This window comes from Hypanus sabinus, chromosome 22 (genome assembly GCF_030144855.1).
Source record: "Hypanus sabinus isolate sHypSab1 chromosome 22, sHypSab1.hap1, whole genome shotgun sequence".
Taxonomy (NCBI): domain Eukaryota; kingdom Metazoa; phylum Chordata; class Chondrichthyes; order Myliobatiformes; family Dasyatidae; genus Hypanus; species Hypanus sabinus.
Genome location: NC_082727.1, coordinates 51081924 through 51370281, shown reverse-complemented (window position 1 = coordinate 51370281; position 288358 = coordinate 51081924). Strand labels below are relative to the sequence as shown.

The following is a 288358-nucleotide window of genomic DNA, read 5'->3' as shown; positions in this document are numbered from 1 at the left end:
TTTAAGGATTCTTTATCTTGTTATTTCATGTTCTTGTTATTTATTGCCATTTATTTATATTTGCACAAGACACCATTTGCACAGGCTGACGTCTTCTGCACTCCACTTGATCTTTCATTGGCTCTATTATAGTTACTATTCTATAGATTTTCTGAGTATGCCCATGGGAAAATGAATCTCATAGTTGTATGTGGTGACAAATATGTACTTTGATAATAAAATTTAGAACATAGAAACATAGAAAACCTACAGCACAATACAGGTCCTTCAGCCCAAACGTGTCCCTACCTTAGAAATTGCTAGACTTCCCCACAGCACTCTATTTTTCTAAGCTCCACATACCTATCTAACAGTCTCTTAAAAGACCCTATCGTATCCTCCTCTATCACCACTGCTGGCAGCCCATTCCACACACTCACCACTCTCTGAGTAAAAAACTTACCCCTGACATCTCCTCTGTACCTACTCCCCAGCACCTTAAACCTGTGTCCTCTTCTGGCAAACACTTCAGCCCTGGGAAAAAGCCTCTGTCTATCCACATGATCGATGCCTCTCATCATCTTATACACCTCGATCAGGTCACCTCTCATCCTCCGTCGCTCCAAGGCGAATAGGCCGAGTTCACTCAACCTATTCTCATGCTCCCCAATCCAGGCAACATCCTTGTAAATCTCCTCTGAATCCTTTCTATGGCTTCCACATCCTTCCTGTAGTGAGGTGACCAGAAGTGAGCACAGTACTCCAAGCGGGGTCTGACCAGGGTCCTATATAGCTGTAACATTCCTTCTCGGCTCCTAACTTCAATTCCACCATTAATGAAGGCCAATACACCTTATGCCTTCTTAACCACAGAGCCAACCTGCGCAGCTGCTTTGAGCTTTGAGCTTTGAAAGTAATTAAGATGTGTAAAAAGTACATATGCTAATTGAACATGGAAAATGGTTAAAATGTGATTTGGTATTAATGAGCCATTACACTGTGGGAAGATTTTAATACGGCTTTAAAAATTACTGCATCATATAAAATTTGGTGCCTGTTCTTAGTGAGTTTCTATCATTCTTTTATCTCTAATTTAAGAATTGGGTCTTCTTCTCCTCTTTAGATCAAGCATACAGTCAAATTGGAAATGGAGTTCATTGATACAAGATAATTAATCCATATTGCAGCTCCTGTTAAATTAAGCATTCGGAATTCCAGTGTTACTGCTCCATGGAAAGGCATTGAATTGTGCAATGAGAACTTTGGAATAAATAAGCAACATGCAGAAATCCAGAAGTTATTGTCATTCTTGATGAAGGGTCTTGGACCAAAACCTCAATTCTTTATTCCTTTCCATAGATGCTACCTGGTGTGTTGAGTTCCTCCAGCATTTCTGTGTGTGTTACTCTGGATTTCCAGCATCTGCAGAATCTCTTGTGTTTACCTTTTGTCAATGGTTTTCTTCCATGATCTCACAGTCCATCATCACAGTCACTGGCTTTCTGAGCTAAACCCTTGAGGCTTCTGTCATCTGCAATCCTTGTATCACTCCATCCCAGTTGTATCTCTTGTGCCTCAACTTCTGGTAGATTTATCCAGGCAAACGAACGAGACTCAAAGTTCAAAGATCAAAGTACATATATTTCCAAAGTATGTACACATTGTACAACCTTGAGGTTCATCTCCTTACAGGCATCCACAAAACGAAGAAATCTGAAATAACCCATTTAAAAAAAGAACATCGAACACCCAATGTGCAAAGAGCAAAAAAAATCATGCGACCAATAAAATAAGCAAATAGAATTCAGAATGAAAGTGAGTCCACAGACATGAAGCCTGGAGCAGCCAAAGCAGATCCGCAGCCTCAGTTCAGTGCAGAAGTGAGTAAATGTCACAGAACAATGAGCAGAACTGGCCTAATTCTCACCGCTGGTCCCAACATCCTGCCTTCCCATCCCGGTCCAGCATTTAAATCATCCAAACATCGTGTCGTTCCTCGCTCTAGGACCCAGGCCTTGTTGCTTCAATTCACTCCGGGCCTGGACCCTGCCGCCATGTTTTGGCTCGTACTCGACTTTATCAGATCAGCCTGGTACTTAGATCAATCAGACCTGAATCTGAATCCAAAAAATGATTTGAACAACTGGGACTTCAAGGAGGCCTGATAAAAATGAAGTCATTGGGAATCAAGAGGAAAACTGTCAACTTGACCTCATACAGAGAAAGATGACTGTGGCTGCTGAAGGTCAATCATGAAAGCTCTTGAGTATCTATATCGAAACAACTCATAGCAATATGCTAGGCCCAACCATATTTTCTTGCTTCATGAATAATTCTCCTTCTAGGCTAAGGTCAAAAACAAAGATTTTCACTTCAATATTCTTTTGCTGCTCCTTAGAATACCCAGCAGGCCTTTCTTCATGAGGTAAACATGGATAATGTTCAAACGTGGACTATTAAGAGGAAAGCAACTTATGTGGCAAGCTGAATAGTCAGACAATGACCATCTCCAATGAGGGAACATTAACCACCTACCACTGATGTTCAATAGCATTAACATTGTTGAGTCCCCAACTATCAACATTTTCACCAACAATATACAGGACTATTACAGTAATACTATGGCTCTAAGAGAGTATGCCATGAAAGATAATAGTTAGGGCATTCCCAATATTTTTGCCTTCTTACTTTCAAAATGTGAGTTTGAAAATACCTGGCCCTGGGGATTTCTGGACCCCCTTTTCCATTCTTGACATATTGTTTCCATTAGTTCTGATGAATCCCCATTCTTCCTCACATTGAATCCCTCATTCGTCCTCAGCTTGAATCCCCATTGTTCCTCGGAAGACATAGTTTTCATCAGAATTCATATTCTTTCTCAGAATCAGGTTTATTATCACCAGCATGAGATGTGAAATTTGTTAACTTAGCAGCAGCAGTTCAATGCAATACATAATCTAGAAGAGAGAGAGAACAAAATAAATAAGTAAATCAATTACAGTATATGTATATTGAATAAATTAAAAAATATGCAAAAAACAGAAATACTATATACTAAAAAAGTGAGTCAGTGTCCAAGAGTTCAATATCCATTTAGGAATCCGATGGCAGAGGGGAAGAAGCTGTTCCTGAATCGCTGAGTGTGAGCCTTCAGGCTTCTGTATCTCCTCCCTGATGGTAACATTGAGAAAAGGGCATGTCCTGGGTGCTGGAGGTCTTTAATAATGGACACTACCTTTCTGTGACTCTGCTCCCTGAAGATGTCCTGGGTACTTTGTAGGCTAGTACGCAAGATGGAGCTGACTGGATTTACAACCCTCTGCAGCTTCTTTCAGCCCTGTGCTGTAGCCTCCTCATACCAGACAGTGATGCAGCCTGTCGGAATGCTCTCCACAGTACAACTAGAGAAGTTTTTGAGTGTATTTGTTGATATGTCAAATCTCTTCAAATTCCTAATGAAGTATAACCACTGTCATGCCTTCTTTATAACTACATCAATCTGTTGGGACCAGGTTAGATCCCCAGAGATCTTGACACCCAGGAACTTTATCTTTACTTTACTTTATTGTCGCCAAACGATTGATACTAGAGCGTACAATCATCACAGTGATATTTGTTTCTGCGCTTCGCACTCCCTGGAGAACAAATCGATAGTAACTATAATATAAAAATTTTAAATTATAAATCATAAATAGAAAATAGAAAAGGGAAAGTAAGATAGAGAAAAAAAATGAGAAACAGGTCCGGGTATTTGGAAGGTACAGCCCAGATCTGTGTCAGGATTCGTTTAGCAGTCTTATCACAGTTGGAAAGAAGCTGTTCCCAAATCTGGCCGTACGAGTCTTCAAGCTCCTGAACCTTCTCCCGGAGGGAAGAGGGACAAGAAGTGTGTTGGCTGGGTGGGTCATGTCCTTGATTATCCTGGCAGCAATGCTCCGACAGCGTGCGGTGTAAAGTGAGTCCAAGGATGGAAGATTGGTTTGTATGATGTGCTGGCTATGTTCACGATCTTCTGCAGCTTCTTCCTGTCATGGACAGGACAACTTCCGTACCAGGTTGTGATACACCCTAGAAGAATGCTTTCTACGGTGCATCTATAAAAATTAGTGAGTGTTTTAGGGACAGGCCAAATTTCTTCAGCTTTCTCAGGAAGTAAAGTCATTGATGGGCCTTCTTGGCAGTGGACTCTGTTTGGTTAGACCAAGTCAGGTCACTTATGATATTGACCCCGAGGAACTTAAAGCTTTTGACCTGTTCCACTTGCGCACCACCAATGTAGATGGGGTCGTGCAGTCCACTACTCCTTCTGAATTCAACAACCAATTCCTTCCCCTTGCTGACATTGAGGGATAGGTTATTGTCTTCATACCATGCCACTGAGTTCTTAATTTCCTCTCTGTACTCAAACTCATCATTACCCAAGATAGGGCCTACAATTGTGGTGTCATCAGTAAACTTATATATTGAGTTTGATGGAAACTTGGCTACACAATCAGTGAGTACAGCAGGGGGCTGAGTACACAACCTTGTGTGGCACCGGTGCTCAGAGTGATTGTAGAGGAGAGCTTGTCCCCTATTTTTACAGCCTGGGTCCTGTCTGTGAGGAAGTTGAAGATCCAGTTGCAGATCTGAGTGCTAAGACCCAGGGTGTGGAGCTTAGGAATCAGTTTATTTGGAATGATGGTATTAAAGGCAGAGCTGTAGTCAATAAAAAGGAGCCTTACATATGCGTCTTTATTCTCCAGGTGTTCCAAGGAGGAATGTAGTGCCAGAGAGATGGCATCTGCCGTTGACCTGTTGCTCTGGTAGGCGAATTGCAAAGTGTTGAGGTTGATTGGTAGGCTATGGTTGATGTATGTTGGAATTACCGGAAGTTGGAGGACTCCTCTACTGCCCTAATGAGGCCAAAATCAGGTTGGAGGAGCAACACCATATACCGTCTGGGTAGTCTCCAGCCCCTTGGTATGAACATCGAATTCTCCAACTTCCGATAATTCCCTCCCTCTCCCTTCCCCCATCCCACTTTCACTCTGTCTCCTCTTCTAGCTGCCTATCTCTTCTCTCATGATTCTGCCTCCTTCCACTACCCATAGTGCTTTCCCCTTAGATTCCTTCTTCACCTCTCCTGCCTATCCCCTCCCTGCTTTCCCTCCCCTACCCCTTGATCTTTCCTCTGATTGGTTTTCCACCCTCCCCCCACCTTCTTTATGGGGCCCCTGTCCCCTCCTTCTTCAGTCCTAACGAAGGGTCTCGGCCCGAAACGTTGACTGCTTCTTTTAACGGATGCTGCCCGACCTGCTGGGTTCATCCAGCTTGTTTGTAAGCACTGAATTTAAGACAGGACTTCTCAAGGGGACTCCAGCTCTGGACTTCTCCCTTGAGGTTTACTCCTGAAGCCTTGGCCATGCACCATCAATCTGCAGGCAATGATACCCAGGAGGTTATTTAACATTCCTTTTGTGACTCTATGTTTTGCTGCTATCATAATTATACGCGTTATATGTTCTGTATGCTCTGTGTGACTGTTGGCTCTGTGCTTCGCATGCACCTTGGCCCCATAGAGACTCTGTTTCATTTGGTTGTATTCATGTGTATGGGTGAATGACAATTAAACTTGAACTTGAACTCTAATTGGCTTTCTTTTATTATATGCACTATCAAATTGGAAATCTAAAGATGTTGGAAATGTTCAGCAGATCAAGAAGCTTCAGTGAAGAGAGAAAATGTACCTATTGTTTCAGGATCGTGACCTTTAATTAGAAATGGACTAGTAAGAAATAAGCACGTTTTGTCAAGAATGAGGGAGAGAAATGGAGGGAACAAGAAAGGAGGTCTGTGTTAGGGTTTAGGAGAGACTAAATGCTAAAATTTTTTTTGCTATAACTGTAACATTATATTCTGATTTTTCCCCTTTTCTATTACCTTGAGTATTTATGTATGGAATGGTCTGTTTGGATGGCCCACAAAAAACAGCTTTCAATGTACCCTGACATATATAACAATAATAAACTAATTACCAATGGAAGAAGATGGTATGGGAGGAAAAGATACAAATGTTAGGCCTTGTAGCAGGTATAATTAGAAGCAAAATTCTTGTTGGAAATTACCAATAATCATCTCTGTCTTATCATATGGAGGTCGGTCTTACTTACATTAAGAACAGCAACCAAAATAGTGGAGGAATTCTATGGGTCAGGAAGCATCTATGAAGGGAAATGGACAGTTGATGTTTCAGACTGAGGCTATTTAGATTTGAGTAGTTCCAACATTTTGGTTTTTTTTGCTCCAGATTCCAATCTCTAGAGTGGCTTGTGTCTTCTTTACTTACATTTGGACTCTATTGGTTGTTGCACCTATCTGCCATTAAAACTCTGCTATAAAAATAATGAGTAAATATTCATGCAGCAATGCACTATGAAGTAAACCCAGCTTTGGACACATTTTTAAATCAAGTTTGCTATTGACCTTTGAAAGTCCTTCGGCTGATTCTAATTTAATTTTCTAATTATAAAAATTCTAGTTCATAGTTTCATTTTTCTATTCAGGTGGAAATTAAGAGTTTAAGGTATGGTATTCCTGTGGGAATGGATGAAATCGGAACAGGATTGAGGATGTTAGTCATTCTCAATGTTCTTATATCTCTCCTAGAAACTGAGTCTTAAATTGCACTGGGTAGCTCACTTTGAATTGATTTTGTGGCAGGATATGTGAGAAAGTGAAGGGATTTTCTTCTGTTTTAACTTGAAAGTTTTGCATATAAGTTAGTCACAATACAAAGGGAGAGGACTTTGTGTTAAAGTCACTGGTTTAGTGTAGGAATTGATCAAAAATCAGCTTCATTTAGAATTATATTTTAAAATAATGTGAACCATCTTAAACCTTGCTATGTTTCAACATTCAAAGTAAATTTATTATCAAAATACACATATGTCACCATATACAACCTTGAAATTCATTTTCTTGTGCGTATACTTAATAAACCATAACAGAATAATAACCATAATAGAATCAATGAAAGATTTCACCAGCTTAGGTGTTTAACCAATGTGCAAAAGACAACAAACTGTGCAAGTACAAATACAAAAAGAATAAACTAATAACAAAAATAAATATGCAATACAACATCAAGACTATGAGATAAAGAATCACTGAAAGTGAGTCCATAGGTTGTGGGAACATCTCAAAGATGGGGCAAGTTAAGTTGATTGAAGTTATCCTCTTTGGTTGAGGGGCAATACCTATTCCTAAACCTGGTTGTGTGAGTCCTGAGGGTTCTGTACCTTCTTCCTGATGGCAGCAGCAAGAAGAGAGCATGTCCCTGATGATGGACATGGAATAATTAATTAACATACAATAATAATTAGGATATTGAATAATTTATTTACTCTATTTTGAGCATATATTCAACAAGCTTAATTGAACATCAGAAGGTAGTTGTGAGTTGCCTTCCTTGAATTGTTGTGGTCCTTTAGGTGAAGATATTCTCACTGGGGAGAGTGTTCCAGTACTTAGACCGAGTAACCAGCAATGTGCTTCCAAGTCAAGATCGTGCACAACTTGGAAGGGAATTTAGAGGTGGTTACTTTCTCATGGGGCTACAGCCCTTATCCTTCTTGATGGTAGAAATTGATGATTCAAAGGACCTATTTGGACTAGACTGGGCCAGTGACTGCAGTGCAGTTTGTAGATCATGTACATTGTATTTACTGTGTGCTGCTGGTAAAGGCAATGAATGCCTAGTCAATTGACGGAGTGCCAGTCAAACAGATTGCTATGTTTTTGATGGTGTCAAGTGTCTTACGAGTCATTGGTGCTGCACTCATCTCAATGAGATGAGAATATCAGCGAAACCATGAATGTGCCTGACCTGAGTCTTCTAGATGCTGCAAAGACGTGGGTATCTTGAATCAGAATCAGAATCAGGTTTAATGTCACCGGTATATGTCATGAAATTTGTTGTCTTTGCAGCAGCAGTACAATGCAATACATAATGTGCAATACAAAATGTGAGTTACAGCAAGTATATATACAGTATATTAAATAGTGAAATTAAGATAGCAGTGCAAAAATAAAAACTTTAAAAATAGCGAGGTAGTGTTTATGGGTTCAATGTCCTTTCGGAAATCAGATAGCAGACGGCACAGAGATCTTTATCCTCTTGCTTCAGCGGTCTGAGGTGCCCACTTGCTCTAAGCAGGCTGCAATTATACCGGTGCTTAAGAAGAATGTGGTGACCTGCCTCAATGATCATTGTGCAGTAGCGCTTACATCCACAGTTCTTTGAGTGGTTGGTGGAGAAACAAATCAACTCCTGTCTAAGTGACTTGGTTCTACTCCAATTTGCCTAGCAGCACAGCAGATCCATAGCAGATGACACTTCATTGGTTCTTCACTCAATCTTGGAACACCTGGACTGTAAAGATGCGTTCATCAGGATGCTATTTATTGATTGCAACTCGGCATTCAGTACAGCTCTCCCCACACAATTAATCAATAAGCTTCAAGACCTTGGCCTCAGTATCTCATTTTGCAATTGGATCTTTGATTTTCAGTCCCCAGTCAGTTTAAATTGGCAAAAACATCCCCTCCACAATCTCCATCAGCACAAGTACACCACAAGGTTGTGTGCTTAGCCCCCAAATCTACGCTGATGACTGTGAGGCTAAGCGCAGCTCCAATGCCATATTCAAGTTTGCTGACAACACCACAGTCATTGGCTGAATTAAAGGCAGTGATGAACCAACATGTAAGATGAAGATTGAAAATCTCACTGAGTGGTGTGTAAAAAGCCATCTCTCACTCAACGTCAGCTTTTGACCTGGTGAGATTTAAAACTATATCTGGCATTTAGATATACATTCCTGTGTCTGTGAGGTTAATTTTAATCATCTTTTGTTCCAATGACTATGTTTAATCGAACTTCAGAGATTCATCATTAATAAGTCAAAGAGTTTCATGAATATTTGGAATCAAGATACTGATGATGCAGTTGTTATCTTTCCAGTAATTAAGGACAACACAAACAACAGAAGACTTTAGCCAGTGTTCTATTCTTCTCTGACTAAAACATTTTGGCACGTGGCATTCTGTACAGCTTGGGGGGAATAAAATTATTTGCATAATGGAAAATTAATTTACGTTACTTATGTGTGGCGCCTAGTGTCAAATATGTCAATCTTATGCACAGAATGATCATGCTGGATCTTGTCACAACTTTTGGTGAGCTGCACAGCGGAAAACCGACCCTGCTGCTACGTGATAGCAGAATGTACCTGTGCTCTTTGGTACATATATTAACAATAAATTAACACATTTAGCTATATTTTTCATCCTACTTCATCTCTTCCACCTAGAATGGGAGTGATAATGATGGGGTAGTTCTCCCAAATAATTTTAAGTTGAAGCCATAAATTAATTTTACGATGTTTAAACTGCCTCCGAAATTATAGAATTAGTTGTTATTAAGTTGGACTGTCCTGATGGAGGGTTTCAGTACAAGACATTGACTGTTTACTCATTTTCATAGATGCTGCCTGACATGCTGAGTTCCTCCAGCATTTTGTGTGTGTTGCTCTATTAATTGGAGGTCCTGCCATGGTTCACAATACATCTCGAGCTCAGTATCCAAGGCAGTGCAATTCATCGCAAGCATAAGGGAATGTATTTACCTTGAGTCTTGAATCATAGAGAGCTGCAGTGGAAAACAAGCCCATCAGCTCAATGACCATATACCACCCACCTTTACACTCACTGACTTGAAATGATGCTATTTATATACCGAAACACAAATTGGTAAATTTTAGTCCACTAGGACTGTGCAGAGAGGACTTTTTTGCAATGGTGATAAATAAAGAAATCAGAAAAGTATCATGTGTATGATTAACACAGACTTTGTGAGCTGAACGGCCTGTTAGTGAACTGTATTATTTTATGTTCTCTAAAATACCGGAATCTATTATTAAAGACGTGATAACAGGGAACTGAAGAATAATATTAGGACTGAACATAACACTGAACAACAAATTTTTTCACTGATGTTGCCCACTCAGAAGTTGTTTTTGTTTATGATAATCCGCTTGAAGTTGGACACCAATATAATTTCAGACTATTTGTATCATGTAGGAATTTGAAGAAGCAAGGAAGTAACTTTTATTGTATATAATGTGCTTAATTGCATAATGGTGCTGATGCTTTGCAATAGTGCAATTAAGTTAAAAATGTTTAGTTGATGATTTTCTTTTGTACTCAGTGTCTGAGGCTTCTCGATTAAGTGTTCAACAATAATCAGCCGGCATTAATGGATTCCAGTTGCCCTGTTACCATTTTTCCATGACCACAATGTCCTGGTGAAGCCTTTCACCATGTTCATCACTGACAGCAGGGAAGAAGTCTAAATGGGAATGCAGAAAATGAATCTTTACTGACATGTTACACTCCATGGTTTTGTTTGCTTGAAGTATGTTGTTAACCAGCTGCACATAGTTTGGTGCTCTGTATTTGTCAAGAAAATTTTCAACAACATCCTTGAACGCCTTCCATGCGATTTTCTCCGGTCCCACTATAAATTCTTCAAATTGCCTGTCATTGGTGACCTATTTGATTTGTGGACCAACAAAAATGTCTTCCTTAATCTTGACATCAGTTATGAATTGAAATGACAAATAAAGGCAATTTTAAAAAATAGTGGATGATAGGGAAATTTCATGGTGATTTTCATCAGCAGCAGCCCAAAATCCATGAGATACACTTAAATGTATTTAGAAAGAAATATCTTGGTTGCCCAGAGTAATCAGTAGGGATTTAAGGCCTTAATTTTTTAGTGCTATCCCTAAATTCCCCTATTAAATTTTATCTTAGGCTTTCTTATGTTGAAGATTTGCCATCTTGTTGAATCCAGGATGATGCACAAAGGGCAAGATGGCCTGCTTCTGCTTTTTTTTTAATGCTTATGTTTTTTTTTCATTACACTATCAAGCATAATGATTCAACTTTTTGAAAGTAATCTGTGATGAAGCAGGAATGTTTCAGAATCAAATAAAAATATCTGAACATAAATGTAAATGCTGTCACCCAGTTTTTTTCTTTTCAAATTGATTTTTTCCCTTCTTCTATAACTGAAAATGATCTCCATATTGACCTTTTTTTATCTAGCTCCCTCGAGTACTGAATGGATTTTTTTTAGAATGGGTCATCTGGGATTGATTAACTTGACTTGTCAAGATTTCCTTTACAAAATCAGAATTAAATTAGTGAAGAATCATCGTCTAAATTATTGGGGTCTGATAATGCAAACTACTTGGCAAGTCATGCAGAGTAGGTCAAAATGTGATAGCTAACCAATCCTACACCTTCTCTCCTCAGACTTCAGAGAAAAATATTAATGCACTAGGATAATGTCTTAGTCCTTAAAGCTAAGCTCCCTTTCCATTGTCTCCTTTTGTGTCTCAGTGTTTTCTGATTTATTTCTCGAATGGCCAATGTGCACTCTATTGTAACATCATCACAATCATTTGCATCTGATTCTCATCCTAAGAACATTTATTGAATCATGCAGACTAGTAGAGATGGAGTGCATCAAACTGTGAAGGAAAATAGCAATTTTATGACCTGAAGGAAACAAAAAAAATGCAAATGTAATTGTCATGTGAGGAATGGAAGGGTATAACAAGGTTATTATTTACTGCAATGTATTAATTTTATTTTCCATACTTTGAAGCAAAGGTCTACTAAAGACAAATATTTAAGTATAATTATAAAACCCAGAGTCTTTTAAATCATTTTGGGTAGACGCACAGTATTCTGTAACTGCACAATAGTTAAAGGCTGAAATAGAGTTTACCCAACAGCAAGCAGTGGTACAAGGTTTTGTTTTCTTTTAAGTGGGAGGGAGATTTTGTTTCAATTGCTTTTGTGAATTTCTTTCTGCCGGATGAGAATTGCCAAAACCTAATAACTTATTACACACTTGTTCTTGTGGCTGAAGGAAATTGTGGAGATTGGGGGATGGGAACTTAAAGGAGAAGCCCGAAGAGGACATTCCCTGTATTATATTAAATTTGTTGATGAGTTGGGGAAAATGTTTACTACTTCAAATCAATCTACTAGGGCAACTTACCCACTGAACCAGATTATCAGTGAAGCCTATTCTATATACTAGTGTAGGTTTTCACAAATAAAACAGCATGAGGTGTTTAATGTTTAAGAAAAACCATAACAGCTCATTTATTGTACTCCAAACACTGAACACAAAGTGCGGTAAAAGTACTTCATGTAATTACGTCATCATGCAAGACCAGCCTCTTAATGTGAACCCCAACTCAATGGTGGTGGTTGTGAACTATGTACATTTTCACCAGTTATATTACCCTACGTTAGTATTAACATTTCAACGTTTGTTATTTATTGGTTCAATGGAGTAACTCTAACCGGGGAACGCAGCAAGATAATTGCATTACCAATCCTATATTATCTACCACATTTGAAAATCACTATTTCATTTTTTTTAAGTGAGAAAGAGAGAAGAAGATTAGTATTCAATTTATTGCAGATATCATTGCATTTATACACATTACAGAAGTCTTATGAGGACATAGTGCTTATTAAAAATAAGACCGAGTATAAATCAGTTTGGTAATAATTACCTGTTGCCATTCTCTAAACAGAACTGCGGGAATAGTAAAGTGATCACAATCTATTTAGCATTTGAGAAAGAATTTGATGTCATAAAGAAATAACGTTTTCATTCTGATTGATTGGAAGGGATTTGTTGTGGCTGCAATATGCATAATTTTGAAAGATGTTATAACCATCTAAATTAAACCAAAATGGGATTTTTCTATTTTTGAAAAGTGTATTTATTTTCAAAATTGCAGTGATTTCTCCATTGAATGTGCCATCTGTCCCTCTCTCAACACTTTGAATAGTTTGGTCTATCTCGGGCTGAAGATCACCTGAGCATCATAAAATTAGTTGAATGCTGTCAGTGGAACACATTGAGAACACAGCTGCTCTCCTGCTGCCTGATTTAATGAGGTTGCTGAAGTAAGTGGACAAGTGTTCATTCTCTTGGTAACCATAGAAACAGATTATGGAGATCTGAGCGGGTGTCAGCCATCTTTCAATCACAGTGAATCAGCTCTTGGCTCATCGTCTGGATGAAGCATTGTCCAAAACATTGCAAACTCACTCTGAGCATGAGGAACTACTTGATTTTCCCTCCTCGCCACAATTTGGAAGTTAACTGAATCTGGAAATGTTTCTGCTTCTCAATTATGCTTAACACATTAATTTAGAATATACCGAGAGGTGTAAATGTTAAGGAGCAAAGAATGGGTACCTGGATAATTCTGGCAACAGAAATGGGAATGGAACTGTCTATGCTATATTTGAGCATCAAATACTTGGGATTTTCAGCTTCATTGAAGAATTTTTAACTACATACTTCAATGGGACACAAACCTTTGTATTAGTATATCTCAGTTCCTTTTTACAGCAATTATTGTTATTTTTCAGATACGTCTGGAATCACAATTGATAGGGGGTGGAGTGCTTCTGGTTCAATTGCATGACGATTGCATATGCTAAATTACTGTTATTTAAATCCCTTAGGTCTTATTAATATTCATAAAATTAGCCAAACTGTTGTGATTAGACCATAATAGTCACAGAAATACTGAACAATTATTTGTGATGACATGCTTTTTTGATGAGAAAATTGCAGAAAATCAATAGCATTAAAATTAAACATTTCCAGAAGGAAGTATTCCAAGTTGGACTTCGTAATCACACTTGTACATAAATCACAATCTTATTTTGACCTTAAATGTCAGTATACTAGCTTGTTTGAATGCAAAATCCATTAATTAGGAACATTTAAAGAAAATAACATTCTGACATTCAGAGTAATTTGCAGATTCATTTTCTATCTGATGTCTTGGTAAATATCAGAGGTCTAAACATGTATCCCGCATTCATTACCTCTCGATAATCAGGCTGATAAGATAAGGGGTAAAATCACAGTAGAGAAGATATATTTTCTTTTGAGCAAATTAGCATTTTGTAAGTTCAAAAGTGTAATTGCTTATTAAACATAGTCAATGCATCCATAATCAAATTGTAGGCATGGTATTAAAAGCATTTGTTATAGAGGCGAAATCTAATGTGCATTGAACTTGGAAGTTTGCTGGAAGTGAGTTCACAATAAGATCTACTTTCTCAGCACCAGGGACAACTGATGAGATACTGATGAGATATCTTTGAACTTTGATTGACAGTACTGAGGTGAAGTTTTAGGTATGGATATAGCTAGGGTGCCTAAGACTTCTGTATACTTTTGTAGTCATTTTATGTATTGAACTGTACTTCATGGCATATGTGAGTGCTGATGAAACTGATATAGGTCTTTATTATGGCCTGAGAATGGGAATGGGATAGGAGAGGGGGAATCACGGCTGGGAAAAGGGGAAGGGAGAGGGAAGCAGCAAAGAGACATTCTGTAATGATCAAAAAGCAATTGTTTTGGATCAAATTACCTTGTTGCTGTCTCAGGGCTGGGTGTGTCAGTACCCCTTGCCACCCTCTTCCCTGGCTGTCCTTCTCTGCCACCTGTCCCATACTAATAGATAGATAGATCCTTTATTGGTCCCAAAAGTGCCGCAGTTGTATTACAAGTGCACAGATAAACAAGTATTAGAAGAGAAGTAGAAAGAATAAAATATAAAGTTACCTCAAACAGTCTAACAAGAGGGGTCATCACTTTTCCAGCTATAGATTGACTCATTATAGAGCTTAAAGGCGTAGGGTAATAGGGACAACATATAGCGTTCTTCGAAGCAGTGCAGTCGTCTTAGTCTACTACTAAAAGTGCTCCTCTGTTCAGCCAAGGTGGCATGCAAGGGTGAGAAACATTGTCCAGAATTGCCAGGATTTTCCATCAGGTCCTTTGTTCTACCACAGCCTCCAGTGTATCCGGTTTGACTCCTATAACAGAGCCAGCCTTTCTAATCAGTTTATTGAGCCTGTTGGCATCACCCATGTTGATGCCATTGCCCAGCACAGCACCGCAAAGAAGATTGTACTGGCGACAACAGATTGGTAAATCATGTGAAGGAGAGGCCTGCATAGTCCAAAGAACCTAAGTCTCCCCAGGAAGTATGCTCCACTCAAATCTGTCATCCAGGGGCACCCCAGTTCCTCACCACACCCATGTCCTCACCATCAATAGTAACAGGGAGCCCTGTAGACTTAGTCATCCTAAAGTACATCACCATCTCCTTTGTTTTATGATTTTGAGCTGCAGATGATTCAGCTTCACACCATTTGACAAAGTCCTCCACTAAGGCCTGTATTCATTCTCCTGTCCTCCCTTTATACACCAACTACTGCTGAGTCATCAGAGAATTTCTGCAGATGGCATGGCTCAGTGTTGTATCTAAAGTCCGAGAAATGCAGGAAGGGAACCACTGCTGTCCCCTGGGGAGCTCCAGTGCTGCCAGACCATGTCTGACACACAGCTCTGAAACCACGCAAGCTGTGATCTGGCATTCAGGTAGTCCATTACCCAGGATACAATGGATGTGCCAACCTGCATTGAACAGAGCTTTTCCCCCAGCACTGAGGGCTGTATGGTATTGAAGACACTTGAGAAATCAAAAAACATTATCCTCATAGTTTATCCAAAAACTTGTACGGCTTTGGAATGTGGGAGGAGACTTGAGCACCTGGATGAAAACCAGTGGGCTGCGGGGAGGGCATACAAACTTCTTACAGACAGTGAAGAGAATTGAAAAGGGGTGCTGCTGTGACACCAGCACGGCGCATTCATCATAATACACAATATTAAGTTAAGTGACTGACAATCTGGTTGAAAATGTCACTGCAGTAGGAATAGGAGCAGCCTTCTGATAACTGGTAATTCAATTATTTTCTTATGTTGCCACAGTGGTAACAACCAGAAGGTCAGAAAGTCGAGTATTTCATTGCTCATGAAGCATTTTGGAAGAGTAAACCTGTCCAAGTCAAAAAGAGTCTTACACGAAGGGATCTGAACTTGAGATGATAGACAGAATGTGCAGAGAAGATTTATTTTGTTGCACATCATTGAAGAATGCTTAAGCTGTGTGTTTCTCTATAATGTACGTTACTGATTAATTACTTTAGCTCTGGTGCTTCCCACTCCCTACCCTCTACCTCTCCTCTCCCTTCCACTTTTCCCAAACGTAATTCCCCTCTCCCTGTCTCTTTCCCACTGTCAGCCCACAGTAGAGACCTATATCAGAATCAGATTTATCATCACTCACATATGTCATGATTTTTTTTTGTGTGGCAGCAGTACAGTACAATACATAGAATTACTACAGTACTACACAAAGTATTAGGCACCCTATCTATATATTGCACACTACTGCATGTTGGCCTAATAAGCTGGGGGTGTTTTAATTTTTCAAGATTAAACCAAATGTCACAAATTTTGTCTTCACAACAACAGCAATGATAGAAAAATGGTGTCACTAATGCACCTCCAAACTCATTGGCATAAGCTTAACCTGTGGAATAGTGTTCTTGTGATCTTCTTCCTCCCTGTAGCCTGAATTTTGAGTTCCCTCGTAACAATCCAGCTGAAGCTGAGAACTTGAAACACAAGGGCAAATCTGTGTCTCTCTGACATTGCGATATCAATGCTCCAATAATCTTTTAGGCTGCATGGCTTATCCAATTGAATCATCTCTTTCAAAGTGGAGATACGTATTTCTTAATCCATCAGATTTACTGCAAATTTTATGACTACTTATAAGTATACATGATGCTCATGATGCTGCAGACAATATTATTTATGACAAGAAATAATTTTTGTTCTGTTAAATGAATATGTAAAACTAACGTTTTCCCATTGTGCGTGTGTGTGTGTGTGTGTGTGTGTGTGTGTGTGTGTGTTGTGTCCGGCTGGTGGCATGGTGGACTTTGGGGCGAGAGGTCCCGAGTTCGAATCCAGCTGGCTCCCTTGCACGCTCTCCTTCCATGCCTGGGTTGAGTGTTGAGCTAGCAAATTGACCTCATATAAAAAAAACCTGGAGAGGGATGAACTCCTCCAGGTTTCAGATGCCCAAGACACGCCGTACGATGTGCAATCACCAAAAAGATCGGTGCAAAAAGCTTGTCGTGACAGCGCCCCGATGACTCCACCAGGAGTTAAGGCCAAATTCACACCCACACACACAAAACTAACATTTTCCTATTGTAATATTTAGTAAAGCAAGAACTGAAAGGCAAGAGGGGTAAGTTCAGAGTGCAAAGACGGATAAGATAAGCATTTTAAAGCAAGTTCAAGTATAAACTTAAAAAACAAGTGAAGTGTTTGATGCGAAAGGTCGATCTTTTTCTATAGGTCATGAGCATTGTTGGCTGCAGTGATCTTTCAAACGACATGATCTCCAGCATAGTTCACCAAAAGAACCTGAAGGGACTTGTTGACTTGAACCTAAAGGTTGAAATTTCATCTGCAGTCTTCAAAAAGAGACTTGCAAGATTGAAAAGCCCTCCTGCCATTCTGTGTTTTATGTTGAATCCAGCAGGAAGGATGTTTTTGGTGAGGTGAGGACTGGGTGGTTTTTGGTCACTGCTTAAAAATGGAGAGGCAGATGCGACAATGACAAATTCTTGCTTGAAGCCAAAATGGACGGTGAATGAGTCTGCCTGACAAGCATTGTGGTCATCCTAAAGTGAATGCAAAGTCTTTGCCAGTTCAAGCTATGCTCAGGTTTAGACTCTATCCGACCCATGCCTTCAAACTGGTGGCCAATCAAGATTGTGTTAGCCATCCCCCAGGGAACTCAAATCTAAATGTTGAGTATTGGTTTGTTATTGTCACATGTACCTAGAAACAGTGAAAAGCTTGACTTGCATACTGTTCGTACAGATAAAATTGTTACATTGTGCACTGAAGTAAAACAATAACAATGCAGAATAAATTGAAAAAAGTACAGAGAAAGTGCAGTGTGTGATGGTATTGAGTTCCCTGTATGAAAGGCCCTAAACTCAAAAGAAGATCTTAAGCTCTATCCAATATACATTCAGTGGCCACATTTACACCTGTTCATCAATGCAAATATCTAATCTGCCAATCAGGTGGCAGCAACTTAGTGCATAAAAGTATGCAGGCATGGTCAAGAGGTTCAGTTTTTGTTCAGACCAAACATCAGGAAGGGGACAAAATTGTGATCTAAGTGACTTTGACCATGGGATGATTGCTAGTCCCAGGTGGAGTGGTTGTAGTATCTCAGAAACTGCTGATCTCCTAGGATTTTCCTGCTTAACTGTCTCTAGGAGTTTACAGAGAATGGTGCAAGGAACAAAAAAAATCCAGTGAGCAGCAATTCTATCTGAACATGAACAGTTCTAAACATAACAAAGCAGATTGTGAAGTCAGGGGTCCCAGGAGCCCATCTTATCATACAAGGGTCTGATTGCAGAGGGATAAATGCAGTCCATGGCCAGATCAGCCATGATCTTATTGAATGGCAGAGCAGGCTTGACGGGCCAGATGGCCTACTCCTACTTCTTATGTTCTTACGTCCTTGAGAGTGATAGTATTTGTTTTCAGGCTTTCGTATCTTCTGCCCGTTGACAGTGGGGAGAAGAGAGAATGTCCAAATAGGTGAGGTCTTTGATGATACTAAGATTCCAGTAGAGCTTCTTTGACTAAATAAGTATGGCCAAGGGTCTTTTCTGGTGTAGTGGGTAGAGAAATTACTCAATAATGTTTGCATGTTTTCAGTCTTTGAAGATATTGCTCAAATACTCTGGAATTTCCTTTTTGTTCCATGACTGAATTAGATTGTGAAGTCTTAGTATCAGTTCATGAGATACAGCCTTAAAAACATTAGTCAGAGTAACATTTGGTCCCACAGCTTTGTTTATTGGACTGCTATTTAAGTTTGCTGATGACATTACTGTCATTGGCCGAATCAAAGATGGTGACGAATCAGCATATTGGACGGAAATCAAAAATCTGGCTGAGTGGTGTCACAGCAACAACTTCTCATTCAATGTCAGCAACACCAAGGAGCTGATTATTGACTTTAGGAACAGGAAACCAGAGGTCCCTGAGCCAATCCTCATCAGGGATCAGAGGTGAAGGAGGTCAGCAACTTTAAATTCCTCAGTGTTTTCATTTCAGGGGATGTAGGTGCTATTAAAAAGAAAGCATGGGAGCGCCTCTACTTACTTAGATGTTTGCAAAGATGTGGCATGTCATCTAAAACTTTGACAAGCTTCTATAGATACACAGTGGAGAGTATACTGTTTGGGTGCATCACAGTCTAGTATGGAAATGCCAATGCTCTGGAATGGAGAAACCTACAAAAATCAGTAGACGCAGCCCAGTCCATCCCTGATAAAGCCCTACCCACCAATGAGCATGTCCACTTGGAGCACTGTCACAGGAAAGCAGCATCCATTATCAGGCTATGCTCTCTTCTCAGTACTGCCATCAGGAAGGAGGTATAGGTGCCTCAGGGACCCACACCAACAGATTCATGAACCCCTCAACCATCTGGCTCTTGAACCAGAGGGGATAACTTCACTCTACGTCACTCACCCCATTACTGAACTGTTCCCACAACATGTGAATTCACTTTCATCTCCTCTCATGTTCTCAATAGTTATTTGACCATTTATTTATTCATTCATTCATTTGTTTGTTTATTTATTTATTATTATTATTATGTACTTTTTCTTTCTTTTTGTATTTGCACTGTTTCTTGTCTTTTGCACATTGATTCTCTCTCCATCGTATTGGGTATGGTATTTCAATGATTATGTTGTATTGTACATATTTACTGTGAATACCAGCAAAAATGAATCTCAGGGTTGGATATGGTGACAAGTATGTATACTGGTTATAAATTACTCTGAACTTTAAACTTTTGAACTTTGCTAGGTGACTCAGAATTCTTTGTTAGTGGAAACGTGATTGGTTAGGTCTTGTTTTATGGTCTAAAGGAAAAGATTTAGAAATGCATCTACCAGAGATAATCTTGTTTTCCAAGTACTGAAAATGCTTCCAGCTTCAGTGGTTTTATTTCCCTTTAGCCATATAAAGTCATCTTAAGGGATGGTGGAACCTGCGCGTATGTGAGTCTGTGAGTATATATGTAAATGAGTCACGTGTGTTGAGGCAATCATATGTGTGATCTGAGCACAGATGGTAGTTGTTAGTCTTCATGAAGTGTTAGCACATGTTCTGAAATTCTTGATGTCTCCTAGAGTTTATCTAATACGTTACCATCAGCTTAATAAAGGTAGTGACAGACCATCACTCAGTACAGCTGCAGACAAGAATAGTCAAATAAGTCAACACTTCAGAAGAATGCTCATTGAAGAATTTATAGAGATGCAGTAATTGATGGTATTGCATACAAAAGCTATAAACACTGAAAAGAGAATGGTTAAAATTCAATGTTTTTGACAACCATTGGTTGAGGTTAAGTCATTGAACACAGATTAAGCATCCAGACAACAGCAATTATATAAGCAGTGATTGTTGGTAACACTGTGAGAGATAAAGAAACACTGATGATCAGAGAAAGCATGGGAAATTAGAACACAGGGGAATTAAATACCATGTGGAAGACAAAATCTTCCAAGAGGACTACAACCTTGTCGTGGTTTGGAGCCTTGTGTTTCCCAATGACCCAGAGAGCAATGCTGGCTGGAGTCAGGGCCTTATGCTTTGGCTCTTGGTAGGGTCACCCATGCCAAACAGGTCAAAGGGCAGAGGCCAGACTAAGTGCGATCCATCAGACCTCCAAGTTTGGGGGTTCACCTCAGGGCTAATAACCCTGACTGGTAAAACAAAAAAATTGTAACAGAAACAGCAATGAAGAATCCTTCTACATCTGAGTGTGATTTTAATCCTGAGTCTCCACCAGGGACCTGAATGAATGACTGTAGTAAAAACCCAGAGGACATGATGAAGAAAGCCCTGAACACCACTAGAGATGGAGAACCTTCATTGCTGCCCTAAATACCAGCGGTGTAAACGGGCAATAAGTAAGCAAGACAAAATGGCAGCAGTACAGACAGAATCGATAGCTCATCTAGGAGAATATATACTGTGTATGGCAGAAATGGAAAATTTCTCCATTGCAAGTAGAGGATCACTGTTAAAATGCAAACATGGAATAACATCAAAAGAGAAAGGAAGGCAATGCGCTTGGTACTGAGACCATCACAAACTTTTTCATCTAGTAGCCCCAAGGAAAGCCAAACATAATTCATTCACCAAAGCATTGCGGAGACAGGATTATTTCCTTGTGCCATACATCCAACTTTCCAGTTTCAAATGAAATCCTTCTATCATGGCTGACACAAGGTAGCAAAGAGTAAGAGAAACTGCCAGTGAATATATTATTGCTTTGATGGATTATTCAGAGATTGCAACTTTAATCAATTTTTAGATGTTGCTGTAGGATAGATTTATATTTACCCAACAATGCAAGGGGATTTGGTTCAAATTGGTCATTTTCCATTTGACTTACCTTGCAAAATTACAACATTAATGGAAATAGCAGAGAAAATTTTCGAGGAATTTCACCCAACACACAGCACATAAATTATAAAGAGCTTGATTCCTGAAATAAAGTCCTTATTGGATGGGTACACGTGGTGCAAGCCTACTGAGGATACAATAGCAACACTTATTCCCTTCTTTATTTTAAGATGATAAGGTCTCACAGACATTAGGAGAGGACAGATAAAGTAACAGCAAAAAGACAATATTCTTTACCGCACAATAGTCTAGATGTTAGCATAGCACTTTACAGTACAGGCAACCTACCGCTGCCTGTAAGAAGTTTGTATGTTCTCCCTGTGACCACATGGGATTCCTCCCGCAGACCAAAGACTTACCAGTTTGTAGGTTAATTGGTCATTGTAAATTGTACCATGATTAGGCTGGGATTAAATCAGGGGATTGTTGGGTAGAATGGCCTGAAGGACCAGAAGAGACTGCTGCAAGATGTATTTCAATAAATAAAATTTTAAAATCCCATCTTCAATTCAGAAAGAGTAGAATTTGGCTTGAATGATATCCAACTCTCTGTGGAAAACAACATCAATGTTCAAGTAAATAATAAGTCAATAGAGATGAATATTTGTACAGCAATGGATTATTCTATTATGAATGGAGGAACTACAATAAAATATTCAACTATCTGCTGAAAATATAAGCTTAGACTGAAGACACACTCCAGAGAAGTATTAAAAACATTAGGTCCAATAATATGCAATGTGTGTTACAATGGTCAATGGTTTGAATTGCAATATATCATCCTATCAAGCTACACAATCACTAACATTACTAGACAAGCAAAGCACACAAAATGCAGCATGCACTCAGCAGGTCATAATGCATCTATGGAAAAGAGTAAACAGTTGATATTTCAGGCCGAAACCTTCATCAGGACTGGAAAAAGAGATGAGAAGTCAGAATAAGAGGGTGGTGGGAGGAGGGGAAGAAGAAGTATTAGGTGGTAGGTGACAGGTGAAACTGGGAGAGAGTGAGGGGTGAAGTAAAGAGCTGGGAAGTTGATTGGTGAAAGGGATAAAGGGCTGGAGAAGGAGGAAAACTGATAGGAGAGTACAGAAGGCCAAGGAAGAAAGGGAAGAGGGTGTGGCACCAGAGGGAGGTGATGGGCAGATAAAGAGATGAGGTGAGAAGTTTCTCTTTAAGCTGATGACTTATTACTTTTTCTTTCAAATCCGTCTACATCCTTACCTCCAATGTTTTCACTTCTTGATCAGTTTAGCCAGTTCTCTGGCTATAAACTTAATTTACATAAGAGTGACCTTTTCCCAATTAATAAAGAAGCACAAGAATTAACATTCCATGATCTCCCTTTTAAAGTAGTTCATAATCAATTTACTTATTAATGTATTACAGCCACAAGGAAATTTAAAGATCTTTTTTGTGAAAATTTTGCCAATCTTTCAAATACTATAAAACAGAGTCTGTTACAATGGTCACCTCTATCTATGTCTTTGGTAGATCGTATTAATGTTGTTAAAATGTATGTTCTCTCTTAACTTTTATATTTATTTCAATCAATCCCAATTTTTATTCCTAAATCTTTTTTTGATTCCTTAGACTCTATTATTTTGTCATATCTATGGAAGAATAAGCGCTCTAGAATTAATAAAGTTTATCTCCAAAAATCTAAAAAAAAGGGTGGCATGGCTTTACCTAACTTTCGTTTATATTATTGGGCAGCCAATATATGTTGTGCTACCTTTTGGTCTTTTTTCCATGGCCAACCCAAGTGCCCTAATTGGGTGGCAATGGAGTTGAGTTCCACAAAAGATTTATCTATCTCTGCACTTCTTGGCTCTGTACTCCCTAGCAGTTTGTCCAGATTAATTGTTAATCCTCTTGTTAGACACACTTTGCATATATGGGCTCAGTTTAGGAATTTTTATGGTTTCCATGGTTTTTCCTTTTCTAGCCCTATCTTACATAATCACCTTTTTTTACCTACTACGTATGATTCAGCATTCCATGATTGGTATAGGAAGGGCATTAGACATTTTGAAGATCTTTTTATTGATAATCGCTTCGCATCTTTTCAACAGCTCTCTGCTAAGTTCAATCTGCCCAATGCTAATTTTTTTAGATATCTCCAAATTAGACACTTTATTAATCCTTTAATTCCTAACTTCTCTGAAATGCCTGAGAAAAATGTTATGGATTTATTTCTTTCTATTAATCCACTAGGTAAAGGTTTAATATCATTTATTTGTGATAAATTAGCAGCCTTACGACGTGCCCCTGTGGATAAAATTAAAATGGCTTGGGAGCATGACTTAAATACCTCCTTATCTGATGAGACTTGGGACTCGATTCTCAAATCGGTTAATTCAACCTCTCTTTGAGCTCGCCATTGCCTTTTACAGTTTAAGATTGTTCATAGAGCCCGTATGTCTAAATCTAAACTACCTCGATTTTACCCTAATATTAGTCCTCTTTGTGATAAATGCAAAAAGGGCAAGGCCTCTCTCATTCATATGTACTGGTTTTGTCCTAGCTTGGAGAAATTTTGGAAAGATGCCTTCATAACGTTATCGTATATTCTGAATCACCACCTAGAACCAAACCCTTTAATTGCTTTGTTTGGTTTTTTGGGTGAGGCAGATTTCCGTCTGAGTTCGACTAAGTGTCGAATATTATCTTTTGCTTCTCTCCTGGCAAGACGTTTAATCCTCCTTAGATGGAGAGATGTTGCCCCGCCCATGCATGCTCAATGGCTTAACGATATTATGTCCTGCTTAGACCTTGAAAAAATTCATTATTCAGTTCTTAATTCAGATATAAAGTTCCATAAGGTCTGGGGACCTTTTATTGAGTACTTTCATAACCTTCCCCTTAACTAAGGTTTTTTTCTCGGTCCCTTGCTTTCAGCTCCTTTTTTTTTGGTAGTAGGCATTAATATCTTCTGTTGCTAAGTGTATTTACAGTTTTGGGGGTTTAATTGTCCTGCTTTATATTCTCTATATTGTGTTGTGGTTGGTCTGGAGTTCTTTTTTTGTTGCAGGGCTTGGGGAGGATACTAATTTTACATATCTTCAATTTGGGTGCTTTCTCAATTATCTTTTTTTGTATTATATTATTATTGTATGTTTATTTTTGCACTGTATTAATGTTCTTCATTTTGATCTGGGGTTTTTTTTATCTGTAGCGATGTAGAAAATGTATAAAAAAACTAATTAAAAAAAAGAGAGAGATAAGGTGAGAGAGGGAAATGGGAATAGGGAATGGTGAAGGGGGGGGGGGGTCAATTACCAGAAGTTCAAGAAATTGACGTTCATGCCATCAGGTAAGAGGTTACCCAGACAAAATACAAGGCTGCTCCTCCAACCTAAGGCACCCTAGTTACAGATATGTGCCTCAGACTTTTGCACAGTGCTGTATTTTGAGATGAGGATGCTCAGACCTATTTTTAGCTTATGGAATTTTCCACTAAAAAGGCAACAACATTCAGATGACAGAATTTTTCAGATCTTCAGTTCTGTAGAATTTGAGAAGGATACATCAGCTGCATGATCAAGTAGGTTTTATGGGTCACTGGACTTGAGGATAGATATTAGAGTATTTCAAGCCAATGAGCAAGGACACCCATTGGGAGAAATTTCTTCTGAAGTTAGCAGAGAAAATTAAAGTGGTATAAAGCATAATGTTTCAATTTGTACCTTTGCTCATGTTCTTCAGTGAAATTACTAATTTGATTTTTGCATTTAAAAGCACTCTGTTCCAAAGCTGTAAATTAGCAAAAGTAAAAAGGCAATCTCAGTCTTAAGACATCTTTTCTCTGATACCATCTGAAGAACTTATTTTTTTGATTTGTTAGACCATGCACATTTAAAATCCCATCAAAGGGGAACACTGAAAGAATAACAATGGCAATATCTAGATTTGTGCCAGGAGATCAGGTGCCACATTAAAAACTAATTCAAAAATTTCAATCTTCCACAAGCAAATCTATCCCTTTTGATCATGAGATTACAGTGAATCTCCAGATACTTATGTGGAAATGATCAGTTCTAACGACTCTGGTGTTAGTTGAAAGAACTTGCATCCTCTGTATGCACCTGATTACGTCTAACAATGAACTGACCTGTTCTCAGGCTACCATTCAAAGATTCTAAGTTATAAATTCCGATTGTTCACAAGTTACATAATGAGGAATAAGAGCAAAAATTGCTGGGAGCATCATATCACAGCTGAAGGGACTTCAACCTGAAATATTAACTCGCTTCAATTCCTACAGTTGCTGTCGATCTGTTAAGTGCTTCCTGCATTTTCTGTTTTCATTTCAGATTTCCAGCATCTGCAGGACTTTTTTAAAATTTTCAATTAACTTCTTGTAGTTTTGAGCCTCTGCCATTATGTAGCCCAGACAAATCACACTTTTTTAAGTTTGCTAAGCAGTAGTGTATTCCTTAGTAGGCTGTATACATTCTTGTTGCTTGCTGATAAGGGAAGAATTGGTTCTTAATAAATACCAATTTCGTTTATAGATTGAATCATTTTAAGCATCATAGTTGGCAACAGAACTGAAGTAAAATGTGAAATTTTAGATACTCCATTATGTAAAAAAAGATCAAGCCAGATAGATCTTGCAGCATTGTTTTATTAAGATGTTCAAAGGGTGATAGGAATATGTAATTATAAAAGCTATTTCAAATCTTGGAATTGTTTCATGTAAAATGGTAAGAAAATTAGGATTTCACAACAATTAAAAAACTGTGGTTGAGAAATAGATTCTTGTAGAGTTATTAATCTAAAATAGATGCTGTGAATAAGGAGAGAAATTACTTTTCAGAAAGAACTGTTGGACCATTGATTGCTTTGCCATTGGCATCAGATAATATTGATCCATGCATGATTTAAAGATAATGTTCACAAATACTTGGAAGTTGAAAAATAAAAGGATAGGGGACAAAATAAGCATGGAATTAATTTCAGGTTGTTCAGATGTATGCTTACAGTGAGGGGAAAAGCTGACCAACTCATTGATTCTTTCGGATTCCTATCCACTGTGTGTCAAAAGGGACGGTTTACATCTGAACCCAAGGGGGACCAATATTCTCATAGGCTGATTTGTTAGAGCTGCTTGGGAAGTTTTAACCTAATTTGGCAGTGAAATGTGAACCAAAGAGAAGGGTCTCAGGAGAAGACAGATGGTAAAAGAGTAAAGATAGTGTGCAGTCAGACTGTCGCGAAGGGCAGGCAGATGACAGGACAAAATTGCAGCCAACAGGGTGAGTAACATTGCATTAGGGGTGCAGAATCAAGAAGGGTAGCAAATACAGTAATCAAGGTGTTAAGTCTTAAGTGTGAAGTGTTAATCAAAGTCTCAATGCACTGAGTACAAGAAATAAGGTGGATGATCTTGTCGCACCTTCACAGATTGGCGGGTATGATGTGGCCATCACTGACTCGTGGCTGAAGGAAGGTTGTAGCTGGAAGCTGAATGTCCAAGGTTACACTTGGTATTCGAGGGGAATAGGAAGGTAGGCAGAGGGAGTGGCATGGCTTTGCTGGTTAAAAAAAAAAAGGCATCAAATCATTATAAAGATGTGACATCAATGGAAGATGTAGAATCCTTGTTGGTTGAGTTAAGAAACTGCAAGGGTAAAAGCACCCTGATGGCAGTCATATATAGGCCTCCAAACAGGTTACAACAGGAAATAGAAAAGTTGAGTCAAAAAGGCAAAGTTATGATAGTCATGGGAGATTTAACATGCAGGTGGATTGAGAAAATCAGGTTGACACTAGATCTCAAGAGAGTGAATTTGTTGAATGCCGAAGAGATGGCTTTTTAGAGCAGTTTGTCATTGAGCCTACTAGGGGATCAGATATACTGGATGGGTGTTATGTAATGAACTGGAGGCGATTAGGGAGATTAAAGTAAAGGAACCATTAGTTCAACTTGAAATTTGAGAGGGAGAAAGTAAAGTCTGATGTAGCAATATTTCAGTGCAGTGAAGAAAATTACAGTGGTATGAGAGAGCAGTTGGCCAAAGTAAATTGGAAGGAGATGTTGACAGGGATGACAGCAGAGCAGCAATGGTGTGAGTTTCTGGGAAAAATGAATAAGGTGCAGGATAGATGTATCCAAAAAACAAAGAAATGCTCAAACAGCGAATTCGTACAACCGTGGCTGACAAGGGAAGTCAAAGCTAATGTAAAAGCAAAAGAGAGGGCAGACACAAAGCAAAAAATAGTAGGAAGACAGAGGATTGGGAAACTTTTAAAAGCCTACAGAAAGCAACTAAAAGAATCATTAGGAGGGAAAAGATGAAATATGAAAGAAATCTAGCAAACAATATCAAGGCAAATGGAAAAAGCTTTTACAAGTATATAAAAAAATAAAAGAGGGATGGGAGTGGATATAGGACCACTAGAAAATAAGACCAGAGAAATAATAACAGGGGACAAGGAGTATTTTGAATTGGTCTTCACTGTGGAAAACATGAGCAGTGTACCAAGTATTGAAGGGTGTGACAGAAGAGAAGTAAGTGCAGTTACTAATACAAGGGAGAAGGTTCTCAAAAAGCCTGAAAGACCTAAAGGTACATAAGTCACCTGGACCAGATGAACTGCACCCCAGAGTTCTGAAAGAGGTAGCAGTAGAGATTGTGGAGACATTAGTAATGACTGTTCGAGAATCATTGGACTCTGACATGGTCCAGAGGACTGGAAAATTGCAAATGTCATTCCAAGAGGTCTAGAATATAAGAGTAGGGATGTGATGCTGAGGCTTTATAAGGCACTGGTGGCACTGGTGAGGCCTCACCTTGAGCATTGTGAACAATCTTGGGCTCCTTATCTAAGAAAAGATGTGCTGGCATTGGAGAGGATTCAGAGGATGATTTGGGGAATAAAAGATTTATCATTTGAGGGACACTTGATAGCTTTGGGACTATACTCACTGAAATTTAGAAGGATGTGGGGAAAGCTGATTGAAACCTTTTGAATGTTGAAGGCCTAGGCAGGGTAGATCTGGAAAGGATGTTTTCCAAAGTGGGGGCAGTCTGGGACAAGAGGGCACAGCCTCAAAGTGCACAGCCTCAGATTAGAGAAGCATCCACTTAACACAAAGATGTGGAGATATTTCTTTAACTGGGGGTGATGAATTTGTGGAATTTATTGGCACTGGCAGGTCACTAGATGTAATTAAGGCAGAGATTGATAGATTCTTAATTGGCCATGGCATCAAAGGTTATGGGGAGAAGGCCGGGGAGTGGGGCTGAGGAGGGAGAAAAACAGATCAGTCATGGTGGAGCAGACTTGATGGGCCAAATGGCCTAATTCTGCACTTATGGTCTTATGAAATTGAGGGTAATTTAATCTTTCTGGCTGCAACAAAATGTTATGTATTGCTGAAGATCTGATATGATGTACTATTTATGTATTCAGTAATTTTAACAGATAATTTAATTATTTTACATTATATTTTCTGGAGGAAACCTTGAAAGTGGTGCCATGTCGTCATGAGTTAATATTCCTACATCTTGCCTCACGTTCAATCCTAAGCAGGCAAATTTCGGCTGACAATAGTGTTTCAGCTGTGCAACTCTCTCTCTCTCGCACACACATGCACACACATGGCTGCACAAACACACAACTAATTATCACCGAGTGAGTGAAGAGAATGGTTTAGGCTATGTAGAAGCTCTTGACCTACTTGGCCATTCTGTTAACTGGAGTAGAAGAAATTGAGCTGAATTGTCATTAATTCAGTAAAATCGAGGCATGGAAGAAAATGTGTTAATTGTAAAGGATAATTGTAGAAAATGGTATTGAGGCAAGGTGTTTAAATTCTCTCAGGATCGCTGATTAAACAAAAGTTTGTAAACAGCATCTTTTGTTTTACATAAAGAATTTGAACAGATGTTATGGCTTAAGATATTCAGAGGATTTGGGGAAAATTAAGCTTTTATTTGAGCCCTTGGGAACCATTTGCTCAAAGTGATGGACACCACACAAGACTGTAACTGTCAGATTGTGTCATGTCAGACACAGACTATAGTAAGCAGCTCAGATGGTTGCTGCCCGAAAATCTGACTGCTTTACCTAGTCAATAATGCTTGTTACAGATGGTTTTCATTCAGAAAGGTTCCATGGATTTGTCAGGCTAGAATGCTAATGCCATTGTGTTGTGTAGACATGTCAGTGACCTTTTGATATGGTCGCCTTTTGCAATTTGTCAACCTTCATTTTTAGCAGTTTAAGTGCCTGAAATTAGGAGCATTTGTGGAAACAGGGCAATATTATTCTTTGTGTATCCCAATCCAATATTTGGATTGCCTAAGTACAAGGCAAAAATAAAAACATTGCATTTGCATTATTGATAAAGCAATATATGAATTGGCCATAGCTAATTGTTGTTTACAAGCACTTGTAAATCGCACGAGTCATATATTTACATCTGGCAATCAGTTTATTGTTCTAATATCATTGTACTGTACTCTACGGGGAAATGAAAGAGCAAGCTATATTCAGAGTGAATTTAAAGATCATGCACTTGTCAAGAGTTGCAGGAGAATATCGTTTACCTCTTCATAATCATTTGTTTTATTCTCTCATAAGTTTGAATGTTCTAACATCATCTCAAATTTGTATTTATCCAAGCTCAGTGCTGAGGCCCATGGCTCTCCTTATGTGAATTATGATAACTTAAACGCTTTGTAACTGTTAAGATTGTTGTGTATTCATGGAAACTCATCAAATTTCAAATGAGGCATTGATATGTTTCTTTACACAAAGGCATCCTTTTTTTCAAATCTCCCCAGTGCTGATAGTAATGATCCTTTTTTGTTTCTGTCTTGTGCGATTTTGATCAGGGCGGACTATCACTGTGGGCTGCTTATAGTGAGAGGCATGGTGCTATATTGAACTGAGCCGAATATGGCTGGACTCTTTCGATATCCTTCTGATTTGATGTTTCGTAGTCGGTGTTTTTTGTTCATTGTGCATTTTGTCTTACTGTTGGCGTAATTTGTTCTTTTTTTGTGAGTTGGGGGCTTGATGATTTTTCTTTAAACCAGTTTCGTGGTTTTCTCTGTTTCATGGCTGTCTGTGGGAAAACGAATGTCAGGGTTTATATTGCATATAGACTTTGATAATAAATGTACTTTGAATCTTTGATAGTTCTCATAATTCCTAGTGCTATTGAAATACACCAAACATACACATCATTGGTAGTGGCACCATGAAACTTATCTTCATCTAGTTGAAGACAGATATAGTGAGGCTTTAGGTGACCTTACCAACTATATCTGTGACCAAATAATTAAAGGAAAGATTGGCTCAAGTATTTCTCTTCTGAAAACACTGAAAATCTCTCTTCCTTTCTTTGAGGATAATGAGTTTGTGGTACCTGAAAGCTGATGAATTTGTTTTAAAGCTATTTTCCCAATTTCTTGATTAGTATTTCTTCATGGTATTATTTTTAAAAACTGTGATTGAAGATTCGAGATTCAAGTTTATTTGTCACACGAGCATTGAGACATACAGAAAGATGTGTCATTTGTGGAAATAACCAACACACCCGTGGGTGCATTGGGTGCCACCCTCGAGTTGCCGCACATTCCAGCAGCAACATGGCATGCCCACAGAGCTCAGTAGAACAGCACAGAATACGCCAAGCAACACAAACAACATCATCATTAGTGATCATTCGTGGTCAAGCACGATTCTCCTGGTGGTTGATCTGGTCACTTGTGGGTCTTGAGATGACTGAAGAGACTGGTCAGAGATCCACAAGTCCTGCTGCAGCGTTGGCAGGTGTAGGACATTGAAGTGGTGGTGGATGCAGTTGGTTGCGCCTTTCCCAGTCGCTCCTTACGTTGAAGCTGTTTGGTCTCTTCGAGGTATTCTTCGAGATGTGCAGTCCCCTCATTGACAGGCCTTCTCCAGCTTTCCTATCCTGTGCTAATTTCTCCCATCCATTCCGTTGATGTGGCACTTCCTCAGATAGGTCTTGACATTGTCCTTCAACCACTTTTTCTGTCCTCCAGGAATGCGCTTTGCATCCTTGAGTTGGCTGAACAAGAGTTGTTTAGGGAAACAGGAGTCAGGCACGTGGATGATGTGGCTGACCCATCGCAATTGGTGTTGAGTCACGATTGTGGCTATGGAGTTAATGTCAGCTTCCTTCAGGATGTTGGTGTTAGTATACCTGTTCTTTCAGCTAACTCTCAGAACCTTTCAGAGGTATCTTTGTTGGTAGGTTTCTACGAGTTTTATGTGTCTGCTGTATGCCGTCCGTGACTCCACTCCATATAGCAAGGAGGGGAGGACAATAGCTTTATAGACCAGAAGCTCACTGTTGGTCTTGATATCCCGATCTTCAAAAGCCCTCTTTCTCAGCCTGGCAAAAATTCCATACACACAGCCTATTCTGTGGTTTATTTCAAGGTCAATGTTGACTCTTGAAGAAAGAAGGCTGCCAAGATATGGTAAATGATTAGTGTTCTCCAGAGGGAACAAAACAACAGCAAAAGAAGCTCCATGTCCTTCTTCCCACCCACATGCACATAGAGAATTAGCTGATGTAGTCATTTATTTAATTGCACTAGAGTGAAACCTAAACCTGCTCACTATTGTGCAGACTTGGGAGGTAATGTTCATGTAAAACAGGCAAATCTTTGTTCATGACTTGACCTTAGTCACCAGTGTCATTAAATACATTGCTGCCATTTCTGCTATTACTCATGAGATCAGCTCAGTTTTACAATTCTCTGCAAATGCACAAGAAAGAATGGCTTGAAGACAAATAACTTCACTTGTTAAACATATTCGTCCAATAGATGACGTAATTCGCTAAAGACAGGTGATGGTTGGCCTAACATTGAACTTCTATGATATATAACCATAATCAGTCCACGAATGCTGGGCATATTGATAGACATGAAAAGTTACTATGGAAAATTATAATGTTGATTTTTCTGATAATAGCAAAATATTAATCTAACACATTTTTATCTAGAATTGCTACAATGCTATTACAGAAGGCCTACTGGAAACCAATTTCTACTAGGCGATGAATGCTTGAATTGCCATAATAGAGTACTGTGCATTACTTTTGAACATTCCTAGTCTTCACTGGTTCAAACATGCTTTGCTTTACTACAGTACATTTTAATGGAGAGGAAGGAGCAGGGGGGTCACTGTAATGTTGCTTGTGAAAGTCTCATGTAAATCAAATTGGGGCGTTCACAAAATAATGTTATCATATTCTGGTGAGTAATGCCACACTGAAACTGACATTGTTGATTTCAGCAGTATGTGCCCAGTTTTGCATTGAGTCATACAAATGCAATATCTGAAGTCAGCTCTTAAAGGGACATAAGGCAAGCAGCACTCTTCCAGCTACTGGGGAGTGTTGTCACTGACTGACTAAAAAGCTGAAAGAGCACTCAAAAGGGTCCGTAGGGTGTGGAAAGGCTGCAGAAGAAGAGCATGAAAGGGAGGGGCAAGGCAAAGTTAGGTCAATAAGATCCTACATGGCTACATTGAGGTTTCCCTGGTAGAAGGCTCTCTAGATGTGCATGAGTACACGCATTTTATAGAATAACTGCAATGCAAACCACTCCATATGCCGATTCCCGCTTCTGTGGAATGAAGGAAAGGTCTCCTCCCATTGAGCTTGGGTTTTGGCTCACTTCCAGCTGTCTCAGTTAAGCAGCCAATATAATGTAATCAGAGACCCTACCAACTCCAAATATTCTCTATTCTCCATCCTTCCATTGAGAAGAAGATGCAGAAGCTTGAGTGCTTGTACTATCAGGCCCAAGGACAGCTTCAATCCCACTGATAAAAGTCTCTTGAATGGACCTTGTATGATAAAGGTGAGTTCTTGATTTCTCAGACTACCTCATGATTGCCCTCGCATTCTATCTGCCTGTTTGCCCTGCATTTCCTTTGTAAATGATATTATATTATGTATTCTGTAACTGTATCTTCTGTTGTACTACTTTGATGTTCTTATTTGTTTGGAATGATCTATTTGGATAGCATGCAAAATAATGCTTGATTATCAATTATTTCTCTTATGAGCAACAAGCAGCTGACTGAAATTTAGCAGAGGCTATAAAATAATTTAGCCAAAATAATCCTAAACCCAGGGAAGTGAGTGTGACTGAGGCAATGACCACAATGGGGAAGCACCCATTTCAGCTGCGTGAGGGTTGTATATCTCTGACAGGATGAAGAAAGAGGACTAGTGTTGTCCCTTAAGTAATAACATTTCAGGGGGGAAGGGGGTCAGCAAAACTGAATTGTTTTGTCAGTAAATTGCAACTGTGCTTTTTTTTTCAGATCACTGAAAATCTTCCTGCATATAAGTTTTGCATATTGCACTTCTGTTGACAATATTTAGTCAAATTAAACTCCAGGGAAAATAAAAATCTCACTCCAATGTCAGGAGTTGAATTTCTTGAGGGAACATTAAACCAGCCAGAAATACTGCATAATCAAAATTTTTCACGTCTGATCTAATCCAGTTTTCGATGTAGAGCCCAAATTGTGAACTACAGTGAACCAGACTGCTCTGTCCTGACGACTCATTGCTTTGCCAACTATATTCATTGTTTAAGAAGAAGACAGTTCATTATTTTCTGTTGCCGTTCTTTTGTATTAATATTTGATAAACAACGGCAAAACAAAATCTTTATTTCAATACTAAGATTATTCCGATTTCAGTAGGGACTTGATAACAAAGGTTGATCCAGTGACTTGAAAAATTTCCGAAGGCTCTTGATGTAACAGACAATGGTGGGAACCTGGCTTTGGTTATATAATAAACAGGAAGAGGTATTTTGAAAGAGAAAAAAAATCACTGCCATTATGCTCAACTATTATGAACTCTGTGGCTGGTGGAGCATCTAAATCCGTAGTGAGACATTGAATGTGGAGCAGACAAGCCACACTTCCAAGTAATTTACAGAAAATATTCATAAATGGAAATTGGGAATGGAAAATTCTTCTCACCTCAAAACTAAATATCCTTTATTGTGCTAATCCCTAATTCTAGGTTTGTCAGACTGAAGACTCTTCGAATCTTGTGAGAGAGATCAGCTCCCAACCCCTTTAGTGTCCAGACAACATGAGTCATTACTATTCAGGTTGGTTTTAAAACATGTTTCACAATGCTATACAACAAGATTGTACAAAATAATTTGTCCTGTTGTCTTAGTGAATTACTGTCTCAAAGAGACTCAGCTCAGACTATTCTCAAGAAAATATTGTTATTACCTCTTCAGTACTATGAAAGCTGCACCTGCACTGATTTGAAGAGCCTGAGAGCTATTCCTGATGATCTAGTGTCCATTTACAATAAAAGAAAGATTTTCCGTATTAACATATCCCAGATCTCTCCCTATCATAGATTTGCAATGTGACATCTATTAATTATTTGTGTCCTAATTTCTGAAACAGAGATAATTTTGTTTGAGTACCTATGAATCTTTGAAGCTGCCTGTGTGTATCAGTCAATAATGTACTTAGAATAAAATGTTTTAATTAAACATATAAAAAATTGATTTAATTTGACTATTAAATGCTGAATATTAAGTATGTTAGATAATAAATTAAAATTTCAATTCCACAGGGCTATGTGATATATTCATTTAAATTGTTTAATTTATCTGAAAACATACAGTTTGTAGAACAAAATTCCATCATGCTTGTCTGGATTTCCTCCAGCTATCCTATAATTGAATGTTTACCATTTGTTATTATTTCCTCTTTGTTCTTTTCTATTTATTAACTTTGCTTCCTCCTTGCTTGCTGGTGTTCCTACCAGTGCTGATGAGTAAAAAAATATGTAGTTCTTCTTGGAAAGTCTATTGAGGTAGCTGTTGGAGGTCCCATCAGAAGGTCCTGCTGCAGTGCAAACATATATCTTTGTTTTTACTCAAACACTATTACCTTTTTCTCCTAAGCACTACGCAATGATAAATTGTCTTCTTATGGGGGGTTCTAATATAATGCCAGTCAAAGTGTTTATCAACTCTTGTCTGTTTCATCTTAGATATACAGTACATTCAGAAGATCAAAATGACCTGAAATAGATTGCAACAACCTGCTGGAGGAACTTGGAGTGTCAATCAGGATATGTGGAAAGAAAGGAATTGTCGAAATTTCAGGTCAAAACCTTGCATCAGGAAAAATGAATTGTGAAATATATTAAACAATGGGATCTGAAATTGTCCATTTTGTACTAAATTATTTAATGAATGTTGTAATGTTCATGAATTGCCTTCTCAATAACACATTCTGTTGCTTTGCATACATTTAGTAATGTATTTTTGTTGCTGGTACTCTTATGATCCATTGCTTTGTGCTAATAACACTGAGGTAATGGCTTTGGCTTGAGGAGGTGTCCTTTCTTTGAATGCAAGCATCTTTCCTGAAAAGAATCCATGTAAATACTGCATGAATCTGATTGCATCTCAAAAGCAGCTGTCTGTTACATTGAGATCGTGTGTGCTAGGATTTTCCTAAAGCCTTTTACATGCCCTAAAGTTCAAAAGGCAGGGATCAGTCCCATCAGCTGTCATTATGTAAAGCAGAGGTTGTCAGCACATGCGGAGGTACAAATTGACACTGTGTAAATTTCCTAACATCTGCCACTTGGCTCCTCTACACAGAATATGGTTTACTTTACTTTCTCTTTTTCTTTCTTGTATTTGAGCAATAAATACCACTTTGCTATCCATCACTGTTTGAATATTTCCATGGTATATCAATGTGCCAGTTAGGTAAAGTAATTTACTTAAGATTTTGAATATTTACCACTGCTTTTTGTTGTCAACTGAATGTGTTTATTATGCCGAAAATATCTTATTTGTGGTTAAGTAACAATTTCCACACATGATGCTCAAATTATAAGCTCTATTCTTCATTAGAGACAGGAAATTACAGTGATTCCCAGTGGAACTCCAGTATTCCAGCATCTAATTGTTTGGAAATCCTGATGAGGCAGCATCTAGCTGATTAATCAACGTGGAGTGTGAGTCTGAGTGTAAATCTGGTTTGCAGGTGGTTGGTGTCTAGGTTGTAGGCCACGTGTGTGGCTGGAGCAAATTGGGGGGGCTACAACACCAGGGTTATGAACAACATTCCCTCTAGTTGCTTTTACAGCTGCATGGACCAACTTTTGCTCTGAGCAGGAAGCTTTTGCACAGCCTAAAAACTACTCAGCATTTTAATTTTCCTTTTGTAATGTGACTATGAATATTTGGAATGAAAATTGAAAGATCACTTATTTTTGATTGTATTTATCAATTAAAGGGTGTAATGAAATACAGTACAACAAAGAAAATCTTTCACATTTCGTGAACTTTTTCTGGCTGCGTCCAACTCCAGCTGTGCGGCAACAAAGGTTATGTGCGTAGGGGCATTTCGGTTACTGCGTGGCTACACACCTGCAGAGCTTAGAAGGAACACTGGTTACGAACATGCAGACTTACAGACAGAGCCAGTGTGCAGAGTGCTTGTGTATTTCCCACTAGCTTTAAACTCTCTAAGTTCATTGGAAAATCGATTAAATTATTGTGTAATATGTAAAAAAAATGAAATAGAAGTCTGCTTGAGTATTAAAAGAGCAACATCCAATAGTCTTGAAAATCTGTTAGTAAGGCACCATTAAACTGCCAAGGAGTAAGGATAAGAAGGCACCAATAAACAATGTGTCCAAAGGTGATGACCTCCAGATAGTTCACAAAACTACTTCTTTTACTTCTTTCAAATATGATTCTGCTATTATTGGAACCCGTGATGTACATTTTGATGGTGTATTTTCAGGCCAGTTGAGCGATCTGCCACTTTGCTCTCTCCGAGGGAGTTTGAGCAGAGTGTGCGGCCTGGAAGCCAGGAGACTGGGTGTGAGCCCATGACCAACTCCATTTCACGCCGATCTTGCCAATTAAAGCGTTGAGTAAGATTGAAATTAATGAGGACGAGAGCAGAAGGTGAGCAGGTGTTGTGTCATCTGCCTACATTTGACCTGTCTCTCTTTTCCTCTCGTTCAATGCTGCCAGAGTCTTGGATCTTAGGGAAAGGTTCAATCGATGCTGTTTGTGGATTGGACTAGACTCTACAGTTCATGTTATAATGTGTTTCTCGTTATTCCTTTTTTGGTGCTATTTTGTGCAATTTTGATCAGGGCAGTCTGACCCTGCAGTTAATGAATGACACAGCGCCAGATTGAACAGAACTAAGCTGAACATTCCAATGACTCTGTGCTATGATGTGTGCTTTTCTCTCTTCTTTTGCTGTTTGTGTGATCTGTTCTTTTTTACCTGTTGAGTGCTTGACGTCTTCTTTGAACGTGTTTCATGGTTTTTGTTTTGTTTCGTGGCTGACTATGGGAAGACAAATCTCAGGGTTGTATAATGCTTTGATTATAAATGTACTTTGAATCTTGAATTTTACTGTGCCTCTCTGAAGCATTAATTTGCAATTGAACAATTATTACACGGACAATTGTGGACAATTGTAAATATCCCAAATGTAAAACTTCAAACTGATGTTACCAAGTCTTATAAGAAAAGTAAATTGCCATTCAAATCAAGTAGCACAAGATAGCTTTTAGATGCTACTAGAAACCACAAGCAGAAGGAACTTAGCAACAACTAGTTCTAATGTACAATTTCCTTGCAGGTTAAGTCAGTAGTAAGGAAGGCAAATGCAACTTGACAAGATGAAACATAAATGCATTTCAATGGATTAGAATATGAAAACAAGGATGTGATGTTGAGACTTTATAAAAACATTTGTCATTCTGCTTTTGGTGTATTATGAGAAGTTTTGAGCCCCATACCTAAATAGAGATTTGCTGGCACTGGAGATTGTCCAGAAGAAGTTTATTAGAATGATCCTGGGAATGAAATGATACATGTATGAGGAGTGTTTGATGCCTCTGGGCCTGTACTCACCAGAATTTAGAATAATGAGGGGGGATCTCATTGAAACCTTTTGAATATTGAAAGGTCTAGAGAGAGCTGGACGTGGAAAGAATGTTTGCGATAGTGGGAGAGTCTAAAATCGGAGGGCATAGCCTCAGAAAACATGGACGTCGGTTTAGAACGGAGATGAGGAGGAATTCCTTTAGCAAGTAAGTGGTGAATCTGTGGAATTCATTGCCATAGAGGTCTAAAGAGGCCAAGTTCAAAGCAAAGGTTGATAGGCTGTTAATTAGTTAAGGCATCAAATGTTACAGGAAGAAGACAGGAAAATGGAGTTGAAAGTGAAAATAAATCAGCCATGATCGAATGGTGGAGAAAATTCAATGGGCTGAATAGCCTAATTCTGCTCCTTTGTCTTAATGTCTAAGTCAGCAGAGCAGCTGATTGAAGAAAAAACATCAGAAGAAATGCATCTCATCATTTTCATAAATTTAAATTAGTAAAAAGCAAGTTAAATTCTGTTCGCCATAAGCAAAATTGACATCACCATCTCCAGCCTATTTTATGGAATCTCGAGAATTTCAGCATGCTGGATGCCAGAACTGAAAAAATAGCTTGGCTTATTTTTTATTGTTATTCAGTGAAACCTTCTGGAGTGTATCATTGAATAATCATCCATTTGCATACATATTATCTGAGACACAGCAAGCAGAAAATAAGCAAAGGTTGAACAAGAAATGCATTACCACGAGATTTGCCTTGAAAATGAGCCTACAACTTGTGAAAACACGTCAATGCTTCAAGCTTTGTAGCTGAAGTTATTCACACTTCCTGTTTTGCTCTTTCCTTAAAAATTTGCCTTTCTATATTTACAATAACACCCCGAAGCACCCTGGCACAGTAGCATAGTGGTTAGCGCACGCTTTACAGTGCCAGCGATCTGGGTTCGATTCCTGGCACTGTCTGTAAAAAGTTTGTACATTCTCCCCGTGACTCTGTGGATTTCTTCCAGGTGCTCCATCTCACTTCCTCCTTCCAAGGGGTTAGTAAGCTGTGGGCATGTTACCATGGCATTGGAAGCATGGCGATGCTTACAGCCTGTCCCCCAGCACATTGTAGGTCATTGATGCAAACAGGACATTTCACGGTATGTTTTGATGTTTCAATGTACGAATGACAAATAAAGCTAACCTTTGCCCTTCAAGATACCATCTCACGGCATGGCAGGTGAGTGGAAAACAAGGCAAAACTTTAAGACAGGAGGAAAGCAGAACTAGAAAGCAGAAAAATAACCAAAGAGTTTGAGAAGCAGGGGAAGTAAAGGTTAGAAGTGAGCCAAAAATGAAAGCTGCTCATGCTTAATGATATACCTGCAAATGGTGGTGTTTCCTTGTCCTTTATGGGGGATTTTATTTGACAGGTGTCATTGGCTACTCTGTCAATAGTCCACACAGAGCACTGGCATTGAAAAGTGTGCTTGCCTGTCGAGCAGCCAGAACATCTTCAAGGAGTGAGTCCTTAAGGCATCGATCCTTAAGGACTCGCATCACCTGGGACATGTTCTTTTTCGTTGCTACCAGGAGCCTGAAGGCACACACTCAGTGATTCAGGAACAGCTTCTTTCCTTCTGCCATACAACTTCTGAATGGACATTGAACCCATGAACACTATCTCACTACTTTTCTTTCTCTTTTCGCACTATTTATTTAATTTAACTTTTAAAAAAACATATATATTTACACTTTTTACTGTAATTAACAGTTTTTATTATGTATTGCAATGTTCAGCTGCCGCATAAGAACATACTTCACAACATATGCCAGTGCTATTAAAGCTGACTCTGATTCAGAATGTTTAGGTGACAGATGTGGTGCCAGTCTAGAGGGCTGTTCTGTTCTGAATGGTGGTGAGCTTTTCATCCAGGCAATCATACTCGTGGCCTGGGTCTTGTAGTGGAAAGGACTTGGGGTGTCAGGAGGTAAGTTACAGGTAGCCCATGCTTCAATCAGCTTTCATAGCGGTGGTATTTGTGTGGATGGTCCAATAGATGTGCTCGGCAGTGCACCAGGTGATGGTAGTACAAGTGAATATCAAAGATAAGTGGTTTCATTTATTCTGGCTCATGGTGGGCATCACCTGATGATTATTTTTAATGTGAATTTTACTCGCCATTCATCAGCCCATGCCTGAATGTCCTGGATTGTTTAACTTGAAGAGTTGCTAATGGAATCAGGGCAGCTAGATGGAATCATGGAAAGATGAAAAAAATTGCTCTCATGGAAACATAGTTTAAAGAAGGGCAGGGGTGGAGACAATATTATTTCTCATAATCTCATTATTTCTCACAACATAGCTGGAGGCTACTTGGCCTACTTTGTCTAAGCCAGCTCTCAGAGCCATCCCATCAGATGGGACAGACTCCACTTGAACCATACTGGGACCAGGCTCATGGCAAATCACATAATTAGGGCTGTGGATGGGACTTCAATATAACTAGTAACGATGCAGGCTCAACAGACTGAAGAACTATAAATAAAGCAAAAGGATGAATTGTTCTGAGGTTGCTGAAATCTGCAGAATAGAAAGCTTAGAAAGGGATAGGAATTTAACTTTAGGCAACATAGAGACAAATTTGAGAAAATGAATGGTGACTATAGCGCAGTATATGAAACAATACAGATAAGCAACTGGAAATTGTTAGGTACGGTACTGTGTACAATGGTGTTGTGGTTGAAAGAAGATCAAAGCTGAGACCTGAACATCCAAGGATACAAATCCTATCAAAAAGTATGAGATGGGATGTTCCCTGTTGTCCCTCGTGCAATGCCCATTCTTCTCACTGTTTATCTTGCTGATGTATCAAGTGTGCAATTCTAGAATACGGCACTCCAGGGCAATTTTTTTCGGCTAGTGTCAAATCCTTTCATTGCATCCTGGCAAGGAACTCAAGTTATTTAACATCAAAGTTTTTAAAAAATGATCAAAATCACTGCTTTTTGAATCGGTGTCCATCAGCCGATTTGATAATATAACACAAGCACACACAACTGTTTGCTCTCAGCATGGTGTAAGTTTAATGGCCACAGAAGTGCAGGTGACTGAATTTCTCCTGTCCCAATTAAGCACCATAGTGTCCCAAATAAATGAAGGAAATCCTGGCTATTTTCTTGATTAGATTTTGTTCTTTAAGAGCTGTTCAAAATAAGCAGTCACCTCAATTAACCGGAATGCACTATATATATTAATGACTAGGACCATAATGCATACAGAAAAGGTTTACAGTTAATGAAGAATGTCTCTCTGTCTGTCAAACATTATCCTTACAGCTGACAGAGTGCAAGCAAGCATGAGGATGCAGGAAGATCTAGCTGTCTGGTAAGTAGAGCAGAAAAGCGGCTCATGGAATTTAATTCAGAAGGAATACATTTGGGAAGATGCAAGAGGACATGAGAATACACCATAAATAATGAGTGAAGTAAGTGCCTGGAGTAAATGTGCACAGGTGGGTGCAGGTCAATAACGTAGCTATGAGATCCTATGACTTACTAGGTGAGGCATCAACTATTTAAGTTGAAAGGTAATGACAGAACAGTACACATCATTAATTAGGCCACAGCCTGCACATTACGCACAGTTCTGGTTACCACATTCCACTGGGCGTGGTGCAGAGATTTATGAAGAAGTGTTGAATAAAGTGAGGCTGTTCAGCTTGGGACAGAGCTAACCAAGGAAAGCTTTAGTCAAGCTATATAAACTTGTGAAGTGTCTAGAAAAATTGACAAGGATTGATGGGGCATGCCAAATTTTCCTAGCCTTCTGAGGAAGTAGAGGCAATGGTGTGCTTTATTGATAATATATCTATTCACCTCATTGAGTTAGAAATTGGAAAACAAAACTAGCTGCTCTTGAGCTTGCTCTCGGTGATGTTAATTTATGGAGGTTGAGCTGAGCTTTGGTGTAATACCACCAGTTGGCCTGCTACAAAGTCTTTACAAAATTTACTCATGAAGCAGTCTCAGTTCAGCTGATACTTTTAAGAATGATAAAAATATTGCTGATGATCAGGATGAGTAAAATTTGTAATCACAAATATTGTTCCTTTTTAAGTTGCCTATTGTGCCATAAAGTGAGTCATTTTGAAGCTTTGTCAAAAGCTTAAGGCTGCATCGGCAAAAATAGAAACCCCACTAGACCATCCTGCTCTTGAGCCTGTCCTACAATGCAATTAAGTGTAGCTGATTCATTTCTTAATCCCCATCTGTCTGTTTGCTTCTATGTTCCCTGCAAAACAACAAAAACAATCTACCAACCTTGCCTTGACATTTTCAACGAATTCAGCTTCAACACCTCAGAGAAAGAAAGAAATTCTAAATTTCCACCACCTTTTTGAATGAAGTAATGATGTCCTCCCAATCAGCTCTCTAACTGGAGGAAGTATTTTGAGTCTATCTAACCTATTGTTCTATGACCATGGAAATTACTACTCAATATCTACAATATATACAATAAAGCATTGGTGGAGTATATGGAATGGCTCTTCAAAGTTCTACTTCTTTTGCCCTAGTATCATTCTCAAAAACCTATGTTGCACACACTTAGTGATCCTTCTTGAGATACAGTGCCTGAGGTAGACTGAAACCAGAGCTCTGCGCAACTGTAACATCAAACCTTTGTACAGTACTGTGCTTAAGTCTTAGGCACACATGCATAACTAAGGCACAGCACTGTATTTGTCAACATGAAGCAGAGAGTGAGTTTGTAAATCTGGAGAGAACAAAGGATGTTGGGAATAGTTAGGGTGGAACCCCTGGGTGGGGTGTGGGACATATAGCAGAGAAGAAGTCCTGAGGTGGGAGGGGTGGCACAGGTGCAGACACACCCAGCCCAGAGACACCAAGCACTCACTTCTTTCCAATCATTTGGTTTATTGATCATTACAAAATGTTGCTCTGGTGCTTCCCATTCCCTCCCCACTCCCCCTTTTCCCAACTATGTCTCCCCACTCCCTGCTCCCACCCACTCTCACTCTACAATAGAGACCCATATCAGAATCATAATTACTCACATATGTCAGGATTTTTTTTTGCAGCAATACAATGCAGTATCTAAAGTTACAACAGTACTGTGCTAAAGTCTTGGGCTCTATAGCTTAATATATGTGCCTAAGGCCTTTGCACACTACCATACTCCAACCCTTTTTGAGAAAAAGTTCTCCATTTCATTACCCTCTTAACTGATTCTTCTTAAGCCTATCCATGAACACATCTAGAAGATAGATTTCAACCTTATCATGTTATTAGCCAGTAAATACAAGCCATGATGGGAAGGTTAGAAAGAAAACAAAAATTGAATTGACAATGAGAAAGAACTTTCAATGGATTGCAGTCTCTGGTCTTGCAACGTTGCTTTCTTCAGGGCTGAACTATTGAGAATGGATTATTTCCAGAGTGAAATATGAACATTGCTGGGTCAGTTTGTATTGCTCTTGCTACTTATCATGCCTCTGCATCAACTGCACAACAAATGACATTGTTTGTGTGTAAGTTAAACCACATTCTTTAAAAACATGACCATTGTCACTAATAAACAATTAGGCTTTATTTCTGCTATATCAGAATGGAACCCCACAGCAGAAATTCCATTACACAACCCTACTTGGGCTCTACACCTGGACACAACCTGTACTCTCTTCCTTCCAGCACTCACTCATTCCATTACACAATCCTGAGTTCAAACTTCAAATTAGTGAACATGAGATGAAGAGTCCTTGAAAATGAGTTTATTGTTTGTGGGAACATTTCAATGATGAGGCAAGTGAAGTTGACTGAAGTTATCCTCTTTAGTTCAAGAGCCTGATTGCTAAGGGGCAATAATTGTTCCTGAACTCGATGGTGTGAGTCCTGAGGCTCCTGGACCTCCTTCCTGATGGCAGAAACAAGAAGAGAGCATGCTGTGGGTGGTGGGAGTTCTGATGATGGATGCTACTTTCCTGTGATAGTGCTTTGTGTAGATGTGTTCAATGGTGGGGTGGGCTTTACCGCTAGTGGACCTGGGCCATGTTCTTCATTTTTGTAAGATTTTCCATTTGAAGGCATTGGTGTTTCCATGCCAGTCAATATACTGTCCACTACACATCTACAGGAGTTTGTCAAAGTTTCAGATGTTATGCTGAATGTTCACAAACTCCTAAGGAAGTAGTGGCGCTGCTGTACTTTCTTTCTTACAGTAATCTCACTTATGTGCTGGACCCAGGGCAAGCATCTGAAACAATACCTCCAAGGAATTAAAAGTTGCTGACCCTCTCCACCTCTGATCCTCCGATGAGGACTGGCTCATGGACCTCTGGTTTCCTTGTCTTTTGACTTTTTGAAACACTGACAACTCCAATTCCCAATACCTTGATTGTCATCTATCCCAACTCTGAGACTTCCAAACCTTTCTGAAAGGTGGCCAATCGGAGTCTCTGATCAATGTTCCATCTCCACCTCTAAAGTGAGGTATCAGTGGCCTGTCAGTTGAATTGTCCAATGACACCCCAAACCACTTATAATGCCTGCAGCATGCCTCCTCACCCAAGCGACTGATTTTGACTCATCATCTCAAGGCCCTATTTGAGTGTTAAATCACCCTCCTCTCTCCCTCCGTCCCACCACCCTCCAATCACTGAGATTCAACATTGGCTTTAATTCTAAAGAGTGCAGAGGAAAGTATGTAATGCTGCTTCTCTAGTAACATGACTTAGTGATGTGGTGTCATGAAAATAACCTTCCCCTCAATGTCAGATAGGCTAACCACTGAGTTCAGGAGAGGGGTGGGCATATGCTCCTGTTCATATCAATGTTGCCGAAGTCAAGAGGATTCAGCTTCATTTCAGGTAAGAGAGTAGGAGCTTCAAGTTTCTAGGAATGATTATCACCTGTCCTGGTCCAACCATGTTGCACCATAGCCAAGAAAATCCACTAGTACCTCTACATTCTCAGTGGGCCAAAGAAATTTGTTATTTCCCCTTTCACCTCTACCAATTTTTACTGAGGCACCATAGAAGGCAGCCATTCTGAAGGCATCACAGCTTGGTATGGCAACAGCTCTGAAATTGACCGCAAGAAACAGCGGAGAGTTGTAGGTACAGCTCAGTGCATCATGAAAAATTGCCAGCCCTCCATGGACTCTGCACTGTGCCTCGGCCCACCCTGGGAACTCTCTCTTCTCCTCTCCCCGCCCCCACAGAAGATACAAAAGCCAGAAAGCAGACTCAAGGACAGTTTCTATCCAGCCTTTACAAGACTAATGAATGGTTCCCTATTATGAAAATTCAACTCTTAACCTCACAATCTACTTCTTTGTGACCTTGCAGCTTATTGTCTATATACTTTCTCTGTACTACCTCCATGCACTGTTGTAATGAATTGGCCTGTATGGACAGTATGCAAGACAAATTTTTCATTGTACTTCAGTACATGTGACAGTAATAAACCAATTTAGCACTGAAGGCCCAAGATATTATTTGATCTTATTGGGATACAGCACTGAGTCGGCCCCTTTGGCTCTTTGAGTCATGCTGCCTAGCAATCAACCATTTTAATCCTAGCCTTATCACGGGACAATTTATAATAACCAATTATCCAACCAAAGATGTTCCAAAGCTTGTACATCTTTGGGATGTAGGAGGAAACCAGAGTACCGAGAGGAAACCCACGCAGTCACGGGGATAATGTACAAGCAGCAGCAGGAATTGAACCCCAGTCACTGGTACTGTAAAGCATTTTGCTAACCACTACGTGTTGCCCCGCTCCCCGGATGCTGTAAAACCCACTGTGGCTTAGCCGCAACTGAAATGGTTGTCGGTGCACTAATGCAATGAGAAAGAAGTTCTAACCTCTTGCATTTCCATTTTTGAATAGGTCAAATTAAGATGAAATATAAGTTCATTTTCTATAGCTGGCAGACTGGAGTGCTATGTTTCATTTCTGCCACTAATGATCATATACAATGTAATATATATTGTGACAGGCTATCTACCTTATAAATTAAAGTAAAGCTTCAAGAGTTACTGTAGAGAACAAATGACAGATTCTACATAGTGTCAAAAATAATTCTGGAAAAATAATGAATGACAGGTTAGTTAATACCAATGTGCACATTAACACTGGGGATGAATTAATAAACAGTTGATTTTTCTTTCAAATTCTGAATATCACATCTGTATGTGACCTTGGCAATTTTAAGTTTCAGCTCTGGTTTGGTACTGAGTGATTAATTGTACATTTTGGAAGTTTGTAATATGCAGGAAAGCAATTTGATGCTGAAGACAGCATTGTTCAAATAGCTCCATAAATATATATACTTTCCAGGTTATTATATTATGCTTTTGAGTAGCAAATCAGGAATGAAAAATCTTTGGTCTAGAAAACATTATAGATTAAAATTTGAATACCATCATAAATTTGCTGTCTTGTTGCTGTGACCTAATGGATTGTGGGTGGGCAGAGGAGAAGGAAGACCGGGGTGGTGGAGACTGGTTGAAGTTTAGAGAGGGGTGACTGGCTGTGGTGCTGCTGGAGGGTTTGAGTGTGGTGGCTCTCCATTCAGACAGACAAGTACTGAAGTGCATCTCCCCACCAGCCCATGTGGTGAAATCCTAATCAGGGGCTCTCTCCACAACATTATATTTTGCAGCTTGGGATATTTGTATGTACGTTGAGAACAAAGGCCTGAGTGCCACATGCCCTCCTTTGTCCTCCTTTGTTTCTCATGGTGGCTGACATGCAGGTAACACAGGTGATTATTGTAGAAAGAAAGCCATTTCCATGATTGGCCATAGTAATGTGCTGAACACTGTGCATGTGTTAGAATAAGTAAGAATATCTTTACTTTCATTAGTTCAGAAAAATTGTAGAACGTGCCAATCAGGAAATAGCCAATCCAATGGACGTCCAAAGATATCAACAGCGTTGCCATTTAAAAAATCAATTTTATAGTCTAAGTGTCGAAGGCAAGGACAAAATTTATTACTCTTTCACATATGCCGGTGATATTAAACCTGATTCTGATTCTGAGAAGATGGTTCCTCTTGAACCAGTGTAGTTGAATTGAAGGTACGTTTAGGGAGAGAGCTTCAAGATTTAGACCCAATGACACTGAAGGACCAGAGACATAGATCCAAATCAGGGCTGTGCAAGGCTTGGAGGGGAATTTACAGTTGGTAGTGGTTATGATAATACTTTGGCTTGTGTGCCGTGTGTGACATTTCTTAGTGGGTGCACCATGGTCAGGAGGAATGTTGTTTTGTTTGGTTGGATATATGTGCAGTTAGATGACAATAAAGCTGAACTTGAGAAGGGCTATTTGAGTAGCCTAAGCATGTAATTGGATCACATTGTGTGGATGGTGAATACCACGATCACTGTCATCAGCAGTTGAGGGAAGAATGTAGAGGATGGTTGGTGGAAAGAAGGTGGCTCTTCTTGCTGGATGGTGTCAAGCTCCTTGATAGTTATTAACACTTATCCAGGCAAGTTAAGAGTATTCCATCACATTCCTTTTGCCTCACAGTGAGTGAAAATGACTTTATATGATAGGAAATGGATTCTTTGCTGCAAGATAACCAAGTTTTGACCTATTATTGTGGCCATGATATTTATACGATTGGCCCAATTAAGTTTCTGGTCCATACTGACCTCCAAAATATTGATGGTGGGAACGCAGTGATGGCAGTACCATTGAATGTGAAATAGTTAGATTCTCTCTCATTGGATATGGTGATCATCTGCCACATATTACTTGCTATTGATCAGCTGCTATACCTGAAAGTTCTCTAGGTCTTGTTGTATGCAGGCATGGCCCACTTCATTTGCTGCAGTGTTGCAAATGGAATTGAATGCTGTGCAATTGTCAGCATGTATCCAGTCTCTGGCCTCACAATGGAAGGAAGCTCAGAGATGAAGATGCTGATGATGGCTCGATCTGAGAATTCCTACAGCAAAGACCTGGGGCTCGGATTTGCATTTGCACAGTTTGTTGTCTTCTGCACTCTGGTTGATCTTTCATTGATCATCTCATAGTTACTACTCTATAGATTTGTTGAGTACGCTCACAAGAAAATTAATCTCAGGATTGTATATGGTGACATATGACCAAGGATAATAAAATTTACTTTAAACTTTCAACTTGGAATTGACCTTTAACAACTTGTGTGAAATTTGACTGGGGTGTTTTCCTTTTCATGTCCATTGACTAGTTGATGCCACCTTGTGGTCAAATGTTACCTTGATGGGAAGGACTGTCAGTTGCACCTAAATCTTCAGAAGTCAGTGCTTTGTTAGATATTGGTCCAATGCTAAAATGGGTTCTGGAGCTAAGTAATGTTGATGAAACTGAAAATAGGTGTTAGTGATTGGATTGTCATGTACACATTGATTGCGAGTAATTTTACAACAGTTTCTATCACTCTGCTGATGCCTGGGAGTTGATTGATGGACAGTAATTAGTCAGATTGGATCTTTCCTGCTTTTGGACATACCAGAGTAATTTTCCATATTGATAAGTAAATGCCAGTGTTGTAACTGCATTAGAATAGCTTGGCTAGGTGTGTAACTATATCTAAACACAAGAATTCAGTATTGCAGGTGGAATGTTGCCTTGTCCCTTGGTCTTTTAGATAAGGATCATGTTTACTTGCATTTTATGAAGGAAGTTTCACCTATAAAAATATCTAACTAAAATAAAATTGCTGTACAAACCTAACTAAGTACACAGTGCACCAAAGACTGAAAATGTTTGCATGCTCAAGATGTTTATCTAAGTCAAGTTGATAGGCTTGTCTAGACTAACTCAAGATAAAAATCATGACCCATAATGAGAAAACCCAAATACAAGCCTTAACATTTGGAAAATGCAGAATGGTTGCACATTAAATTATCAAGTAAAGAGCACCATTTCCTCTGTGCCTCTATTTTGGCTGAGTGGGGTGAACTTGATATTCTCAATGATCTAAGTTTGTGATAACTTTTGTGTCTAAACTAAACACTATTATTATTAAATATTTCATTTATAAATTTCTCTAAAGATTCCACCACAGTGCTTCTACAACTTAAAAATTGCATTAAAGTAAATGAAAACAATTCACATAATGAACATAAGGAAAAGGAAATGGGGGGGGGGGGTGAGCTGTGTGTAGGATTTTCATTTAACATAGCAAAATAATTGAACAAAATTGCCAACCTGCACTCATTTCCTAGTACTCAGTAGTGAATATATAACTCAGAAACAGGGCCAAGTAAAGACCAATTAATAAGGCTTCAAGCCAAATTGAAAACAAAATAAATACCTTTCCATTATGATTTACTTTAGGATTAATATTAATGTTTTGAGATGACATTCTTGTTTCTCTGTGGATATTTTAAGAGCATGCGAGACAGAGACAGAGGACACAAGCAGGCAGAGGGAGACAGAGATAGAGAGACAGACAGATAGACAGAGATACAGATTGACACAGCGAGACAGAGGGAGACATAGAGATACAGAGACACAGACATACAGAGAAAGGTAGAGAGACAGAGAGATAAAGTCAGAAAGGGAGAGAAAAGATTATTTTACATGTGGCTATTGAAAGCGAGACAAGTAAAATGTGAATTAGGTATTGTTATGGAGTCATAGAAACAGAGAGAATGTAGCACAGAAACAGGCCCTTTGGCCCATCTTGTCCATGCTGAACCATCTAGTCTTTCTACTCCCACCAACCTGCAACAGGGCTATAGCCCTCCACACCTCTATCATCCTGGACATATATAAACTTTTCTCAAAGACTAAAATCGAGCTTACATGCACCACTTGTTTTCTAACTCCAAAACATTAAATGAATTGAATACAAGGAAGCCGAGAGATGCGAGTCTTAGTTCGATTTACCTCAGTGAGGTGCGCACATATCTCGTGGTGGTGTGATGACGTTTGCCATTTAAGTACTTTTACTGATAATCTGCAACGCATTATGTAAACAACAAAGAACACAATCAAACAACATATTTACAATATTACTAAAATATTAACTGTGCGACAGGTATAGCTTCACTTAAATGCTCCTTTATTTGATTATACAAGGTCAATTTTGTATAGTATTTTGTTTAGAATTTGAGGAAAAGGTGAGCTATGTTTGGATTTATTTTCACTGTTAACTGAAACATGTTTCTCTCATGAAAACTTCCTTGGTGTTATTTTTAGTGCATTTTTATCAGACTTTTGAGATATGTCACCATAAAATATTGCAATGAAACTTACATATCAGAACAACCATTTTATACCAATGAAGGCTAACATTTGATGAATAGACCTATAGTAAATTACTAAAGCTGAATCACACTAGCATATCACTAAAAGTCATACAATGTATTGAAACTATGTAATCTGATAAAAATGTAAAATATTTAAATTCAGAAAGCAATTATGAATAAACTACAGGTCCACAATCACTTATCCAAAATGCTCCAAAATCTGAAGCTTTTTCGCCAACAGCTGACGTCATTCAGGTGTGACGTGACAGCACTAGCAGAGGCCGTCAGTTGTCAGTTGTGGCTCAGCGCTCATACTGGTTACACGTGCATTTGCTGTTCGCTGATATTTTGTGTTCACTGTTCACTTTGTGTATAATTTCACGGTGAAAATGCCAAAAAGAGCTGCAAATACCCCTATGGGTAACAATGAGAAAAAGAAAAGGAAGCATCTATCATTATCAATAACGCAAAAAGTGGAGTTATTACAGAAGCTTGATCGTGCTGTGTCTGTTCAGTGTCTTTTTGAAGAATATGGTTTCGGAACTACCACTGTATATGATTTAAAGAAACAGAAAACAAGTTACTGAAGTTTTATAGTGACAGTGACTTTCTACATTTATTCCAATAAGTCATTTACCATGTGTTTGATTTGGTTCATTTGAAGCTGTATTTTTTTTGTTTTATTGAATATTTTTGTTGGAAAAAATACAATACAGTATAACAACTATTTACATAGCATTGGCATTATATTAGGTATTATAAGTAACCTAGAGATGGTTTAAAGTATATGGGGGGGATTTGCGTAGGTCTGGAGCTCCACCGGGTCCTAAAGTCCATGTGCACTGAGAGAGGTTAAAAAAGGGACTTGAGCATATGTGCTTTTGGTATCCATGGAGGGTCCCGGCACCAATAAGGAAGGATTCTGAAATCTGAAAAATTCTGAATTCCGAAACGCAACTGGCCCCAAGGATTTTGGATAAAAGATTGTGGACCTGTATAACTGAATCTTGGTTTCTAGTGTTACGAATGTGCCACAGCTCTGAGGGGCCGAAGGGTGCGGGGAAGCCCCCTCCCTTTTGAGAATCGCAAGATCACTATTGAGTCAGTTCAGGAGACCCAGGAAATGAGAGAAAGACATGCAGAATCCACAAAGAGTTGGAATGTGTCCTGGCCTCCGAAAGGCAGAACCATTGATACTGTCTATTGTATCTTGGAGACGGAATTGTGTATTGAATCCTGTACAATGCATCAAAGCCCCCAGGCAATGAACCGAGGGGAAGGTTGGCGGAGGGATTGCATCATCCCAACCTGATTGACATCTGAGACCCTGTGAGTCAGGATAAAAGAGGGTCTGTGGGAACAGCCCCTCAGACGCACCAGAAGAAACACTAGCGATCCCGTAATAGCAAAAGGGGGTGGGAAGGCCACGTGCGTCCGTTTCCATTTGCCCCGGAATCAGTGTGCCTTGACCACGGAAGAACAGTTTTTAGCTAACAACAGGGAAATCAACTCCCAACGTCTCTCGAAGGATTGACATCATAAAAGGAATGGTCAAGTTTTAACCCGTCTCTCTCCAACCAAAAGTTGCAGCTTGAATGAATTTGAGTGACTTTTATATTTCCATCGGACAATACATTATCTCCTAGACAATGATAGAGCTATTCCTTATCGATTATTATTATACCCACGCTTTTAGATTTAGTATTGACGATGTATATTATCTGTATGTTTGCATTAATATTATTTTTGTGTATTTTTATTAATAAATACTGTTAAAAATAGTACCACCATAGCCTGTTAGATGCTCCTATCTCTATGGTGGAAATAGGAGAGGCTATCTCATCAATGAATTCAGGGAAAGCTCCTGGTCCTGATGGTTATATAGTAGAATTTTTTAAAACTTTTTCTTCTTTGCTCTCTCCTTGGTTATGTGAAATTTTTAATGATGCGTTTGCTAAGAAGAGATTACCTCAATCTTTTTATGAAGCTAATATCTCTCTAATTCTTAAAAAAGATAAAGATCCTACTTTATGTACATCTTATCGCCCTATATCACTATTAAATGTAGATTCTAAGATTCTTACAAAAATTTTAGCTATTAGATTAGAAAAAGTACTATCACAGATTATTTCAGAAGATCAAACTGGTTTTTTAATGTTAGAAAATTGATTAATATAATTCATACTTCACCACCCACAATCCCAGAATGTGTTATTTCATTAGATGCTGAAAAAGCTTTTAATAGAGTTGAGTGGATATATTTATTTAATACATTGAGAAATTTTAATTTTAGTCCTAACTTTATATCATGGATTAAATTAATTTATCATAAACCTGTTGCTTCTGTTCTTACAAATAACTATAGATCCTCTTTTTTTCAATTATCTCGTGGTACGAGACAAGGCTGTCCCTTAAGTCCTTTATTATTTAATATTGCATTAGAACCTTTAGCTATTGCTATTCGTGAATCTCCTAATATTTTTGGTATTACCCGTAATGAGAAGTTATACAAATTATCACTTTATGCTGATGATTTGCTGTTATATATTTCTGACCCTGATAGGTCTATTCCTGCTATTTTATCCTTGTTGGTTCAATTTGGTACTTTTTCTGGTTATAAACTAAATTTAGATAAGAGTGAATTATTTCATTTAAATGCACAAACTTTATTGAGTGATAGGATACCATTTAAAGTTGTTACTGATAACTTTGCCTATTTAGGTATAAAAATTACCAAGAAATATAAAGATTTATTTAGACTGAATTTTTTACCTATGCTTCATCAAATTCATCAACTTACTACAAGATGGTCTCCTTTGTTTTTATCATTAATTGGTCAGATTAATGCTATTAAAATGATGATTTTACCGAAATTTTTATACTTATTTCAAGCCCTACCAGTTTTTATTTCTAAATCTTTTTTTGATAACATTGATTCAAAAATTTCCTCATTTGAGTGGCAAAATAAAAACCCTAGGTTAAGTAAAAAGCAATTACAAAAATCTAAAAAAGATGGTGGTTTAGCTTTACCTAATTTTAGATTTTATTATTGGGCAAATAATATTTGTAATTTAATGTATTGGAAACTAGATTTGGATTCACCACTGTGCCCACAGTGGGTAAATTTGGAATGTAATGAGGTAAAGGGATATTCTCTATTCTCTGTTCTTGGTTCTTGTCTTCCTGCTGATTTAGTTAAATTTAATAAACAAATATCTAATCCTGTTATTAAACATACATTACGAATTTGGTTTCAATTTCGTAAGTTTTTTACTTTGAAAAACTTTGTTCTTGATAGCCCTATCTTACTTAATTTCTTTTTCAAACCCTCTTGGACAGATCAAGCTTTTAACATATGGAAAAGGAAAGGTATAAAATGTTTTCATGATCTCTTTTTTGAAGATACTTTGATGTCATTTGACCAACTTTCCAACAAATTTGAATTACCTAAATCTAATTTTTTCAGATATTTACAAATTAGAAATTTCTTACATAAAGTTTTACCATCTTTTCCTAATTCAACTTTGGTGGACTTTACAGATTTGATTTTTACCCTAAACCCTTGTCAGAAGGGATTAGTAGCTTTTATTTATAATATGATTATGAAGATACAACCAGAAATATCAGTTAGAATTAAACAAGAATGGGAAAAAGAACTTCGATATAATATATCAACAGATAAACGGGAAAAAATTTTGCAAATGGTTAATTCCTCTTCTATATGTGCTAAACATGCTTTAATACAATTTAAAATTGTACATAGAGCTCATATGTCTAAAGATAAACTTGCTCGATTCTATTCTCATATTAACCCTCAATGTGACAGATGTCATTCAGAAGTGGCCTCATTGACCCATATGTTTTGGTCATGTCCCACTTTACATAATTACTGGAAGGGCATATTTACTACTATTTCCTCAATTTGGAATATAGATTTACAACCTCATTTTATTACTGCAATTTTTGGCATACCAAATGAAGATGGTAATCAGTTTTCCCCTTCAATCAGACGAATGATTGCTTTTGTAACATTAATGGCCAGAAGGTCTATATTACAAAATTGGAAAGAAGTAAATCCTCCTACCACGTTTCAATGGCTTTCTCAAACTATTTCTTATCTGAGTCTGGAAAAAATTAGAAGCACTATTTTTGACTCATCAATTAAATTTGAAGAAACTTGGAGACCGTTTATTCGACATTTTCATATGAATTAATTTGGCCTTTTCCAGACCTTCTTTCTGCTTATTCATGTTCAGGTATGGAGTTCTGGAGTTTGTTGACACTATCATATACTTGTAAACTATTATTATTGCCCATGTTAGTTTAGTTTAGTGTTTTATTTTTCTTAATATATACTTTTTTTCACATATTTTCAAATTTTTTTTTCTCTCTTTTAATGGTTATTTTTGTTTTTTTTCATATATAATCATATGGACTTGATTGATTAAGGTATTTTCTTCTGTTGATGTTTAATAGGATATTGTTATCTTATTATCAACGTGATTTCAAGTCTATTGTATTCATAATTTACTCATTATTATGTTATGTTTTTTTTTGTGTATATATGAAAATCAATAAAAAGATTGAAAAAGAAAGAAAGAAAAATAGTACCATCAGACTTCAACGGACCTCTCTATCTTTGCTGGTAAGTGACCCAGTTACGGGGTACATAACAATTGGGGTTCTCGTCTCAGGATTTGACACCAAATTGGGAGGCCAGTGAATCAGGCTTGTAAGTCCAAACTTGGATCTGGTTATGCGGGTAGCCAGACGGGAAACCAGCAAAGATGGACGTGGGTGAATTTATAGAAAACCCGACTCTGGAGGCGCTAGAGGCGGCCACCAAATCAGACTTGATAGATTTGGCAAAGGGGTTAAACCTCGCAGAGGTGAGGTTGTCAATGAAAAGGCAGGAGGTGTGAAGGGCAATAACTCAATATTATATTGGGAAGAATGTGTTTGCAGCTGAGGTGTTGGAAAATATCCCTGAAAAGGTACCAGCTAGTGGGACGGCTCAGTTAGGGTTGGAGAAATTAAGGTTGGAACACGCAATTAAGTTAAAGCAGCTGAAAAACAGAAGCAAAGAGCTGAGAAGGAGAAGGAAAGGGCCGAGAAGGAGAGGGAAGCAGAGAAACAGAGGAAACATGAATTGGAGATAGAGAAGTTAAGGCAAGAGCAACGCGGTCAGGGGTCAGACCAAGAGGAGCAGTTTAATGTTAGTCGGGAGTTGAGGTTAGTTCCTCCGTTCGAGGAGACGGATGTTGACAGTTATTTCTTGCTTTTTGAAAAGGTGGCAGTGAATCAGAAGTAGCCCAGAGGTCAGTGGGTGGCGTTGTTACAAAGTGTGTTAAAAGGGAAGGCTCAGCGGGCATATACGGCGTTGGCCAAGTAGGAGGAAGAGGAGGAGAGTTATGACAAACTAAAGGCGGCCATTCTCCGGAGTTATGAGTTAGTACCTGAAGCGTATAGACAAAAGTTCAGAAATGTAAAGAAAGGTGGAATCAGACGTATACCGAGTTTGCCTATGAGAAGGGTGTGCTCTTGGACAGTTGGTGCACAGCAGAGATAGTGGAAGAGGATTATTGGCATCTCAGGGAGTTAATTCTGATTGAGGAATTTAAAGGTTGTGTTTCAGAGGATATCCAGATGTATTTGAATGAGAAGCTGAATAAGTCCATCTCAGAATTTGCTAGGTTCGCAGATGAATATGCCCTAACCCACAAGACAAAGTTTTCCTCGAATAAAAGTTCCCAGAGAGACCGTGGGAACGATTGAGAAAGTCCGCCGGCTGAGGCAGAGGTCCCGCTGGGAGCTAGTGGTAAGGTTGAGGGGGAAAGGCCAGATGGCCAGAGATTTCCGGGCTTGACCTGTTTTAATTGTGGAAGGTGGGGGGGCATATTGCATCTAGGTGCTTTGCTCCGAGGAAAGAGACAGGAAAAGGGAAAACAGCAGTCCCTATCGGATGTGCCGTGGTAATCAGTAAATCGACAAGAGAGCCCCGGATAGACAGAGTACGAGAAGGGTCTGAGACTTGTACGTCAAACGGAACCGTGTCTGTGAGGGAGGGAGACACCCCAGTTCCAGTACGGATCTGGAGAGACACGGGGACTGAACTATCATTGATCAGCAGTAAGGTACTAGATTTTGGTCGCAAGACGGGAATGGTAGCTGTGAAAGGAATAAGCAAAGGGATGGAAACGGTGCCCTTGCATAGAGTCATTATGAATTGTGAGCTAGTCTCTGGACCAGTTGAAATAGGGGTGCGATCAGAATTCCCGAGAACTGACACGGATGTCCTTCTTGGCAACGATTTAGCCAGTGGTAAGGTTTGGTCAGCAATGACACTGAAAACGGCCCTGCCCCTAGATTCCAAGATCTATCCCGCATGCGCAATCACTCGCAGCATGTCGAGAAAGGCAGCTGAGAAAGGGAGCAGTTTAAATCCGGCCAGTTTTGATTTGGCCGAGACGTTTTTACCAACCCTGTACCACGAGGGTTTAGAGGGTGGTAAAACAAAGAGTAGTAAAGTGAAAGAGAGTAAGGGAGAGGAGGTAGACCTGCCCTTAGCGAGGAGAAAAGTTCTAGAGGCAGAAAATAAAGATGAGAAACAGATAGAGCTGTTAAAAGGTCCAGAGTTGGACATGGATGATCTGTCTGGTTTGGCAGAACTGTTTGAAGAATTTGAAAATTCTAAAGGTGTTCCCGATAATGAAAAGAGGGCAGCCCTAGATGAAAAGGGTGCCCTTACCTTGAAGAAGTCTGCTGGGTTGGCAGATGAGGTTGTTTCAGCCCGCAGGGTTGAGTTTACTCTGGAAGGGAGTTGCCCAGAGAGTAGCTGGGAGAATCAGGGGAATTTAGAATTTGGACTGGGTACAGGTATTGAAAGCCTGGAAGAGGCAAATGTCCCATTTGAGTGTGTCCAAGATGTGGATGCACGTGGTACTGAACCTAGTAATGGAGCTCAGAAAAAGTCTGAGGTATTTGATTCAGTTGAAAAGGAAGGCAGTCCTTGTGGGTCAGATAGACTTGGTTCAGTGAAGAAAGGGTTAACCTTGGTAATAGTGGGAAGTGAGAGTTCCCAGGTGTTAGTGCTCGAAGGTGTGTTAAAAGTTAATGCGGAGACCAAAAGTGGGGCGATGAATATTATTATTGAAGGAAAAGGGAAATATTTAGTTCCCAAATCGAATGAAGAAAATTTAAAGGCTGGTTTAATATCAAAGGCAGCAACCAGGCTCCAGTCATTTCAATGGCGTGGTACCACAAAGCCTGCGGATCACTTACAGGTTGAGTTGGAAGATGATGGGGGCCCCCCATGCCATTGTTATTCCAGAGTGTGGTGTGAAAAGGCAGAATTTGAAATGCTGCTTGAACAAAGAGTTCAAACTGAAAACACATAGCCTGAAGGGTCCTGAAGAGAAAACTAGCAACTTGCATAAAGTTAAAGAATTGGGTGGAAATCCAGAAGATGGTCTAAGTTTGGGACACAGTGTTGATAAAATAACTCCAATGGAAGAAACGGACGAAAGCCTATTTCGCCAGGGTACCCAAGCTCCCCACGTTGGAATTAACCGGAAAAGAGGTGAGGGTTAATGGGGACGCCATTTTTAAATAGCAAAAGCCAGTTTTACGGGATTTCGACAAAGCATGTGAATAATAAAGACAACCCCATGGAAGCCTGCCTGTTAAGTTTGAAAGCAACTTAAAGATTAGTATTTGCATGAACTTCTGTAGTATACACGTAAGCTAAGATCGCAACTCTTTAGTTTTTGTTTGCTGAAGGAAAGAAATAAAAATAGGTGTTTATTAAATTGGTCTGAATCTACAAGACTTTAGTAAGGTACAAGATGTTAAGATATTAAAGGAAGTGACACTGTAATTGTTAACTGTTTAGATACTGAATTGAATGTAGAACTGTATTACTCTGTAGAAAAAAAAACCTTTTGTATTGTGTTAGATTCTAAAACCCTGTAAGACTCTGTACTACTTCGTTTTCACCGCTGGTGAAAACACTTTGAAGAAAGGGGGTGTTACGAATGTGCCACAGCTCTGAGGGGCCGAAGGGTCCGGGGTAGCCCCCTCCTTTTTGAGAATCACAAGATCACTATTGAGTCAGTTCAGGAGACCCAGGAAATGAGACTAAGACATGCAGAATCCACAAAGAGTTGGAATGTGTCCTGGCCTCCGAAAGGCGGAACCATTGATAACGGCTATTGTCTCTTGGAGACAGAATTGTGTATTGAATCCTGTACAATGCATCAAAGCCCCCAGGCAATGAACCGAGGGGGAGGTTGGCGGAGGGATTGCATCATCCCAACCTGATTGACATCTGAGACCCTGTGAGTCAGGATAAAAGAGGGTCTGTGGGAACAGCCCCTCAGACGCACCAGAAGAAACGCTAGCGATCCCGTAATAGTGAAAGCCGGTGGGAAGGCCACGTGCGTCCATTTCCATTTGCCACGGTATCGGTGAGCCTTTACCACGGAAGAATGGTCTTTAGTTAACAACGGGGAAATCAACTCCCAACGACTCTCGAAGGATTGACATCATAAAAGGAATGGGCAAGTTTTAACTCGTCCCTCTCTCCAACCAAAAAGCTGCAGCTTCAATAAACTAAAGTGACTTTTATATTTCCATCGGACAATACATTATCCCCTAGACAACGATAGAGCTATTCCTTATCGATTATTATTATACCCATGCTTTTAGATTTAGTATTGACAACGTATATTATCTGTATGTTTGCATTGATATTATTTTTGTGTATTTTTATCAATAAATACTGTTAAAAATAGTACCATCAGTATCTTTGCTGGTAAGTGACCCAGTTACGGGGTATGTAACACTAGAGACATTGCGGAACTTTGCATTAAGGAGGAGTCACCTAAGCAAGTAGTTGATAACTAAGTAGTTGATAAGTAGTTGATGCTGCAGCAAATTTTCAAGTAGTTTTGACCAATTGTATCCCATTTCTTTCCAACTGAATCCTACATTTCTCACCAAATTGTCGAAGAGATACTGTTTTACTTCAGCTATCCTTGATGATTTTGGTTATTCACATCTCTTCTAAGATGTCACTCTACTCACTTAAACTTAAGTAAACCACTAACTCAAAAATAATGAACTAAGAATGCAGTGAATCTGAGAGAACAAAACAGAAAGTGCAATAAATATTCAGCAGATGAAGGTAGCACTTAAAGAGAGAAACTGTGTTTAAAATCAATGACCTAATGATCAACAACCTGAAACATCAACTTTCTTTCTCTCTCCAGCATATTTTAGGTGCTGAGTACTTAATTCCCACTCGCCTACAGTACTGTGCAAAAGTCTTTGGCATATATATAAATCTGACTTTTGCACAGTACTGTAGTAATTTTATGTATTGCACTGTACTGCTACCGCAAAAAAAAACAAATTTCATGACAAATGTGAGTGATGATGAACCTGATTCTGATATGGGTCTCTTTTGTGGACTGAGAGTGCCAAGGGGACAGGGAGAGAGGAATCATTGTTGGAAAAAGGGGGAGGGAGAGAGGAGGGAGCGGGAAGCACCAAAGTAAAATTCCATAATGATCAATAAAGCAATTGTTTGGAATCAAATGACCTTGCCTGGTGTCTCAGGGCTGGGTGTGTCTGCACCCACGCCACCCCTCGCCCCTGGCACTCCTTCTCTGCCACCTGACCCACACCCCTCCCTCGCTATTCCCAACATCCTTTGCTTCTGCTGGATTTACAAGCATGCCCTATTCTGCATGTTGACAAATACAGTACTGTGCAAATGTTTTAGGCACCATAGCCATATAGATGTGCCTAAGTCTTTTGCACAATAGTGTATATGCAAGCCAGTGCTTTTTCTCCTTACTATCTACATCCTTCCTATCAGTGCCATAGATAATTGATTATTTGATCACCAAATTTTATCCTTGTACTTACACAACACTGGAAGAACTCAGCAGGTCAGGCAGCATCCGTGAGAAGAGAGTAGCCAACGTTTCGGGCCGAGACCCTTCATCAGGAACGGGGGGGGGGAAGGGGGGAAGAGAGGGCCAAAGGGGGGAAGAGAGGGCCAGTAATAGAGATAAGGGAGGGGGTAGTTCCTAAGGCACTAGGTGGAAAACCAATCAGAGGAAAGATAAAGAGGGGATAAGCATGAAAGGACTGTAGAGATAAAGAAGCAGAAAGTTGAAAGGGGAGAGAGATAGAGAGGGACCTGGGATAGGGGAAGGGGGAGGGGGAGGGGGAGGGAATTACCAGAAATTGGAGAATTCAATGTTCATACCACCAGGCTGGAGGCTACTCAGACAGTAGATGAGGTGTTGCTCCTCCAACCTGAGTTTGGCCTCATCATGACAGTAGAGGAGGCCATGTATGGACACATCTAGATGGGAATGAGAGGCAGAGTTGAAGTGGGTGGCAACCGGGAGGTCCTGTCTATTGTGACGGACAGAGCATAGGTGCTTGACGAAGCGGTCTACTCTTTTCTCACGGATGCTGCCTGACCTGCTGAGTTCTTCCAGCATTGTGTACGTATTCTTTGATCCACAGCATCTGCAGTTGTATTTTTGTGTTTATCCTTGTACTTCCTGACATTAAAAAATTCAAAACCACCATTATCTCAATTGTCACTCACAGCTTCAAAGCCTTTCTATTACATTTATCAACACACACATTTTCCCCCAAATGTATTATCACAATTATCCACCTGCTTGATCTTTTCACTGTCAAGTCATGAAATGTTTAGCAGTCCTCCGGGCTTCTGAAGAACAGACAATCCTACAGTACAAACAGAACAAAATCTGCAGATGCAACACACCACAAAATGCAGGGAGAACTCAGAAGAGCAGGCAGGATCTATGGAAAAAAGTAAACGGTCGACTTTTCAGGCTGTTTGGAAATGAATCAACATTTGATGTTTTGGGCTGAGACTCTTCTTCATGACTGTGAAGGAAGGGGGAAGATGCCTGAATAAAAAGGAGGGGAGAGAGGAAAGAGGCTGGCTGGAAGGTGAGAGGTGAAGCCAGGTGGGTGGGAAAGGTCAAGGGCTGGAGAGGAAAGAATCTGATAGGAGAGGAGAATTGAGAATAGGAGAAAGAGAAGGAGACAGGAACCCAGGGGAAGTAATAGGCAGGTGAGAAGAACTGAAAGGTCAGATTGGGGAACAGAGGAAGGGGGTGGAGAGAAAATCTGCTCACTGGAAGGAGAAATCAATATTCATACCACTAGGTTGGAAGGTACCCAGACTGAATATAAGGTGTTTGTCCTGCATCCTGAGGATGGGCTGGTCTTGTTGGCACAAGAGGAGGATATGGATCGTCACCTCAGAACGGGAATGGGAATGGGAATGATGATGCAGAGGTGCTTGATGAAGTGGGCTCCAGTTTATGAAGCATCTCACCAAAGTAGAGGAGTCTGCTTTGAGAGCACCGGATAAAATAGACAATTCCAGCGGATTCACAGGTGAAGTGTTGCCTCAGCTGGAAAGACTGTTTGAGATCCTGAATGGAGATGAGGGAAGGTGTAGCAAGGATAAGCGCCTGGAGGAAGATTAGTGGGGAGGAACAAATGGAGATCCCTGCAGAAAGCATTATTGGGGGGGGGGGGGTAAATAAATTTTTAATGGTGGGATCTCCTTGAAGATGGCAGGAGTTATGGAGGATAAGGTATTGGATACGGAGCTTGATGGCGAGGTAGGTGAGGACAAGACAGACTCTATCACTATTATGGTGGCGGGAAGATGGGCTGAGTGCAGATGCACAGGAAATGGAGGAGGTGCAGGTGAGGGCAGCTTCAATAGTAGAGAGAGGGAAACCCCCTTCTTTAAAGGAGGAGGACATCTCTGATGTCCTGGAATGGATAACCGCATCCTGGGAACAAGTATGGCAGAGGCAAGGAAACTGAGAAAAGGGAATAGTACTTTTACAGGAGATAGGGTGAGAAGAGGTATAGTCAAGATAACCATGGGAGTCAGTAGGTTTGTAAAAGATGTCAATTGACAGTTTGTCTCCAAAGATGGAGACAAAGAAATCAAGAAAGGGGAAGGAGTTGTCAGAGATGTCTTAATTAAAGGGCAGGGGGAAGTTAGAGACAAAATTGATAAATTTGATGAGCTCACTATGGGGGCATAAAGCACTGCCAATGCAGTGACAACCAACATTTACCAGGGACAGAGGACCAAGCACCAACATTCCCTGGGAATACACCAGTGTCAATCTTTCTCCAAAATGGATGCCTCCTATTTATCCTAACTCAATCTTTCCTAGTCAAAAGCCAAGGGCTTCATGTTATCAATTCCATCTAGAAATAAAAAGACATTATAAGATAAGATAAAACTTTATTTATCCCAAAGGAAATTATTTTTGCAAGGTTGCTCAGTCAGAAATATATACCATAAATACAAAATATAAGCATTGAGGTATGAAAAAGAATACAAAATGTGCAAGTAACAGTGCAAAATATAGATGTGCAATGAAACTATTTATTTATATACTTAAGGAGGAGTTGCAGAGTCTTATAGCCACAGGGAGCAAGGATCTCCTGTGGCGTTCAGTGGTGCACCTCGGTTGAATCAGTCTATTACTAAAGGTATTCCTCTGTTTGTCCGGTACGTCATGGAGGGGGTGAGAGGGATTGTCCATAATGCTCTGTTGCTCCTGCAGCACCCTCCCCTCAGATACAACCACCAGGAAATCCACTTCCACATGCAGAAGAAGACCAGTCTTCTTGACGAGCTTATCGATCTTCTTGGCAGAATAAAAGTGTTTTATTCCACCTGCTAATCCAAGTAATTGACATTTCTCACATCAGTGTAACATGTTTTTTATAAGGAATTTTACCTGTCAAAAACAAATCTCTACTCCCCCTTCCTCTAATTCAGATACAATTCCTCAAAGCAATTGGAGCTTGAATACCATGTTCAGGCAGGCCACTGTACATGGAGTATTCTACTCTAAATGATCAATAATTTAGTAATGTTTTATATAAATATTCCAATAACTATCTCCATATATCAGACTGAAAGAACCTTATTTCTATGTTCCTCTGCACAGGGACATTGAAACCAATTAAGGCTCTGGCTAAGATCCATCAACATGACACAAATCAAGAACTGAACCCGCGACAATCTGGAATTTGTGACCTAATTAATACTTCAGTTGTTACAATTTAGCCATGAGCCATTGGGACAGTCTATTTATTCAATGACATTTACTGAATGGTAATGAGTACAGTTACCGCAGAATCAGAATTTGTGATTAAAGCAAGAGATTGAGCGTTGCCTGAGTTGACATCATGGGCCAGTGCAAGGTGGAAATTAGCATTTGCAATTTCAAAATTGGTATTGATTGGAGATTTGTGCTCTCTGCAGCTAGCTTAAAGCAGTATGGAAATGTCATTGACTGAACTGATGAGTGGGTCATCATGATAGAATGTGATGCTCATCTGTTTGGAAAGAGAAAACCTGGCATGTGTTGCCTTGCTGCACTTCATGTTCCTATCTCATCAGTAAAATTTGAACTGGCAAGAACAGATGCCCAGGAGAAGTTTACAGCCACATAACTCTGCCTGTCTGGCTTAAGGAACATAACAGCGAGAAGCAAAATAGATAAGTGAGAGCTAAAGAGCAAAGATTAGATGGATGCAAATGTCTTTTTAAAGAACTGATGCATATATTAGAAAAGAAAATCAAACTGTTTTTTAAAAAATGTTAACACCTTATTTATTTGACAATATTTTGCCATTTTTACCTATGCTTGGGGACATTTGAATTCATGAAGCTTTGTGAAATGCATTTTGCATCTGAGTATTGACTGGGTTAACTGAAAGGCCATATCCTTTCTGACAATCAAGATACTTTAGGATTCCTTAAGATTAAAAAAATGTTTACATGTGAAAGCACAGCTGCACGGTATATTTTCATTTAAAGCTATTGGTTAAAATATTCAATGCACATTAAGCTTTTATGTATTTTTGCTTCATTTAGTATGTACATGTGTTATATAAAATTTGCATTAAATACCATTTGGAGGCATCTACATATAGCCTCAAGCCACTGGCTACTGAACCAAAAGTGACTTAATTGTACTGTGTTAAAAGTATCTTATTAAACTAAACATCAGTACAGACTGAGCAATCTGTCAATGTCATTCCAGATAACTGACTCACATTCAGTGCAAATAAAATGGATCTAGGCCAAAAGTTGGCTATTGTTGTAGTTGTCATTTGACTGTGTGCCTGAGCATTAAGGATAAGTTAATGGTGGTCTGTTGTGTCAGAGCCAATGCAGTTAAAACCTGAACAGCCAAAATAATTAGCTCATCCTACTCATTACAAAATCAATTGTCAAATCAACACCCAGTCTCTCACTTTGAAATACAGTGGGTGGGTTTACATCACAGTTCAATATAAATGTTTTTGCCCTTCCTTGATTTTTTTGCAACAAGATTTTTTGTTAACACCCTAGTTCCTATTTTCACCGCTATGCTGCAGGTATTCCATTTTAGCAGTTCTGTAAGAGCAATCGGATCTGGTTTCAGCTTGACTCTTCAGTCCTGACGAAGGGTCTCGGCCCGAAACGTCGACAGCGCTTCTCCCTATAGATGCTGCCTGGCCTGCTGTGTTCTGCCAGCATTTTGTGTGTGTTGTTGTTTGAATTTCCAGCATCTGCAGATTTCCTCGTGTTTGCTTTCAGCTTGTTTGGGTTACCATTAAAGATAAGGAATGTGTGTCATCCAGTCAGGAATGGTGGAACTGGGAGAAGGTTTGAGGGAACACTAGGGGAGAGGTTTTGTGATGGACACTAAGGTGATGGAGAGAACTGGCCGCAGGATTCGACCTGGCAGGGATGTGCAGTCCAGTGGAGCCCAAGAGGGGAACTTTTACCAGGGAGCGGTGACAAGCTGAGTGAGTACATCAAAAACAATGGCTCCACTGAGCTCCACTGTCCACATGTGACTGTTTAATTTAAATGGGCCTTTTTTTGTATTTTCCTTTGTTACTTTAATAACTGTTTGCTTAAGTTAACATTCTTAAATATAGTTCTTTGAAGTTGGAGGTGGAGTTAAGATGGCACTAAACGGCAACTCCTTTGCTTGCATCTTCGGAAACAGCTCTATTTCCACCTTTAATACCTTTCTTTTTCCCTTTCAGGGTTCTTTTGAAGACCCTGACCTGGAGTTACACGCAGGCTTCGGTTCTTTGCAGGAATGGGACCCGTACTCGGGGTTTCAGGGCCAGCTTGTCATTCGGCATGCCAAAGGTTCAGCCTGAGAGTTTGGAGGCCTAAGATCTTGGGAGACCCGTGTATTATCGGGGAGGCTGGAAAATCTTTCACTGTGGGTCCGAAGTGTCGAGATCTTTACGATCTTCAGGCACAGAGCTCATAAAAAGCAATGAAATGGACTTTTCAACATTGTAAACCAGCAGGTTGTTGTTGTCTCCCGCTCACTGTGAAAATGGGGTACACCTCCCTCTCCCTTATTAGGGAGAGAAAGAACCTGTAGTTTGTTGAATGCCGGGTGAAATGCGATAGTCGTTGGGGTAACTGTAAGGTCTGTGTCTTTGCTATCGCCTAACTCTCGCTTGTGCTCAGTAGTGGGTGCGCTTTTTTTGCCGGGGGGGAGGGAATATTGTTGCATTGCTACTGCTTATGGGCGGGGAAGGAGTGGGGGGCACATAGGGATTCTCACGTTTAATTGTCATTCATTCTTTGGGACTCTCCCCTGTTTTTGTGGGTGTTTTGCGAAGAAAAAGCATTTAAGGTGTATATTATATACATTAAATTGGACCTTTGAACCTGCATGTATACGGAGTCAGGGGGCGGTAAATCACACAGCAATCACACTAACCGGGGTTTGGTTGGATGAGACATCCCAGTCTCACGGGTTTGGCGGGATCAAGGTCATATTCACGCTAGACGTACAGAGCCTGAGGAAGTTGGTTTACTCGCTGTGGAGTCCAGTGCCTGTAGTGAGGGGCTAACAAGCTGCATTTCCAGAGACGCCCAATAAACAGGAGTTTCAGAATTAAGATCATTGCCTTAACAAAAAGAATAGGTTCCAAAACGTTCTGCAGGGAGACACAGTAGTATAGTGGTTAGCACAGTGACTTACAGTGCAGGTGACCTGGGTTCAATTCCCACTGGAGTTTGTATACATTAAATTGGAGTTTGTAAGGAGTTTGTATGTGCACCCCATGACTGTGTGGGTTTCCTCCGGGTGCTCCAGTTTAGCTCCCACAGTCCAAAGATGTACCGGTTGGTAGGTTAGTTGGTCATTGTAAGCTGTCCCATGGTTAGGCTGGGATTAAACTGGGGAATGCTGGGTAGAGTGGCTCGAAGGCCCAGAAGAGCCAATTCAGTACTGTATCGCAATAAAATAAATACCACACAAAATGTTGGGACAAATTACCTAAACTTCAAAGGGGAATGGAGGGAAATTAAGAGGATTGGTGAGGAAATTCTGGAGCGTTAGTATTCGCAGCATGACTGAGTGATTAACCTTGGAGATGTTCAGGAGGCGAGAGAGGGAGGGTTGTAGGACTGGAAGAAATTACATAGATTGGGGGGGATTGGCTTTGAGAAACTTGGAGCTAATAGAAGAATATCAATATTGGGATGAAACTTAACTAGTAACTTGTATACTGTGCAAACACGCCGGAGGAACTCAACAGTAGCGTGTTTGTACGTGTCAATTTGACCACAGCATCTGCAGTGTACTTTGTGCTTACTTGCATACAGTACTGTGCAAAATTCTTAGGTACATATTTATAGCTAGGATGCTGTGGTGAACTACATAACTACATATACCTGTCTGGACGCGCCACCCCCCCCCCCCCCCCCCGGAGACTGCTCCTGTGGCTCCTCCCACTGACCCCGGTATAAAGACGATTGGAGCCACAGACCCTTCCTCAGTCTCCAGGATGTTGTGTGGTGGTCGCTTGCTGCTTGTGCTTTCTTCCAGCCAATAAAAGCCTACCTTAACCCACGTCTCAGAGCTATTGATGGTGCAACAGATGCCCAAGACTTTTGCACAGTACTGTAGTAATTTTATGTATTGCACTGTACTGCTACCGCAAAAAAACAACTGTCATATGTGAGTGAAGATAAAACTCATTCTGATATGAGTCCTTGTTGTAGACTGAGAGTGGGAAGGTGGCAGGGAGAGGGAAATTACGCCGTGGGAAAAGGGGAAGGGAGAGGGCAGGGAGCACCAGAGAGACATTCTGTAATGATTAATAAACCAATTGTTTGGAATCAAATGACGTTGCCTGGTGTCTGCACCTATGCCACGCCTCACCTCTGGCACTGCTTCTCTGCCACCTGTCCTACACAGCTCCCACGGAGCTCTGCACTCACCATCTTTTGCTCCCTCCAGAATTGCGAACTTGTTTTCTGCTCCACATTGACAAATACAATACAGTGCAAAGGTCTTGGGCACCCTTGCTATATATATCTGAGCCTAACACTTTTGCACAGGACTGTACGTCATCAAGTACAAGGGTGATGGGTGAGTGGTAGATGGGAGAAAGGAAATGCACAGACGAAAGACTGAAAAATTGGAATGAAGGGTACTCTGTAAAGTCAAATTTAGTTGCTACACAGTTTGTGGCTAAGAAACAAAGTTTGTCTTATGATAACTAATTGCCATAGCTTTAAACCTGGTAATATTTAATAGTAGGAAATAGATTGGATGTGTAACAAGAAATCTGACATTTTAAGTATTGTGAACATGAAGTATCAAATAAAACTTCCTTGCCCTTTAATATGTGAATATCTATAAAATTGTAGTCATACCTGAATACCACAATAACTACGTGGAATTCCACTTCTTGTGAGTTATGTGGGATCTTAAAAACTGGAATTTTGATTTCTGGGAATAGTTTTGGAGACAAAGTATATTGAGGGAAAATATTATCGATTAACTGTATATTGTAATAGTCATGATCAGGAAGAAAAAAACTACTTTCCTACAGAGCCAACTGAACACAGTGTAGTCTTTAACAGTTCCATTTACCACACTAACAAGTCCGAATTTAATCACTCAGTTAGTAGTGGTCGTGCTTCATAAAAACAGGAAGCATTATTGCTTTGGAACAACAATGAAATAAAACAGAGAAAGAGACCCAGTTTCAAGAATCCATCATATGTTGGTAAGTACCAAATGCATCCGGACGGTGACAGTTTGAATTTTAGGTCTTTGCTTTTGAGAGGCTCGATCTTAACACATTCACCAAATACAGATAGGGTTTTTTTAACTTTTAAGTGTAAGGAAATATTTACATCTTGATTATAAAATGAATCATTCTGCTAACTTACTTTGCTTAAAGGGATTAATTTTTAATTAGGAGCTAAAACTGAACTTTGGCAAAATCTGTCAGTCCAACAATCTTTAGTTCTGAGGTTTAGAAATGAACAATATGGAATTCAGTACAATATATTGTGATATTTCTGAAATTTAGATTAATTAAATAAGAAAATCCCAGTAGCTTTGACCTTTCTGAGATTATCTGACTAATATTTTCTCAGAGCTGCTGAATAATGAGAAATAGTAACTTCAATCAAATATTCTCATTGACAAAAAGGGAAAATGAGAAGTTATCCAAGATGCATAGAGTTAAACAGCCCGCTAGCAGACTGATCAGCCCAACTCGTCCATGCCAAGCCACTTACCCTCCTGAGCTGGTCCTATTTGCCTGCATTTAGCCCTTCTTTCTAAACCGCTCCTATCCATGAACCTGTCTCAATGTCTTTTAAATATTGCAACTGTATGCATCTCGGTGTAAAGCAAGCTTACACTTCAGGTCCCTTTTAAATCTTTCCCTTCTCATGTTAAGCCCATGTCCTCTTTTTTAAAGTCTGCTACCCTGGGTAAAAGATTGCAACAATCCACCTTATCTATGTCCCTCATGATTTTATAAACGTCTGGAATATCACCCCTCAGCCTCCTTTGCTCGAGGTAAAACAGTCCCAGCTGTCCAGTTTCTCTTCATAGCTCAAGATCTCTCATCCTGGCAATATGCTTGTGAAACCTTTTTACAACCTCTAGCATAATCACATCCCTTCTATAATATGGCAACCAGAAATACACATAATATTCCAGGTGTGGTCTCAACAACATCCTTCAAAGCTACAATACAATGTCCCTACTTTTTTGCTCAATATTCTGCCCAATGAAGGCAAGCATGACATGTGCATTCTTGACCACTTTGTCTAACCTTGTTGCCACTTCACGAAACCATGTAGTTCTACCTCTAGGTCTCTCTGTCCTGATATTTCATGCATAAGTCCTGCCTGGATCTACTTTGCAAAATGCATCACTTTGCACATATCTGAGTTAAACTGCACTTGCTATTCCTTTGCCCACTTTTGCAGTCAAACAGTTCTTGTTGTAACTTTAGATGTCCTTGGTCATTGTCCACCACACTACCAAAATTCGTGTCATCAGCAAATTTGTTCTTTTTTTCCAATTGGATCAAATTACCTGGGAATCTTTCAGAGATTAAGTTTAAGTCAGGAAAAATCAAGAAGAGTTAATCAATTACTTTCTCTTGGGAAAAGTATTCATTAAAATATAAAGGGAACTGGCTTTCAAAATCTGATCATTAGCTGACACATGGAGAAATGAGGCAAGATCTCCGGGTGGTTTCTATTCTTTTGAAAGTCATCTGAAAATGAAAGCTGCCTTCCAGTAAATTAAACAATGACATCATAATGGAATATGGCAAATGTGATTGATTGAGAGTAAAGTCACAAATATTTGAAAGTGTGCTGTGAATTTGCACTGAAAAGTGAGATTTTCAAGAACATGATGTAAGTTATTGATGAAGGTAAAGCTGTATATGTTGTCTAGATGGATTTTTGTAAAACATTAATCCAGAAGATTAAAATACATGGGATGTATGGTAAAATTGCCATTTTATTTTAGAAATGGATTGTCCATAGAAGACAGTCATCAATGGGCCTTATTCTGGCTGGAGGTCTGTGACTAGTAGTGCTCCACAGGGTTCTGTACTGGGACCTTTACTGTTTATGATATATGCATATACAAATGACCTGGATGGAAGTATAGATGCGTGAGTTAGTAAGTTTTCAAATGATATAAAGATTGGCAGGTGTTGTGGATAGTGTACATGATTGGCAGGATATAGATCAGTTGTAGATATGAGTGGAGAAATGTAAAATGGAGCTTAACCTGGCAAAATGTGAAGTACTACATCTTGGGAGATAAAACGCAAAGAGACAATGGCAAGACCTTAACAGTGCTGCTGAGAAAAAAGGATATTAGAGTCAAAGTTTATAGCTCCCTGAAAGTGGTTATGCAGGGATGCAAGGCATCTAACACCAGAGGACATAGAGAGTAAGTTCGAAGGAGATGTGCAAGCAAGAGATTTTACACAGAGAGTGGTGGTGGAAGCAGCTACGACAGAGGTGTTCTTAAATGGAGACATAAATGTGCAGGGAACGGAAGGATGCTGACATTGTGTAGGCAAAAGTGATTAGTTAAGTTGGGTATTTAATTACTAATTTAATTAGTTCAGCACAAGACTAGGGACATGTACTGTGCTGTAATGTTCTATGAACATGCAGGAAATGGAAGGATATGGGCATTTCATGCTGTTCTATGTTCTAGGTTCTAATGAGACTCAAACATGCACAATTACCCGACTGCAATGTATCATGAAATGGATAATCTGACTTAAGGAAGAGTCATAGATAAGTACAATATAGAACCATGCCCTTTGGTCCATCTAGGCCATGTGAAACTGTTTAAGCTGCCAAGACCCATCGACCTGCACCTGGACCACAGCCATCCCCACTGCTACAATCCACGTGCATATCCATCCTTCTCTACAACATTGCAATTGAGCTCGCATGCACCCCTTGCTCATTCCACACTCTCACGGTCATCTGAGATTCCCCTCATGGTCCCCTTAAACTTTTCGCCTTTCTTCCTTAACCCATGACCTCTGCTTGTAGTCCCACCCACCCTCAGTGGGAAAAGCCTGCTGGCATTTACTCAATCTATATAATTTGTATAACTCTATAAAATCTCCTCTCAATGTTCTACATTAAAAGGAGTAAATCCTAACCTATTCAATTTTTCCTGTTTGAATCAACAAAGCGCATAGTCCATAGAGAAAGTACAACATGAAGACTGGCAAAACATGTTAAGGGTTAAATAATTGTGGAAGTAATTGTAAACCATACATGTGCTGCTATTTCTGTAGCTGCAGTAAGAACCTCTGGTTTTCTACTCACTTGAGAAACTGCCACAGAGTTTAGGTGATGGACAAATACCTCTTCAGTGATCTGAGTTTGTTGAGCAGTATCAAGTAAAGCAGTTGAACTGAACAAAAACAGGTCAGACCAAATCTCTGTGGTCTTTACATCAGCAGAGATAAGGGATATGAGCTATTGTTCATGAATTTGGAGATATGCAGGAAGGAACAGCGTGAATACACCATTGAAAAAGCAGAGTAATTGAACAGAGATGAAGATGATGGTTTTTCTATATCCGTAGTAACGTTTTCAAGTAATCAGTAAAATCATGGTGAAGCATCTTAATGGTAATCATGTCAATCAATAATTAAACATTTCATTGTAATCTGTACCAGGGTGAGGCGGTTAGTGGTCAACTGGAGTAAACAGAACACTTGATAACTTAAGTGGCAGTGGTATTTTGATCAGTTATAAAAAGGATATCTAATGGGTTGATTTAGACCATATATGGACATTGACTGAATGACATTTGTGTGCCAGTTGAAGAATAAAATTCAATAAATGGCAAAAAAAAACTCCCTCAGGTATGGAAGATAACAAAAGAAAAGAAAATTTAGACAACATCACCTTGGTCCAAGAGGCTCCAGCAATTAAAGGCTGTGAATTGCTCGTCGATTCTTATTGTAAAGAATTGGATTCTGTGAAATAAATTCTGGATCTTTTACACAATAATTACTGGCTTTTCCTCATAATATTAAAAACAGTCCCAGTCTTATAGCGGAATGCAGAGGTGAGGTGATGAGGAGGTAGAGCCTCTAAGCCACACTTTCTTTTCACTGCTGCCTCCTGGAAAGAGGTACAGGAGCAGTACATCTATCTTCACCAGGTTCAGGAACAGTTATTACCATTCAACCATCAGGTTTCTGAACCAGCCTGGATAACTTCACTCACTTCAACACTGAACTGATTCCATAACCTAATACCACACTTTCAAGCACTCTACACCTCAAGCTCTCAGTATTTTTTTTTTGTATTTACACCGTTTGTCTTCTTTTGTATATTGGTTGCTTGTCAGTCTTTGTGGGTAGTCTTTCACTGATTCCATTGTATTTCTTTGTTCTACTGTGAATGCCCGTAGGAAAATGAATCTCAGGATAGCATATGATGACATATATATACTTGGATAATAAACTTACTTTGAAGTGACTCGATATATGATTTCCGTAATAAATGATCTCAGAACTGATGTAAATGATTCAGCCCGACCTGATAGGACTGAAAGCAACAAACAGGTTTCTGGAGGAACTTGGAAAATCAGACATCAGGGAAATGGACAGTCCACATTTCAGACTGAGACCCTTCATCTGGATTCTAGTTTGCTCATTTTGACCATGATTACAGAGTTTAGAAAGCTAGTTGTATTTTAATGGATGAAAACATAGATGGGTGAATTTGGAAATTTTGATACTTCTTGGAACATTTGCTCTCAATTATTCAGAGTTGTTGAATTCCATACTGCAAATGAATTGATACATTTGAATGGGCATGCAGTTGCTTTTAACGTAAGATGACAGTTTATTGCGGCTGATAAACAGATAATTTAACAACTTAAATCTAAGGAGGTCAAACAACAAGAATGTTCCAACTGTCACAGATTAGAAACATAAAATATAGAAAATCTACAGCACATTACAGGGCCTTTGGCCCACAACGTTGTGCCGACAATGTAACTACCTAGAATTTCCCTACTGTGTAACCCTCCATTTTCTAAGCTCATGTACCTAGCTAAGAGTCTTTTAAAATACCTTATTATATTTGCTCTATCACCTTCACTGGCAGTGCACTGTACACACCCACCACTCTGTGTGAAAAACTTACCACTGACATCCCCCTTGTACCCCCAAGCACCTTAAAACTACACCCCCTCGTGTTAGCCATTTCAGCCCTGGGAAAAAGCCTCTGACTATCCACACGATCAATGCCGTACAGTTGTGCATTTTTCAGTTGAAGAGAAAGAAAACATCTTGACACTTGTCATTATATTTTCATAACTTCATAACATTAAACTAATTTAAAAGAAGAAACGGGAGTCCAAAATGCGGGTCTAACTTTGAGTTTACTTTAAGCGAGATACGCACATATCACTTGGTAGTGTGATAACGTATGCAATCAACGTATTTTTACATATAACCCATAATGAATTATTTAAATGAACAAGAATACTTAATCCAACTGGCTGCAGGAGCTGGCGGATGGATGTTTAATAACATTCAGCTGCTTAGGGGCTCCATTCCGGATTTGCTGTCTGGGTTTACTCCTGGAGTCTTCATCTCTCCCAAGGCTGCCCACAAGGCAGTGGAGGTATTTATCCATAGCTGGGGACTCAAATATTACTTTAATATTAAATACACAACACTTACCTTGATTGAAATAAGATAAACATGATGAAAAAGAAGCAAATAGTGTTAGATGCAGTGAATGAACCAGCAACATGGCTGTCTAAAGGAGCTGGAGAAAATACTTGCATAGCTACATATTGATATCACTGCAACACACACAAAATGCTGGTGGAACGCAGCAGGCTAGGCAGCATCTACAGGAAGAAGTACAGTCGTCGTTTCGGGCCAAGACCCTTTGTCAGGACTAACTGAAAGAAAAGATAGTACGAGATTTGAGAGGGGAAGAGGGAAATCCGAAATGATAGGAGAGGACAGGAGGGGGGGAGTAAAGCTGGGAGCTGGAAAGGTGATTGACAAGAGGGATACACAGCTGGAGAAGGGAGAGGATCATGGGACGGGAGGCCTAGGGAGAAAGAAAGGGGGGGAGCACCAGAGGGAGATGGAGAACAGGCAAGGGGTGATTGTGAGAAGGGCAAAGGGAGAAAAAAAGGGGTGGAAAAATGACTGACATCACTGTCAGTTTATGGGTAATATGTACAGGTCATTCTTTTTGACTTTGCCCTTTGTCTTGCCTATTCAGAATGGATCATTGGCACAGAAGTTCTTAAAGTGGCAAATAGTTCATACAATCTTCTTTGCTTATAGTGACTACAGTATAAGCTGTAGATAGTAGGGGCATGGATGGCCATGGTCCAGGTGCAGGTCGATGGGACCAGACAATGGTTCACCACGGACTGGAAGGGCAGAAGCTTCACTCTTCTATGACTCTATGATTACAATCATAGGATTTTACAGCACAAATAGCCATTCAGCATGTTGTGAAGATGCTCATATGTTATATATGTCATTATTTATAAATATTATATAATTCCTGTATTTAATCCAACAAATCCACCTTTGTTTTGAGAGCCAATTTGGCTTTTAGAAAAATTGTTTGTAAGATGCTTTAATTGAAGCATTTTGGTGTATAGGTAGTACAAAATCAAAAGATGTGCCAAGGAGATCAGAAGGATTAGGACCATATGTGCACACCATCCTGCCAATAAGGACAACTGCCTTTACTTCCTGTGGGCCAGCAAGGTGCCAGTTGCAGAGCTTTGCCATCTGCGCCAAGCAACATGCAGCCAAGTTACAACATGGAGGCAGAACCCCCCTCAATTGTCCTGCTTAATCTCAGCTTGTACTGCACTGTCAGCTAATTTGTCCATTGCAGGTCAACCTGTTCTTTTTTCAAACTCTTTTGCAGCACATCACAAAGTTCAAATGGTCAAGCAGAGCTCAGAAAATCCCAGTAAAGTCCAAGCCTTGTGAAATTTGGCATCAACTTTGTTCCTTACGCTCTACTAGGAGCTGAGTGTTTTCCCTGATACACCTCATAATTATTGAAAGTAAAACATTATTTAAATTATCTCATCCCTCACTATGTGGTAATATGCTGAAATGACTATTTTCATATAATGGAGCAGGTGTTTTTATAATCCTAGAAACAGCGGAAGTAAATATTGACCAGACCGCCCAACCATCATTATGCAGTGACTGTCGCAAATGCATAAGCATCATTACTAGACAAGAATGAGCGAGAATAACCTTTAATGCTCTCTGTGGGGAAAAAACATACTATCATGGACAAGCATATAAAGACCATTTATCTGTTTCATGGTATTCCTAAAACTCAGGGCCCATCAAGTTGTATACTTTGATAATAAATGAACCATTGAACACTTTTTAAAGATTTCTTCAGCCATTTTTACTACTTTAAAGGTTTGTGCATCTATACCAATAAAATTCTTTGTTCCTGCAACCCTTTTAGAATTGTGATCTGCAAATGTCCTGTGGGGAGCGTGGCTTATTCTGATTGTTGGAAGTTGCTTCCATCGTGATAAGTTTAAAAAGTGCAGCTGCTTTTCTATTGGCTAGCTGCCTGGTGTCCAGTTTCAAATGTTCTGGGTAGAGAGAGGCTCTTTCTCTCTCCCTTTGTTTAAAGCAAGCAGTGCACATGACCTTTGTTAAGATATGCTCTTTGTGTGCTTTTAACTAAGTATGTTTGTTGAATATTCAGCTTTTTAGTGTCTGTAACTGAGGGAACATGAATATTTGGTTGATTTTTTTTACTGTTAGTAAATCAATGATTAATATATTAATTTACAGTTAATGCTTTCTGTCTCACTTGTTAGACCTGCAAACCTGATTCAACATTACAGCATATTATTTTGCTGCTTCTCATTTTTCTAAACAAAATATATCATCTGGTTGGCTCTGCAATCTGTTCACTGCTTCTAAGCTAATCCAATGTTTGCACAGAGCCCTCTTCAAGGGTTTTGCCTGATTCTCTCTCCTTGATAGATCCTCCAAGCTTTCAGACAGGCCTTCTGGGTAATTTACTATGACTTCCTGTCTGTAATATCCAGATAGTTGTCCCCTCAAAGCTCTCATTTCAACTGCTTGTTGTAGAACTCATGCGTGGCCTGATCCTCAATGGGTCAGGGCCTAGGCTATATTTCCCCTTAACCTGGATGCAGGCTATGAGTGTATTGTTGGGTATTTGAATGTAGGATCCCACCTCTCTCAGATCCAGATTGTAGGTAAGTGATGGGGTGCATTTGAAGGAGCAGCGTTTGAGGTTAGTGGTATGGTGCATAACAAATAAAATGTTCTTACCAGCTTAATTTAAATGTACGTTGTGATCTCACAGCCACTTCCCAGCACTATCTAGTTTAGCCCTCTAGATGCTTGAGAGAGACTTTGGATCTTTGAGAGTAGAACATGTCCCAAATAGTTCATCCTTTTGACTATTCAAAGAAATTATTTTTTTAAAGTATCTATTGTAGAAGTTTATAGAACAAAAAATTAAATCTGAAACTTTGCTCCAATGTGCCATTTATCCAAAGGTAAGCAGTATTATAAATATTTTATGGTATGTAATGATAATTTAATGACAAGTCAGATTTGTCAATATTGTCTATTAACATTTTGGGAATTGCAGAATTTGTCAGATAAGAATCATTGATCCTATGACAAAATAGGGATATCATCAACAACAAATTCCATAATATTAATGTCTTTAGAATTGATATTTCTGCTTCAGAATAAATCAAATAGAACAAAAATATATAAGTATACAGAAGGTAGTGTCTTGCAAATTAATTAGATAGGAAAAGGTCTTTTGTATAGTGACCCAAACTGTTTCGATACTGATTTTCTTGCACCATCAGATTGTCATATTCTTTAATAGATTCTACTCTCATTTGATTAGGCCTGTGACAACTATTGCAGATATTTTGACAAATTAGTTGAAGTAGCATAATTATATTCATTGTGTATTTTAAAGGAATTACTCTATATATACTGAGTAGTGATTTTTCACTTCTGCGATTTTATTTTGAGAGGATATAATTTATATAGATTATGTGTAATTTTATCTTGTGATAGATCTGCTTTCAGCCATGCAGTGTGGTTAAATTCAAACTTTAAAGATTTCTTTCTTCAATGATAAACGATGTAGTTAGAGAGCAATCCTGCCGATGTGCACAGTTATTTATTTTTTATTTTGAGATACAGTGTGGAACTGGCCCTTCTGGCCTCTCAAGCCAACCCACTGATTTAACCCTTGCCTAATCACCAGACAATTTACAACTACCAAATAACTAACTGACCGGTACGTCTTTGGACTGTGGGAGGAATCCCATTTGTCTGTGGGAAGGAACATACAAGCTTGCTTACAGAGGATGCCAGAATTGAACTCTGCACTCCGACACCTGGGTGCCAAGGTGGAGATGTCTTTACCAAAGGAGGTTTGAAGCACTCCTTCTCTCCGCTAGCCTGGAGGTCACCCTTGGGCAAGGCGTAGGACCTGCTTAGCCCCCCTGATCAGGGTTATGTGAAGCCATGGGGGAGCAGGTGGTAGATGGTCGTATGAGCAGCTGGTGCATATCACAATCCATATCCAGGTTATGTGACCACTGGCGCCAGGCAGACAATCTCTGACCAGTTTTGATAATGGCTGGGGTCGCCTGGCTTGTAAAGACACTGGCCAGAAGGCAATGGCAAAGCACTCGTGTAGAAAAATTTGCCAAGAGCAATCATGGTCATTGACCACGATTGCCCACGTCATACAACATGGCGCAAATAATGATGACTCCAGCACCTCGAGCTGTTCTAGTCAGCAGGACATCAGCCTGTTGCTGAATAATTGACCGCACAGTGAATCTCTTTTCTTAGCATTGTGATGCGAAGCAGTTTATGGGAATACACAGTGATGAGAGAGAAAATCTGCTCTTTTTCTCTAACTCATAATGTCTATTGGATTGACAAGGGACAGGCACTGAGGAGCAAATTGAACCAGTGCTCTTTCCTCTAGGGAATGATGCCTGTTATAGACCTAATGAAAGAGAGAGAAATAGGTATTGCAATTGATATATGCTGTACCCATTTTAGTAACTCAGAAGTGAATCAACTTGTACTAAGTCTGTTTTGCTGATTTTAACCTTTCATGTTTCCCCACTGATGCTTGCAAACTTATCCAGGCTCATTTCCCTGAAACAATTCCACTAATGCTGTCATTTTTATTAGGGCAGAGATGTTCTGAGCAAGAAAACTCTCTTAACATAGTCTGCTTGCAATCTTTTGGCCCCTTATTCTTTTGCTGTTTCCTTAAGGCTGTTACAGCCAGGGGTGGTATGGGGACAAGTTCCCATTGCCTCTTAAATATGCCCAATCGCGTACATTTCAAATGGCCTCAGACAACCAAGTCCCGCTCTTGACCTTCACGTGTGGCTTAGCTACTAAGCTCAATGGAACCATTTCTACTGACAGGAGAAGGGCAAAGGCAGGTTACTGGTGCCTTAAAACTAGATGCTTTCGGTAGGTGGGAGTCATCAGCTGTGGTTGGCAGCTCATCTTGGAGAAGGAAAACTCTGATCTCGAACCTCCACTGCTTTGTGGCTATACTCACTCATGGGGAAGACTTTGGGGGTAAACACCAAGGAGAAAAATCTGGAGCTGGTGTCCCTAAGGCAGTCCTACATTGAGTTTAACACTGACTTGCAATTCCTGCAATGCCCTCAATGTCAAACTGTATTGGTCTCTGCTGTTCCTTTGGGTTCATCAGTCGCACGGAGGGGGGAGCCTGCTACATGGGCAACAGCTTGCTCTCCATATCGTGCTGCCCAGGCCTGGGTACCAAGACTACTCAGATACAACACCCATGGTTGACCCTGACCGACAGCCACCTCAAATTTTCTTGCTATTCCTATGTATAGGACACTTGGATCATTGAAGACGGCTATTGGCACCACCTTCTATGATTTGTCTAGATTTTCTCAGTAAAATAAGATGAGTGGTAATTAACCTTTTGGTCACATTTTCTTTCAGTAGAATTTCCATTATTTATCTATATAATTAGTCTCATTCTTTTACTGTACAGAGTTTGAATGTACTGAGACAACAGATTTTGGAAGTTTTGCTTGCAACTACTTTAATTCATCTCTCTGGCATTCTTTGAGGGTAGATTTTGTACATTTTTGGCAGGTTCAAAAGACATTTAACAACAAATTATAATTATACAGCAACTTGAACAACAAGAGGGGAAGTTGTTGTTTCGTATGGCTTGGCCTGGGAGAAGGAATGTACTGTGTGGAGCACCTCTTTGACTCCCAACACAGGAGCCCCTCAGGGGCGCATACTGAGTTCCCTCCTTTACTCCCTGGATACCCATGACTGTGTTGTCACCCACAGGTCTAATCTGCTAATTAAGTTTGCCAATGACACTATGTTGATTGGCCTAATCTCAAACAATAACGAGGTGGCCTACAGGGAAGAAGTCATCTCTCTGACACAGTGGTGTCAAGAAAACAACTTCTCCCTTAATGTCGCAAAAACTGGTTATGGATTGTGGAGCTGGTTGTGGATTATTGGAGGAATAGAAATGCGAAAACACCTATTGACATCAATGGATCTGGGGTTGATAGGGTGAATAGCTTTCTCAGCATCAACATCACTGAGGATCTCACGTGGTCTGTACACACCAGCTGTGTGGTGAAAAAAGCACAACAGTGCCTCTTTCACCTCAGATGGTTGACGAAGTTTCGTATTGGCCCCCAAATCCTAAGAACTTTTTATAGGGCCACAGTTGGGAGCATCCTGATTGGCTGCATCACTGACTGGTATGGGAACTGTACTTCACTTAATCACAGGCCTCTGCAGAGAGTGGTGCGGGCAGCCCAGTGCACTTGTAGTTGTGAACTTCCCATGATTCAGGACATTTACAAAGACAAGTGTGGAAAAAAGGCCTGAGGGATCATTGTGGACCCGAGTCACCCCAACCACAATCTATTCCAGTTGCTACCCTTCAGAAAACGGCATAAAAGCCAGGACCAACAGGCTCGGGGACAGCTTCTTCCACTAGGCCATCAGGCTGAGTAACTCCCGCTGATTCAAGTGCATTTCTATATTACATTGACTGTTCTATTTATTATAAATTATAAATTACTATGATTGCACACTTAGACGGTGACAAAACGTGAAGATTTTTACTCTTCATGCATGTGAAGGATGTAAGAAATAATGTCAATTCAATTCAATGTTGAACAATTATAAATGAAAGCAGGAAAGGATGATGAGAAGGGAAAAGAGGAGGGATGACTGGAACCTATATGCAAAGAAAGGCTCTGACAAAGTGTTGAAAGATGATGAGAGAAGACGTGGAGGTGTTTAAGGGAGATGATCCAGAGAACCAGCCAAAGACGAAATCATCAATGAAAGAAGAAAGGGTTCAGCAAGAAACTGGAGTTGGCACAGTGATGACTGTGGGAGAAGGTGCAAGATTTCAGCAGGTTGCAGAACTTGGGCTGAAAAATAATGAAGAGATTTGAAAAAAATCCCAATGATTTTACTTTTTTTGACAGCAGTATAATAAGTTAACAATCAAAATGTGAAAGGCAATGACATATAAAAGCAAACAGTCTTGACAAAGAAAAGTTAGTCTACGGAGCATGTGGTGGTTTGTTGTATATTATTTAAGAAATCGTATCCAAATATGATCACGTTGTAACTGCGTACTTCACTGGTGATGGAGTAGGTAGTATTGAAGAAGTAGAAACTGGACACCATTTTCTGGGAAAGTTGTTGGATTTTATTCTGACAAGTGTGTTGAGAAGGAAAACCAAATTCCAAAAGATTTGGAAATATCTGTAGTATCTAATACAATCAAACTCAGCTTCTTGACTATCAGTCTTTCTCTGTAGTTTAACACGAGGGAGTTCCACATGAAATACGCCAATGATAATGTTCAGCAGATTAGGTCAACATGATGGGCTCAAGCAGTCTATCCTTCAAGTTCCTGCTCTCGTAGTCACTAAAATAGTCTGCCAAGTTTCTAATTTAGACTTAAGTATCCAGTGAGAATATTGAATCGTGGGTCAGTTCTTTTGAACATTAGAGGAGATTATGCTCGGGCAGAAAAATAAAATGGCCACAGTTGGGAGTATACTCATTTGATTCCATCTGCCACGGGGATCCTGAGGTGCAATTTATTACAGTGAAAGGAAGCAGACAGTATAAAGCTAAAGGGTGACACAAGGGTCAAAAATTACAAGGATTCTTATCTTTTTCCTCACTGCTGTGTAGTTGTACTGTCAGCAGTTTAGCTTGTATGTAGTTCTCCAAGAGGATCTGCAGGAATTATTTCCAGGAGTGGTGAAAATCAGCTTTGCTAAAATAAAGCGTTAAACTTAAAATTAATACATTTATTTTTGAATTAACAACATATAAATTGTTGACAATATTTGGCATTTACAAAACTGGATATTTAATCTGCAGGTAAATTCAGATGACCATGTATTTTCCTGTGTCATGTCACTATTTTATTTGTATAAAACAGGGCAACATTAAAATGTTATTGCAAGGTATTTCATCGATTTAGCTCTGGGTATGCTTCTGCCTTTCTGGCCTGTATCTGCATACTCAGTCAATAGCAGCAGGTCTGGGTATGAAAAGGAGTTCTATTTTAAGTATCGTGAAAAAAGAGAGTAATAAAGTTAATCATAGATTGTCCTGCTATTTGTCATCTTTGATCATTTTCTAATTGAGGTACTTATCCTCACTGTTTGATAAACTGGATAGCACAGCACCATGAGATGCCATGCTCTCCTATTTTGTAAATTGAGTTTATTGAAACAAGATACAGGCTTCTTCCTGCTGTGATTGTTTTAAGAATCATTCAAAATAAGTTTTATTATGGGTATTATAAATGAAATCGGAGGCCTCAATTTGATTTACTTGTTGCCTGATGTTGGTGCAATTTTTCTAGTTACACTAAAATATTTGGTTTTATCTTTCATCTTCCTGAGCGATATTACCATACATCTCACCTTATTAGCACAGAGGCTACTGAACAAATTGCTAAGATTTTTTTTGTTTTGTTTTTGGCTAAGACTTGGAAGGGAAACTGAAGAAAGAGTAATGGGTTCACATAAAACCTTCGCTGGCAGAAGCTTTGGAGTCAATCGGCTGCAAATCTCATTATTGGGAAGGAAGGTGCTGGGTGTCAAAGATATAAAAGAACTGGATTTATTCCATGGTGAAAGAGCAATCTATTGATTTTTATATTAAAGGATATATCTCATCAGATGCCAGTTACAGTCCTTTCCTTGTCTGTTGACTTAACGTCAAAATAGGTCTTGTTCTTGACTGAAGTCTGAGGAGATTTTGTTCAAATGGGCTTAATCTTTCTTTGTAGTGAATGCAAAGGTGCACTCTAGAAGCTAGAGCCCAGTTGATAGCATCAGGATCAGCCGCCTTATTATTGCAATTAATATGTGATCCTTCTGATATGATGAACCAAATTAGTTGGCTAAAATAAGTCATCTTTTAATAGGTAATAAATCAACAAAGTAAATTATTGGGAAAATAAAGAAAGAGCAGTCTGGAATAAAAACAAATAATGCTGGAAACATTCTGCAGGTCCAACAGGAATTGTGGAATAGGAATCAGAGTTAACGTGTCTTGCTTAACATCTTTCATTGAACAGTTATTCATTCATTAAGTGTTGTGACCTTCAAGAAATCAAGCTGACTTGTGGAAGGAGAAGCAGAATTAACACATCAGGTCAAAGGTTCTTCATGAAAACTGCAGGTAAGAGCAAAAAGTTGCAGGAAAGGTGGAAGTAAGATAGAGAGGACGAAAGGAATATTTCTGATGGGAAAGACCTGACGGGTTAATACAGAAGTCAAATGTAGACAATGCTTTCTCGACTGTGTTGTGCTTTACTAAGTGCAGGAGTGTACTAATATAGAGTGAAAAATCGAGTCAGTATCTGGGAACTGGTACAGACAGAAGAAGCAGCAACCTGAAGTTAAAAACCTCAGTCCAGGAGGCCATTGTATGCCCAGAGAGAAGACGGGATGTTCTTCCTTAACTACTGTTGTAACTGAGTGGGAAGTCATAGACAGATGTGATAGAATGGTTGAGGCATAAGTTGCTTTCCTAGGGACTAAAAAACAAGGCTTGAAAAAAAACATGAAATACAAGCAAACTGTGATCTGGGGCTGGTTTTCAAAGAGTTTAGCCTCACTTTCAGCACGAGCATCAGAAGGAAGGTAAGTGGTGAATTTTCTAGATGTTCCTCATGCATGTGCCTTCAATGCATGAGGAAGTTACTTGGAGACATCCACTTTATAGCCATCAATGTTTTGTTCCGGCAAGATTCAACTTTCTTCTTGGAAGATATTAGCAGTGGTGACTTGTATAGAATGAACCTGGAGCAGTGGTGCAGTTATTATTAAATAAGTGTTAAAATTTTAGTGTAAGCTCTGAAAGTTCAAGAATCACTGTTCAGTTTATTTTTCAGTTTTCCCCATTTATAAGATGCCATTATCCATTGACAGATCACTCCAATAAGAAAACGTTAGAGTTATAATGTCTTTGTGAAACATGAGGAGAAATCAATAGGATGGACCCAGAATTCATAAAAGTTTAAGTATATGCCACAGGAGTGAGGAATTAGTCTTTACTCTGAACAATATCCATATTCCGAAAAGTTGTTAGTAACAGTCATCATTAGGTTTCCAATTACTAGGCTTGAGCAGTTCGCATTCTATTTGTCAGGCCTGCATAGGCAGGTCCTTCCCAGTCTCCACCCAGCTAACAGGAAACACCTGCCACTCATCACCTGCAGCCTATTTAAACCTAGCTCTCAGCCACAGTCCTTGTTCACCCATTGAACCAGCCAGCCTCAACCAGATGCATCTAGTTTTCAGTTATCTTATTGCCTATCGTGTTTAGTATCTGTTCTCTTGTTTGGGTGGCCTCTCATGGTTTGCTAGTTTGCAGTTTATTAACAAAATATCATTTACGATTACATAGTCTCCATTGCTCTGCTTTTAGGCCAAGCCTCTACATTTGCAAGCACTGTTTATGCATCCACAATCAAGTCAGTTTTATTATTATTTCAAACACAGTAAATCTCATCTGAACAGCCACCCACATTGTTACCTCCAGATTATTGCATAAAAATTACTGTAGTTGCTGGGGGTGGGGGGAAGCAGTTGATTGTCTGGGACTGCTGGCCTTGCCTTCAAAGACATTGAGGAAAAAGATGAGGTTCATGATAATCAGTGCAGTAAGCAGTATCAGTAGGATCTGCTGAATCATGCTGTGCAGTTTCTTATTTAAAAAAGTGGGATGGAAATCAGCAGGAGCTAAAAATCTTCTGACAAACACAACAGGATACAGAGAACAAAGTGAAGTCAATGAATCTGGAAACAATATTTTTATATGATTGTTTTAAACACACCTCAAAGGTAAACAATGTCTCTGTTGCCTTTACTGTACCACCATTGTTCAGGACCCATATTGAATTCTGAAAGAATGGTTGATTGGAAATTATAAGCTCAAAGCGTCAGTGGTGATTGCACATTAGAAATGTGTGTGAACAAAGACCACAGACTGTGCTGTCAGTCAAGTGCATCAGAGAGTCTTACAACCAGCAAATTGCAAGAAAAGTCATTACAAATATGTCAAAGACAACAATGTACTACTATTATGTATTAGTCAAACCTCCCACTTATTTTCAAAAATTGCTGCACAATAATAGATTTATATATTCTTTTAGAAAGGTATTATCATTTAAGACTGCAAGATTCAATTTACTGTCATAATCAAGATTTACTCAAGAAAAGCTTCTGGTAAAAATTTACTAATTATGTGACATTGGGAAATGGAAACGAGTTCACTGAAATGAAATTTATTAGAATAAACCAATGCCAGTCATTCCATGTGTCTCGTAATCATTGCAGCTTTAATTAACTGATTGTAAAGAAGTGTTTGTCTCAGGGTAAAGAAACTCCAATGAAATGGAGTTTCAATGGAATGTGGAAACTCCAATGTCAGAAATGGAGCTATAGATGCCTCCTTCTAGGGGATGAAGGATACATTCATGTTTCCAAATACGTTTCATTTAAACTTTTGTGTTGATCTAGGAAGTGATTGTCATAGCTGGAATAAGAACAATTGTCCAATTTTATGCTGTTAATAACAGGACCGATGGTTTCCTAAAACAGGGGTTCCCAACTTGGGATTCATGGACCCCCTCAGTTAATGGTGAGAGTCCATGGCATAAAAAAAAGTTGAGAACCCCTGTCCTAAAGAGATTTAATGTGTTTTTCCTTCTGTAGAATAAAGGCTACAATCGAGGAATGAGAAGAGATGGCACCAGAGATTTTTGCAGACCCAGGTGACTTCTTCCAATTTGTCATGAAACAGCATATTCTTCTGTTCCTGTGTCTTTCTCTTCTTTTCAAGGTGGTTGGGCTTTTGTCTGAGTTCGTGATCTACAGTTCGAACACTGTTCTTCGCAAGTGGTGGGTTTTCGGACCAGCCGTGTGGCCTAGCGTTTCGCTGTCTCCAGGAACATATGCCGTCAGGGAGTGACCCCTTGGGCGACCCGTTTCCTTGCTGATTTTGCCAACTGAAGTGTTGTGGGAGACTGAGACAGTGGTTCAGCAGGTGGTGTGTTTGCTAATTGCCAGCGGCTGTCAGAAGGAGGCCCCTGCACTCTTTAGGAGGGTGAGAGCCCGTCGGACCACCAGATGGGGGCTTTGAGAAGAGATGCGAAAGACTGTAATACCGGAAGAGTGAGTTGCTGGCCTCCACTCTCATTGTTCCAGGAGTGACCTCACTCTCCCTTGCTGGAGAGAGCCTGCCTGAGATGCTGGGTTATGGACTGTAGTTTTGATGCACTCTGGATCAAGGTCTCTTTTGGGGCATTTGGTGTTGCTTGCATGGTGAAGGGGGGTTCGGTGCTTCTGCTGGTACGAGGGCAGGGGGGCACTGATGCCTTTTCAGCTGCTTGTGTGAAGGGGGGGAGGAGGGGATTCTACAATAGCATGACGATTTAAATGTTTTACCCTAAAACATCTGAGATGTTGATGGGAACAATGAGCAGTAAGTGAAAGTCAGCCGGATTTGTTGACAGCAGATCAATAAGCGTTGGTTGTTTCAGCTCCCCCTAACGACTCCCTCTTGAAGATGATTGCCTGTACGATTTGAGCTGGGGGTTGATTGGGACTGGAACAAACACCTTGCGCTGGCAATCAGACCTTCTCGGTGCTGCAGACTTTTACTTCTTTGTTGCGATGTTGCTTGCGGCTGTGCTGATCCTGGTGGTTGGTTCGTTAGTGGTAAATCAAACCACCCAGGAGGGGATGAAGGTCCAGCTCTGTTTGATGATCTCCCTGATGAACGCTGTGCCTTTGGGAACATGGAGCTGCAACTAGTTGATGTGGCAACGCCAGTGATGTCCGTCTACAATAACTTCATAGAGCACTTTCTCCACTTGCTTGACAATCTGACCTGGTTCTCAGGGGTCTTGCCACTTGCAATACTGTCTGGCCCATGTTGCAGCTCTGGGCTTGAATGATTTCACCTATCAGTCAAGGTCTGTGTGACTGCCTTTATACACCTGACCCTCTGCCGTCTCAGATGTCGGTTGCTGTAGCAGCATTGCATCCAACATTGTGCGCAATTTGTTTTTCAAGAGCATTTCAGCTGGAGACTTCCCCTCAGAGCCTGAATGCGGTGTAATTTGATATGTTAGCAGAGATGTGTTGAGAGTCTTGGCCAATGCTCCTTCCCCTCTTCACTTGAAGCTATCTCCAAACCTCTCTGCCTGGCTGTTGGACTGTGGATTAAATGGGGGTGAGTGGGTGTGGATAATTCTACTATTCTGGCAGAAGGCAGTAAGCTGCAGTGAACTGAATTGAGTGCTATTGACAGAAACGAGCATTTCTGGCATCCCAAAGCAGCTGTTGAATGGTAGCCTCTGTCCTTGTTGACTTCATAGATAATACTTCAGTCCATCTTGAAAAGGCGTCAACCAGAACAAGGTGGGTACACCCATTGTTTGGCCAGCAAAGTCCACATGTATTCAACTCCAAGGTATGGTAGCCTGAGGCCATGGTGGTGGATCGGCTCTGCTTGGAATCTTTGCAGTCATAGAGGACTGAGTATGCTGCTTGAGGACATAGATGTGATATATTTGCCTGTGCCCGGTCAGTACACAAAGCTTCTTGTCAGAGCTTTCATTCGATTGGTGCCTGAGTGACCATGGTGGAATTGTTTCAGTACTTTAGATCAAAGAGTTCATGAATTGCTGTTCTGTCTCCAAACATTAAGCGGGAGTCCACATTTGATGGTGAAGGGTGTGACACCTTCCTCAACCTTAATTAGCCATCTGTCAGCGAAGCATCTGGAGATGTGGTGAAGAGGATGTGCAGCCATTTCTGCTCTGATTGTATCGACTGTGACTGGAAGACCTTCAGCAGCATCCAATACATTCCAGCAGACTTTGCAACCAACTGAGATTGCAGCCGCAACTGTGTTCCTTTTCAGTAACCTGCTGATTCATAAATCTGGACAAGGCATCTGCCTAGCCAAATGCCTAGGTTGATGTAGACTTGATTTCAAATTCGTAGGCTATTAACATCATTGCCCACCTTTGCAGACAGTTAGGTTTAAACGTGGAATGCCTTTCTTAGACCCAAGTAGGACAACAGTGGCTTGTGATCAGTAAGGAGAGTGAGGCATCTGCCAGAAAGGAATTCTTGTGGAATTCCTTCACAGCAAAGATGATTCCCAAGGCTTCCTTCTCGGTTTGTCCATGGTTCCTTTCTGCTGCGGTCAATGATCTGACTGCATGCAAAACAAGTTTTTCAGAACTGTCTGGGGAGATGGGGGATTTGACATCTCCCTCCCTGTTGTTGGATGCATCCATCATGACACTGATTGGCACCTCTGGGTTGAAACGTGACCCAGATCAAAAACCTCGAGGCATTGTTCAGGCTGTTCTCACGTAGCACCCTTGTTGAGAAGGGCATTGAATGGCTCCTTGAGCTAGTGCAGTGCTGGGAGAAATGCTGAATAATGGCTGATCATGTCCAAAGATGATCGTGAAGATCAGACATCAGAGGGTGGAGATAACAGTGATGTTTTTGGTGATCTGGGCAATGACCATGATCATCTATGATGAATCCCAAATACTTGATTGAAGATATCAGGAAGCCGCATTTTCTGTCTGAAGGTGCAATCCAAAATCTTGTAGTTTGTTCCAGATGTGGTGTTGGCATAGTTCTGTCCGATCCATACCCATCACAATGATGTCAAGGTAAGCGACAGCACAATCAATATCACTCTGCATAACTCAGTCCATAAGCTCTTCGAAAATTGAAGGAGCCGCTTTTATCCTAAAAGGCAGACAGAGGAAGAAAAACAAACCCTTGTATGTTGTAATGGTGAGAAACTCCTCTGAATTTCCCACCACTTCTATATGGAGGTAGGTTTCAGCAAAGTCCAACTTTGCAAAGTGACGACTAATATTCAATTCTGTGATGAGATCTGCCAGATGTGTAATGGGTACTGGTGTGTCTCCAGAACTGCACTGAAACCAGTTGAGAATTTACACACAACCTCACTGTACCATTAACTTTCTTGATAATGACAATTGGAGCTGCCTAACATGAGAAGTTGACATCTTTGGCCACACCAGTTTGTTGCAGAAAATCTTCCTTTTGCTCCATGATTAGTAAGGCTTTGTGTCTGGATAGAGATGCAGTTTTTCTTGCAGTTTGGTGCAGCAACTTAAACCTCCTTGAAACATTGCACTGTTGCATTTGGTGTATGGTCTCACATATTAACAGTGGTATGGCGTCGACTGACATGGTTTCAACAGCTAAAGCTTTTGTATTGACCTCACCCGGAGGAATGCTCCAGAGATCAAGTTTTTCTATCGAGTCAATGTCAAGGACATTCAGATCTGGCTCGTCCATTAGGTAACACGCACTATTGACTTGGTTACTGTTCAGCTCCACCATACAGTACAGTTCTCCAATCATCTGGAGTCTTCCATCTTATATACTGCAGGTGGAGTGATGAGTTGATTTGACTGTTGGGGACCCAAGTGCCCACCACATGCATTTGGAGATGATGGTGATACCTAATGCCATATCAAGTTGTACCTTGACTGACTGATTGTTGATAAATACATTGACATACCTTCTGGGAGTGAAGTCAGCTTTGAGCATGAGCATTAAGTTCCTTGTAGACTTTGATGGATTTCGAAACATTTTGTCTTTTGTGTTCCACTGGCCTTGAGCATAGCGAAGGATGGTAAAAGCCTTTTGTTACGAATGTGCCACAACTCTGAGGGGCCGAAGGGCACAAAGTGGCCCCCTCCTTTTTGAGAATCACAAGGTCGCTATTAATTCGGGTCTGGGACCCAGGAAATGAGAGCGAGACATCCAGAATACACAGGGTTTGGAATGTGTCCTGGCTTCAGCAAGACAAAGCCACGGATAACGGCCATTGTCTCTTGGAGACGGAATTGTGTATTGAGTACTGTACTATTCATTGAAGCCCCTCAGGGGACAACCAGAGTGGTCTGGTTGAGGGATTGCATCATCCCAACCTGATTGACATCTGAGACCCCATGAGTAAGGATAAAAGAGGGTCTGGGGAACAACCCCTTAAGACACACCAGGAGAAATGCTAGAAATCCCGTGACAGTGTTTAATAGCGACAGCTGGTGGGGGGGGGGGGCTCGCGTTCGTCTTTTCCCTTTGCCTGGGATTGGGGCCTTACCACGGAAGAACGGCTTAGCTAAAGGAGAGGCCACAAGTGACCGGCCACACCAATGGAACTCTCGAAGGATCAAAATCATAAAAAGGAAAAGCTGGCAAGTTTCTAAAAATCTCTCTCTTGACTCCAACCAAAGGCTGCAGCCTGAATGAACTGAGTGACTTTTATATTTCCATCGGACAGTACATTATCCCCTAGACAACGATAGAACTATTTCTTATTGATTATTATTATACCCGCACTTTTAGATTTAGTATTGATGACGTATATTATCTGTATGTTTGCATTGATACTATTTTTGTGTATTTTTACTAATAAATACTGTTAAAAATAGTACCATCAGACTTCAACGGACCTCTTTATCTTTGCTGGTAAGTGACCCAGTTATGGGGTTCGTAACACCTTCTTTATGAAAACTGTATTAGCATTTGCTGCAAGTTTGTCTTGTGTACTGGCAATTTAATGCACCATAGTTCTTCCAAGCTGTATTAGGTCACTTAGAGACCTCCTAAGTAATGCCTGGGCCATTCGAAACTGCTTTGGTTTGGTTCCGTTTGACCAGTTTGGAATCGTGTTTCAGGTTGATCAAATGCTGACATACTGGAGTGACAGTTTGTAGAGTCATATCAGGGTCTTGTTTCAGTTCAGCCAGGAGCCATTTGCACACATCTGCATCACCTGGCGTCTAAAGCATGCAAATAAAAATCTGACATTTTAACTGGGATTAAGTTATGTTACTCAACTTGAACTTTTCACATGTGCGATTGATGAAAGCAGCATACGTGGTGAAGTCATCAGCGTCATGCTTAACATGCTTTAGGCAATGGTAGTGAACACTCTTGAAAAATGCTATTTAACTGTAGATGAAACTGTGGGTTCTTGGGCAGAATGAAGTTGAAATAATGTTAATGCTCAGAGCAAAGTGTCTGACTTGAGTCATCCTTACGGGTAAACTTTATCTGGAATATATCTTAACAGAGGCAGAGTTCGATATTGTCATTTAAAAAAAAAATTGGATGGGTATATGGACAGGAAAGGAATGGAGGGTTATGGGCTAAGTGCAGGTAGGTGGGACTAGGTGAGAGTAAGCGTTCAGCACGGACTAGAAGGGTCAAGATGGCCTGTTTCCGTGCTGTAATTGTTATATAGTTAACGTTTGAAGGTTAAGATAAATGGCATCGTATTGGAAGTTGGTAACAGATGCAACAGCTGTAACTTCAAAACATTAACCTAATTCAAAGGAAGACACAAGAGTTCAAAATGTGGGTCTAACTCCGAATTTACTTTAAGTGAGGCATATGTTTATTTGTAATGAATTAAACTAACAGGAATGCTTAATCAACCAATATATATACTCAAAATTACTCAAATATTATTGAAGTATCAAATGCACGACAACTAACTTGCATGAATTCTGTGCAGTGTTTAACACCGATGTCGTTGGACTCACTGATGACCTGATGGTAAAGGTTTCAATTAACTTCAGCTAAACCACCTCAACTTGAGCTTGCTACTGTTGTAAAATTGCACATTAAGTCTTCTGCTGAAATTGCCATGTCAATATAATACACCACCTCATCGTCAATTTGTTGTTTGCTCGCCCATAACTACTGAAGAGACCTGAAGCCAAGAAAAAGAACAGAGCTGGAACTTGAAATAAAACTTTATTCAGGAAAACCACACAACCACAAAAATCTCAAGACTAAACACCAGGTACCAAAAACACAACAATTTACATGGTCGAGAACATTCATGGTCAGGACTCCAAAGGGTATTGGCAGGAAGCATTAACTGTTTACTATTTTCCATGGATGCTGCCTGGCCTGCTGAGTTCCTCCTGCATTTTGTGTGTGGTGCTTGGATTTCCAGCGTCTGCAGAGTTCCTTGTGTTTCCGTTCCCAGTTTCCTTATTTCCCCATACTTCTGTATTCCTCATACCTCTCACATATACTCATCAACTCCTTGTCAATAAGCTATGCAAGAGGGTAATGTATGATGGCCAATTAATCTACAAGCATGTCCTTGAAATGTGAGAGGAAACCAGAAAACCTGAAGTTAATCCGTTTCCATGTGGTGAGTCATGACCTCAAAAACATATCAACAGATTTGTCAAATGTTATTTCCCTTTCATAAAGTCATTTGACTCTGCCCAATTCTATTTTCCCATTCTCTTGTTATCAAAGAGGCCAAACTTGATAAATAGCTTATATAATCAATCTGCATGTTATTCAAACTCATTGACAATATGATTTGAATTATTTTGGCAGTATTTCTTCCAGATATATAATCATTAATGAATCTACTGAAATTTTCTGGAATAGGCTTGTGCAGCCCTCTGAAAATCATTGTGACTAGCTGGGTTGAGTTGTTCTCTAATCTTGGCAATTTACTGGCCAACATTTCATCCCCATGCGAAGGGACATTGTCACTGCACTGTCAATCAACAGCACACTGACAATGTCTCCTTACATGGTAAATTGCCAGGATGGGAGAACAACTCAGCCCCACTATCAACCACCTGAACTACACATCTTCTTGTGGAATTTTCTCACAGGGGTATATTTTAAAGAATGTTGCAGGGAGAAGAATTGGCCGAAGCCAACATGTTAACACATTGTTTCTTACCAGATTTAATCGAGCTGCCCTCAGTCAGATGCATTGGACAGGTCATACTGTTCTCATTTGTGGCTGACACTCCATTCCTAACTTTATCATGGCAGGAGATTACCAGGCAGACAGAGGAAGAGGTTCAAATGAGTACTCGAGTCCTTCTTGAAGAAATGTTACTTTCCAACAAATTCCAGGCAAACTCTGGCTCGTGGCTGCTGAAAGCGGAAAAGAAATATTCACAATAGTATTGAACATCTTGAGGTCATGCATTGTACTAATAGAAGCCAAGTGAAACTAACAGAAGGAGCAGGCCACATTACAAGCAAACCATCTGCCACCGTGTCTGTGGAAGAACATGCGGTTCTCACATTAGACTCATCGGCCACCTCAGAACTCACAAAACCAGAGTGAAAGGAAGTTGCCCACCATTCTGAGGTACTGCCAAAGAAGAAGGAGGTTCAAATCCAATCCATAATGATCAAATATGAATATGTTCCCTCTCTCTCCTTTGTGAAAGTCCCAGAAGGTTTGGGCACTCTCATCCCCTTCCAGATAGGATGTGGATCAACTGCACAAAATTACTGCAATTCAACTAAACAGCACAAAATTGCTTGCAATTTCCCATAAATTGACAGTTAGATTGGCAATTGCGCTCAGAAAGGTTAGGACTATTGCTGATGGAGGAAATGACAAAAAAATTACAGTGCTATATTAAGTATGTGCTCTTCTTGGGTTGAGGTTAAACTACATTACTGAAACATTATTGAAGGAGATTTAGATCGCATTAAGCCATGTTATTTATAACCTGAGTGAGTGTGAGGTCAAAAATGATTTTTTTTCCTATTCCTCAACACTCAAAAATCTCTAACAATCCTTGACTACCCTTTCAAATAAAATATTGATTGTGGAGGTTTGCTAAAGAATTAGAAAAACGCATGAATCGCAAAGACTAAAGGACTGAAAATAGTTTGTTAAGAAAAAAGCTATAAACAGTTCAATTGCCGAAGCATAAAATACTATTTATCATGATGTACATCCTTACTTTATAGCCATCTTCCATAAAACATTATGTGTTGTTCTGTCATATGGTACATGTGTTCTCTTTATAGTTGACTATTGAATTTTCCATGTACATGTTGATTCTCATCTGCAATAAACACCTAATGCAAAATGCAAAGATATAAAACAGTAATATAGTTCAATTATTTGTATATCCTCTGCTAAAGCATAGGAAACATTTATAAATCCAGATACTTGTGCACATTTTTATAGCTCACCCAAGTGGCAGATTGCGTATTTGTCTATGATGTTTTACAGAGAGAATCTCCAAGGCATGTCAAACAGAGAAAGGAGACTTTGTATTGATCAGTCACATCATTAAATACCAGCAGACCTTGTACAAATTTCAGTCTTGAGTGCAACATTTTTATTTCTCATAGTAATAAAGCATTAACTTATTTTAAGTTTTTCCTGTCTCCCCCTTCCCTCTATTCCCCACTCTGACCTTTTACATCTTCTCACTAACCCATTGCTTCCCTGCTGGGTTCCCTCCTCCTTCCCTTTCTCCTATGATCCACTCTTTTCTCCTTTCAGATTCCTTCTTCTCCAGCCCCTGATCTTTCCCACCAACCTGGCTTCACCTGTCACCTTCCAGCGAGCCTCCTTCCCCTCCCCCCACACTTTTATTCTGGCATCCTCACCCTTCCTTCACAGTGCTGAAGAAGGATCTCAACTCAAAACGTCAATTATCTATTCACTTCCATAGATGCTGCCTGACCTGCTGTGACCTGACCTCCAGCATTCTGTCTGTGTTCCTTTGGATTTCCTGCATCTGCAGACTGTCCTGTGTTTATAACGTATTTTAAGTTTTATTTCTGTTTTATTGCTGATTTTTGCCAAAACAAAGATCAAAATATTGTTCTCTATTTTGTTGATATTGTTAAATTGCCACTTGGGTCTCTCCATCTATAGTCCACACCTACCATTCAATTGTGTGATGCATAGCCATGGATTATTTTAAGAAGTGGGTAACTGTGGGACACTATAATTGAAAATTCAAAAGCAAACCTGCCAAAACTGGAAATCAGAAATAAAACCAGAAGATGCTTGTAACAGCTCCAGCCTACTGTGTTTTCATTTCAAAGGATCACTGCCTCAGCTCCATTAAACTCTGTTGCAAAATTTCATGAAGGTCTAAGCATAGCACTTGAACCAAACTTGAACTGCCTCTATTTTCAATTAGTAGGTGAAGTTTTCGGACAAATGGAGCTCATCAGCCATGGTTGACAGCTCGTCTAAGAGAAGGAAAATTTTGATCTCAAACCCCTCACTGCCTTGCAGCTATGCCCATTCATGGAGAAGGCCTCAGGAATAGAACCCAAGGAAAAATCCAGGGCTGGTGTCTCTAAGGCAGTCCTACACTGAGTTCAACACTCACTGGCAACTCCTGCAGTGCCGGTAATGCCAAACTGTATTGGTTTCTACCGTTCCTTTGGGTTCATCAGCTGTGCGGAGAAGGGGAACCTGCAGAATGGGGAACACTTGCTCTCCATAATGTACTGCCCTGGCTTCTGTACTGGTTGGCTTATCACTTAGATAGCTAGGACGCAATAGCCATGGTCGACCTCACCCAGCAGAGGGTCTCCTCCTCCTAAGGGAAGAACAAGAACATAAGAAATAGGAGCAGGAGTAGGCCATCTGGCCCATCGAGCCTGCTCCACCATTCAATAAGATGATGGCTGATCTGACCATGGATTCATCTCCACCTACCCACCTTTTCCCTATAACCCTTAATTCCCCTACTATGCAAAAATCTATCCAACTTTGTCTTAAATGTATTTACTAAGGTAGCCTCCACTGCTTCAATGGGCAGAGAATCCCTCAGAGTCACCATTCTCTGGGAAAAGCAGTTCCTTCTTTATCTCTGTCCTAAATTTACTCCCCCTGAATCTTGAGGCTATGTTTCCTAGTTCTAGTCTCATCTACCAGTGGAAACAATTTTCCAGCCTCTATCTTATCTATCCCTTTTGTAATTTTATGTTTCTATATAAAATTATGTAGAAATTCTTCTGAATTCCAACGATTCATAAATATGATTTATGAATATTTTTTTGAATATTAATTGTTCATGCATTGTTGTACTCACTATAATTCCTGACTCCAAAAGATGACAGTGAGGTGGAAAATTCAAACGGTTAGTAAAGCGGGTTGGGATTAAAAGTGGTAAGTGTAATATAATCCAAAGAAGTGTGAGATAATGTATTGGCAGTCTACACAATAAATGGGAGGACAAAAAGTCCTTGGAGATTGTGTACAGATCCTTAAGGGTAGAAGGATAATATCGTTCAAAATGTATTTATTGGTGGAGCAGTTGGCAGGACACTGTTACAGGTTGGAGTTCAATCCCAGCATCCTTGGTAAGCAGTTTGTACCCCGTGGAATGCGTGGGTTTTCACCAGGTTCTCTGGTTTCCTCCCACAGTCCAAAGACATGCTGGTTAGTAGGTTAATTGCTCCTTACAAGTTATCCACTAATTCTTCTAGGGTTAAATCAAGGGTTGCTGGACAGTGTGGCTCAAAAGGCCAGAAGGATGTATTCCACGATGAATTAAATAAAATAACTGTACATGTCCCTAGTTGTACTGGAGCTCGATTACTTTGTACAGTTCAGATCATAGGTAAACAGAACTCGGATCCACAGCACCCACTACATCATCATGTGCCAGTTTCCAACCGCCTAAAATTGAGGGAAGGCTTTGCTACAGTGGAGGAACTACCACACAGAACATTCCCCCAAACATACAGGATTGACCTCTGGCAACAGACAGAAGCCAGGACCCCGCCAAACAATACAGTGCAAGACCCCACAGAAATGATGCCAGACGGGGCACTGCGTGACAGGCGGAAGTGGTGCACTCTCAACAGAGCGAGAGTGGGAGTTTGTAGGACGGGAGGCAATGTGGTGAAGTGGGGTTTAAAGACCAGCAAATCCTGTGAGTGTGGTGAAAGGGTGCAGAACATTGAACATGATCTGCACAACTGCCCACTCTCACCTGAATTAGCTGACACTGATCTGCTCAACATCAACCAAACAACACTAGAGTGGCTGGCTGTCTGCTGTGACAAGCTATGAAAGATAGGGAGAGATCGAGACAGAGAAAGAGTGAGTAAGAGAAAGAGAGAGAGATGTGTGTGTGTATGTATGTAAGTGAGAGAGAGTATTAATTCATGATGCAGTAAAATTTCAAATCAGTTAAACATAAAGCTAGTACTGGAACAAGGTGGAAATTTGCTCCTTCCCATTTTGTATCCAAGACACATGCATTCCAATAACACAAAGGAGAAATGTCTGTAGATGTATTATGTGTTTTAGAGACTGTGCAGACAAAGATAAGTAATCAAATAACATGCCACTTTTGTTTAGGGCTGCCTTATTTAACTTGCCTGTGCAAGTATGTTCCGAGGTGAATTCTAACTGAGAATGGGTCTCAGCAGATAGTGTCAGCGAGTGGAGTGAGGGTGGTCGCCTGGCATGGTTTAACTCCATGTCTTTAAGTGATCTCTTGGGTTTACCACCCGATTATATTGGGAAGAGAAGACTTGCCAATTTGCTGCTAGTGTTGTTTTACAAGTCATTAAGAGTCTATTAAAAACACCAGTGTCCCTCCAGATGGAAAGTATAATTCATTCAATTAACATGTTCTTGTATTGTCTGCTGAAAATATGACATATGTAAGTGAACTGAATGCCCTCTGGAAGTCAAGGTTGGAGAGATGAGGGCAAAGTGAGCATACAACAGTTTAGCAAAGGAACAGGCCTTTCAGCTTCCTCTGTATGCCCCAAACATGATGCCAGACTAACCTAATCCTATTGAATCTGCCTAAACACGGTCCATGTTTCTCTACTCCCTGTCTGTTCATGTGTCCATCTAAATGCCTCTTAAACATTGCTACTGCATCTGCCATTATCACCTCCTCAGCCAGGCCATTTCAGACACCTACCACTCTCTTTGTAAAAGACTTGCCTCACAAATCCCATTTAAACTTGCCCCTTCTCACCGATAAGCTATGCCTTCTAATATTTCACATTTCCATCCCCGAAACGACTGACTAACATCTCTTTATCCATTACTGGCAGAAGACTGAGAGGCAGATGGTAACTGGGCCTAGCAGAGAAGACTTGTTGGGCCAAATAGCCTAATTCTATGCCTTGCGGTCTTAAGATGGTCTGCTTCGGGACCGTCACTTGCTGGATTTGGGTCCAAAGCAGGAAATATCTCAAAGTCTCAAGGAGTGCTAACAATGTGTATATGTTTTAAACTTTACCGCTGTCTCAGTGGTAGATCTTGCAACAGACCTATCTTTCCTAGTACTGATCAGAATCAGGTTTAATACCACAGGCATGAAATTTGTTGTCTTGTGGCAGCTGTACATTGCAATACATAATAAAAATCATAAATTACAGTAAGTACACACAGTATAAAAAAGTAAATTAAAGAAGTAGTGCAAAAAGAGAGAACAAAGTACCGAGGTGGTATTCATGGGTTCATTGTCCATTCAGAACTCTGATGGCGGAGAGGAAGAAGCTGTTCCTGAAATGTTGAGTGTCTTCAGGCTCCTGAACCTTCTCCCTGATGGTAGCATTAAGAAGAGGGCATGCCCTTAATGATTTCACATGGCATCCTTCTTCAACCTTCTCATGATACAGTGCACCCACATATAATTTATGTATACGGTCACCTTTTGCTTGTCGCCTTTGTTGTTGAAGAAATTTCTCTGGTGATTCGTTCCTTGCTTTACAGTCCATCCTTTGCTCAACAACTCCACTCCTCCTTCATCCATTGTCTTCCTCTCACATAGTGCAGTTCATGTGCCCATAATGCAGGATCTCTCCTTTTTAAATTGAACTCATATCCCAGCCTCTATAAGAGAAAAAAGTACATCCTGCAGGAGAAAATAGTATGCAGTGCAAAGGAGGGAAGTCAGAACAGAGGAAAAGTGTGGCAGTCAAAAGTCACTATAAACTAGAGGAGCTTTCACCCCCAGTGACTCTCGTGGAAGGTGTCCACAGTAGGGCTTTCCAGGTCAAAGGCAGTCCGGTGCCCAAATCCTGCATGGCGTTTGAAAACAAGGTTGCACCAATATCCGATGTGATGTAATGGGGGTGGTTATATGAATCAGGTTTATTACCACGGATATATGTCATGAAATCTGTTGTTTTGTGGCAGCAGTACAAGTGCAAGGCATAATTTTTTTTTGTTACAAGAAGATCCAAAATACATAAACCATGCAAAAGGGGAGTAGTGAGGTGGGCTCCATGGGTCCTTCAGACATCCGATGGTGTAGGGGACTGTTGAGTATGTCTTCAGGCTCCTGTACCTTCTCCCTGATGGTAGTAATGAGAAGAGAGCATGTTATATGAAATGAACTCTTAACGTTTAGCTCCCAAATGCATCCCCCACAGTAGTGGTTGAGTTAATCTTTTTCAGAATGGCTCTTAATAAAGGCCTATCAGGTGGGCATTTGCCTGTGAAGAGAATTCAAGGCAAAAACTCTTTGCTATTAAGTGAAAAGTCTTAGTAGATTATGCTAATAATGCTATGTGTTATATAGAAGTTTTATGTTTATTCTTGGACGTAGCTTATGCAAAGTTAGCTAAATCCTTTAAAACTAGGAAAAGGGGCTGGTGATGTGGTTAATTTGAGTGAGTAGTATGAAGGATTCTGAAATATTACAGCAATGGAAGTGAAGAGCTTTCTCGAGCACTGGTGTCCAGGGCTTCTGAATAGAATAAGCCCATTTTTTGCAGTAGGTTCTGACACTCCTCCCTCACCTTCGTCTAACTCTGCCATGTGCATTAGACATACTTCCAGTTATTTAACCTTATCCAACTGCAGCTTTTCAAACCAACCACACTGTGGAATAGACTGCTCACTAAATAACGTTGTGGGGCATTTTGCCGGGAAATCCCAGGCCTTTCGGGTGCTTGAACCTTTGCTTGCCAAGGAAGCTATGTGGATGGTGCTGTTCCCCTGATTCCTATATCATTATACATTCCTGTGTTATTGAAAAGCATGTTTTCACTGTAAGTGCTGGCAACAACTGAACCCAGATATGGAAGAGCGACAGAGACCCACCTGGAGACAGAAATAAGAGTTTATACAGAGGAATTCCAACAGAACATCATTGGCAAGACCGTGCAACACCACGAGATGAATTATTCTCAATGCACAAGGACCCCGTGATGAGAGCTAATTGGAAGTCTGCTTTAAATAATCAGAGAATGTGGAAAACCTGTGCCGGTCACAATTAACTTGACAAGATTAAACAGAAGGCACAAGGGCTTAACAACTCTTTTTCAAACAACGATTAGTAAATACAGACGCTCGCGAAACCTAGAAGCCCAACACTCTACAGCTCACCACAGAGGCCCGCAGGGATTATGGTACATGTGGTCATGGGCCCGAAATAGCAACCTTCTTATGCTTTGAAAACCTGAAATGATGACAATAATTTCATTGTGACATCTACCTGCAAAACTATAGAAACCCGTGTGATCTTTCTGTGGAGTGACAGAACCTCCAGATGAATTAAGTTACTACATCCATAATTGGATGCTTGAAGACAGCATTAGTTCTATTGTGCTGAATGTGAGCGAAGCTAGCAAAGAGTTTACAGTTTGCATCTATGGAATCACCCCAAAAGGAGACTATTTGTAACCTGCATGAAATAATTGAGCAATAAAGAAGGTGAAATACCCTCCAACAGTTTTGAAGAAACTTGAAGCAAGAACGTTTACAGCAAGATAAGATGGCAAAGGTTACGGGGAAAGATTTGCTACATGCCATTTGGTTGTTAGTTTGTGTTAACGTGACGAGCAAAGGTTTTTCTTGTGCTCTTTAGTCATGACTCCAGAGATTTGAAAACGTATCTAGATCAAAGATGAGGTAGCTTTATCTGTTTCATGTTCATTGAAACATACAGTGAAATGCATTGTTTGCGCCGTCAAATCTATGGGGGTTGTAATGGGCGGCCTGCAAGTGTCACCACACCACTGCTGCCAACAGAGCAATCTCGCAAGTCACTAGCCCTAACCTGTATGGCTTTGGAAAGTGGAAGGAAACCAAAACACCTAGAGCAAGCCCTGGTTGTCCCAGGAAGAGCATACAGATGATCCTGTATTGAACCTTGATCTTGCATCTGGCAATACTACAGTGTTACACTAACTGAAGTTAAAGAGGAGGGCCATTACTCCAGATTGGTACTGAGGGGAATCTGCATTGTCAGAGGCTGTGGCTTTTAGATGGAATATTTAAATTGAGACTCTATCTGATGGTAAAATGTCTCTTACTGCTACTTGAAGAAGAGCAGTTAAGTACTACTGGCATCCTGACTTGCATTCATCTTCCATCTGACATCACACCAAAACACATTATCTGGTTAATTGGTTCTTTGCTGTAATTGTGACTTGTTGAGCACAAAGAAACATGCAATACAATGCTTTGAAATGACTGTATTAATCGGTACAGAACTTTGGAATATCCTGCACTTGTAAGAAAATGCATTTTCTCTTTTTCTCAGTAATCACAGAGCGCTTGTACCAAAGCCATATCAGCTCATCTTTCCCAATCATTCTCTCCCTCTCTCTCCCCTCCCCCCCCCACTAGACCTTCACTGGGGGAGCTAGAGAGAAAGAGAGCGCCTGTCTGAGATGTCAAAGTGTTGGGATGGACAGTAGTTTTTGCTGGACTCCAGATCATGGTCTCTTGGGACTTTGTTACTGCTTGCATGGTGGGTGCTGGGAGGCTGATGCTTTTGCTGCTGCTTGTGTGTGGGAAGGGAGAAGGGGGCTTTGAGGTTCTAACATTTCCTGTCATTCATTCTTTGGGGTTTATTTTTCTGTTTCGGGGATGTCTGTGAAGAGTAAGTATTTCAGGTTGTACACTGTATACATTCACTGATATTAAATTGGACCATTGAAAAGTTGTGCATAGAGCTTCACGTCATTCAGCACAATCTAGAGCAGGGATACCCAACCTAGGGTTCATGGGCCCCTTGCTCGATGGTTTTGATCCGTGACATAAAAAGAGATTGAGAACCCCTGGTCTAGAGCATTCTGTCGTTCTTTTCTACAGAGGGTGAATTTCATTCCCTTAGTTTGGGTTCTGCTAAGAGTCTTTTGTTTGTCTACAGCTGGAAGAGGTAAGTGCTCATTTATGTATAACTATGTGAATATAGCTGCAGGCTGTCAACCACTTGTAAAAATGCCATTCAGAAGATTTATGTGATGACTCTACTTTCTGCTGTTATTAGTTAAAAAATACTGAAAATAAGAAGCAGATTACATTGTACTGCTGAGGTAAAAGCTGAAATCTGTGAGTAACAGCTGTTCAAATGGCAGCAGTTAAACTGGATGAATAGCTTGTAGTTGATGCCGGAAATACTGTTCATTAACTTGGTCACCTCTGTAAAATTGCCAGAGAATTGTATTGTTACAAGTGGTGCTCTGCAACTTTCAGTAGTAGAAATCTTGAAGGCTTGAGATCTGGACAGGAAGGAATTAAGCTATTTTACAAGCTTCCACATTTCTTTTAGATTGAGAGCTGTGAGTTTGTGTTTGATCTCAATAATATGAATAAAAGGAGTAGTGAAATGATGACTATAAAGGTTTTGGGGTGAAATTGTTTATGTCGTAGCTGTGAGTTTGTGTTTGATTTCATTAATATGAATAAAATGGGTAATGAAAGGATGATTAGTAAGGCTTTGGGGTGAAATTGTCTGTTTATGTGATGACATTTTTGTGTACAAGGAGATCACATAGCATATATTGGTAGGCTTTCCCTTTATTTTTCTACCCATTACCTTTAATGAATGTTATACGTTGACAGAGAGACTCAGGTAGTTTAGGCGAATGGGCAAAGAAGTGGCAAATGAAATGCAATGTTGGAAAGTGTATGGTCATACACTTTGGCAGAAGAAATAAATGGGCAGACTATTATTTAGATGGAGAGAGAATTCAAAACGCAGGGATGCAAAGGGACTTGGGAGTCCTTGTGCAGGATACCCTAACAGTTAACCTCCAGGTTGAGTCGGTGGTGAAGAAGGCGAATGCAATGTTGGCATTCATTTCTAAAGGTATAGAATATAAGAGCAGGGAGGTGATGTTGAGGCTCTATACGGCACTTGTGAGACCACACTTGGAGTGTTGTGTGCAGTTTTGGCTCCTTATTTTAAGAAAGGATATACTAACATTTGAAAGGGTTTAGAGAAGATTCATGAGAATGATTCCAGGAATGAAAGGGTTACCATATGAGGAACACCTGGCAGCTCTAGGGCTGTATTCCCTGAAAATCAAGACAATGAAGGGGAATTGCATAGAAACATTCCAAATGTTTAAAGGCTTGAACAGAATAGATATGGCAAAGGTAGTTCCCATTGTAGGGGAGTCTAGGATAAGAGGGCATGACTTCAGGATTGAAGGACGTCCATTTAGAACTGAGATGCAGAGAAGTTACTTTAGTCAGAGGGTGGTAAGTCTGTGGAATCTATGGAGAGGCTGTGGAGGCCAAGTCATTGGGGTGCATTTAAGGCAGAGATAGATAGGTTCTTGATTAGCCAGGGCATCAAAGGGTATGGGGAGAAGTGGGGAGTGGGGATGACTGGAAGAATTGTATCAGCCCATGACTGAATGACGGAACAAACTTGAAGGGCCGAATGGCCCACTTCTGCCCTCTATCTTATGGTTTTATGGTCTTAATTGCTAATATATTCCCTTATCATGAAACACAATGGATTTGAAATGTTAAAGAAAAGTATTAGTTCCTGTGTTAATTTGTCTAAAAGCACCATTGTATGAGAGACAAAGAATGTATTTGAATGTAGTAACCATTGCTGCATGTGAAACCTAATATCTGATTTCAGTTGTTTAAAGCTTGTCTCTATTGCAGTGTGAAAACCATTGTGCTGGTACTAATATCTAACTCAAAATGGGATAATGAGATATTTATAGACATAGAAAGTATACAAGAACTCTAGACTCACCTACCAGAACATTATGTCTCTAATCATACTTGTTGGAGTTTATGGCAGAGTTGGTTTCTTTTACATGTCTATATTTAGTTTTGAATATTTCAGGTTGGTTGTTCTATTCCACGATCTTCCAACAAATCGTCCACAGAAGTGACCATTTATCAAAACCCTCTTCAAAATCTAAATTCCTTTGGTCTATAATATATATAATTCTATATGATAGTTATGATACACTGTATATTAAATGTGGTCAAGCACAGTCCACTTGAATTGCCACTTCTGGTTGAACACCCCCTGTCGAGAACAATAATGTGAGCTATTTATTGAGTTTCTTAGAGCATATTCTGGACTTGGGGTGTATAGCGAAATAGTAACTTCAGGAACCAATCTTTAGACCTGAACATGGACTGCAGATAACATTTGAAATTCAGCTCTGGGCAATAGGTTCCTGGAGCTGCAAACAGCAGTTAGTTGAAAATCCAGACCATGCTGATCAAGATTCATTTTGGGTGTCTGCAGTGTGGGTGTGAAGAAGGAAGTGTGAAAGTTATATGTAATTCAAAGGAAGCATTGTAGATACATTAAAACTATAGAATTTCCCTTTGATTTTAGCATATAAAAGTCATGCAATGTTGGGTCGAACAGGAATCCTCCTCCAAAAGCATCTCAATTTGATGCCTGCTGCTAATATTCGTTGAATAAACCACTTTATATCCACTAGCTTCAGTGTCTCTCCGGTATTGTAACAGAGTTGTGTTACCACTGTGAAGACCAGCACCAAACGTGGCTGTGTCAATTCCCCAGCACTTTTCTCAATCTTCCACACCATAATGTTGCACTTTGTCTCCAAGAAACTGCCCATAGAGATAGAACTAATATTCAGAATTAATAGCCACACTCCAGAGCCAGGGTCACCTAGGTTTCGGAAGCTGAGCTCCAGTGTGGGGATCTTACATGTGCTTGTGATGCTCGGAGGCTGAGATTCAAGTCATCATCACCTGGTTAACTGATACGTACAAGATGATGGGGCTTAGACTCAATATCGACATGTTACAGGTCCTTGTGTTTTTTAAAATATTTTAATTCAAGGTTTAATGTCATTTCCTGCACACAAGTATAAAGGAGAATGTAATCATGGTTACTCTGTATCACAAATAAAAACATGAAAGATAAAAAATGCAATAATACAAAATCACTAAATATAAATACATCAAATAGATTGTATATGTAGATTGATTACATGTCCATAAAGTGATGCTAAGCTGTTCATAAGGTGACTGACAGGAAATAATAAAGTGGTGGTGGGATGGGTTGGTGGGTGGAGGGGTTGATCAGCCTTACAGCTTGGGAAAAGTAACTGCTTGTGAGTCTGGTGGTTCTGGTGTGGATGCTATGTGGCCTCCTCCCTGATGGGACCAGAGTAAAGAATTTGTGAGCAGGGTGGGTGGGATTCCTCATGATGTTACTGGCCCTTCTCGGGCACCTTTCTCTGTGTGTGTGTGTGTGTGTGTCCTTGCTGGCAGGTAGGCTAGCGTTGCTGCTGTGTTAGGCAGTTTTGATCACCTGACGTAGAGACTTCCTGTCCGTCCCAGTGCAGTTTCTGTACCAAAAGCAATAATGCAACTTGTTAGGAAGCTCTCTACTGCACATCTGTGGAATGATGTGAATATTTTAACCATTAAAAAAAATCAATGAAAGAATTTAAAATATCACAGTCAACATTATCCATTACTTGAGATTTTCAGATCATTCTCTTCACAACCTTAAAACAAATAATTCATAAGGTTCTAATACAGACTTCATGTAACTTGTCAGGAGGCTTCTCATCTGCAGCTTCAGCACCTGCCTCAGCGTTCGGTTGTGACCCTTGGGTCACGCTCATTTGCAGCACTCAGTTGTGGACAACACGTTGCTCTGGGTTAGCAGTGAGTTTTGGACAGGCTTTAGAGTGTTTCTCAGGGCATTGCTAGTTCATAGTAACAACTGGTATTTGTCACAGAGTGTGGCTTGAGGCCAGCAAACAGTGTGACCAATACGACAATCATACATGAAGTATCTGGTAACAGGACCTTTCTCATCACCTGTCAGACACATTCTGGTTATTTGAAAAATTAGGTGATGAGGCATTCTGCCAAAAAATCTTGGATGGCCAACTAGGAGATTCACGCCATATTGTCCACTATCTCATTTTCTTCAGACTTCCGACTATTGATTGTGTTGATTGTCAGCAGAGTGGAGGTGTCATTGCTGATCCAGGCAGATTGTTCTGCTGGTAAGGAGTTTGAGGATTCAGTTGCAGAGGAAGGTACAGAGGCCCAAGCTTTGGAGCTTTTTGATCAGAACTGTAGGAATGGTGATGTTGAATGCTGAGTTGTAGTCAATACACAGCATCCTGACATGGGGATTTGTATTGTCCAGGTGATCTACGGTTGTGTGTACAACCAATGAGGTCACATCTGCCGTAGGCCTCTTGTAGTGATCGGCAAATTGCAGTGGACCTAGGTCCTTGCTGAGACGGTAGTTAATTCTAGCCATAACCAACCTCTCAAAACATGTCATCATTGTAGATGTGAGTGCTACTGGGCGATAGTCATTAAGGCTGTCCTCCCTGCTCCTCTTGGGCACCCGTTTGACTCTTACTGTCTTAATGCAGATGGGAACTTCCAGCTGCATCAGTGAGAGATCGAAAACGTCTCTGGACACTCCCATGAATTGATTGGTGCAGGTTTTCAGAGCCCCATCGGATACTCCATCAGTGCCTTGCAAGGGTTCACCCTCTTGAGAGACAGTCTGACATTGGCCTCTGAGACACAGATCGCAAGGTCACCAGGTGCTGCAGGAATTGCTATTCTTACTGACTACAGACTGCTGGTCAAGAAGCCAAAGATCCAGTTACAAAGGAAGCGTTGAGTCTCATCTAGGCGTTTGGAGATGAGTTTTCTTGGAGTTGCATTCAATACACAATAGCCTTTGCTGTCCAGATACTCCAGAGATGAGTGTGAGGCCAGAGAGATGATATTCACCGTAGATCTGTTTTGGGAGGGTTGTCAGGAACGTTGGACTTAACGCACGCCATGGCCACTCACTTGAAGCACTTCATGATGGCAGCCGTCATTGCTACTTGGTGGTTGTCATTATGGCACATTGCCTTGCGTTTCCCAGGTACCAGGATGATAGTGGTCTTCTTAAAGCAGGTGGGTACCTCAATATGCAGCAGGAAGAGTTTAAAGATGTCTGCAAATACCTCTGCCAGCTGATCTGCACAGGATCTAAGGACATGACCAGGGATGTCATTTGGGCCAGTTGGTTTCTCTGGAAGACTCCACAATAGTGAGAGTGGGTTCAGATGCACTGGATATTGTCAGGGTGTGCAGTGACATTCCAACCCCCTTCTGTTTAAGGCGGGATGAGAATCCCTTAAAATCATTGGGAAGAGATGTGCTGCTGTTGATGATATTACCTGACATTGTTTAGTAGCCCGTGATAGCATGTAAGCCCTGCCACAGCAGACGACTGGTCTGGGACCCGATTTTGGACTGGTATTGTCTCTTGGCATCTCTGACATCATCACAGAGGTCAAATCTTGATTTCTTGTAAAGGGCAAGGTCACCCGATTGAATGCTGCAGTCCTGGAGTTCAGTAGAGAGAATTTCCCAGTTCATCCATGTTTTCCAGTTTTGAAACACCTGAATTACCCTCTTTGGTACACAGCCCCGAACACACTTCCTGATGGTACAGTGGTGGCCCACTCATCAAGCTGGCTGCTGAATCTTTGAACATGGACCAGTGTACCAACTCAAAGTAATTGTGCGGAAGCTCATCTACTCCAGTGCTTCAGACCAGCACTGTACTGGCTCCACACCTTTTAGTTTGTGCTTTTTTACAGGGAGGAGGAGGAGGACAGCCAAGTGATCCAGTTTACCAATGTGTGGCTCTGTAGGCACTCTGCTTTATATTGCTTGGAATTCCAAGATTTTTCTTCCTATTCTGAAGGTTGTGTTCCTTAATTTCTTAATTGCTGTGAAATTGGAGATCAGTCGTTTTGCATTTTATATTATGGACAATATTTTTCCCCATAAAATGACTGAAACATAATGCGGGTTTATTTCATTAGATTTATTCTAGTGTTTTGGGGGGCTGCATTCTTTTCAGATTCCCATGGAAACTAGGAAACCAGGAATGTTTTTGTTTCCCAAGCCTGTTTTTTTTCCATGAGAATGGAAATTGGCTTTTCAAGGATCTTATAAGCCTCTATTGGTGGAAAGTAAACTAATGCTCATTAATTTGTCAAATCTGAACTTCTGATGCAGAATTTCAATGATTTGTAATCAGTTTGTTGAAGCAAAAAGCCAAACACATTCCAAAATGAATCTCAAAGTCCAGATCACATTCAAGCTGATAATTTCTGTAATTGTTCCCAAAACCATTTTAAAATATCTCTTAATATCATTTGCATCCAACATGCTTTGTTTACAAATTATAGCTCTGGAAGGATTTAAAAGCAGATGATTTTGATAAGTCCTAATTATTATTTTACACAGTGCAGATGGGTTACCTTCTGACTTGGTTAAAGGCATTTTCAATTTTGTTATATTTTTCATATAAGAAAGAAAAGGCTGTATAACAAACATTACTACCTGTCATTTTAATTAATTGGTAACAGAAAGTTCAAGAACAAGAAAACTGGGTAAATTTTGACATCTGAAGGCAACGTTACATGCTCCCGTATATATAGCATAAGAGCTGTATGCAACATATTAACTTGAGCTGGGAAGAATGGGGCTAAATGTGCTGTGAGGTTTCTCTTATCAAGAAACAATGAAAGAAAATGGTGCCAGATGTTAATCATTAGAATTTAATAAAAGCTGGAGGGGATGGAACTAAGCTGAAACACTATCAAATTATGGATATCTATTTTAAGAGTACAAGGCGAACAGCAGTGGTTAACTTGGGAGGAAAAAACTGCAAAGCTTTAAATTTAAAATAAAAGCAGAAGGTTGATCAACATGAAACATTACCTCAACTTCTTAATCTACATTACCACCTGACTAGCACATTATTTTCAGCATTTTCTGTGGTTAACTTTTTTTTCAGAAATTAAACTATAAAATTATAATATAAAATTAAAACAGATCAAATAATGACTTTAAAATGTTTTACTATTAACCAAGTGATGATACAATCTGTTTATGCCACTACCATTGTATTTCCTACTGCATTTAAAATCAGCAGCTTTTGCTTATTGTAAAATCAGGAGCGGCAGAGAACCAGGGATAGGTATTTGTTAATGACCCGAGTTATTTTGCTGATGTTAAACATTCAGCGAAACTTAACAACATCAATACATAAAACTCCCACATCAGACAAGCTAAGTGGAAATCCAGACTGCTGACATGTGATTTATATTTTGGTATTTTCTTAATGACCTACAGGAAAGAAACAGGCTCTCAGAGCAGATGGCCCCTTAATTTCAGTGTGCAATTGCAGTTTGCATAGTGAAATAATGAGCCACAATTATTTATTATTTATCCTCACTTATCTAAGATATTCTTAAATACAATTTCTAATGAAGATATAACTGTGTGCAACAGGTGCTGATATTTTGTACAGTGATCTTCAGGGCCACAAAGCGAGATTTCACAAAATTTGCCCATTTTCTTATGACGTCAAATCAACGGCAGCTCAGAGAAAAATCCAATTTCCCCAGTTATTTTCCCCATAACCTACTCTCCACACATTCCCAATAGTTCTACTATCCACTTAGGGGCAAATTATGGCAAATTAACCTCCAAAACATATGTTTGAATTGTGGGAGGAAACCTGGGTGTTTAGAGCAAATTTGCTTGGTGACGGGAAAAGTAGCTGCTCAACTGTACCTGCCCCATTAACCTGGTCTCGTGTCAGTGCCTCACGGCGGCTGCAAAGTCATGTAGACAATGAAAATTATATGATAATTCATTTTCCTGAAGATCCTGCGCCACCTGCTACAATGGTGAAAGGAGTTGGTCACTGATGTTCGGTCAAATTATTATTGCCCCTTCAGGCACTGTAGAACGAGACAAACATGGAATAACAATATATCAAGAAGTTCATTATTGTATATCACGCGGAAATCTGCAGATGCTGGAAATTCAAACAACAACACACACAAAATGCTGGTGGAACACAGCAGGCCAAGCAGCATCTATAGGGAGAAGCACTGTTAACGTTTCGGGCTGAGACCCTTCGTCAGGATATTATTGTATATGCCTGGTTGACTAGCATATGTTGGTTAGATGATTGTATTTACTTATTGTAAAAGTCTGATCAACAGGAATCTTGTAAGTTTCTCTTAAAGTGATGATCAGCATCCATCATCAGGGACCCCACCACACAGGTCATGATCTCTTCTCACTGCTGCCATAATGAGGGACGAATAGAAACATCAGGACTCACACCACTGGGTTTAGGAACGGTTATTATCCCTCAACCATCAGGCTCTTGAATCAAAGGGGACATTGTCACTCAAATTCACTTGCCCCATCATTGAAACGTTCCCACAACCTTTGGACTCACTTTCAAGGCCTCTTCATGTTATCAGTATTTCTTGTTTATTATTATTATTATTTGATTGTTTGCATATTTTGCACAATTTGTTGTCTTTTGCACACTAGCTGAATGCCCAAGTTGGTGCAATCCTTCATTGATTGTATTGTGACCATTATGGATTTACTGAGTATGCTCACAAGGGACGTAAATGGTGACATATATGGACTTGGATAATGAATTTACTTAGAATCCTGCTCTGAGTGTCTCTTTAAAATGCACTGGTGTGTGCTGCCATCTAGTGGACACTTGTGGCAATTATTAACTACATTTCGAAGTTCTGTTTGTATTTTAATATCTTAATTTTTCATTTTATATATTTATTTGTTTCATAATACAAATAAGGATGGTGAAGGAAAGATGCTAAGTAACTGATGAAGGAATAAAAAAGGGAGCAATAACCTTCAAAACTTGGAGATCAGAATCAGGTTTAATATCATTGACATTGTCATTAAACCTGTTTTGTGGCAGAAGTACAGTGCAATACATAAAATATACTATAAATTACAACGAAAAATGTATATTTAAATGTTTTAATCAAATAAGTAGTGCAAAGAGAGAGCAAAAGTTGAGAAGTCGTGTTCATGGGTTCATTGTCCATTCAGAAATCTGATGGAAGAGGGGAAAAAGCTGTTCCTAAAACATTGAGTGTGTGTCTTCAAGTTCCTGTACCTCCTCTCTAATGGCTGTAATAGGAAGAGAGGATGTGCTGAGTGATTAGGGTCCTTAATGATGGATGCCACCCTTTTGAGATATCGTCTTTCAAAGATATCCGGGACGCTGGGGAGGCAAGTGCCCATGATGGAGCTGGTTGACTTTGCAACCATCTGCCGCTTTTTCTGATCCTGGGCAGTAACCCCTCCGTACCAGACAGCACTGCAACCAGTTTGAATTCTCTGTGTGGTCCATCCGTAGAAATGTATTAGAAGCTTTGGTGGCGTATCAAATCACCTTAAATGAAAAATACCTGCTAAAGCGTCTTCTTAATAATTACATCCCACATGGATGAAAGAAAAATGGGGGGTCTATATGAGTGGGAAAGACTAGAGCAATCTTAGAATGCGTTAAAAGGTTGGCATAACATTGTGGGCTGAAGGGCCTGTACTGTGCTGCAGTGTTCTATCTTCAGTCAGTGTTCTATATTAGCCCCCTCTGTGAGTCACCTGCAGTTTCAAAGTGACTTTCAGTTTTCCTGTGTATGTTATGTAGAATGCCACATTAATAGTTGCAGTGACGTGCATAATGCATATCCTCTGTAGATATGCAGAGGAGGGAGGTGTCAGTCAGCGCATGACAATGTTTTGATACCTGTGCATCTACACTATGGATCAGTAGATTCACCAGGTTCAGGAACAGTTACTACCCCTCAGCCACCAGGCTCCTGAACCAAAGGGAATGGGGCAAATTCATTTGCCCTATCATTAAACTGTTCCCACAACCTATGGACTCACTGTCAAGGACTCTTCATCTCGTGTTTTTGATATTTATTGCTTATTTATTTATTATTATTACTATTTCTTTCTTTTTGTATTTGCACAGTTTGTTGTCTTTTGCACACTGTTTGAACATCCAAGTTGGTGCAGTCTTCCGCTGATTCTGTTCTGCTGATTCTTCTATTATGGATTTATTGAGTATGCCCAGAAGAAAATGAATCTCAGGTTTCTATATGGTGACATATATGTACTTTGATAATAAATTTACTTTGAACTTTGAGTGCTTTATTGATATCCTTTCTTAACTTTGCACATCTGAACACACAAGGAAGAACTGATCACATGTCATCTGAGGCCCCTGTCAGTCATGGTCTACTATGGATGTTGTGGCCTGGCTGTCTAGGTATGCAAGGCTGGGCAGTAAAATATGGAGAGCAAGTTGTTACCCATGTAGCAAGCTCCATGCATCTGATGAACCCGGAGGAATGGCGGAAACCGATACAGTTTGGCAACAGCAGCGTTGCAGAAACTACCTGTCACAGTTGAACTCACATAGGGCCTTAGGGACTCCTGCTGTATACTTTTCCCTGGGGATTTACTCCTGAAACCTTCCCCATGAGTTGGTATTGCTACAAAGCAGCGGAGGTTTGAGATCAGAGTTTTCCTTCTCCTAGATGAGCTGCCAACCACGGCTGTTGAGTCCCATTTGCCCAAAGAGACTGTTTTTAAGGTGCCAGTAACCCCCATGTGCTCCTTCTCCTGTCCGTGGAAATAGTTCCACTGCGCTTAGTAGCTCAGCCACATATGAAGAGCAGGAGCTAGACTTGGTCTTCAGAGGCCATTTGGGGTGCACACCATTGGGAACATTTATCACCTCTCGATCAACCTTGAGGAACCAACTATCTATAAAGGTACCTACTATCTAGAAAGTAATAATCTACAGTTTGAGTTGGTTGGCTGTTCAATTCTGGATGAGCTGTGGTATTGATCGAGCAGCGTCTTTAAGCCTCAATGAGAAAAAGTGTAGACATCATCTACATGATGATAAGGATATTCTCAATAAAGTGCCTCCTGCTGCAGGCAGCCTTGAGAACTGTATTACTAATGTCAACCAAAGTGGGTGATGTCTGACTCCTTCCAAGTCAAAAACTGAGATAATTGTAACAATTCCCAATTTGAAATTTTTTGAGGTTTTTAAATGACATCATAGTTTCATTTTTGCCAGAGAGATGCAGGAAAAGGGAGAATATATGTAAAGTTCCAGTATTGCCAACTTCCCTGTGTTGTTCGTTGGGCATGAGTGTCTGAACCATCCACTCCATGTATATTGTCAGGCATTAACTTGACTTGCAAGGTTAAAAGAGTGTAGATGTAAAAAAAATTAATATTGGGATAATTGCTGCCATTGTATTCAGACCCATCCTAAGGGTACACGCTGGTAAGGCTTCTCCAGTATTGACCTTAATGCTGCCTCTGGAGGGCTCACACTTCCTCTATGTGACCACAGGAGGTTTCTTTGGATGTTCCAAATTATTTACACAATCCGAAAATACAATGGGAGGTAAGTATCAGAAAGCGGCAAAAGAGTCAAAGGGATGGTGATGGGCACATGAGGTGAGATAAGTAGCAAGTTAACAGGGGAATGAGACTGCTGGGATTGCTCGGCCGAAATTTACATGAATCTGCACTGTAGATTCTACCTTCTACACTGTAGTAAGTGAACAATTCCACTTCCCACTCATAAACCCTATCCTTCTCCTTTGCTAGCATGCAAACTGAACCAGAAAGTACAGGGTAAGCTGCGGCAAATATTATCACCTAGCAGCATTCTTACTTACTGTAATGAAATGCTTTGAGAGATTTGACATAGAACCACAGAACCACTGAACATTATAGCCCGGAAACAGGCCTTTTCGCCCTTCTTGGCTGTGCCGAACCATTTTTCTGCCTAGTCCCACTGACCTGCACCTGGACCATATCCCTCCATACACCTCTCATCCATGTGCCCGTCCAAGTTTTCTTTAAATGTTAAAAGTGTGCCCACATTTACCTTTTCATCTGGCAGTTCATTCCACACTCCCACCACTCTCTGTGTGCAGAAGCCCCCCACCCCCCAATGTTCCCTTTAAATTTTCCCCCCTTCACCCTTAACCCATGGCTAAAACTAACTTCTGCTTCAGTAAAGTTCTGGACCTGCTGCAATTTGCCTATCGCCACTACAAGTTTGCAGTGGATGCAAGCTGACTGACTCTCTAACTGGTTTTAGACCACACAGACAACAGAAGTACCTACATCAGACTGCCGTTTATTGAAATAAAGCTCGGCATTCAACACACTCATCCCCTCAGTACTAATCAACAATCTTCACAACCTGGGCCTCTGTACCACACTCTGCAGCTGGATCCTTGACTCACTGGGTCACTGACAATCTAAATCCTCGTGACAATCGAAACAGGTTTACCACATCGATGGGCGCTGAGCCCACTCTGCTCTGATCTCCCCATCAAGGAATCAGCAGTGGAACTTAAACAGCTTCAAGTTCCTGAACATTGACATCTCAGACCAAAGCCGGCTATGAGAAGCAAACTGTGTGATTAGCCTGTGGCTTTTGACTAATTTTCAGACCGACAGCTATTTTTGTGCTGCCTGCTTACAACAGCAGACACTGTACAGCAAGCACTACAATGCTGACTACTGGCAGCATATATCAGAAGGGATCCAAAGACTGTCATCCCTAGCGGAATGATAGCTAGTGACCGAAACGTTGCTGAGTGAATCCAACCTGGGATGAGGGGAAGAGTGCCACAGTGGGGGAGAAAGTAGATGGAGTGGTTTTTTTTAGATTCAGCACTAGAAGGTAAAAAGGATCAGTGGTATACACAGAGATTGGGCCCAACATATTGATGCAATCACAAAGCAGATATACAAGCGGCTATACCGTCATTGAGAGTTGGTACGTCAAGAGACTTTAGCAAATTTCTACAGATGTACCTTGGAGATCATCCTGACTGGTTGCATCACAGGATTGTAAGGGGCTTTAGAAGGTTGTAGACTCAGGCAGCTCCATCAATGGTACGCCTTCCCACCATGAGGACAGCATCAAACAGGGAGACTCAGGAAGGCAGCATCTGTCACTGAGGACCCTCACTATCCGGGACATGCCCTCTTCTTATTATTTCCATCAGAGAGGAGATACAGGAGCCTGAAGATGCACATTCAATGTTTTAGGAACAGGTGTTTACCCTATGTCTTCAGATTTCTGAATAGTCCATGAACCCACAAACACTCCCTCACTATTCCTCTTCTACACTATTGATTTATTATTTTAACGTGATAATACTTTTTAAAATCCTGTACTGTGATGCTGCCACAAAATGATAAATTTCACGGCATATGTCAGTGATAATAAAACTGATTTTGTTTGTTTTGCAACTTTGATATCATATCTGAACCCAGATTGGACATATTCCTGCACCACCATTCCTGCCTGCTAACATCATGATAAAATTGCTCAAATGCATCTTTTCTTCATCTTTTCATGCATACGTATGTTACCTCTAGATTTAACTAATCCATTTCATTGCTATTCCATTTTTCTCATTCTGCTTGTTATAAGTTACTAATCTCTTCTTCTATGATTTAACTCACAGAAACTTCCAAGTTGTCTGTCAAAGCTGCACTCCCTTAACTCCATTTAAGCATTTTATTTTGTTTCAATTTCCTTAAATCTCAGACCCCCTCCATATCCTTATAATCCTCTTCAGGCCTATAACTCACATAGATATCTTCACCCATCTAATTCGGGCTTACTTTCTCTCTGTGTTCTGCTCCACTACTGGCACTAGTGCCTTCAGCTCTGTTACATATCATAACTCCAAAACATAAAACAAGGGAGTCTGGCACGTGTGTCTTAGATTTGTTTTTACTTTACTGAGATACACGTTTGATATCGTGACATGATGCTATCTGCCATGCATGGGCTTTTACATATAACCCACGATGAATAATTTAAATGAACAGGAATACTTAATCAAACAATATATTTACAATATTACTCAAAATTACTGATATACTGTGTGTGTGTGTGTGTGTGTATTTACTTATTTATATACACACACACACACACACACACACACACACACACACACACACACACACACACACACACACACACACACACACACACACACACACACACACACACACACACACAAACACACACACACCCCATATAAACAACCACAGCACAGGGAATTGTGAATAGTCCCATTCAAGCCTAAAGATTTAGTTGCTGTGGAGGATTTATTAGATAATGTCTTCCCTGACAAGGGGAGTCACTCTGCTTGGCAGGTGAGACTTGTGGCTGTGAAACAATCTCAGGTTCCGGGGCTCCTCCATTGTGGTTGTAGAGGTTGACTGGGACTGCAGGAAGTGGTTATGGCAGCTCTGAACACCTTACCGCTGGATGTTTTGGCATCCCGCACAGTGCATCGCAAGCCTCACTGGATGACCTGGCCCATAAAGTGTGAGTAGAATGTCTGACATCACCATTTCCTTTTGCCTTTTGGAAAGCCACTTCACATCACTTTGTCCATTGCAATCTTTTCCCCCCAATTTCTTCCTCAATTTAAACTAGGGATTGTAAAGTCAATGAATTTTAGCAATGGGAATGTTAATGTGGTATCTGCAAATGCCCTTGATGTCTAAGGATAGAGATCTTTGTTTAGGCAGAATGGTATTCAGGAATATCTTGTCAATAGGAAATGGAGCAATTGATGAAAGAAATCACTTTTTGTTTTCAGAATATACAGCCATGCAGTAATTGTTGTTTTTGTGTAGCCAAGTTTCCATTGAACTCAATATATAAGTTTGCTGATGACACCACAATTGTAGGCCATATCTTGGGTAATGATGAGTCTGAGTACAGAGAGGAAATTAAGAACCTGGCGGCATGGTGCAAAGACAATAACCTATCCCTCAACATCAGCAAGACGAAGGAATTGTTTGTTGACTTCAGAAGGATTAGCGGACCGCACAACCCCATCTACATCAGTGGTGCACAGGTGGAACAGGTTAAAAGCTTTAAGTTCCTCGGTGTGAGTATCACAAATGACCTGACTTGGTCTAACCAAGCAGAGTCCACTGCCAAGAAGGCCCACCAGCGCCTTTACTTCCTGAGAAAGCTGAAGAAATTTTGCCTGTCCCCTAAAACCCTCACTAATTTTTATAGATGCACCGTAGAAAGCATTCTTCTAGGGTGCATCACAACCTGGTATGGAAGTTGTCCTGTCCAAGTCTGGAAGAAGCTGCAGAAGATCGTGAACATAGCCCAGCACATCACACAAACCAATCTTCCATCCTTGGACTCGCTTTACACCGCATGCTGTCGGGGCAGTGCTGCCAGAATAATCAAGGACAAGACCCACCCAGCCAACTCACATTTTCTCCCTCTTCCCTCCGGCAGAAGGTCAAGGAGGTTGAAGATTCGTATGGCCAGATTTAGGAACAGCTTCTTTCCAACTGTGATAAGACTGCTGAACAGATCCTGACCCGGATCTGGGCCGTACTTTCCAAATATCCGGACCTGACTTGCACTACCTTACTTTCCCTTTTCTATTTTCTAATTATAATTTATAATTTAAAATTTTATTATATTTACTTCGATTAATACTTCAGGGAGCGCAAAGCGCAGAATCAAATATCGCTGTGATGATTGTACACTCTAGTATCAATTGTTTGATGACAATAAAGTAAAGTAAAGTAGATGTGAGATTTTACCTTCCCACTTTGTGGTCATGATGTGAAATGGAAAATTCCAATCATATCATCCAATGCAAAGGAGTAAACAGAGTGTACATTGGAAGGTGTGCATCCTTTAGAGAAAATTGGAGTTGTTGAAATTCCTGTGACTTCACTCCTCCTGTGTTACTGCAATGGAGAGATCAAAGGAAGGCAGGTGATATCAATACAACCTTAAAGGAACAAATTGTTCTGATTTTACAAATTTCAGTCAGGCTGATTGAAGGATGGATACTGCATTCAGTGCTGGGTACTAATCAAGTCAGTTATATGAAATGGTAATAATACTGAGGTTGTTGAGCGCCTATGCAGTTATATCATCTAGATGTAACTTGAATATTCCATCACAGCTTGTGATGCAATTACTTAATTATAAGCTTTCAGGAATGAGATTGTAAATTGGGTATTTATTTAATGAGCTCAGTTCAACCACAGTACAAGTAACAAATCACTCGATTAGAAGGATGAAGAAACACTGAGAACTTACAGTTCTATTTTTGTGGAATGCCCTGGTTAAGATTTCTACCACTACGCTGTGGGGTAATTCATTTTAGTAGTTTTCTGTAAAAGCAATGTGTGCTTTTGGTAGAATGTATTGGTTTTGACTAAAGATAAGAAGGCATGTTGTTCAACTTAGGAATGTGTTGTCAGCCAATTGGGATGGTTGAATTGAGAGAAGCTTCTAGAGAGAGTTTGACGGACAGAGATTTGTGATAGACATTGGTGGGGTTCATGGTCTTTTGGTGGGAGATGTCAAGAAGGGAAGATCCGGAGAGATGGCCATAGGATTTGATCCAGCAGGAAGACACAATGGCAAGGAGTGATTTGCGAGACGAAGGAGTCCAAGATGGAATGATCTACTGGTAATTGGTGATTAGAATTCAGTATCATGCATAATGGTTATACCCAGCTTTTAGAAGAGATGAGCTCCAACAGTCATATACACAGGTGGTCTGTTCTAACTGTAATGGGCCCTTTTATTTCTTTTTTCTTTTTTTTTCTTAATAACTGTTTGATAAAGCTGGAAACATGAAAAAATATACTTTCTTTATCATTTTATATGGTGTATGATCTGTTGTTTCTTCTGACCAATAATTGTATTTGGGCAGTATTTACACAGGATTTGCTTGAATTGGGGTTCTGTTAATCTGAACATCCCACCTTTCCTGTTTGGTTGAACCCCAGACCATACTGACCCTAGACATATATTGCCTTCTCACTGCTGAGTCACATGGCTGTTAGTTGAGTTCAGATTCAGATTCAGTTTATTGTCATTTAGAAACCACAAATGCAATGCAGTTAAAAAATGAGACAACGTTCCTCCAGAATGATACCACAAAAGGATGTGACAAAACGGACTACAATAGAAAATCCATGTAACTTTTGGCAATCCCCAATCCAGAGTCCGGAGAGGCTACTGCGTATTAATATCACGCTACCATCTAGCACATTCCCCGGAAAGGAGCTCCAAATCCACCAGATAAACAAGACCAAAAACTAAAGCTACAAGACCAGCACAAAACCACATAGCTACAACAGTGCAAACAATAGCATAATTGATTAAAAAAAACAGACCATGGGCATAGTAAAAATAGTCCAAAGATGTTAAAGGACTATAAGTTCAAAAGAAATCACCACACAGTTTCCACAAGTCCCCAGGGTCCCGACAGACTCGCCATCCCACGCCGACAGCAGAAGGGAATACCCCCGCTATGGACTTCCACGGCACCGCCCAACTCAGCCTCGCAGACACAGCGCACAATGAAAGCTCTGTCGAACCCAGCCTCGCAGACGCAGCACGCACCGAAAGCGACCTGACTGCAGCGGACTCTGAGTCCGTCGAACCTCCAAGCTGACGACCATCCCCTCTGGCACAGCTTCTCCGAGCACCATCTTCTGCCGAGCGAATTAAGGCAGCCCCGCCAACGGCCATCGGCAACACAACCCCGAGGACTGGGGGCCTGTTCTTCCCAGCAGAGTCCCAGACTTCACAGCAGCAGCAATGAAAAGGGTCTTCCTGGAGATTTCCCGATGTTCCTCGGTGCTCCCACATCCGTTTTCAATCGATTATGATTGCGCATAGCACCCCACTTCACAAATAACAGATAATCAGCTCCCGAGTGGCCGCTGCAAGCTGTGTTGCGCTGCCATCTTGGATTCCTTTTAGCTATCGAGCCAAGCTTGCATACCAGCCCAGTAAAAGGGTTACATTTGGTGTATGTTATAATAATATTCCTTCCAAAATAAAGATGTTCCATAAGTTTGTAGTGCTGAGAATTGCAAAGGAGGTTTTGTAGCTACTTTTATGGAGACAAAATGATACCATTCTGCAAATGGCTGTAAAATCCTAAACCCATAATTGCTGGATTCGGAACTCTACATAGCATAGTGTAGAGTATCAAGGTTACTAGAGATGGAAAGCCTTTTGTTATTTGCTTCCTACTCCATAGCTTTGTGGCCACTAAGTAATGAAAAATATTAGCATGCATCTGTCAGTAAATTAATAGACCATAAAAGAAATGCATTTTTAATGGACCAGAGCATTTTAAATATAAAAGCTGAATTTGCAGATTATCCTATCAGTGAATAAATATTGCATCTACACATAGTGCAGAGATACTTCCAAATCAGCCCTACAGCAGTTAATCCAGCATTCATCGTATTATGTTAATTTATTTTTCCTCCTTTGGAACACCCATGTGAAGGTGATAAAAGTCATTGGAATGTGCACGAATATAGATCCTGTCAAAAAAGAGCAAATCAAAGGACAAATATGTTTTGATGTTTGCAGTAAAACCAAGCCATACACATTACAAATAATATTAAACTCCTACCAATGGTCATTAACAGAAGCAAATAACTGAGATATGCAAATCTAGACACTATTGAGTTCAGCAAGTAATTTGTATTGAATTAGTTGGAGTCAGAGAAGGTTGTTATGATTATCTGGGTAAAAATCCACAAAGTGCCCACAGTTTCTATCCTGTGTCTCTGCTGATAACTTATATGTCTGATATCAGTAATGCAACACCTCCTTTGACTCTTTCCTGTTGTCATATGTAACTAGTGGGAACGATGGGAAAATGCAAAATATCCTTCAGCATTAACAAGGGACATGCCCTCTTCTCATTGCTACCACCAGGGAGAAGACACAGGAGCCTGAAGGCACACACTCAAGGATTTATATATACAGAGAGAGAGAGATAAATTAAGTAAGTAGTGCAAAGAATAATGAGATAGCGTTCATGAGTTCAATGTCCATTCAGAATTAGAGTAAGTGTGTGTGTGTGTATACTGTATACTCACTATTTACTGTAATTTACAGCTTTTATTATGTATTGCAATGAATTTCATGACATATGCCAATGATATTAAACCTGATTCTAATTCTGGGGTTCATATACAAGTGTGATCGGTGTTCCAAAGAGATTGATCTGCTCATGGAATGACCAAGGAATCACTGGGTGTGTAAGGCTGAAGTATGAAACGAATGCAAGCACCCTGTCATATAAAGGGCAATTGACTGTATGTTTGCATGGTTCACTTGTGATGGAGCTTGACAAGATGGATTTTGAGAGGTACATTCCTCTGTTAGACCAATCTGGAACTATAAGACGGCAGGGAGGTGAAATTACTTCCCTAGGAGGCTATGAGTTTTGGGAATTATCTACATCTGTGACTTGTCAAAGTAAAATCATTGAATCACTGTTCATGGTTGAGAAAAAGACATGTTTGGTCTATGTGAACACAAAACTAGTGAGGAATAGACAGAAAATTGGAGACAAGGATAAGATCCATGAGCTTATTGAATGGTAGAGCAGGTTCAAAGAATTGGTGGCCAATTCCTACTCATTCATTGGTGCTGCTGTACTTAGGACTTATGATCATAAGAATTCTGCAGTTTTGTCCCAAGGTATCTGTAGCAATGCTGATTTTATTCCCTGGTCACTTGGTTGATAAAAGTGTCAAAAGCTGTAATGGAGCAATGAAAAGAGAAGATTTTTACATTAATTTTATGTTAGTTCATCTGCTAATGTTGGAGGGATTAATGCAGACCGATGTTTCTGTGCTGTGATACACTATGAGTAGACAAGACTAGGCAGAAGACCAGGTCAGAAAAGGCCAGAAGGGTTGAAGGAGCTGGTTCTGTGCCATGGTACTTAATGACTCTAAATTAGTCTAGCTCAGTATTCAACTTGGTTGGCATGGAGAAATTGTGTTGAAGGCCCTGTTTCCATGGTGTATTACTCAATGACTATATCATCTCTCGTGAAATCAAAGCAGGAGAATAAAATTGATCTCAACTTTTCTAGACAGGGAGGAAAAGTCAAGATAAATTTATTGACAAGAAGATCATATTACAACTGCTAAAATACTGTTTAATGCACATTGCTGGTATTCACTCTGAGGCTATGTGCCAATATGTTGGATTCCACATGTATCCAAACTTCTTCTATGCCAACCCATAAGGAAAAGATATAAGAGACAGAAGTTACTCTGTTATGTTGATTGGTGGAGGAAAACAGTAAGTTTGAGGGAGGGACATGTTTCCTTCCTGCAAGTAATTTATGACCAGAAATAATTCAAAAATCCATGTTAGGGACTAAATATAGGGCCATAAACACATTGCAAGTTTCTTAACAGACAAAGTGGTATATCTGAGTTATAAACCCACTGAAGATTCCAGCACCAAAGTTCATTGTGTCAGAGATCTGCATTATACAAAGAAAGAACAAAACATCATAACAATATCTTATGGCCCAGCTTCTCTGATTTTCAAGGGAATGCACAAAAATCTATAGTGCCTGCAATATAGTACCTGGATTGTTCAGACCCAAACTAGTCTAGTGTCCAGGGGATGTAGTAATAAATGTAGAAGCACAACAAAGCAAATAATTTATTATCTTAAAATGTTAAGCACAAATAAACTACATAAAATACCACATAGCAAGTCACAAACATTTCAGGGCTCACAATTCTTGTTTGTCACTTGATTGTCGCTGCTTTAGGGGAAACTCCAAATCCGGCTCACTCATAGAAAATCCACCTCTGGGTCCTCAGTTAAAGTCCAACAAAACCAGAGAAAGGCACTCCAATAAATTCAAGTTTCACAAGCGCAGAGAAATCATGAGACAGACAAAATCTTTGATCTTTTATCCTCATGCCATTAACTCAGCCTGGTTTCTTTCATTCAAAGAACACTTGTGTCCATCACAGTGTTCAGCATGCCCTCATTAATCAATTGGACACTTTAATGGTCACTCCTCATCCATTAGTCCACCAATGTTTTGGACACAACATTCCTCAGACTTACAAAAGAACATTGAAATTACATGTAAGTGAAAAGACTGAATCCAAAAACGAATCCGTCAAGCCAATTTGACAGACATTCATATTTTAATGGTGCCTGGGACTAAGAAATAATCTGGCTGCTATCAGCAAAAATTCTATAGACATTAAATGTTTACTCTGCAAAGACACTCTGCAAATATTACCCACTAAGAGACATACAGACCCCACCTGCTAATGGCTCAGAAAAAGTAAATTATTATTTGAAACATACATCCAATATTTTACAAAATAACATAGTACCTCATATTCCCAAAGGACCAAATGGCTAATTCCTACCATGTTTTTATCTTCTATATTTCTACATTTCTAAGATGTATTGAAGTCACTGTACATTGTTTTAGTACTTCATAAATTCAATTAAGTCCATTTTATAGTCATTAGTGAATATACTGCACATTGCTTTCTTGATTGCTTCAGTATTTTTATGTAATTGACATGACCCTGATTTCGTTATTCCAGAGGGAAAGAAGTTTAGAATGATAATAATTTTAATACCACTGCTGACATGATGATAGTCTTCACTTTTTCCCTTTCTATGTTAAGGGAGCTCAATCCACGGGTGATCTGCTGAGGCAAGATTTCTATTGACTGATGAGATTACCTTTCCTGCAGAGCTGTGTTTAAAGTAAAACCCCTTTATGAAAGAACTGTTGGTTCATAGATTTGTGTAGCATAAAAGCAGTTCCTTCATCCCACAATGTCTATGCTGATCATCATATGCTTGACATTTCTCTCACAACCAGGACTTCCCAACTTGGGATCCATGGACCCCTCCATTAATTGTAGGGGTCATTGGCATAAAAGAAGCTGGGAAGCCCTGCTCTACTCCTGGCACATTGTATTACCTGTCCAGGTGCCACTTATATGCTATTACTATTGCTGCTTCCTTCACATCCTGAGGCAGTTCATTCCAGATACCAGTCCCTTTTATGTGAAAAATTTCACCTCAGATCCTCTTTAAATCTCCTCCCAGTCTCTTCCTCATGCTCACAATTGTAGATTCCCCTTTAATTTAACACAAGTTTTGTATTCTGTCTGCTCTTCTGGCCTGAACTTAGCTCTCTGTTGTCTAGTATCTGCTTCAGCTGTTTGGTATAATAGAGTCATAGAGGAGTACAGCGCAGAAATGGGCCATTTGGCCCATCTAGTCCATGCCAAAAGCCATTTAAACTGCCTACTCCCAATGACCAGCACCATGATCATAGCCCTTCATATCCCTACCATCTACATACCTATCCAAATTTCTCTTAAACGTTGAAATTGAGCTTGCGTGGACCACTTGTGCTGGCAGCTCATTCCACACTCTTGCCACTCTCTGAGTAAAGAAGTTTCCCCTCATATTCCTCTTAAGCTTCCCACCTTTCACCCTTAACCCATGACCCCTGGTTGTAGTCCCAGCCTACCTCAATGGGAAAAGCCTGCTTACATTTACCCTATCTATGACCCTCAAAATTTTGTATACCTCTATCAAATTTCTTCAAATACAGAATCTTCAATGTTACAAAATCATACTCCTGAGTAATATTCCAGGTGGTTGAAATACATTATACTTTTCACTTCAGTAGTGTTTCTGATGAGAAATCAATTTCAATGAAATTCAATATTTACAATAGAGTTGCAGTTCTAGTCTGTAACTGCATGTTTTAAAGCTTCTCCACCTGTATCCCTTCACTGAAATTAGCTATATGCATATTGACATGAAATGTCATGTACTAACAAACAATTCCTTGAGATACACTGTGGGAGTTCCAATTGTAGTCTCTGGATTATTCGGATAGCTTGAGGATAACACAGGTAGGAAATATGGAGTAGTTACTATACCTAAAGTCTTCTTAGGACTATTATACAAGGCCTATGCTATTGCCATATTGTGCATATTATAACACTGTAGTCAATCAAAAACCAGACAGAGTCATAGAAGAAAAGACAAACTTAAAGTTCAGCAAGTTTTTTTGTTCCTCTCACCTACCTAATTTTTTGTCCTCATGACTTGTTACAAAAGAGCCCTTGGTTCTATTATAGCATGTTGGGATATTATACTTTAGGTCAGTTTCCAGATTTGCAAGTCATGTTCTGGCCCCATTGATGTATATACAGTCAGTCACTCTTGCTGTAGCTACTGCTACAACAGCAGAGAGAAAATTACGTATCTTTTTTTCTCTCAAATGTAATGAAACATAATGAAGGTTGCATTATTTATATATACGGAAGAGAGATTGGGAAGTGAATGCAAATCTGTATTGGTGTGACAACAGAGAGTGCGTAATTTCTCCTGTATGTATTTTGACGGTGCATTTATATGTATTTCCTGTTAATGCAGTGTTGGATCTCTGTTTAACTTATGATGCTTTGGGTTCTTCCAGGAGTCAGGAATGAAAAACAGACTTAATTACAATAGTTCAGTTTATTTGAAAGTACAAACAAAGATACAAATACTAAGCAAACTAAATAAAGAGCTGAGAAACAATGCATATAGATATAGATAGCACTTCTGAAAGATTTATCACTTTTATAGAAAAGATAAAGAAAATTCCTTAGATGGAACTGAATTAGTGAATAGGCTACATAATTAAAACAATTACATCATGTGGGTAATGTGCTAATACTTAACCAGTGAAAAAGAGGAAAGAAATAAGCTATTAGTTTAGCCGCACACTGCTTTCTGCCGGTGAGTGAGAAAGATACATGAGTTTGTTAAAAAGTACAAATCTTATTAAAAGTATTATTTTTTAAAAGTTATTTCCAACAGTAGCAATATCCAAAAGTCAAATAAGTACCAACAGAGATCTTCAAGCAGTTATTTTGGAAGGATTCTTGTGCGATAGAACTTCTTATCAGAAGAAAGGAGAGGACGTTGAGTGATCCCTAAAATCTCCAGCGGAATTCTGTATAAAGAATTATTTTTTCCAAACCACATTATATCAGAAGGATCCTGAGACCATGCCCTATGTGAACTCTCACTCGGAATTTTGGGATAACGCCTGTAGTTAGGACGTTCTGTATCCTGGTTTCCCTTGTAAGATGCCTGATATATGGTAATACCAGATCCACTATTCATTGCAGAAGCTTTCCCAGGATCCCAAAACTCAACGGTATGGGCAGTCTGCTTTGTTGTAGAGACCTTTTTCAGCCCTAGTCCCTATGAATGAAAATATAACACAGAATTCAAAAGCAGAGAGCAATTTAATCAGATAAAAATAAATCCATTATTTCCTCAGACAGACCATTATTTCATCACAGACTAAGCCCAGACTGACCATCAGGCAGACCACTATTTCATCACGTACAGACCATCAGAAAAGGCCAGAAGACACCTGAATTTCACCTTGTCTGCAATGCATGAGTTGATACACTCAGTAATGGCCAGATGAAGCACAATGGATCTACCTTCCTTGTATCTGGTCAACCATTATCTTTTATTTTACTATGGTGAATCAAGTTAATCAACATTTACATTTAGGAATTCTGAAGCCATCTTTTGAAATAAAAAGCAACATACACAAAATGCTGGAGGACCTCAGCAGGTCGGGTAAACACTACGAAAATGAATAAATAATGAATGTTTTGGGCCAAAATCCTTCATCAGGACCAGGTCCATTAAGTTCCATAATACTTACAATAGACATTAGACAGTAGGTGCTGGAGTCGGCCATTCGGCCCTTCTAGCCAGCACTGCCATTCACTGTGATCATGGCTGATCATACACAATCAGTACCCCATTCCTGCCCTCTCCCCATATCCCTTGACCCCGCTATCTATAAGAGCTCTACAGTTTACCATGCACGAAAACTGCTGTCTGTAATCTTTAAATAGTGCACCACAATGGTTTATGGGCTACTTTTGGAGCCCCTCACAGAAGAAAATTTATTTTTATTATTTACTTATTGAGATGTAGCATGTAACAGGCCCTTCTGGTCCTTTGAGCCACACCACCCAGAAGTCCCCTGATTTAACCCTAGCCTAGTCACAGGACAATTTACAATGACTAGTTAACCTACCAACCAGTACGTCTTTGGACTGTGGGAGGAACCCGGAACACCTGCAGGAAACCCATATGGCCATGCAGAGAACGTTCAAATTCCTTACAGGAAGCAGTGGGAATTGAACCCTGGGTCACTAGTAATGTAAAGTGTTGTGCTAACCACAATGCTACCTGTGCTACAATTTGATTCTAGTCAAAGACTTTCTAGTTTGTAACCTCTGATAGGTTTGAATCACAGCTGAAGCTCTACCCCATTCACATGTGTAGAATGCTAAAATAATATCTGCTATCAAATGGGGTATATGATTTTTAATATAATAGCACAGAGGTCTTTGCACTATTTTCATTAACATTATGGTGTTATTTGCTACCAAAGAAACATGTTCAAATGAACAAAACCAATTGGGGAAAGATGCGTTCTCACATAAAGCCATTAGTGTTTTAAATAGTGTTATAGAGTGGTGAATCTGTGGAATTCTTTGTCGCAGACAGCTGTGGAGGCCAAGTCTTAATGTATATTTACGGCAGAAGTTGATAGATTCTTGACCAGTCAGGGCATGAAGGGATATGGGGAGAAGGCTGAGATCAGAGCTGAGAGGAAAATTGGATCACCCATGATGAAATGATGGAGCAGATGCAACGAGCCAGATAGCCTAATTCTGCTTCTGTATCTTACAGTCTTATGGTCTTAAATGAATAAGTACTCACTAGGTACAAGAAGCAAATCATCACCTTGGGAGGTCAACATTATAGCAAAATTTTCATGCTTATAAAGTGTAGACAAGCAGAAACAATGGGAAATTTTTAAACATTTAGCAATAACATCAAAAATTTAAATATTTAGAAAGATTAAAATGGTGCTGTTCCACTGCTATTGAAAGAAGGCAATGCTGGACATGGCCAATGTGATTATATCATTTAATGGGAGAAAACATTACATTGATGGACTGAAATTTATTTTGAAATTTATTTATTTATTTTATTTTATTTTATTTATTTTAATACCTTACAAAGATCAATTGTAAACACATATTTACTGCACTTTACATACTAAAAGACCATAGTATAAATCCTATCCCTCAGTATCCTGTCTGGCTTTCTTACCATTTACATGAGGCTCACTAAACTATAATTGCCTGGATTGTCCCTTTTCCCCTTTTAGAACAAAGGCACAACTTTTGTTACTGTCCAGTCCTCTGGGACTGTGTCTATAGCTAGTGAGCACACAAAGGTTCTTGGTAAAGCCCCAGCAATCTCTTTGTTTGTTACTTTCAATATTCAGGGATACACGCTATCAGACCCTGGGGAATTATGCACCTTAATGCTTTTTTCAGAAGACCCAGCCCCACCTCCTCCTCAATCTCAAAATATCCCAGCAAATTAGCACGTCCCACTGGTTTCACTCTCCTCCAATTTCTTCTCTTCAGTAAATACCAATGCATAGTTCTCATTGAGTAGAACAACCACTCACTCTGACACCAAGATCAAATCCCCTCTTTTATCCTTGAGTGGAACTACCCTCTTCTTAGTTATCCTCCTTTTCTTAATATAACATGCCTTGGGATTATCTTTGATATTCATGGCTTCTCTTGATCTTCCTAATCATCAGCTTGAGTACTTTCCTGCTATCTTTATATTCCACAAGGGCCCAGTCTCATTTTAGCTTCCTAAACCTTATGTATGCATTATTTTTCTTCCTGACTAAATTTAGGACATCTGCAGCCATCCTTACCATTTTATCCTCACTCATTACTGGAACATGCTGATCCTGATCAGCGGTCTTTAAATAACTCCCACACGTCAGACGCAAACAGCAACCGATCCAAAACAATGTCACTTAGCTCCTGTCTCAGTTCGCCCTCCCCAATTTGGTACCGTCCCACAAGATACGATTATAACCAGCTCATAACACTGTTAAAGCATAAAGAGCTGTGTCACTATTCTCAAAATATTCACCCTTTATTAGGTCTGTCATTTGCCCTGGCTCATTTCCCAAAACTAGGTTCAGTACGTTCTCTCCTCTAGACGAACTCTCTGCATACTGTTTCCAGACACACTAAAGAAATCCTGCTCACCTATGCTTCTTGCATTACAGAAGTTCCAATCAGTACTGGGCAGTTAAAGTCCTCCTCTATGACAACCTGGTTGTCTCTGTGGCTGTGTTGTCCAGAATTTATCTGAATATTCTCATTTAGTTTTTTTTGCTCAGAAGATGAATAATCACCGTAGTTTGGGATCAAAATTGTGGCATGGACTAAAATCAGCAGCTTGAGATTTTGTAATAATAACACCACCAAACTATTAGTATTCTCTGCAACACACACACAACATGCTGGAGGAACTCAACAGAGCAGGCAGCGTCTATAGAAATGAATAAACAATCCTCGTTTCAGGCCAAAACCCTTCAACAGGACCAGAAGGGAAGGGGGAAGGTGCCAGAAAAAGAAGGTGGGGAAGGGAAAGGAGTAGAAACCAGAAGGTGATAGGTGAAGCCAGGTGGCTGGGAGATGGGGGGGGGGGGATGAAGTGAGAAGCTGGGAGGTGATAGGTAGAAAAGGGCTGAAGAAGGAGGAAACTGATAGGAGAGGAGAGTTGAGCTTGGGAGAAAGGTAGGGAGGGGCACCACGGGGAGGTGAGGGGTGGATGAGGAGAAGAGATAAGAGGGGAGCCAGGAGGGGAGGGGATAAAAATAACCGGAAGTTCGAGAAATTGATGCCATCAGGTCGGAGGCTACCCAGATAGAATGAGGTGTTGCTCCAACCTGAGAGTGGCCTCATGAGAGTGGACTGTAGAAGAGGCCATGGACTGACATGTCAGAATGGGAATGGGGATTGAAATTTAAAAGGTTGGCCACCAGGAAATCTTGTCTTTCGCAGATGGAGCAAAGGTGCTCAACAAAGCAGCCCCCCAATCTATGTTGGGCATCTCCTATCAGATCCCTTCTTCTCCAGTCCTTGTTACTGATCACTTCCTATTTTCGTTACCTATCAATTCTTACACCACCTGCCGCCCCCCCCCCCCCCTTCCCCACTCTCCTGGCTTCACCTATCACCTTCCAGCTTGTACTCCTTCCAATCCCTCCCTTCCCACCTTCTTATTCTGGCTTCTTCCCCCTTCCTTTCCAGTCTTGATGGAGTGTCCCAGCCTGAAATTTCGACCGTTTATTCTTTTCCATAGATGCTGCCTGACCTGCTGAGTTCCTCCAGCATTTTGTGTGCGTGTTGCTCTGGATTTCCAACATCCGCAGAAACCCTTTGTGTTCATTAGTATCCTCTGCCATTACACTGTGAAACTGAAAGCAATAACATTTCTGCACAAGTAGAGTTTAAAATGGTAATCCTCAAATTGGAGTCAGCAATTCAGATCATCTCCTTTGATTAAACACAAGAAAGTCTGCAGATACTGGAAATCCAAAGGAACACATACAAAATACTGGAAGAACTCAACAACTCAGGCAGCATCTTTGGAAAAATAAATAAACAATTCGACATTTCGGGCCAAGACCCTTTTTCTGGACTAGAAGGAAGGGGGAAGATGGCAGAATAAAAAGGTAGGTGGAGGGGAAGGAGGTGTTACGTGAAGCCAGGTGGGTTGGAGAGAAAGGAATCTGATAGGAGAAGAGAGTGGTCCATCAGCGAAAGGGAAGGAGGAGGGTTCCCGGGGTGGGGGGGGAGTGATAAGCAGGTCTTCTTTGATTAATGTTTAGGGTAGGAGGCAACACAAATGCTGAATTGCCAGCATTTCTTCAGCATTTCAACATGAAGAAATGTTTGGAATCCCTATAAATATATGCATGAATGTCGAATCCCGAAATCACAACTCACTGTTCAGCTGGAAATTTCCTTTTATGCTCTGATGAAAATCCTCATAAAGTCAAGGGTGGTTAAGTGTGTACATCATGACCACTCCCTGTCTCAGGATTTCTGCTCCAGGTAGCTACAGTCAGTGCACTGGACAGTAGATTGAGTGTCAGTGTGGAAACTTGATATTGATTTTTCTAGTTCAAAAGATCAGACAGCTTCAGAGAGGAAATGACATTTGAATCGGGAGCAAGTTACAGCTTGTGATTCAGCTGGGAGCTCAGAGAATTCGACCGTTGTAGGTAGGATTTAAGCCTACCTGGTCAATACCTGTGGAGGAGGGGGAACTGCGCAGGCGCGAGTGACGTCAGCGTCGAGCGCGCACTTTAAAAGGCAGGACTTCTTTTCAGAGCGGGCAGCTGAGGCCGTGGAAGCAGAGTCCTGGGCTTTGGCTAAGTGGGCTTCGGCGTAAGGGGACTTCGGTAAGCCTGTGTGATTGCTCGCTGAGGGGAAGAAGGTAAGGTCGCTAGGTGCATTTTAGACTTATTCTATTAATTCAGTTCAGGTATGGGGGAGACAGTCAGAGCAGTGGTGTGCTCCGTATGCAGTATGTGGGAAGTCAGGGTCAACACAGTTGTCCCTGATGACCACACCTGCAAGAGGTGCGTCCAGCTGCAGCTCCTATCAGCCCGAGTTAGGGAGTTGGAGCTGGATGAACTACGGATCATTCAGGAGGCAGAGGCAGAGATAGATAAGAGTTATCAGGAGGTAGTCACACCAAAAATCCAAGAAGTAGGCAGATGGGTGACGGTCCAGAGAGGCAGGGGGAGCAGGCAGAGAGAGCAGAGCACCCCTGCGGCCATTCCCATTAACAATAAGTATACCGTACTGGATACTGTTGATGGGGATGACCTACCAGGAATGAGTTGTAGTGGTCCTGCCTCTGGCACAGAGGTTGAACCCTCAACTAGAAAGGGGAGGAGGGAAGAGAAGAGAGTGATAGTTTTAGGGGATTCTATAGTCAGGGGGGCAGATAGGAGATTTTGTGGGGCAGATCGGGAGTCTCGGATGGTATGTTGCCTCCCTGGTGCCAGGGTCTGGGACATCTCAGATCGGGTGCAGGCTATTCTTGAGAACGAGGGCATGAACCCAGATGTACTGGTCCATGTAGGGACCAATGATGTAGGTAAGGTGAGTGAGGGGGTCCTGCTTAGAGAGTTCAGGGAGTTAGGAGTGAAGCTGAAAGGCAGGACCTCCAGGGTGACAATCTCGGGATTGCTACCTGTGCCACGTGCGAGTGAGGCGAAGAATAGAATGATTATGCACATCAATACGAGGCTGAGAGCATGGTGCAGGAAGGAAGGGTTCAGATTTTTGGATAATTGGTCTTTGTTCCAGGGACATTGGGATCTGTTTCGAAGGGACGGTCTACATCTGAACCGGAGGGGTACTAACATTCTTGCATGAGTGTTTGCCAGTGCTACTCGGGGGGGGGGGGGGTTTAAACTAGATGTGCAGGGGGCAGGGATCCAGATCCAGAGGGTTGGTCAGAAGGAGCATGGGGTTAAATGTGTAGAAGGTTTGGGTGATCTTGAGAAGGTCATCAAAATTCAGGGTGCAATTAGCCCGATGGAAGTTCAAGGAGCTGGGTTAGGTACAGTAGACAGTGTTTTAAGCAAAGAGAGGAGGAATGGGCTAAGAATTCTATACTTGAATGCACGTAGTGTCAGAAATAAGACAGATGAGCTTGAAGCTCAGATGAAAATGGGGAACTACGATATTGTTGGGATAACGGAGACATGGCTGCAAGGGGATCAGGCCTGGGAATTGAGTGTACCAGGGTATACGTGCTATCGTAGAGACAGAAATATGGGAAGAGGGAGTGGGGTGGCCCTGTTGGTGAGGAATGAGATTCAGTCCTTAGCAAGAGGTGACTTGGGAACAGGGGAAGTAGAGTCTGTGTGGATTGAGCTGAGGAACAGTAAGGGTAAAAAGACCCTAATGGGTGTTGTGTACAGGCCCCCAAACAGTAGCGTGGATATTGGGTACAAGTTGATTAGGGAGTTAACATTGGCATGTGCTAAAGTTAATGCAGTCGTTATGGGAGATTTCAACATGCAGGTGAACTGGGAGAATCAGGTAGATGCTGGGCCCCAGGATAGGGAGTTTGTGGAGTGTCTAAGGGATGTATTTTTGGAACAGCTTGTGCTTGAGCCAACCAGGAACGAGGCTATTTTGGACTTGGTGATGTGTAATGAACAGGAATTGATAAGTGATCTTGAAGTAAAGGAGCCATTAGGAAGTAGTGATCATAACATAATAAGTTTTTATCTACAATTTGAGAGGGATAAGGGCAGATCAGAGGTGTCAGTGTTGCAATTAAATAAAGGAGACTACGGAGCCATGAGGGAAGAGCTGGCCAAAGTTAAATGGGCGGATGCCCTGGCAGGAAAGACAGTGGATCAGCAGTGGCAGATATTCTTGGGGATAATACAAAAGATGCAAAAGCAGTTCATTCCAATGAGAAGGAAGGACTCAAAGAGGGGGAAGGGGCCACAGTGGTTGACAAAGGAAGTCAGAGGTTGTATAGCATTAAAGAAAAAGAAGTATGACAGGGCTAAGATGAGTGGGAATACAGATGATTGGGAAAGTTTTAAGGAAGAGCAGATCTTAACTAAAAAAGCAATACGGAGAGAAAAAATCAGGTATGAGCTCAGTCCAGCCAGGAAGAGAAAAGGGGATAGCAAAAGCTTTTTTAGCTATGTGAAGAGAAAGAAGATAGTTAAGAACAATGTTGGCCCCTTGAAGAATGAATTGGGAGAAATTGTTATGGGAAACAGGGAAATGGCAACAGAATTTAATGCGTACTTTAGATCTGTCTTCACCAGGAAGGACACAAGCAATCTCCCAGATGTATGGATGGGCCAGGGACATAAGATATCAGAGGAATTGAGACAGATTGACATTAGGAAAGAAACTGTGATGAGTAGACTGGTAGGACTGAAGGCTAATAAATCCCCGGCTCCAGATGGTCTGCATCCGAGGGTTCTAAAAGAGGTGGCTCAGGAAATTGCGGATGCATTGGTAATCATTTTCCAATGTTCCTTAGATTCAGGATCAGTTCCTGAAGATTGGAGAGTGGCTAATGTTATCCCACTTTTCAAGAAGGGAGGGAAGGAGAAAACGGAGAACTATCGCCCTGTTAGCCTAACGTCAGTCGTGGGGAAGATGCTTGAGTCCATTATTAAGGACGAAATAGTGGCACATTTTGATGGCAGAAATAGGATTAGGCCGAGCCAGCATGGATTTACCAAGGGCAAATCATGCTTGACTAATCTGTTGGAGTTTTTTTGACGGTGTAAAAAGGATGTTAGACGAGGGTAAGCCAGTGGATGTTGTGTACCTAGATTTTCAGAAGGCATTCGATAAGGTGCCACATAGGAGATTGGTGAGTAAAATCAGAGCTTATGGCATTGGGGGCAGGGTTTCAACATGGATAGAAAACTGGTTGGCAGATAGAAAGCAAAGGGTAGCAATGAATGGGTGTTTCTCGGACTGGCTGGAGGTGACTAGTGGGGTACCACAGGGCTCTGTATTGGGACCACAGCTCTTTACAATTTATGTCAACGATTTAGATGAGGGCATTGAAAACTATATCAGCAAGTTTGCTGACGATACTAAACTGGGTGGCAGTGTGACATGAGAAGAGGACGTTAGGAGAATACAGGGAGACTTGGATCAGCTGGGTGAGTGGGCAGATACTTGGCAGATGTCATTCAATGTGAATAAATGTGAAGTTATCCACTTTGGAAGCAGGAACAAGAGGACAGAGTATTGTCTGAACGGTGTAGAGTTAGGTAAGGGAGAAATGCAAAGAGACCTAGGAGTCCTAGTTCACCAGTCAATGAAGGTGAATGAGCAAGTGCAACAGGCAGTGAAGAGGGCAAATGGAATGTTGGCCTTTGTTACAAGGGGAATTGAGTACAAGAGCAAGGATGTCTTTTTGCATTTGTACAGGGCCCTGGTGAGACCACACCTGGAATATTGTGTACAGTTTTGGTCTCCAGGTTTAAGGAAGGACATTCTGGCAGTTGAGGAAGTGCAGCGTAGATTCACTAGGTTGATTCCTGGGATGGCAGGGCTGTCTTACGCAGAGAGATTGGAGAGATTGGGCTTGTACACGCTGGAATTGAGGAGATTGAGAGGGGATCTGATTGAAACGTTTAAGATAATTAAAGGATTTGATAGGATTGAGGCAGGAAATATGTTCCAGATGTTGGGAGAGTCCAGTACCAGAGGGCATGGATTGAGAATAAGAGGTCAGTTATTTAAAACAGAGTTGAGGAAGAGCTTCTTCTCCCAGAGAGTTGTGGAGGTGTGGAATGCATTGCCTCGGAAGATGGTGGAGGCCAATTTTCTGGATGCTTTCAAGAAGGAGCTAGATAGATATCTGATGGATAGGGGAATCAAGGGATATGGGGACAAGGCAGGGATTGGGTATTGATAGTGAATGATCAGCCATGATCTCAGAATGGCGGTGCAGACTCGAGGGGCCGAATGGTCTACTTCTGCACCTATTGTCTATTGTCTATTGACAGAGCTACTGCAGCCAAGTCTCTCTCTAGGAATAGAAGATAATAGTTCAGAGAAGTGGCAAAGTGGTATAACTAGTAGAGATGCTCAACTAGAGATACTCACAGAACCTGAAGCTCGGGTTCAATCCTGACATTGTGATTTGTCTGTGCAAAGTTTTCATGTTCTCCTGTGGCCACTTGGGTTTCCTCTGAGTGCTCTGGTTTTCCCCTACATCCTGAAGGTTTGTGGGTTGGTAGCTTCACTGGTCATTATAACTTGTCTCTTTTTGTCCAAGTGAGTCATATGGAAGTGGGATAGAATGTTAAAAAGACTGGAAGAAAAGAACATAGGACTGATGTAAGATAATGAAAATGGGTGATCGGTACTTGGTCGGTTGAGGAGCTTGTTTCCATGCTGTATCTCTCTCCTTATGAGAGGCAAAAACACAATTGAAATGAAAGGTATTCAAACAGCTTTAGATGGCAATGAGATGAGGAGGGACTGATGCTGATTTCTGCAGATGAATCAAAGGCAATGGTAATGGAGTTAATTTTGCTTTAAACAAGTCTTAATTGGTTTTAACAAGCTTCATATAAAAATAAAGTCCCCGATAATTTCAGATCTAGTTTGAGGCAAATTTGGCAACTTCATTTCCATTATTATCTCCATTTTCACTGTTCTCTGCAAAAGCAATAAAATTATCAGGGAGGACAGAGTCTTTAATCATTGCGGGGATGGGGGGTGGTAAGTGCCCTACAATTTCATAAGATTAGCAATTAGAGATCAGCATTTGCCTTTAAACATAAACAAATTTTGAAATTTCATATAAGGTTCAATTTAATAATTTCTTTGTATATCAAGTCAGAGAAAAACTCAGCACAGAAACAGGCTGTTTTGCCTGTGCTGAACCATTTAAGCTGTCTACTCCTATTGATCTTCTGCCAGACCATTTCCTTCCATGCCCCTACCTATCCAAACTTCTCTTAAACATTACAATCGAGCTGGCATGCACCTCTTGTACTGGCAGCTTGTTCCACACTCTCACGGCTCTCTGAGTGAAGAAGTTTCCCCTCATGTTCCCCTTGAACTTTTCACCTTTTATCCTTAACCCATGATCTCTAGAAGCAGTCCCATTCAACCTCAGTGGAAAACATCTACTTGCATTTACCCTATGTATACCTTTCATAATTTTGCATACCTCTATCAAATCTCTGCTCAATCTCCTACATTCCAAGGAATAAAGTCCTAACCTTTTCAATCTTTCCAGTCAGGTCCTCCAGACCCAGCAACATCCTTGTAATTTGTCTCTGTACACTTTCAACTTTATTTACTGTACATCTTTCCTGTAGGCAGGTGACCAAAACTGCACACAATACTCCAAATTAGGTTTCACATGTTGAAGGTAATTACATTGCCTCATCAATATTGGTAATAATATTGCATTCCATGAATAATGTTTCTTAAATAGAATGATTTGTCAGGAGTCAACAAATTGAAGTCCAGTACTTACAAAGGTAAGATGCTCGCCTGTGTGCCTCAAACTGTATTTATTGTCATGAGCTGAAAATGGAAATTTCCCCTGCAATAGATTCTGACAAAATATAAAATGTTTCAGTAATGGAAAACATTTACATCAATCAAATGTGATGTGAAAAATACAGTTTTATTCACAATGAAGGTTATGGGTTCAAACCATTTCCTGGACTTTAGTGAGTCATAGTTTCATCACTGCACTTAATATCTTTAAACGCATTGCTAAACTGAGGTCATAACCACTCTTCAGGTGAACAATCAAGATCCAATGACACCACTCAAATAGCAGAAAGAATAAAAAAAAACTATAAAACTACTAAAAACTATAAAAATGACTTCATATATCTGATATTGCTGTGGGGAAGCTGAGTGCTGTATTTGCCAACAGGCAAACATTGCAGTTTTCATAAGTTGTAAATAATTTAGGATGCTTGAAACCTTAGAAAAAGTTATAAATCTAGATTATGTGTTCACTTTTTCCACAGCTAAAATTTAACAAAACTGAAAATCTATCCTGATTCTGAATTTTAAGAATAACCATCATCAAATTTAAATGCCAATTTAATCTCTACTAAAGCCATTGCTAATCTTTGAGAAGCTATTGTTTTCATAGCCTGAAATATGAAACTAGCTCATCTTGTTTGATGTTGGTAGTCTTTCAACTTTGCCAATCTAATAGTTTTCACTTGAAAACTAAAAGAAGAAAAGGAAAATAGTCTTATTCTAATTTTAAGCTTATGACTCAGTAATGAGGTTGAAATTTGTACTGGCACACTAAATATATAACATTAACTGACAGAAACTTTGTTCCCTAACCAATACTATTCCTTGTTCTGGCAGCTATCTTCAGCTTGTAGCAAGCTGCTCACAGACTTGGCATCATTCTTGATCCTGAAGCGAGAACAACTTAATGAGTAATCAAAAGACAGTGGATGCTGCAGGCCTGAACGTCTCCCTAATGGAGATGTTCAGTAAGACAGGCAACATCTGTAGGAAGAGAAACAGGGTTAACAGTTCACTTTCGTTCTCATGAACTAAATATGTAATTTTTATTCTATTTTTCTCTCCACAGATGCTGCTTGAACTACTGTGCATTTTCAGATTTTACATTTTCTTCTCAAATTCATAACATCATTACATGATTTGTTTTCACCTATGTAACATCACTTCCTCTGCTGCTGATAACTTCATCTACATTTCTGCTACCTGTAGAATAGACATACTCCTGAAGGTTGATATGTTAGACAATAGACAGTAGGTGCAGGAGTAGGCCATTTGGCCCTTCTAGCCAGCACCGCCATTCACTGTGATCATGGCTGATCATACACTATCAGTACCCCGTTCCTGCCCTCTCCCCATATCCCTTGACCCCGCTATCTATAAGAGCTCTATCTAACTCTCTCTTGAATGCATCCAGAGACTTGGCCTCCACTGCCTTCTGGGGCAGAGCATTCCACATACCCGCCACTCTCTGGGTGAAAAAGTTTTTCCGCATCTCTGTTCTAAATGGCCTACACCTTATTCTTAAACTGTGGCCTCTAGTTCTGGACCCACCCATCGGGAACATGCTTCCTGCCTCCAGTGTGTCCAATCCCTTAATAATCTCATATGATTCAATCAGATCCCCCCTCATCCTTTTAAATTCCAGTGTATACAAGCCCCGTCGCTCCAATCTTTCAACATATGACAGTCCCGCCATTCCGGGAATTAACCTTGTGAACCTACGCTGCACTCCTTCAATAGCAAGAATGTTGCTCCTCAAATTTGGAGACCAAAACTGCACACAATACTCCAGGTGGGGTCTCACCAGGGCCCTGTACAGCTGCAGAAGGACCTCTTTACTCCTATACTCAATTCCTCTTGTTATAAAAGCCAGCGTGCCATTAGCTTTCTTCACTGCCTGCTGTACCTGCATGCTTGCTTTCATTGACTGATGTACAAGAACACCTAGATCTCATTGTACTTCCCCTTTTCCTAACTTGACTCCATTTAGACAGTAATCTGTCTTCCTGTTCTTGCCAACAAAGTGGATAACCTCACATTTATCCACATTAAACTGCATCTGCCATACATTTCCCCACTCACCCAACCTGTCCAAGTCACCCTGCATTCTCATAACCATCCTGACATTTCACACTGCCACCCAGCTTTGTGTCATCAGCAAATTTGCTAATGTTACTTTTAATCGATTCATCTAAATCTTTAATGTATATTGTAAACAGCTGTGGTCCCAGCACCAAACCTTGCGGTACCCCACTGGTCACAGCCTGCCATTCCGAAAGGGACCCGTTAATCGCTACTCTTTGTTTCCTGTCAGCCAGCCAAATTTCAATCCATGTCAGTACTCTGCCCCCAATACCATGTGCCCTAATTTTGCCCACTAATCTCCTATGTGGGACTTTATCAAAAGCTTTCTGGAAGTCCAGGTACATTACATCCACTAGCTCTCCCTTGTCCATTTTCATTGTTACATCCTCAAAAAACTCCAGAAGATTAGTCAAACATGATTTTCCCTTCATAAATCCATGCTGACTCATGTGTCGTAATTTCCTCTTTTATAATTGACTTCAGCATCTTTCCCACCACTGACGTCAGGCTAACCGGTTTATAATTCCCTATTTTCTCTCTTCCCTCCTTTCTTGAAAAGTGGGACAACATTAGCCACCCTCCAATCTGCAGGAACTGTTCCTGAATCTATAGAACATTGGAAAATTATTACCAATGCATCCACAATTTCTAGAGCCACCTCTTTAAGTACCCTGGGATACAGACCATCAAGACCTGGGGACTTATCAGCCTTCAGACTCAACAGTCTATCCAACACTGTTTCTTGCTTAATATAAATTTCCTTCAGTTCATCCGTTACCCTAGTTCCTTTGGCCACTGTTACATCTGGGAGATTGTTTGTGTCTTCCCTAGTGAAGACAGATCCAAAGTACCTGTTCAACTCGTCTGCCATTTCCTTGTTCCCCATAATAAATTCACCTGTTTTTGTCTTCAATGGCCCAATTTTGGTCTTAACTATTTTTTTGCTATTCACATACCTAAAGAAGCTTTTACTATCTTCCCTTATATTCTTGGTTAGTTTACCTTCGTACCTCATTTTTTCTTGGCGTATTGCCTTTTTTGTTATCTTCTGTTGCTCTTTAAAAGCTTCCCAGTCCTCCGGTTTCCCACTCATCTTTGCTATGTTATACTTCTTGTGTTCTTATGTTCTGGGGTATATATTCTTATATATATGTTCTTATACTTCTTATGATCTTGAATAACCAGGGCATCAACAGCCATGATGGAATGGTGGAGCAGAATTGATTGGCCAAATGGCCGAATTCTGCTCCTAGGTCTAATGGTGTTCCATATTCTGACTTCCAGAAATATAGTCATCTAAAATTAAGCAGTCTATGTCCTGACTAATTACTAATTCTGTTCACCCATTGACTTCTGCTACATGCATTACCCTATGTTCATCTCCTCGTTAAGTAACCTGTCGATTTCATCGCTGTAATTTCCTCCAGCATTATAAACCTCAGAGATCTTCACTCCTCTGATTCTGAAGTTTTGAGCAAGTGTTATTTTAATTGTCTCACCAACGGCAAAGCTCTTTGCTCTGGAAATCTAACATTAGATCTTTCTGTGTCTATTTGCTCCTTTTAAGATATTTGAACAAAATTTTAATCATCTGCATAATTATCTTCATATGCAGCTGGGGGTAACTTTTGTTTCTATACACAGTTGCAAACTGATGGGATGATACACTGCATGGAAGTGGCTAATCAATATGCTATTTTTGGTATAGCAAAAATGTTCTCAATAATGAGGTGAGGAAAACTAAATTTTAAAGCATAAATAAATGGGACATCAATCAATAAATTATGCATTTGAAAAGATGAGAAGTATTGGATAGAATCCTGCATTATTTTTCATATATAACTAATAGTGAAAGAACTTCCTGCTGTCTGATTTAGCACAATATCCATGTTTAAGTCTACTTGAGATTTGTTTTTCAAAACTAACTTCTGCTGATGATAGCATTATTACAAGATAACTTAAGGAAATGCCCTGATATGCAGCTTTAAAATGCAAAGATCTAGTTCAAATGTAAAACAGTTCATTGCCCTACCTAGGCCCTGAAACACCCATAGGCTTAATCAATTCGGTGGATATAAGTGTGGGAAACCTCTAAGTTATCAACTAAGCATCATCATTCTTGTACACCTGATATATCAGTACTTATTCATGCAGAATTTCACTCGAAAGAAGAACATATATAGTAATAAAAACACAACGTAATTCTTGTTAAGTACTTCAATATTCTATAAAGCAACTTCTGCTTTGTTTCTGGAAACAGATCCATTTTGAGTATGTACATCCTATTGTCACAATTTGCCAAGTAAACCATTTAGGTATATTAACCATGCAACAGAAAACATGAAATTTGACATTAATATTGTTAATCAAAGCCAAATTTTTGAACACATTTATCCTATCTTGAAAGGAAAAGAAATATTCTCCGTTTTGACACACCAGCTGTTATGCCACCAAAAACAGCAGGGGTGTCAAGATCTAGCACATTTATTGGATTGGACCATAATTAAATTGGAAATATTGTGAATTGTAAATATTTGATTTTATCATCAGGTTTAAATTCAAAGCCCAATTAACAAAATTGGAATACTTGCACCTTTATATTATGTGGCAATGCATTAGTTTTTGGCAGAACCAACAATAACTGGGCAAATGTAATCTAAAATGGTCTCCTTTGAACAGCTAGCACAAACAGATTTGCAAAAAAAAAGCTAGTTCTGGAATGTAAATTAATTATATAATTCCAATGGAAAAGTTTCTAATGCCATGACCTTCATATTCATTAGCAAGCTTACCTCCTTACCTTCTCACGCGCTTTGAACAATAATGGTAAACTATCATTTAACTTGCTTGGAGAAAAATTACTTTCATGTGTTGTGATGCATTCACCTTTAGTGGATTTAGAAATGGTAGTGAATGGAGATTCTTGCACATCTGGATGGGGAAACTGAAAGAACAGGACAGGACTGAATTTGCTGTGTCAAAATGCAACACCTCACATTTCTCTGCATTAAGCTGCATATGTCATCCTTAGTCCCACAGGCCCGCTTTATCGAGATCCTGCTGTAATCTTGGACAACACACACAAAATGCTGGAGGAACTCAGCAGGTCAGGCTACGGAAAATAGGAAACAATCGACGTTTCAGGCTGAGGCCCTCCATGAGCTCTGAACCACCATGCTCAAGAACAGTTACTACCCCTCAACCATCAGGCTCTTGAACAAAAGGGGATAACTACACTCATTCTATTTCTGGTGTTCCCACAACTGATGGTCTCACTTTAAGGACTCTTTACCTTATTATTTCATACTTGTTATTTATTGCACAGTTTGTTGTTCATGGATCCTGGTTTCAGTTACTGTTCTATAGATTTGCTAAGTATGCCCACAGGAAAAAGAATTTCAGGGTTGCATGTTGTGACATGAATGTACTCTGATAATAAATTTTAAGAACATAGAACATAGAATAGTACAGCACATTACAGGCCCTTCAGCCCACAATGTTGTGCTGACCCTCAAACTCTGCCTCACATATAACCCCCCACCTTAAACTTAAACTTCACTAGTGTGTCTGCCTCCACCACTGACTCAGGCAGTGCATTCCATGCACCAACCACCCTCTGAGTGAAAAACTTTCCTCTAATATCCCCCTTGAACTTCCCTCCCCTTAACTTAAAGCCATGTCCTCTTGTACTGAGCAGTGGTGCCCTGGGGAAGAGGCGCTGGCTGTCCACTCTGTCTATTCCTCTTAATATCTTGTACACCTCTATCATGTCTCCTCTCATCCTCCTTCTCTCCAACGAGTAGAGCCTTAGCTCCCTTAATCTCTGATCATAATCCATACTCTCTAAACCAGGCAGCATCCTGGTAAATCTCCTCTGTACCCTTTCCAATGCTTCCACATCCTTCCTATAGTGAGGTGACCAGAACTGGACACAGTACTCCAAGTGTGGCCTAACTAGGGTTTTATAGAGCTGCATCATTACATCGCGACTCTTAAACTCTATCCCTCAATTTATGAAAGCTAACACCCCATAAATTTTCTTAACTACCCTATCTACCTATGAGGCAACTTTCAGGGATCTGTGACATGTACCCCCAGATCCCTCTGCTCCTCCACACTACCAAGTATTCTGCCATTTACTTTGTACTCTGCCTTGGAGTTTGTCCTTCTAAAGTGTACTACCTCACACTTCTCCGGGTTGAACTCCATCTGCCACTGTTCAGCCCACTTCTGCATCCTATCAATGTCTCTCTGCAATCTTCGACAATCCTGTACACTATCTACAACACCACCAACCTTTGTGTTGTCTGCAAACTTGTCAACCCACCCTTCTACCCCGAAATCCAGGTCGTTAATAAAAATCACGAAAAGTAGAGGTCCCAGAACAGATCCTTTTGGGACACCACTAGTTACAACCCTCCAATCTGAATGTACTCCCTCCACCACGACCCTCTGCCTTCTGCAGGCAAGCCAATTCTGAATCCACCTGGCCAAACTTCCCTGGATCCCATGCCTTCTGACTTTCTGAATAAGCCTACCGTGTGGAACCTTTGAACTTTGAACTTTTTATTTTGAACTTTGAACAGTGGCTTTATGAGACACTGATCAGGGGGCTAAGCAGGTGCTACACCTTGCCAAAGGGTGACCTGCAGGCTAGCAGAGGGAAGGAGCACCTTACCCTTCCTCTGATAGAGACATATCTGCACTCCACCATCTGGCTTTATAAATACAGGTCTTCATTTCCTATTTTATTTGCAGTTCCTCAGTTTGATTCCTCCTCTTGGATTATTGTATAGATTTTGAATTAATCTCAAAAGAGATGGCAATATCACATAAAACTATCCGTTGGGGGGTTCCCACCAAATGAACCAAAAGGAGCCTCAGAATCCAGAAATAAATCATCCATGTTTGAACACAAATTTCTGATAAGCTATTGGCAAAAACTAATTCTGTGTTGTCCTTGGTGTTTCATATTTAGGGCAGAAATTGACAGATTCTTGATTGCTCAGGACATGAAGGGATATGAGGAGAAGGCAAGAGACTGGGGCTGAGAGGGAAAATGGATCAGCCATAATGAAATGGTTGAGTAGACTCAATGGGCCAAATGGCCAAATTCTGCTTCTATATTTTATGGTCTTCATGAGTTGAAGCTGAAGGCAAGTGAGTTGGATGTCTCCTGGGTACAGCCTTACATATTTTGCATTTCTGAAGTGCTTTGGTTTACAAACTCAATACCCCATATCTTGCTCTGTATAAGGCAATTAAACACGTCAAATGTAAACAGTTAAGCAACACACACAAAATGCTGGAGGGACTCAGCAAGTCAGGCAGCATCAATGGAGGGAAATAAACAGTCAGCATTTCAGACTGAGACCCTTCATTAGGACTGGAAGGGAAGGGAACAAAAAGCAGAATGAGAAGATGGGGGGGGGGGGAGGAAAACAAACTGGCAGGTGGTGGGACTTGGTGAAGAGGTGGGAGGGGGAGGAGTGATGACGAGAGAAGCTGGGAGGTGAAGGGTTAAAGAGGAAGGGATCTGATAGAAGAGACAGTGCATTAAAGGGAAGGAGGATGTGAATTGGAGGAAGGTGATGGAGAGAAGAAGTGAAAAGGATGAGATGGCCAGCAGATTGGGGGAGAAACAAAAATAAAAGGGTGGGAGGGAACAGAAAGCAGCGATGACCAGAGATTAGAGAAATCAATGTTCTTGCCATCAAGTTGGAGACTACCCAGGTGGAATATAAGTTGTTACTTCTCCAAAAAGTGTTTGGCCTCATCATGAAGATATGGAGGCCATGGACAGACATACTTGTGTGGAAATGGGAAGTTGAATTGAAGTAGGTGGTCACCAGGAGATCCTACATTTTGCAACTGACAGAGCAAAGTTGCTTGAAGCAGTCCCCAATTTGCCTTTGGTCTCACTGACATGGCAGCATCCATACCTGGAACAGTGAACTGAGTAGACTCTGTCAGACCCACAGGTGAAGGGCTGTTTAGGGGCCTGAACAGTGGTGAGGAAGGAACTGAACGGGCAGGTGTGGCACTTATCATGGTTGCAGGAATAAGTGCCAAGAGGGAGATCTGTGGGGAGGGGCAAGTGGGCAAAGGAGTGGACAAATGATTTTTCTAATTTACGGTTTTCCAACCTGATGGTATTAACATCGATTCTTCCAGCTTCCAGTTATCTCTCCCCTCTGTTTGCCCTCATGCCCTTTTTGTCTCTATGGCCCTCTCATCCCTTCTTTTCCCCACCCCAGTCACCTCCCTCAGGCTCTTTATTCCACTGCACTCTCCTATCCTTCCTCTTCAGTCTTTTACCTCTTCCACATATCACTTCCCAATTTCTCACCTCACCCTCTCTCCCCCACCCACTCACCTTCCCCTTACCTGATCTCACCTTTCACCTGCTAGCTTGTACTTCTTCCCCTCCTTTTTAGTCTGGCTTCTTCCCCCCTTCCTTTCAAGCCCAGATGAAGGTTCGCAGCCCAAAGCATTGCCTGTTTATTTCCCTCCATTGATGCTGCCTGGGCTGTTGAGTCCCTCAAGAATTTTGGGAGTATTGATCAAGATTTCCAGCATCTGCAGAATCCCCTTTCTGTGGTGTGACAGTTATTGATCATTAATTTTCTTACAGTTCTTAGAAATGCCTTTTCCTGCATTCCACTCGCAGGCATCAGCCAGATGAAACCACAGTATTATATCCAAGGAGAGATAACTGAATCAAGCTCAGACAATATCAATTTATCCTGCATCAGTACTTTTCTGTGATCTTAAAAACAAGTTGAGAATGTCAATACATGGCATAAAGAATGTGAATAACCAGATGATGTTGCAAATCTGTTGTGGCAGACATGTCTTGGTGATTTCTTGTATGATGAATGTGAAAAAGAAGTTTATTTAAATGAAGAGCAACACACACAAAATGCTGGAGGAACACAGCAGGTCAGGCTGTATCTAGGGAAAGGAATAAACAGTCCATGTTTCAGGTCAAAATCCTTCATTGTCCCTTATCTGGAATGAAAGGTTTATCAAATGCAAAGCGTTTGATGGCTCTGCCCGTACTTGCTGGAATTCAGAAGAATGGGGGGGAGGTATTTCATTGAAACCTGTCAGCTGTTGAAAGGCCTAGATAAAGTGCATGAGGAGAGGATTTTCCTATAGTGGGGGGCATCTAGACCAGAGGGCACAGTCTCAAAACAGAGGTATGTCCATGTAGAATGGAGATCAGGAGGAATTTCTTTATGATGATGAATCTGTGGAATTCGTTGCCACAGGCAGTGGTGAAGGCCAGGTCCTTGGGTATATCTAAAGTGAAGTTTGATAGATTCTTGATAAATCAGGGTGTGAAAGGTTATGGGGGAAGGCAGGAGAATGGGGTTGAGAGGGAAATGGATCAGGCATAAACAAATGGCAGAGCAGACTCGATGGGCCAAATGGCCCACTTCTGTTCCTATGTCTTGTGTTCCTATGATCAGAAATCAGGACCCTTCATCATCAGTATTTAAATGAAAACCAATTTTTCTGAATAAAAACTTGGGCAAATTGTTTAATTTATATGTATTAATGTTTTAGCTAGATTTCCTCCAGTCTGCTAAATATGATGGGCAGCATCTATCATTAAGGATCCCCATCACCCAGGACATGCCCTCTTCTCATTGCTACCATCAGGGAGGGGGTATAGGAGCCTGAACACATTCACTCAACAATTCAGCAACAGCTTCTTCCTATCTGCCATCCGGTTTGTGAATTTATGGACATTGAACCAATGAACACTGCCTTGCTGTCCTTCCCCCTCTTTCTCCATTGCTTATTTGACTTATTAAAACTATATACTTACTGTAATCTACAGATGTTTAATTGTATATTGCAAAATACTGCTGTCACATTACAACACATTTCACTACATATGCCAGTGATATCAAACCTGATTCTGATTATTTATTCACTTAAAAGGCTTAAATTGTGACTCTGCTCCTTAATTGAAATGCTTATAATAGAAAACATCAGTTACTGAAACACATAAAGTTGACTTTTGCTAAAAGTGTGCTGGTATTGAAATTTATACTGGCTCAAAATGTTTAATCAAACTATTGTATTACAAGAGGTACTTACATATAACAGTTAAGAGCAAAATTTATCATATTTTGGATTTTGCCACTTTTATGTAGAGTTTTCAAAAACAAATTATGGATGAACGTTATGCTTCTTGGAAATTGAATTGAATTGACTTTATTACTCACAACCTTCATATACATGAGGAGTAAACATTTTTACGTTACCTCTCCATCTAAATGTGCAATTCATTATAAATACTAAATCAATTTAGGCGAATTTCAATACTGTAAATACTGCAGTTTACTTCTTTTCCGCCCACTGTTTAATGAAATGATTAAATACTAAATTATCAACGTATTGTGTTTCTATTCATTATCTTACCCATTGACCTTCGCTAAGTGTGCACGGGTTGCAATTCCTTCCTTTTGGCATCCTATCCCGAGGCTGCGGGTACAGGATTCAGATTGATTCCTTGGTGCTAGCACCTCAACACTTCAAACAATAATAGGTAAATATTCGACAAGATGTACAAAATGAATAGTAATACGGAATCAGTTGAAACTAGTGTTCAGGGGCTCACTCTGCGAAGTCCTGCCTGTCGCTGGGATGGATCCCCGTTGTTGAGCTTGAATAGTTTACGGAAACCATAGGAACGCAAAACACACCCATCACAGCGAACAATAATCCGGATCCAAAAGCAAGAGAATGGTGTAAATATCCAGAATCTACAACAAGAAACGTATCAAGAGATACAGTTTTCCTTATGCTACTAGACGCCATCTCCAACCCAAAACTATACCTGCTGCGTTGTTCTAAATTTGTTCTCCCGTTTTATTGTTATAAGTGGGCTTTACAGCTTATCTATCTATCTTGCCCCCATTAGGCAAACAATCCTGCCCAGCAACAAAGACATCTTGAAAAGCGGTGCCTCAGTAAGGAACCATCATTGAGACCCTCGCCATTGGGGTCATGCCTTCTCGGATAGGACTACGGTATAACCAGAGTTCATAGGTAAAGGGTGAAGGTGAAAAATTTAAAGGGAACATGAGGGGAAACGCCTTTGCTCAGAGGGTCATGAGAGTGTGGAACGAACTGCCAGCAGAAGTGGGGCATGCGAGCACGATTTAAAAGTTTATGCGGTTTGGATGGGTACATGGATGGTAGGGGTATGGAGGGTTCAGGTCAATGCTGGTGCGCAGTTTAAATGGCTCTGCACGGACTAAATGGGCCGAAGGGCCTGCTTCTGCGATGTACTTTTCTAAGACTGTCAGGGAGGAGATACAGGAGCTCAAAGACGCACAGTTAATGATTTACGAACAGCTTTTTCTCCTTCATCGCCAGATTTCTGCGGAGTTCATGATTGCTGCCTTGTTGTTCCTTTATTTTGCACTGTTTATTTTTTGTAATTTGTAGATTTTTTATGCCTTTTCACTGTACTGCTGCCACCAAACAACTTTCACGTAATATGTCAGTGAAAATAAATCCGATCCTGATTAGAGTAACTAAATTTGCCTGCTCAGGATTCCCGTAAAAGCCTCTTGAACGCATCTGCTTCCACCATCACTCCCTGGCAGCCCAGTCTACACACCCACCACACCGCACATCTGCTCTCCAGTTTTCAGCGCATTTCCAGGGGTGCGATCTTGTAGCGTGCAAACTTCCCAGAGCAGGAACTATGCTTAGCTCACTAGGCATATTCTGAGACACCATGAGAAGCTGCTAAGACAAAGACAAGTTCTGGTGCAGCCGTCGATGTTTCCATGTGCGGACGGAGAGAGAGAGAGAGAGGGGGAAAGGGGGGAGAGAAAGAGGGAGGGAGAGAGGGGGAGAGAGAGAGGGAGGGAGGGAGGGAGAGAGGGGGAGAGGGGGAAAGGGGGGAGAGAGAGAGGGAGAGAGAGAGGGGGGAGAGGGGGAAAGGGGGGAGGGGGGAAAGGGGGGAGAGAGGGGGAGAGAGGGAGGGAGAGAGAGAGGGGGAGAGGGGGAGAGAGAGAGAGGGAGAGAGGGGGAGAGAGGGGGAAAGGGGGGAGAGAGGGGGAGAGAGGGAGGGGAGAGAGAGGGGGAGAGGGGGGAGAGAGAGAGAGAGGGAGAGAGGGGGAGAGAGGGAGAGAGAGAGAGAGAGGGGGAGAGGGGGAGAGAGGGAGGGAGAGAGAGAGAGGGGGAGAGGGGGAGAGAGGGAGGGAGAGAGAGAGGGGGAGAGAGAGAGGGGGAGAGAGAGAGAGAGGGGGAGAGAGAGAGAGAGGGAGAGAGGGGGAGAGGGGGGAGAGAGAGAGAGAGAGGGAGAGAGGGGGAGGGAGGGAGAGAGAGAGAGAGGGGGAGAGGGGGAGAGAGAGGGGGAGAGAGAGAGAGAGAGGGAGAGAGGGGGAGAGGGGGGAGAGAGAGAGAGAGGGAGAGAGGGGGAGAGAGGGAGGGAGAGAGAGAGAGAGGGGGAGAGGGGGAGAGAGAGAGTAAATAAGGTACTTTGAGACCCAAAAGTACCAAGATCGGAAACTGTCTTGCTGCAGCATCACATTAGATCCAACGTTCACAAAAAAACGCAAATTATACAGACTCTTGCAAGGAACAGCACAATCAGAATAAAGGAAAACAGTGTCGACTGTGATACGGCTCCCAGAAGAAAAGAACATTTGAAAGGGAGGCGGACGGCGGCAGCCGACACTCGGAGGGGCGGGGAGACCGCGCCGGAAGTGACGTCACGGTGGGCGGGCCGCACCCGGCGGGCTCGTGCGGCAGAAGTTTCTAGTGACAGCTCGGCGTTCCGGTGTGCGGTCTCCGGCCCCCTTGTGAGCCGCGTCTCGAACGTCGTTCATTAACCGCGTGTGGGTAAATAATTATTTCCAGAAGGTTCTGGATTAGTTTGATGGTTCCCTCCAGGAAGTTGACTCTTCCCCCGCAGCTGACGGCACCGAGCGAGGGACGATGGAGGCCAGGGAGCCCCAGGAGTGTGTCGCCGTAGCCGGCGGCTCTGCCCCTCGGACCGCCGCCAACCACAGCGACAACGGCAGGGAGGATGGTGACTTCAAACAGGTAGCGTTTCCCTTGCTCCATCTCAAACTTTTGAAGCCCGTCTGCTTATTTATGTCCAAGGAAAGATTGGGGGGAACATGGGGACCCTTGTCCGCTGTGGACTGCGATTAAATGTTGCCCGGTTGTGTCCACGTTAGGTCTCTGTTTCGAAAGTATGCCGCTGCATTGGAGCTGTTCGGTCAGCTGGGACTTCCCCCTATCATTACGGGTGTTTTTATACTAGAAATGTGATCGTAAGACCAGAATACGGAAGGAAGAGTGAGGTGTGCTGTTCTCCTGCGATCAAAACACGGAAGTGACTCGCACGTGGTCCTGTTTAACCCACCTTTTCCTCTCATCTACCCCTGCTGGGATTCCCGTCTGCACTCCCGAGGGGTTTTAAGCACACGTAGACGAATTGGACATAAAACCCGTTGTGCAAATGCTGTATCAACTGCTGAGTGTGTGTTTGAGATCCCTTGGTTTTTATTTCAAATTTCTGACAATTCCATTAGCTTTGTTTGATTCTTCTCTACCCCCCCAACCATGATTATATTTCAAATATTTCCCTCACTCCAATGAAAGGAAAACAAGGAACAAACTTGGGTACAGATACTTTGGCTTAAGCAATTTCAGTTTAGGTAAACCTTGTCAGTTTTCGTTATGCAGTTTTAATTTGACTAATACGACTAAAATGGCAATGTTGCCCAATATTACTTGCATTCTTCTGGAAGATAGGAAACTTAAGTTACAAATTGTACATCCGACTTGTAAGCATGGGTAATGTGCGCAAATGTTGACTGAGAAATGAAGTCACGAGGAAATCTGCAGATGCTGGAAATTCAAACAACACACACAAAATGCTGGTGGAACACAGCAGGCCAGGCAGCATCCATAAGGAGAAGCACTTCTTACTTATAAGACATTTTGTGTGTGTGGTGAGAAATGCAGTGCCTCTTTTTTGGGTGTACTTGTTACATTTTCAGCTTGACAGTTGAAGATGAAAAACTGTATCCACTTTTTGGCTCTGCACTTTCTTGAGCTGCTTGCCAGTTATTTGATAAAATTACATGTGCAGGTTGACTATCCCAATCGTTAATTACCTGGCAAGGGAGTTTGACCATGTGATCAGCTACATTTTTGTGTAGTATAGATTTGATGGCTTGGATTCCAATATATTCTTGCCTGCCCATAGAAGTATGTTAGATCTTGCACAAGGATTCACTTGCTCTTTTTGTTGAGATGGATAAATGACTGAGCTTTGAGGAAACAAGGACCATTTGGCAACCGATTAAACCCAGTCAGTTTTAGTTCCTAGAAAGCACTCCAACTAGAGTGAGATTAGTGTCTGAAATGACTGTTGGACTAAGGAGGGATAAGCAGGTTGTAATGAGGAAGGTAGGTGGAAGACAGTGGCCTATGAATAATAGATGGAAGTAGACAGAAGAAACATCATTCTACTTCTATTATGGTGTTTCAGCTGCATTCACTACACCAACAAACAAATTGCTGATAGTCATCACTTTGGGGAAGTTTATTTTTTTATGTGCTGGTGCCACTTGCCCTTCCCTTGGACTACATCAGTGACGTGGAGAGGGGGAACCTGCTGCATGGGCAACAGCCGGTTCTTCAAATCTTCCCACCCAGGCTTACACCCTGGAAAGGACACAGTCCACCAGAGACACAAACTCATGATCCCCTGGGATAGATGACAGCCTACTATTTTTTACTGATGTATCTGCCTTCTAATAGCATGAAGAACAACTGCATTCTTACTACTTTGACAGTGCCTTGTTTAGTTATGTCTTTTTGAGAGAGCTATTTCTTTCATTGTTGAACTCAGCTTAATTCTGGCAAAGTAAGGTGGCAACAGAATTACTACACTGGGAAACTTGTAGAGACATTAGAAATGAACAGTTTTCAGATGAACAGTCATACGCATTTCGCTACAGTTTATAGCTTACAAGAAAACTCAGAAGGTGTGCAAAAAAGTGGCAATGGAATTTGGTTGGATAAGCAGCAGTATAGACTTGGAGAGGCAAACAACTCAACAGCATAGTGTGGAAACACACAAAATGCTGAGGAACTCAGCAGGCCAGGTAGCATCTATGGAAAAACAGTACAGTCGTTTTGGGCCAAGATCTTTCATCTGATGAAGTGTCGATTATTTACTCTTTTACATAGATACTACCTGGCCTGCTGAGTTCCTTCAGCATATTTGTGTGAGGCGTTTTGGATTTCTAGCATCTGCAGATTTCCATGTTACACAAGAAACATACCCTTTGTCCCAATTGGTCCATACAGACCATGATTCCCATTTAACATAGACCTATTTTCACATGTTTGGCCCATATCCCTCTAATTTTCTAACCATCCGAGACAGTGGAGTGTGTACTAACTAGTATGCAATTAAATAAGAGTTCTTAAAAAGATCAAAGACCTAAGGTGGGTACCAAAGCAGTTTCCCTCAGTGATTGTAACATTATTAACGATCCTCTGAATTCTTTGTTTGATGAAAGAAATATTAAGGGATGTATGTAAATTACATAAATTAACATTCACCCATCATGTCCATTGTGAATGAAAACAAAGCCAGCCAGATTAATTCCAGTTACAGTTCAAAGAACATTGCTATTTTATTGTACATCAACTACTCAGCCAGTGCTTTTCAAATAGTAAAGAATTTATGCCATCTAACATTTCAAGTAATAAACTCTAGGTTCTCAAAGATAATTTTGCTTAGGTTCTGTTAATCCTTCAACCATTTTTAATTAATGCCCTTATTATTTGCTGACAGCTATTGAATGTAGATGGATACATTGAGCTAAAGCAGATAAGCAATGTGCTCTTTATAATTTGTTACTTACATTTTAGTGATAAACTATCTAGTTAACCAGAGATGCTATTGACTAAAACATTTGTCATGTATAGCAATAGACCACATTTGATATTCATATACTGTCATCCAATCACATATATTAATCCTCAGTTTTCAAGTTGGAGCTTCCAATATCAATTGTTTCCATCCAATTTTTATTTATTCTCCAAATTAATATGACACTTGTGGCAAAGCACAATAAACAAAATATTTTGCACCAAAAGGAATTATGAAAAGACATGATTTAGGTTACTGGCCTCTACCTCAGACTGACCAGCAAAATTATAATACTTAATACCATTTATCCCAAATATTTTGGTTCAACCTATGTTGGAGATCCACATCTTCTTACAGCATGAATCGGATGGTGCAAAATATACTGTATATTTTGCTGCATTCTTATACACATCATTAGAACAGGTTAAACAGATGTGTTTCTAGGCATTTTAGTTTTGATCGGCCAACAGTGTTGTGAAAGAGAATAGCTTACAGAGATAAGATGTTAAAGACATGGAATTGGTTTGTTAGCCAGCATAAACTTAATGAGGTGAATGGCCTTGTCATATGGAAATGCAAGAATTAATAGAAAATACCAGAAACCAACATACAGGTGTTATGGTTATGTTCTCAAAATCTCAAAATGAGGTTGATCGTTGATGAAAGTATAAAGGACGTTTTCATTTTGATAAGCTTTAAAAACTTTTTGTAGCTATCATAAGATGTTCCAAAGTCTATAAAGCCCTTAAAATACAAGCATAGTACATAGCTAAAGAAGAGACTTGGGAGAGCTAGAAGAGGATATGAGAAGGCCTCGACTAGCAGGAAAACTCCAAGGTGTTCACGTACGTGAAGAACGAAGGATGGTTAGAGTAGGTATAGGACTGATCAGCAATGTGTGTGGAGTTTGAGGAAGTAGTCCTTATTTTGCTTCAGTATTCACCAGCGACAGGGACCTTGGTCAGAGCAGAACAACGTTGTGCTGAAAAATCTCAACATTGAGACAGGGGATTTCTCGAGCTTTGGAAAAAAAACTTTATAGATAAATCCCCAGCGTTGGATAGGATCTACCCCACATTTCTAGAGGAATTAAGGGAAGAGATTGCTGTGCTTTTGGCAGTGATCTTTGCATCCTCACAGATCACAGGAGTAGTACCAGAGGATTAGAGGGTGGTAAATGTTTTTCTTTTGTACAAAAAAATTAATACAGGTAATCCTGGGAATTATAGACCAGTGAGTTTTGCATCATTGGTGGACAAACCATTGAACAGAATTCTTAAAGGCAGGATTTGTGAGCATTTGAAGAATAGTCTGATTTGGGATAGTTAGAATGGCTCTGTTAGGGGCAGGTGAGTAATTGAATTCTTTGAGGATGTGACAGATCCACTTGAATGTCACAAAAACAGTGGTTGGTGTATATATAGCTTTTAGTAAGGCATTCGACAAGGTTCCTCATGGTAAGCTTATTCAGAAAGTTGGGAAGCATGGGAAACTTGGCTGTGTGAATTCAGAATAGGCTGCCCACTGAAGGCAGATGTTGTAGTAGATGGAGATCTTTCTCCCTGGAGATCTGTAGCTAGAGATATTCTTCAGAGATCTGTTCTGGGACTTCTACAGGGGCTAGCGTGGCGTTATTACAGCTTGCAGCATTCCTGAGTTCGGAGTTCAGAGTCCGGTTTAACATAACTGGTATGCAGTATGTCGGTGTAATTTATTTTGTGGGCAGCATTACATTGCAATACATAATAAAAACCATAAATTGCGTTAAGTATATATAATTGTAATAAGTATATATTTTAAAAAGAAAGTTAAATTAAATAGTGCAAAAAGAAGGGAAAATGCCGAGGTATTTTCATTGTCTGTTCAGAAACCTGATGGTGGAGGGGAAGAAGCTGTTCCTGAAACACTGAGTGTGTCTTCAGGCTATTGTATCACCTCATGGTAGTTAAGAGATGAGGGTATGCCCTGGGTGATGTGGGTCCTTAAAATGGATGTTACCTTTTTTGAAGCATCGCCTTTTGAAGATGCCCTGGATGCCTGTGATAGAGCTGGCTGAGTTTACAACTTTCTGCAGCTTTTTCTGATCCTATGTAGTAGCCCCTCCATACCAGATGTTGATGAAACCAATTAGAATTCCAGCACCATCTGTAAGAAGTTTGTACCTTCTCTACATGACTGAGTGGATTTCTTCTGTGTGTCCCAATCTTCTTCCACCTTCCAAACACGTGAACTAATTTGTCATTATAAATTTTCCTTTGATTAGGCTAGTTTTAAATAAGTGGGTGGTGAGGCTTGTGGGGCCAGAAAGGCCTGTTCTGTAGTGTATCTCAATAAGTAAACAATTCTTTATAAACCTCTTGGATGAGGAACTGGAAGAGTGTGTTAATAAGTCTGCAGGTGCCATAAAGATCGGTGGAGTTGTGGATAGTGCAGAAGACAGACATAGGTTGCAAAGGGACAGAGCTGGTCTGAAAAGTGGCTGATGGAGTTCAATGCAGAGAACTGTGAAGTGATAAGCTTTGGAAGGCCAAATTTAAAGGAAGAATACGTACAAGGTTAATAGCTGGAGTGTGGAAGAACAGAGGAATCTTGGGGTCTATGTCCATAGATTCCCTCAGATTCGCTGTATAAGTTGGTAGGGTGGTTAAGAAGATGGATAGTGTGTTGGCCTTCATTAGTCGTGGAATTAGGTCAACAGCCACAAGGTAATGTTGCAGCTCTGTAAAACTCTTGTTAGATCACAGTTGGAGTATTATTGAGTTCTGGTTACCTCACTCGGGAAAAGATGGGGAAGCTTGGAGAGTTACCAGGATGCCTGGATTAGAGATTGTCTCATGAGGAAAGGTTGAACAAGCTAGGCTTTTCTCTTTGGAGTAAAGTATGAGAGGTGACTTGATTGAGTTATATAAGATGAGAGAAATAGAATAGATAGGTGGTGTCTTTTTCTGGAATAGACAGATACATTGCCAGGGTGGTAATGGCTAATATGAGAGGACATACTTTTAAGCTGATTGCAGGAAAGTATAGGGTGGATGTCAGAGGTAGATTTTTTTCTTACAAACAGTGGTAAATGTATGTGATGCTCTTGCCAGCGGTGGTGGTAGAGACTGATACATTAGGGACCTTTTAAAGATTCTGAGATAGGCACATGAATGAAAGAAAAATGGAATGTGCTTTGGGAGAGAGGTGTTAGATTGATCTAGGAGTAGGTTAAATGGCCAGCATAACATCATGGCCCAAGGATCTATACTGTGCTGTACTGTTCTATGTTCAATGTAAGCATAATGCATTTCTGCTTTTTTGTTTATAACATTGTGAGTCTTAAGATGGAAAGTAGAGAGGTATTGGTTCCTCTTTGTTGCTCTTCAATCTTCAATTCACTTTATTTTTATAAAGCAAAGGGTCTACTCAGTTAACCATTTTATTGCATCACATTGCTCCACTGTAGGGTATACATTTTTTTCTTTTAAAATGTGCACTTCACTTCTTTCGGATATTACAAAATACTTCACTGTTGATGAATTACTGACTTCACTCTTATGACAGGTAACGTCGCAGATAATTTATGAGTAAAGTAGAATAAATTAACCTGGTTAATTTTCAAGGTGTGCTTGAAGCACAAATACTGACTAAAATTCTGACTCCCAGTTCTTTTATAGCTCATCCTATGATCATTGATCGGTATCATATTTGAATATGTGCTCTATATAATTAGGCAATTAAAAACTCAGAATGAAGTCTTTTGAATATAATTAAAGCAATATTCTGTAGTGCTGTCTTCATTGGAAAACTGCTTCATTTTAAAACAGGAAAGCATTGTTGGAGGTAATGAAGTGAAGAGTACAGCAGTTGTAAAGTATTCGGCTGTCCCACCTCCTGCTGCTTATGCACAACTTCAAGAAAAAACTGACCTGAAATTGCCACCTGCAAATTGGTTGCGTGGAATTAGTCAGCTTGGACAAATGGGTGCGACCTCTCTTGGTACCAGCAAAAAGAGCAAGCCATTTTCCAGGTTTGAATTGTGTTTTTAAAGACTGCAGATTTACCTGTGAATAATTATGCTTATTGTAGAATGAGAGTTTTTGATGTATAAAAATGTAATGATTTTATAAATTAACTGAATTGCTATCAAAAGGGTAATTCATGCTGTTACTCAATTTACAATGCAATGAAAAATGTTGTTCACGAGTGGAATAATTTCACCTGGATTCTTCAGTGTAACAGTTCCAAATACGATCTTCATTAGGTTGCACAAACCAGCTAGTTTGTCTGAAGTTTTGAATTGTTATTCTTCCAATCTCCTACAATTTTCAACTCTTTCCATACTATTTTGAATGAACACATTCATTTTTCTCCAATTCTGATGGCAGTAGTTTGAAGTGGAGGGGTAATAAGGCAATATCTGTCATTTATGGTGATCAGAATCACAACTGAACCCGGGGGAAGCGGTTAACTTTTGTGAAAGAAAGTTGTGTTTGGTTTACCTCCTTAATCTTTAATTCATTGGAAGATGTTGGCAACTAACATTCATCTGAATTGTGTTGTTTAACCATTTGGAAATAGAGTGGATTCTGGTTAATTGGTCCATTTAGACAGACACTTATTTGGGACTCTTAAAGAACAAACACTAATCAAGAAAATAACTGAATTTCCCTTCATTTATTTGGGACAATATGCTGCTTAATTAGGACAGAAGACTGTTGCCCAACAGTTTCGAACTAGCATCAATCACGTGAGCCCGTGTGGCTGGTCGACACCACACAATGCTTAGAGCAAACAGTTTTTAAAAAGTGTAAAAAGCAGGTTTCTGTTGAAAAGCAATGAATTGTGTCACTGATAGTCGACAAGAAATAAGCAGTGAGATGAAATAGAATTGCTCATTGTGGTTTCAACCATTCAGACTTGGAGATGCCAGAAACAGCCAGGATTGAAAATGAAATGATTTCAGCACTTCACATTAAGAACTACAAAGAATTTGAAGATATCAACAATCGTCTTGAATGTTACAATAAAAATAAAAATTTGGAGGATGCAATTGTCGATAGCATTGTGTGATGGCAGTCCATTATCTGTCTTTGTTAAGTTTTTTTTCCATTTACAGTCAATCAGAAGATCACACTGTGTGTCGGTTGTCCATCATATCTGACTATGACCGTGAAGCCTGCGCAGGAGAATTTTTTAAATAGGAAAGCTGTTGCACTGGGGCAATTCCACTCTCTTGACCTCAGAAATCTGGGTCATCACAAAGCAGGGTCTTCCTTGGTTGCAGAGGATAACCATGATGATTTTTGTGCCATATGCTCTTCACTCTCCATGAAGCTTTGCAGAACTGCCTTTCTTAACTGTTGAATCCCTGTTGAGCTTATCTGTCCAGCCTGCCAGAGCTCACTTCAAGTGCTAGGACGGGCATGTCCCTATTTCTCACAGGTATGAGACCTGGCTACCCTCATCTTGTTTAGCCCGTCTGTCAAAGTGATGTTCCAGAGCGTGGCCGCTGTTGCATACGAAGAGCTACTTGGAACCATAGGTGAGGACTGAGTCCCTAGTGGGTACCAAAGGTTAGTGAGCTGCCTCAGAATTGACACAAGCCCCTTCAGCAATGCATCCCTGGACACCCCATACGTGGTAGTGTACACTGGATGAATTCCTCTGTTGATAACTGTTGGGAACTAATACAATTTTATTGTACTCAAGTTCAAGTTGCTTTTGTTGTCATTTCGACCATAAACTGCTGGTACAGTACACGGTAAAAATGAAACAATGTTCCTCCAGGACCCTGGTGCTACATGAAACAATACAAACTACCCTAGACTATGTGAGACAGCACAAGGCTACACTAGACTACGTAAAACAACATAAAAACTGCACTACTCTACAGACCTGCACAGGGCTACATAAAAGTGTACAAAACAGTGCAGGGCAGTACAATAATTAATAAACAAGACAATAGGCACAGTAGAGGAGACATTACAATGTCAGTCTAGACCTCGAGTATTGAGGAGTCTGATTGCATGGGGGAAGAAACTATTGCACAGTCTGGTCGTGAGAGCCCGAATGCTTCAGTACCATTTGCCAGATGGCAGGAGGGAGAAGAGTTTGTGTGAGGAGTGCGTGGGGTCTTTCACAATGTTGTTAGCTTACGGGTGCAGTGTGTGGTGTAAGTGTCTGTAATAGCGGGAAGAGAGACCCCGATAATCTCAGCTGACCTCACTATCCACTGCAGGGTCTTACAATTCGAGGTGATCCAATTCCTGAACCAGGCAGTGATGCAGCTGCTCAGGATGCTCTCGACACATTCTACAGAGGGTGGGGGGTGGGAGATGATCTTTTCTCAGCACTCATAGAAAGTAGAGACGCTGCTGGACTTTCTTGGCTATGGAGCTTGAGTTGAGGGACCATTTGAAATTCTCCGCCAGGTTAGCACCAAGAAATTTGGTGGTGTTAATGTTAAAGGAGGAGCCGTCAATGTTCAGTGGAGAGTGGTTGCTTCGAGCTCTCCTGAAGTCAACAATCATCTCTTTTGTTCACATTCACAAACAGGTTATTGGTTTTGTACCAGTCTGTTAGCCACTGCACCTCCTCTCTGTATGCTGGCTCGTCGTTCTTGCTGATTAGACCCATCACGGTTGTGTCATCGGTGAACTTGATGATGTGATTCGAGCTGTGTATTGCTGCATGGTTGTGGGTCAGCAGAATGAACAGCAGTGGACTGAGCACACAGCCCTGGGGGCTCCCGTGCCCAGTGTGATGGTGTTGAAGATGCTGCTCCCAATCTGGACTGTCTGAGGTCTCCCAGTCAGGAAGTCTAGGATCCAGTTGCAGAGGGAGGTGTTCAGGCCCAGCAGTTTCAGCTTTCCAATCAGATGCTGAGGAATGATTGTATTGAATGCTGAACTGAAGTCTATGAACAGCATTCGAACGTATGTGTCTTTTTTGTCCAGGTGGGTGAGGGCCAGGTGGAGGATGGTGGCGATGGTGTTGACTGTTGAGCGGTTGGGACTGCTGGGGGTCCAGTGAGGGGGGCAGCCGGGTCTTTATGTGCCTCCTGACGAGCCTCTCAAAACACTTCATGATGATGGATGTGAGTGCAACGGGATGGTAGTCGTTGAGGCAGGGCACTGAAGACAACTTTGGCATGGGGACGATGGCGGTGGCTTTGAAGCATTTTGGAATGACGGTGCTGCTTAGCGAGTTGTTGAAGATGTCAGTGAGAACATCTGCCAGCTGGTCTGCACATCCTCTGAGCACTCTGCCAGGAATATTGTCTGGTCCAGTGCAGCCTTTCCATAGGTTGACCCTGCATGTAGTTTTCCTCACCTTGGCCATGGTAAGACACAGTACCCAGTCATTGGGAGGAGGAGTGGTTTTCCTCGCCACCACGTCATTTTCCGCTTCAAAACGAGCGTAGAAGTTGTTCAACGTATCTGGGAGGGAGGCATCACCGGCAGAGGCAGGTAATGTTGTCCTGTAGTTGGTGATGTCCTGAATGCCCTTCCACATGTGCCGCTGTCCTGGAAGTGGCTGTGGATTCGCTGGGCGTGTGCATGCTTTTGCCTCTCTGATGGCCCGAGACAGTTTGGCCCTCTCTGTTGTTAGGGCTGCCTTGTCACCTGCTCTGAAGGCAGAGCCATGGGTCCTTAGCAGTGCACCCACCTCCATGGTCATGCATGGCTTTATGGTTGGAACGTGTAGTGATGGTCTTGGACACAGTGATGTCATTGATGCACTTGCTGATGTAGCTAGTCACTGTCGTCGTGTACTCTAAGTTGGTGGAGTCAGCATCAGTTGCAGCCTCCTTGAACATGTACCTGTCAGTGTGCTCAAAGCAGTCTTGAAGAGCAGAGATGGCTCCTGCTGGCCAGGTTTTCATCTGCTTCTGAACTGGTCTGGAGTGTCTGACGAGCGGTCTGCATGCTGGGATTAATATAAGAGATCTGAGTAACCAACCACTGTTGTAGCATTGGTAGTGTTGTAATTTGTTCTGTATTTCATTTAAATACATAATTTGTTACTCAATCAAATGGTAGTTTGCCTTTTTTTATATATGTTTTTAACTATTCCATGTAACGTTGGATAGTTGGGGTAGCCACATAGTGGTCTAAATTGTACTGGTCCTGATGTGTTCCAATTGATGAGAATCCACTGTATTAGATTTCAAAGTAAATGTATTGAATTAGATGTATGTCAATTTGCACAACCCTGAAATTCATTTTCTTGTGGGCATGCTCAATAAATCCATAATAGAATAATGGCTGTCATAGAATCAATGAAGTACTCACCAACTTGAGCATTGTGCAAAAGACGTCAAATTCTGCAAGTACAAGAAGATATAATAACAATAAATAAATAAGCAATAAATATTAAGAACATGAGATGAAGAGTCCTTGATAGTGAATTTGTTGGTTATGGGAACAGTTCATAGGATGAGTGAAGTTATCCCCTTTTGTTCAAGTAGTGGATGGTTGAGGGGTATTAACTGTTCCTGAACTTGGGGGTGTGGATCCTGAGGCTCCCGTACCACCTTTCTGATGGCAACAGCAGTAAGAAGGGAGCATGACCTGGGTAGTCGGGGTCCCTTATGGTAGATGCTTCTTTGCTGTGACAACACTTCGTGTAGATGTGCTGAGTGGTGGGCGGGCTTTACCCATGATGGACTGGCCCACATCCACTACTTTTTGTAGGATATTCTATTGAAGGGCATTGGTGTTTCCATACCGTACTGTGATGTAGCCAGTCAGTATACTCTCCACCACACATCTATAGATGTTTGTCAACGTTTTAGATGTTATGCCGAATCTTCACAAACTCCAAAGGAAGTAGAGGTGCTGCCATGCTTGCTTTGTGACTGCACTTGTGTGCTGGGCCCAGAACAGGCCCTCTAAAATGATAACACTGAGAAATTTAAAGTTGTTGACCCTCTTCACCTCTGATCCTCCAATGAGGACTGGGCAATGGACCTCTGGTTTCCTTCTGAAGTCAATATTCTGCTCCTTGGTCTTGCTGACATTGAGTAAGAGGTCGGTGGTAGTGGTCTCCTCCCTCCTATATGCTCATTCATCATGACCTTTGAGTCAGCCTATGACAGTTGTGTCTTCAGCAAACTTCAATACGGCATTGGAGCTGGGCACAAAGATGTATTAAGGCCAAGGTCTTGTAGCTTATTGATTAGTTTAGAGGGGATGATGGCATTGAATGCAGAGCTATAGTCAATAAGGAGAATTCTGATGTATGCATCTTAGCTGTCCACGTGATTCAAGGTTGAAGTGCCTGTGAGATGTCTTCTGCTGTGGGCCTGTATTAGAAATGTAATAAAATTAAAACTAATGTAAAGAATAAATCCAAAACCATCTGTGGATCTAATTATCTGCATCTAATCAGCTTGACTATGAGAAGGATGCTGAATTGATGATGAGGAACAATAAGTATGGCTATTGAGGATGTGTCAGGGTCTAATAATCATAAACAAAATAGAATTCTTTATAAAGTGCTGGATATGAACTGACCTTTCATGTCTTCATCTGAATTTATCTTGTTTAATTTATAGCTTTTATTTTGTGAATTTATCAGATTTATTAAACTGTTTATTTTTCCTGAAGCTTTGGAATGGCATACGATTTCATTGACTGCGTCGGCAATGATGTTGATGTTGTATCAGATTCAGAGGTACTGTGTTCATTTTAATGAGTTGTGTTTCTGTAAAGCTGCAGTATTTCTAAATCGTATATCAGTTTTAATTTTTCTCAAATATAATTTCCCCTAGAATACTCATGAAATTTTAGGGGTATTATAATTCAGTGGAAATTATCAGGAGGTTTTGGTAAAACTGCTTCAAAGATGTAACTGAATTATTCATTTTGAAATATATAAATGAAATCAATTCTGAAGCATATTGCCTAACCATTGCAACATAATTTAGTTATTTGTATTGTTCTATTTTGAAGTGATAGACTGCAGTGATTCGTCATTATTCTTGTGTTTGCTGTTGCTAGTTATGCTAGACATGTATTATCCAATCAAATAATAGCACACCAAGCTACGAATTTCAATGCAGCTTCAGTACCTGCTTATTTACACTTGGCTATTTTTTTGTAAATATTCAATTTAGTTTAACATTTTTATAGTTTTTAATTTGTGTGAATGTAACATCTTTGGAGTGAAAGTTAGTTGATTATTTTACTTTATTAAGAAGCACAGTAAAATGAAAAATAGATTTTTTATTCATATTGTGTAAAGCACACAAAGCTTTGTTTATTTAACAGCACATTATTATTAAGTTAAACATACAAAATATTTAGTGAGGGATATTGTTAAGACTTTAGTATGGAAAACAATGCATTTCAATGTGATTTTCTGGATTATTGAGTAGTTATTGTATCAAGATGTCAACATACTGTATTTTGGATAGATTAAATGGTGATTTGTCACTGTGTTCCATCAATGCTCAGTTAAATTGAGTACGTATTTTCATTAGAGGTTACTGACAAATACCTTAATGTGACCAAAATTGTAACTCCATATTCTGTTAAAATTAGAACATTAAAAAGTTGCTGAAGATTCCATATAGCAAATCACATGTTAGCATGGGTGTTCATCGCATTGGAAGGACTCTCCTGCTTGATGAATTGGATATTCAGGAGCTTTTTGTGACCTCGTCTCAGGTAAGTTTAAAAACTAACAAAGTGCTTAGTAATTTAACTATGTATTTCCTTCACTCTATAGGTGCTTTGTTGTACTGGTTAATGTGAGCAAATACAAGAGTTCAAATTAACATACATTGTCAACTATATTGGAGTCATTTCAACAGTTCGAATTACCTTGAAGATATTTATTGTTATTAGAAATATCATAATGAGATTCAAGATTTTGTTCCATGAAAAAAGGGATTTTTAATAAAACTTTTAAATTCTTACTTGCATGCAGATTTGCGGCTGTCATTCCTTGGTGATTAATTCTGTAAACCTGCATAAATTACTCAATGATTTTGACCCCATTCCAGCCCACAAAACAAGCTTGTCCCAAAATCCCATTTTTATTATGCCTTTAAGAGATCTAGTTAACTTTCTGTTGCTACTATGCTGAGCAGAAAGACTTCACTTGAATTGCAGGATTGTGGATTCTGTAAGATTGTACCTGTGCTGCACTGTACTTTGATCCCACTTTTGGGTTCTCCAGTCTGTGGAGAAGATCAGATTAATCTATGAACTTTCTGTCTTTCCTTTTTTCTCTCTGTCTGATCCACCAACTGTTTACATTTCTTGTTAGGATCTATGGCAACTCCTTATCTAGAACAGATGGCACAGTTCAGTAATTATTTTTTCAGTGAAATGCAGACGAATTGCAATATGCCCAGGTATTGAGTTTTATTATCTATATATGCCAGGTTTTGGCATTATCATGCCAGAGTTATGGAGAAATCTTGGAATGGAAGCAAGAAATTACTTTCATGAAATGTGGAACTCTTTGAAATATATTGCCTTCATTTCCCTCTTGGCATTCTATTGGCCCATCTTGCAGAAATTCAGCACATAAACTATTGTCAGTGAGTTGAAGGGGAAGAATCGGGTAGGGCTGGAGTTCATTCAGAAGACCAAATGCAAAGTTAGATCAGTTGCAGAATGAGTAGAAAATTTAGAACACTTTATGAAAGTGAGATTGTGGATGCAGGTTTGGGTCTGAAATAATAAATTTGGTTGTTTTGGAGATGCTGTAAAATGGTGTGTGGTTAGCATGTAATCAGATCGTAAGGATGTTAAAGCAACTTTGTAAGCAAGTAGATAATGGTGGGGAGGAGATGGAGCATCAGTCATGTTTATCTAGGCCCATTGGAAATGCTAAAAGGATAGTTTTTGTTTCCACCTTTCTTTCACTCAACTTATCCAAATTCAGCTGGACTATTTCCTGAAAGATTTGGACAGCCAAGCTACCAATTGTGGAGAATGGAACACATTAAAGATTATGAAATATATTTAATTGAAGAATATGCCCTCTAAGAGAAAAGATTGTCAGTATCTCATTTAAACTGGAACAAGAACTAGATGTTGGAATGGGTTCACGTTTTAAATATTTAAAGCAGCTTCTTGTCCACTTGATTAAAATATTTTTGTCCTTTGCAGACATCTTGTGTCCTTCACACTTTCCTAATATATTCTCCTTGTGGGCCATATTCTATGATGTGAGAAGGAATATTCTAAACTATTTTAATTTTGACATCAACTGAGTTGCATTGCACAACATATTTCTTTCATCCACGGGGGCAGCAAGTAATTCTGTAAGGAACTACTTTGATTATATTGGTGGTGCAAATGATAGGTTTCCAGTCATAATGAGATCCTTGCTGGGATGTTTTATTAATTTTATAAGGCATTGAGGACTCCTGATCCATTGGAAATGAGTATATCTGTTTTGTTACCGCTTTATCTAAACTGGGGGTAGGCAACCTTAAGCACAAATGATTTTCTAGCATGTGTTATTCATTAATTTGAGGCAATACATAACTAGATATATTTAAATGGATAATTCCCATATTTTTTTAACTTTTATTTTTTTATTGAAGTTCATCATCAAACAAACATTTCCATATTTCAAGTTTTTTATGGCATTTATCTGGCCCACCGTCCACTCATTTATACGCGCTCTGGCCCACAGAGTTAAAAAGGTTGCTGACCTCTGATCTAAACCTTCGTTGTTTATTTATTTTAAGTTCTTTTTTTTTGCAAATTAACAAGAGTTGTTTTCTTTAGACAGGGGATTGGAATTGGTTAAAAGAATTATACCAAAGGTTAGTGGATCCAAAATGGCAGAGGAAAAAAAAGAGCAGAGAACATTTTTATCAGAAAGCAATTCTGTCCAAATTTCTCTACCATAGGTAAGTGTGCATTTTAACATCAGTTAATAGCTCGGAACTATCTTAGAAGTTCTATTGCAAGTATATTAATGTAAATTCAGTTACTTAAGTGGAGTGTTTTTTTCTTTTTGTTCTTTTTACGGAGGTTGGACATGGGGCATTGGCTAAATCTAGTTGTGTGCAGTACAAAATGAAATGTGTTCTGGTCTGTGGATTCAGTTCTTTCCTAGCTAAATATTTGACAGTTCAGAAAAAGTCAATAAGGAAGCTTTTACGCTTGTTAAGTAATAATTTGGAGAATTTTACTTCTGCAATTTACAAATGTGAGAAAATAAGTATAAACCATTCAGTCTCTTCATGCCTGTTCTTTCATTCATTATGGCTGATCTTTCACTTCAGCTGTAGTAACTTTGCATCCCTTGATCTTAAGATCCAAAGATCTATCCATCTGTCACCTGCAGAACCTGGTATCCATGGTTCTGTTTGGCAAAGAGCAAAGATTCATTATTTTTGAAGAAACTTTTCATCTCAGTCCCATATGGCTGGTCTTACTTTGAGTCAGCCTTGTGTTTTTAGATATTCTAGCCAGGTAAACAGGATCCCTGAATCTACTGTAAGTTATTTCCAGAAGATAGTTTCTTGTTCCTCTAAACATGAGAGAGAATAAGCCCAGGCTTATTCTCGTCTCGAAGAATGAATTCCTTGTAGCCCTTTCCTAGTCATTCCAAAAATCAATCGGTGAACTCTTTTGTGCTCACTCTATTGCAAATGTGTTCCTCCTTGGAGACTAGTTCTCTGCAATTTTTCAAGTGCTTATAGGAACTTAATAGATAGAAACCTGATCCAGTATTTGGATCCAAAATACCAATCATCCTCTGCCTCCAAAGATGCTGCCAGGCCTGCTAAATTCCTCCAGCAGTTTACTTATTTTTATTTAGCGATACAGCATGGAGTAAGCCCTGTGGGCCAATTGAGCCATACTGCCCTGGCAATCCTGATTAACCCCAACCTAATCATGAAACAGTTTATAATGACCAGTTAACCTACCTGCTACGTCTTTGCATTGTGGAAACCAGTGCACGTGGGGAAAACCCATGCATTCCACAGGGAGGACGGATAGACTCCTTACAGATGAAGTTAGAATTGAACTCCAAACTCTGGAATGTCCTGAGCTGCAATAGTGTTGTGCTAATCGCTACACTACATTGGCACTCACTGTTTTTTGCAATCTACTTTCCTGTCCAATTCTAATATCCCTTAGATTTTTGGCACCGAAGAAACCATTAGACTTAACTTGAATATACTTGATGACTTAGGCATTCATTGTTTTCGGGGATAGATGAAGTAAAGAAACTTCTTGTTTCACTCTTAGTTTGAATCTAAGGGTTTTTTTTTCTGGAAAAACAGCTTCTTACCATCAACTCTGACAATTGTCTTTTGGATTGCTGAGCATTTTTGCTGAGATTTCCAGTCATTTTTCTAACTAATGATTGCATTATGGAATTCTGTCATTTCAGTAATCAATTAGTTTGGCAAATTAACACATTATCTAAGACAAATATACTTAATTAGAGAATAAAGACTGCACACAAGGCTTTGCTATGATCTTGCTAAAATTTATTATGATTGCAACAAGACTTTTATACTTTTGTATTGCAGCCCTTCTTTGAATACAACTTAAAATGTTATTTGCCTTCCTAACTGCTTTCTGTAACTGTTCACTTTTGATATTTTATGAATTAGCACTTTAACATATACTGTGCAATACATTAACTGATTTTTGCACCAAAGAGCACAAGTTCATGGTATTTTCATATCTTCCATTTGACTCACTCATTTATTCAGTATACAATCTCTTGCTAGATCACTTTTCTTCTGCATTTGCTTGTTGTAACTTTCAATGAACCCATGGGCTGGAGTTATAGATATGAAGGGTCTTTGCTCAGCACCAATAAGGGAACTAGCAGGAAAATCTTGTGGTAAATCGAAGCAAGAGGCAGAGAGGGAAGAGGTAAAAGAAGCTCTGAGAGAAGCTTTTTTTTAACTGATTGGGGCAAAGAGGCTAGACTGCGCAGGCGCGTGAAAGTTGGCCTCTGAGATCAGAGGGGGAATTTAAAAAGTGAGCAGAGGCTGAGTACGAGCTTCACTCCAGGTGAGGTAAGGCTAGGTAAGCTCCTTTAATTCATCTAATTAGCTTACAAGTAGGTAATGGAGACAGCAGTTAGGGCCATTGAGTGCTCCATTTGCAGTATGTGGGAAGTCAGGGTGAGCATAGGTGTCCCTGATGACTACATCTGCAAAAGCTGCATCCAGCTGCAGCTCCTGACAAACCGTGTTAGGGAACTGGAGCTGGATGAACTTCAGATCATTCGGGAGGCAGAGGCAGAAATAGACAGGAGTTTCAGGGACAACACGAGTGAATCTGCAGATGCTGGAAATAAATAAAAACACAAAATGCTGGCAGAACTCAGCAGGCCAGACAGCATCTATGGGATGAGGTAGTGATGACGTTTCGGGCTGAAACCCTTCGGGTTTCGGCCTGAAACGTCGTCACTACCTCCTCCCATAGATGCTGTCTGGCCTGTTGAGTTCTGCCAGCATTTTGTGTTTTTATTTAGGAGTTTCAGGGAGATAGTCACCCCTAGGAATCAGGAGACAGGTAGTTGGGTGACTGTTAGGAGAGGGAAGGAGAATAGACAGGAAGAGCAGAGCACCCCTGTGGCCGTTCCCAACAACAATAAGTATACTGTTTTGGATACTGTTGGTGGAGACGACCTACCAGGGACAAGTTGCAGTGGTTGCGTCTCTGGCACCGAGACTGGACCCTCAGCTCAGAAGGGAAGGAGGGAAAAGAGGAGAGCAGTAGTGATAGGGGATTTGATAGTTAGGGGGACAGATAGGAGGTTCTGTGGAAGAGATCGAGAATCCCAGATGATTTGCTGCCTCCCTGGTGCCAGGGTTCGCAATATCTCTGATCGAGTTCTCAGTATTCTCAAGAGGGAGGGTGAGCAGCAGGATGTTGTGGTCCATGTAGGGACCAATGACGTGGGTAGGAAGAGTGAGGAGGTCTTGAAAGGTGAGTTTAGGGAGCTAGGTGCCAAGTTAAAGGACAGGACCTCCAGGATAGCAATCTCAGGATTGCTATCAGTGCCACGTGCAGGTGGGTTTAGATAGTGATGATCAACACCTGGCTGAAGACACGGTGCAGGAAGGAGTACTTCAGATTTATAGATAATTGGACAGTTTTCCAGAGAAGGTGGGACCTGTTCTGGCGGGACAACTGAGAAGATTTACTAGAATGTTACCTGGGTTTTAGCACCTAAGTTACAAGGAAAGGTTGAACAAGTTAGGACTTTATTCTTTGGAGCGTAGAAGGTTGAGGAGGGACTTGATAGAGGTATTTAAAATTATGGGGGGGTAGATAGAGTTGACATGGATAGGATTTCTCTGTTAAGAGTAGGGAAGATTCAATCAAGAGGGCATGAGTTGAGAGGGGGAAAAAGTTTAAGGGTAACATAGGGGGGGGGGGGGGATATTTTTTTACTCAGAGAGTGGTAGCTGTGTGGAATGAGCTTCCAGTAGAAGTGGTAGAGGCAGGTTCGGTATTGTCATTTAAAGTAAAATTGGATAGGTATATGGACAGGAAAGGAATGGAGGATATTAAATATGTTGCAATTGCCTAGTTTACTTCAATATTTAGTGTTATTTGATGGTTCCATAGAAATACACCCTTACAACAGGAACCTATTTTAACTCACAAGAACAGTATGGATGTGGCAAAATAGCAAGTATGGATCATAACTTGATCTGTCCCGGCGAAGTAAAATATTTTGGGTCAAGATGCCTGATTTGATTCAGTCCAATTTACATAAACCTATTTTCTCCATACATTGCACTTGGCCCATGTAGCACCATTATTATTAACAAACTTCAAACTTGCCTTTTGGGAAGAATTATTTATCTTCTTGCCTTTTCAGTAGAATTATTAAAAATAATTTTGAAAAGCCAAGAACTTGATCTTTATCACTAAAATATTAGTAGTCTGCTAAAATCATGATCTCAGGAGTAAAGTACAAATTTTTCTGCTGAAAAATGCTATTATATTGTGAGCTCTGTTCCTTGGAAGTTGAAGGGAGCATTGTACAGTTTTTTTTGTGTGTATAGATGCTAATGGTGTAATTTGAGACATTATGTTGATGTTGGTCATTATTTTGATATTTCTATGTGAACAAAGCAGTAAAGACTGGGAATACTGCAAAAGTATAGTCTGTTAAACCCAGCACAGACATGAATCAGTTTTTTAACCAACAAATGTGGTGTAATCATGTATCAATTAATTCCTATTTTGGCAACCAGTAGCCATTAATATAGTTTATCATCCAAGCTGAAGTGAAGTGAAGTCTGTTGGTCTCAATAGTTCACAGGATGAAACCCAAAAAAATTGACAGTACAGAAAAATAAATTAAACTGATTATATCACAATTTATTCAGAATTTGTGGCATTTTCTACTAAAGATTTGGTTTTCAATTTTTGAAATATTTGTAAATCGTTGGAGGTAGTATTGTTGAAACAATGTAATACAATACCCAGTAAAACCTGATACAGAATAATCAAGAAATCTAGATTGAGATTGGGTTGGGGGGGAAGAAGGAAGATGGTTTGTATGTTCATTTCAGTTGGCTTACTGTGCGAGATTGAGTAAACTAAGATACTGTTAACATAAAAATATTTGTAAGTGGACAATACAGCAGAATTAGAATTTTTGGATAAATGGCTGTACCACTTTATTGGCACAGCTTAAATTCTCCCGTCATTAATTCTTTTCATCACTATGTATCATAGTCTCATCTGTAATAATAGCAGTGTGGATTTAACTTTAAGGATAATACTTCTATAAAGTTTAACATGCTAGGTATTTAGACGCTGAATTTATTTTCAAAGGTAATAAATGTTCCATTTATTTGTATAGATAATGGGCCACATCATACTCTTTTATAAGGGCATGTCACCCAAGGTGCCCAAGTTTACCTTTTTTAAATATGGATGATGGGACGCTTAATCCTGTGTACGAACAGGTATCAGCATAGTGGAGTAGATTCTGATATCCAGACATCAGATATGAGACTCAGTCCCTGGAATGCATCGACCGCATCTTAATGCCATCGGGGAGGAATGGTACAGTAGCAGTTAGTGTACAGCAACTGCTACAGGATCACAGTTCACGCCGCTGTCCACAAGAAGTTTATACAGTCTGCCTCTGATCCTGTGGATTTCCTCCAGATGCTCTGGTTTCCTCTCTCATTCCAAAAATGTACAAGTTAGGGTCAGTAAGTTGTGCGCATGCTGTGTTGGTGCTGGAAACATGTGGGCTACCCCAGCTCATCATGGACTGTGGGATCATTGACGCATAAAGCACATTTCACTGTTACAATGCCTCAATGGACATGTGACAAATAAAGCTAATTAATTGCTCTGATAGACTTCTGATCTATTTTTAACATATTAAAGATTAGTGAAGGAAAATTTGTAGATTTATTATTTATAATTAGAAATTATAAAATAACTCCTGTATTAACAAGACATCAAAGTGAAATAAATATTTTTGTGTATTAAATGTTGTCCCCGTGATGGGTGTAATTTGTACGCCAACTAGTCCTGGCATACAGCTGCATCTGACCCGTTCTTGCAGAGCTCATTAGATTCTGTCTTGAATCCAGTAACAGAGCAAATGTTCTGATCTGCTGACATTGGCTAAGGCATTGTGGTAAAACCACCAGTTTTCAGTTAGTTTAAGCTTTACGCTTAATGATTTGGGGGAAAATTGTACTTGTTGAATTTTATTTTGAATAGCAGCTGTTTATATTGTTATCAAGATTTTTGAAAGATACAATATTCATTTCAATAATTTTAGCATCAATGGAGATTGTCCAGCAGAAGCTGTTTCAACTCCAATAGCACAACCCACAGATGCGCATTCTCAGGAAAACCAAGTAGAAGTAGAGAAATCCTCATGGCCTGCACCTTTGAGAGCCCCTACTTCTGTCCCTGGAGATGGAAATCCTCAAAATCCTCAAGAACAGGTAGAATTATTTAAACTTTGGAAATATGTTTCCTAAAATGAAATGAAGGTGTTGAGTAGGGTTTGTAACATGTTACCAATTATTTATTCAGGTTAAAAATAAATGTGCTAATTATTTATTCATGTTAATAATATTTACAACCTCAATTTATTATGACATTTTTGTGGACTTATTTTGGAAGTATAATCACCAGGCAGCATATAGTAGAAGTAATGATATGAAGCAATTGTGTATTTCTTTTTAGAATTTTTCAATCAAATATATTATTTTCCTTGACAGCCATTTGAATGATTTCCCTTTCCAGCTAGTATATTTTGGATAACTGTTTGTGTTCATTTGGATGGATTTGCAAATTGCAGCATAAAAATGGGGAGAAAACCTGAATATTTCTTCACACTGTGATTTGAGCATAACATTGTAGGAAATTAATAATTATTAAAATTCCATTATATTTTAAAAGTACAGATGCGGTAGCTAGTGCAATTTTCCTTAAATTGCTTCAGAATTATTCAAAAGATTTAAAAGTCCGGACCATTTCTGCATAGTAGTCTAATATAGGCTCTATATTGATATTCTACATTTTCAATTATTCAATGATTAAATAGTGTGTATTGGGTAAAAATATACATGCTTGCACTTTTTGCAGGGGAATGTTCCTCTGGGAGCCACATATGTGTTAGAGCAGGTGGCCTCTGCCCCGAAAGAACAAAACCTGACTACTTTTTTGAATGAAGGGGAAAACAGTCAGGTATGGTGAAGATGACCATTTCCAATGAATTCACTGAACAAAGGGAACTATTATAATAGATCCTGATTGGCATTTTAATAAAATTAGTACTGTTATTTTAGTGGGCCTTGTCACAATAACTGATTTTTATTTGATTTGCTTTTTTTAAACTTTCAAAATATTTTAATATTTTTCTTACTCCAAAGGGGCTAAAAAATGACTTTGTTAGGAATATTCTTTGGACGTTTGAAGATATCCACATGCTCGTGGGTTCAAATATGCCTATCTTTGGTGGTGGAAAATATCCAGCTGTCAGTTTAAGGCTCAGGTAAAACCTAATATTGAAAGCTACTGGTTGTATGAATTTTCTGTTTTCCCACTACTGTAGACATTAAAATTATGTAAAATCAGTTTTTGGGGGAACACACATATATAAACAAACACCATTTATTGGTACAAACACAAGGGATTCTGCAAATGCTGGATGACTACATATAGATGCTGGCCTTTCCCCATGCCTTATTTGTTTATGAAGGTGAATGCAAAAAATTACAAATCTTGATGCTTGTTCACCTTGAACTGTAGAACTGAGGAAAATTGTAGTGCCTCAACAGGAACAAGAAATGACAACATCCATTTGGTATTTGAACTGTCAACTTTCCAAGATAATTTTCAAAAAGATTGTTTTGTACTAACTTGAAAGAGTTTTTAAGCAATCTAACAATCATAATGTTATTCCAAACAACTTGGTGCAAATGTAATTGCACTCACTTGAATTCCTCAACGATTAAGCATGCAAACAGAATAATTTGTTAACATGCCAATGATTGCCAGCTGAGTTTGAAAATTTATTCATACTTGTGAAGTCTTGGTTTTAGAGATCTTTAAACAGCTACATTATGAAACTCAGAATGGGACTTCTAGAAGATGTAGTAAAATGCATGAAATAATTTACAGTACTGTGTATCTCGTATTTAGTGACTAAAACTTTTGAGCAGTACTGTATTTTGGTTGAAACGTGGTTGGGAAACAGAAATAAGAGTGCATAGCTTTGCATTAGCTCAGAAATGTTAAATACTAGTTGGTAACTGGAAAGACATAATATTCAGTACTGTGCAAAAGTCTTGGTCTCATACAATATATTTAGCTAGGGTCACTAAGACTTTTGCACAGTACTGTATTTGTATAACAGTTATTTCTATAAAGATTATGAATTATTTTCTATTCTTTAAAAAAAACCTTGATATAAAATTTCTTCTATATAAACATATTGTTAATACAAATACCATGTCCATTAATGACTTGGATGTAAATGTAGGAAGTATGATTTATACATTTATTATGGATAGCAAGGAGTGTTGTCTAACATTGCAAAATAGAAAACCTACAGCACAATACAGGCCCTTCGGCCCACAAAGCTGTGCCGAACATGTCCTTACCTTAGAACTTCCTAGGCTTACTCATAGCCCTCTATTTTTCTAAGCTCCATGTACCTATCTAGGGGCCTCTTAAAAGACCCTAACGTTTCTGCCTCCACTGCCAGCAGCCCATCCCATGCACTCACCACTCTGTGTTTTTAAAAAAAACACTACCCCTGACATCTCCTCTGTACCTACTTCCAAGCACCTTAAAACTTTGCCCTCTTGTGCTAGCCATTTCAGCCCTGGGGAAAAATCTCTGACTATCCACACAATCAATGCCTCTCATTATCTTGTACACCTTTATCAGGTCACCTGTCATTCTCTGTTGCTACAAGGAGTATAGACTGAGTTCACTCAACTTATTCTCATAAGGCATGCTCCCCAATCTAGGCAACATCCTTGTAAATCTCCTCTGCATCCTTTCTATGGATTTCACGTCCTTCCTGTAGTGAGGCAACCAGAATTGAGCATAGTACTCCAAGTGGGATCTGACCCAGGTCCTGTATAGCTGCAACATTACCTCTCTGCTCTTAATCTCAATCCCACAGTTGATGAAGGCCAATGCACCATGTGCCTTCTTAACCACAGAGTCAACCTGCATAGCAGCCTTGAATGTCCTATGGACTTGGACCCCAAGATCCCTCTGATCCACACTGCCAAGAGTCTAACTATTAATGCTATATTCTGCCATCATATTTGAGCTACCAAAATGAACCACCTCACACTTATCTGGGTTGAACTCCATCTGCCACTTCTCAGCCCAGTTTTGCATCCTATTAATATCCTGCTGTAACCTCTGACAGCCCTCCACACTATCCACAACACCCCCAACCTCTGTGTCATCAGCAAATTTACTAACCCATCCCTCCACTTCCTCATCCAGGTCATTTATAAAAAATCATGAAGAGTAGGGGTCCCAGAACAGATCTCTGATGCATACCACTGGTTATCGACCTCCATGTAGAATATGACCCATCTACAACCACTCTTTGCCTTCTGTGGGCAATCCACTTCTGGATCCACAAAGCAATGTCCCCTTGGATCCCATACCTCCTTACTTTCTCAATAAGCCTTCCATGGGGTACCATATCAAATGCCTTGCTGAAATCCATATATACTACAATGATCAGTTGGAAAGTTGGGTGGGGCAATAGCAGATTAAATTTTATCCTGTCATTGAGGTATTGTATTGTGGAAGGTGGTCAAGTGCATAACCTACGTACTAAATGATGGGGCTCCATAGAGTTGATGAACAGAAGGACCTTGGGACACAAATACTTGGGACACTGAAAGTAGCAGCGTGGATAGAGAGGGTGATGAAGAAGGCATACTAAATGTTGTAACAAAATGTCGGAGCTGGGACATCACAATATAACTTTAGAAAACATTGCTGGAACCCCACTTCAAATATTGTGTGCAATTCAAGTTGCCAAATTGTAGGAAGGGTATGATTGCACTAATGTGGATGGAGAAGAGCGTTACACGGTTATAAAAGTTTTCTGTTGCTTTGTTTTTAATTTTCAGAGATAGCAACAAACCGATTAATATATTGACGGGGATTGACTATTGGTTAGATAATCTAATGTGCAATGTTCCAGAGCTTGTCATGTGCTTTCACGTTAATGGAATTGTACAGGTAAAAATATTTTTCTTTATGGTATAATATTCTTTGCTTTTAGTCCAGTTATCATTTTTGTATTTAAAATGATTAACTTCAGGAGCAATAAACATTTTCATCAAATTCAGGAAAGATAAAGGTACAGAAATTCCAGTAAATGCTCTAAATATCTTTGTATCACAAATGACTTTTGTGGTCTCAGACTTTCGAAATTAACTGCAGTACTGTAATACAGATTCCAACCTTATTTCCATCACTACTAGTTGATTAAAGTTTAGTTAACTTTTCCTTAACAGGGAAGTTAGTTCAAACACATCTAATTTTTGTTGCATTTGAACTCAGTCTTTGTCCTGGTCACTGATCTTTCTCACCTGCCCCACTTAATTATTTGCCTACTTTCCATTGTAACCTTGGCAGAGGAAAGGTTAAAGAGGATTGTTTATCTGTTTGTATGCCACGCTTGCACTGATGAGAGACATCTTGGGCCACGTGTACAGAATTGCCCCAGCAGCTATTCAGTATGTCTTGGGGTATATGGGAGTCTCTAGGCTAATATTTTCTGCTACTTGCTTCTCGTTACTGCTAATGATTACAAACTGCTAACTGGAGATGGTCATATTTGTTAATTATGCTCCAATTTTATTTATATTGATAGCCAGTTTAAATGCCATTTTAACTAAGCAATTTGAAATTTTCTATAAGGTGACAATACTTTCCAATTCCAGTTTAATTAGCTTTACTTTTTTTTTCCATAGCGATATGAAATGATTAAGACAGAAGACATTCCCAATTTGGATAATTCTAGCTTTTCTACAAAAGTGGTTAAGGATATCGCTCAGAATATCCTATCTTTTCTAAAGGCTAATTGTACTAAAGAAGGGCATACATATTGGCTTTTTAAAGGTGAGCTTTGAAATCCTGGATCTTTTAGGATAATACTAAGCAAACTATACACTCAGTGGCCACTTTATTAGGTACACCTGTACACATACTTGTAAATGCAAATATCTAATCAGCCAATCGTGTAACACCAACTCAATGCATAAAAGCACGTGGACATGGTCTATAGGTTCATTTACATTTAGTGTTAGGACCAAACAGCAGAATGAGGGAGAAGTGTGATCTAAGTGACTTTGACTGTGGAATGCTTGTTAGAGCCAGATAAGGTTGTTTGAGTATCTCAGAAACTGCTGATCTCCTGGGATTTTCATGCACAGCAGTCTAGAGCAGAGGTCCCCAACCACCGGGCTGCGGAGCAGTGGTTGGGGACCACTGATCTAGAGTTTACAGAGAATGATATGAAAAACAAAAAGAAAACATCCGGTGAGCAGCAGTTCTTTGTGGGTGAGAAAAACAGTTTGTTAATGAGAGGGGTTGGAGAAGAATGGCCGGGCTGATTTGAGTTGACAGGAAGGCAACAGTAACACAAATAACCACAAGTTACAAATGGTGTACAGAAGAGTATCTCTGAACACATACCAAATTGATGGGCTACAGCAGCAGATAACCATGAACGTGTACTGTATTCGGTAAAGGAGGTATCTGATAAAGTGGCCACTGAGTGTATGTTTTTGTTTATTGATTTGTTGTTTTCAATCGTACATTATTTTAAGTGTATTTTTGGCAACTTTGTAGATTTTCAGTTGCTTTTTGTACGCATTAAATCAAACAATTGTGTTCTAACTTTCTGTATTTACATATCCCCTATTTTAATTTGAAAACAGTTCTGTTCCATCATACTCAACTCAAATGGGTTGCCTTTTCACTCGCTACCTGGAATATAAGTATAATAAATTGGTCTAAAATTATTACACCTTTGTCAAAGTAGTGGGCTTTCCCCTTTGCCTTATGTTTGTATTTTTTGTATGGAGGGGACAACTTACAACTTGTGCTTTGATTTGTTTTAAAGGTTTAATGTGTAATGTCATTTATTTTGGGGTATATCTCAATTTATAAAACTTTTTCCCTTTTTTTAAAAAAAGAATTCCTTAATGCCAGCTCTGGAGTGAAATATAGTCAGTATTTGTAGACGATAGGAACCATGAATAAAAAAGTATCAATCTTTGACCTACTTCCATTGCATCTTGTAGTGACATTGTAGAAGCCAATATTCCACTTTATGATCAATGACATTTGAAATTTCAGGTTCAGTTACAGTATATCTGCAAAATTGCAATCCAGGTTACCAACTGTACTGTTACCACAGTTGACTTGAGCAGATCATAGTCACTTGACCACTGCATTCCACCTCACATGAACCAAGTATAGCATTGTAGACCATTTTTTAAATTGACTGTAAAAACAGAAATAGATTCAAAGGTTCATTTACTATCAAAGTATTGCCAAAAGGCAGATAGCCAGTGCTCACCTTCCACATTCGCCTTGATGTTTCAAGCTCCCTTGTTGCTTTAATTGACAAAATGGAGTCAAGCATCGGCTCATTCCCCATCCCACAACCTGCCTGCCGTGGGATTGGCGCATGCTGCCTCTACCTCCTGGAATCCTTTTGGAGACTGCAGAGCTCTGGAACACCAAAACAGTCTCCAAATAGCAAATCACAGGCTCCAACAATTCCAGAATCACATCCAAGACAAAAAAAATGTAGAAGACATAAAAGAACTGAAATATGTTTTCATGATCTATCCAGAAGATGTCCAGAAGAGTTGTACGCAAGTGCCATCTTGGCCAGAAGTTTCTTGTAGGGAAATCTTTTGGGTCCACATTCATCTTAATGTATTATATTGCTCTATATGGTTCAAGTCAGCCAAAGATGATCTTGCTGTTCTCCTTGTAGGCAATGCTGAGTTTGACTTGGTTTAAGCATCTCTTAATCCATGACAAAGGCAACATAGAAATAAAGACCTGCAGATGCTGGAATCTGGTGCAACAAACAATCTGGAGGATCTTAATGAATTGAGGAACACTTGAGTGGGTTGGGGAGGAATTGGCAATGTTTTGGGTCAATATTTTGCATCTGGATCCAGGGTTTTGACTGTAAGTGTCAGCAATTCCTTTCTCCTCAGATGCTGCTTAAGCAAATTGTTTAATACTCAGAAATGCGGGGTTTAAGTGAATATTCAAAGTCCAATCTTCCAGAGGTGTAGTGATTTAAGAAAAAAAAATCATGGTCATACTTTACCACCCAAGTTAGTTTTTTTTTTCCCTTCTCCCTTCAAACAGTAATTGTGTGAGCAATAACTTGACCATTAAGGTTCCACAAAGTTAACAATGCCTCTGGATATCTGCTTAAAGTTGGACATTTGACTATCAACGCTTTTTATTCCCTGACACCAGTTGTTCTTGTAATCCAAGGACTAAAGTGCTGTTGCTTAATTCAAGGCTTGCAACCTGTAGCATATAATGAGGTATGTAATTTCAGTTTCAGGTAGCAGTGACATTTCAAATCTAGGAAGATCCAAGATAACCATATACTACATCAATTTCTCTCAGGATGATGTAAAACTTGCAGAGATTAATAGCATATAAAGAGGCTTTCAAAAGTATCTTGCTACATCGAAGTATTAGGGATATTCAGAGATGACAGTTTCAACATGGAATACAGCACTGGATAAGCTCACCTTAGTTTAGTATAAAGAGTTTTATTAGATAAGAAGAAGAGCTCTCCAGTTGTCTGCTAGTGATATTTCTAAATGTCATTCATCACCTACACAGGAAGAACGCTTGCAAACAATATTACAGACTCTGGATTCGGATATATTAGCACCACCTCCAGCTTGCTGTCCTTCCTGCTGCTTAGGTTTGCAAAGCCATCATTACCATATAAAGTTACAAGTTAAAAGCAGGAGCTTAACTTGCCGTCTTATCTGCTCTGAAATTCAAAAACATTATAACTGATCTTACTAAAACCTGACTGAAATTTGCTTACTTGTGCTAATTTTTCATCTCATTGTGTATCAAGAATGTATCTACCTCTGTTTTAGAATATTTTTCTGTTGAGGAAAATTTGTAAATGTTTAAAAAAAAAATGAAGTCGCTTCCATCGGTCTCGCATGAGCTGTGTTCCTTGAATTACTATGTGTAATTTTTATTATCTTAATACAAGATGTGCTCAATATTTTATTTTTGATACCACTGATTTATATCTTTATGCTTTTGATTAATAAACTTGCCCCAGTTTTTGTATTGAGACTTAAGGTAAAATGTAATTTTGATTTATGCATTTTAACTTAATACAATGTTTTCATAGATTGAAATCAGCAGATATCTGTGCAAATATGGTTTAGCATGCCTAATCAAACTTAAGTTTCACTGTAAATAAATCTTTTAAGAAATTTATCTGATAAAATTGCCTTTTTGGAAAGTCCTCAATTGTTTTTGTCACCTATAGCAAGTGGAAGTGATATTGTAAAACTCTATGATCTGACAACACTTTGTGAAGAAACAACTGAAGACAAATATCAAAATCCTTTCACAATGCCAGTGGCAGTTTTGCTATACAAGTAAGTTTCCATTTCCTTCTAACTATCTGAAGCTTAACTTAAAGTACCTTAATGGTTTGGGTCATTGAAGACAGCAATTTGCCCTAAAGTTTCTATGCTAGTTGTCATTGTATCACTTCCAATCTTTTATTCTGTATGTGATGATTATTAACTCTGGTTGCATGCTATGTTTAGCATTTATCTTTTCACCCAATTTTGACCTTTGTAGTGACAGTGGTTTGCTTGTATTGAATGGCTTTCTTTCCTTTTTACATTTGCTTTAGAAAGTTCTCTTAATAATATTTACTTTATTGATTCCAAGTTGATCTTCTGTTGTATCATGACATACATTTTGCCTTAATGATTTTTAAGTTGGTTTATGAAAAGATATTGAGTAGGTAGCCAAGTATCCCCATAAATCTTTTGCAATACCAGTGCATTAATCTCCTTTGCAGGTTGATATGTTTTCACATTGCACTGTAATTATTTTATTATAATCAGTTTCTTAGTTTTCATAAACTTCCATTGAAACTTAATTATGTAACTTAAATATTTGAGTCCATGTGTTTAAATCTTTAAACCCAGCTAACTGTTGAATGACTGTTAATCAATTAGTTCCGCATTTTATCATAGAAAACTTAATTGTAACCAATTACACAATTGAACTCATGGTGGAAATTGTCTTTATGACTTTTGACAGCAATTCTATTAAATGTCTTCAATTTTGACAATAAGAATACATTTTTGTGTTATGGTTTGGTGTTTGTACTTCTGAAAGTCTTCTGGACAACAGTCTAGCTGAGATAATTTGAATTATGGATTGACATAATTGTCATTCTAATTTCAATATTGTTTGCAAAAGCCTATCTGAAAATGTCAGAAAAACAGAAATGAACAAATTGAAGATGAATGAGTGGTTTGTGTTTGTATGTACAGTGCCTATAAAAGGTATTCACCACCCTGGAAGTTTTCATGTTTTATTGTTTTATAACATTAAATTACAGTGGATTTAATTTGGCTTTTTTGAAACTGATCAACAGAAAGACTCTTTAGTGTCAAACTGAAAACAGATTTCTACAAAATGATCTAAATTAATTGTAATTATTAAACACAAAATAACTAATCACATAAGTATTCACCACCTTAATATAACACACCAAATCATCATTGGTGGAAACCAATTAGTTTTAGGAGTTATATAAATGAGTTAAATAGAGATCACCATGTGCAGTCAAAGTGATTCAATTGATTGTAGTAAAAATACATCTATATCTGAAAGGTCCAGCTGCTGGTGAGTCAGTATCCTGGCAAAAACTACACCATGAAGACAAAAGGATACTTCAAGCAACTCTGCAAAAAAGTTATGAAAAGCACAAGTCAGGAGATGGATATAAGAAAATTTCCAAGTCACTGAATATCCTCTGGAGTACAGTAAAGTCAGTCATTGAGAAATGGAAAGAATGTGGCACGCATGTAAATCTGCCTAGAGCAGACTGTCCTCAAAAATTGAGTGACTGCAAGAAGGGACCAGGTGATGGAGGCCACCAAGAGATCTATGACAACTCTGGAGGAGTTACAAGCTTCAGTGGTTGAGATGGGAGAGACTGCTTACAACTGTTGCCTGAGTGCTTCACCAGTCACAGCTTTATGGTAGAGTGGCAAAGAGAAAGCCACTGTTGGGGGGGGGGGGGGGGGAGCATGAAAAATTAGCTAGAATTTGCCAGAAGGCATGTGGGAGACTTTGAAGTCAGCTGGAAGAAGATTCTATGGTCTGATGAAACCAAAATTGAGCTTTTTGGCCATCAGATTAAATGCCGTGTTTGCCAAACACCACACATCATCAAAAACATGCCATTTCCATCTTGAAGCTTGGTGGTGGCTGCGTCACATTTTGGGGATGCTTCATTGTGGCAGGCCCTGGAAGGCTTGTGAAGGTGAGGATAAAATGAATGCAGGGAAATCCTGGAGGAGCACCTGATGTAATCTGCAAGAGAACTGCAACTTGGGAGAAGATCTGTTTTCCAGCCAGATAATAACCCCAAGTATAAAGCCAAAGCTACACAGGAATGCCTTAAAAGCAACAAGTTAATGTCCTGGAGTAGCCAAGTCAGAGTCCAGACCTCAATCCAACTGAGAATTTGTGGTTAGACTTGAAAAGGGTTGTTCACTCACAATCCCCATGCAATCTGTCAGAGCCTGGGCAGTTTTGTAAAGAAAAATGGGGAAAAAATTCAGCATCCAGATATGCAAAACTGATTAAGACTCAAGGCTATAATTTCTGCCAAAGGTGCATCTGCTAAATGCTGACTTGAACAAGATAAATACTTGTGCAATCAATCATTTTGTGTATTATATGTAATTAATTTAGATCAGTAGAGATCTTTTTACTTTGACATGAAAGAGTATTTTTCTGTTGATCAGTGCCAATAAAAGCCAAATTAAATCCACTGAATCAATGTTGTAAAACAATAAATTATGAAAATTTTCAAGAGGGGTGAATCTTCTATAGGCACTGTATATATTATGTTACATATAGCACTTAATATAAATCTGAGTGTATATTTACACTTTCTGTATAATTTGTATATTTACACTTTCTGAGGAGATTGAGCTGTATAAGGCTCCCTGCCGCCATTCTACAGGAGCACCATCAAGAGTGACCTACCTGTCGGCATTATTGTGTGGTACAGAAGCTCCAAGGCATTAGACTGCAAAACCCTATGGAGGACAGTTTTAAAAACCACAGAGGATCACTGGGTCTCCCTTCCATCCCCTCTTTCTCCTCCACCCCCCCCCCCTTATTTGTGACATTTACTAGGGAAATTGCATATGAAGGGTCCCTTTATTACCTTTGTTGAGGATCCCTACCACCCATCCCACAATCTATTTGACCCACTACTGTCAGTAAGGAGGTACAGAAGCATCAGGGCTAGATCTGCCAGACCTGGTAACAGTTTTTCTCTCAGATTGTGAGACTAGTGAATATCCTGCCACCATCAAGGTCTTGTCACTAGGACAGCAAGCTGTTTACTATTTACCTGTGCTGTACCTTACTGGATGCATTTTGGATTATATTTTATTTATAGTTAATATTTTGCTCTACATGCTGCGTGTGATGCATGTTGTATGGGTGCACTATGGTCTGGAGGAATGTTGTTTCATTTAGTTGTATATATGTATAAGCAAATGACAATTAACGATCTTGAAAATGGCTTTGGTAATTGAATAAGGTAGTTTATTGTTTAAATAAAAAGCTCATAGGAGAACTGGTGGTGTGAGATAACAAATGGATATTGCTGTAATAACAAGGAATGAAATGGAGATAAGCAGTGTCAGAATAGAACTCTTGAGATTGTGGCCCATGTCTTCCCCATACTTCCTTCCAAAAAAAACTTTGCTGCTTCTGGGTTGTGGGTCTATTTCTGCAATGTGTTATCCATCTACCACCCTTCCACAAATGGATTAAAACCAGACAAGTAAAATGAAAAAAATGTAAAAGAAAAAGCATTAAGATAAGGTCAGTCATAATATCCAATATATTACACACAGTGCAGAACTGTGAAACTTGCTCTTTGTTGAATAGTTATTCAACTTTGCAAATGCACATTAACCAAGACTTTGCATGAACATGTGTTACGGCTTACAGGGTTGCTAGCAACATGATGATGAAGAAAGTTCAGAACAGAAAACATTACGGTATCATAAGGATGCTCTTGTTAAATTGCATTAAGTTACTGGACAAAGAAAAACATCCCCAGGTATATTTTTTTTGTATGTTGGTCTTTGTAGACTCTGAAGTTATTTTTAAAATTCTGCCATCAAAGTAATTAGTACACTTCCCTATTTTTAAACCTTTATGCTGCTTTAAACTAAAGCCATAAATGCCTGTGTGCAAAAATACTCATTAAGCCACATCTCAGGTTTGTGCATGTTGTCTTCCAATGTTTACATGCTTATTGTAAGTGAGATTAGTAGAGCAGGAAATCCCAGCATTGCTGGTAATTGAATAACAGAACCACGTACATGGCAGGTGAGTCAAAGGATAAGGGATTGCTGGCCATCAAAGCTAGTGAGGGACAGATTGGGCACTTAATAGCACAAAGTGTGTTTGTTACTAGTAGTGTTTGATCAAGAAACGATATGATGCTAGGAAAACCAAGAAAATTATTGTACCATAAATTAAGGATAGTTGAAGGACTGAGCTTTGATTTCCAGAAATGTAACTTTCCTATAATATTTGTGTTTGTAAGTTCCGAAATATATCAGTTATTGGTTACTTTACAGCTTAGATGAAACTTTTCATCATGGTTAGTGTACACAATTGTTTGTATTTTTTATAGTACCTTTCTTGAATTTAGGCTATTCTAAAGCACTTTACAGATAATGGAATTGTTTGATGTAGAGATCTTTATTAAATTAGATTTCTGCAGTTAGTGAATTTATGATGCATCGTTGTCTAAACCTTAATTGTAAAATTTAAACATTTTGCTGCTCAAGGTTTGAGCAGAATTAAATGAGGAAATGCATTCCTATTTAACGTATTTCAACTAAAATTTCAGTTTGTGCAGATTATTGCTTCAGCCAATTACATGATCTCAGAACTTTTCCAACTGAATGAGCCACCAAATAAAGATGAAAATGGATCAACCATGAATGAAAATTCTGATGATAGTTACAGTGAAGATGAGGATCTTCCAGAGGACAGTGATGAAAATGGTTCACTCAGCAATGGCTCTGATCCTTCAGATGATAGCAAAGCTGTAGCTGTCATTAGATCTGTTGGCGAGTTGTCTGTTCCTGAAAAGTACAAATCGACACACCAGATAAGGGTATGAGCAAATTTTTAATGTTTGTTGCAAGAAAATGTGTATTCCAAACTTCATGAATACTAATTAGAGGTGTATATTATACTCAAAAGTACAGTAATAGAACACATTTATTACTTGTCCAACTTAAGTAAATAAATTCTTTTTTTCAATATTTTTATTAAATTTTTAAGAGAATTGCATACAATGTATAGAATAATAGAGTAATGAAAATTAATATTAGCCCTCCCCCTCCCCTTAACCCTTCCCCCCCCCCCCCCAACATCCCTGTCTTTAAAAAAAAGGAAAAAAAAGAAGGATTGCCTGGATATCGGAGGATCTTCACATGCTCCATGGAGTTCAAAATAACTTTAGTAGATATCTTTATTTTTCCCCAAATAACTAATAATTTTAAAGGACCTATATATTTTAAGAATTATTATAAAGCAAGTCAACTTAGATTTATTGCATCTTTTTTTGATGAAGAAAAACCGGCATGGATTAGAATAGAGTTAGATAAGATAGGAGAAAATATACCAGAAGATTTTATATATAATTGGGAATCCAAATGGATATGGGAAAAGAAAGAATCTCTTGTATTAAAACATTTGATCGACTTATGGAATAAGGTAAATGAGGATGATGAGATAAAGAAATCTTTATTAGCAAAGAGAACCTTAATTTAAAATAGATTTATTCCTTTTACAATGGATAATCAACTTTTATATAACTGATTTCAAAAAGAGATCAGATATATAGGTGATTGTTTTGAAGGATGTATATTGATCAATTAAAGAATAAATATAAAATATCAAATAATCCTCTTTTCTGTTATTTTCAATTAAAGGCCTATTTAAGAGATAAACTGGGTCAACCAATGTTAATGCCAGAACCTAATGAAATAGAGACTTTAATTCAAAAAGGAAAAATTTAAAAATTTACGTTTTGTATGTATAATTTGATTCAAAAACAGACAATTAAACCAGGAATTCATAAGTCAAGACAAAAATGGGAAACTGATTTGAATATTAAAATTGATAAAAAAAAATTGGTCAACACTATGTCTTGATACTATGACAAATACAATAAATGTCTGACTTAGATTAGTACAATACAATTTTTTACATCAATTATATATTACACCACAAAAAATAAATAGATTAAACCCAAATTTATCTGACCAATGTTTCCGATGTAATCAAGAAATCGGTACTTTTTTACACTCTACTAGCTCTTGTTTTAAAATTCCCACATAGCCCAACATTATTTTTATTAGGCAATATTGAAGGGATAATACTGAAACCTAAATTGAATAAATATCAGAAAAAAAATTATAAAAATTGCATTGGCAGTAGCCAAAAAAGCTATTGCAGTTACTTGGAAATCAGATTCATACTTAACTATGGACTGTTGGAATAATGAAATATATAGCTGTATTCCACTTGAAAAAAATACTTATAATTTAAGAAATGAATATGATATTTTTGAAAATTTGGCACCCCATCTACAAAAGATAGTAAATAAATTCTTGAAACAAATTTGCTTACATTAGAGACAAATAATATAGCCTTCTGAATAATTGGTTTCAAAACTAATGAGATTGATTTTAAATTGAAAATATCTTTACGCTCAATTTTTGTTTTTAAGTCCAGCTGTGCCTTTCCGGTTTGCCATGACATGGAGGAGCGATGTAGAGTTGTTCTCAATTATGTTCTTGAGGTAATTTAAACAATTACTTTGTGTAAGTGCCTCTGCTTTTCTGTATTGGCTTTACAAATGTGCACATTACAGATACTTGCAGAATGGTGCAAGGCTTACCATAGTGACACACAAATATGGTAAACTAGGCTTGCCATGCTTGTTAATGGCCCTATATCAACATTAGAACCTGGACCATTTAAAATCTCATTTTCAGATTTCCATTTTCCTTGGGCAAAAAAAATTCTCATTGTATTTGGGAATTGAGTATTACCTATCACTCCACGAGCCTATCTGTCCAGCTCATAATTCTGTAATTTCTGCCATCTACAATAGGATCTTACTACTAAGCAAGTCTTTCTCTCCTCCTTCCCCTTCTTCAGTGATCCACAGTCCCCTCCTATTAGATTGCTTTTTCTTCAGCCCTTTACCTTCTCCACCTCAACTCCCAGCTTCTTAATTCATCCCCCACCTACTTACCCCTCACTTGGTGTAACCTGTCACTTCACAAGTTGTACTTAGAACCATAGAACATTACAGCACAGAAACAGGCCTTTTGGCCCTTCTTGGCTGTGCCGAACCATTTTTCTGCCTAGTCCCACTGACCTGCACCTGGGCCATATCCCTCCAAACCCCTCTCATCCATATACCTGTCCAAGTTTTTCTTAAATGTCAAAAGTGAGCTCGCATTCACCACTTCATCTGGCAGCTCATTCCACACTCCCACCACTCTCCCACTTCTCCCCCTTCCCCAATCTTTTGCCTCTTCCTTTCCTGCCCTGATGAAGGGTCTTGGCCTGCAGCATCGACTGTTTATTCCCTTACATAGATGTTATCTTACTTGCCAAGTTCCTCCAGCACTTTGGATTTGTTGCTGCCAATCGAGTTTTAATAATGTAAATGTTAAGTATATTTAAAGTTGATTCTAAAATATTCAGTCAGGTTTATTATCACCAGCATGTGACGTGAAATTTGATAACTTAGCAGCAGTTCAATGCAGTACATAATCGAGAAGAGAAAAATAAAAAGGATAATACATAAACAAGTAAACCAATTGCAGTATGCGTGTATTGAATAGATGAAAAAACGTGCAAAAAACAGAAATGCAGTATATATTTTTTTTTAAGTGAGCTAGTGTCCAAGGATTCAATGTCCCATTTTGGAATCGGCTGGCAGAGGGGAAGAAGCGGTTCCTAAATCGCTGAGTATGTGCCTTTAGGCTTCTGTACCTCCTACTGTATGGTGACAAGTGAGAAAAGGGCATGCCCAGGGTGCTGGAGGTCCTTAATAATGGACACTCCCTGAAGATGTCCTGGATACTTTGTAGGCTAGTACCTAAGATGGAGCTGACTAGATTTACAACCCTCTGCTGCTTCTTTCGGTCCTGTGCAGTAGCCCACCTACAGCAGACAGTGATACAGCCTGTCAGAATGCTCTCCACGGTACAACTATAAAAGTTTTTGAGTGTATTTGTTGACATGCCAAATCGCTTCAAACTCCTAATGAAGTATAGTTGCTGTCTGTCTGTCTTTATAACTACATTAATATGTTGGGACCAGGTTAGATCCCCAGAGGAACTTGAAACTGCGCACTCTCTCCGCTTCTGATCCTTTTATGAGGATTGGTATGTGTTCCTTCGTCTTACCCTTCCTGAAGTCCACAATCAGCTCTTTTGTCTTACTGGCATTGAGTGTTGAGTAGTTGCTGTGGCACCACTCCACTAGTTGGCATATCTCACTCCTGTACACCCTCTCATCACCTGAGATTTTACCAACAATGGTTGTCGCATCCATGAAATTGTATAACAGATGTAATGGTAGATGCAACATTGAGTGTGGAGATCAAAATGCACAGTCTTTCTCATTTATGCTCACTTTGAAGACTGGTTTTCTAATCTTAATTAAGCTGTTTATTTATAGGGACTGAAAGCTGTTGATGGGAGTATTAAAAAGGAGAGCGATCTCCCAGCTGCTGATCCAAGTATTCCAATCCCTCTGAAGTATGCAGATGAATCAGAATGCACAGGTCACAAAGCTCTTCAAAAACAAATTGCTCTGTTTCTAGATAAAGGTAAAAAAAAAACATCTAGACTACCTCATAATTCTTTTGCTAATTTATTATTTCTATTTACTCTTGTACTTTTAATAATGATACCAAAAGATACTATTTCATAACTATTTGGAATTTTTTTGTAAGTGTGAGGCTGCAGATCCAAGCAAGTTAATATTTTATTGAGGTTGCAAGGTTTCAACCCAAGACATTGACAACTCCTTTTCCCCACTGAAGATGCTGTTCCAGTAGATTAATCTAATTCCAGCATTTGCAGTTTCTTGCATTGAATCATTTAAAAGTATTGTCTCTTTGATTCCAAGCTTGTTTTTAGATGCAAACATACAGTGCTTGAATATGCTAAAACTGCATTTAATATTGTATTTAGACTTTGTATGTTTTTTTCATATGCAGACGTTGTAATTTATGTTCTCAATTTTATCTTCATTTTCTAAATTTCTTGCAGTCACAAGAATTCAAATTTAAAATAAAATCAAAGTTAAATTTTAATTTTGTCACACTGTTACCTCCCTACTTAAGATTACTTTGTCTGAAAACCATGTTAAGCTTCTGAGCTGTTAAGTATATTAGCAGTTTTTTTTTATTTTGAAATTCTTAATTTCTGACAAATGCACAGTTTTTTTAAATTTTTTATTACTCTATTTGACAGTGGGTCCGGTTCATGATACAGTTAAGCTTCCTAGTCAGTCTGGAATGATACCAAACACGTGGCAGTATCAAATGAAATTGAATCTCATCTTCAAAGCTTCAAGAGCTTATTTTGTTCTATCAGATGCAGCTACTGCTCTGCAAAAGTATGGTAGAGCTTTAAGATACATTAAACTTGCTTTACAGTCACTTGGTAAGTAGATGGCTATATGGTTAATGTCACAATGCGCTTATGAAAATGTAGTATGGATTTAAAATGGTAAATGGCTTATGCACTCATCTGGAAAATTTTATGGAGTGATATTAACTGTAGTTTGAAAATAATTATCATTTTTGGATCATAGCTTTTTACCAGTTATCACTGATTTCAGCTAAATAGAATTGAAGCTACAGATAATGCATAGTTAACTACAGAAAATTTAATGGGATCTTTGATTATTATATATCTTAAAAGCTGTTAATTTTATAAAATAACTTAACCTTTAAATTTTCAAAGAATGTAAGAGCTGTGAAGGCTGTATATTCAGCAATTAATGTACGATCTCAGTCATGATTTTATTAAATGGCTGTACCAACTTATAGTGTGTCCCAAGATCATCTACCAGCAGTTTATTTATGATGGAGAGTGGAGATTCAAAAATAAACAAGCCTTTTGCAGCAGCAAAAACCTAACTTAAGCTGAAGTTCCACAGTTGAAAATTTTGGATCTCAGAGCTAAGAAAAATGTGCCAAGGAATGGTGGTTTTATTTGTTAGCTGTACCAGTTTTGGCAAATGATGTAAGGCTGCTTTTAATGTTATGCTTTAGTAAATTTATAATGTTACAATAGTGGGGAAATAGGAAATGAAAAATATTTTCTGTACAGCAGTATGCAGGTGCTGAACCACCTGAGTACTGCAACAGAGAAATTATTCGGATATATGATGTCGTGGATCCATGTATGATGTGTTAACATTTACTTTGTATTTCTTTTGATAGATGCCTACTGCTGCCTTATTAGTAATTTGTCACCTGAGGTCTTGTTCTTTCTCAGTCAGTGCTTGACACTTAATGGTGATATTCAATTAATGTTAGCGCAAAATGCAAGTAATAGAGCAGCAAATCAGGAGGAGTATAGCTACCAATCCAAAGAGGATCAGGAAATTTTGCATAGTCTCCACAGAGAATCTAGTTGTCAAGGTTTGTTTTCATCTTTTATATTTGTGCAAAATTAAAGACTGAAACTGTATAATTAAAATAAATATAACTCTATACATTTCTTTCAGCCAGAGCAGCAGAGAATGCTTTAGTAATACCTGTAACTCTAAAGCACTTTAATTCCAATGTTTAATCTTTTGCATAGTGTGATCAATAGTGGAATGCCAATGATGTCATGTCTTTAGATTATCATCCCATCAGGCATTCAGACCCTTTTGAATTTAATCTTAAGGCCAGATCTTACTTGTATGATAAATGAATTGCAAAATTTGAGTCAGTACTTTGCTTCATCTGGAGTGAATTGTTACTTCAACATTTGCTTAAAATCATATTCATGGTTATGAGTAAAAATGTGGACAGCAGGAATGTCCCTGGTCTTTGCTGACCTTGATCTTAGTGGTGAACTACTATTGTGTTATGATGTAGAATGATCGGATTATTATCCACTGACCTCTCTTCAGTGTAATTGAACTTGGCCATTGTACGTACATGTGTGCAAATTCTAAGCTTGCTGGCTAATCATTGTCAGCTTTCCCCTGACTTCACTAACATCAAGTTTCTCTTTGCCAGCAATAAATTGTGAAATTGAAGCATTTACTTGGCAATTATTCTGGAGGATTTGGCCACAACTGCATTTGGTTCTGATAATGGGACATTGATTTCTTTCCATAAGCTGCCACTTGACCTCTGGTTTTAGCTGTGCTGGATTAGACCTTGTGCAATATTAGGGACTCATTTGAATGGAGGGGCACAGCTTCAAGATGAGAGTTGCTCTGAATTAATTTCTTAATGCAATTGGTTTTAATTGCTTTACTGGTTTTATTGCTTTAAAAAATAAATTTGGGATATCCAGCAGGTACTGGATTTAACCTGATGATATAATTAATTTTCTAAACATAGTTCAAAATTATACATGTGTGTATCACACTTGAAAAGACTATATAACTGGGAATAACTTGATACATTAATTGGGTTATTTTCAGCACCAAGTAGATGTTTGCAGTTAAAACTTGAAAAATGTAATTTTGAAAACTCTGAAATATATAACTTGAAACCATTTAATGAAAAATTGTTTCAAGTAAAATATTTCGAGTCTATATAATTTTCTTGAAGTTGTCTTTTTCCTTTCAACTGAATAGAGTGCCAAGTACTGCATTGGTCTAACCTCAAATTTATAAATGTACTTGACTAGCTGTCTTTTCATCACATTTCTGGATAGGACTAACTTTATAGTTCTACTCCCCTGAAGTTATTTGTATGTAGACAGACCAGAAGGGCAGAGATGGCCTGTTTCCATGCTGTAATTGTTATATGGTTATATGGATGACTTCGTATAAGAAGTTTATGCCGGTAAATTCATCATTGCTAAAAGCTATTATGGAGTACAATAAATTCTGGGTCACTGTTTCTAGCGTCTCTAATTGACTATTTTTCATCTATGTTTTTTTCATTTTCTCCCACTGATTTGAGTTGTAATATTCTCATTATTCCAGCTTTCAGCTGGGCTACAGAGCTTTATATGGATCTGGAATACCAGCTTTCAGTTAGCTGCAAATGCTATGAGTCAGCAAATGAGCTACTGCGTTCCTGTGATCAGAAAGTTCACGTTATGGAGCAACATATGCAAGTGTTAAAAAGATTGGGCAATAGCAGAAATGAAATTGGAGTTTACTACATGAATCAGGCTGCTGCTATTCAAACTGAAGGAACAGGTAAAAATGCTTAAGTTAATTATCATCTTAGACCACATACTGTTGTTTGTGGCTTCCAGGTTAACTGAAAACTCTTCAAAACCACGTTGCTGTTATCTAAAATTGGAAAATACATTAATTTTTCCAGTTTTTTAAATTGTATTTGGTACATGTGTTAAATATGATTGCAATTAATAAAATGCTTATATCATTAATATTTTATCTAATTCAGCAAGAAAAAGCATCACAGCATTAGAACAAGAACTTTGGAAGAAAAGTTTTTCCTATTTTGAAAAGGGAATTCAAGATTTTGAGACCATAGAGGATGCAACTAATACCGCTTTATTGCTCTGCAATACTGGAAGATTGATGCGACTTTGTGCACAGGCACATGCAACTACTGGAAGCAATTTGAAACGAGGAGAGTTTTCACCTGAGGAAGCCCTGTATTATAACAAAGTATGTCTTAAATGGTTTACATTTCCTTACTTTATTTGTGTCTACTTTTGAAGTATTGAATCGTATTTTCAGAATTACACAAGTTAATTTCAGATCTGGCCATTGGTGTTTCATCACATGGGGGAGATTAGTTAAAAGCACATACAAAAAGGGTACAATCATGCCCCCAGTTTAGTTTAACCTTTTTTTAAAAAAAATTCAAAGACTGAAAATTCTTAAGCAATAACAACACTTTAATGACAAAATGGAACTTTAACTTCTAAATCTTTAAATTTTCAAATTGGCAAACTCTTAGATTTTTTAATTGCTTCAAATTACTACACAAAGGTTTTAAATTAAAAGCTATGAAGCAAATTGTTTGCAACCTTTCTCTTTTTTAAAAACTTAAGCATTCTTCATACCTCATGAAAGTTGGTGCTGAATGTTTATGACTTCCCTCCACAAGTGGCAGTCGAATTGTTCATATTATGACTCATTTTGAGCTCTATGATATTGTTCTCCTTGTTTGCTTGTGTAAAGCAATGCATTCAACTGGGCTCATAGGAGGCTCCTTTACTTCACACATTGTCTAAGTATGCAGTAACCCTAAAGTCATGCTCGCTTTCATGATGTGAAGGGTAGTGGTTTTTCCAAATCTTCATTGCTCTCAACTCCAGTATATTTAATTTTTTTTTTGAGGAATTAAAGTTCTAAGCCAAATATCTCAAATTTAGCCACATAATTGTTAACTGGTTAAATTTTGAAGAAGAAATGCTGTGTTGAGAGGTTGTTAGCACATATGATAAAACAAGCTAGAAGTATATTCCCCATCCATTTTAATGGTGTTAAATGTGAAAGTCAGGAAATTGCTCACCAAATAACTTCCCATTCAAATGCATGAAGATACAAATCCACTTATATTGTAAATAAGGCAGGTAAAGTTCTGATGTGCAATTTAATATTTAAAGTTATCTGTAATTGATGTGGTCAGGCCCAATCTACTGCTGAAAAGTGAGACTCATTCTTTTTGAATTTATTTTATTGTTGGATATTTTAAATGTCAACTTATTCTAAACATTTTTCACTTGGTTTATCTCATAGACTAACAGAAGTGCTATTTTTTAGTTTGCTAGTTTTTGAAGGGACTGTATAGAGTAGAATTAAATATTCTACTTTACACTTGCTGATGCAGATTCTTTGTGTCTCAGTAAAGATTTGTCTGTTAATTAGTTAAGGATGTATGTCAAAAAGATTGCATTTATTACACAATTCCCACAATTCATTTGAGAAAACGCATACTCATTTACTTTCCAGTGGTGCCAGCTACAGTCAAAGCCCAAAGAGTCCATGGACTAATGGAATTAGACTATTTTTGTTTGCTTCATATAATAATTTTTATGGTCTTTTAACACATTCCCATGTATATCTGAAAGGGAATTTGAATTACAGACATCCAGAAATGTATTTTGAAAATGAAAACAGTGGTGTTGCCATTTCCTTTAAAGGTCTGAATGAAAACCCAGGACCAGTTATAATGTGCGTGTGCTTTCCATCTCAATTACTGAGGCATCAATAAGATTTTGTATTAATCAGTGTAATGAAAGGCATATTCTTTAAATTTAATGACAGTGTTCAACACCGACAATGTTACATTTATTGACCTTTTCCGTTTACATTGAAGAGCATAAAATATAGTCATCACAATGTTTCCATGCAAAAATAGTTTTTTAATTCTTTTCACTTTATATCTTTACATAATTGCTTGTTAAACCAAGAATAATTTTTGAAATATATAAATGTTTCACGTTCCATAAATTTTATTCTTTTCTGTTTTCAAATCATGTTATGCTTGAGTCATAGCCAAGATATAGTTATAAAAGCCAGTCTAATAATATCCTGGCCAAGACTTGTGAACCTGCAAGGATCAGGGCAAATAGTAACATGAGGTCTTTCACTATTGCCACAGAGGGTGTTAGTTAATTTAATAGAGAGCAAATCTTAAGTCTAAGACTCATCACCTCTTTGTAGTCCTGCAGCTACACTGTAATCTTTTGAACAAGTGATATAAATTTAAATACTAAAATTATGAATAGGAATTTTTTTATTTGTAAAATAAGATTACATTAATCACATAATGAAAATATTAAATATTCTATCATGTACTCTGCTCAAAGTTAAAATAAAACCCTGGAATGAAAATGTTATATAAATGAGATTGTCACTGATTTCCAAATATCTGTCAGCACTCGTATGAGTTAACATCTAAGAAAGCTACAAAATTTACATTTTTGATTAATGGATCTTGCCTGAAAATTCTTATTTTATTTTTAGGCAGTGGATTATTATCTAAGAGCAATGCGATCACTCACTAGGTGGGAGAACCATCCAGCTGTTTGGGATTCAGTGAAATGGGAGCTGTCAACAACTTATTTTACAATGGCAACACTAGAACAAGATTATGCTCCATTGTCAAGAAAAGCTCAGGAACAGGTATTGGGGGAAAATGCATTTTGTAGCTTTGTAACCTATTGCTACCTATTTTCAATCCGTTTCATTGGTTACAATTTAAAAAAAGATGATAATGTTCATTTTACACATTTTCAAAGTATACATGTCACCATATACAACCCTAGGATTCATTTCTTTACTGCTATATTTTAATCATTGTTTATTTTTCTTCCAAATGTACTAATCTATGACTGCATGATTTCTGGAAGTATTACCTTTAGTTGCCATGTTTTACTTTAATCCAATATTTGAAAATATTTATTACTATAAAATGAGAATCAGTGCATTGCTTGCCACCACAGACTGCTGCAGAGAGACAGATTCCAAATGATTTCCTTTTGGGAAAAACCTTCATTCTATTTTATTTTAGTTGTAATGCCCCCTCAACTGCTGACAGCATACAGGTCAATGTAGAGATAATTGGGATCTTAATTGTCTTGCTTAACACAAGAAAACCGATGAAGATGCAGTGCAGATTTTTTTTCAAGTAAAATGTACTACTAAGCTGCTTGATGGGATATTGATAAAGCTTAATGTGTTTTAAAAGTGAAGGGAAGGGGAGAGGGTTGAGAGATTTATAACCAAGTAGCTGAAGACTTGGTTGCTAAAATTTGACATGTATAGAACTCTTGGATTATTGTGAAGCTAGAGATTAGGGTGATAATTTAAAAATAAGTGTTTCTGGTTTTGAAGCCAGACGAGCGCGGGGATGTCTGGCACATCATGACATAGCATATGTTGGCAGAAATTTGGTAAAGTATTTGGCAGAGATTTTATGGAAACTGACTTGATCATTAAAATGGTTTAATTCCTGTGTATAAAGCCATAGGTTAAAGTTTCAATAGCCTTATAATTTTTCTGTAACCAGTATCATGCAAAACAATTAATCTAGAATTATTGCAGCAAATAAAATAAAATGAAAATAATATGCCTTGACTATTGATCCATTTCCTTAAAACAACAATTTTAGTGCACACAGTTATTAGTATAACTAATCAAGCAATTTGTGACAAAGCAGAATTGCATCTTAAGTTCTGAATTGTCTGTTTATGGAACACCCATGCCCTGTTTAAGTGTTACTGCCCACCTAAAATCTCCATGTGTTTCAAGAAATGTTTACAGTAAATATTCATTACATACTCTAGAAATGTTGACCTGATTATCACCCTTTAAATAATGGAATTTGCTTCTACAAATCTATTCTACTCTAGCTGTGTGGAAGAGTGGAATAATGAGAACTAAAACCGAATTGATTATAAGTTGGAATATCTTCAGGTTAATTAAATTTTACCTTTGTTTATTTTGGTCTTCCCTCTCTACAATCCATCCCCTGTTCTTTTGTTCTTCATCTGTTTTCACTCAAATGTTCTTGATATTTTTCGGCCCTATCCTATTAAGTAAGGGGAGAGCTGACACAATTCACTCCATTTTATGTGTGGTACCAGAGAAAGGAGCAGCTACCGTTCACCTATTGGCATGAACTGAGTATCAAGCCTGATTGGAGCTTGAAATTTCAAGACTTAGTGATAAATTCTTAATGGTTTTTGGATTTAATTTTGTAATTATTTTTAATCTCATCAGATTCAGTTTATTGTCATTTTTAAACCACAAATACAATGCAGTTAAAAAATGAGACAACGTTCTCCAGAATGATAGCACGAAAAAGCACAAAACAGACCAAACAAGAAAAACCACATAATGCTTGGTAATCCCCAATCCAGAGTCTGGAGAGGCTGCTGCATATCGATATCGCGCTACCGTCTTAGCACGTTCCCCGGTAAGGAACTACAAACACATCAGACAAACCTAAAGCTACAAGACCTACACAAAACCACATAGTTACATATAGTTATAGTTAACGTATAGTTTCAACAGTGCAGACAATACCATAATTGATAAAAGACTAACTGACAAAGACCACATAATTATAACACATAGTTTCAACAGTGTAAAGCAATACCGTAATCTGATAAAGAGCAGTCCATGGCACGGTTTAAAAGAAAGTCTCAAAGTCCCGACAGCCCATCATCTCACGCAGACGGTAGAAGGAAGAAAAACTCTTCCTGGGATGAACCTCCAGTGCCACAGCTTGCCGAAACAGCACTTTGGGAGCTCCAACCACAGCCAACTCCGAGTCAGTCCGAAAACTTTGAGCTTCCGACCAGCCCTCCGACGCCGAGCACTTCGACCCCGGCAGTGGCCGCCAAGCAACAGGCAAAGCCGAGGATTCAGGGCCTTCCTCCCGGAGATTTTTCCGATCGCACAGTAGCAGCGGCAGTGAAACAGGCATTTCAAAAGTTTCACCAGATGTTCCTCCGTGCTTCCGTCTCTATCAAATCAGAATTGTACACGGCCCCTACTTACAGATAACAGATATTCATTCCTGGAGTGGCCGCTGCGCACTGCGTCGCGCTGCCATCTTTCAAAATTTTTAGTTTTAGTAATTTTCAGTTTTAGTACTTCTTAAAAATTATCTCAGTTGTAAAAAGGATTCTTGGCTTCCTCTTTTTTTAAAATAAATTGACAGAAGACAAGGTGCTGTCAGCTATATCCCAGCTTCTGTCAAAACCAATCAGTATTTTGGGATAAAAGCTTCAGGACTGCTGAGAGCTCACTACATTTTACTGAATGCTTCCAGGTTTCAGTAACAAATTCAGATTCCAGCTATGCCTAATACTTGATGGATACCACTGTGGGAAGAGGACAGGTGGTGATTCTGTGGTGGGTCCTAGAAGATTTAACCCTCTGAAGACCTACCAGATGTCAACATCCACCAAAGTCCCTGAAACCCTTCACAGGACCTTTTTTATGTTGCACTTTAAAGGCCCTTTTTCTATGAAAATTTATTTGCTTCATACAGAAGGCTTTTTAATTAAGAGCAAGATTCTTAACAAATTCTGGCTAAATTGACTAAAGTAACAATTTAGAACTGAAAAGGCAAAAATAATTCCTCATTCATTGGATAATATAGTCATGTGTGTTCATTTTAAAAATACCAAATTATATCTTGTATGATGTTCTCGTTAGACCATAAGCATTTCAGAACAAAACTGCTAAGTAGCCAAAATTAGCATTTAGTAGTGAACTTTAAGGAGAGAAGTTTGGTTTAAGAAAAAGTTGCATTCCTTGTATTTCTTTTGATTATTGCTGTCTTTTCAGCTGTGAAGCTAATTGTGTTATAATGGTTGGATCAATGTAAAAATTTCTTTAACAAAATTGACTTGTGACTTGATATGACAACAAATTTCATGATTTGCCAGCGATAGTAAACCTGTTTCTGATAGGTCAAAGTTGCTGTTTTTTTTTTAAAACCCCCTATGTGATTTAACTTGTGCTGACTGCCTTTTAGTAACCCTGCTTCTCTGATCTATATTTGGAATCTTGATCAATAATGTGGGTGGTTTCTTAACATTTTACAGATTGAAAGAGAAGTTGCTGATTTCATGATGAAGTCTCTTAAGTACTGTGATGTACATACAGAATCTGTAAGACAACCTTTGTGTCAATATCGGGCTGCAACTATTCATCATAGACTTGCTTCCATGTACCATAATTCCCTTAGAAACCAGGTAATTTGCAATTTTAATATTTTTGTATTTTTCAAACCATAAACCTTTCAATCATAGTAAGTTTTAGTTTGTAACTCAATTAAAGCTTTATTTCCTGAAATACCTACAGATAGATTTTAAACCTGTAATCCAGGATCGACAAAGACCATAGGGCATGGGAGCTGAATTAGGCTATTCGGCTCATTGAGTCTACTCCACTATTCCATCATGGCTATTATCTCTCAAAGCACCAGTCTCCTGTGTTCTTTCTGTAACCTTTGACCTTACTAATCAAGAACTTAACACCCTCTGCTTTAAATATACCCAATGACTTGGCTTCCAAAACCATCTGTGGCAGTGAATTCCATAGATTCAATAACCTCTGGCTAAAGAAATCCCTCCTCATCTCCATTGTAAAGGGACATCCTTTTTATTCTGAAGCTGTGCTCTCTGCTCACAATACTCTGTATAGTCAACCAGTACCTTATGAAGCCTCAGTATCACATCCTGGCTTTTGTATTCTCATCCTCTCAAAATGAATGCTAGTATTGCATTTGCCTTCCTTACCACCAACTCAACCTGCAAGATAACCTTTAGAGAATCCTGCAAGAGGACTCCCAAGTCCCTTTGCTACTCTGAATTCTGATTTTCTTCTCATTTAGAAAATAATCAACACCTTTATTCCAGCTGCCAAAGTGTATCAGCAAACACTTTCCTACACTAATCATTTGCTATTTATTTGGCCATTCTCCTAATCTAAGTCCTTCTGCAGACTCTTTGCTTACTCAGGATTACCTGCCTTTCCACCTGTCTTCATACCATATGCAAACCTAGCTGCAAAGACATCAATTCTGTCATCCAGCGCCGCTAGTCACTGGCAGCCAGCCAAAAAAAGGCCCCTTTATTCCTACCCTTTCTTCTAATCAGCCAGTTTTCTGTCCATGATATTTTCTTTCCTGTAATGTCAGCAGCCTCATGTGCAGCATCTTGATAAAGGCCTTCTGAAAATCCAAGTAAACTTCTACTGACTCTTCTTTGTCTATCTTGGATGTTATTTCCTCAGAGTTCCAACAGATCTTATGCAAGATTTCCCCCAGAGGAAACATTACAGTATCCCTTATCTGAAAATCCAAAATACCCAAACTTCCGAAATGTGAAGTTTTTTTTTGGAGCTGACTTGATGTCACAAATTACAGTACAAGAAAGGTAGAGGGAGGGAGCGACAGAGATATTCTGAGAACCTTTCCACCCCCATTTGCTATTTAATGAATCTGGCAAAAAGGGTTCTTACTGGTTTAAACAAACTATCCTCCATGCAAACATACATGTTTTAACTGACTATGTGCTGTCATATTTTGTTATAAACAAAAATTAAATACAGGTTGGTGATGATCACTTCCGTAAGCAGTACCGCAGTTTGGCTGAGCTCCATTACAACAAGGCTGTAAAATTGTTTCAGATACTGAAAGATGCACCTTGTGAGCTTCTGCGAGTTCAGTTGGAGCGGGTTGCATTTTCAGAGTTTCAAATGGCAAGTAAGTAAATACGAAGTTCTCTGACAGCTGAACATTAATGCTTTTAAAAAATGCTATTCTGTAATTAGTGGGTAGGGTTCTTGAGCAGGGATTCCCAACCTCTGATCCATGGACCCCTTAGTTAAGAGTCAGGTTCCATGGCATAATAAAGTGAAGATGAGCTTAAAATGAATAACTGATACATTATTAAGTGATAAACCATAGATCATCTTTGTATTGACTAGCTGCCCCACATTAATGCATGCATCTTGGTCCTCCAATGCATGCATTTCCATAATATGTTTGGGGTGTAATATCGGTTGGGAAGCAGTGTTTAGGGTTGTCTGCTGATGTTCATCCTTGGTTAATTGGAATTTATATCTTGAAAGCATGTCTACTGTTGTATATGACTACAATAATGTAATATCTGAAATGGTGCAGGAGTAAGTGGCAGGATCAATGGTATTGTCTTTTGTACTTAATGCACAATTTTATCATCTTCCAGGAATGAACAGCTAATATAATTCTATGGAATCCTGAAAAGATTTAAAGTAGAGTAATAATTGTAAAAGGTTTTCTTTTTTTTTAGCAGAGCTGCCAATTTGAGGTGCATTATTTTATGCTGAAAGCAATTTGAATTTAACCAGCACACAGATATTCCACACAGTTAAAGCCATATTCTAGTGTGGGGGGAGGGGAAATGATGCCCAAAAAAGGGCCATTTTAGTTTCCTGCTACAGGCTTAACTGACATAGATTATTTAAAAACGTTCAGATGTTCAAACTAAGTTTATTATCAAAGTATACATGGCTCCATATACAACCTTGAGATTAATTTTTTAGTGGGCATTTACAGTAAATACAAGAAACACAATAGATTCAATGAAAGACATCAGTCAACGGGATGGACAAACCACCAATGTGCAAAAGACAAACTGCAAACACAAAATGAAAGAAACAAAAATAAATAATAATATTAAATAATATATAAGCAATAAAATCAAGAATGAGATGAAAAGTCCTTGAAAGTGGGTCTGTAAGTTTTTGTTCATTACTTTCAATCAGCAAGCAGTTTTGTTAATAAAATTTGGGTACAAATTGCTTCCTTTTAAATAATTGTTTTAGAAATTAAAGCATTAATTTACTTTTAAATTAAAAGCAGATATATTTATCCATAATTTGTCTTATCCTTAAACAAAATGCATATGTCATTGTAGTGAAGTTTTCTTTTCTCCATTTGCAGATCAGAATAGCAATACATCAAAGTTAAAGACACTCTCAGGAGCATTGGATATAATTGTTAATTCAGAATATCCATTTCAACTGATCCAAAGTGAACTTTCGTGTGTTGAAGAACGGGTAATTATTTTTAAACAACTTTAGTGGAGGAAGTGTGGGGATGGGGGGGAAATCTGGGTAATGTAGGAAGCTAGTGCATTTTTTTTCTCTGAGGTCAAATCCACGACTGAAATGCAGGTATACTGACAAAAAAATACCTAAGATAGACTCTGCCTGAAATCCTGCACTTATTAAAACAAGCCACAATTATTTATGTACAGTGGATTCCAGTTAATTGAGACACATCAGGAACAGTACATTTTGGCCCAATTAAATAGCTGCCCCAATTAGATGAAGTTTTGTGGAAATAGTTAAAAACATTTATAAAAAAAAAGACAAACTACTGTTTAACCAACAAATTATGTATTTAAATGAAATTCAGAATGCAGTAGAATACAAACAATACTATTACAGTTCTACAAACTGGAGTCCCTAATAGCTATCGACGGAGAATTTCATCCAGTGTAAACTGCCGTGTTTTTTGATTGTAAGTGGAAAAAATCAGCACAGGCACCTACTGTATATGATGATACCTTAATTCTTCATATTTTTAACTTGGAAGTAGTGAAATTGTTTCACTACCAGTCATTTCTGGTATCTCTAAGCTATTTCTCACCAGCTATCAGTGACAAAAATCACTTTTGAACAGAAACGCATGCAACTGATACTATTTATCTGCTCAATCTAAGCATGGTGGTGTGTTTATCTGACACTAGTTAGAAACTTTGGCAACAATCTCCTATGAAAGTTAAGTGGCATAATGTCCTAAATAAACAAGGAGAATACCAGCTATTTTCTCGTCTGTGTGTGTTTTTAGTAGTCTATTTGGGGAAAAGCCAACTTAAATGTGGCTATGTCCATAAAGCTTGATAAAGATGGGAGATGTAAAGGAGACTGCTTGAGTCCTAGAAGTGATATTTACTGGCCATAGGTGAGGAACAACATATATGGTAGGTACCCTTTATTCAAGAAAAGCAGCAAGAATGTGACAGAAAATTGCAAGCTTTGTCTGTGATTTGTGGTAGGGACATTATTGGAGGAAGGTGGAAATTGAGGGATAGGATAGAATTGGCTATAATCTGCAAAGATTAGCATTATTAGGATGAGATCATATTTGACCAACCTGAATTTCTTTTTATATAAAGATAACAAAAGGTATCGATGAGATTATTATTTGTGTTGTCCACATAGGAAACTGCTCCAAAAGATGAGAGCAAATTGGCTTTTAAATAGAAGGCAAAGTGAGAGAGTGTTTGTAGTGTTGCTTTTGTGATTCTGGAAGCTCATAACCAGTACTATACCACAGTTTGTGCAGGTACTTTTACTGTTTTTTTAAATATTTAATGATGTGAAAACAGCATATAAACAGAAAGTGATATTTGTACAAAACGAACTGCATACAAAGGAATCAGAGCCTCTAGAGGCAAAACACTCCCTGCCTGATATCTGTAATGTCAAATTTAACTATGAAGCTAAAAGTCAAATGATCATTTCATTATGTCTGGCAAAACAATAGACAGTATGAAACTAACCTTGAAACAGTCATACTTCACATTCTTTAACCATTCTCACTTCAAAAATGTCATCCTTGATTCTTGGGGTAATGTCTGATGAGCAGACTGGTGACGTGGTGCTCACTCAGATTGATGACTGTGTGAGGTTCCTTTTTGGTGAGTTGTGCTATCTTAATAATGTACTCCAACTCGGTGCAACCCCTTAGAGTCAAGAATGGGACAAAGTTCACTGAGGTAACTTCAGATTGGGAAAGCTTCCTGCTTTGTGTTGCACTGCATCTCCTCTGCATCCAATTTGAACAGCAGGAAGGATTCTAGCCTTTGCCTCATTCAGTTTGCTTACAAGTGCACCAGCACTGCAAAGGCTGTCTTTGGGTACTCCTACAGTCTTCACTTCATATAGATACAACTCTAACAGGGATTGAAATGACTTGGGTGCCCATTCTTCAGGACATTAGTCTTAAATGCACTGGTAGTGGGCTAATGAGCACCATCAAGGCAGACTTCACCCACTGACCTAACCCAGGTCTGGTTGTTGGGCATAAGGTGCATGTTGCTGACCATTGTGCTGTTCATGTACCTTGTGTGTATGGATGGTGTCTGCCAAGCAATAGGAGAATCTCAGCAAAAGGGTCAAATGGGAGATCTTGTCATCTGTGTCGTCCTTACGATGTTAATGACCGTGTGGTCCTTAGGGGTTGGGATTTCATCTCTATTGTAGGGAATGTGGTTGCGCTCAGTCAAAGGTGGCAGGGGTAAGCAGACCTCCCCTCCTATTGACTCTGCAAAAAATCCACCAGCTCTACTTCTGGTAATTTCTGATGTTCCAGAACATGTCTTTAGAATGTATGGCGAAGTAGCTACATCTGATGGATGCTGAGCTGGCTTCCTGCCTTGCTCTTATGTGGGTGTGCTGGAACCAGTAGCCCAAGATTCTGGCCCTGAATTTATAGTGTATCTGGATCCAATTCTTTTGAAGTGTCACCAGGTTCTTGGTGCAGCTTTCTGGAGACCATTGATGTTTGCTGCACCGGGTCCATCTGTGTTCTGCAATATAATTATGTAAAACAGCCTGTGAACAGAAAGTGATGTTTGACAAAATGAACTGTGCTTCTAAAGGCAGAGTAAAGTGTGATTAGTAAGTTTGCAGATGGCACGACCATTGGAGCTGGTAATGAGAACCAGAACCTTAGGCTACAAGATAATATTGATAAGGTGGTGGGGTGGACTGAGAAATTAATTGGAATTTAATTGTGGCTAAGTATGAGGTGATTTTAGAGAACTAAGGACAGGACAAAGTGTTGAGTGGTTGAACCTAAAGAAAGATTGAGGAACATCTAAGCTTCCATGAAGGTGGCAACGCAGGTAAATTAAATGGTGGAGCGTAGCCTATAAGAGCAAGGGAATTATGATACAACTTTAATAAACTCTTAAGTCTCAGCTGAAGTACAGTTCTGGTCATACCACTATAGGAAAGACATTGTTGCTTTGGATAAAGTACAGAAGACATGATCAGGATGTATTTCAGTTATGGGGAGAGACCAGATGGATTTGTTTTCCTTGCAGGAATGGAGGCTGAGAATGGACATGATACGGGTATGCAAGATAATAAGGCATGGAAAAGACTGATACAGTAAAAGTCTGATAACTTGTTATTCTATCATTTGGAAATCTTAATCCCTTTGTATTCAGGGTCACCTGTTCAGTTCCCTGGGCTGTCTGAAATTCAACAGGATCTAGTGGAAGAATTAAGTGTGTAACTGTATCATAGGGGTATTATCCAATAATTATTAAAAATCTGCATCTGACACCACTAAAGTCATGGAGGTGTTGAATTACCAGTTTCTTTTTTTTTTCTTTCTTCAGTAAAGGTGTATGAAACTAATGGGCATAGGCTTAGAATAAAGACTAAAATATCTAGTGTAATTCTGAGGGGAAATTTTTTATCTAGAGGGTGGTTGGAATCTGGAAAGCTCTGCACAAGGGGTTTATAGAGGAAGGTGAACTCAACTTTAAGAAATATTTAGATGACTCTTGTATTGCCAAGGCATGGAAGTCCAGGAACTGAGTGCTTTTAAATGAGATTATGTGATTGGGTGCTTGTCATTTGGCATGGACATGGTGGGTCATGGAGCCACTTATATTTCCTATATGACGCTGTGACATTCGTCATAAGTATTTAGAAGAAAAGTTAAGATAACATTTTCCGTTTGTATCCATTCATCCAGAAATGTGGTGGTCATGAACATCAGGAGGGAAATGCTTCTGAAAGCAATTCCTCCAGCCTTAATGAAGAAGAGGTTTTGAAACTTGTCAACATGTTTGAAACTCGCCTCTCCTTTCTTTTGTTTCAACTCATCAAATTGTTAACTTCAAAAAGGAAGACCAGGTAAAGCAGTTTCACTATACATGACGTGATTTCAGCCTATTTTAGATTTTTTTTTCTCCTGTACATTTACAAATGTTTGTGCAGGATATTTAACTTTGTTTAAAAATATAGCTTATAGTTTAAATTTCTGCCTGTGCTGAACTCTGAAACTACTTTTGAGATAGATTCCCACCCACCTTTAATTTTCTAACTCTGCTGGGATTGAAACCCATAAAATTTTGTTCCCATGTCTTGTCCAGTTCTGTAATTTTCTTGGACACAAGATCTAACTTGATGCCTTTTATTGCAGTCTCAAGCTATTTCTGTTATCCAACTACATGAAAAATCTGGAACAACAACAAGCTATTAAAGCAATTGTAAATCAGTCAGCATCTTCCCTAATCATAGGTGCTAGATGAACAACAAGATCTGCTAGCTGATGGTCAAATCAGAGGTATTCAAATCTGGTGATCAAGGAAGTTACAAGAGGTACAGGTATGATCTCCAGAAAGCCATCTCACAGATGAAATGACAATTCCAGACTAACCTTGAATCAAGAAAGAATGCTCAGCAGTTGTGGCACGGCTTAAATGCTATCACCACTTATAAAGTTAAATTGATCAACATAGGCGACAACAAGCTCAATGCTTTCTCTGCTTGTTTTGACTGTAAAAAAAAAACATGGAGAAACCATCATGACCTCCCACAGCCCCCAATGATCCTGTGGTTTTATTCTCTGACGCCAATTGATGAGCAGCCTTCAGGAGTGTGAACCCACAAGAAGCATCTGGCCCAGGCAGGGTACCTGGCTAAGTACTTAAAACCTGTGCTGATCAACTGGCTAAAGTGTCAACTGAAGCTTTAACCTCTTACATCGGTAACTGTACCTACCTGCTTCAAGCAGCTTTCAATTATACTACTGCTTTAGAAGAATGTGGCACCTACCTCAATGACTATCATCCAGTAGTACTTGTATCCACAGTGATGAAGTGTTTTGAGAGGTTGGAGATTAAATCTATCAACTCCTGCCTGAGTTGACTTGGATCCACTCCCTTTTCCTTACTAGAGCAACAAATCCACAGCAGATGCCATTTTATTGGCTTTTCACTCAACCTGGGAACATCTAGATACCAAAGATACATACAACAGGATGCCCTTTATTGACTTCAGCTCAGCATCCCATACCATCATCCCCTCAAAACTAATCATCAGCTCGAAGACCTTGGGCCTCAATAGACCTTGGGCCTCAATACTTGTGTCATTGGATCCTCAGTTGCAGACCCCAATCAGTTTGGATTGGCACCAGCACCACCTCCATGATCTCCATCAGCACATGTTCACCAAGGTTGTGTGCTTTGCGCCCCCCCCCCCCCCCACTCTGCTCACTTTACACTTATAACTGTGTGACTAAGCATAGTTCCAATGGCATATTCAAGTTTGCTGACAGCATCACCGTCTTAGGCTGAATTAAAGGTGATGATGGTGATGAACCGGCAAGTAAGACCATAAGACATAGGAGCAGAATTAGGGCAATTAGCCCATTGAGTCTGATCCTTTTTACCCCCCTCCTCGGATCCACTCCCCAGCCTTCTCCCCATAACCTTTGAAGCTGTGTCCAAGCAAGCTTAGTCTTAAATACAGTCAACGACCTAGTCTCCACAGTTACCTATGGTAATAAATTCCACAAATTCACCATCCTCTGGCTAAAGAAATTTCTCTGCATCTGTTTTAAATGGACACCCCTCTATCCTGAGGCTGTGCCCTCTTGTCCTAGACTCCCCCTCCATGGGAAGCATCTTTTCCACATCTCAACATTCAAAAGTTTCAATGAGATCCCCCCCCCCTATTCTTCTAAATTCCAGCAAATACAGACCTAGAGACATCAAACATGAGGAAATCTGCAGTTGCTGGAAATTCAAACAACACACACAAAATGCTGGTGGAACACAGCAGGCCAGGCAGCATCTATAAGGAGAAGCACTGTCAACATTTTGGGCCGAGACCCTTCATCAGACATCAAGTGTTCCTTGTATGATAAACCTTTTGTTCCTGGAATCATCCTTGTGCTCCTCCTCTGAACCGTCTCCAATGCCAGCACATCTTTTCTTAGATGAGGAGCCCAGAACTGTTCACAAATGCTCAAGGTGAGGCCTCACCGGTGTCTTAAAGCCGCAACATCACATCTCTGCTCTTGTATTGTAGAACTCTTGAGATGAATGTTAACGTTGCAATTGCCTGCCCGACCTGTCTCTACTTGCAAGTTGACCTTTAGGGAGTTCTGCACAAAGATTCCCAAGTCCCTTTGCTTCTCAGATTTTTGGATTTTCTCCCCATTTAGAAAATAGTCTGAACATTTATTTCTTTTACCAAAGTTGCATGACCATGCATTTTCCAACATTGTATTTAATTTAGGAGGGGGATTGAAAATCATTGTATTTCATGTAGGAGGGAGATTGAAAACCTGGCTGAGTCGTGCCATAACAACAACCTCTTACTCAATGTCAGCAACACCAAAGAGCTAATTATTGATTTCAGGAGTAGAAAATCAAGGGTCCATGAGCTGGTCCTCATCAGAGGTGGAGAGAGTCAGCATCTTTAAATTCCTCAGTGTGATCATTTCAGAGGACCTGTTCTGGGGACAACATGCAGGTCCAATTACGAGGAAAGCATGGCAGTGCCTCTGGTTCCTTTGGAGTTTCTGAAGATTCAGCATGACATGTAAAACTTTGACAAACTTCTATAGATGTGTGGTGGGCCTTTGAACGTAAAATCCTACAGAAAGTATTGGATACAGCCCAGTGTGCCATGGGTAAAGCCCTCACCACCATTGCACACATCTGCACAAAACGCTATCATCAGGAATCCCATCATCAAAGCCGTGCTCTCTTCTCACTGCTGCCATCAGGAAAAAAAGAACAGGAGCCTGAGGACTCGCCAACAGGTTCAGCAACAGTTGTTAGTCCTTAGCTACAAGGAATGCAGCTCAGATACACCAAATATTGTTGTTTAATTTGTGAATGGGAAAACTGTACTAAAGAATCTCATTACATTAAAAAGGATTGGCCACTCAGTTGGTTCCAAGGCAGATAAGTGTGGCATATAAGCCACTTGTAGATCCAACAAAGATAGTTTTGCGTCCTCGTCATATAAAATTGGGGCTTATGAAAAATTTTTTGGAACAGGTGAACAACAAAGGTAAAAACATTCAATATTTGAGACAACACACACAAAATGCTGGTGGAACACAGCAGGCTAGGTAGCATCTATAGGGAGAAGCGCTGTCGACGTTTCAGGCCAAGACCCTTCGTCAGGACTTGTCAGGGTCTTGGCCTGAAACGTCGACAGCGCTTCTCCCTATAGATGCTGCCTAACCTGCTGTGTTCTGCCAGCATTTTGTGTGTGTTGTTTTGAATTTCCAGCATCTGCAGATTTCCTCGTGTTTGCAATATTTGAGACAGACGTTTCCCAAAATAACTGATGCCAAGATTCAGGAAGGCATTTTTGTTGGTCCACAAATCAAACAAGTCATCAATCACAGGCAATTGGGACAGGAGAAGATCATGTGGAAGGCATTCAAGGATGTTGGAAAATTTTCTTGGCAAATACAGAGCAAATGCAGCTGGCTGACAACATGCTTCAAGCAAACAAAACCATGAAGTACAATATGTACAATATTATTTTTATTGAATATTTATTTTTATTAAAAAAAATTAAATAGGATTTAATTCAGATTCTATAATTTTGGATTATTAAACTAATATCTTGTTTTTTTATAGTGGAATTATGGATGATGAAATAACTTTGAAAGACTACAAACATGCCTATTCTACATTACTGCGGGCAACAGCAGATAAGGACACTACCTTACTACAAAGAGTGGAAATGATGCTGAGTTTATTAAAACAATTATCATCTAGTTAATGGCTGCAAGATTTTTTTCTATTACTATATTTTGAGCATCATTCTAATGTCAACAAAGATGAACAAGACTTTATTTGAACAGTCAGTAATGTAACCTTTCAAAGATGATGCACCAACTTTTCAAGGGCTTCTTAGATCTATGGAGATATAATATGGCATTACCAGTCTCGATACTACTAGCACCAAGTATGTATCACCAATTTAAAGCTAATTACTTGAAGCAATACTGTAATTTACCATTTGCTGCTGTAATGAAATTATAGAGAATCTGGGAACTTAGTCTACATGAGAAATCTAGTTTCAAGCAAATTGGTAGTTATGGTGCTACGGTCAGCCATTCCATTCCTGAATTAAGGAGTGAGGTGAATGATTAATATTCTCCTCTATTGATGATTTTTTTCATGTCAGCTGTGTGTAGGATTATATCTGACAATGGTATCTTTTTCAATAGTTTCTTGAAACCTACTACCTCAAACTTTCCATATGAATAAGGTATTTGGTGAGAAACTGAGATCAGTATCCCAGCACGAGACACAAAAAAAGAAGGAAAATGGTAACAATAGCTAATTCCAGGCTTAACCATGTTTTTCTAATTGTAATTATATCCAACAAGTATGCAAATATATTTCAAAATATATCAGTGACTTGTCTGAAATGTAGATCTTATTATTACAGGCACATGAGTGGCTCTAGCTAAATTGTGTAGAACAAAAAAGGTGTCAAAATAAAACTATGCCCACCAAATCACCTTTCAAGACCATCTTGAGTGTCATAAACTGGTATTTGGAATATTTTGTAAATTACATAACTGTATAATATGTGAATATTAAACACCATTCACTCATGGTTTAAAAGCAATGTTGATAAAGTAAGCAAAATGTTATGGTTTCAGTTCAAAATTAAGGAACCTGTGGTGACTTATCAGGCTTTTAGTATAAAGATCTTTTTTTCTTTTTAGAATTTCTGTTTCAGGAGGCAGGATTTATTCCCTAGCCATATTTAACTTTGACAGGGTTTTCTATAATCTACAGTTTGTGCTGCACTATTACATTAGGCAGGACTCTGAAATAGCAGCAAGGGAATAGTAATATACTGTGTGTATAAGCTAATAAGTTGGCAGGATTGGTTTCCAAGCAATTCTTAAGTAAAATAATGAATTTTACAAATTATGAAGAAATATTTAGATTTTCTGTAAACCATTTGATGCCTATTGTGTGACCAGAGGTAGAGTGGTATATTTTATGATGCACTCAGTTCAGAAAAGATTTTAATTGCATAGCTTACAAATTGGGACTGATATTAAGAGTTCCAAAGGAATAACTGTAAAACTCTTTGAAGTGTTCTACCATCATGGAAAGTGCTATATAGAAGTTATATTTTGTATGTTGCATATTGTGTTCAACATGTTAAATATCTGCAGTTTCATAATTGTTTTAATAAAGAGTATTCAATAGTATGATCTTGAGATTTTCAAGGTTTATATTGTGCATCTTGTATAATAATGGAACTTTGCTAACAAGTTGTAAAGTTTGTAATTAACTGTAGATAATTTAAAACAATGTGCAATGATCACCAATGAGCAAATTTGAATGCAAAAATTGTAAATCAGGTCTCAGTATTTATATTGTAACTTTAATGTACAATTTGAATGCATAACAAGCATGTATTTGGAATGACTAACTATCTTCTAATTAGTTATGTCTATGAAAATTATGGTATGTTATCCTGTTATTTTATTCATAGGTTTATTTCCTTGTCCTTAAAAGCTATTCTTTTTGTTGTTTGAGTGAATTTTATTTAAGGAAAAGTCTGAATTCATCAAGAGATTTCAGGTGATTGGTAAAAGCTTATGTAGATTGAGCTCAGAACTAATTTTGAGTGGAAAAACCTGGTTGTTTATAGTTTACCATAATTCTTTTTCATGATTGTAAACTTTTATAATTAGGAGTCTGGTTGTCATCAAACCCAGATGACATTGTGGCATTTAAATACTCAAATATATTTGTGGGGGAGGAGTTTGTCCTGCTGCCAATAGCGAAATACATAATACCATGTCAAATTTTTAAATAAAATATATTTAATAAAAAAGAAATTTCTTGTCCTTTACATTGGTACTGTAGAAGTATCTACCCTGAAAGTTGGTTGCCAATTAGTGAAAAGTTGTTAACTATCTATGCAGTAGATATTTAGAAAAACAATTTAAGCATTATTTTTAATACATCTATCCATGGTGTTTACATGTAGAGTAATGCACATTAAGTTTGACACATTTAAAGATTCTTTTAACCAAGTTTTAAAGATAATTGGAGATGTGATATTTTGTCTCAGGTATCAATGCTTATACTTAAAACGTTCTTTTGTCCTTTAAGGTTTTTTGGCATAAATCTAAAGGGTTATATATAAAAGCAGGCTAATTTGCAATTCAAAATGGCCTTTGTCATGTTTTAATTACTATAATTTGTATTTATATTTCTAATGGAGGTGTACCAAGTTCAACAGCTAGTTTAGCAAAGAATAATGAACATTACAAATATCAAACCACTGTTCTGAAATATTTCTTTTGGGCAATAAACCATTCATTGGCAATACTGGGTTCTGCCTTTTATCCCAATTATCAACTACTTTCCAAAAGAAATTGTCTTTGAAGATAAAGATTGATTGGTAGTAATAGGAGTAGTATACAGCATTGAGATTTTCAATGGGATGATCATTTAGCATTACAGGTGGGAATACATCAATGATTCTTTTTGGATATCCGTTAACTTGGTTGGTATTCATGTTGAAAGTAGTCACCTATAAAGAAAATGGATGTCATTAAATACAGGAAGTGGTAATCTCCTTTTAAAATATACCTGTATCATAATTCGATATCTAAAAAGACAAACATTTAGAGTCTCATGACTAACGACAGTGATTCATGTCAACTCCAAAAACCCCAGTTTGGCCTTTTGCATGTGTTTCCCAAAACAACAGTTACCTTTATCATAGCTATCACTATAATTTCTCTAAGTAAAGTTGGTGTTAACTTTAAAATCAGAGTTAAGGTCTTTGTTATAACCATGTTTAACAAATGTAATCCCCTTAAAAACATTAATGTCTTACAACTTTACAGTATTAGAATTTGTTTCTGGCCAGTTTATGACCAAATACTGATGCATCTTTTTGACTTCTGTTAATTTCAGTTATTAGTTTTTGGTATAGCAAGTATAGAAAAATGTCATCCTAAAGAAGTGAAATGTATCAGAAAAATACAAGCATTATCTATGGTTGGATGTCTTTTGAAAGTTCATAATGTAAATTGTCTCATTGTTCCTGAGACTTATGCAAGAACTTGATCATGTCAGTCAAATGCAATTTGCCTTGGCTTTCCATACCTAGCATGATTTTATAAGTGCTGATAGTTTTTAACTAATTCTTGTCTATAAATGTCTTCTCAGCAACAGTGGAGAATCAACCCATCTGTCTCATTTCTTGCACACTATTCCTATCGCATTATGCTTAATACTCTCAGGAGTGAAAATGCTTTGCATCTGTCATATGCAGCCCCAGAACAAGTTGGGAACTTACATTTGGACCTTTAAAGAAATATATGTGTTGGTCTCTCCTGTCATAAAAAGCTGCATCGATTGGCCCTTTCACACCTGGAAAGCCTTCAGAAATTAACCTGGGATAGCTGTTTCCCTCTGCATCCATTGTGAATGTTTGATCATTTTCATTATCATATCTCCAATACTGAGTACCTGTGTAAGAGCATAAATTAGCATTGATAGCAACTTGCATGAATAAATGTTTTTTTAAACTGTTTTGATTATTACATCACCTTTAAAGAAATAGATGGCATCTTTTGTCCACGTCCATACATGTACAATAGCATCAATTCCACTACTTGGGATTCCTTGCCATCCAATTGAGATTGCAATGGGATCTCCATAACGTGTTCGATTATTCCGATTTTCATAAAGCCAATACAATTCATTTCTGAAGAAGTATGTGTTAAATTGAAATATCAACTCTCCATATTGATTTTTCTCCTTGTGAATCCAGTCAAATACAGTGTCAAAAGGACTTTCACATATACCTATGGAGAATAAAGGATGTAAATCTGCTGTCATTTTTTGTAATGTTTGCTTAAGAATAGCTGTTAGATGCGAGCCTTAAAATACTGTTGCGATAAGAAGCAGTTACGTGGATTGCAACAGCAATATTGTGTAATAGTGTTTTGTAGGATTTTTCAAAGCATATTGTGTACTTTCAGCTTTTTCTTTCCTGCACCATCACCATCTCCAAGGTTGCTTATCAAATAATTTAATTTGGATCACTCATAAAAGGATGAAAACAGACAATTTATGAAGAATTCTTTATGGAGAAAATTTAAGAACGTGTCTGTTACACAAGAACATACCGAAGCTAGATATTAGGTGATGGGCGTTTTCTCCCAATAGAATATACATCTGGAATCTTTTGCTACAACAATAATCTTCAATGCAATTCTATAAATCTTCAGTATCATTACAAATTGCAGGGAATTCTTGATCGGCTGAGTCAGTGGGCCAAGGAATGGCAAATGGAGTTTAATTTGGAAAATCAGATCAATGTAGGATTATCTTGGTGAATATAAGGACCCTAGGGTGCCTTGAGGAACAGGGACCTAGGCATTCAAGTCAATGGTTCCCTGAAAGTGGAGTCACAGGTAAACGGTGGTGAAGGAAGATAGGCCAGAAGTCAGGGTAAGTGTGGAAGCTGGAAGGTCATTGTGCAGTTGTACAAGATGCTGATGAGGCCACAGTTAAGGGTATAATGTACAACTTTTGTTATCCCACTGTAGGAAAGATGTTACTAAATTAGAGTGCAGAAAAGATTTACAAGGATGTTGCAAATACTTGAGGGGAAATGTATGGTCATGTACTTTGGTAATAGAAATAAATGTATGGACTATTTTTTAAACAGGGAGAAAATCCAGGAATCTGAGATGCAGAGGGACTTGGGAGTCCTTGTGCAGAACACCCTGAAGGTTAACTTGCAGGTTGAGTTGGTGGTGAGGAAGGCAAATGTCATGTAGCATTCATTTCAAGACATCCAGAATATAAGAAAAGTGATACTGACGCTTTGCAAGGCACTGGTAAGGCCTTATCTTGAGTACTGTGAAGATGAGCTGCCACTAGAAAGGGTCCAGAAGAGGTTCATAAGGATGTATGGCATCCGTTAGTCTTGCAAGACCATGGATCTGGAAAGTCTCCTCCAGGGCACAGGCCTGGGCAAGGTTGCATGGAAGACCGGCTGTTGCCTATGCAGCAAGTGTCCCTCTTCATGCCACTGATGTTGTCCAAAGGAGGGGCAAGGGCCGATATAGCTTAGCACCAGTGTCGTTGCAGGATTTGCCAGAGTGAGGCTGAAGACAACATCGGACTGCCTTAGGGACTTCAGCTCTGGATTTGTCCTCGGGGTTTATTCCCGAAGCCTATCCCATGAGTGGGTATGGCCACAAGGTAGCATAAGTTTGAAATCAGTTTTCCCTCTCTTAGATGGACTGCCTTCCCAGGCTGGGGAGCTGCATCTACCCAATGATTCCAGGAATAAAAAGGTTATCGTACGAGGAATGTTTGATGACTGCGTCTGTACTCACTGAAATTCTGAAGGATGAAGGGGGATCTCAGTGAAACCTTTTGAATATTGAAAGGCCTAGATAGAGTAGATGTAGAAAGGATGTTTCTCATGGTGGGAGAGTCTACGACAAGAGGGCACAGCCTCAAGATAGAGGGGTGTCCTTTCAAACAGATGCGGAGAAATTTCATTAGCCAGAGGGGGTATATATATATTAGTATCATACACAAAATCACGAGGGGCATAGATAAAGTGAATGGACTTTGTCTCCCTCAGCATTGTGGAATCAAGACAGTTTAAGGAGAGCAACACACACAAAATGCTGGTGGAACACAGCAGGCCAGGCAGCATCTATAGGGAGAAGCACTGTTGACATTTTGGGCTGAGACCCTTCGTCAGGACAGTTTAAGGACAGAAAGATTTCATAGGAACTTCACGAGCATTTTTCGTACACACAAAATGTGGTATGTTTGTGAAATGAGCTGCCAGAGGAAGAGATTGAAGCAAGAACCATAATAATCCACAAAACTGGAGGAGGTACATGGATAGGAATGAGTTTGAAGGTTATGAGCCAAATATTAGGCGGTATGGTAGTGTAGCTCCTAGTGCATCACTTTACAGGACTACCTGTAAGATTGGGGTTCAATTCCTGCCATTGTCTGTAAGAAATTTGTACTTTCTGCCCCTGACCGCTTTGGTTTCCACTCACATTCCAAAAATGTACAGTTAGGGTTAGTGAGTTGTGCGCATGTATATTGTCACCAGAAGCATTGTGACACTTGAAGGCTACCCAGTACAATCCTGTTCTGATTTGATGCAAATGACTCATTTTACCATATGTTTTAATGTTCACGTAACAAAGCTAATGTTTTCTTTTTATCTTTAAATGGAAGTAGCTTGGATGGATGGACTTTGGTCAGCATGGACCAATTGGGCTGAAGGGCCTGTTTCAGTGGTATACTAAGTTTATGACTCTGCACTGCATCATTGGTTTGTGATACACATTTCTGGTATTGATGTGGTATGTTTTTCCAACTAGTGAAATATTTGAAGACAATATTGCCTAGCCAACAGTTTGACTTTTGCTGGGGCCTTGAGTCATATTATCATGGTGGAGCTTCCCATCGGCTGCTACCAGTACAAGTCTTAATTCTGTACCACCACATGGCAAGTATCCAGGTAAATAAGTAACCTTTCAAGGCAAACCTTCTCCACCATCACCCCCAGCAAACCTACACTTGTTCCTCTGCAATTCTTTTCCCCAGTTCCTAACATTTGCTGCTACTTCCAGCTCTATTTTTTCTCTGGAGTAAATAATATTACATACAGTTATGTTGTAACCTTACGATTGCATTTTGCATCCCAGCTGATGCCTTTAGAGATCCATGGACATTCACAATATTTAAATCCTCAGCACTTTTGAGGAGCCTACAATTTATTATGCAAGCCTTGATATTCTCCCACCAATGCTAAAGACATGGTAACAGCATTGTGTCAGAAAAGTGAATAATGACCATTAGGCAAAACAGTAGACATATGCAGGTATTGCAGGAGGCGCATGTGGCCATTCCCTTCTCAAAATGATACTATGATTGATACATTTTGGAATTACTGTCTCTAACATCGTTGATGGGAGGATAGTCATGGGTTACATAAAGATATTGATCAACTGAGCAATGGTTGATAAATTCTGAAAATGGGTCATTAATTTTAGACTTGCACAGCACAGAAGCATGATCTTTGACTACCATGAACAGACTGAACATCTGTCAAGAACGCAGCCGGATGGACCCAAACGCAGGACACAGACACTGAAGTACGAGGGGGAGGGCAGGATGGGGATGCCATGGCACTTAAGGGTAGAGCTGGGGTTCAGGTAGATAGAGTTCAGGCAGGCAGGCAGAGTGGAGTGGGCTCCCGAAGTTCAGGCAGGTAGAGCGGAGTGGGCTCCCTGAGTTCGAGTTCAGGTAGACAGGCTCCCGGGGTTCAGGCAGGCAGGCAGATAGGTCTGGGTGGCTGTTTAGGCTGGCGGAGAGCCCTCCCTGGGCGGGCCACATTTGTCCCGGGTAGGGCCGCCTCCCAGGCGGAAACACCGGAGGCCTGGGCACGATGCGGACCCCTAGGTGGGTGCGGGGCACATTCCCAGGGTTCAGGCGGAAGAGGAGGATAGGGCAGAACCCCCACCGGGCAGTGGCAGACCGGCCAGGCCTGCCCGATGGAGGCAAGGGATAGGAACGGGCAGAACCACCGTCAGGCAGCGGCAGGTCAGCTGGACCCGCCCGATGGAGGCAAGGGATAGGAACGGGCAGAACCACCGTCAGGCAGCGGCAGGTCAGCCGGACCTGCCCGATGGAGGCAAGGGATAGGAACGGGCAGAACCACCGCCGGGCAGTGGCAGGTCGGCCAGACCCGCCCGACGGAGACAAGGGGTAGGAACGGGCAGACCCACTGTTGGGCAGCGGCAGGTCAGCTGGACCCGCCCGATGGAGGCAAGGGATAGGAACGGGCAGAACCACCGTCAGGCAGCGGCAGGTCAGCCGGACCTGCCCGATGGAGGCAAGGGATAGGAACGGGCAGAACCACCGCCGGGCAGTGGCAGGTCGGCCGGACCCGCCCGCGGAGACAAGGGGTAGGAATGGGCAGAACCACTGTCGGGCAGCGGCAGGTCAGCCGGACCCGCCCGATCGAGGCAAGGGGAAGGAACAGACATAGGTCCAGGGTGACCAACACAACAGTCATGATAACGGGAAAATCGGGAACGGCCGGCAGACAGTGCGACCGCGCGAACAAAACAAACGAGCGGAGAAGCGGGACCAGCGCATGGGAAGAAAGGTGGGGGAGCGGACCAACCTGGCAGTACTGGTACGGGGCAGAGAAGCGTGATGAAGAGTAGATCTGAGCCCGGGCAGGATAACAATGCAGAGAAGAGTTCGACGCCGGCAGAGAAACAGGAAACAGAACAAAATGACCACCCACCTGGTCCCAGTCCCAAGGCCCCTAATAAACACCTGCAGCTTGATGAGTTACAGGTGTGCCTCCTTGAGCCAGGAGAGTCCTAACTAGATCACGGGTGATGGGAGGGACAACTGCAGGACCCGGAGCCCGGAGCCCCCGGACCGGATCAAGACCCGGAACGCAGATTTCAGACCAGACCCTGACAACATCAAGAAACCATCTATATTCATCCTATTTACTAACATCTTTACTGTCACCTTTGTTGTCTTGGTGATTTGTGTATTTGTCCAGGGACTTAATGATTGTTCTAAGAGTACTCCCCTTTACCACCACCCCAGGCAGTTTGTTCCAAATTGCTACTACCTGGTGAAAAGAAGAAATCCTCTAATGGTCTTCTAATCCTCATCCTAAACCTATGTCTTCTATTTTTGGAAATCTGTTGTTGGGAAGTTTCTCACTGTCCCCCCCCTGTGCTCCTCATAATCATAAATATCTCAGTCAATACCATCTTGGTCACTCCAATGAAAACAAGTCCATCCTATCTAATCTCCCCTCATAACTGATAGGTTCCACCTACTCTGGATGCAGTGGAAATTTATTAGGATATTGTTTCTTTGTTCCAAACCAAGAAGCATCCATTGGCATTTAAAAGCATTTTGTTAATATAGACTTGAGTTCTGAAGACTATAACTTAAATCAGATCTTTTATTCAGATATCTTTTTTGAAACCAAACTGAACATACATCTTCACATCCATTAAATAGCTTAGAAAGTTCTACTTTTACAAAGTTCTGTGTTTCCCTAATTAGACTGTGAAAAGACTGAGCTATAGCTATCTTGTATTTGACCAAGCTCTTCTTAAAAAAAACCTCAAATTCCAATGTCTGGTAAACTTTACTTCCTGTGTTTCCCTCTCTATCCCAGCCTTCCCATCCTGGTTTCCTTTCCAACAACCAATTTTTATTTGTCTCTCTCTCCTAGATGCATTCACATATTATCCACACACTTTACCCACTGAATACCCTCCTCCATCTAGCTCCAACTGCCCTTCATCTTTTCTTAATGGGTACCATTAACACTTATCTATCAGATTCCAGCACTCATAGCCTTTGCACATATTGCAGCATTTTTCTCTATCTTCACTTCTTCCTCCCTCACCTGGCTCTGTCTGCCTTTTCTCCTTGTCTATTCCACCCATTACCCACCTACCTATCCCCCAATTTCCCCCACTTAGTTCACATTCACCCTGTGACACCTGTTTTAACCCTTTATGCAGGGTTTCCACCTGAAATATTGATAATTCCTTCCATGCACACCATCTGTCAAAACATAGACTGACAATCTGAATTATTCCAATAGCACATAATGCTGCAGGAAGTCAGCAGATCAGGCAACACCTGCGGAGGAGAATAAACATTTTATGTTTTGGGCGAAGACGCTTCATCAGGACAGGAATGGGGCAGAAGCTAGAATAAAAAAGTGGGGAGAAGGTCACCTCTCTCTGAATCCCCACCTTTTTCCTGTTACTCCACTGTCCGGTGTCCTCTCTTATTAAATTCTGTCTTATTCGTCCCAGTACATCTTCTGCACATAACCTCCCAACTCCTTACATCATTTTCCCATCCCATCCACCCACCTTGCCCTTCACCAGCCTGCCAGCTTCTACTCCTCCCCCTCCCCACTTTATTCTGTCTTCTCCTCCCTCGATGAAGGGTCTTAGCTCAAAACATTAACTGTTTATTTCCCTCCATTGATGACGCCTGACCCACGATCCTCCGGCATTTTATGTGATTTGCTCAAGATTTCCAGCATCTCCAAATCTCTTGTGCTGAAGAGTTCCTCAGCAATAGTATTTTGTTTCTAAATGCTTAAATCTATATTAAGCCACTGTATGTGGCATAACTTAAACCTCTAAATCCTATATTTTGTAGTTGCTTCTTGCTTACTAGCTCCACAAACTAATGAAAATATCTTGAATGTTTCAATTATATTACCATGTTCTGTCAGAATTTAAATTTGAATTACATGTTCTTACCATAGAGTTGCTGAATGGCTTTTCTGTCAAGCCAGTCCAGTTCAAATGTTGAATCCTGTGGTATATAGCTGGGCTGCATTATCGAACCTGTCCTGTAGCTATGAGGCAAACCCAGTACATGACCTAGTTCATGGACAGCCACCTGAAAATTGGACAGATTGGAATGTTTCACGAATTTACTTAATCAAAAGACTTTTTTTTACACATAGGGAATGTTTCTTTTGTAATTTCAATCCTAGATAAATTTATAAATTAAAATATTGAAGATAATTGCCTTCAGGGTTGTTTTCATAAATGTGCATCAAAGCCTAGTCAGGATGTGTGAAGAGATGCACAATCTATATACACAATCTGGAAAGCTCTTGATACCATAATTAGTTTTAATTTCCTGGAGAAAGGGAAGAATCCTTTGTCCCATGGCCATCTACTGATCTTCTCAAATGGTAAATACAACTAAATGTAAAATAAGTTTGGCGGTTTGCTTCTGCATTGTGTAGATAACTGTGCAAGTCCTTTATCTATAGCTAGCTCTCTTTTAAAAATTATTTGTAGAATCTGATTCTGCCACCTTTTCAACTAGGCGATCAGAAACGTTGAGTAATTTATCTTTCCTCCTGAAGTTCTTCCTTGTTGGAATTTTCCTCCCAACTTTTAACTGTGGAAATTATAAAGCAATAATTAAAGGCTACCATTATCACTGTATTGTTCTTGCACATTTGAAATCAAGCAACTAATTTGCTGAGTTATTTTCTTTCCATTGTTTAATGGGAAGAAAATAATTGAGGAAATTATTTCTGCCATCACACTATACAATAAACCTCACACCCATATCATAGCACTTCTGATTCATATCTCAAAGTAAATAATCCATGTTCTAGGAAAACCTAATTGACCTATTCTACTTAGCATTAAAAGTCATGATGGAGTTCTGTTACACCCTACTTCTTTTAGCTTATCATTCCTAATTAAGCACTTGTCGCTGACTTTGTTTGATTCTGTTAACACAGCCATATCACTATCCAATGTGGCAATCTATGAAACTTACAGTACTTACATTGCATATATTAAACTCCATTAATTAATGTGATCTTTGGTTCCATAAGGTTGTTATAGCTGGGAGTGGTAATGGGGACAAGTCCCAATACTTACTAATGGTTCCAATGATTTGCGCCTCAAATAGTCTCTGACAACCAAGTGCAGCTCTTGACCTTCACATGTGGCTTAGCCACAATTCCATTGACACAAGAAGGGGCAAAGATGGGTTACAGGCACCTTAAAACCAGTCGCTTTGGACAAATGGGACTCATCAGCCAGGGTTGGCAGCTCAACTAGGAGAAGGAAAACAATGATCCCAAACCTTCACTCCCTTGCCGCTGTACCGAATCATGGGGAAGGCTTCAGGAGCAACCCCCGAGGGAAAATGCCAGAACTAGTCTCTAAGGCAGTCCTTCATTGAGAGCAACTCCAGTGACATTGCTGGACCCAAACACTCCTTCCTTTTTATCTTTCTGTTGTTTCTTTAAGTTCATCAGATGCGTGGAGAGGGGGGGCTTGCTACTTGGATAACAGCTTGTTCTCCATATTGTACTGCCCTGGCTTGCATATCTAGACAGCTGGAATGCAGCATTCATGGTCAACCCTGACCAACGAAGACCAAAGTGACCTTTGTCATTTTAGCTATCTTCTCAATGTTACCGGTGATTTTCTGTATATTTCAATAACCCATTAAGTATGGGCATTGCCTTTTTTCCTGATCCTATGTGTGTCTTAAAGCACAATTCTCTACGTTGCCTGTTCGGCGTCCAGTTTCAGAATATGCATGGTCAAGTAACTGCAATTTTTAACAATACCATCTGCTTTGATTGATTCCGTGAAAGCACAGTGTATCTGCACAAATCACTGGTTTGTGGAGGTGAGAGAAGTGGATTCACTTTACAGATAATTGGCAGTTCCAATCCAAGTTTCTTCTGCAAAGAATTTTAGGAGCATCTAATTGAATTTGCAAGAAATCAGTGAAAGGCAGAAATAAATGAGGGGTAAAAATGCTGGGGGAATACTTACTTTCAGTAAGCTAATTCCATTCCTATTGCTTGGAGTAGTAAAATGATCGTCATCATCAAAGTGAATATCACCTAATTGCCATGCATGAGCAAACTCCTGCCCATTGCCATCAAATGCCCGTGTGCAGCCCATATGGCGACCTACAGCGAATGAAAATAGATTTTCATGTTAGCTGATCATTATTCAGACTATTACATAAAACAGCTTGTACAAAATGCTTGAATATAAAAAGAATCACAATTTTTGTGGTAAAATATCCCACTTATTGAATTTATTCATTACTATGCTCATCTAGTTACATAACAATCTATTTTGTTCATGCTTTAGTAAATGACTTTATGACTAAGACATGCATTTAAAAAGCCATCAACTTTACCTTTTCCAAAGCCAAGTTTTATGTCGACCATTGAAGCAGGGGAGTCAGTATTCTCTTCAAACTCTAAAGGGATAACTTCACTCCACATCCTAAAAGCCATTTTCAGCACATGTTTCTGGTCTTCAACAGACAGCTGATTGCTATAACCTTCACCCATCAAACGCCACGTTAGCTTTGATTTAGAAAAGGCCATTTTCGCTGCCTTACTATCCATATTGGAGTCAACTGGCAACACTTTATGTGTGGGAGAAAATAACAATTGCAAAAAACGCTTCTTGCGTGCTTTGGAGCCTACAGTCCTGTTATTAGAGTCACTGTTATCAGTTGCCGTGTTGTTGAAACCAACAGTCTGGTTGGCAGTGGATGTCTCATTGTCTAATGCGATATCATTGGACAGGACTTTATCTGGGACCCCACAGCGTGGTTTGTTCATTGCTCCTTTAGTGGCTTTATCTAGTTCTCCAGTCACAGGTATGTCATTGGCCTTCTGGAACTGTTTTAAAGCTTCTGTATATGCAATACTTTTATTGGGATCAGCCCTAGATTGTTCTCTTTGTTTAGAAATAGATGACCCTTCTTCAATAAGATCCAGTAAGTCTTTCGGAGCTGGATGCTCATCTGCAATATTCTTCTGGTACTTGATATTGTCCCAGTTTACTTGCTGAGTCCATCCATATTTGGACAGGTATTGCTTAAAAAATATATTTTACAAGATTCAGGAAATGCACCACACATCAAACAATAAGAAATTAAACTGATCAATGAATATGCAGACAAAAACTTAAGGATAATGTAATGAGTATTTTGACCCAGGATGGCATGGTTTAAAGCCAAAATATAACTAGTTGAAGTCAATTTTTTACTTTATTGAAATCCTGCACAGAATAAGCCCTTCTGACCCCTCGAGCCACGCTGCCCAGCAATCCCCCAATTTGATCCTAGCCTAATCACGGGACAGTTTTCAATAATCAATTAATCTACCAACTGGTACACTGTTGGATTACGGGAGGAAACCAGAGCACCCGGAGGAAACCCATGCAGTCACGGGGAGAACATACAAACTCCTTACAGACAGCAACAGGAGCAGTACCCTGACCATTGTTCCTGTAAACAGTTATACTAACCACTACGCGACCATGCCATCCCCTTTTCTACATCATCTACAACACACACGAGTCAGTCCTCATTATTTTTTACGTTTAGTCACTGCTGAATTATGGAGAATAATGATGGGTGAAATGCACAGAGGCGAGGTGCCGCTGATGTCTACCAGCTCCAGTGACCTCAATTTGATTCCAAGCTTCAGCACTGTCCGTGTAGAAATTTTCATGTTCTCCCTTTGGCAATGCGAGTTTTCCTCATGCTTTCCTCCCTCACCCCAGAGATGTGCTGGTTCAGAACTTAATTAGCTACTGCAAGTTTCCCCCGGTAAATGGAAGGTGGAAGGATCAGAAGGGAGTTGATGCAGGAGAGAATAGGTTACTATGAGATCTAGTCTGGATTTTGTAGGCTAACTGGCCTCATTCCTATCTTATGTAAAAAATATGAAATACAAATTCAACCCGTTTGGCCCAAAGTCTTAGCCTTTAAATTGGTATTTCATGTCTTTTAAGTATCAAAATCAGGTTTAATATCACTGGCATATATCACGAAATGTGTTAGCTTTCTGGCAGCAGTACAATGCAATATATAGAAATAATGTGAATTACAGTTATATATATAATGGTTGTTAAATAAATAGCACATAAAAAGTCGTGAGGTAGTGTTCATGGATTCAATGTCCATTCAGAAATCAATGGCAGAGGGAAAGAAGCTGTTCCTGAATCATCGAGTGTGTGTCTTCAGGCTTCTGTACCTCCTTCCTGATGGTAGCAGTGAGAAGAGGGCACGTCCTGGGTGATGGGGGTCCTTAACAAAGGACACCGCTCTTTGAAGATATCCTAGATACTGTGGAGGCTGGCAGCCCATATGCTGAGTTGACTAATTTTACAAATTTCTGCAGCTTATTTTGATCCTGTGCAGTAGGTCCCCTTACCCTACCTCACCATAACAGATGGTGATGCAGCCAGTTAGAATGCTCTCCACATGGCAAATGTATAAATCTCCTCAAACCAAATTTAGAAGAAAAACTGTTCCTCTAAAAACAGGAATAATTTGGGACACAAGCAGGGAGAATAGTCGCAAAGTTGGAAAGTGTTGGTGCAATAGCCACAGCTCTACACACCATCCTTACATATCTGGAGAAGAAGGATGCTTATGTGAGAATGCTGTTTAGTGTTCAACACCATAATAATCCTCCAGGCTCAACAAGAAGCTCAGAGACCTTGGCCCTCACCCTCCTTTGTGTAGCTGGACCCTGGACTTCCTGTCAACTCACCGGCAGGTGGTAGGAGTGGGCTTCCTCACATCTGCCCCTCTGACCCTCAACACAGGTGCCCCTCAGGACTGTGTCCTAAGTCCCCTCCTTTACTCTCTGTATACCCATGACTGTGCCACCACTCATGGAGAGAATGGAGAAAAGATGGCAGCTCACAGCAGCGTGCAGCAGCCACTTAAGGATGAATATCTGTTATCTGTTAAGTAGGGGCCGTGCACAATCCTGATTTGATGGGGACAGACGTGAGAAGCACGAAGGAACATCTGGTGAAACTTCTGACGTGCCTGTTTCACTGCCACTGCTACTGCACGATCGAAAAATCTCTGGAGAGGAAGGCCCCGAATCCTCGGCTTTGCCCGTTGCTTGGCGGCTGGGGCTGGGGCTGGGGCTGGGGCCGAAGCACTCGGCAGAGATGGTGCTCAGTGTCAGAGGGCTGGTCGGAGGCTCGAAGTTTTCGGACGGTCTCAGAGTTGGCTGTGGTCGGTTGCATCCAGAGGCTGCATCAGCAAGTTTGCGGTGCTGGAGGTACATGGCAGCAAGAGTTTTTCTTCCTTCTACTGCCTACGTGAGATGATGGACTATTGAGGACTTTGAGACTTTTTGTACAGTGCCCATGATCTGCTCTTATCAAATTACGATATTGCTTTGCACTGTTGTAACTACATGTTATAATTATGTGTTTTTTGTCAGTTAGTCTTGGTCTGTCTTATTTTTCTGTGATATCATACTGGAGGAACATTGTATCATTTCTTAATGCATGCATTACTAAATGACAATAAACGAGGACTGAGTGTCCTCACAATCTAATCTAATCTGCTAATTAAATTTGCTGATAAATTTAATTTGGAGGCTGCGGCCCATATGATGAGCTAATTTTACAAATTTCTGCAGCTTATTTTGATTGATTGAATGGCCTTATCTCAAATGATAATGAGGCAGCCTGTAGAGAAAAAGTAATTACCCTGACACATTACACTCAATGTTGCAAAACCAAAAGAGCTGGTTGTAGACTACAGGAGGAATGGAGACAGGCTAGCCCCTATTGACATCAATGGATCTGGGGTTGAGAGGGTGAACAGCTTGAAGTTCCTCAGCATAAACATCACTGAGGACCTCACGTGGTCTGGCTGTGTGGTGTAAAAGGCACAACAGTGCCTCTTTCATCTCAGACAGAGGAAGAAGTTTTGAATGGGCCCCCAAATCCACAGGGGCACAATTGAGAGCATCCTGACTAGCTGCATCACTGCCTGATATGGGAACTGTACTTCACTGAAGGTATGATTCATGTAAGGTATGATTATGTTAGCTGGCCTGTTAATATTATACTATTATACTACATATTTATTATAAGTTACTACAAATTGCACATTACACACTTAGAGACATAATGTAAAGATTTTTACTCCTCATGTATATGAAGGATGTAAGTAATACAGTTAATTCAAGACTCAGCAAATATGGCAATATCACCAAAAAAAAAACTACCTGAGTAATCTGTTGTGTGTTTGGGAAGCCTGAACTCATCACAGAGTGAGCATATTGTGATATAGAGTGAGCTAACCCAAATGGCTCATTGACTGAATAAAGCCACACTTTTCCACACGTCAATGGCTCCTCTGTACTTCAGTACAATACAATCAACTCTAGAAAGCTTATTGTGAGATTGGGGGGAAAATCATTCTGCTTCTTGTATTATTGTCAATTAGTAATTAACAGGTAGCGATGTCTGCACTGTAATAGAACTGTAATTAATTCTCCCTTTGGGTTATGTTATCTTTCGGTGAGATTGCTTCCATTTTGTGATTTGCAGTTGTTAAATACGATTGTGAGCTTGTGAATAAGTTTCGTTAGGTTTATTTTCAACAATTATGATTTAGGATTTCCAGTTGTGTTCTTCAGCAGATGAAGAGAATTGAAACTAATAGAAAAAAAACTGCTAACGTGTTTAAAAACTATTAGGAGATGCAGAAGGATTTCTGAAATGTCCAAACTGAAGATAAATTATTCAAGACCATGTTTAATCGACAGGCTGTTTATCAAAGCACCTCGCCCAAAATTGCCACCTCCTCCACTTCGCAGATGGAGAAATCAAGAAATTAAGGCCATATCGCTGAGGAAGATTTCAGTGCGTTAAGTTACGCAGGCGAGGCGTGCTCACTTACCTCCGCGGCCACCTGGTCAAGGATGAGCGGCGCCCAGCGTTGCAAGGACGGCGCCATGTCCGAGCGGTCGCGGTTGTGGAAGGGTTTCTCGCAGTTGGTCCGGACAATGGCGGAAACGGACAGCAAGCTCAAATGTAAAGCTAGCCACATTGCTGATGGCTTTGCAAATGTCTACTCTGGCACTGGCCACCGTGCGAGGAGTTTGAATTTATGTACCACAGATCCTTTGACCCAACCCACCCTCAAACAATTCTTAACCTTAAGTAACTTCTTTAAGGCAACGAATCTTTCTGGTGATTTATTAGCCCCTCAATGATACATTTACTGGAATATTATTTTGTAAATTAAACACCAAGGTGTTGCGCCCTTTTGTTCTGCATTTGTAAGGGTGACATGCTGAGATCTGTCACCAAGATGAGGTCAGTTTCTCCTCTACACTTGTGCTTTTAGTAAACAACATATTTAAGGAATGTAAATTTGACGGCTGACCTTGAGTTATCAGTGTTGAGCCGAATTGGAGAACTTTAATTCAATTGCAATTTCGTGTTTTTCAGTTTAGTTCACTGTTGTGACTTTGTTTTGCATTTTAAATAGCCTTCCTTTTCAAAACAAAAGTCCTCCCCTCGATTAAAAAGGACAACCGCACATCGGAAGGAACGGAGTTTGCGAACTCTTCAGTAAATAGTCACTCAGGACTGAACAAAGCTGTCGAGGGTTTCAGGACGCTGATAAAAACAAACTGTAAATTTTCAGAGTTGACACCAATTTGCCGGTTAATTTGCTCAGCTGAGAGCAAAAGTGTAGATTCTTTTGTAAATCGGCCTGTTTGACTGCAGCAACATTCAGGGTTCGTTGTTTCTAAGGAGACGGTGATAATGTAATTCAAAAAAAATAAATCGCCGGAAGAGAATTGGGAAATGCCAATGAAACGAGCAATGTAGTGTTTGGCCAACCACTTTTATATTTGTAGATGGTAATTTGATGGGTACGAGATGTAGCACTTCTTTAAAAAATGTCAGCTTGGTTTAGTATTGGATTTTAGAAAGCAGAGACCTAGTATGGCTGGTAATCTTGATTCATTGACGCGTTTCAGTTTTTTATAATAGCTGTATCATTGAGTACATAGTAAACCCAGTACCCTGAAAATCAAAGAAACTATAATGTTCCGTTTTTTTAATCTTAATAACCATGATTCAATAATTTTAATGAGTTACAGCGCGGAATAGCTCTTATCGGTCCTTCGAGCCGCGCCGTCCAGTAGTCCCCCCAATTTAGCCCTTGCCTAATCACAGGACAATTTACAATGACCAATTAACCTACCAATCGGTACTTCTTTAGACTGTGGGAGGAAACCCACACGATCACAGGTACAACATAATTTAAAGGCAGTGGCAAGAAATGAACCTAGGTCACCTGTAGTGTAAAGTTTTGTGCTAACCACTGCCAAACCATCTGCTTGGGTGAAAACACCAAAAATAGAATATACCCAGGTGTCTCAATACACAGCATTATACTTTGGCTCATAGGGTCCAGGTTTTGATCATGGGAGCTGTCATGCTCAGAATATAGTATAAGTAGCTGAAAGAATGTGAATTGCATCTAGGTAGGGTGATGCTGCTTACAAGCAAATTTTTCATTGTACTGTATCATACTGCACTTGTGCACAATAGATAAAACACTGGAGGAATTCAGCAGATCAGGCCAAATCTGTGGAAAAGAGTAACAGTCAAGGTCTCAGCCCAAAACATCAACTGTTTACTGTTTTCCATAGATGCTACCTGACCTGCTGAGTTCCTCCAGCATTTTGTGTGTGATGCTTTGAATTTCCAGCATCTGTAGGCTTTCACCTATTTATGCACAATGACAATAGTCATGATTTGACTTGACTTGCAATTTTTTAATCTCAGCAAATATAAAGAGCAATTTAAATGCACGGTGATGTTAGAGTCTGCCCTAGCCTAATTTAGGTTGAATAAGAAGCTTATATTTGAGGAAAAAAATCAAAAATGACCAGAAATTGTCAAGTTCCAGATTGAATGGTGGTGAGAGTAAGAGGCAAGTTGGTTGGTGAAATCTTTGCATGCCTCCATTTTGCAAACAAGGTTTCCGTGACCAATGGGTAAAAGGAATTCAGAAGGAATGGATCTAGGTAACATTACAAGAGTATTTTTGGGCCAGGAAAATGAAATACTCTTCTTGGCCAAACAAGCCCACTAACTTCCACCTCCTTGGTCTCCAAATTCTTGATTCTTCCCTTTATTGTGGCTAATCCAATCTCACCACAAAATCATGTGCATGTGTTCTAGTGCAGCAGGCATTTCTCTGCAAAAAAAAAACATACAACCTATCATTCAGGCTGTTTGGCGCATGGTTGGCATATTTCTTCATAATATAAACATGAATGATTATGCTACAAATGAACTCTAAATGTGCATTTTAACTGTTTAAGGGCTTTGTTTTTGGAGGGGGGAGTGTGCTGGTCGGTAAAGCCTACAAAATATGCTATAATGACAAATTCAGCCATTGTTGTCTGGCAGGTTTATTGAAGCTTGGAAACCTAGTTGACAATGAAGTAGCTGTTTAAATAGAAATGAAATTTAAATGATGAACCAGTATTCAATGAGGTAATTGGTGGTCTGACTTGTGTCCCATCTCCAATAAATCAGAAGGTAGTTATCTTTGGTGCCTTTTATAATTTTTTTTTGGTACTTTTCTCTTAAGTCTGTCAAAAGAAACTATCCAATCTTCTTTCGGAGTTAAAATTCATCTCAAACATTTCTCAAAATGGATACGTCTTTGTTCTGAACTATACGACAAAAGATCAGGTTGAGGCAATGTGCTTGAAAATCACAAGGAACTCATGACCTCATTATTCCTTTTTTGCAATATTTATTTTGTAATTTATAGTAACTTTATGTATTTTCATTGTACTGCTTCCACAAAACAACACATTTCACATCGTATAAGGCAGTGTTAACCTGATTCTGAATAAAGATTTACAGTTGTAATCAGATATATGGCCCATTGCTTTAATGAAAATACCTTATAATGTCATATGCAGTAGTTACTTACAAGCTAGAATCAGCCCTGAATTTCAACTATTTTACCTTATACCAAGAATGTAAATAATTTAAAAGATGTGGCCATCACACTGACATGCAAGATTTCATTCGGTTACATACAGAAAGACGGTCCAAACACATTTTCTAGAAATCTTCAAGCCATCAAAATTTCTTGACAGATCATACAGTTTTGGGTAAAAATATATAAAATGACTGCAAAATATACTTCACAATCAGGATTTCTCAATTTTTTTGAGAAAAAAATAGTAAAACTTGCAGCCTACAAGAGAAATTTTCATGTACTGTACTTGAAAATTAACTAGCAAGCAAATGAGATATTTTAAAATAGAGTTGAGTCAGTATATTCCACTTTGCACGTTTAGTGCATTTGACCACTTGAATTTCTACCACAAGAAATTTCTAAGTGATTCGTACATGCAGAAAATTTTAACCAATCTTTTTAGGTCTGTGCCAATAATCTTGGTATCTCTAGTAGGGCCAGTCAATTTTTCCAATACTGATCAGGTCAATCTGATGGTAACAGGCATGTTGAAACTCAGTGAATGGTGGAGTCCAAGAGCATGTCTTTAACCAAAACAATAAATGATGATGAGAAGGAGGATGAATCAGTGTGAGTGAACAGAGTAGCAAATCAGGTACATTAAGAGGAATAAGTAACATTAAAGAAAGCTTAAACTAAACAAAAGAAAGCAACGAATAAGAAATTGCATTTCTAAAAATTAAAACATGAACTTAAAATTTCCAACAGTAATTCACTACCCTACAAAATAAAACTCTACAGTTGTTCATTTTCTAGGCCAGAGAGGTTGATCAGTAGCCAATGACCTTTAGCACATTGTGAAAGTAGGCTGCCATCTTAATTAGTAAACTTTCTTCAGTGTTCAGTGAACAGTCAATGTGAAAATGTATCAAACTCATGAAACACAGAGGGAAGTCAAAGATGAGCTGATGTTTTTAAAGCAAGACAAAAGAAAGACCTGCTGAAATCATCTACCAATTTGTTGGTTCACAATTCACTGAGTATCTCCTTAACACCTGAAGTTGCTGACCTGATTGCTTGTAATGTTGATCACACATTTATTCACAGAATCCAGCTCAATATCTTAAGTAATTTAGAGAACCATATTAAGAGATGATAGTAATACACACAAAATTCTGGAGGAATACGACAGGCCATGCAGCAGTCATATACAGTCGATGTTTCGGGCCAAGTCTTGATGAAGGTTTTCGGCCCAAAACATCGACTGTTTCCTCTTTTCCATAGATGCTGCCTGGCCTGCTGAGTTCCTCCAGCAGTTTGTGTGTATTACTTTGATTTCCAGTGTCTGCAGATTTTTCTCTTGTTTAAGAGATGACACTACGGATTTCTTTCTTACAAACAATGCAAACCTGGAACAATCCTGATTTAATGTAATTTTACAACAAAAAATGGGGCAATTCAAAGTCAGGACAGAAGACAATAAGCTTATATTTTATCCATGAGAGATGAGCAATTACTTATTACTCTGTGCATTGCTACAGCACTCTTCTTATACAAGCTGCCAGATCTTGTGGTGTAGGTCTTTCAGCTGTACATTTCACAGTCAGTCCCACTGATGTCATGGCTTCAGCTGTTGTTGACCCTATTGCTGCAAACTGAAAAGCAAAAACATGCCAAAATGACCAAAGTTGTACCTAACATTGATGAAACGTGTACCAAAGAACTCTGCCTTTCATCTCATTGTCCATGTTGGACAAAATGAGCTAGTTGCACTAATTTCATGTCTCAGCTCTTGGTCCTGGTATACTGAGAAACTTAAGCCACAAAGCTCATAAGAATAGACACACTATTGGAAACGTGAACAACCTGAGCAGTTCTGAACCTCAGAGGTACCTAAATAATTCTGTTTCAGGCTGGAGAAGATGGCACTGTCATCTATTAAATTCCATCTTCTTCAGCTCCTTGTCACTTACACCTGTCACCCGCAGCTTCCTGCGTCACTCCCACTGTCTCCTTCCCCCTCCATGTATTTTACCCCCTCACCTGGATTCACCAGTCACCTTCCAGCTCTTGCTCCACCCCTTCTTCCCACCATTTTATACTGCTTCTCCCCTTTCTTTCCAGTCGTGGTGGCAAGTCTCAGCCTGAAAGGTTTCAGTCCCACACTTTCAGACTGTGTTTCAGGCCATCACCACCCAATGGGTTTTTAAATTCCTGCCCCACTGCCAGCTTTGATTCCTCTGCTAAGGAAAATAGACCCTTCTTTGTTCTGTCTAGCCCTCTCATAATTTTATAATAGGTTTCTTCCTGGTCTGCTCCATTCCAAAAAAATAAACCTACCAGCTTTTGTTAAACGGATCAGGTACAACATGAAAAGCACACCACAAACACAGTACCTTGATTTGATTAATGGAATCTCCAGCCAATTTTTTAATGGTCTTCAAAGAAAACCCGACACCAGAAGGACTGAAGAAGGTAATGCTTGCTGGAATTCCCTAGGAGGAAAGAGAAAAAAGTGTTTTTTTTTTAGTTCCAAACTGTGAATGTTAAGAAGATGGGTCAGGTCTAACTGGACCAGACCTGCTGCACATAGTCTTTCTACTGAGCAGGTCAGGCTGCATCTATGGATGGGAATAAACAATCTATGTGGGCCAGTGGTGAGAGTGGGAGTGCCAGGCTTTGGCTCAAAGGAGATTTCGACTCTGACGAGGCATGGGCTCCAGGTAAGTTATCTTGCTAAGTTTCCGTTAAGTTTCCCTTTTTTCTTTCTGTGTCAGGGGTACTTAATGTAGTTTAAATGGCCATTGTGTGTTCTTCATGTCAGATGCTGGAGTCCTAGGAGATCCAGGGTCTTCCAGGGAAGTACATCTGTGTGAAATGTATCTGGCTGCAGCTCCTTGAGGACTGTTAGGGATCTGGAGCAGCAGCTGGATGATCTTTGACTTGTACGGGAGAGTGAGGATATAATCGATCAGAGTTACAGAGAAGTAGACACCCCGAAGTTGCAGGAGGCGGGTAGCTGGGTGACTGCCAGAAGGAATGGGATGGTGAATAGGCAGTTAGCGCAGAGCACCCATGTGGCCATTTCCCTTAATAATAAATATACCATTTTGAATACTGTTGTAAGGGATGACCTCCCAGGGGAATGCTACTGGGACCAGGTTACTGGCACTGAGCAAGGGTCTGCGGTGCAGAAGGGAAAGAGGGACAAGTGATAAATAATAGGGGGCACAATTGTCAGAGGAACAGATAGGAGATTCTGTGGATGTGAACGAGAAATCCAGATGGTATGTTGCCTCCCAGGGTCAGGGATGTCTTTGATCGTGTCCACAGCATTTTGGAGGGGGAGGGGGAGCAGCCAGATGTCTTGGTGCACATTGGTGCAAATAAAGCTAATCTTTATCTCACGTCGCCTAAATAGGCAGGTATTGCACCACACTCTGAATCACATACCTGCTGCGAAAAATAATCACCCAAAGCCTGCTGGAGGGAAGGGTGCTGAGATGTCTGATAGACAGTGATGCTCTCCAAAGGCACATCTGAAATCAGTGCAGACATCAGAAAGCTTTAAGCCAATATAAACATCACAGTGAAAACAACTGCTTTATCACAGCTTTGTGTAAATTGGTTTCCATAGAAAATTACCAAACTTATTTATTTCCTTTAAGTATTGATTAAAACCAAACATAAAATATGACTGATTTTCTTAGCAAGTACATGTACTCTCAGTGGCCACCTTATTAAGTACCATAAGACCATACAATATAGGAGACAAATTAGGCCATCGAGTCTGCTGTGCCGTATTATCATGGCTGAACCATTTTCTATCTCAGCCCCAATTTCCTTCCTCCCATATCCTTTCATGCCCAGACTAATCAAGAATCTATCAATCTCTGCTGTAAATATACGCAGTGACGTGGCCTCCACAGCCACCTGTGGCAATAAATTCCACAGATTCATCATTCTCTGGCTATAGAAATTCCTCCTCATCTCTGTCGTAAAATGACATCCCTCTTTTTTGAGGGGGTGTTCTCTGGTCTTAGACTCCCCCAGCATAGGAAACATCCTCTCCACGTCAACTCTATCAAGGCCTTTCACAATTGGATAGCTTTAAATGAGATCACCCATCATTCTTTTGACTTCCAGTGAGTAAAGGCCCAGAGCCATCAAACACTCCTCAAATGACAAGCCTTGCATTCCCAGAATCATTTTAGTGAACCTCCCTTGAACCTTCTTCAATGACAACACTTCCTTTCTTAGATAAGGGGTCAGAACTGCTCACAATACTCCAAATGAGGCCTCACCAGTGCTTTAAAGCCTCTACCTTACATTCTTGCTTTTATATTCTAGTCTCCTCAAAACATCCCATTTGCCTTCCTCACCACTGACTCAACCTGCAATTTAACCTTAGGGAATTCTGCAAGGGGATTCCCAAGACCTTTTGCACCTCTGATTTTTTAATTTTCTCCCCATTTAGAATATAGTCTACCTCTTCTACCAGAGTGCATGACCATACACTTCCTGACACTGTATTCCATCTGCCACCTTGCCCATTCTCCTAATTTGTCTAAGTCCTTCTCTTCCTCAAAACTACCTAACCCCCATCTTTATATTTTCCACAAACTTGGTCACCAAGCCATCAATTCCATCATCCAAGTCATTGACCTATAAAATAAAAAGATTCCCCTGTGGACCACTACTAGTCACCAGCAGCCAACCTGAAAATGCTCCTTTTACTGCTCTTTACCTGTTAAGACCATAAGACATAGGAGCTGAATTAGGCCATTCAGCCCATCAAGTCCACTCTGCCATTTCATCATTCAACCCCATATACCTGCCCACTCACCATATCCCTTGATGCCCCGACCAATCAGGAATCCATCAACTTCAGCTTTGAATACACACACAGACTTGGCTTCCACCGCAGTCTGTGGCAGAGCATTTCACAGATTCACCATTCTTTGGTTAAAAAAGAGAATAGAAGCTTTACTTCTATTCTAAAAGGTTGCCCCTCAATTTTGACGCTGTGCCTTCTAGTTCTAGATGTTGCCTAGATGTTCCTCCTAGATGTAGGAGGAACGATCCTTTCCACGTCTACTTTATCTAGTCCATTCAACATTCAGTAGGTTTCATTGAGATCTCTACGCATTCCTCTAAATTCCAGTGAGTACAGGCCCAAAGCTGCCAAATGCTCATATGTTAACCCCTTCATTCCTGGAATCATCCTCGTGAACCTCTTGTGGACTCCCTCCGATGACAACATCCTTTCTGAGATAAGGGGTCCAAATCTGTTGACAATACTTCAAGTGTGGCTAAAGCTTCAGCATTATCTCCTCGTTTTTATATTATATTCACCTTAAAAGAAATGTATTTGCCTTCTTTACCACACACTTAGCCTGTGAAATAACCTTCTGGGAGCCTTGCATGAGGACCCCTATGTCTCTTTGCGCCTCTGATGTTTGAATTTTCTCCCCATTCAGATAATAGTCTGCACTATTGTTCCTTTTACCAGAATGTATTATCATACAATTCCCAACACTGTATTTCATCTGCTACTTTTTTGCCCATTTTTCCAATTTGTCTAAGTCCTGCTGCAATTACATTGCTTCTTCAGCACTACCTACCCCTCCACCTGTCTTTGTATCATCTGCAAACTTTGCCACAATGCCATCAATTCCATTCTAAATCATTGACAAATTGGTTTTTGGTCTTTTTTTTAATTGGGTTAGTTTTGAAACCCAGACAAATTTCAAGGTGTATTTATATAGTCTTTGATAATAAATAAATCTTAAATCTGAGCGGGAAAAAAAATTACACTCAAAGGGTAGCTGCAAACTAGAACTTGTTGCTTGAATGGCATAGAGGGCAGATGCTCTCAAAGTATGAACACTTCAATTGTCAAGCATAGAAGACCATAAGCTGGTAAATGGAATTAATAATGACGAGTAACTGGTGTTTCCTAAGGTGTCTGCATGGACCTCATTGTAAAATACAATGTTGATCTGCATCAAAAAAAAGTAAGCGCTTTTCCATTAATACTTACGGGCTTTAAAAAAGTGTCATTACTGAAACAACAATCTTTCTCAGTCCTTTAAATACCATTTGACAATAGACAATAGGTGCAGAAGTAGACCATTCGGCCCCTCGAGTCTGCACCGCCATTCTGAGATCATGGCTGATCATTCACTATCAATACCCAGTCCCTGCCTTGTCCCCATATCCCTTGATTCCCCTATCCATCAGATATCTGTCTAGCTCCTTCTTGAAAGCATCCAGAGAATTGGCCTCCACCGTCTTCCGAGGTAGTGCATTCCACACCTGCACAACTCTCTGGGAGAAGAAGCTCTTCCTCAACTCTGTTTTAAATAACTGACCTCTTATTCTCAATCCATGCCCTCTGGTACTGGACTCTCCCAACATCTGGAACATATTTCCTGCCTCAATCCTATCAAATCCTTTAATTATCTTAAACGTTTCAATCAGATCCCCTCTCAATCTCCTCAATTCCAGCGTGTACAAGCCCAATTTCTCCAATCTCTCTGCGTAAGACAGCCCTGCCATCCCAGGAATCAACCTAGTGAATCTACGCTGCACTTCCTCAACTGCCAGAATGTCCTTCCTTAAACCTGGAGACCAAAACTGTACACAATATTCCAGGTGTGGTCTCACCAGGGCCCTGTACAAATGCAAAAGGACATCCTTGCTCTTGTATTCAATTCCCCTTGTAACAAAGGCCAACATTCCATTTGCCCTCTTCACTGCCTGTTGCACTTGCTCATTCACCTTCATTGACTGGTGAACTAGGAATCCTAGGTCTCTTCGCATTTCTCCCTTACCTAACTCTACACCGTTCAGACAATACTCTGCCCTCTTGTTCCTGCTTCCAAAGTGGATAACTTCATATTTATTCACATTGAATGACATCTGCTAAGTATCTGCCCACTCACCCAGCCTATCCAAGTCTCCCTGTATTCTCCTAACGTCCTCTTCGCATGTCACACTGCCACCCAGTTTAGTATCGTCAGCAAACTTGCTGATATAGTTTTCAATGCCCTCATCTAAATCATTGACATAAATCGTAAAGAGCTGTGGTCCCAATACAGAGCCCTGTGGTACCCCACTAGTCACCTCCAGCCAGTCGGAGAAACTCCCATTCACTGCTACCCTTTGCTTTCTATCTGCCAACCAGTTTTATATCCATGTTGAAACCCTGCCCCCAATGCCATGAGCTCTGATTTTACTCACCAATCTCCTATGTGGCACCTTATCGAATGCCTTCTGAAAATCTAGGTATACAACATCCACTGGCTTACCCTCGTCTAACATCCTTGTTACACCGTCAAAAAACTCCAACAGATTAGTCAAGCATTTGATATACAATTGTATTTTCAGTAAAATTTTTCAACATCAAAATTAATACCTACTATTTTCATTCAAGCACTTAGGGAGCGTCTCTCTTCTCAGTGAACCACATACAAATAGAAGAGGCAGGGAGCTTGACGATTCTTCTGTTGAAAGTAGTATAAGATGCTTTTAATCACAAAGACTTTTCTCATAAAGCAAGATCTGTATCACAAAAGGTGCAAACTAAAATATTAAATTCAGTGAAAGAGTCAAATCTATGTTTGACCTGATGCAATAAGAAATTCATTTTCTACATTTTAAGTTACTGTACACAACATAAACCAAGACATGTTTAATTGCCAGATCAAATCTGCAGTTTCAGTTTTCAATCTTCCCAATAATTCAGCCAAACTTTGGCCTCTAATATATTGTTTTCTCCAGGGGTTCCCAATCTGGGGTCCACAGATCCCATTGGTCCATGGCTAGACTAACACTGGAAGTTACTCTTCATGCACAGAAGCTCCTTGTATCACATCATTAAACACGTGAAATTGCAGATTGGCTAGCCACTTTTTTACAATATACTTCCAAATAGTTCACTGATATACAAAAGCTGATGCTAGCCTGTAACCTTCTAACAATAACACAAACTACTGACTGGGAGTAGAGCTCTGATGACATTACTGACAGTGCTACTTCACATGACTCACAGCGTGCAGCAGAGTGCGTAACTCTGATCGAGCAAGTGCACTGCACATTGCATTCCACCAGTACTGTGATAGAAGAGTCGATGAAGCACAGCCAGTGTCATGTACACTCAGTGGCCACTTTATTAGGTACACCTGATTGTTAATGCAAATGTCTAGTCAGCCGATCATGTGACAGCAACTCAATGCATAAAAGCTTGCAGACATGGTCAAGAGCTCGGTGTCGTTCAGACCAAACATCAGCATGGGGGAAGAAATGTCATCTAAGTGACTTTGAACAAGGAATGATTGTTGGTGCCAGACGGATTGGTTTGAGTATCTCAGAAACTGGTTATCCCTTGGGATTTTCATGCACAACAGTTTCTGGAGTTTATTGAGAATGGTGCGCGGGACATAAAGACATCCAGCCAGCGGCAGTTCTGTGGGCAAAAACACCTTGTTAATGAGAGACGTCAGAGGAGAATGGCCAGACTGGTTCGAGCTGACAGGAATGTGACAGTAACTCAAATAGCCACGTGTTACAACGGTGGTGTTCAGAAGAGCATCTCTGCGTACACTACACGTTGAACCTTGAAATGGATGCGCTACAGCAGCAGAAGATCACAACAGTTTCCACTCCTGTGGCCACTGAGTGTCCGTGTTCCATTTTTACTTCTACATCATGACTGATATAATTAATTATCTCTAACTATAGTACAAATATTGTTACCATTTTCAACTTGCTATTCAAACTTGCTATTAACTAATCCAGTACAATAACTGCCATAAAGATCTTACAAGAGGTGTTGAGAAATGTCCCAGTTTTAGTTATTTTCTCATCTTAAATAAAATCAATTTTACATGAAATCAGTATTTTATTTAGAAAATGTTACTTTTATTTATAAATGACTGCCCACTAAAATGACCGTCATATGAAATGTTTAAAAAGTTATAACATGAACTTACTGCTACAGATGAACTTAGCTAGGTTTTCTGCATTTCCAGATTCTTCTCCTTGTGTTGTAAGACCAATTTCCTTTACTTATAACAAGAGGGGAAAATACATATCAATAAATTTGAAGGTACTGAAGAATACTCGTGCAAAAGCCAGGAATTTTTTTTTTATAGACTGGATAGCTCAAAAGCCTTTGCTCATTCACCTCCCTACATTTATGTTCCTCCAGACAAATTAGCCTCAGTTACCGAGTGTTCATTCCTCTCTCCAACGGTACCAAAGCCCACTGTCCCACATGGACAACCTTGGTCTCCACACTATCATAGACATTTGTCACTATACCCTTCTCTGTAATTTAAAACACACTTGCTTTCTTAATTTTTGTTACTGATGAAGGGTCACTGATCAGAAACACAATTCTGTTTCTCTCTCCATTGATGCTATCAGACTACCTTGTAGACTGATCAGAAGAGGTGAAGTTATGGATTCAAATAATTCCTTCTTTCTTAAATTTTGGGCTAGGACAATGAAGAATGCATTATCCTGTCCCTAGAGGAGGTAATTAGAGTCCAAAACCATTGCTCTTTCATGCAACACAAGATAATCTAGTCCTCTTCAGTGCAAATGTATGACTACATCCCAAAATGAATAAATTCACAACTATTTCTGTCCTCCATGGCTATTCCAGAACCCCTCAACCTACTGAGCTCTACCACATGACAACAGATATAGTCTTTACTAGTTGAATTCCCTACAGCTGTGTAATTGGCTTAAGAAAATAAACTGTTGATAGTCTTTTTGCATGTCTATGTGTTTCCAGGATGCTAATAATCTCAGCATTTTCATATCACCCAATCAGATCGGATGTAAAAATTATCAGTTTCCTGTTTCAGTTGTCCGTACATGGATCGAATTTTGTGCATGGTACAAAAATTGTGTTCTTCTCTCTCAGCCATGATTGTTCCCTGCCAAGACCTGGCATGCTCAAAAAGAAACTGTAGGTCACATGCAACAGTCATTATCTGATGTTCCTTCTCCAGGTAGCTCTCATAATCATCGTGTGCCATGTGGGTGATCACGGTCTTTCCGATAGTTTGCCATTGCATTCTTCTGGGCAGTGTCATTACAAGGTGGCTGGTCCAGCCATTATCAATACTCTTCAGAGTGTTAGTGGTCACATGACCAGGACTTGTGATATTCAGCAGCTCATATGACCATCCACCACCTGTTCTCATGGCTTCATGTGACCTTAATTGGTGGGGGCTAAGCCAGTGCTACACCTTGCCCAAGGGTGATCTGCCGGCTAGCAGAGGGAAGGAGCACCTTTCACCTTCTTTGGTAGGGAGGTATCTCCACCCTGTCACCCTAAAGCTCATAGTACTCCTTCCAGAAACATACTACTAGTCATACTAGAGCAGCTTTTGGCCCTTGCCTGCTGCAGTGTCTCCTCTACTTTCCAATTCAGTTCCAGCCTCAGCTTACTGTTTTTAACTTGTCCCAACTCCTCACCCCCAGGCCTCTGATCCTCATCCTTCGAAACATCAAATTGGTTAGGACACTTCTAAATTTGTATAGCACTCTGAATGTTTGGGAATATCAATTCCAGCTTTATTCCTTCACCCAAAAGTGTCTCAGCAAGACAATGAATTTACCTTATGCGTAAAGTGATGTTTGGGGAAATATATATGTAATGTACATTAAACTAACTTTTCTTACCCAAATTTGCTGTAGATTTTCCAACAACATAGATAGATTTTTCATTCCACTGTTCTCTTAAAGAATGATTGTACCATGCTGTTAAAAAATAAGGAAATTTAATTACCTGCACTTAGATTTTTAGTTCAAAGTTATAATTTTCTTAACAAGATGATATAATCAATTGTTTTTTCCTAACTTTCAATTGCAATATGATTATTATAATGTCATCTTTAAACGTAAACTCTGCACTTTGGAAATTATACAAAAAGCATATTAATGACCAAAATGTTCTGATTGATCCCTGCAGAATATATTGGGATAGAAATTCTTACCCTAAGTGAAACATCTTTCTGTACAACAGACAAATTGGTTTCAAACTTGATCACCAAATTCAACACAATCTTTTATGGGTCAAATATTTGTTTGTGTCATCTACAGGTATGTCACATCTATTTTAGCGCCTGGGAGCTTAGTGAAGCCTTGCAGTATAGACTGTATATTCTAAAATCAGTTGACCAAAGTTTGAGGCCTGCAAATAGCACAGGTTCCTTAGTGAGAAGTAGGCCTTAACTGAAGAGCTAAGGTTTCAAAGGTACCTTTAATGACAGAGAAATGTATACAATATACATCCTGAAGTGCTTTTTCTTCGCCACCATCCACCAAAAACAGTATCCCCAAAGAATGGATGACAGTTAAATGTTAGAACCCCAAAGTACCCTCCCCGCAACCCTTCCTCCTGTGCGTAAGCAGCAGCAAGCAACAACACCCCTCCCCCCACCAGCAAAAAAGAAAGCATCGGCACCCCCCCACTCAGCACTCAGGCGTCAGCAAAGCAACAATAAAGACACAGGCTTGCAGTACTCCAAAGACCACTTGTTCACCCGGTATTCAACATACCACAGGCTCTCTCTCTCTCTCCCTAATAAGGGAGAAAGAGGTGTTTCCATTTCACAGATTTGGTTACGCATTAATCTTTTGTCCCACAAATCCCCTTTGAGAATTTTGTTTGGTGGTTATTTTGATTCCCCTCCTCCCCAACACCGCACTGCCAAAGGGGTTCATGCTGTAGTAGCATCCCAGCCCATGCCCGTGCATTCTTGAAATGCTTGTTCACTTCAAGCCCTCAAACCTTTACACTCTTCCTCAGAAGGACTTCTCAATCGCTCTCTTCTCCTCAATGAAGTAAATGCTCTTTGAACATCAGCATGATGAAATGGGCCCAGAGATTGACAGAACAAGTCCTGTGAATAAGGTTGCACAAACTCTGCACCCTCCCTGATAGTGCTGTTTAATGCAACTTTTTAGTTGATGAAGCTCTGGGACAGTATGTTCAATAATTCCGAGAAAATGCTCTATATTTTCAGTCTCCTGAACCAGCATGGATAACCTTAACAATGAACTGATTCTACAACCTCCAGACTTACTGTCAATGACTCCACAACTCATGTTCTCAGAGATATTTGTTTATTATTTGCACAATTTGCTGCCTTTTGCACATTGATTGTTTATGTATAGTTTTTCATAAATTATAAAAGTCAAAGTAAATTTATTATTTCTTTATTTTCCTGTATGCCTGCAAGAAGATAAATCTCAGGGTTTTATATGGTAACATATACAGGTATGTAATTTGATAATAAATAAATTAACTTTGATTTTTAGAAATTAAAAAGATCTTAAATATCCCAGATATTCTTGACTAACTTTTAATCCTGATTCAAAAGCAAATCAAACTAGTTAGTAATATTTATAGCTGAATAAACAATTATTAATGTTAAGGCACTAAAAAGCACACAGATGAGATTTCCAGGAATGGTTAAATGGATAAAATGTTTCACTTATGTGAAGAGACTAGACAAGCAAGAGCTGGTCTCCTTAACAGAGATTAAAAGGAGATTTAAATGCTCATACTGTAATTTGGAATGTTCACACGGGATGGATAGATTCTGTGATGAAAATTCTTACAATTTCCATATTATGATGGATTAAACCAAGATGAAGTACTTGAGAAAAATATATAATATGTAATTAATGTAATTAAAATACAAGAAATTAGATTTTATTCATTTTTATTATAGTACTCATTTTATCTCTAGGGAAAAGATAATGCATTGTAATTAAATGTGTTTAAAAAATTTAAAGGTTTTAAAAATTCACTCACCTTCGCTAATCTCTTTTTCTCGCAAACATAACTTCACAGCATCCACTGCTCTGGGGCTGGGAAATATCAGTCCACCATAAGCTTCAGGGTGTGCAAGCTACATTGAAAGGAGAATGAAAATGAGTAATTGCATAATTAATTTCTTAACAGTGCAGGAAGTACACTTCTAGTACCTATTGCAACATGACTAAATATTCTAATGTGTATTTTATGTGAACCAAGTATTATGCAAACCTTTCAGAATAACTTTTTTGTTAAATCACATATTGCACTTAATTGACATTATTTTCTGTAGTAAATCTCAACTCCATTTCATTAGTTATTCCAAGGCTAATATCTTGCTTGGATGCAATAATTCTGCATAACATTTACACAAAAGTTATAAACCAGCTGTTGTCTCAAAGATCAATGACATGATTAAATATATAGGTGCTCTGAAGATAAAATAATTGGTTATTTGGGGAAAGAAATAAATATATATACTAAAGTTATTATGAATTCCGTGGACAATGTGGGGATCTTCCGATATCCAGGCACTCTTTCTTTCTTTCTTTTTTCTTCTTTTTCTTTTTCTTTTCTTCTATAGGGATGTTAGGGGGGAGGGGTAGACAATTTTTTTCTTTCCGTAATTATTTGAAAACTCAAAAAAAAATTTTTTTTTTAAATCAATGACATACACTAGTTTTTGAGGAAAACTACTTTCATATGCCAAAGCAAATAAATATCTGTACTTTTTATTTTTTAAGCATTTATCACAATTCTGTTGCTAAACACAAAAATATTCATTTATGCTTACTTAGTTTATCACATATTGTAAATACTCTAATATTGATGTCCAAATGATTTGAGCTTAAATATCCAATGAGCTTGTTAAGCACCTTTTGTTTGCTATTCTGAAATGAAGTAAGCTTTTCCGATTTTCAGTTTATCTATGGATGATGAGTATTTAAGTACCATATAGCTCCAATAAAGTGCACAACAATGATCATTATTAAAATAAACATCAGTGAGAAAAAAGTAAGTTCAGTGAAGAATTGTTTTCAGTGGAATTTGAAAATGACATTCTGAAATGACTGATTTTATTTCCCAAATTGTAACAAATCCATTGTTTGTACGTGGCCACATGCAAATTTAACTCAATACTCACAGGGATGAACTTCGAAAAAAAACTTAAGCTGAAGTTTCACACCAAAACCAGCTTTCATTAATATAACCCTTTTAATTATTCTAAGGTGCTTCAAAGAGTGGAAATCAAAAATAGATGCTGAAGTATCCAAGAAGATATTTACAGATGGGTGTGTAGGAGTCTGGTATCTATTTTCTGTGTGACTGTTTTGTATTTTGTGTTGTGCATTTAATATGGCTAATTTTTCACATGGGTCGGGCGAAGTTGAAGTGAAGACTATAGTTACGTATTTATGTTTTGACCTTAGCTCAGTTTTTAGTCAGGTTAGAATTAGAGGCAGCTGGGAATGATACTTTTTTGTTGACTATTTCATTTATCATTTAAGTATTTTAAGAATGCTTGGCTTCATTTGAATGTGCTTAGACTATTTATCTCATTATATTGCTAGTCTTAGTTTCATTAGTTTTATGGTTACAAGATAGTTCATATTTGCTGGTTTCTCAATAAAGAATCTAATGCATTTTCACCGACTTGGGATTTTGTTACTTTTGGAGAGCACGTCACACAGTGTCAACCCCCCCACCCCCAAGTGCTTAGTCTCTGAGCTGCTTGGTTTGTTCGAAAGTGCACATGGGGGCACTGGGGCATTTGGACCAGGTGTGAGTTCTGAGTCATGCTGTCGATATTCTGAGTTTTATGCGATTGGATTGTACTTTATATTGGTCTCCTTCGGTTTTTTGGCGTCTTCTTTCTTGTGGCCGATTGGTGGGTGGGTGATCTGTTAGTTCTTTGTGTGTGTGCAGAAGGGCAGGGTGGTGTGAGGCTTTTGATCCTACTGTTGCTGTTCTTACTTGTGAGTGAGAAGGTTGGGGATTGTTATGGTCGCAGTTTTTTTCTGCGGGGAAGGGGTTGGGGGATTTTGGGGGCCGTGAGTTTTGTTTCTTTTTCCTGCAGGGGTAGTTGATGTATGGTCTTTCTGTATCTCATGGATATCTGGAGAAGACAAGTGTCGGTTGTATGTACAAGTGTACTTTGAAATTAAAATGAACCTTTGAACTAGGCCTCATGAAGTAGATAATTTTGAACATGTGGTAATTGGAAAAATATACATGATTGGAATTAGGATCAACCAAGTATTGGGAAGTTGTTCTAGTGCATTCAGGAAAAATTAAGTGTTAGAGGCAATAAATTGGATATCAATTCATTGTGACATGTATTCCTTACACTTGTTATTGGTGTTGAGAGTAAAGGAGACACAGAAGATTGGTTTCAAAAGAAGCTGGATGTTATCTTTGCAGCCAAGGATGATCTTAGAACAGCAAACAAGTTTGCCAGATGAGAGCAGATCTGATGTTGGTAGTTCAGCCATACACAATGGTGATCTGATGATCTTTAGGAATGATATTTAAAAATATCATAAAATGCAACTCTATTAAATCTTGCATTTATTTCAGGGCTTATTCTTATTATAATAATGCTAAAGTGGTGAACTGCTTGCACTTAATAAACAGAGATACGAACATCTGCATTTCACATTACAGTCTTACTTTTTCCTGAATGTTAACTCAGACATCATAATTCGTTGCTCTTTCTGTACCTAATATAATCTATTCACTTCCTTACAATTGAATTCCATTGCCATTTAAAAATATTTTTCTCATTTGCAAACTCTAGTATAAAATTCTCAACCACCAGAGTCACAGAACATCAGTCCTTGTATATTCTGTGGCATAATTCGGATGCCCTCATGGACACAGGTTTCATCTCACTATCTCACAAAAAGTACAGAACTAATTTTCTAAGCATTTACTATTTCATTTCTCTTTTTACCTTTCTTGATAAGTCTTGAAGTGATATAAATTCAAATGATAGAACAGGAATTAAAGTTGCTTGAAGGCCACGTGAAGCAAATTCCTGATAACAAAAAGTCCAAATTGGGATACATTAGAAAAATATTAATTTATTTTCATAGGAAACTATAAAGTAATGATCCGGTATATTCATATAAAATCTTCAGCCAAAAATGTCTACAATAAAGTCTGTGTTATACAGATTGACATTTCAAGTTTTTTTTTGTCATCACACACAAAGACAGTTGATATACAATAATGTAAAAATAAAATTAGTTCAGGGAACTTACCTGAACATATGGATCAGGTCCCAATTCTCCTTCTTTAGGATCTTTAAGCAAAAGGACTTTCATTTCTCTCACTTCCTTCACAGTGCTAAGAATGAGATTGCAAATAACTGAAACTGCATGGAGCACAAAATTTGCAGACTCATTTTCATATACCGAGATACCATTGTGTCAAATAGTCATTGATGCCTTCTTTGTACCAACACCCCTTTTAATAGAAAGATATCCACTTCCAACGGTTTAACTTGAACCACTGTGATGTCCTTGCAGTCATGAAACCACCCAATTATAACACATGTTTCAGAAGATAAGCCTTAAAGGTTGAGACTACAAGTGCTTCTTCAGTCTCTGTAACTTCTCTGTACCATTTTGTACTATTGTAAACAGCACATTTATTCACTGATTCTCTAGGGTTCAATTATATATAAAAATTATTTTTTTATGATTTTCCACTTTTATTTTCACTTTACTTAATAGCTTTGTATGTTTGTGAAGTTCCTTGTCCCCTTTTTCTCAGTATTTTCATCATTATGTGTTTTTCTTTCATGTGCCTCATTACATTGTCATTATGCTCATTTGGGTGGAATAGTAGTGTAGTGGTTAACATAATGCTTTACAGTACAGGCGACCCAGGTTCAATTCCTACCGCTGTCTGGAAGTGTTTGTACGTTCTCCCTGTGACATTTGGGTTTTTTTCCGGGAGCTCTGGTTTCTCCCACCGTCCAAAGACGTACCAGTTGGTAGGCTAATTGGTTGTTATAAACTGTCCCGTGATTGGGCTGGGGTTAAATTGGGGGATTGCTGGGCAGTGCAGCTCAAAGGCCCAGAAGGGCCTATTCCACCTTGTATCTTAATACATAAATTTATCCCCTTCATCACAGAGCCACAATGCATTAATTTAAAACTTCCTCCCTCCCTCTACACCCCCCACCCCAGAAAACCTCAAAATGAGGATTCAAACAATGAGCAATTCTCAATCAACACACAAAATGCTAGTGGAACACAGCAGGCCAGGCAGCATCTCAACCACTGAGTGCTCACATGGTTCAGAGAACACATGGGAGGATGTATTGTTGTGGAAGATGGTGTACTCTATAGACTGCATGAACTTATTTTTCCCCCAACTTGACTAAGTGTATCAAAAAGGTAATTCTCAACCTTTCCAACAAAAAAACCCTACAAGGATCAATATTTGACTGTCTAGCAGCCCATCACTAGCTCATGATGTCTACATTTCACCTGCTATCCAGAAAGTGGCATCAGCAATTCTAGGCTCTCATATTCGATCGTTCATTATGTGCCACCTCGTATGTTGTGGGCGATCATGGTCTTTCCATGATCATCATTGTGCCTGGCAAATTTTTCTACAGAAGCAGTTTGCCATTGCTTTCTTCTGGGCAGTGTCTTTACAAGACAGGTGACCCCAGCCATTAGCAATACTTTTCAGAGATTGTCTGCCTGGTGTCAGTGGTAGCATAACCAGAACTTGTGATATGTACCAGCTGCTCATACGACCAGCCACCCATCCACCATCTGCTCCCATGGTTTCACCTGATTGAAGCAGAAGCTACACCTTGGCCAAAGGTGATCAGCAGGCTAGCGGAGGAAAAGAGTGCCTTACACCTCTTGTAATATTATACCACCCTTTCAAACTAGCATTCTGCAAATATTTCTTCATGTCATTCACTTTGAGTTTCACTTACATTTTGTTCCTTCATATCAGTGTTTACTGATTCCAGCTGCTATCATTCTACACACATCCTTTGTATTACTCTCTGCTCACTGTTTCCACCACTTCATGTGTCATTCACTGTCCTAGTTACTTTAAATGTATCTGACATTCTCTGTGTGCCTTTATCTTTTACTTATTACCTATTATCACTGTATTCGCTGGAATTTAGGATGAGGGGAGAAATCACATTGAGACCTTTTGAATATTGAAAGGCCTAGACAGAGTAGATGTGAAGAATTTATTACCACAGGCAGCTGTGGAGGCCAGGTCGGTGGGTATATTTAAGGCAGAGCTAGATGGATTCTTGATTGGCCATGACATCAAAGGTTATAGGGAGAAGGCTGGGGAGTGGGATTGAGAGCCTTGATGGGCCAAATGGCCTAATTCTGCTCCTACGCCTTAAGGTCTTATTATCTAGTATCTCTTAATCATTCTCTCAGCTACTTGCTGATTTTATGTCACATTATCTTTATTCCTGACTAGTTCTATTTCTCTAAACCCACTCACTGATTTGTTTCCTCTCTACTTGAGTTACTGAATGTTTGCCTCCCACTGTCCGCCTCTCGCTCGTTGGTTGAGTTTAGCTCTTAATCAGCCCCATTGATCTATTCTTCATTCTGTCTCTCTGAATTCGTGTTGCTCACTGACTCCATCACGCACGTTTGTGAAAGACCCTAATCTTGATAGCGATGGTTGTTTACCCCATTGATCACACCTCTAGAGTTTGTTTCATACCTGCATGATTCTCTCACCACTGTTTACATTTGGCCTTCAATGATTCTGCCTTCCCTAGAGCAGAATCTGGCCAGCCAGCAGTCATGAGTGTACAGACAGTCAAGTGGGCCTGAGGATGCCAAGTGTTGAGAATAATCGTGGTAGAGGAGTTACTGCCTATGCTTACTGAGGTTTGTTAGTCAGGAAGTCAACAAGATCCAGTTGATTTCTCCCACTGGTTTTGATTGCTCAATTATTCTTTTCCCCCATCCCAAACAATTAGTTGGTTGCCCCTCAATAATTCTGCCCACCTTTGTCCTATTTGCCCCTCAATTCCTGCCGCCACGGAACCCCCCCCCCATGCCCCAATGTGACCCTTCCCCTGATTGGCTGATCTTCCTCCGGACGGTGAGCCCACCGCCAATGACATCGCAGAGTGCGGTAACTCACCCGGGAGGTCGAAGTTCGCCGGGACATTGACAGCGTTACATTGGAGATCAGCGTCGTTCATGAGCAGCAGCTCTTTCGCTAACTATTTGAAAGGGCCGCCTGAGGCACGATTTTTCGGAAGAAACGCGACCGGTTGACGGCAATGGGAGGCCCGGGTGGATTAACTTCCGCTGACGCAGGAAGATGGCGTCGGCGGCGAAGCGCCGCGCGTTACCGCAGGCGGAGGCCAGCGAGTCGGGATCCGAGTCGGGCCAAGGCTCCGACGGCAGCGGCGGGGACTCGGACGAAGAGCTGCACGAGGTGAGGCGCTGACAGGAGCCGCAGGTCGGACGCGGCGGCCTGGCGGAGCTGGAACCACGTGGACGGGAGCGGGGGATGGGGAGCCGGGCAGTCGGCAGCGCAAGGGGGTTGGGGTAAGGAGAGGGTCGATCATACCGGTACCCGGCGAGGGGACGGGGAATGAGGGCGGAGGGTGTGGGTGTGAACTGGGACGATGAAGAAAAGTGCCGACTGGGGAAGGGACAAGTGCTAGAATGCGGACCAGACCCCTCTCTTATTTTGAGTGATTCCCCCCCCCCCCGGGTTCTCGGCCACGGGGCATATACTCCCTGCTTCGAGACTGCAAGGATTTTTGTCAGTTTTCCTTAAGTATCTAATTTTTTGTTGTCCATGTTCAGCCCTGCTCCCCGACCTGGAGCATCTGGCGACCAAAGAGCCCGTTCTTTCGCCGTTGTGCTGGTCACAGTTACGGTCCATGGAAACTAGCTCACTCTGCCTTTTTTGCACTATTTAATTTTTATTGTTTTCTGTCTTAGATCGTACAAATGCAACAAATTTCACATGATAATCTGATCTATATTTCTGTTTGGCAGGAAGTGCAAGTAGATTTTGAAGCACACACCATATCTGACTTGGATTGCAATGGAATCAAGAGATTGTTACAGCAGGTAACTTGTAAATCGTAAAACTATTTTGAAAGTCTGTGTGGGTTGGTACAAGTATGCTTACAACTATTGTTGTTGTTATTTACAGTTATTTCTCAAGGCCAGTGTCAACATCACTGAGTTGGCTGATTTGATTATACAACAAAATCACATTGGAAGTGTTATTCGGGTAAGATGGCATCAACCACAGTATATAAACATTTGAAAGCAAGTTATTTATAATGTCTCAGTAGAATTGAGATGGTGTTTGTGAACTCATGAGCACCACACTACTCTTTTTAAATTTCAATTTTGTCACTAATTTTTCAGTTTTTACTCTATCATTATAGTATTGTCCTGCTACAAAGACAACCAACTTCACAACTTATGCCGCTGATACTAAATCTGATTCTGCTTCTGAAATAACAAATGATGAAAGTTACTGTTTTCTATTTTATTTCCTCTTTGCTTGAATAGGTTGACAAACAACCAATTTTTTATGGTTCAGAAATATTGCAAGCTTGACATCAACTTTCGCGACATCCTTTATTACAGTTACAAGCGTAGATGCAGTTCAGATTATAAAACTGTTGTAAAATCTTAACTTGATTACTGACATATTTGCTAATTATTAACTCATAAATGGTACACTACAGTTCAACTATTTTGTAGTTAAAAGCCTTGATTTTGGTTTTTGAAACATGAATTTTTGTTTTAAGCAAGCTGAAATCTCGGATGAGGGTAGTGAAGATGATGAAGACGGTGTTTTTGGATTTATCACTGTTTTAAATCTGACTGAAAGGAAGGTATGCAGACCTTTGTGTTAATTGCTCAGACCAGAATGTTGTATTGTCTCTGGGAATGGTCACGTTTCATTTGGATGTAAAACTCATGTTTAATGTCATGCTGTTGGAGTAATTGGAACTCAGTATTAGCTGCTTAGTTGTTTTGCATTCAATGTCCTGCTGAGGAACTTGAATCATTTTGCATTTGTGGGAATATCAGGTTTTAAGTTCATGGAATATTGGGTTTCTGTTAAGTTCTTAGCAAAATTTTCTGTGTTAACTAGGGTGATTGTTATGAACGCAAAAAATGCTCAATTTTCTGAATATCATGAACAGGAATGATAAAAAAATGGAGGGTGGTAATTTTTTTGTTTTTGTAACCAATTCCAAGCTAACAGCTGTTTTGAGTTTTTATGAATGTTTTATTTATTTATATATATCCTGCAATGAAACTACTGACTACTTGGTATGTTGGGCTATATTTGTGGAAACGGGAATATAGTTGATTCTGGTTAATTGGGACACAACAGGACCAGTACATTTTAAGTTTCATGGAAATAGTTAAAATTATGTTAAAAGGGACATTACAGTTTAACTGAGTTTTAAAAAATGTATTTAAATGAAATACAGAACAAATTAGAACACCACAAATACTATTACAGTGCTATAAAACTGCAACGTGAACAAACTTGGAGGAACTCCGCAAACCAGGCAGATCAATGGAAAAGAGTACAGTCGACGTTTCGGGCTGAAACCCTGCGGCAGGACTGGAGAAAAAAGGGGTAGCCATGGGCACTCACATGGGTCCCATCTGTGCCTGCCTGCTTGTCAGTTAAGTGGAGCAGTCTATGTTCCGTGCCTTCGCTGGTGACTGTCCAACACTTTTCCTATGCGACATTGACAAATGCATTGGTGCTGCTTTCTGCACCCTTACTGAACTTGTTGACTTCATCCACTCTGCCCTCACATTTACCTGGTCCATTTCCAATACCTCGCTCCGTTTCTCGATCTCGCTCTCTCTATCTCCAGGGACAGCTTATCCACTGATGTCTATTATAAATGCGCGGATTCTCACAGCTGCCTGGACTGTACCTCGTCCCACCCTGTTACTTGTAAAAATGCCATCCTCTTCTCTTAATTTCTGCACCTCTGTCGCATCTGCTCTCAGAATGAGCCTCTTCATTCTGGAACAAAGTAACAACACCTTGTATTCTGTTTGGGTAGCATGAACATCGATTTCTCAATCTTCCAGTAATGTACCCCCACCACCGTTTCTGATCTCCTTTTCCCTCTCTCACCTTAACTTTTTCCCATCGCCTCCCTCTACTGTACCTCCCTCCTTTCTTCCACGGCCTTTTGTCTCTTTTACCAATTTACTTCCCAGCTCTTTACTTAATTCTTCCCCCTTCAGGTTTCATTTGTCACCTTGTGTTTCCCTCTCCCCCCACACCTTTAAAATTTTTTCAGCCTTTCTCTCCAGTGCTGCTGAAGGGTTTCGGTCCAAAATGTCAATTATACTCTTTTCCATAGGTGCTGCCTGGCCTGAGTTTGGAATTCCAGCATCTGCAGATTTTGTGATTATAGAACTGTGTATTATTTCCAAATTGTTATTGGTGGAGGAATTCAACCAGTATATGCTGCTGTGTTCTTTTGATTGTCCAAGTGATTAAAATCAACGCAGACCTAGTGCAGATAACGATTATCATTATTTTCATTGCAACATTCAAGATAATTGTCAATACCTTTAAATATTTCATAGTTTTTAACTTGAAATTATTTCATGTTTACTCCTGGCCGTTTCTGGCATCTCCAAGCCCGAATGTTTGAAACCGCAGTGGGCAAAACAGATATGAATTATTGTACTGCTCATACTGGTCTTTGATTCGGCATCCATTAGCCCAAATGGATAACATAAGTACGAGCAACTGGCGCTATTTAAAAACTGTTTGCTCTCAGCGCTATGTAGTGCCTAATGGTAACACAAGTGTACGCAACTGGCAGTAGTTAGAAACTGTTTGACAGCTGTCTCCTGTCCCCAATTAACTGGCAGTGTCCCAAACAAATGATGGGAATCCCGGCTATTGTCTGTTAGTTTTTGTTTCATAATTGTCCTAAATAAGCAGCTGCCTTGATTAACTAATGGCCCAATTAACTGTACTCCAATGTATTTGATGTTACAGTTTCTCTTACTACAGATGCTGCTTGATCTACCAATTCTTCCCTCCCACCCCCCACCAGCATTTCCTACTTTTGTTTTTCTAGCTTCAGTACATTTTCTTTTGCAGAGGGGTGGGGATTGGTTAATGTGATCTATTTTAAAGCTGCTCATTTTGGCCCAGTTAATTGGCAGTACACTTGTTTATAATTACATTAAAGAAACACTTAAAATATTGCAAGGAGATATTAATAAAATGCACTTGTCCAAGTTGAACATGTTCACAGATTTTGGTTAAATGCTTAATATTGAATCATAAATTCTCTATGAAGTTAATTTTAAATAAAGCAAGACTTATTTTGATTGTTTATTAACCGATTGTTAAAGTTATTCAGCAACAATGAAAATCTTTGACAGATAGCAGATCGTGGTCCAGGTAAAGGTTTCCAGAAGTGTTTCGGGGTCAGGACATGCTATCGCCCAATTACGTTGTTCAAGGTCCTGGCCATTCGCAGGCCTTGCTGTTCAGCCCTGCAGTTATCTAGGTTTGAAATGCTGGTCTCCCAGATCGAGAGAACTAAGAATATGGCCTATTAGCTGTATTTGAGTTCATAACATAAATAGAAAATTGCAACAAATGTCTGTGGTTCCCTATAGCTGTAAAAATGAGTTGTTGTTTCCATGATAAACATTTGATGCCATCTAGTAGTTCTACTGTAACATTTTCAACGAAAACATAAATAATTTTGTATTTCTCAAAATTGCACCATTTTGTTACACGTTCTGTTTTTCTTCATTTTAATGATCAATTTTGTTATCTGGTGTTTTTCCCTCTGATTTAGGGAACTGAATCTATAGAACAAATAAAAGATTTGGTTCTGAGCCAGTGCAAGACCCATTATCCGACTGCAGCTGAGCAGCTGGAAAAAATACTAAATGACACCAGCAAGCCTGTCAACTTTCTCATCAGTGAGCGCTTCGTTAATGTGCCTCCTCAGATTGCACTACCCCTGCACAAACAGCTCCAGTAAGGACCACGTACTGAGCAATTATGTTGTAATAAAAGGCTTGTTAGTGAACAATTGGTGAAGGAAAAATTGTTTCTAATTTGGCCTTGTAATGGGTATAGTGATTAAAAATGCCTGTTAAATGAGTTCTCTATTATGAATAGGAACAAAGTACTGATTCGCTCTTAAAGCATTCTGCTGTTCACAGCATAGTGTTAATTGTACTTGCTAGTTCATGTATTCTATAAACAAAAACAAATGCAAGATGAGGAAAATGCCCATCAGATACTTTAGCATCTGAAGCATTTGGACATGGTATTTGTTGAGGTACAGTACTGTGCAAAGGTCCTGTGTACATATTTAGCTAGCATGCCTAAGTCTTTGTCAAGTGAAGAGTGTGTTTGTAAATCTGGTAGGAGAGGAAAATATTGGGAAGGGTAGGTGGCAGTGAAGGAGTGCTTGGTTGATGGCATAGCTACAGCTACACCCAGCTCTGAGACACCAGGCAAGATTCCACACAGTTGGTTTATTGATCATTTAAAAATGTCTCTGGTGCTTCCCTCTCCCTTCCCCAACCATGATCCTGTTCTCCCTGCCTTCTTCCCACTCTGTCCACGTAGAGACATATCAAAATCAGGTTTACCATCACACATCAGGCACATAAAAGTGAATAATACTGGAGCAGATATTCTCACATCATGCTACATTTAATGGAATAGTACCCTCCCTTTCCATAGATGCTTTTCAACAACATTTACAGATTTTTAAAAAATGATTGCTTCAACTAATGTTGAACTTTTTTGGTAGAAAGGAAATGGTGTTTTATATCACAGTATTCAGTGTTTCCTTAATCTGAAACAGTGAGGCAGTGAATGCTTTCAATGCAGACATTCGTATGAGGCAGAAAAGCTCCTCTGCTACACTCTAACTGGAGTCCGAAAGTTGTTTCCCTAGTGGTAATGAAGCTTAACAGATCTTGAGACCTACTTTTGTATAGCAATGTATGGAAAGAATTACTCTCTCATTTGTAAGTAATGTACTCTTAAATGCAAATGTGTTCCTTGATGTTTGATTATTACTCCTTTTTTAAACATTTAGAGCAGAATTGTTGGATGCACAGAGGACTAACAAACCTTGTGGCAAGTGCCATTATTACCTTCTAATGAGCAAGGCCTGTGTGGAAGCAAGAAAGAAAAAGCCACATCAAAGGGGCAAGCAGAAAGATGATTTATTGTTTGCAAATGCAGAAGATGAGTTCTTTTATGAGGTATGTTTTTCCATTTTTCCACTTGTTCATCGTTAGGTGTGCCCAAGCTTGGCCAGTAATGACAGAAATGGTATGCCCAAGTTTCAATTTGAAATGAATGTGCACCCATTACAGTTCAAACCACTAATTTGTTTTGGTGCATCAGTTGTGATATCCACTTCTAATTATTTGCTTTTTGTTCCAGCAATCCATTATGAAATTCAGCTACAGTGTGGAAGAGGATAGTGACAGCTGTCTCTCTGGCCGTTGGGCATTTGATGATGTTCCTATGAAACCTCTACGTATAGTAATGCTAATTCCTGCTAACTGCTTAAATGCAGTTATGGACAAATTCAAAGAATATTTATCTGTATAATCAATATTGCATTTTCACAATGGACAGTTTTCCCAATGACGAGTATTTAGCTTTTTGTCCTATGACTTTAATGAACAAATAAAATTTGATTTTTAAACAATGATATTAAAAACCTTTACATGTAACATTTGAAAACTAATGTATTAAAACAATTGAGTCATCTCTAAATATGATTAAAGTCTTTCAAAATATTGCAGAGGTTGTATATAGCTTTATACCATAAGATTATCTTGAGTCCAGTCCTGAAGTTATGAAAGGTAGTCAATTATTGAATGGTGCATCTGTCTTCAGTTGAGTTTTCCTGTGGCTTATCATTCTCTTTGGTTGTTACATGATGTACTTCTCCATCTGTTGACAGTTTTAAGTGATCAGTAATTTCCTGCAGAATTTCCTTGCTCTCACTGTGAGGTAGGTTACTGAAATAGTACTGAGGAACTAGCTGTACAAACCTGAAAAGAAATGTGGACTCAGATTTAAGCTGATTTCACAAATATTTCATGATGTAGTTATATACTAGTTTGCAGCAAAAAATTAGTTATGAAACTGAATAATCTTAAGATACTTAACACAACCATCAGTTATGGACAGCAAATAAATAGAACTTTTACAACCAAGAACCCTGCAGCCAGCATAGACCTGCCCTTGCATATTTCTATCCATACTACAATGGAAATTTGCTAACAGCAAGAGGATAACCTGTGCCAAGATCCTTTGTCATTTCTTATGGTACCAGGTGAAGGCAATGAACAGCATCAGCCTATTTGAATTTCCAATGTAACAAAATAATACAAATAATGATTACTTTTCATTTTTCAGTTATATTGTTTCTTCTTGTGTAATTACATTTCTATGCCCTTCACTTTAAGCTTCTCAATTTTAGACTGAAAATAATATGGTAGATATTCATGACAAAAGCATTATTTAAATTTTACAATTAAATTTGGATCATTTTAATACTTATTCTAGTAACAGAACTAGATTGAGATGAATGTCCAGATTGGTGCTAGTGACCATAATATTTTATTAAGTGATAAAGCCACCTCCTGTGCCTTGCCCATTATTTACCCCACAATTAGCTTAGCTAAGACATGTCACCAGCTGGTAGCTAGTTTTGGAACCAACTGTACACAAGTTGTTCCCTATTTTCACTAATTGCAGAAGTTCATTGCTGAAAGTTCTCAATGTCCAAATCTTCTGGAAAAAAATGCTAACTTGTTCTTCTAAAAAGCAATTATTAAAGTGATGTTGATGCAAAACATTAAAGTTCAATAACTTTTTTTAAAAAGTCAACTTGTAACAGTTTTGTTTCAGGCTTAGATATGTTTTCTTGAATCCCACATTTGAAAATACTAATTGCAGTTACACATTATAGGGCATAGAATTCAGCATCAGCTTTGTGGGAGAATTGCCTATTTTCAGGGTGGTCATCTTACACTGGCCACCTGCTTGTAGGGAAAGGCTTCTTAATGAGTTGGGGTAGCCTGGAATGGTTTGAAATGAACTGAACTGAAGTAGTTGAGTACAGGAGGTAATGAGTCAGAATTCCAACTGGGCACATGACTAGAAAAAAAATCCTAAGAATGAATGGTATTAAGAGATTTTTAAACCATTGACAAATATTGTGAAATCAGTATGTCCATTGACAAACTTGTCAGTAAATTGTCAGTAATACAGTTCAGCACTTTGGGTTAAGATGCAATGCTTTGGATTGGCTGCAGTCATGATGCTGGCAAAATTTGTAGAACTTTCCTCACATTGTTAGTAGGTAGGGAGCAAACAGGATGAAATAAAGCAAAGTTAACCAAACCAATGTTTTCTAGTGCAAGTTGAATTGGAATGTCTAAGTGAGATGAAGAGTAGGTCCTATGCAAGGCCAAAATGGTAGTGAATGGTAGTCCCAGTGTGGGGTGGGGTGGGAGTGGGGGAAAGAGAATGGAAGATGTATAATTTAAATAATACATACATCTGTTGTTATATTGGGGGGGGGGGGGTCCATACAGAATTAAGACTGAAGAACAGTGCAAAAGAGTGGCTAAGTCACCAGACCTGGACAGAGCTCAGAACAATTTGTAATGTTCAGTATAGACATAGTGCCAGGGAACTAGATACTTCAGTGCTTAGAAATTCATCTATTAATTACGAACACAAAGTTGTATCATTGTGCTCTCAGCTCCCAGTTCTGATTGGAATTATACATGCTGTAATACTAAGCAAATATTGTATAAGATTGCTGTAGTTCTAGTAGTGGTTGTTTCAGGACTAGTCTAGATTTCTGCACAAGCATGGAGTCAATCTTATTTCTTGAGATACAGTGAGGAATGGCCTCTTTGAGCCATGTTAGCCAGCAATCCCCCAATACAGTATTAATCCTGGCCTAACCATGGTACGATTTACAATGACATTAACCTAGCAATTGGTACCGTTTTGGACTGTGGGAGGAAATGTATGTGGTCATGGGCAGAATGTACAATCTTCTTACAAGCAGCAGTGGGAATCGAACCACTATGTCTGTCCCATAAAGCATTATGCTAACCACTATACTGCTGTGTTGCCCCACCTTGTGGCATAATCGCTTATAGAAGTTGTTATTTGTGTTTAATACTTGCAACTTTAACATCTTAATTTGTTACCACACTTGTTTCTGGGATTTTTCCAATGTAAGTTGGCTGTTTTTGCTTTTTCAGAACAAGTTGTACTTTATGTATATACTTTAGTGGTTGTGGGGGGGGGGGGGGTGTCACAAAGTTTATTCATGTGCAGAGAACTGAGCTCTCAGTATTACTGAATAATAATTGGTAACATTCATCTTGAAATCAGAACATTTTTTCTGTTTGCTCATTTGATTCTTTCCAAATTTAATGGCATTGTAACTATTGAAGACAGTAATGATCAGAAGTAACCAATTCCTCATATAAAACTGCATTTTAATAGCACCCAGCATGAATTTACACTTACATTTTAGGTGACACCTCTGAGATAATTCTAATGCAGTTGTTCTCCGATATTGTAAATTCATGGAACAAAACCCATTCTGGTTTTAATCTTGTAGAACAATAGCTTGAGAAGGCGTGCAACTGTGTTACATGTTTGTGTGTTAGCATGACATAGTTTCCTAATCCATCAACATCTCGAGCAGTCTAGAATGAAAGAATTGCATTAATAAGTTTCTAGAATTCTGAATTGGATTAAAAATTACTTCACTTTTATCAAAGAGTAGTTCACCATAACTTTAAATCTACAAATTCAACCTAACTATATATGGACTTCCTTTCTCTGCTAAAAGCCTGACCACTAATGAGCAATAGCACAAATAAAAATTGGACCTAAAGAAAGATATACAGTGAGATGATGACAAAGAGCTCATACAACAGTCAAGAAGAAAGTGTAAAGTGCTGTTACAGTACTTTGTGGAGGTGGACATTTAGAAATACTATTTTTAGTGATAAACCCATTTCAGACCATTGTGAAGATTGTTTCCAAAAGTATTTACCTGCATGAAATAGCCAGACATTAAAGCTCTTTTCACATTCAATGAATTCTTATGTGTGCCAAAAGCCAGTTCTGAAATGGGAAGTTCAATGCGCTGCATAATGTCCAGCAGATCAGCCCGGATGGCATCTGCTATCCTCAGGGCAGAGCAATTTAAAAAATTGTCATGGCACCATTTTTCAACTTCAGAGTCTGTGTTGAAGTAAAAACCAAATAACAGCATGTTTTAAAAAAAAAATCTAAGAGTTAATTTAACACTTTCAATATGATACTGAACTGTTTTCTAAACTTGAAGTCAAGTAAACCATCTTTAAGAATTACTAATTTAAAGAAAATTTAATCTGACTCAAGTTTTTTGTAGTTTACTTACATTCAGCTGATGAGATCAGCTTGCTTTGTTTAAATGCAGTGTAAACATTTATAAGTGTAAAGTGATCACCCTCTGGATGGAAGAATTTCCTTCGACAAGACTGTGCAACTTCCTCTAAACTGGGAGGCGGTTCCAAGAAACAACAAGGAGCTTTAAGAAAGATAAAGTATAGGAGAAATTTCATTACTGATGCAATTAATCCCTCAATCTGTTGTGATTAAAATCTGCTACTGCTGTAGGAATGCAAATGAAATGTTGCTTTCATTATGAAATTTCTATGCCTGCAAAATGTGGAAATCCTGCAGCTCCACAGAACATTGAAGAAAACTGTATGAACAACAAATCAAATGAAACTAAATTCTCTTAAGCATGATCTATTAACTATAGTTCTGCTATAAAATTCCTTCTGAATTACAATGTTATTTTCCAGTATGCCATTAACATTTCCATTAATATTAAACTATCTGGCCTTTAAATGCATACAATAACTCATTATTTTACAAAATAAGGGATTTTCCAATAAATATTTAAAATGTACCTTTCATATTGCAAATGTGCATGTTACCATGGCTATTTCGTACTGGTTTAATTATCTTTTGCTGCTCAATGACATTTTCTATGGAACTGTGATCATCAAGCTACACAGTGAACAGTGCAAAGGGAAAATGTGCTATTTTAAGTTTTGTAGGAATATTTCTTAGAGGTATAAATAGCATACATTAACTCAGAATTTATGATCAGCTGTTAATGATGCCAATTATTAAATCTATAAATGTCTATGGAAAGCATTTTCCCAGTTGAAATTTGATATTTTGCACACTGAATATTTTGTATCTCCGAAGTGTAGCACACTTTTTAAAATATTTTAGGTTAGAAGTTTATTGATTATATTAATAAGCATCATGTTTCATTATTTTGGAAGACATAGGCACGTCTTTTTTTTTAAAAAAAAGGTAAATACTTATTGTTTGTGCGGACTAAGATATTTTTAGTTACCAATGGATAATACCGCTCCAAAATTATCATCCGAGCATCACTAGTATACATGAAACAGAACATGCTGGAACTCTTAAAACCTCTAAGCCTCCTTATTGCTTCAATGATATCCTTATGAATTTGAGGAACAAAACTTCAATTTTTGTTTGGCACTGTGACTCAGTATTTCAGGTACATTGTAACTTCCACTCAGCCTCCTGCCCCCACCTCCAGTATCTTTCAGTTTCTCTTCTGTCTCTAACTGATGGTTTTAAAAGTAGTTGTTGCCTTGGCAACTTGGTGTCTTGATCTGCGTCCTGCCAGAGGCATTCCCTCTGTTCACCCGTCTCTGCAACTTTAAACAGGCTTGTATTCTCTTTATTCATTTTTGATCATACTGAAAGACCGACTCTGTTTCTGCCACGGATGTTGCATAACTTCCAGCATTTTCTGTTTGTGTCTTGTACTTGTTTGCTCCAGTAAATCTGCATGAATGTGACCAAACGAAATAGAGTACTGGATTGTTTAAAATACCTGTTACCATGGCAGCTATTGTTAACATTTCATGTACACAGTCATATTCACAGGATGCAACAAGAGCTTTGGCCATTTGGGGATCTAGTGGAAATTCAGACATGATGATTCCAATTTCTGACAAATTTCCATCATCATCCAGGGCTGCAAGGTAATCAAGGTCTTCCAATGCCTGCATTAAGGCTTCAGGAGCTGTTAGAAAAGGACATTTAGTGGAACAATATGCACTTACATCACTTAAAATCCAAGAGATTGCTTCATATCATTCTGTAATCAATACCCTATGTACCTCTTCAAAAGCTTCAAATGCATATGATATACATCCTGAAATGCTATTCCTTTGCAACCATCCATGAAAACAGAGGAGTGCCCCCAAAGAATGAATGACAGTTAAATACAAGATCACCAAACCCACCCCCCGTGCTCCCCAGCAGCAAAGCAACGATTCCCCCTCCCCCACCAGCAAAAAAAAAGCATCGGTGCCCTCCACTGAGCACTCAAGCGTGCAGCAAAGCATCAATAAAGACACAGACTTGCAGTACCCCAAAGACTACTCGTTCACCCAGTATTCGACACACCACAGGCTCTCTCCCTCCCTAATAAGGGAAAAAGCAGTGTCGCTGTTTCTGTGGCTCCTTAATAGATTATTAAAATAAGTCAGTTGAGATACTAATCTGCCAGGGCAGTGATAGTAAATTATTTTGCAATAATCTATCATAGCAGATAAACACAGGAAATTAAATGAAGCAGGAATTAAGACCCCAGCTGAGCTATTATTGAGGGTGATGAATAGATTCAAGGGTTCATGAATAATAATTTACTAAAGATAGTTTGAACAATGACAATTCTAGAACCAATCTGCAGCAGTGTTGCATCAGGTTTGATTTGGGAAGGGGGTGTAGAGGATGAGGAGAGAGGAGTTTTTCAGGGAATGGTTCTATATATTAAAAAAAAGTAGTAAAGCAATAAATTTGGCAAAATGTATTTCTTCTTTTTACATATGAAGTCAGGATTACTCCAGTGACCCATTTCCACTCAAAGGACAGTTAATAGCAACCACCAACTTATTACTTGTAACTTCATATTTGGTAGTTGAATTCCTAACTTATGCAGCTTAACAGCATATGTAATCGCTTGTTATTTCTGCTACATTTACCATTTTGAAAGTCTTGGTACATCATCTTACAGCGATACACGCTCAAATACCCTTGATAAATGAAACCAACATATTGGCAGAAAATGGCTCCAGTACCACTTCATCAACTGGGGAAGAGCTTGATGGTATCTAAAGAAAAAGGAGTCTACACATTTTCAGAGAAAGCACGAGTTTCAGTAGGTCTCAAAAAAGGTTTAAATCAATTTGATTTTAGAAAAATCTTCTGCACACTTACAATGTTTATATCAATAAAATTATAAGTTTAAATTCCAATTTTACCTCTTTGATTATTTTGTTTTTAAGATGCAGGGCAAGCATTTATTGCCCATCACTGGAACAGAGCAAATTACTGGGCATTTCCCAGAATATTATAAGAATCCAGCATATTGGTATTGGTCTGGAGTCCCATATCAACTAGTGCAGAAATGGATGGCCTAAAGCAAATTAATCAATTAAACAAGTTTTCACAACAACCTGGTAGCTCTGCAATACTTGGAATATTATTCACTGAGTAAATTCCAAACCTACATGTTGGATTTTTAGTTTCGATTGAGTTGCTCATTTGGGTATGCAATAGTAAAAGTATAATAGTAAATGCATGGTAAAAGTCAGAGGCTTTGAAGAAACAGTAAAACAAGGTGTTTTGTCAGATTGGTTGTATGTGTAATTGTGTACCAACTTCATTAATTATGGTCTGAGGCAAAAATTTTGAACAGTTTTGAATAGCTAATCAGAAATAGATCATATCACTCATATGTTGTATATTGTAATTATAGTATTACCTGGCCTCTCAATGAAGTCGCATTGGCCCATGTCTGCTATATCCATTCTCTTTAGGAATAAAACCATGCGAGTAAGGTTTGATTCTAGCACACAAGCTGGTGAGAAGTCAGGCATCTCTTTCTTTAGAAACTCCTCAGAATATAAGCGGAAACATTTGCCTGAATAAAGCAATTAGTTCAGATTAATTAAGTTGTGCACTCATGGTTGTATACATTAATTATAAGAAAACATAGCTAATGGCAATATTTGCATCATACCATAAGGAAAATATGTCAACACAAGACATAAGACTGCAGATGACAATATAATCTAATGCAGGAACTCAATGGGACTATCTGGGTGGGGTGGGGGAGGAATTGCCAATATTTCAGATCAAACCCCTGTATCAGGTTTAAGAGTAGAAAGGAGGGGATAGTCAGTATAAAGAGGAGAGAGGGCGTAGTGATGTGATAGACTGAGAAATGGTGAAGGATTGCAGGCAGATTGGGCCAGGTAGAGGAGGAAGAGGAAAATGGCAAGTTTTGGTGACTTGACAAGTCGTGTTTATCGCCAAGTTGTTGGGTAATTTAAAGCATTGTTTGAAAGGTTCTTAATTAATAAGAGAGCCAAAGGTTATGGGAAGAATATAGGAGAATATGGTTGAGATGGAAAATAAATCAGCCACGATTGAATGGCAGAGCAGACTCGATAGGCCAAATGGTCTAACTGTGCTCCAATACAACACATCTGTCTCTCAGAGAGCTCAAAAGACGCAATTTTGGATGGAGTAAGCTGCGTTCAAAGTAAAGCTTATATCAAATAAAGTCAGTCTTTACCCAGTCTAGCAGAGTCAATGATTTGTGTACGCATCTTCGCCTGAATTTTGCTGATGGGTCGCATCACTAAAGATTCAGCTCTGATTCTTGGATTGTAAACCTAGGATTTGATGAAACAAAGCAATGACATGAAAGTAAAAATTAATAATGCCTGAAGTACAGATACAATCGAGCTAAGTTTGTTATTCTAGATGCAGCGTATGCCTCTTGAAATATTCACAAAGATTCTCCAGTTAGCAGTCTTTGCAATTCCTCTAGTCAACACTTCATATACCATCCAGAGAATCAAATTCAACTGCAAATAGTGTCTTTTTTTTGGAGTGTAACCAGGTAAAGGCATCAGTTTGGGAATCACATAGCATCGATTCACTTCCTACTACTTCGACCAAAGGCATTGATCAATAGTTTGGATCAGTCACAAAAGAAATTAAACTTTTAATACCTCTCTAAAAGTCACTAGTAGAATGGTTAAAACTGGTGGTTCAAGAATTATCTTCCACCATCAGCACTTTACTCGGGACCTGTGACAGAGATCCAAAGTACTTCAATTCATTACTTACCTCCGCATGTCACATTGGAGTGTTACAATAGAGTAAGGAATTTAGAGCAGCATGGGAGAGGAGCTGACCAAAGTTGATTGGAAGGAGATACTAGCAGGGATGATGGCAGAACAGCAATGGCAGATGTTTCTGGGGGAAATTCAGAAGGTGCAGGAAGATACATTCCAAAGATGAAAAGGTATTCTAAAGCAGGAAGCTAGAGGATTGGGAAGCTTTTAAAAACTAACAGAGAGGTACTAAGAATGCCATAAAGAAAAGATGAAATATAAGTTAGCCAAAAAATATAAAAGGATATAATAAGTTTTTCAGATTTACAATTAGTAAAAGAGAGATGAGAGTAGATATTGGACTGGTGGAAAATAACACTGGACAATGGGGTACAAAAAAAAAATGGGGGAGGTACTTAAGAATTTTATGTCAGTCTTCACTGGAACGCCAGAAATGCGAGAGTGTCAGGGGGCAGCAGTGAGTATTGTTGCTATTACTAAGGAGAAGGTGTTTGGGAAGCTGAAATGTCTAAAGGTAGGTAAGTCAGATGGACTACACCCCAGGGTTTATGAATGAGCTTAATGGATCATGGAGACATTAGTCATGATCTTTCAAGAATCACCAGATTCTGAAATGGTTCCTGAGAACTGGAACTTTACAAATGCTGCTTTACTCTTCAAGAACAGAGAGAGGCAGAAGAAAGAAAATTATAAGCCAATTAGCCTGACTTAGTGGTTGGAAAAATGTTGAAATTTATTATTAAGGATGAGGTTTTGGGGTGCTTGGAGGCACATCTAAAAGGAAGAATCTTGCCTGACAAATCTGCTGGAATTCTTTGAGGAAATAACAGGCAGAATATACAAAAGAGTCAGTGGATGTTGTTTATTTAGATTTTCAGAAGGTCTTTGCAAAGGTATTGCATATGAGGGTGCTCAACAAACTAAGAGCCCATGATATCATGGCAAAGGTACTTGGATGGATTGAACATTGGCCAACTGGTGTGAGGCAAAGAGTTGGAATAAAGACGGCCTTTTCTGGTTGGCTACAGGAGACTAGTAGTGTGCTGCAGGGGTCTGTGCTGGGACTTCAACTTTATATGTCAATGATTTGGATGAAGGAGTTGATGAATTTGTGGACAAGTTTGCAGACGATACCAAGACAGGTGGAAGGGCAAGTAGTGTTGAGAAAGCAGGGAGGCTACAGTACAGACAGGTTGAGGGAATGGGCAAAGAAGTGACAGATGGAATATAGAGAAGTGCATGGTCATGGACTATTTTGTAAATTCAGAGAAAATTCAAAAATTAGACATGTAGAGGACTTGGGAGTCCCTGTGAAGGATTCTCTAGAAGTTAATTTGCTGGTTTGGGGTTGGTGGTAAGAAAGGCAAATGCAATGTTAGCATTCATTTCAAGAAGACTAGAATGAAAAAGGATGTAATTGAGGATTTATATGGTATTGGTCAGACTGCACTTGAAGTATCGTGAACAGTTTTGGGCTCCTTATCTAAGAAAGTATATGCTGGCATTGAAGAGCGTTCAGACGAAGTTCACAAGAATGATCCGAAGAATGAAAGGGTCAGCATACAAGTTGCGTTTGACGACTATGGGCCTATACTCACTGGAGTTTAGAAGAATGGCGGTGGGGGCAGGGAAGGGGGAAATCTCATTGAAACCTATCAAATATTGAAAGGTCTGGATAGAGTGAAAGTGGAGAAGATGTTTTCTATAGTCGGGGAGTCCAGGACTAGAAGGCACAGCCTCAGAATTTAAAAAGTTTGACTATGTTCCTGTCATTTGCTTGCTAATTTCACCAGAATGCTGCAATGTTTGTTTCACACTTCAGCCCAAGCATCATGAGCTTGAAGATTTGATCAATAGCTGATACATGGTCTCGAAATAGCAGTAAGCCGCTGAAGTCAACGAATCTGAACAGAATCTCTATCCTTTACCATCTCATCCACTCCCTTACTTTAAAGATTTCAAACCAATCATTCATGAATCTTCACAAAAATATGTACATAGAAAGGAAATGGTGGGTATACAGTTGCTTTTAAAGTGCAGTCTTCTGCAGCAAATACTAAAGCAAGCTTCTCATATTACAATATCAAAGACTCCCTAGTCCACTTGTACAACCATTTCTCTTTCCTATTAAACCAAGCGCTGATAGTGAAGGCACCAATATCGTGAATCAATATGCCAATTTACAAACACAACATGAAATTTGCTTCAAACACAAAAAAAGTCAACGGCCTCCACTTGTGCCATGATGATGTCACACTCAAGGTGGAGGAACAGCACCTTATATTCGGTCTGGGTAGCCTCCAACCTGGTGGCATGAATATATAAAAAAAATCTCTCCCCCTCTCCTGAAGAAGGGTCTCGGCTCAAAACATTGACTATTTGTTAATTTCCATTTATGCTGCTGATTTGCTGAGTTCCTCCAGCACCGTCTTGGATTTCTAGCATCTGCAGACTTTGTGTTTACGTAAAAATACAGATTAGATTTACTTAAAAAAGATGTAGCAATGCTACAGAAAACATCTGCATGGGATGTAGGATCAGCAAACAAGATAACAAAAGACCTGTAAACATTCCACTTTGTGCTTCAATCCTCAATTCTCCTTTGTGATCCATTGCAAACAAAAAGTGAACATTTTGTCTCAAAAACATTGTAAATGCTGAGTGACTGTATAACACCTTTTAACACATTTATTAAACAAAATCTGCTACAGAATCAACCTACTCACACTTCTTCTCTCCATGCCCACATCAATAACATACTTCACGTTTTCCATGTAATGTAAGGACTTCCCCACACTTGTGGTCAATATCACTTTCCTTTTGTATCGTTTGCCATTCTGCTCCAACGTGTCACCTGGTCTGTCAAAAGACATTGTCTGCTCTGGGTCAAGAGGAATCGGCACTAGTTCTCCCAGCATCGGATGATGTTTAGCAGTTTCTCGTTCAATAATCTTGTAGGCTTCATCAATTTCCTGAAGGTATATAAACAGATCTATTTAATCCAATAACTATGAGCAAAACTAAGTTTTTTTGTTTTTAATAAATTCAGTTCAATCATACAGAATGATACTAAATTTGATTCAAATAATGCTTCTCATCAGTTCTATGCTTAGTTTATTACAAGCATCCAATTGTAGTGATAATGATACAAGACAAAGGAAAATCTTTAAAAAAAAATTTAATTGAATTTTCAAATAAGTTACAGAAAGAAAAAAAGAAAATTATCAACCCTTCCCCCCTCCCCCCTAACATATCCCTATAGACAAAGGAAAATCTTCAGCAGGTCTGGCATAAGGGGAGTGCCACGGTCAGGGCAACACTACTACAGCTTGAGGTGTCGGAGTTTGGAGTTCAATTCCAATGTCGTCTGTAAGAAGTTTGTGCATCCTTCCTGTGAGCGCTTGGGTTTCCTTTACATGCTCCAGTTCAAAGAACTCTCACACTCCAAAGAAGAAGTTGTGGAGGCCCCTGCAGAGATTTGTTTCATTGTTAGCTATTACTTAAGTTCTTAAAGATTTGGAGGTAGCTAACCTAGTTCAGTTGTTTAAAAAGGACAAAGCAGGGAACTACAGGCCAGTCAACCTGACATCAGTAATGGGGAAATTATTGGGGGGAGTTCTGAGGGGCAGGATCTACTAGAATTTGGAAAGGATGAGTTTGATTAGGAGAAGCCAGTATGACTTTGGGCTTGGAAAGTCACGCTTGACAAAAATTTCAGTTGTTTTTGAAGAGGTAGATGATTTGGTGCTAGATTTCTCTATTTTGACTTTAGTAAGGTCGTCAATAAAATCCCCCATTGTAGGCTTGCCTGGAAGGTTACATCCAAAGGAATTCAGGGACAGCTAATAACATATAACATATAACAATCACAGCACGGAAACAGGCCATCTCGGCCCTCCTAGTCCGTGCCGAACTCTTAATCTCACCTAGTCCCACCTACCCGCACTCAGCCCATAACCCTCCACTCCTTTCCTGTCCATATACCTATCCAATTTTACCTTAAATGACACAACTGAACTGGCCTCTACTACTTCTAAAGGAAGCTCATTCCACACAGCTATCACTCTCTGAGTAAAGAAATACCCCTTCGTGTTTCCCTTAAACTTCTGCCCCCTAACTCTCAAATCATGTCCTCTCGTTTGAATCTCCCCTACTCTCAATGGAAACAGCCTATTCACGTCAACTCTATCTATCCCTCTCAAAATTTTAAATACCTCGATCAAATCCCCCCTCAACCTTCTACGCTCCAATGAATAGAGACCTAACTTGTTCAACCTTTCTCTGTAACTTAAGTGCTGAAACCCAGGTAACATCCTAGTAAATCGTCTCTGCACTCTCTCTAATTTATTGATATCTTTCCTATAATTCGGTGACCAGAACTGCACACAATATTCTAAATTTGGCCTTACCAATGCCTTGTACAATTTTAACATTACATTCCAACTTCTGTACTCAATGCTTTGATTTATAAAGGCCAGCGTTCCAAAAGCCTTCTTCACCACCCTATCTACATGAGACTCTACCTTCAGGGAACTATGCACTGTTATTCCTAGATCTCTCTGTTCCTCTGCATTCCTCAGTGCCCTACCATTTAGCCTGTATGTTCTATTTGGATTATTCCTGCCAAAATGTAGAACCTCACACTTCTCAGCATTAAACTCCATCTGCCAACGTTCAGCCCATTCTTCTAACCGGCATAAATCTCCCTGCAATCTTGTGGCCTGGAGGAGGGAAGCTGAGAATGGTGGTGGAAGGTGGTTTCTCAGAATTGAGGTAGGTGGCTAATGGTATGCTGCAGCAGTCAGTGTTGGAACCCTTGTTATTCATGATAAACTGATCGAACAAGGTCTTTATTCCTTAGAATTAGGAGAATAAGAGGCACTTTATAGAAATAGTTTAAATTATGAGAGTCATTGATAAGATAGACATCATTTCCCAAGGTAGGGAAGATCAAAATTACAGGGCACAGAGTTAGGGTGAGAGGGGAAGGATTTATTTGTGATCTGAGGGGTAACTTTTTAATGTAATGGGTGGAGAATGTATGGAACAAGTAGCTGAGGACGATACAATGGTATCATTTAAGAAGCACTAGGATAGGTATTTAGGAGGATGGGACTTGGAGGAATTTGGGCCAAATGCAAGAAATTGGGATCATTTGGTGTGCATGGAGTTTTGGGATGAAGGGCCTATATTCAGAGTGCTCAGCTTTAAGAGATTTATCCTCTGTTTAAGTATACACCATGGAACAAGACCCTCCAGCCCAATGAACCGCATCTCTCTATTTCACAAGGCAATTTACAATGACCAATTAACCTACTAATTACTATTACTGATGTCAGGTTAACTGGCCTGTAGTTCCCTGGCATGTCCTTGCTACCCTTCTTAAACAACAGAACATTAATCTTTGAGAACTTCAGTAATGTCTGACAATGAAGGCTGCAAGGGCCCCCACAATTACTTCTCTAGCCTCCCACAAAATCTGAGGATGCACTCGATCAGGCCCTGGGGATTTATTCACCTTAATGCATTGGAAGACTAGAAATACCACCTCCTACATATCACCTAATAATATGAAGGTTCTCCAAAATATCTCTACTTGGTTTCCTTATCTCTTTAGCAGCCGTGATTCCCCCCCACACCCCTCAGTAAACATCAAGGAGAAATATTTGTTAGAAATCCTCCCACCTCCTGAAACTCAAGAGATCGGCAGCTCTGCCAATCAGAGGGGACCTAATCGCTCCTTAATCACCTTTTTACGCTTACTATAGCTAGAGAACCTCTTGAGATTTTCCTCAAGCTTGCATGCCAGATCCATTTCATACCCTCCTGATTTCCCTCGCAGGAGTATTCTTTATCTTTTTATAGCCATCAAGGGATTTGCTCACCTCTGACCTCCTAAACCCAATATACTGTATGATTCCTTCTTTTTCTTGACCAGAGACTTAATATCTTTCATTAGCTAAAGTTCCCTAAACTTGCCAGTTTACCTTTCACCCTACCAGGAACATGCTGCTCCTGGACACTTCCCATCACACTCTTAAAGTCCTTCCACTTTCCATTTGTTCCTTTCCCTTCATCTGAAATCAACTTCTGCTAGATGCTGTCTAATTCTCCTCCAAAATAGGCCTGCTCTAGTTTAGGACTAAGCCAGTAAGCCAGGAGTCACCAACCTTTTTTGGACTGCGGACTGGTTTAATTTTGACAATATTCAGAAGGCATTTGATAAGGTCCCACATAGGAGATTGGTGGGTAAGATCAAAGCTCATGGCATTGGGGGGGGGGGGAGACATTGACATGGATAGAAAACTGGTTGGCAGATAGAAAGCAAAGGGTAGCGGTGAAAGGGTGTTTCTCGGAATGGCAGGTGGTGACTAGTGGGGTGCCACAGGGCTCTGTATTGGGACCACAGCTGTTTACGATTTACGTCAATGATTTAGATGAAGGCATTGAGAATAAAATCAGCAAATTTGCTGATGATACTAAGCTGGGTGGCAGTGTGACATGTGATGAGGATGTTAGGAGAATTCAGGGTGTTTTGGATAGGCTGGGTGAGTGGGCAGATACTTGGCAGATGACGTTTAATGTGAATAAGTGTGAGGTTATCCACATTGAGAGTAAGAACAGGAAGGCAGATTATTATCTGAACAGTGTAGAGTTAGGTAAGGGACAAATACAAAGAGATCCAGGAGTCCTTGTTCATCAGTCACTGAAGGTGAATGAGCAAATACAGCAGGCAGTGAAGAAGGCTAATGGAATGTTGGCCTTTATTACAAAGGGGATTGAGTACAAGAGCAAGGAAATCCTCTTGCATTTGTACAGAGTCCTGGTGAGACCACACCTGGAGTATTGTGTACAGTTTTGGTCACCAGGATTAAGGAAGGACATCCTGGCTGTAGAGGAAGCGCAGCATAGATTCACAAAGTTAATTCCTGGGATGTCTGGACTGTCTTGCGCAGAGAGGTTAGAGAGACTGGGCTTGTACACACTGGAATTAAGGAGATTGAGAGGGGATCTGATTGAAACATACAAGATTATTAAGGGATTGGACAAGATAGAGGCAGGAAATATGTTCCAGATGCTGGGAGAGTCCAGTACCAGAGGGCTTGGTTTGAGAATAAGGGGTAGGTCATTTAGGACAGAGTTAAGGAAAAACTTCTTCTCCCAGAGAGTTGTGGGGGTCTGGAATGCACTGCCTCGGAAGGCAGTGGAGGCCAATTCTCTGGATGCTTTCAAGAAGGAGCTAGATAGGTATCTTATGGATAGGGGAATCAAGGGATATGGGGACAAGGCAGGAACCGGGTATTGATAGTAGATGATCAGCCATGATCTCAAAATGGCAGTGCAGGCTCGAAGGGCTGAATGGTCTACTTCTGCACCTATTGTCTATATTCTTGCAGACTGGCCAACGGTGGGGTTGGGGGGGGTGGGGGGGTGGGGGGGTGGGGGGGATGTTAATCACGACAGGAATACAGGTGATAAGTCAACTATGAGTCATTTGTAAGTGGCTAATAGACTAAATTTCATTTCTAAAAGGGCTTATCTAACGAATTTAATATTAAACACACAGCGCATATTTTCTCACATGAACATAGTGATAAGTCAATTATGTCACTTATAAGTCAATAGCATCATAACATTTTAAGTAACATTTGGATATTAAACACACAGCGCATATTCTCCTCATATGAACATATAAAATCATTGCAACACACCAACATCGCTGAATCAGTGGGAGCCCTCGCCTTGTTTTCCTGCAACAAGACGGTCCCATTGTGGGCTGCGATACTCGAAGGGGGTTCCTTATTTAGTTTTCGTGGCTCTCAGTATTTGCTTCTGTACTGCTTGCTCACGTTTTTTCTGCTCAAGAAACTCAACGGGTTTGTCTTTAAGTGCTGGGTGCTTGGACTTAAGGTGCCGAAGCAGTTTTGAGGGCTTCCTTGCCTCATTAGACAGCATCCGGACCCGAACTCCAGCCTCCCACCCGCCCGCCGCCAGATGCCCTGGCCATGCGTCAAGCGAAAGGACAAGGGCCGGAGGTCCCTGTGCTGGGGCCACGGCAGTCGCAGTCCAGAGAGTGCAATCAAGCGAGGAGGAGTGCGACAGGGTGCCCGCCCCCCTTGTAGGTAGGTAGGCTTTAGAGGCGGCGCCCATCTGTCCACGCTCCAGGCCAATAGTATCGCCACTTCCCACCGGCTGCGTGAGGCTGTCGGTTACCCGAGGCCAAACACTGATCCCTGGCGCGAGGGTATCACTGCACTTAGGCGACTGATGACCTCGTGGGCGTTCAAGTTCAACAGTGGGTGTGACAGGGAATGAGGAAAGATGCAGCTGACTCATCGTTTCATATCGACAAATCATATCGCTTCCTCATGGCCCAGTGGTTGGGGACCACTGCTCTAAGCTGTAGACCTGCTCTATCCTTTTCCATCATTGTCTGAAAACTTATTGAATTATTGCCTCTAGAGCAGGGACTCCCAACTCTTATTTGCGCCATGGACCAATACCATTAAGCAAGAAGTCCATGGACCCCAGGCTGGGAACCTCTGACTGCCACCTCAGCTGGTTGTTCTGCCTCATCTCCCAAGAAGAGATCCAGTATTGCACCCTCCCGTTTAAGGCCTTCTAGATATTGATTCAATGAACACTTTTCACAAATATCAATTCATCCAGTCCCTGTGTGGTGCAATTGATGCCAGGGAAATTAAAATCTCTCACTAATAAAACCCTACTATTCTTACAATTTGATCAATTTCTCTATACACCAATTCCTCAAGTTCTCACTGACTACTGGGGGTGGGGGGAATCTATAATACAGTCCTAGAACGACCCTCCCATTCGTGTTTGTAAATTCCACCCATACAATCCCCAAGAATATCATCTCTAAGTGCTGCTTATAAAAAGAGGCTATGCCCCCTCCTGGAGGATCAGTGTTCCCAGAGCACCAGTGACACGGACGAAGGCAGAAGAAATTGGACACATGGCAGCAGATATAAAATTGCACAGCAAACCTCTGAAGAACAAGGGATTAAACATTTCTAGATGCATGTCGTATTTGTGAACAACTTTGGGTTACAAAGAAGTGGAGCAAGGTGAACAGGAAGTAGCTCCATTCTTCACAAGATGCGAGAAAACTGGATTAGCCAGTTTATATATTAAAAGAGCCAAGTAATTTAGATGTTTATGTTCCTCAAGTAACCAGTGCAATAGCAATTGAAGGATCAGGAGCAATAATCAGAGTCAGATTTAATATCACCAACATACGCTGTGAAATTTGTCGTCTTTGCAACAGCGGTAGGAGCACGACACTTTACTGTACTAGTGACTCAGGTTCAATTCCCGCCGCTGCCTGTAATTATTTTGTATGTTCTGCCCGTGACCGTGTGTGTTTCCTCCGGGTGCTCCGGTTTCCAAAGACATATGGTTGTTAGATTCATTGGTCACTAAAAACAGTCCCGTGATTAGGCTAGGGTTAAATCGGGGGATTGCTGAGCAGTGTGGGTCAAAGGGCCAGAAGGGCCTATTCTGCACTAAATCTCAATAAATAATTAAATGCAATACATAATAATAGAGGAATAAACTGTGCAGCAAATAATTAAATTAAATAAATATCTTTAAAAATATTTATTTATTTATTTAAAAAGTGAGGTAGAGCTTGTGGATTCAATGTCCACTCAAGACCTGAATCATCGCATGTGTTTCACATGCAGTCTACATTCAATAAACCTGCATTTAAATGGATGAGACGCCATCACCTACAGTTAAACTCACTTCTGCTATTTGGCTCTCATGATTGTTTTGTTACTGCCATGCCATTTGCGCATTCGACAACATTTCTACTTTGTTAGCAGCAGGGTTTCAAGCGGGGGAAAAAAAAGCAAAAGGCTTACCTTTTTACAGGATAGAAAAATAGCAACATCACCCTTCTCCATTGTGCTGTGTATTTTAAACAACAGTCTAAGTGCTGAGAAGAAATAGTTTTCTTGTGGCATGCAGCTGTAAACAATTTCGAAAGGGCATTCAATGGGCTCCACAGTCTCCACTTGTATTAGAGAGCCGTCACCATAATAGGCGTGCAGCTTACTGGACATGTGAGGGGAAGTTATTATAACAACCTTTAGTTCTGGTCTCTGTCTCACGAGGTCTTTCAGAAGACCCAGCAGCACATCTGTGGAAATGGTTCGTCTGTGCGTTTCATCCACAATGATAACTGCATAGTGTTCTAGAAGAGGGTTCGACATCATCTCCTGCAGGAGCATATCATCTGTGCTATACCTGAGACATAGGAGAACGTTATTTGGATGGCTTGATTTAAACTTGCTTGAAGGATAAAACAAATCAGTTGAAGATCACAGATTGTTTTCCCCTAAAACAGAATCCTTCTCTTCATCCTCTAAGTCAGATGCATCAGTATGACAGTGGAGTAAAGGGAATTACAGAGGCACAAGAAATGATCAGAAAAGAACACTGGCAGAGATGATGGCACAGCAGCAATGGCTGGAATATCTGGAAGCAATTCGGAAGGCACAGGAGAGACACATCCCAAAGAGTAAGAAGTATTCTAAAAAAAATAAAAAATAAAAAATGACACAACCTTGGCTAACAAGTGAAGTCAGAGCCAAAATAAAAGCCAAAGAGAAGGCATACAACTGAGCAAAAATTAGTGGAAAGCCAGAGGATTGGGAAGCTTTTAAAAACCAACAGAAAGCAACTGAAAAAGTCATTGAGATAAAGATGGAACATGAAAGTAAGCTTGCCAATTATATTAAAGAGGACACCAAAAGTTTCTTCAGATACATGAAGTGTAAAATGAAGGTGAGAGTGGACCACTTGAAAATGATGCTGGAGAGGCAGTAATGGGGGATAACAAGACAATGGATGAATGGAATAAGCACTTTGTATCAGTCCTCATTGTGGGAGACATGCAGTACGGTGGAAGTTCCAGGTGTCAGGGGTCATGAAGTGTGTGAAGTTACTGTAACAAGAGAAAATATTCTTGGAAAATGAAAAGACCTGAAGGAAGATAAATCACCTGGGCCAAATGGTGTACACCCCAGGGTTCTGAAAGAGGTGGCTAAGAAAATATGGAGACAATAGTAATGATCTCTCAAGAGTTACTAGATTCTGGAATGGTTCCAGAAAAATGGAAAATTGCAAATGTCATTCCACTCTTCAAGAAGGGAAAGAGGCAGAAAGAAAGGAAACTAGGCCAGTTAGTCTGACCTCAATGGTAGCAAAGATGTTGGAGTTGACTATTAAGGATGAGGTCTCAGGATACTTGGAGGCACATAATAAAATGGGAAGATCTTGCCTGATAAATCTGTTGGAATTCTTTGAAGAAAGAAGAAGCAGGATAGACAAAGGAGAATCAGTTGATGTTGTGTACTTGTATTTTCAGAAGTCCTTTGACAAGGTGCCAGACATAAGGCCACTTAATAAGCTGTGAGCCCATGGTATTACAGGAAAGATTCTAGCATGGACAAAGCAGTGGCTGATTGGCAGGAAGCAAAGAGTGGGAATAAAGGGAACCTTTTCTGGCTGGCTGCCAGTGTCCAGAGATGGTCCACGGAGGGGGGGGGGGGTGGTCCTGAGTTGGGACCAATTACTTTTACATTACATGTCAATGATTTGGATGATGGAATTGATGGCTCTGTTGCAAAGTTTGCAGATGATATGAAAATAGGTGGAGGAGCAGGTGGTTTTCAGGAAGTAGCGAGACTACAGAAGGAGTTGGACAGATTAGGAGAATGGGCAAAGAAATGGCAGATGGAATACAGTGTCAGGAAGTGTATGAACATGCAATTTGGTAGATGAAATGAAAGGGCCGACTATTTTCTAAATGGGGAGAACATACAAAACAACAGGTGCAAAAGGGACTCGGGAGTGCTTCTGAAGGATTCTGTAAAGGTTAATATGCAGGTTGAGTCTGTGGTGAGGAAAGCAAATGCAAGGTTAGCATTCATTTCAAGAGGACAGGTATATAAAAGCAAGGATGTAATATTGAGACTTTATAAAGCACTGTTGAGGCCTCTCTTGGAGAATTGAGAGTAGTTTTGGGCCCTTTATCCCAGTGAAGATGTGCTGAAACTAGAAAGGGTTCAAAGGAGGCTCATGAAAATGATTCCAAAATTGAATGGCTTATCATACTAAAGGCATTTGATGGCTCTGGGCCTGTATTTGCTGGAATTCAGAAGAATGAGCGGTGACCTCGTTGGAACTTATTGAATGGTGAAAGGCCTTGATAGAGTGGATGTAGAGAGTATAAGATCAGAGGACACAGCTTCCGAATAGAGGGGTTTCCTTTTAGAACAGAGACGAGTAGGAATTTCTTTAGCCAGAGAGTGGTGAATCTGTAGAATTCTTCGCCACAGGCAGCTGTGGAGGCCAAAAGTCTTTATGTATATTTAATGCAGAGGTTGATAGATGCTTGACTGGTCAGGGCATGAAGGGATATGGGGAGAAGGCTGGAGCAGAGAGGAAAATTGGATCAGTCTTGATGAAATGGTGGAGCAGACTTGATGGGCCTAATGAAGCTCTTATATCTTATGGTCTTATGTAAAGCACATTTTTTATGTTTGATGGGATCCCATGACCACAGATGTCAATGAATTGAAATTATTCCTGACATGCTAATTCAGTTGACAACCTTGCCTAGAAATGTGAGAAGAGGCAGTACAGAGAATTGTATTTTGCATTTATATTTGAGTCGTATGGATAGAAGGAAAATCTCTTCCCCTGGAACAGAGAGATGGAAGTAATCGACCCTCATTCCCTTGGCTTCTCCAGTTCTTCTTAAGGAGCTATTTAAAAATAGAGATCTGATATCAAGTAACCTGTCTTGTGGGATGAGGAATAATTCACAGCCTATTCAAATACAAATGAGAGTAAAAAAACAAAAAAAAAATAGCATGGAGTGACAGGAAACGAGAAGTTATATTTTTTATCATGATTTTCTGTGCCATAAATTTTCTATTTAATTATCATAAACAGATATAAAGTTACATATAATTGTGTCAATAAAGTATGAGGTTAAATTGTGAAAGTATTATTTTATAGTCACACCATTGGTTTAGAGTTTCCATACAAGATATAATCCTTCACAAAATGTTAATGTGGATTCTAAAGTTATAAATATAAGTTATTATTTGGATGTTTGCAGCATGGACTATCCATACATTAGATATGTATGGATATATACATTAGACCCATACAGGCTTGGACAGGTATCTCTGGCTTTTAAAAAAAGCTATCTTAAATCAACCCATGTATTTATGAAACACTTAACTTACTATCTGAATCTGATGTTAAATTATATCCAATTCTTTGTCCAAATTTAGTTTTCCTTCAACTTACCCTCTTTCTGCTCATCATTGTCTCTCTTTGTCTTTCATTAACAATGGACTCTATTGTTATTTCTTGTAAAATGTAACATAATTGCTACAGAGCAGCATAGCTGCTTAAAAAGAGGCATGCAGCTGCCGTCCCCACTTAGTGTTGCGTTTGTGTTTGAATGATGGTTGCACAAAGGTCACCATAAGTAGACAGAAGCACACAAACCTCAGGATAGTTTCATTCATGCAGCAGTTTTCATACGGGATTACGTAGCCCACTTCGTGCCCTATGTTGACATCCATCTCATCTGCCACACGAAGAGCCAGGTCAACAGCTGTCTGCTTGTGTGTCTGTGTGCACACAACAACCCCATACTGATACCTGGAAGAAAAACAATACTCGGCACACCACTGTGGAGTCTGCCGAAGATAAAGGAAACAATTGTGACCACCATAGGCTTTGAATACAATGCTTCAGCATAGCATGCCTGGGCAACTAAGCCTAGACTTAGATATTAAATAGTTTCAGAACTGACAAAATGCTAAGCAATAAACATTTGAATTATGTTAATTTGGATGCACTTATTGCCAATACATACTTAAGTAAATACCTATTCATGATGGTTGTTGTTCTCGTCCCTTTCCGCACCTTGTGGCGTATCGGGCAACATTCTTGCAGTTTGTTTTTCTTCCCCCCAGAAGGTAGAGCTGCCAGCTCAGTGCTCAACCCAGCATGGATGAAAAGTGTGTGAGGAGCCGGCTGGATTCGAACCTGGGACCACTCGCTTTGAAGTCCCATGTGGATGTCACAATACCACCGGTCAGAATGGCAGGCAGTGACTAGTGGGGTACAGCAAGGCTCAGTGCTGGGACCCCAGTTGTTTACAATACATATTAATGATTTAGACGAGGAAATTAAATGCAGCATCTCCAAGTTTGCGGATGACATGAAGTTCGGTGGCATTGTTAGCTGTGAGGAGGATGCTAACATGATGCAGGGTGACTTGGATAGGTTAGGTGAGTGGGCAAATTCATGGCAGATGCAATTTAATGTGGATAAATGTGAGGTTATCCACTTTGGTTGCAAGAACAGGAAAACAGATTATTATCTGAATGGTGGCCAATTAGGAAAAGGGGAGATGCAACGAGACCAGGGTGTCATTGTACACCAGTCATTCGAAGTGGGCATGCAGGTACAGCAGGCGGTGAAAAAGGCAAATGGTATGTTGGCATTCCTAGCAAAAGGATTTGAGTACAGGAGCAGGGAGGTTCTACTGCAGTTGTACAAGGCCTTGGTGAGACCGCACCTAGAGTATTGTGTGCAGTTTTGGTCCCCTAATCTGAGGGAAGACATTCTTGCCATGGAGGGAGTACAGAGAAGGTTCACCAGATTGATTCCTGGGATGGCAGGATTTTCATATGAAGAAAGACTGGATCGACTAGGCTTATACTCACTGGAATTTAGAAAATTGAGGGGGGATCTTATTGAAACGTATAAAATTCTAAAGGGTTTGGACAGGCTAGATGCAGGAAGATGGTTTCCGGTGTTGGGGAAGTCCAGAACAAGGGGTCACAGTTTAGGGATAAAGGGGAAGCCTTTTAGGACTGAGATGAGGAAAAACTTCTTCACACAGAAAGTGGTAAATCTGTGGAATTCACTGCCACAGGAAACAGTTGAGGCTGGTTCATTGGCTATATTTAAGAGGAAGTTAGATATGGCCCTTGTGGCTAAAGGGATCAGGGGGTATGGGGAGAAAGCAGGTACAGGGTTCTGAGTTGGATGATCAGCCATGATCATACTGAATGGTGGTGCAGGCTCGAAGGGCTGAATGGCCTACTCCTGCACCTATTTTCTATGTTTCTATAGATGATGGTTAGCTTGGAAATAAAATGTTTCTATAGAAAGCTCCCTAAATCACTTAGATTCATCATTTTATTTTTAAAACGGATCAGTGATTAAAATCATAATGAATGCTGTAATTCAGCATATGCTGCAGTAGTCATGGACTTGTGATTTTGACAGCGATGTTAGATGTACAATGAACAGTCTTATTATACTATGAGCTAACTTGCTGTTCCAGTTCGAATTCCTGCAAAACTCAAACCCAAATAAATCTCCTACGGTTCTCCTTATCATCGTTTTCATTTATCAATACATTCTTTAGGTTTTATTGTTGGCCATTTTAGACAATAGTCAGTAGGTGCAGGAGTAGGCCATTCAGCCCTTCTAGCCAGCACCGCCATTCACTGTGATCATGGCTGATCATACACAATCAGTACCCTGTTCCTGCCCTCTCCCCATATCCCTTGACCCCACTATCTATAAGAGCTCTATCTAACTCTCTCTTGAATGCATCCAGAGACTTGGCCTCCACTGCCTTCGGGGGCAGAGCATTCCACATATCCACCACTCTTTGGGTGAAAAAGTTTTTCTGCATCTCTGTTCTAAATGGCCTACCCCTTAATTTTAAATTGTAGCCTCTAGGTCTGGACTCACCCATCAGCGGGAACATGCTTCCTGCCTCCAGCGTGTCCGATCCCTTAACAATCTTATATGTTTCAAACAGATCCCCTCTCATCCTTCTAAATTCCAGTGTATACAAGCCCAGTCGCTCCAATCTTTCAACATATGACAGTCCCGCCATTCCGGAAATTAACCTCGTAAACCTACGCTGCACTCCCTCAATAGCAGGAATGTCCTTCCTCAAATTTGGAGACCAAAACTGCACACAATACTCCAGGTGGGGTCTCACCAAGGCCCTGTACAGCTGCAGAATGACCTCTTTACTCCTATACTCAATTTCTCTTGTTATAAAGGCCAGTATGCCATTAGCTTTCTTCACTGCCTGCTGTACCTGCATGCTTGCTTTCATCGACTGATGTACAAGTACACCTAGATCTCGTTGTACTTCCCCTTTTCCTAACTTGACTCTGTTTAGATAGTAACCTGCCTTCCTGTTCTTGCCACCAAAGTGGATAACTTCACATTTATCCACATTAAACTGCATCAGCCATACATTTGCCCACTCACCTAGCCTGTCCAAGTCACCCTGCATTCTCATAACATCCTCCTGACATTTCACACTGCCACCCAGCTTTGAGTCATCAGCAAATTTGCTAATGTTACTTTTAATCCCTTCATCTAAATCATTAATGTATATTGTAAACAGCTGCGGTCCCAGCACCGAACCTTGCGGTACCCCACAGGTCACAGCCTGCCATTCTGAAAGGGACCCGTTAATCACTACTCTTTGTTTCCTGTCAGCCAGCCAATTTTTAATCCATGTCAGTACTCTGCCCCCAGTACCATGTGCCCTAATTTTGCCCACTAATCTCCTATGTGGGACTTTATCAAAACCTTTCTGGAAGTCCAGGTACACTACATCCACTGGCTCTTCCTTGTCCATTTTCATAGTTACATCCTCAAAAAACTCCAGAAGATTAGTCAAGCATACCTTCGTAAATCCATGCTGACTCGGACTGATCCTTCTACTGCTATCCAAATGTGTTGTAATTTCCTCTTTTATAATTGACTCCAGTATCTTTCCCACCACTGACGTCAGGCTAACCGGTCTATATTCCCTGTTTTCTCTCTCCCTCCTTTCTTGAAAAGTGGGACAGCATTAGCCACCCTCCAATCCACAGGACCTGATCCTGAATCTATAGAACATTGAAAAATGATTACCAACGTGTCCACGATTTCTAGAGCCACCTCCTTAGGTACCCTGGGATGCAGACCATCAGGTCCCGGGGACTTATCAGCCTTCAGACTCAGACTATCCAACACCGTTTCTTGCCTAATATAAATTTCCTTCAGTTCATCCATTACCCTAGTTCCTTTGGCCACTATTATATCTGGGAGATTGTTTCTGTCTTCCCTACTGAAGACAGATCCAAAGTACCTGTTCAACTCGTCTGCCATTTCCTTGTTCCCCATAATAAGTTCACCTGTTTCTGTCTTCAACGGCCCAATTTTGGTCTTAACTATTTTTTTGCTATTCACATACCTAAAGAAGCTTTTACTATCCTCCTTTATATTCTTGGCCAGTTTACCTTCATACCTCATTTTTTCTTGGCATTTTGCCTTTTTTTTTTATTATCTTCTGTTGCTCTTTAAAAGCTTCCCAGTCCTCCGGTTTCCTGCTCATCTTTGCTATGTTATACTTCTCTTTTATTTTTATACTGCCCTTTACTTCCCTCATCAGCCACAGCTGCCCCTTACTCCCCTTAGGATCTTTCTTCCTCTTTGGAATGAACCGATCCTGCACCTTCTGTATTATTCCCAGAAATACCTGCCATTGTTGTTCCACTGTCTTCCCTGCTAGGGTATTGTTCCATTGAACTTTGGCCAGCTCCTCCCTCATAGCTCCATAGTTTCCTTTGTTCAACTGTAATACTGACACATCCGATTTTCCCTTCTCCTTCTCAAATTGTAGGTTAAAACATATCATATTATGGCCACTATCCCCTAATGGTTCCTTTACCTCGAGGTCCCTGATCAAATCTGGTTCATTGCACAACACTAAATCTAGAATTGCCTTCTCCCTGGTAGGCTCCAGTACAAGCTGTTCTAAGAATCCATCTCGGAGGCACTCCACAAACTCCCTTTCTTGGGGTCCAGTACCATTCTGATTCTCCCAGTCTACCTGCATGTTGAAATCCCCCATGACAACTAATTCATTACCTTTGCAACATGCCAATTTTAACTCTTCATTCAATTTACACCCGACATCCAGACTACTGTTTGGGGACCTGTAGGTAACTCCAATTAGGGTCTTTGTACCCTTAGAATTTCTCAGTTCTATCCATACTGACTCTACATCCCCTGATTCTATGTTGCCCTCCTCGCAAGGGACTGAATATCATTCCTCACCAACAGAGCCACCCCGCCCCCTCTGCCCGTCAGTCTGTCCTTTCGATTAGACGTATATCCTTGAATATTCATTTCCCAGGCCCTGGCCAGGGAAGCTATATTAATATTTGTTATTTTTACAATATTAATCTGCTTCTCTTTAACTTTTGGAGTTATTCTGTTGTCAATTCTTTATTCTCTTCTCTCTCCACCTCCCTACACCATAATAGATTTTTAAGTTACCTCAAAAGTTTAAAAATAAACTTTCAAAAGTTACTGAAAAGTTGTGAAGCCATCAATATGCAAAATATATTCTGACAAGAGTAGGATAGGGCAAAAATTCACAGATCTGTATTCCATGCATATTCTTTGTTAAGCTGAAGAATGAAATTTATATCACAAGGTATAAAATAATGAAGCTTCCTTTACTTAGATTGATTTTTGTAAACATATTTTCAATTTCCTTTATAAAAGGAAAGGAAATTCTAGGAGTGCAAAACACATGCAGAATAAGGAAAAGTCTAGTTGAAAAGAAAAACTTGCTCACTCTCATACCTGGTCCTCTCAAATCACTTAAAATTTAAAAATTCTGAAATAAAAACAGCTGTGGAGTGAGAAACAGAATTAGCACTTCATGCCAATGATCTTTTATCGCAATCTAAGATGCCAACTGATTCCCCCTCCCCAGACTATGTGCCCCGTTTTATTTCTGTACTTCTTTCTTCTCATCCCTTCCTGACTCTCTTTATATCATGAGAACAGGGTTCCACAGGATTATAGATGTTGTTAGCATGCTTGTTTGTGACTGATAATCAACCTCTGAATTCTCCCAGATCTTTAAAATCATTTTGGGAAAGGAAATGTTAAGCAGGTACTACACCTTGCTCAAGGGTGACCTGCAGGGTAGTAGAGGGAAGGGGCACCTTACACCTGTGGGAGAGATGTATCTCCACCCTGCACCCTGAATGGTAAAAACCGAAATATCTAATACTAGTAATTAAGGTGGATCTAATCATATAAATGTTTTCATGATCAAAGTGTCAATAGGAATTTAGTAAATAGCTTGCTTTTGAATGGAACATTGCTACAGTTCCATAATGTTTTAAAAAAAATACAGCAGAGGCAAGTAAATAATTGAGTTCTGTGTGTATATTACGAACATGGGATATATGTTACATTTAACAGAAAACTATGTCAAAACTAAATTCCATTAATAGTCACAGAAAAGCAAGAAACAGCAAATACAGGAAATGTAAATGTAAACAAAATGTTGCAAACACCGAGCAAGTCAGGCGGCATCAATGGAAAGAGAAGGAGAATTAAGAAAAAAGTTACAAATTGAAATGATTTGTTCCACAGAAAAGGTGCAAATGGGAGAAGGGAAAATCAAAGGAGTTGATGTTTGCAGTAGGTTGGAGACCAACAAAACTGAATGACACTAAAAAGTGTTTCTGCTGGTGGGGTGGGGGGGGGGGGGGAGATGAAGAGAGTGAAAGTTTATTAATCACAAGTCACTTTCCAGAGGAGATACAAACGAAGAAAAAGGAAGTAAGGAAAGAGAAAAATCAATGCTATAATGGTGAAGCACCAAACACTGTATTTCTGGAAATAAATGAAAATGATAGAAATACTCTGTGTGTTAGGCAGCACCAGTGATCCTTTGCTTCTTTCTTGAACAGAGGCAAAGACCCACCCCTTCCACCAACCTTCCTCATCCTGGCTGAATTTATTCTCATCTTTAACTTCTCCTCAAAATACAGTTGATCAGTCACATTGTGAGACCAACCCACATTTATTTTTTACTCTATGTTTTCTTTTAGCATAGAAAAAAGGCATTAAGCCTGTGGAGTCTGTGTCGGCTTTTACAGCAATACCATCAGTTCCATTCCCTGATTTATTTCCCTGTAATAATCATCTCCATTTTTCAGTCTCCCTTCCTCACCTCTTTATCCCAAAACACCCATGACTGCACTGATGTTGCTTCCTGTTCTCATGTGAACTCGTAAGAACTTTCTTCACCTGTATTGCCAATTTCCACCCTGCTCTCCTTTTTATGTCAATTTCTGACTTTGCCCATTTCTTACTATCTTCATATAAGGGAATAGACTAACAGCAGAAAGCTCATGCAAAACCTCAGGCTCTTGGTATTTTTGATTACACCTCCTCCCATCTCAATTCCCACACAGAAAAATACTAGGCACAGTATTTTCTCAAAGGTGAGAGACTGAAAGGGGAGGATTTTGAATCACTGGTGCTCAAACCAATAAAAGCAAACATACAGATAGAAAATCAATTAGGAAGGCAAATTGCCAGGTGTTTAGGTGGAGACATCTTGCACCAATTATAAGACCCTGATGGAATTGAGAATACTGCATATACTCTATGTGTCACTTGTCCAGAGGGAAGCGTGTACTTGTGATGGAATGAGCATTGCAAAGTTTAGCCCTAGCTCGGCTTTGAGTCCACTGTGAATGACAGGTCTCAGCTATTTCCACTCCCACATGCCTCTTCTCCCAGTCACCTTCTATCTCACTAACCTCCACCATGAGTGAATTATAAAGCATATAATAAACCAGAAAAATCTTTCCCTCCTACCCAACATTCCAACGGAGCTGCTCCCACTGTTCGCCCTTGTGTCTCCAACACCTTTCTCACAGCACCTTCCATGTAGCACAACAAGTGCCCTGGTGCCTCTTTACTTCCCATCGTCCAGGGGCTCAAAACCAAATTTGAGGTGAAGCCGCTGACTATTCCAATTCAGTGCACTCCCCTGTGGTCACCGTGACATTTGGAGAAACCAAATACAGGTTGGGCACCCACGTTATAGGGCACTTCCAATGAGTCCACAAGGGTGGTCATGAGCTTTCACTTCCTGTCCTTTGGATTCTCCACCCTCTCTCACTCTGCCCTTCCCCAGCAAAGCCCAACATAACATCCAGGAACATTATTTGATCGTCCAGCAGTGCTAAACAAACACATACTAAATTCAATATTGAATTCCCACATTCTCAAAAGAGATCCCATTTGCACTGTTAACAGTTAGCAAGTACTATTCTGTAAACAATTTGCAAGATCTAAGTAAGTTTCCAATGGAAATCGGATACATATTTAAGTATAGACTCTTGGAAGAAAGAAATCTATGGCTGTATTCCATTAGAAAAAATTACTTATAACTTAAGAGTTAAATATGAAACATTTCTGAAAATTTGGAGCCCTTATTTACAAAAGACAGGACTAAATATATAGATGCTCTGAAGATGAAACAATTGGTTACTTGGGGAAATAAATAAATATATATATATTAAAGTTATTACGAACTCCATGGAGCATGTGGAGATCTTCCAACAACCAGGCACTCTTTCTTTCTTTTTTTCTCTTTCTTTCTCTCTTTCTCTTTTTTTTCTATAGGGTAGTCAGGGGGGAGGGGTTAAGGGGAGGAGGGAAGGGTTATATACATTTTTTTCATACTTTGTAATTACTTAAAAATGCAATTAAAAAGTTTTCAAAAAAAAAGATCTAAGTAAGTTACCAGCAAATTATGTGACTATTGAAAGTTGAAAGATGGAGTGAATGTGAAAAGGATATTTTCTATAGTCTAAAACCAGAGGGTGCAACCTCAGAATAGAGGGACATACATTTAGAACAGAGATGAGGAGAAATTTCTTTAGCTGGAGGATGGTGTATCTGTAGAAATTTTTGCTGCAGGTGGCTGTGAAGGCCAGGTCATTGAGTGTATTTAAAGCAGAGACTGACAGGTTCTTGATTAGACCAGGGTTTTAGGAAGAAGTTAGGGTTCAAAGGGAAATGGATCAGCTATGATCAAATGGCGGAGCAGGCTCGATGGGCCGAATGGCCTAATTCTGCTTCAATGTCTCATGGCCTTAAGTTAAAAAAAGGTACCATAGTTTAGTTTTAGTTCAGTGGAAAGGAATTTCTGAAAAAAATGGATTTGTTTAATCATGATCAATCAACTTGTTCACATTATAAACAAAGCATTGTGTTCCCTTCTCTGTCAGAGTTACTCTAATTCCGGGCTTTAAAATAAGGCAAGGGCAGCAGAAAATGTAATTCTCTGTTGGAGTATTTGGACCCATTCCTCTACTGTCGAGGGCGTTTGCGCTTCACTGCTTCTTCAGTTACTGAATAGATAAACCTTTGAAAGCATTGGCGCCTTTTTCAAAACAGTGTGATCCCACGCAATGGGATAATAGCTTAAAGACAGCCGCCACTTACATCAGCACCCCTGCCTCCGCACTTGCAACCTGCCAGGACTATTAAGCGAGCGTTTAACTTCGACGCAACGGCAGTTACTTTGGTCATTCCTACCTGACTGCTTTTGCCGATGCAAGCTTCTCCAGATAGGATGATAAAGTTATTGCCTACCAAACTCGACATGAAGGCGTCCTTAGCTTCCCACACCGGTAGCTTTTTCCTTTCCTGCAGGAGTTTGTAATATCGAGATGAATAAGGCAGCCCATCAAAGGGGTTCATCTCCAGGTCTGTGTCACAGGGTAACATTTCATCCCCACTATCGGATCCAAATTCGGGCGGGCAGCTTTGCCTGGCGCTGTCCTGGTTAGCAGTGCACAGTTCGAGAGCAGCCATTCCAGCGCCGGTCAGCACAAAGAGGGCCAAGCAGACGGCGAGCAATCCTGCACTTCACCCCGTGGCTAATACCTGGCCCTACAATGAGATGACGGACCACTGCAGACGCACCCCACGGCTTCACCCTTTCCGCCTGTTTCCCCAACGATCATCTGAAAACCAAATCAGTATCTCTTGAAAATCAACTGTTTAAAGACTTGGATAAGAGAAAGCGATTCCCGTGACCATCTCTTTTCATTCCACGCTGCTCGATTTTCCCCGCTGTCCCAGCCCACGTGTCGGGTTATTGATCAACTTTGAACAGCCCCAGCTAAACGAGGAAGTATTGTGCAGAATAATAGTCATGTGGCCACTTAATCGCTTGACAATAAGGGCCGGGGATTGCTCGTTGGAATCTGCAGAGTATGGAAATTCTAATGGGTCTCTTAGAAACCGACTGCACAAAACACATCTGCCTCAGAACAGGCTGGTCTCAACCCTGAAAGCAACGCCAATTATAACCCTCTGGTTGATTTGAATGTGAATGGGATCAGATTTAATTGTTATTTTCGTGCTGTCCGAACTGTCCCTACCCAGAGAGTAAACCTATATGAAGTGGTAGTCAACCAGCTAAAGTTTCTTTCAGCTTCTTTCCCTCCAGTGAACAAAGATTTCAGATTTCAGAACAAGTGTCATTAATATGTGTACGCGAAAGAATAAAAGAAATACAGATTTGCTGGAAATCTAAACTGAAAATGCTGGAAATCGGTAAAACAGGCAGCACCCGTGGGAAGAGAAACAGCCAACTGTTCAAGTAGAAGAGCTTTTGTCAGACATCTATATATGGCACGTTTGTCTAATTATTGAAAATATGCTCTATTATCAACCTACGACAATCTTAATTTTATTTTCTTAAAACAAGAAATCAAGTTGCAGTCATCATGATCATCATTATGTGCCCTGTGGTATGATGTAGGTGATCATGACCATGATTATACTTGGCAAATTTTCTGTAAAAGTGGTTTCCCTTCACCTTCTTCTGGGCACAGTCTTTACAAGATGCGTGACCCCAGCCTTTATCAATAGTCTTCAGAGATTGTCTCCCTGGCATCAGTGGTCGCATAACCTCAGCGATACGCACCAGCTGCTCCACCACCTGCTCCCATGGCTTCATGTGACCCTGGTCAGGTGCTAAAGGGTGCATCCCTTGCCCAAGGGTGACCTGCAGGC

General features: G+C 39.7%; 5 protein-coding genes across 9 annotated transcripts; 2 read left to right on the top strand and 3 right to left on the bottom strand.

Moving 5' to 3' along the window:
* Positions 1 to 125831: 125831 nt before the first annotated feature.
* Positions 125832 to 149860, bottom strand: LOC132379784 (testis-expressed protein 36-like). Of its 2 annotated transcripts, XM_059948070.1 has the most exons (5): positions 149763 to 149860; positions 147669 to 147912; positions 142033 to 142176; positions 137122 to 137202; positions 125832 to 126393 (listed from the first exon to the last, which is right to left on the bottom strand). In XM_059948070.1, the coding sequence occupies exons 2-5, from the start codon at positions 147717 to 147719 to the stop codon at positions 126052 to 126054; spliced, it is 618 nt and encodes a 205-aa protein (XP_059804053.1). In that variant the 5' UTR covers positions 147720 to 147912; positions 149763 to 149860; the 3' UTR covers positions 125832 to 126051. The 2 variants fall into 2 exon arrangements, with proteins under 2 accessions (XP_059804053.1, XP_059804052.1); XM_059948069.1 differs by lacking the exon at positions 149763 to 149860 and having other exon boundaries at positions 147669 to 148102.
* A 135-nt stretch (positions 149861 to 149995) lies between these two features.
* edrf1 (erythroid differentiation regulatory factor 1) lies at positions 149996 to 211624 on the top strand. Of its 2 annotated transcripts, XM_059947706.1 has the most exons (25): positions 149996 to 150311; positions 156975 to 157177; positions 162762 to 162828; positions 163698 to 163823; positions 165906 to 166030; positions 171922 to 172090; positions 172737 to 172838; positions 173024 to 173145; positions 175763 to 175874; positions 176612 to 176759; positions 180205 to 180316; positions 183942 to 184053; positions 184855 to 185124; positions 186748 to 186819; positions 188718 to 188868; positions 189518 to 189709; positions 190495 to 190695; positions 192207 to 192425; positions 192637 to 192863; positions 195174 to 195332; positions 198770 to 198919; positions 200280 to 200433; positions 201655 to 201770; positions 205492 to 205652; positions 209408 to 211624. In XM_059947706.1, exons 1-25 carry the CDS (start codon positions 150204 to 150206, stop codon positions 209550 to 209552), a joined length of 3723 nt encoding a protein of 1240 aa, XP_059803689.1. In that variant the 5' UTR covers positions 149996 to 150203; the 3' UTR covers positions 209553 to 211624. The 2 variants fall into 2 exon arrangements, with proteins under 2 accessions (XP_059803689.1, XP_059803690.1); XM_059947707.1 differs by lacking the exon at positions 172737 to 172838 and having other exon boundaries at positions 209408 to 211623.
* A 301-nt stretch (positions 211625 to 211925) lies between these two features.
* LOC132379708 (matrix metalloproteinase-21-like) lies at positions 211926 to 249243 on the bottom strand. The gene is made up of 18 exons (XM_059947998.1): positions 249183 to 249243; positions 246290 to 246402; positions 245980 to 246063; positions 243024 to 243120; positions 240884 to 240961; positions 239179 to 239253; positions 237607 to 237690; positions 233636 to 233721; positions 232579 to 232677; positions 231722 to 231837; positions 228569 to 228668; positions 227120 to 227290; positions 222581 to 223271; positions 222205 to 222344; positions 220144 to 220285; positions 213373 to 213630; positions 213120 to 213292; positions 211926 to 212345 (listed from the first exon to the last, which is right to left on the bottom strand). The coding sequence occupies exons 1-18, from the start codon at positions 249241 to 249243 to the stop codon at positions 212052 to 212054; spliced, it is 2862 nt and encodes a 953-aa protein (XP_059803981.1). The 3' UTR covers positions 211926 to 212051.
* Positions 249244 to 249252: 9 nt separating this feature from the next.
* On the top strand, positions 249253 to 255820 carry bccip (BRCA2 and CDKN1A interacting protein). The gene is made up of 7 exons (XM_059947711.1): positions 249253 to 249482; positions 250055 to 250129; positions 250215 to 250295; positions 250825 to 250911; positions 253888 to 254072; positions 255151 to 255319; positions 255504 to 255820. The coding sequence occupies exons 1-7, from the start codon at positions 249366 to 249368 to the stop codon at positions 255672 to 255674; spliced, it is 885 nt and encodes a 294-aa protein (XP_059803694.1). The 5' UTR covers positions 249253 to 249365; the 3' UTR covers positions 255675 to 255820.
* A 119-nt stretch (positions 255821 to 255939) lies between these two features.
* On the bottom strand, positions 255940 to 287424 carry LOC132379602 (putative pre-mRNA-splicing factor ATP-dependent RNA helicase DHX32). Of its 3 annotated transcripts, XM_059947710.1 has the most exons (12): positions 286871 to 286913; positions 283100 to 283148; positions 277919 to 278112; positions 274252 to 274636; positions 267091 to 267336; positions 263797 to 263896; positions 262981 to 263139; positions 261043 to 261234; positions 259534 to 259683; positions 259165 to 259355; positions 258630 to 258811; positions 255940 to 256123 (listed from the first exon to the last, which is right to left on the bottom strand). In XM_059947710.1, the coding sequence occupies exons 3-12, from the start codon at positions 277993 to 277995 to the stop codon at positions 255940 to 255942; spliced, it is 1866 nt and encodes a 621-aa protein (XP_059803693.1). In that variant the 5' UTR covers positions 277996 to 278112; positions 283100 to 283148; positions 286871 to 286913. The 3 variants fall into 3 exon arrangements, with proteins under 3 accessions (XP_059803693.1, XP_059803691.1, XP_059803692.1); XM_059947708.1 differs by lacking the exon at positions 283100 to 283148 and having other exon boundaries at positions 286871 to 287424; XM_059947709.1 differs by lacking the exons at positions 283100 to 283148; positions 286871 to 286913 and adding an exon at positions 286928 to 287424.
* Positions 287425 to 288358: the final 934 nt, after the last annotated feature.

Excerpts from the sequence above, each read along its gene's own strand:
- LOC132379784 (XM_059948070.1), bottom strand. The coding sequence starts at position 147,719 with ATGCCAAAAGGAAGGAATTGCAACCCGTGCACACTTAGCGAAGGTCAA. Across the intron at positions 137,203-142,032 it reads TGTTCAAAGCGCGTGAGAAG|AATCTATTGCAGGGGAAATT; the intron begins GTAAGGAGGTAA and ends ATATTTTGTCAG. Across the intron at positions 126,394-137,121 it reads CAGGCGAGCATCTTACCTTT|GGACTAGGGCTGAAAAAGGT; the intron begins GTAAGTACTGGA and ends TTTCATTCATAG.
- edrf1 (XM_059947706.1), top strand. The coding sequence starts at position 150,204 with ATGGAGGCCAGGGAGCCCCAGGAGTGTGTCGCCGTAGCCGGCGGCTCT. Across the intron at positions 150,312-156,974 it reads AGGATGGTGACTTCAAACAG|GAAAGCATTGTTGGAGGTAA; the intron begins GTAGCGTTTCCC and ends ATTTTAAAACAG. Across the intron at positions 205,653-209,407 it reads ACTTCAAAAAGGAAGACCAG|TGGAATTATGGATGATGAAA; the intron begins GTAAAGCAGTTT and ends GTTTTTTTATAG.
- LOC132379708 (XM_059947998.1), bottom strand. The coding sequence starts at position 249,243 with ATGAACGACGCTGATCTCCAATGTAACGCTGTCAATGTCCCGGCGAAC. Across the intron at positions 232,678-233,635 it reads GTGATTATTTTTCGCAGCAG|GGAATTCCAGCAAGCATTAC; the intron begins GTATGTGATTCA and ends CTTTCCTCCTAG. Across the intron at positions 213,631-220,143 it reads AGCCATTCAGCAACTCTATG|GTATATGTGAAAGTCCTTTT; the intron begins GTAAGAACATGT and ends TATTCTCCATAG.
- bccip (XM_059947711.1), top strand. The coding sequence starts at position 249,366 with ATGGCGTCGGCGGCGAAGCGCCGCGCGTTACCGCAGGCGGAGGCCAGC. Across the intron at positions 250,130-250,214 it reads TCAAGAGATTGTTACAGCAG|TTATTTCTCAAGGCCAGTGT; the intron begins GTAACTTGTAAA and ends TGTTATTTACAG. Across the intron at positions 255,320-255,503 it reads AAGATGAGTTCTTTTATGAG|CAATCCATTATGAAATTCAG; the intron begins GTATGTTTTTCC and ends TTTTTGTTCCAG.
- LOC132379602 (XM_059947708.1), bottom strand. The coding sequence starts at position 287,149 with ATGGCTGCTCTCGAACTGTGCACTGCTAACCAGGACAGCGCCAGGCAA. Across the intron at positions 278,113-286,870 it reads GCATCGGCAAAAGCAGTCAG|ACTCCACAGTGGTGTGCCGA; the intron begins GTAGGAATGACC and ends TATCTTCGGCAG. Across the intron at positions 259,356-259,533 it reads GCTGATCTCATCAGCTGAAT|ACTCTGAAGTTGAAAAATGG; the intron begins GTAAGTAAACTA and ends ACTTCAACACAG.